Raw genomic sequence first — 237102 nt, 5'->3', positions numbered from 1 at the left:
TACGGTATTGTCGGTTATATTATCGGTTATCGGTAATTATCGAAAATACCGTACGATTCCGTACCTCAATAGATAATTGTCAAAAATACCATAACCTCGGTGAATGTATTGGTGTTTCCAAGTTTCCAACCTAGGATAGGGTCTCCAGGGCCTAAAATTGTGTGCAGTACTTATTTTCGGCTTTTATAAATTTTTATTTGATTTATATGAGGCATGTGCACAGTGGCGTGCCCAGGAATTTTAAATGGGAGGGACAACATTTTTTTTTTAATAAACAAAAAAAAGCAGTTAAGTGGAAATGGCTCTGCTGTACAGTAGGCTACAAGTGGGTGACTGTAAATTTAAATTCAATGATATACATCATGTGTGCAAAAAAACGTTTCTGAACAGAGACGGTTTGGCAGCCTAGGATATTGTATATTATATTTATATTGTTATTATTATAAATATAATATTATATAATTTTTTAACTATAGGTACTAAATCATTTTATAATAGTTTTTACAATGGTTTTTATTTATTTATTTATTTATTTTTTTATCCTGGATACAAATTATCATATATCATTGAATTCAAGTTTAATACAATCCATTATACATTGACTCACTTGTAACCTAGTACTACAACAGAGTGACATCCACTTACCCGCATTTTAAATTTTGTCAAGATTAAAATTTTAAATATTTATAAAAAAAATTGTGCATGTGTATTTTTAATATTTTTCAACTGCTATTGTAAAAATATATTAGGAGCCGTGTGTTATATTTACACGCTTTTTATATAAAAAAAAAATACAATATAAGAAAATGTTAAAATTTGAACTTCAAACGCTCATAAGAATTTAATTTGACTTTCCGGTAAACATTTTTTTTTGATAAAGGTAGACAAACTTATGAGGAATCTTGTATTAAATTATCAAATCTTAGATAGTTAGATTTAAAAATAAGATTTTTTATGAATTTCTAACTCAAAATAATTTGCACATCTTCATGATTTTTTCGTAATTGGTTAAAATTTGAACTAAATGCTTATAAAAAAAAATTGTGACTGTATTTTTAATATTTTTCAACTGACATTGCAAGAATATATTAAGAGCATCGTATTAAATTACAAGTTTGTTGACTCAACGAATAAAATTAATAATTAATACAAATTAATGACTCTAAAACAGCTGTAATAACTAATAAGTGGTTTTCTGTAGGTCAGCAAAAAAAGACAATGGGGAGATATAATCCCTAACCTCCCCCCAGTGCCCGCCTCTGCGTGTGCACTACTAGGTCTATTATGTTCATTATTTTAAAATATTTTTGTTTGGAATTAGGTGTGCAGTAACAAAATATCTTAATTTTAGGCCCTGCTATTAAATATTATATTATGTCATTACGATTATATAAAAGTAATGAATTATAAATGTAGGTATACGGTATTTTTGGTAACAACGGTAATTATCGATTCATGGTACACCGGTATTCTAAAATACCGAAAATACTGGATATCGGTATTTTTTAAAAACCTGTAATTACCGGTATACCGAAAATACCACCAGTCCTACACTGTAGTACGTCCGTACGCCACAATAATTTATTACAATTTACATTTAATCATTATTATTGTAGACACTAATTTAAGTATCCCCAGAATATTTACTCACGAGCCGCTACTGTGAAATCATGTATGTATTAAAATAAAATGTGTTACTTACCTTAAAACTGTGTTTTCTCAATACCGAAAAACCGTTTATTTTGCAAATTTTTTGACTTTTTGATATGTAAATTCGTAGGGTAAAAAAAGATCATAGAACAATAACCAGTAAAATTAATATTTCAGAGTTCGCAAAATCGCAACTAACTACTAAGTTTTGTAAGATTCCCCAAAATCAGGTTATAAATTCCTCATTTTTTCCCTATAAAAAAAATTCAAAAATATTGATTTACACTAATTCTAGCTCATTTATAATAGAACTACTATAATGATAATTATGTAACGAAAAATATTTTTTGACTGTAGTATTAGTATGATAAATTAGTAGAACCTAGAAATAATTATAAAGTTACCAATGGCGTTGGAAGTTTGGCACTACTGCTATTGAAGATTGGGTCACTGTATCGGTAATTTATATTAACACGGTGGGTATGCAACATAGAGCACGATTAAAGATATACTAGGTATATACTAGGTATATACTATAGATATATACTAGGTATATCTTTAATGGTGACTGTATGGTATGCAAGCTGACTACAGATATAGATAATAAACTGTATAGATTGCTATACTCTATCTTCAGAATAAGATTGAACCACTCGGCCGACTAAAATACGTTTTTTCGGCGCATCACCAGTCACCACCACAATCCGGACATCGGTGCGAGAGCGCCCGATGACCGATGACGGCCGGCGAAGATTGTCGGCCAATCACAGAACGCATAGCCATCGCATTGGGTGATCAGGCACTGTTCGGCGGGTCATTATGCATCATGCATGCGCGAAAGCGGTTTAATCTTATTCTGATTTCTGATTCCAGAATAATAATTTTTGTTATCCTATCGGTAATGGGGAGATTTGAAGCCGGTATCCCCCGTTTTTAAATATGGCAGCCAAACGCTAATACCACAGAGAACAATGTCATATTTTATAATTATTATTTATATTATGTGTCTTGTTACAATTAAAAATAGTTGAATGTTTGACACTGTGGATATTTAAATTTATTAAACATATAATTAACAGTCAGATAATGCAATACAATTACAATTTATCAATAGGTAATAAATAATAATACAATTCAAATTATAATTACAAATCACAATACATTAAGACATTTAAAGGTCCGCACGGCGCACTGCTGCGGTAGACGGTACGCTAACGGTACGTAAGTGATAACGACAACGATACAATTATTGAGTTTTATATGAGGCAAACCACATCGGTACGATATTATCTGATCGGTGAACGGTAGGCGCGCCGATAATCTTTGTGTGGTAAAGTTTAAAACTAAACGAATGTCATTAAATATAGATGCGCACATATAGCAGCGATTAAACGCCGGTACGGAAGAAAATATAGTAGGTACCGTATATTCCGATATTTTTTTTAACGTTGCGTGCGCGATTTTTACTGTCTACCGGGCCGATAAATATTTATAGCAATAATGTTTATCTATGTTGTAATTATTATGACATAAATAATATGAAGTTGTTTAGCTGTATAACTATATTAGCATTATGCGGCATACTAATATAGTAGTATGTTATTATATACGTAGGGGAAAGACGACGAATTCAGTATTTCTCACAGTTTATCACAGATAGCGGCACGTCTCAGCGTGCATATACCTCCATGTGATTTGAATATTATGTTACTCTATGGGATAAATAGTTATAATATTATATTGACGTTGAAGCGAACAACGATGAAAATTTCATTTACAGCGTATTTGAGTGTAATTTTTTAGCGTCAAAACGCAGAATATCAGCAGACTCCGGTAAGTTTTACAACTTTTAAATTCTGAACGGAGCGAGGAATGTAATGGTTTTACAATGATGTTTATTTATTTTTTATTCTGTAAACACTTTTTCTCCCTCTAAACTTGCTCAAAAGTACCAAGTATAGTATCTTTTCTGAAAGGTAATGTTCTTGAGTTGGTACTTTAGAGATGTTATTTTTTGATTTTCAAAACGCTACTCGAAATAAAAGCGGTTAAAGGAGAAAAAACGTACGATTTCACGATTTTATAATATTAAATAATTACGGACGACGTTTTCTACCAGAAATATTGCTTCAAATGAAAAATGACAAGAGATATTTTTTGTTGTATTTTAGATTTTGTTCCTTACTGCTGAAAGTTCGGACAATTTTGGCCATTTTTTTTTTTTCATTTTTATGATATTTCCTAATTATAAATTATAATTATAATTATATAAATTACCTATTTATGTAAATCGTTCTTAAGCTGTTATTAAAACGCTTTGTTTATCAGCATAGAAACGAATAAAATTAAAAAAGATTCCCTCGTCCGCTCAGAATCGTTTTTTATCGAATGCAAGCATTGCATTCAAATCGAATACAGTAAAATTACACTATCCTGTCCGAGGCCCGAAGGGATAATGGACAAACATCCACCACCGAAATGCGCTGACCTACTTTTTTTACTAACGCAGTAACGCTGATGGCGTAAAAAAAAGTTTGTAATTTTGTAATTTTTCGTTTTAATTCTTCTAATTTTAACTGTTTTACTTTTGCTCTTTTTTATATTCAGCGCCACCTAATTTTACTCTCTTTTAAGACATTATTTTCAAATAAAATAAAGTACACTGACAGCATTACAACCAACTTACTGTCTACTAAATACATGTCTTACTAACGATCACTACAATATTAATATTATAGTGATAATTCTGTTATATACTTATATAGTTATATGTAAACAATTTTTAAAAATAAATTAATAATTAAACACGACTGGAACACGCCCCTGAACTCAATACTTACTAATTCATCGGAGACATATTTCTTTTACAATAGTTTTTTATGATAATCGTTCTGTTAATAAAAACAGCATGAGGGGAAAAATTACGCTTTAATTCGTCATCTTACACCCACACGTTGTTTTGAATATTTTTTTATATTATTTTAAACGATTTATTACCTTTAATATTGTTTTTATAATTATTATTTATTTATTTATTAGTAGGAGAGATACCGATGTGCAGTTAGTAAATTGTTTTGTAAATTATTCTTGATAAATGAAAATGACACCATAATAGCCTTTTTTATTTTTTAACGACTAAAAACTATATTAGTATTTATTTATTTATGTATTCAGTAAATAAAAGTGTACTTAGTGATTTTCATTTTCTGAAAAATATAACCTAATATGCAATAAATTCATTAAAACCGATAAAAATGTATCAAGAAATAGTTTTCTTATAAAAATACAATAATCATCTCCTTAGTGTTTAAAATATTATTATTTTTACCCTACGGACTAATTTAAAACTATTTTTATTGTTTCCTGAAAACCCACGCGTATTGTAACAATATAATATGGTAGACTTTGAATTCAACGTATTTTTTGACGCCACAGCCGCGGTTCCAATTTTAAACACTGCGGATAGTGACAACGCGACTTGCGATTTTCAAGAGAAGGTTACCATTGATATAATATAAATCAATTACAATTCAATAATAGTATCGTGGTATATTACAATAGATATACAAAACATGGTTTCTACAGAATTTAACGTTTTACCACGCACAAAACAATTATATAATATTATAATGGTATATGGATAATATAACAAATCAATTACAATGCAATGGCACGCGGCGGCACTGTACTTACGCAAAGTACGCGTGCGGAAAACGGCGTGCATTGACCGGACGAAAAACGTCAGACGGGTGAACACGTATACCATGGTTCATGACGATCTCAAATGAAACGGAGTCGCATGAATATTGACGACGGGCGGCGCGTTTCAACCGGGCTGGAACAGCGGTGTGTACGCCAAATACTGCTGGAGGTTGACGGGCGGCCGATCGCGGCGGTAACCTGTATGCAGGCCGGGCTCAAGGGGTAGGCGACATAGGCCCATGCCTAGGGCGGCGCTTAAGTAGTACTTTGGTAAGGGGGTGGCATTTTTAAGATACTGATAATATTGTATTGTTCGGCGCGGCAAAATTTGATTTTGCCTTGTTCACTATTTTTGCTTGAGCCGGTCCTGCCTGTATGGTAACACAGCCGCGACCACGGTTCAGGTAACTTGGCGCATGTCATTCCACGTCCACGAAGCTCTGGCAGAAGCATATCCTGCGAGCAGCGTTTACCAGACACTTCCAGACAAATCGCCTCGACCTCTTCCACGCGGATTTTCGACGATCGGACCGCGGTGCCGGTGTCTGTGGGAGTTCCGGCGAGACGGTCTTCGATTCGCAATACAGAGGTAACTGAACTCTGAGCCCCGGGGACGACCGGAACGGTTCTCGCCGCAACGGCGGCTGCCCTGCAGACATGGATGTCCTCCAACTGTCAACGGCAAGGTCCAGCGCGTTGATCGTGCAGTGGACATGACTCGGAGGTCGCAGCGAGTCGGGCGTGACGGTGTCTTGCATCTCCATGCGACTTTTTGGTTTCGTGGTTGATGCTGCAATCATTGATAAGGCCAGCTTGCAGCAGTACACGAGTGAGTCCATATTCATCTCCAGAGAAGACTGGAACCTTTCTCCGAGTCCGTGTAGTAATGGTAACCCGAAAAGCCCTGTGATCCTTCGATCGACGGCTAAATTGAGCACGTCGATCGCAGATTGAAGTTCGCTAATATATTTGTCTGACTGACGGTTAGAAACTTCCATCACGTTTACATCCATTTCCAATTCTTGACAAACAAATGTCGGCGTAGACTAAATGACGAAACTGGTTTTTGCAGAAATGTCTGAGAGACTATTGTCAAGACGTCAAGTGGACCAACGCTAAACAGTTAATAACGGGTTTCAACAATGATTATTGGTTACCCACAAACAACAAACAATATTAATGTTGTTTTAATTGTTATGTATACAAATATATTGTGATTTGGACATTAGTCGGTATTAATAAATTAATAAAAATTAAATAAACCTACGAATAATGTACTGTCCTTAAAATTCTGACGATTTTAGCGTGATCGGAATCATATCACACATTGTGACATGATTAAGATAAATGTCTAGAGAAGTCTAGATTTAAAATCTACAAATTTCTTTTACACATTTTAGGTATAATTTTTTTTCTCGCAGTTAGGACAGTTAGGTATAACGATTATAAGTTCTAGATTTAGGATCATATTTACGAGATTGTTTTACAGAATAAATTGTTGATTTTAAATACGCGCCTATCAAATCATGTTGTCTTGGAGTGGTCATATGTTAGGTATATAAAAATTAAAAATGTATTGTCGAATCATCATACATCATTATGACTTCTAAATTTAAAAACATCGGAAAAATCAATAAAAAAAAAAATTTTAATTTAAAAAAAAGGCGGGCAAGTGGGTGTTGTTCTGCTGCACAGTATATTACAAATGGGTCACTGTAATGGATAGTGTTAAATTTGAATTCAATGATATAATATCATTTGTATATTTTACAATTTTATTATTCATATGTATATAAGAAATACGATTCTGAGCGAAGACGGTCAGTCATGATATTAGTATATTACTAAGTATATTTGATGATTTATTAATTTATTATAAATGTGAATAAAGTAATTTATATATAACATAAACATTCAGTGACATTTTCATGTATCTACAGTTATTCGTTATTGAATTACAACAAAATAAGAAAATCGCTACATGAGAAATCAAGTGGATATGCAATGTTGTAAAAATATGAACTTCGAAGCATTATTTCGACTTTTTACCTATCGTGTATAAACACAAAAATAAAAAAAAACATCATTGTAAACTAATACATTTATCACTCCGCTCACAATCTAAAATATCAACTTCATTCAATTTTAGTAGGTACTTACTTTACTTTATTTATCAAATATATTTGGCGTTTTAATCTTCTGTTTAATTATTTTATAATTTATACATTATTGATTATCATATTATATAGTATATTGTTTTATTCGACATTTATCTACTACAAAACCTAAAATTAATTAATATTTATTTGTTATTTACCTACTATAGGTACCTAACATAGTAACATTATCAATATTTAACAGCTTAACCGCCATGAGCCCCTTTATGGGCTCTCACTAGTTTACTCTCGACACGGTACGCCACGGGGATTTTTCATAGGTTTACTTGGAAACAGTTTTGACGATTTAAACAAAAATTGATAAAAAAAAAAAAACTAATAATGATATCTGCAAGCTTGTTATGTGTAAGTGGCAACACTGTACATTTTAAATCCGACTAGAAAATACTGATTATTGTGACTCTAAACGAGCTATCGCTGAAAATCGATTTCAGTGAGACCCCGAATGTGGTCTCAATATTCAATCCTAGTAAAGTAGTAATATTTTTGAGAACCCAAATAGATTCTCTTAATCGATTTTAAGTAACTTGAAAAAAAAACCCATGGCGGTCAACTTGTTAAATAAGGTATTAAAATTATAGTATCATAACATTAAAAATAAGTTTTTATATCAAATATTAGGAACCTATACTCCCATTCTGCAAATGTATGCAAGTTAATAAAATAATAACTTTAGTTAGTTAAGTTATGTCAAGTCAACTTTTAGAGAGTAAGCTATAAGTTAATATTTAATTAACATTATATTTTACTCTTAAGTTTAAAGTTAACACGGGAAAAAATATTAGCTTAACTCAGTTAAGCTTATGACACGTGACACGTCTTATAATAATTAATAGTTTGGCATAGCCCGGCATATGTAATATCATACATTGATGGATTTTAAATTACCTAGCCACAACGCCGTGTTTTTGAAATATATCATATTATTCTTATAGAATAATAAATTAATTGTCAAAAACCACTTAAGCTTATTATTAAACAAGTTAAATTAAATTAACAGATTTCGAAAATGTATAATATTGCTTTTATAAAGAATAAATTATAAAGTAGAGACTTTGAACAGATTATTGTAACTTGTTATAATATTTACGACTTTAATATTAGATTATTTTTGGACACAGAAGAAAAAATGATCAACGAATATTTTTCGATTGTTAAATCATGTAATATATAATTATATAATTTAACAGAGCGCAGAAAACGTTCAATGAGTGAGAAAATTAAGAAATTTAGGCTATATAGCCATTGTAGCAGCAGCCAACATGTTGTTGATAGTTGATAATTTTGGAACTCAGTTTTCTTTTCTACGTCCTGATTAATCTTTTCAAGGTCATGGTCAGGCTTTTTTAGTTATTAAATCAGAAGAAAAATAAGATTCGATGCAAAGCGATATGATTATAATTTTATAATTTATAGAACTTGACGACCGTCATCATCTGCCATAATACGTATCTAATGATGTATAATAAATTCGATAGAAGAAATTCAGGAGAAATGTATTAAGGTATAATATAGTTAATACTTCCAGTTTCCGAATAGCTAGGGTATATTTAATATTAAAACGCAAATAGCTAAAAACTCGTATCAAAAATTGTATTTAGGTACCCTGAGGCCTGAATTTAAGTATTCTGTATAGTATCAGTATCCTTCAAGTATCAGTGATCATTCAAATATTCAATATACTCATATAGACAATTCACTGCTAATAATATCAAGTTGTATGGAATGAAGATTATTATAAATTTTCACCATGTTATTAATTGCTTGCAGGTTTTGCATTTACTATTTCCCTATATTGTGATGTATACTATGTAGTGCGACTTGTAAAAGGCTTTAGGCTGGGATATGGATTCTCGCGTATATAATAATATCACAAGAAAAGTATTCAAATTTTCAATATTTTATAAGTAAAGAGATACCTATATCATATTGTATTATTATTGCATTGTCGCATATAGTCACGTTTTCAAAAACAAAAACCTCCAAAACGTGTAAGGGTCATACACAATACGATACTCAGCTATGATGATATGAAATTGAGATTATTTATTTATTTCGTTATACCTATAGCACCTATGCGAAAACCGGCTTTCACATACCTTACTATATAGTTAGTCATGTTAGAATAGTTACTACCATCATATTATGTTGCTATTGTACGAGACAATCTCATTTATAATAATATATACAATATACTATTGCTGTGTATACTAAAAATTTCGTCGTACAAATATAGTTACAATTTACAAAATAAGTGTGTCTTCAAACGAATGTTTTTTTTACCGTGTGCAGCCTGCATTGATGTACATACTTATACAAAGAACAAGGCTGGACATTGGACATGTCGAACCAACAGCAAAATATGTCATCTACAATTTGTGTCATTCAATAGTTGATAGTGTATACAAAATACAAATATAAGAAATTTTTAATTAATAGCTGAACAACTGTTATGTGCATTTTAGAACCTGAGCGAAGCGATGAATGTATTGATTTTACAATGATGTGTGTTTTTTTTTTTTTTTTGTGTGTCTGTCATCACCTTTTAGGACAGTAAAAGTGCTTGGATTTTCTTCAACAGTAACTTTTCTGACAGAAAAGTGAATCTTGTTGGTACTTTGGGGGGGTCAAAAGTATTTCCCAGTAGTTTTCAAAAGCGACGTGAAAAACAAAAGAAAAATTAAGGAAAAACGGGAATTTTTACGCAAAATCTGTTTTTGAGAAAATCGATTTTGGTTTTTGGTGTAACTCTAAAACAAATGACCGTAGGGACATGAAATTTTGACTGAATGTTTATATTAGCATTTTCTTTACACCATAACATTTTGAAAATATTTTGACTCTTTTTGAGCTGCTTACGGACATTGTCAGTTTTCAATTTGTTTAGTTTTTTTTTCTATAAATATCAATAAAATTTTATCTGTTGAGTAAAAAAGCTTGAAAAATTAATAGAAGGCTCCTAGGTTATTGTTTCAAAGTCAGATGAAAAAAATTAAAAATCCTTAGTCACAGTTTTTATTTATAAGCATTTAAAGTTCAAATTTTTACAAAATACGGAAAAATCACGAAAATTAGCAAATTATTTTGAGTTGAGAATTCATAAAAATTTTTCTTTTTAAATCTAAGATTTGAAAATGTAATATAAGATTACTCATAAGTTTGTCTACCTTTATCAAAAAAAAAATGTCTACAAGAAAATTAAATTATATTTTTATGAGCGTCTGAAATTTATATTTTTACAACATTTGATATTCACTCGATTTCTCATGTAACAATTTTCTTATTTTATTATAATTAAAAAACAAATGACTGTAGATACTTGAAAATTTCACTGAATGTGTATATTAGCATTTTCTATACACAATAAAATTTTGAAAATAATTTGACTCTTTTTGAGCTGTTTACGGACATTGTCAGTTTTAAATTTTTTTAGTTTTTAATCGCGTGGCATATTTGAAAATTTACCTATAAGACTACATTTATTTTGTTCTTGTTATTTACATAATTTCATATTTAATTTTATCCACAATAAATATATTTTTAAATATTTAAATACATTTTTTTTTTCAAAAATATGGTTTAAATTTGGGTAAGTATTTAATATTTCATCGTGACGTCGAGTTTTTCGTAAAATATGATAATTTAATTTGTAATTTCAACTGAACGGTTCATTGCTTAATAATTTGTTCAAGTTCGATTAGAATGTAATGAGGATGTATCATGCACTCTTTATCTAGCTCAGGGTAATTTTATTTAATATAAAAATACCAAGTGATTTAAAAACATAGAAAATAATTGTTTGATAGTAAAGACACACGGTTTGCTAAATACATATCTATCGCTACTTATATTCTACCATACTAAAAATGTTGTTACATTTTAAATATTTGTTTGTAAATAATAATTATTACTGTCGATCATATTTTTATCGATTACTACAAACTACCTATATGCGATATTTAAATTACGTTAAAAATGTCATACTTCAAAATTCATAAATGTTCAATAACGGAAATTTGCTGTGATAAAGTTTGATGGGATTTTACTTGACAGCTGATGAAAAAAAAAGATATAACTTTAACACTTAAAATAAACCACTATCTATGGAGTCTATCTTTCCTCCATACAATGTATACAAGTACATGATGCATTCATTTACCTTTTAGTAAGTATGCATAAAACAATATTATTTACTTGGTTATAAGTATTTATACACAAATAAACTAAATAAACTATTATATCTATCGCGTTTTCGAAGAAATAATTTCAAAATAGTTTTCACATCGACAAGTATTTATTAATATTGGGCAGTACTTAAATAATACTTTATAAATTTGTATACATAACATATTTTACATTTTATAATATTACAATAAAATATAGGTTCAATAATTAATATTTTACAAGAATAGTTATTTAGAAAATATATAGAGGTACATAGGTAGATAATGTTTAAAAATGATATTCAGTTTTTACACGCTTGTTCTGCAGTGAACTGGGCCCACGTAATATGTTGGCGGCGGCGGCGGTCGCGGAAACCCGAAGCGAGGGGCTGGCACCCTCACCATTCTCGGGGGGCGTGCAGGCTGCAACGTCGTGTACACGGCCGGGCCGAAGTTTTGCATCGGCAGCGTCGGCGGTGGAAATCTTAAGCGAGCTTCGGCCACGCGTCCCATAGCGAAATTCTGTGGCTGCCACGTCGTGTAGACAGCCGGGCCGAAGTTTTGTACCGGCATAGGCGGTCGCGGAAAGTCGGAGCGAGCGACGGCTACGTTTTCAGTAGCGAAATTCTGTGGCTGCCACGTGGATTTTTGGGAGCGTCGGCCGCGGCGTCGGCGGGGCCGCGATACCGGAAGATCTACTTGCGTGAATGCGTGCCTCTTCATCCTTCCTTCGGTCTCGTCGTTCGCCTTAAACAGAAGAATAATCACATAAATTATTATTTATTACAATGTTATTATTACGAAGTCGGTGTTGCAATTCGCTTGACCAACCGGCGTGTCCTTCGATCTGCAACAGCCACAAACCAGATCAAACCCGGGGTCACCGTTTTCCAGTTCAATCCAGTTTTGGTAAAATTTGCGCACAATATCCGTAATTTTGCGTAAGTTCAACAATACGGTGATCAGCAACAACCGGACGGTGAACTCGTTTACACAGTACATTGTTAGATATAAGTTATAATTGTAGACAAAATATTAGAACGACTAACAGTTGGGCTGCAGAATAACAAATGATGACGTTTTTCAAAAAACCGTTTTAAGGCCTGACTTTATAATATGATATACGTTGTCATGTTTTCTGATTGAAGCCAGAAAACAAAAACGATTTTAAACATAATACTATTATTTAATATCGAAAAATTAAAAATAGGTGGAAATTTAACTGAATTTTAAATCTTCGTACACGCGTACAATATTATTAGATATACAGACAGTCACAAACAGAATCAATGCTAAGGAATAATTTTATAACATCATGCAAATATGAGACGTTGACATAATGGTGTAAGAAAAATCTGGTACCATTAATGAACGCGGTCGAACGCCGAACAGTTTAGCGGAGGCCGGAGACATATGACCACCTTGCGGTAAACCAGCCGTAATATCAACAGTACCAGAACACACACCGTAGTCCGTAGAACTTAAAAAATTGTTTCCTTCCGATACACATAGCTCTAGCCATGAAAGTAACGGTATTATGTATAGCATACATATACATAGTTAAAATATAAAGTTATGATATATATATATATATATAGTTACAATATACGAGTTATATAATACTGGGTATTAGTGTATTACGAATTTATTCAAAAACGAATAACTGTAGAGTGTAGACACATGAAATTTATAATATATGTTTGTTTTATCAATTTCTATATAGATACTTGATAACATTTACAAAATATTTTGACTAGTTTCTTGTTGTTTACGGACATTTTACATTTTTTAGTTTTTTTTTCTATAAATAATATAAAAATATATCACTAATTATGACTTAGGTATAATGTAATTTTAAGTGCAATGGAATTTTTTGACAAACTTAATGATTCAACAACTATTGCGTTAGGTATATTATGTTAGAAATGTAAACTGTCGGTATACTTATAACGGTTTATAACATATAATAATTAGTTTCAATGTTTAATTATTAATTACATTATACATTTAATATTTAACTATTTAAGTAATAACTAATAAGTGTTATGCTGCATGACCACATGGCTTACAATTTACATTTCAGCATTTTACTTTATAAGTCTTAACTTTAATATCAGTTTATCACAGCTTATTGATTTTTCTTTATTATTATCATTAATTAATTAATATTATAATCAATGCTACGATATATGCATAATATAATATGCAAATATTATATTGTTTATAATATACAATATGCAAACCTATTATCTTATAAGACTGTGATCTTAGATAATTATAAATAATGATAAAGGTATAGCCAAATATCGGTAATAATCATAGATATATCTAATATATAAAATTCTCGTGTCACAGTTTTCGTTGCCATATTCCTCCGAAACGGCTTGACAGATTTTGATGAAATTTTTTGTGCATATTCAGTAGGTATGAGAATCGGCTAACATCTATTTTTCATACCCCTAAGTGATAAGGGTTGTCCAGAAAAAAATAAAAGAAGTGCTCAAACAGGGATTTTGATAATTTACGGTAGAAATAATTGTTTATAAATGGTTGCTAAGGTATTGGTTATATATATAAAAAAAAAATAATAGATACAACATACAAAAATACATACAATCCTCAATTTTCACCCTTCTACGATCAACCCTTATTATTTACAAAGGGTTAAATTTGTTTTTTTTTTAATATCGGATTTTAGTACGGTTAGGTTAGGATAGGATTTTGTATAAGCTGATTATATTAATCCATCGTAGGTGGAATTACGTAAAAACGATAAACTTGGTATAACTTTGATACTTTAAAGTTAAATCATACACTTACGTACAGCATGGCGAGGTCCGCGATCTACCGCAGGTAGATTGCCTACCTGATAATATACTGTTGCGAATCAGAATTTTTATTCCGGGCAACAGAAAAATTAAGATAAATTTTGAACACCATACATCGAATATTAAATAACAAATTGAACAAAGTTTGAGTCATATAGAGTTAATACATTTAACGGGCAACGAAGTGCACGGGGTCAGCTAGTAATAATATAATTATTATTGTTCTCTGTATTAAAATGTATTAAAATCGTTTGGTAGCCAGCTTGGTTAGGTTAGGTATAGTCCTCACTATGATTGTATTTGATTAATACAATTTTTTTTTTATTAATGTCAATAAAAAACTATTTATTCGGTCAAAAAACTTAAAAATGTAATACAAAATTAACATAGGCATCATTTTTATTTTTTATAAGCATTTAAAGTTCAAATTTCGTCAAAACCACAGTTAATTTGTAGTTCAAAACTTATAAAATATTAAATGCTAAGGCTAGACAATTTTATACAAAGTTTTTCATACCGTTTGGAAATTGACCTGTTCTGAAAACCTTTTTCGAATGGAGCCGTTTGGGATGCGCCGATTTGTAGCAGTACCGATTTTAACACCTTCTTCAACCACCAATACTTTGAGGAGCTGTATCTCGCAAACCAATCAACAAAAAATAAAAATGTTAACGCGTAAATTTATAAAAAATATGGTTTTATTAATTCATGATATTTTTATTATATGTTACTATTTTAAAACCAAAAGTTGATAGTGGTTACACCAATAAATATAAGGCTGAAAAAAATTTAAATAGTATTCAGTTTTAGAAAAGCATAAATCTAACAGTTAAAAAAAAAATAGTTCAAAAAAAGTTAATGCTTTTCGAAATAATTTGTGTACCCACTTAAACGGATCATCTTGTATAAATATGTAAAAGAACAGCCTTTTTTTATGTTCCCATTTTGTGATGATGCTATTAAACTTTTTTCCAATTTTTTTTCACTGAGTTGTTCCTGAGTGTCACCACGTCACCCGATTTTCAAAATGTTGATTTAAAAGTGTTGAAATCGGTAAAAATAAATTTTTACATGTAATTTGTATATCTATATTCATATAATAATAACAATAGCAGTCTGCCGATAACGTGAAATACGGTACAGCACGGCGGCCCCAGGGTATTCAGCTACCTGTTACGTGACCTTTTTTGTGTGTGTGTGAATTTTATTAACAATCTTACAACTATATCTATCCATCTATCTATCTATATATATATATATATTTTTTTTTTTTATTATTCATTTAAGTAATTTACAATCTTTACAACATTAAGTACAATGAGCAAATAGGATATTTAATTAATATAAAGTAGCAGAATTTAACATTTTTGGGCAGGCACTCAGCAGCACCACCCGACTGAGTACATTTTAGATGTCGTGGTTTTTTTTTTATTTTAGTTGGTCTCTAGGCCACTGTCTATTGAGTCTTCTAATTACATTGCCAGGAAGTGAAGTGGAAGAAAGTTTCTTTATTTATGGATTACTGTGAGAGTTTAAGTTGGAGAGAAATATCTATATATTTATATATATTAATTATAAATTTCCCTTGGACGCTGCATCACGCGTGAATGGATGCACCGATTTGGCTAATTATTTTCTTGTTCATAATATTGTCAGGAGAAGGTTCTTAATTCTTAAGTAAGATCATTTTAAGAAAATCCACTGGAAAAGTAGGAAATCAGGATGTGCCATATGTCCAGTAAGTTCAAAAACTAAATAATAATATATTTTTGTTTATTGTAAGGTTGTTATTGGTCATGATTCAATAATGAATATAATGTTAGACCTGTAGATATACAGCTTAGTAAAAATGGTATTCCCAAGACTAATTTTTCGACATACACACATCATAATATTAACGTACTAATAAAACATTACATACTTATGAGTAGGGCTGTGAATTTAATGCACTAAAAAACCTTATAAAATGTCAAAAATATGCACTTAAAATGCAAAATATGCACTTAAAATGCAAAAAAAAAAGGAGTATAAAATGCCAAAAATTATAGTATAAAATTTATATTAATATTGGGTACAGGATATTAAACATTATTACAAAAAAGTGTTTATTTAAAAAAAAAAAATAATAATAAAAATGTTGATTGAATTTGAATTTACATTTGCATTAAGTTAATGCTATTCACCTGAAACATATAAAAAAATTCGAATTTAACACCATCCATTACAGTGACCCACTTGTAACCTACTGTACAGCAGAGCGACATCCACTTATCCACCTTTTTTAAAATTATTTTGTATTAACTATATACTATTCGACTATATTAACGTTCGCACGTTCTACAAATACATATTGTTATTTAGAACCCTCGTATAGTATAGTTTATAAAACTGTCCATGTCGTTCCCGCCGCGGTGTAATGCGTTATTTTATGATTTATTCAACAGTTTTCGTCTCCTTTAGTGTTTGATGGCTTAAATATTTCTTGGTACGTATTATAATATCCGTGTAGAGTTTATACTACGTTTATACTCTTTATAATTAACTAACGAATTTTTTATTTAAATTATATATTTTAACGATTTTTTAGTCGTTAAATCTGTAACAATTGATTAGGTATACACTCGACAAAACGAAAAAAAAAGAAACAATATTTTTTTGTTTTCACAAAATTTATTTATTAATAACAAAAACAAAAAATAATACTAAAATGTATAAACAATATTTTTCAAAATAGAAATAGTATTTTGATTGAAAAAAATTAGCACATTGGCTATCAATAATATATTAAATGTTCATAATATCAAAAGGACCGAGAATAAGAAAAAAAAAATCGAAATTTACAATATATGAACAATTAGACAATTTGAAATAATTTAAAGAAATAAAAAGAAAAAAAAATACGTCGGGCAGGACACAATCAACAAGGGGGAGAGGATGCAAGATGGCGAATTTTGGTGCGGATATATGCAATGTTATTGGCCACTGGTCACCTCTGCACGTTCTCACGACTTGTCCCGCGGGTTGCCGAGTATGTCGCAGGCGCGTTTGCTCGGACGCTTGACGACCTTGCTCAGCCGGCGAGGCCAAACCGATCCGACCGCGGAGCGACCACGGATGTCGGCGACGAACAGCAGCGATGTTATAGTATAGTATAGTGCGCGATGTTGTGCGCGTTGACGGTCGACGGCGCGACGACTCTGCCGACGGACGGCGAAGACCAAGACACAGAGCGAGTGAATCGAGATTTTGTGCTGCGGAACCGGCAGAGACGAGCGAAGCGGCCAATGTGGTATTACCGTGGGTCGAAAAGGCGAGAGTCAGCGGACCGCAGCGCGATCCTCAACTCTCGGTAATTTTCGCCCTGACGTTGTCCCTTCGGCCGCTTCTTCGTTCCGCCGCCGCGGTGGTGAAGTCGCGTGCCGCCAGACCCTGAAACCGTTAAGTTTCCTTGGATCCGGCGACGCTGACGTCCCCGTGTTCCTAGCACGCAAATCTCCATACCACTCACCCCGTGCCAAGGTCTCCGCCGCTGCCGACGTACCGAGTCGCCATCGCCGTCGTCATCGTCGGTGTACCGTCGGGGCGGAATTGTTGCCCGCGCTGGTACCTTTACTACTAGCCGCTGTGTCGTCGCCGTCGTCCGTCGCCGCCGCCGCTCCACGTGACAGTAACTGCAGCCGGGCGCTCGCCGAGCCGCCAGAGGGTCTCGCGCGTCAAAGACGACCGAGCGCGCTACACCCGCGAACAACCCGTCGCGCCGCGGGTGACCGGAGAACGTGCGTGGGTGACTTACCGCCGCGCACCGTCCGTGCTCTTTCTCACATCCTCCCCTCCTCTGTGTCGCCGTCATCCTGCCCGTCGTCTACGGCCAAGGGGTGAGTTGCGGACGGGTTCTCATCGGCAGCAGCACAGAGCCCGGAAGAAGCGTCTCATGCTTTTCCACCTCGTACGAGGTGGATCGATTTTTCCGGGTGCTGCTGCCGGGTCCAGCCAACCGACCAGCTCACCAAGACTATTTTTTACAACTATACCCCTGGCCGGCTCAATTTTCTCATCCAACACGTCTTCTGTACGCAAAACGTCGTCGAGCGGTCCGCCCTCAGGAGTCGGAGTGGGATCGACAGGCCACGACTCCGAGGACGGCGCGTCCCCACACGACGACGTACAGCTGCTCGCCAACAGAACGGAATGGTTCTCTTCTGCTTCCGAAATTTTCGAATTGTCGTCTTCCTGGACAGTGGTGTTGTTGTCGAGCGGTGCTGCCTCTGGGATCGGAGCAAGCTCCGACTCTGCTGCAGATGACAGCGCATCGCCGCTCGGCAATCCATCACTGTGCAAGGAGACGGACTCCTCGGCGTCTTCGTCGAACTCCTGTCCATCTGCGCCTCCAAGAATCGGATTTTGTCCTTCAGGCTCCGACTCCGGGGTCTGATCGTCGCCACTCGCAGTAGTAGCGCCCGAATCAATGGCAGACAGAAGAAGGGTAACTAAACCCACGAGATATTCGTCTGTTTCGTCAGCGTAAGTGCCATCCATAATGTTGACAACAATGTCTTCTAAGATTTCGAGCAAGATGTTATAATAGTTAGTTGCCATCTTTTGTTTGAGCGAAGATAATATGTATACGTGTACGTTGGGATTTAATCGAGAATTGCTAATGAGCTAAATACAAATCGTCCAACACAGAGACCGATCTCCGAGAAAATCTCCCAGACGACGACGACGACATGTATTACTACTAGCCGGCTAGTAATATGTTTATCGTTCTCGTCGGCCCGCAGCATTAGAATTTCGAGCGCGTTAATTTTTCTAAAGACCATTATTGATATAATAATATTATACCTCAAGTTGGGGCAAAAAATGTAGAATATTTGTATAATTTATTTAATATGTCACTTGTATGAAAATATCACAATATTGTTACTATTTTTGACGAACTATGTGTAGGTTTTAATGTATTTATTTTATATTGTGGATACCAGTGTGCAGTGGAATTTACACTTGGTAAATAGATGTATGGGTAATGGGCATAAAACACCTTTATAATAAAATACACAACCGAACATAACTTACACATTTCTCCCTGTATACTCAAAATCCATAATATAGCTTAATAAAACAAGAAATTTATTTTATGGATACCCTTCTTTACAATGTTTGTGTTATAATTTTATCAATAGGGCTGTGAATTTAATGCACTAAAAACCTTAAAAAATGCATTAAAAATGTCAAAAATATGCAATAAAATATGCACTTAAAATGCAAAAAAAAAGGAATATAAAATGCCAAAAATTATAGTATAATATTGTACCATCTGTACTAAAAATATCACCGCCAAATTCATTGACTTACTTTCGTAATGTTGATGAGAAAAGCGGTTTTGATTTCGGCATTTTACTGTTAACACACTTCACTGTACACTCGCGAACGCCGAATAGGTACCACAATAACTTATCTAAGTTATCTAGTTGTCTAGCAATTGCCTTATTATATCGAATCGTTATCTTTACCTAACCCGTATATAGCGTGTGACTTGTGTAAAATATTATTTAATAAAATATAAATTTGACATAATATATACAGCCCGTGTAAAATAAAAAAAAAATGTTTTCAAACAAGTCAATTGACGGAATTTGATTAAAAATACTAGAAAATGAACTAAAAAAGCAAAATATGACCTAAAAATGCGAAAAAATGACCTAAGAAATTAAAAACGTCAAAAAATGCAAAAATATGCAAAATAAAAGTTTCATAGATGGATTTGTTATTACATAATTCAAATTATGTACTCACAAAGCTATGTTTTACAATCACCAAATAAAAATGCACTTTCCTATGAATTCACAGCCCTACTTATGAGTTATAATATTGCCAATGTATTACCTATAAGTACATATAATAACCTATGTAATACATATGTATTTAATGTAATAACCTATGTAATACATATGTATTTCACCTGCAGGGGTAACTTTTGGCCGGGCAACGCCGGGTGGGACAGCTAGTTAAACAATAAGATATGTAGAATTAGATAGATAGGTGTCTAGAATTTGAATCGATCCATTTCGACACTTACATCCATTGGCGCAACTAGTGAGGGGGGACTAAGAATTAGCCCCCTACAAATATTCCTTATTAATTTAGATATAAGCCTCTTATGGGTTATTTTAAATAAATAGTTTTGTTAGCCCCCCCCCCAAGAATTTTAACCCTAGTTGCGCCTATGCTTACATCACATACAAAAAATGTGCTATATCTCACAATTGAAAGATAAAATAAGTTATAAACATGCTGTGAATTATTATGAAGGTTGGATACCTTTAATTATTTCTGTGGTTTGATTTTAACACTTTTAAATTTATAAAAAGTTATGCCCTATATTTTACTGCATATATATCAATTTAAACGAATCTTCAAGAGATTTAAATTGATTTTTTTACTTTGTTTATAGCGCAAATAATTTAAAAAAGCAACTCTTTTTAATTATTTCTTTGTAAGATTAAATAGATAAATAAATGCATATTATATTAGATGCTATTTATTTTGTTAATATTTATTAAATATAAGCAGGTATGGAAAACAATTTAGTTTTTACTTTTCCACACCATATTTGAGTGTTTTTTCAGTGTATAAAATGCTTGAAATGTCGTGCTTTTTTGGGACTTTAATATTATGTCCTCTGCCCTTATCATAATACTAAATAGTTTTACGTAAATGTCGCGCGGGAAAATCGTCGAGGGGCGGACCACCGGTGCACTGTCGTCGTCCGCGGACGGATGCGATTGGCCCCGACCGGCAACGCGGCAGCGCTTCCACGACGTTACCGCCGCCGCTTTTTTACGTTACCCTTACTTTTTTGTCCGTCGACGTGATCAGTCGCAACGTGTTCGTCGCGAAGTTTGGTCGCCCGTTTAGATTGTGTGCGTGTGTGCCTGTGTGCGCGTGTGCAGGTGAGACAACGGTGATATATTATTAGTCGGCCGTTCTCGTTATCATTCATTCGCAACGTGTTCGTCGCGACATTTGGTCGCCTGTGTAGGTTGTGTGTGTGTGCAGCTTGCTGGCGAGACAACGGTGTTATATTTTAATTAATATAGTTCCCGCCCGTATTAGTCGTTCGTATGTTATAGTTTTCGCGACAGTTAAAAAAAAAAAAAATAAAAGAGTTTAATTTCGTAAAACGCATGACGAATTTTCACCGTTCACTGCCGCCTCACCGCCTCGTAATATCCGACAAAAATGTCATAGACATCGCGGAGAAGATTGATTGACGGTTGATCCAGCACACTCGTACATCATATTATACTGTATAATAATATAATATATATATCAACAACAATACCGCATCGCATTGACGGAGTGCCCATATACTTAATAACCTAGGTAAGCACTTTCTATAATATTAAATAATTATAATATAATTTAGGTATATACACATATTATGGTATTTCCGTTTTAATTTTTAAAAACTGTCAACGGTTTTATCATATTATACATTTTTACATAATACCGTTTTGTGTGCAATGTAATATGTATTATGTATTACCTATATAGTATACATCTCGTTAAACTAATTTTGTGTCAATTTCTGAGTTTTTGATATAAAATGCTTTTCGAAAATTCTAGTTTGAAATAAATCTAATTGAAATATATCTTTTACCATAACATCCTGGTTATTATTTATTTTTTAAATGACAATCTATATTTATTGTTTCACAATTAGAAGTAAACTACTTACCTAAAGTTATGGTGAACTGAGTTTTAGAACACTACTTTAGCGGGGTATACTTTGCCATTTTACTCTTTAACTAAGTACCCATAGGTATAGATGATTATTCATAAATAAAACTATTTGTTCAATATTCGATATTTATAGTTTATACATCAAAATATAAGAAAAGTATTCCGTTTCTGATTATGAAATTAAAAATATAGGTAGGTAACTAGATTTACATTAGATAAATTAAAAATATTAATATTTCCAACTATAACAACTAACAAGAATAATATATTGAAAACGTAGTCTCAAAAGTCGAAGGTATACTCAATAAGTACATAAACTATATACAATTTTTAAAAAATCGACTTATTAAATTAGTGTATCCAGATAAACTAGAACAGACTGTAATCGATGTATTATAATATCTATGATTATCATGTTATGGTCTATTATATTGTTCGTAGGTAGATATATATTGATCGAAATAAATTTAATTACTACAGAGCGAAAGACAACTAGTTTTACAATAATAAAATAAGCACCTATCCGGATAGAATATAATTATTATATAGGATATACTTACATTAACATTATTTTTTTGAAATTGTAAAAAGAAGCTAATTATTTGCCAAACACCTATGTCTTATATGCAATAAAAATAATCACCTTAATTTTAAAGGTATAATAGTATAATATTTTGTTATTAAATTAATTGTAATTATTAGTTTTAAAAATTGTATGTTTAATGAAACTTAGCAGTTATAAAAAAAATGGTTTTCACTATTATAATTTATATTGGGTATAGTAAGTGGTAGCCGGTAGGTTAGTATGTAATAATAAATAATTTAACATTGTTCACTTCAAAATAAATAAATTGAACAATTATATAATACGCTAGGTGATTTTAAAACCGTCTACTATGAATGATTAATCATTTTTAGATTTGTCCATAGAGAAACTAACCTTATGATTAATTGTATATCCTATGGCATTATATTAAGTATCCATGTATATCGTTCGAAATTGATTCGACCTCGTATTCCGTTTTATAATCATTCAATACTTAAAATTGTTATGGATCTTATTTTAATATCGGATAGGTATAGTGGCGCCGAACAAGATCTCTAAGTGGGAGTTTGTAGGTACCTATAGTGATCAAGGGGGGTCGGAACTGTTGTGGATATTAAACAGTTTAGTAAATTTACAGTTATTAAAATAAATTTTAGTATGTATATAGTATATTGTACATTGTAGTAGTCCCCGACTTGTCATAGGTTATTGTGGCGTGATAGGTGAATAGGTAGGTTTACCTACTTTATATTTTAGATTTTTCAATACCAAATACCAATTATACTTACTTATATATATATATATATATTTAAATTATATATGATTGTTTCTAATTTATATTTATTTAATAATATTTTTGCTTACATAAACTATTTGAAAAAAACTTTATAATATAATATAGGTACGTAAGTTAATATTCTACACATGTTTGAATATTTATTTTATTTAAATTACATAGTGCTCATGTGTTAATTTATAAAAATAATAACTTATCTTGAAAAACAAACAAAACTAATATATAAGTATTTAAGTATTAATCACGCAAGTCTCAATTATACTATAATTTTATGTAAAGGGGATTTGAAACTGTGCGATAATAGCAGTTTAACTAATAATATAAACTGTACCTACATTTTAAATATATTATATGTACTAATTAATAATAATTATTATAATTAGACATATATTTGATAAATATGTGAACACTATATTAAAGTACAATAAGTACATTTTCCAAGTTTAAAGACCTATGTTTTTTAATTTAGGACAATTATTTTTAAGAATAATATATTGAATTGTTGTCTAAAATATACAGCGAATTATAAAAATAATAATTTTTTTCTTTTATATTTCAGTTAAACTATACTTTCCATTGACATAAATATGACGAATATTGGACGTATCCGGACTGTAGTATTGGGAAGTTCTCGCGTTGGGAAATCTGGTAAGATATTTCAATATAACTAAATAAATTCGTAAATAATGTGGCCTATTAAAATAATGAAAATGAAAGTCATTTTTAAGTATATCAAAAGTTGATAGAAGTACAGTTATTGGTTTTAGTTACAGGTCACTACCAAAAATATTTAAATTCTTGTTACAATATGTATAATGTAAATTATATTATTATGTATTTTAATTTGTAAAGTCAATTTTTAAATTTCAAATTTTCATAGTTCAATTTTCAATCGTAACTCTATTCCAACCTAACCTCATTGTTTAAACTTTTGATGGATCTCCCGCTATAGCTATGTATTTAAAAAAACTATTTTATCAAATAAGTAGGTATACTTACATAAAAAGTATAGTAAAATATGATTTCGTATTGTCGTTTACTATACATACACGCTTTAGTATAGGTAGCTGTATTTTAAAAGGTCTCGTACAGTCACGTAGGCAGTGAGTAGAAACATAAGTGCAATAAAGTTAATCGTTAATGCAACTGTACACTATTTACAATAATAATAATTATTAAAATATCTAAGTGTGAAATGTATTTCATTATAAATAATAGTTACTGCATCACCTGAAAACGCGTTAGTGCGTACTATACTTATAAACAATTATCTTTACGCTATATGTATAGACAAAGTCTAGAGTTCTAGACGATTGGTTAGAATTCTTAGTGCGCGCATGTGTTTATACGTGCCGCCGTGCCGGAACCTAATATGGAAACAATGACGATACGTAATATTTCAACATATTTTGTGCTAATAAGACGGTAACGACCAACGGTAGTTTGTAATTTTGGTAGAGAAGACCATAGTATAATTAAAATCAGAATTATGTATTGTATTGACCTTAATACTGTAGGTTATTAGTTATTAGTTATTAGTTATTACTATTATAGAAGTTGGTATGAGATAGGTTTTTGATTTTCATCGGCAATAATAAATAATTGAGTCAATCGAGTAATGTTGTGAAAATTGAAAATGTGCCGCAATCGAATGAACCGCGTGACTATGGACAATTTGTATTAGCATATTGTGTAGTGTTTTATTCCCTGGCGTGTGTGTGTGTTTGCAATCAAATAGTACCTACGTCGTACTGAAGCGTAGATATGTATACAGTGGATACTGGATAATGCGAAATGCAATTATTCTATTTCTATCGTCATGCGCTGCACTTACAGGACAATAACGACGGTATATTATTTTAAAATTTGCTCCATTTGGGCATCCTTGTCAAACAAGGTGTATTGATAGGTCTATCTATATTTATACCTATCTTTTCGCAGCAAGTTACGACAACTTAATTATTATAAGATATCGCGCATGGTATGTCGGTACCTAGTCGGTATATTACTCATACTTTTGTGTATGCAGTAATTAATTATTGTATGACATTCTCAAAGTTTGCATAATTTATCTTATTCATCACATTTGATCCGATTTAAACTTTTGTTGGTAAATGCTGTACAATAAGATATTATATTATTATATCATCGTTAATACTAAATTGTAAAATATATAACACGTACACTGCAGGTAATAAATACGGTCTTTCATCGGATACTATACCTAACATATAGACCATGATTAAATCTGCAAAAAGTATAACAAAGTGGTTCTTTTAAAAACCTGAGAGTTGTAAAATTGAACTATTAGGTTTAGGATTTACCTATATGTATAACGTTTTAACAATTATATAGATGTCCGAATGTCCGACACATACTTATGTGGTATGTGATGCTGTGCCAATTTCATTTTTGACAACGGGCAGATTGCAAACCATAAAAAAAAGAGAGCGAGGTCATTGTTTTTACGTCGTGTTCGTATTTTTGAGCTACAGCATATGCAAAAAATAATATTGAAGATGACAATTTATAAAATGATTTTTAACGTTAATAATACGTTACATACGTTTCATATATATTAACTCCTATTAACTATTAATATTTTTGTTTTGTGGAATTCATTAAGAGTATTATAAAATATAACTAAAAAGTTGCTCAAGGATTTAGAGAGGAAAATTAAAAACGTGTAGGTACTTCAAGTACTTGTAAAAGCATTGTCGATATAACATTAGATAATTTTAAATTATTACATATTCATGTAATGATCACAGATTACTGAGAATTAAGCAGCAATTTGTGACAACCGCTTTACTTAATTAGTTAAACTGGTTTTAATTCATAAAATATAAATATTAAATTGTAACAAAAAAATTATATGAATTATGCAAAATTGTTATTTCTTACAATCAAATTAAATATTATTAGTTTAATATAGGTATTAGGTATTTTTACATTATTCACCTTGTAATTTGTATACTATAATGGCTATTGGAGCCAATAACTATAATAGGGACTTCAGTAAGTTGTTCTCGAAAATTATCATAATATTTTTACTAGACATTTTCATACATACAAATTGACGAACGCATAAATCACAACTGTATTTTTTATATACACTGTTGAAGTCTTGACCTCTCTGCGGTGTAGTAATAAAATATATAGTTTGCACAATTAAAACCATGTACATAGGCGCATAGCTGGTATATTATGTTCTCATATTATAATTTATATATATATTGACGTCCGACAGTATATAATATTATAGTGTACCTATAGACAATGCACATATTTTACTTAATCTATGACCATATTACCATAACAATGTTTTAATATTATAAACGGGGAAATTATGGATTATGAAAAACGATTACAAGATAAGATTTTATTTTCAATTGGGAGATCTCCGGATTTGAATGGTACGAACATTAAGTAGGTAGTTAATAAATATAATAATATTTAATTCACTCTCGTCGCTGACAATAATTATAATTTAGTAGTGCCTTCGAAAACCCACGCGGTATCATTAAAAACTTGCGATATGGGCAATTATTACGGTGTCTACAAAGTGCACGTGTCATACCTCATAGTCTATCGTTAAAAAGGTAGGTAATATTAAATATAAATATTAAATCTACTGTCCCAGCATAATATTATACTGCAACGCACGATGAATGCGACGTCAATCAAATCGGCATCGGATGACCGGCGCGTGCGAACACAACTGCACATAAGTACCTCACACACACACACACACACACACACACACACACTCACACTATGCATTATTAATACTTATTTAATAATCACCATCATTGTCTGACCACCTACATATAATAATAATAATAATAATATTGTTATTATTTATTACACACGTCCGACAGCTGGTTGGCTGGCAGTGAATACTGTAAGTCGCGGGAGGCCGGCACGCGTTTCAAACCGTCCGTTGGATGACCGTAGGGATCTATCCTTTCAAAGTGTGCTCGTTCCGCCGTTGTCGTCGCTCTACATACCCGCTGCGCCTATTATTATGTTCGAATTCGATCGCGTCGAGTATTTATTAAAACTTTATTGTCTCGTCTTCAAGAGGAAAAAAAAACGCGTTTTTCCACGGGTGGGTTATATATTTATAATACGTGTTTGTGTATCGCGGGAAACATGTATCATGTATAATATGCACAGGTATGGTTAGATTAGGTAGGTTACGTCGAGTGACCCGTAGAGGTTCTCGAAAATATATGGGTCAAATCATTATACGACGCGCGTATATACCTATAATTACTAGGCGCCTGCTACAAAACGCCGCCTCGGAGCAGGCTGGTCGCCGTCGTGCCACAGAGTTCCGCGATACCGCGCGTTAGATAACCTAATAATTACTGCGTTGATAGGAGGTTGTGGGAACCCGCCCCGCTCCGCCCGTCGCGTCGTCATCGTCGATACCTTACAATATAATATACATGATGTATATCGATATAAGTATAATAATATATATATATATATATATATATAATAAACGTGTTGTATATTATAAAGCGCCAGCCGCAGTAAATTGCTAATTCTGACATTGGCAGTGTGACGGCGGCGCGGCGTGGATGTCGAGACGTCCGTCACGCCGTTTGCGAAATTTGTTTTGCATGGAGGAAAACGTAGATACAAAATTGTTTTATCTTTATAAACCGGAATCGCGTGAACGTTTTTCACGTCTGAAAGTATCGTGCGATTACCTACTATATAGTAATATACCATCCGGGTTCGCGGGGAAAACTCCTCTTTTTATAATATATTGAAATGTTATCAGCATTGTTATATGAATTTATGATAAAAACTATGTCAATATAAATTTGCGTAATTTATCAGTACTAATGAACTATTATTATTTCTAAGCAGCTGTCAAATACGGTTTGATTAGGTATAGTAACGACGTAATGGGTTTAATATCGTAGTTGTAGAATTCAAAGATACAAGCTGGGAATGGAGCTGGTCTATGAAGGAGGAAAGCCTTATAAAATGATTAACGTTTTTCTTCTCTTAATTTTTATCACTGATATAATAAAATTAATATGCGCAAGTGCAGTGTGACACACTGACTACGTTATTCATCAGTTATTACGTAGCGTTACATATACATATAGGTTCATCGTTCATAGATAGTCCTGTATTCACATATTAAATAGTGATATTATATTATAGAGTTGAATAATAAAATGATAAAATATGTTTTTATATTTTGATCACTTCATATACAATATTATTATTATATACGTTTGCGCGTGTTCGGAATAATTTATTATAAAACCATATTATATTATATTTTATGCATGTAATACTATTACATTACCCTTTGTACGTATATAGGTAGGTACTATTCGATTACTATGTCATTCAAACTACGGGCGTGTGTGACCCAAACCGATTGTATTTTGATATTAAGAAAAATGTGCATGTGAATGTGACGCCCATGCGTGAAACCGTGAAAGGAAATACGAATCTATATATGTATAGGTACGATTCTATGACGATATCGCGGTTAGAATAATTTTCCCATCAGCGTATATAACGAAGATATGTTTACAGATTAATTCAATAGCTGGATATTTAAAATAAATACATTTCATAATGAATTCGATCGGTGTCGTTATTTTTTTTTTTGTATCGGTTTTATTATTTTTTTTTTATTAAAAATACTAATTTACTATTTGTGTATCCCTGTATATATATAAAAGAAAGTTATTGTTAAAAATTACAAACAATATTCGACTAGTTTATTCAAAAATGATTATTTTTTTCCAAAATTTATAAATATTACTATACTGAATAATCATACGCACGAAGGTATTCGAATTTAAATTAACTGAATACTGCGTTTTCAAGACTATTATTATTAAATTGTCGGGAATCCTACACATCTCAACATGTTATAGTAATGACCCTATTAAAAATTATCTACCGGTCGAATAATTACGGTGATTTTGGTGTTTTATATTGATGTATTATAATATGATATACGAATATATAATTACCTCTCATGTAGATTGTAGGTAGGTATGCGTCACAAGTTACAAGTATGATACCTATTTAATTTTTATTTAGCGCGTATAGCAATAACGTGCTTTTAAAGGTGAACTAATTAACGCTCAGAATATAATATCATGTAGGTATGTATACTGGCGGTATGCGATATATAGGTATTTTTGTATTTTCAAATTGAGTGTTTCGTCCACACAGTTTGGCACCTAAGCCAGTATTATATATATAAATATACACAATTCCCGGTGCATAAACTCGTGGGGTAAAGTAAACAATATATATGAAACATATCGTTTGCGTAGGTGTATATACTATCATTGCTCAACAAACCGAAAAAAGGACATTTTATCTCGTCGCGGGTGCACGAACTTATACCTATACGCGTGGGCAGTCGCAATAGAGTCTTGCACTCTTGCACACTGATTTTTTTCGGCGTCTGGCGTTTGAATTGAGGACACAATATATATGTGTAATGTGCGTACCTATATATATAACACAAACAGCACACTATGTGCCTCAGATTAAAATGTATTATATAATATTAAGGTAAATGTGTACACGTTATATTTCGGGTATAACCAATATACTTACGATTCGCGAAAATTTGATTAGCCGATGCTTGAGTTCGGGGGAGGGAGGGCTGACCCGACTAGAGGGGGTAAGAAACCCCATCCGAAAAATCCTTATTTTATATGGCTCCGTGTCGATAAATATATTCGTGTATTTAGTCCCACGCTCGATAATACGCGTGTACCTCAATTGCGGCGAGTGTTATATTATTAATTGTTTTGAACGGCCGTACGAAATAATATATTACTTGGATCGAATGAAGCGTTATTATATTACTATATACGGATATAATATTTTATTTATATCAGAACTTTCCTCTTTAATTACTCCCCTCATTACGCTCCTTTCAGCTGTTCTAAATAAACAGCTTGTTCCATAGTCCGATACTCTGATTACCTTTCTTATCACATAATTAAATTGAATTAAAATATTTTTAATTGCCAGTTTTGTAAATTTTACATTTTGGTCTGTATCAAATAATTGTAATGTTTAATTTTGTACCTGTTCAACTGTAATTGTCGAGCTATCATAGTTTCTACTAATAGCTAATAAAAAAAAATTAAAAAAAAAAAAAAATTATATTATGAGTGTACGGTTACCATAGGTAGATGATATACCTATATATTATAACATATTGTGCGTGTGCACAAATCTAAAATGTGCGAAATGACGCGTCGCACGCTCACAACGGCTTCCGGCGGCAATATGCGGTATCAAATGTGTAATGTAAAGAATAATAATAATATGTAATAATAATAATAAAATGAAAGAGAAGCGTCGGCAACGGAGTGGGGGACCGGCGGTAGCTGCTGCGGCTTCACGGCGATCGCCTACAGGGGCTAAACGTCACCCGGAGCGCGCGCGATTTGCATACAGCACGAATAAATAAAAAAAAAAATAATAATAATAATATTCCGGTCTTTAGCCGCTCTTCGTGCATCGTATAACGATAAATGATCATAATAATAAAAATAATAGTAATGATAATAATGATAATAATAATAATAATCGATTGTTGCAAAACCGCATGCACTCGAGTGAGAGAAGATGATAATCGCCCGAGAGTTCTGTTTTTTACACATATTATCTGCCGCCGTCGCAGCCTACCTACTCGGCGGAAGATAAAAATCGACCGATTTCCTATTTCGAACGTCCTCGGGGCTCCTCGTCTTCGGTCAGTCCCGTTTTTCGCTGCTGACGAACGGCAAAGACCGGTTTGCTGATTTTTTATTTTTTATTTCCTTCCCGCGTACGAATGCGTACAATAATAGTAGACACGCGTTATATTATTATGTATAACGTGTGGATTTCTCACGCATACAATTGACGCCTTGACCGTGTACATTTCGACGTTGTTATTGTATTAAATAATTACGATTTAAGGTAAAACTCACCAAACGCATAAATCACTTAAATAATGTTTATGCAAACTAGTATTTATATTATATATATATATATATTTTTTTTTCTCAACTGCTAAAGATAATAATTTATTTTATTATTATCGACGTACGATTGTCGCCCGCAATATGTTGCGGGAGATATATAAATTGATGTAATTAAGTTATTATTTTTTTTTTCAAAACGTTTATTTGAAAGCTTCCGCTTGTATTATAATTTCTTGCTTTTTTAACTAACCTATATATTCCTTTATAGATCGCCAGAGACGGAGCCGATTTAAAATTATTCATATATGTTTATTTTATAATATGTGAACGTCTATAATATAGTGTCGATGCAGTGTTATTAACATTTACAAGTGCCTAAATGCATTAGATCTAGTCTAACGATTGCAGTAGATATCACATTTTTATCAATTCGTTTACATTTTATTAAACGCTATTGTGATTTTTCTTATTCATTTTACTAAACTATAAAAATAATTCGTTAGAAATTAGGATAACTCAAATGTAGGTTAATATTTTATAATAACATCTTTGTATACATTGGAATGCTGTGAAACATATGCTAATTTCGTGGAATTTAATAGCACAAAATTGACTTCATAAAATTTTAATATCGGGTGTATAATATACATTACATACATGTATAAACTACTGATTCAACATTGTATAATTACAAAATTAAACAACAATAATATCTTTGACAAATGTAAGCTCTGTATATTCTATAAAATATTCTTCCAGAATCTAAAATTGAATAGATCAATTTCAGTGCTCCTTTCACGTAATACTTTAAACGGATTATCTAGAAATAACTGATATGTTTAATAATGTATAAAACATTTATGCATGCACATGATATATTTCATATAATTAATATTTTTTATTTATACAATACTTATAATACTTTTACTTTATAGTGTTGATTAATGATGATAATAATTACTCACTCCCTGGTGGCCTAGTTACTGATAAATAATAAATATTTACATTTTTCTGGAGTTTATATACATGCGGTTATATAATATTTGTCACTTGAGCAAATAACGTATTGCAGAAAATGAAATGTAAATTGCGTTATATTTATTTTATAGTATAGAATCTATACAGTTCGAGACGTTCAAGTGTATATAGCTAGAATAATTTTAGAAGTTACAGTAGTTACAATTATATTCCAACTAATAAGATTTAAGTTATAACTAGGAGGTACCTAAATTTATAATATAAATGTATATACATCGTATACAAATTATACAATATAACCATTGTTTGTTATAGGAAGATCTCTAATTATTTTGGATATAAATTTTCATGATTTTATTATTGGTGTACCTGTATATTATATTGGCCATCTGATGGCCTATTGATCATTAGGCAAGTACACTAAGTACATACTATATAAGATATTTACACATTATAAGCATATTGATCATTATGATATATGTTTAGTTATAGTGTAGTTACAGGCAATACCCTTTTAATACATTTATACGACATAAAATTGATGATTAAATATTCATGTTGTATAACTAAACTTAATTTATTATATGTAACTAAAACACTAAAGGTATTTATCCACATTGGTCTATATGGTATATTATATTGTATATAATATATACACAAAGAATAGTATAGGTATAGTATTGCAATTTTCAGAAAATTATGCATATTGCACATTATACATATAGTTATTAGTTGTATTATTTGATTGAAAAATTACATTTTTTTAGAATAATATGAGGTATTTAGTACTAACTTTATATAGATATTATTAAACATAATACAACTTAAAATTATTCAAAAATATTTTAATCATCAGCTTTTATGTATAAAGCATCGTTAAATAACTAAAGCTCGTTCTATCTAATGATGTTCTCTTTGGTGTTGGGACATGTGTCACTTAAGAGTTCAGCATTAGTATTTTGTGTTTATTCAGTTTGTATTGCGTATGTTGCATTGCTGCCGTGCTTGAAGCTGATGTAGTGTTTTTTACTATTACATATTAGGTACCTATATTATATTAACAATAATTATTATACTATTTTTATGTTTTATGTTAAATTTAAAATTTTTTTTTTTCTTATTATATTACGATTTACGAAAATATATTGACATATTTTACCACAAAAACGTTGTTGTGCCCCTTAACTTGTCTATAAGCATGCCATAACTTAAGTTAAAATAATAACGGTAAATAGTTGACGCAAATAAATTTAATAAACTGAATATATAATATATTTATATATATAATATATATACTACATTATTATATACTACTATAATTATTTTAATACATCTAAATATGAAATTATTTACATACATGAAATTAATATTATATTAATATTATATTATAATTGTATAAGTTATAACTGATATAAACTAAAAGATACATATTTAGAATTTTAAAAAGTAGTTACTACTTATATAATATATCTCCCCAATTAAATAGGTACCTACTTTTGTAATTTGTAAATTTAATTTATGGTCACGTATATTCCTTAGTTATATATATGTTGATGTATAAAGTATAAATATATAAAAAACTAATATGTTTCATTACATAGGTTCAATAAACTGATAATAAACAGTCGTTTAATGTTCAATACTTTTCCCCTTATTTGTATAATGTTTTGAACATCTTTTTTAAATATGTAATTCATGTAATATATTGTGTAGCTACAAATTATAACACATAATATACTAAAGGTATAAAAGATCAAATAATGAATATTTTGTTTAGTATATTTGTAAAGGTCAGCTATACTACAGCTATATATCCAAGTATGCGAAATTTTTGCTTATACATGAGAAAGTATTTTTTGACAGCCCGTTTTTAATACCACTCTATTAATAACGGAGAAGTTGATGAGAATATGGCGAAATCGAAAGTGTTGTTTGAGGATCACAAAAGATATAGATACCTAATAAACGAACATGTTTCTTTTTTCACAGATACTTTATTAATCTAAGTCGTATACAGTATATACATGATACATAAGCACATATATGTTTAAACGTTTGTATGATATCACAATCTGTTAATAAACTTTAAATATATGTATGCATGATTAATATGTCTTTAGGTGTTTTAAACAGCTAAATTAGTTTTATTTAATCAAACAATTTATATCTTAAAATGGAAACATAATTATTTTTGATAAGAATATTTTGTTCCTATACATTTGTAATAACGAAGGATGGGTATCTAAAACCTACACAAAAAAGTAAAAACTATGATAGGTAGGTTTGCTTAGTCGTTTTCAGTTTAAAAAAAAATAGAACCACATGATATACAGATACCTGCAATGGCCAGTTGTCGGACATAACTCGCCTCGATATGGGATGGTGGTGTGAACTGTGAAGTACCTAATATTCAATATTATTTAGAATGCGATGATAAATAAAACATTTTTAAATTCTAAGTGTCGAGGTTAGGATTAAGCCACGCTGGTCGTTAACTGATAATCCATTAAAATTTCTCAACAGTTATCGGTACGATGGACGACGGTAGGTACCCGGCCATTGTTTTTCTCTTAGAGGACCTATACTGGGAAAATCAAAAAAAGATAATTTCATCAATAAAACAATATTATATTCTTCATTAGAATATAACATTTGATAATACAACTGAATATAGTGGGCAGTCGTAAGTGAAAAACTGCTATTGAGCAAAATCCCTGTATTATTGTGTCTGCTGCAGAACAGTGAACACGATCTGAAAACGTAAACAATAAATATTTTATTATCTTTTAATAAAACAATGGGGATACTGCGAAATTTTAAAGGACGAGGAGTAAACAATCACGCAACCGTAGAATAGACTAAGTACAAAATATAATATGAGAAAAAAATGATTCATTGTGTTACTTTAAAAGTAAATAAAAAAAAATATGTATACAAATTATGCTAACCTGACCTCTTGCATTAATAGACATCGTATATACAACATTCATTATTGTTTCCACTGTTATAATATTTACACACTATTTAGTATTTATACACGAAAATTAGATCTAGATCGAAATATTTGTTGTGCAGCAAACCATATTATAGTCCATAATTGTATTATTGCTTATATTATGATAAGTTTAATTCATATTATAAATGTATAATATACCTACTATAGGTATTATGTATAAGTAGTATTTATATTCTGAAATAATTGTTTATATCAGATATAATAATATGTATCTTACTTCTTAATTTTATTCAGAAAACAGTTCAACATAATATTATATACTATCAGCTATTTAGAAATTCTATCACGTATTCTTCACTAATGTTATTTTTTCTTTAACATATGAATTTAGATATTCAGCCGCTGGAGATGAAATCGCTCTTTATATAAGGTATATTTCACAGTAAATACCTATGTAAACAAATTAATAACCTGTCCAAATTCTCATTAAAAAAATATTTTATTGTTTTAAATTAATTTTATAGCAACTACTTATATTACACTTTTTTTCAACTTCATAAAAGTTGAAATAAGTATATCTATATAGACGCGTTCGAATAATTTTAACACGTAAACGTATTATTTTAAATGTGCTGAACGATATGTTTGTGGTATCATATACTTAGAAATTATCAATAACATATTATCTTTTTTTTCTAGGTATTTTATATATTATATATTATTATTATTTAAATTTGTCAATTAAGTAAATATTGCAGTCCTGTAGATTTTACTCTAACAATACATGGCGTATAATAAATACAACATCGCGAATTCGATAGAAAGTAATGATTAATATTTATCGTATAATATTACACGCGTCATATTTATTTTGTCAAATTTATAATAATGTAAATTAATAACATAACAATTTAATAGTTGTACCTACACTTATAACATTTAAGTCTAGTTCGGTATTTTAAATTCTTATTAGCATATTGTAGTAAGTTAGTGTAGCTACGATTTTTTTTTTAATATAGTGATTAGTTGTATTATGATAACATATTACTTATACATTTATGATTTATTATCTATTTGGATATCTTATTCTTATAGCAATTTATGATGTTGTGAATACTATTTTAAAGTGTGAGAGTGAAGCGAGGGATATGATTTTGAGAAACTTTGTAAAACATAGCTTATAACATAGATTTATATAAGCCTATTATAGAATAAGCCCTTACATAGTCGGTACAAACCCAGAACAAGGATTTTATAAACCTTACATAATCTATTAAATCAAACATATTTATAGTTGATGGATCACTTTGTAAGCTGTACTATCATTAAGTACTTATATAATATTGCATTATTGTAATATTATTTATGACTTATTTTGCATGGTTTATGAAAGTTATATTTAGATTAAGTTACTCATCTTATGGTTGGTGACAATTATTACTTATATTAGCATCGTCTCTCTATTTTTATTTTTTAATGAATAAATGACACTGGAGTTTCGATTCTCGACATAAATACCATTGAAGTAAATGTCCATATCTTTATAATATACCCATTGGTTATTATCAAGCTTAAAACGACATTTTATGAAAAATAAAGAAATTTTATCTCCGACGTCTGGACAATAACGGTTTATACTATATATTCAACATCGGAACATCCATACATATATATTACATGTAGCCATTGGATTATTGGAATATATTTATATATATTATGTTGTAACGTATCTACTGATTTTTCATTTGTATATAAGACGTGTCTGTATGGTCCTAACAATTACAAGAAATTTCAAAACAACATACGCATCATTATGTACGAGAAGTATAAAAAAGAAAATTATTTTACTTTTACCATTATAATATTATGATAGCTGATATTCGATTATCCGTCAAATACACTTCTGATAAACAACTATTATGGCCTGACAGTATAATAATAATAATAATAATAATAATAATAATAATATAATATAATATAATATGTATTATGTAGAAAGTGATATCTTTTTTTCTTGAAGTATTCGTAATATAGTCTTTTTTCGACCCAGACCTTTCAGATCCTTGACCCGTTTTTTTCTCAGCCAAGTATATATATGTGGGTGATATTGTGTTTGAAGGGAGACTAGGAAAAAATATGTATGTATAATATATATATATATATACGATATACGTATAGCCTCCCTCGGGCGAAAGGTGATATTCGATGTAATAATAAAGGATGACCGAGTTTATGAAAACTTTTGAAGATTACCAAAATCTAGGATATATAATATAATATAGTACAAGGTCAGTATCTGAAATGACCTGGTTTTTGTTTAGCGTATGACTTAACGTTAAGCATTTTGTAGGTAGTGTACCACTACCAAAAATAATTAAGCTATAATTATAAATGCATATGGCTGCTGGTCGCCAGCTTTTTATAGTATTTAACCACCGTATTATTCATTTCGGTTTTTTGTTTTTATGTTTAATGTGTAACAACTATTTTAATTGTTTTTATACTGTCTTATGTTACTTTACAACAATATAAGTGTTTATACCTTACTGCACTAATGCAATACAACTAAAATAATGAATTACTCATGGTAGGTATATTACATTACAATTAATTAAAATAAAATTTACGTTTTTACAAACTTTTTAATATTGTCATCAAATTCCGAATTTCTTTTATAGGTTTCAAATTGTTTTCGTATGTTATTCTCTAACCATATAAATATGCATTACTCATTCCAATATTCCATTAATTACAATCGGCAAGATTTCTCATTGTTATTTAATATTCTATTAAGTACTCATATGATCACAACTTATGAATCATACATTTAAGCTAAAAAGTATTAAATCAAATTATAAACATATATTTATTTGTTTACCAAACAATAATATTTAATAGAGCGAAATAAATTAAGAGGAATTAATACACACAAAACCTTTAAAAAACAGTTATCAATCCGATTCTTTTGGTACTATTTACCTACCTACCTCAATTTAATATTTATATTCTTGTTTCGACTATTCTATGTATGGAAACTTGTTGCAACTTTTCAAATCTTTCCCTGTTAAATAAATGCAAATAAGCGGTTGACCTTTTTAATTGATAATAACATCTTTATAGTTCATTTGTTTTTTAAGGTATATGGTCGTCTGTCGAGTATAAGTTTAAAAACCAGAATGTACATAATATTATTTACCCAACAATTTGATTAATTAATCAAATTTTCGTTAACGTCGATCAAAATATTATTTTACTGATGTTTGTTTAAATAACTTATACATGCAGTTGTTATTATTACTTATTATTTTTTTCAGTGGTATTTATATAAACCTATGTGGCTACGATCACAATTACTAATTAGTATATTAAATATTTGATACATAATGTTACACGATGAAAATAATTCATTAGTGTGCATTATTGTTGACATGTTATAACGTATGTCGTTAGTCGTTACATATATTATATACAAGAGTAGTATTATAAATGTAGTTTTGTGATATTCAATGCTGTAAGACGTATAGTATGAAATTAAGTTGAATTTATAAAATAAAATATGCATTTATACTTACAAAAAACTCATACTCACATATTAAATTAATCAATTTAAAGAAAAAATAAGAACGATCCCCAACTGGTTTTATTTTTGTCATTTAATCGAACGAAAAAAAAAATTAACGGACATTATTTAATACCTACCAACTAACGACTACCTACTGTAATTTATAAAATATAATAAATAGCTAGTTTATTTTGCTTTAATAATTAATAATATTTAAATCAAGAACTAAAGTATTTTCTCGAAATCTTAAGAGGTGGTTGGGTGGTCACTATACTCTCTCAGTCTATCCTTACAAATATTTGAGATCGCCCACCATGAATAATTTTACAATGGGAAAATACATTTTCAACCATTACAAATTTAATAATAATATATATCTACATTATCGTACACTCTAGTTGTTTTCAATAATCCACAGTGTACCATACTAACATAATAATATACAGTGCACATATTATTATGTAAGATAAGTTTCACATTTGGCTTGAACATATATAAAATGTAGCTTGTAATGAAAACTACATATTAATTTGAAACAAATATGTTGTTTCGCCAATTTCGGTATTCATTTCTGCGCATTCATATATAGAACAAGTATAATAAGTTAAACCTATTGCGTGATATTCTGTTCGAATTTATAATAATATGTTTAATAATTTGTTAGTACAATAATTTATATTTTCTAACGATTAATGCATAGTGAATTATTATTGAATATGTATTATAATTAGCTAGTAGTAGCATAATGAAAAATAATAATAATTTGTTTAATGAAAAAAAAAACCGTATTTTTTTCTCTCTCACGATATTTGATCGTAGTACAAAAGTATCGAAACATGAAAACTGATTCAATTACAATACGTGTACGCAGACCAACTATAAAAAAGTGTTGAATGAAAATTTCTTTTCGTATTATAATTATGTATACACCTCGTACATGTATGCCGTACCCATACTACACACATACATCAAACATTAATAGGTAATCATTTTATTGGATTGTCGTTTTAATAAAATATAGAAGGTTGTGGTGACTGGTGAGTGATGCGGCCGGCAAACCGCAAGCATATAGTGTTCAATGTCAGATCCCGCCTTAGATATGTCAACGTAACAATATATAATATATTGACATATTGTATACAGGTACTTACAATATTATATTAATATCATATCTGCAGTATAGATGACGTCGGAATTTTTTTATCACACATTAATGTTTTATTATTACGGCGCACACGCTAGTGCGTATTTATTGTCTGTACAGCTTAGTTTTTCCCGTTCTACACATCATTGGGAAAAATCAAAGTATTCGAAAATATCGCCTTTGTACTATATAATTAATAAACTTAAAAATTCCATAAATCGGAATTTGAATATATCCATAATTTAAATACAAAAATATGAGTCGAGCATGCTAAAAAAATCCTCCTGCATAATATACGCGTCTGCCATTGTAACGCGTTTTCGGTGTTCAGATAGCTCGAATACCTATATTATACGGTAAAGGCAAACGATGACGGGTGTTCGCTGTTCTTTGGAGCCATTTAAGTTACTCTAAAATACGACTTGCCACCGAACCGAAATTGATTCCTCGGAGTCCTAGGTAGGTACCGTTTGCCCGACATCGCGGTGACGGGCGTGCGTCGACGAGCGGCCGCGGCGGTCGTAAATGATTATTAAAATCTTGTTTTGACTACGGCATGTTTTAAAAATATATTTGCCATTAATTTTATAATATCAACTCTACTCGTATATTACAAATTATAATATTATAGATAACATGTTAGTATTTATATTTATTAATTCATGTATTAATTTAATCTAAATCAATTTATTGCAATTTAGATAAATAAATATAATAAAATTTTTTAATTTAAATAACAGTGGTGTATCTTAAGATTTAATTATGTACCATTAGTAATTAATATGAAGCCATAAATGAAAATTATGGCTTGTTGTGTACTTATAGGTAGGTATATATTATTATGTATTTAATATTTATGTTTCGGACACACAATAACTGGTCTACAGAGTAAAACAAACTACTCAGTTGTAACTAAATACATCATCGGAGGTTTACAAACATATAAATAAGGAAATGAGTATTGGTAATCGTTATTCAAAAACAAATTCACACAATTTATTTGATAATAAATAATAACAGTGAACAATCTCGTCACTATACTTAGGTATAAATTATAATTGTTCAAAAACTTGAATCTTGAATAATTTTCTCAATTATTAATATTTACTGTAGGTGGGTATAGGTACTATTATTATTATAGTTGTCTATAGACTATAATACTTATACCATGACTAAATAAACAGGCCTGTCAGCTAAAATTTCATTTTCGTTATTGTCGCTCATGTTCCCCAGACATAGAAAGAATAATATCAAACGGATAATGTAGATTATTATTATAGCGTACAATATTTTAGCGTTTATTCCAAGTCTGAGGAACATTTTATCACAATTTAATGCGCAGTTTTATCGAGCTGAAATGCCTGTTTATTTAGTCATGACATCATATACATTACAATACATTATTATCACTAAACAATGTAATATGTGACGAGTTACAGTAATAAAATTGAAAATTTCTTAAGTATTAATTGTTTTGATTTATTATGATATAATTTAAAAATGTGGAACTCGACAAGTTAATTAATTAATATGTATTTTGTTACAGCTGTTACGGTTCGATACCTGACAAAGAGATACATCGGAGAATACAGTTCAAACACAGGTAAAATTTAATTACCTAGCACATAATGCTATATTTTTAAGAGGGAAAAGACAATATTGATTTAGAAATTAGTTATGAATATAATTGGGTACTGGCCACTGGATAAGGCATCTAATATAGCGCAGTGATGACACTATTATTGTTCTAACACTATGTTGAAGAATATGTACCTACCTATTATGTGTATATTCTACTATTTATTGTATTATTGTTTCTCCAGTGTATAATGCTATTCTTAACATTCTCGTTGTCGTCTCTGATTATTATGTTGAATATATAATATTATAATGAAACAGTCGACTTCAATACGTTTTAAGACAATAAACGATATATTAGATAGCAAGTGACGGAAAAACCATTATGTTCAACGCCATAGTTGATTTTATGATCATTAGGCGAAAACGTCTTTGATTAAAAAAAAGTCTTCACCATTGTAAGATTCATTTTAACAACTAGATCTATAGATATGCGTTAACGAGTTATTACCTTTTTTTATACCTTATACGTCCACCATCCATGTATTTCTTTGAAAATTCAAAAATAAGTACTTCTGTGCAGTGACTGTAGTACCCATCTTATAGTGGTCAGTGTATAATTTTATTCAAAATGTTCAAACCTAAAATAATTATTTTTACTTTTCGATGCTAACGCACATATATATACTAATTATTTGGATTTCGACAGTTTTATCTCTGAGTTTTACTGTTATGCTTGTACTCACACGAAACAAGATTTAATATATAACTGGTCTGTAGTGCGGTGTTATCGTACACAATAGTCGTGTATATATATATATGGGGTCGTAAAAAGTCGGTGTTGTAAAATAGTTTGAATCCTCACACTTCTGATTATGTGCGCCTACGCAGTAAGAAGGTATTTTTCCTTCGTCTTCTGCAGCAATGCGCCGGGCACACTGATATTTGAATATTATTATTATTATTATGTTTATGACACCTCTCGATCTCGATATTCCTTTTACATAATTACTAAATTACCCTACATACTCATTCTACCGAACACCCTACGGATAAGTTATTACAATCATTATTACGCATATACAGAGCGTTTCAAACGTCTACTTCGATATCACTTTTCAAAAACAATGAGCGGTCGCGCGTACTCGTATACCGTACACTCACTGTTGTGCACCTATATAGCATATAATATACGTATAGGATTTCTCAGCGCAAGCAAAGCCAGCGGCTATCACGCCCGCGTGCTCGCGATTCCTCATAACATACAAACATATTATTCATGTATAGGGTACACGACGTACACAATATATATAAAAATATTGTTCACAGCACAATATTATTACACTTTTGAATGGGTGGCCACGCGAACACATTTAATGTATATACACTATAATATACACGGTAGATCTAGTTCATTATTGTGATAGAGATTGGTTTTTTTCTATCTCTGTTCTATTTTAGAACTTTTTTTCCATATATTATTATTATATAGCTGCAGCCTGCGCCCTGTAGGTAGTTATTTATGTACCTATGTATAAAATATATATATATGATTTTGTTATGCCCGAGTCGCGGGCACACCATATTTAAAAACAATGATCAATACTATACTATAGAAGTGAAATGAATTGGTGAGCTTATTCCTCTTTCTTTAGATCGTCTTCTGTCAATATTTTACATTAACTATCAAGTATTAATAGCGACTACCCAATAATAGTAATAATAATAATATAAAAAACACTTAACTCAAATCTCAATATCCAAGGACTGAACCATACCTGCACCGAGTATTAGGCGAAAATCTTTAACACTATATTATAATTAACCGATAACTTTTTACGATCAACAATATTTAGAATACATATTTAATGTAATTAGTAAATATAAAGCGTTAGAATTAATAATGGAGTTTGATTAATTTCACTACTTATAGGTATTACTAATTTTTTTCATAGTAAAATTGTTTTTATTTTCATATAAACAAATATACTGAAGCATTACCAAACCCAATTAGCGTATATTTAATGGAGTATATCAATTTTTATCAAATCTTAGGTGTACTATATATCAATATTTGTAACCTTCAATCATCGCATCGGTTTAAATGATTAAATCATATAGTGTTCTTGCCCAACGCTGACCCAGGGGACCACCTTGCCGCGGCCGCGGGGAAACTCATGAGCCATACACCATAGGACATGTTGGACAAAATCAGTATCCGCGTCGGGTTTCGATCGTTATCCTTTCGATAGAGAGAACCTATTTCTATACGCGTATTGTTCACTATATCCGCTGTGCATGGTCAGGTACCTATGTAAACATTTATAAATACATAATAATATACTACAAATAAGCAGACCCGTCGAATGTAGGTCGATTATAACTTGTACTAAAAGGAAAATATATCTCCGAGTTCAATGCCGAACTCGTTAGTCGCCACCGCCGCCGTGTGACGATGATGGCTCGGCGGCTGACCGTATGACGTATATTGTACGTATTATTCTTAATATTATGTAACACAAAACGCTATATTGTATCAATAGATAAATAGATAATATCATAATATAATATTATTATGTGCGAGGACGACCGTCGAAATTGAAGAGAAAACACAATACTTGCAACAGTGCAGCGTATTAAACGTGAATACATATGTATTATATAAATGTGTATTATTGTAATATAAACCTACTAGTGCGCGCGCATCGGACTTTGATGAAGAACTCCGATCGAGTGGTTAGACGCATATACTGCAGCGCGCCGGGAACGTATGCAATACTCGCAATAGGACGTGGTCGACAATACGCGTTTTGTACTCAAGTCAGGTCCATACATTCGTATACCCTTCGCTGTTCAAACCGTCTATATTACGTATAATATATATAGAATGACAGCGTAGAGGACGATGTAAATATAGATATATATGTATAATATATTATATAAAACTAAAACGCATAATAAATGTATAATATTGTATTATGTATACCTATAGGTTAGCTGGAAATTATATTTAAACGCGCCGCGAGCGGATAAATAGATTTATTGTTATTATTGAATTATCCTATCGGCAACTTATGGACATTGGCTTATAAAATTACATGCATATAACACCATTAAAATTATAAGTGATATTTACAATAGGTGCATACAATTTAACCAAACCACCTTGCAATCGGTACCTATATAGAACAAATTTTTTTTTAATCTTTAAGCGTCAAGCCCTTCCCCCTTGAATATTAATTTGCTTATTAGGTTATATAACCTTCCACGATTTCGGGAGGCTTTTTCTTAATAATACATCTCAACATCCGTTACGAGTTAAATTGTTTTTACTAGTATTTTAGAGCCTCCCCTCTCGAATATTTGCATCACTGTATCTGTATAGGATGTGGATTAATGGCAGATTATATTATTATTATATACAATTCACGCACGCCGCTGTAGTAGTACTTAAATCATAAAAACACGCGTTACTGCACCGAGACGGCGGTGGCGGTATATTTTACTACTTGCACTACACACCTGCCACCTGCTGCTACAGCGGCACGTTTATGTATAATATGTTTGGACATTTATTGTTTATAATAGTAATAATATTAGTAATAATAATAATAATAATAATAATAATAATAATAAAGTCTGCAGTTAGAGTCGTTTTCCTAGTAACTATATATGGAATATATATTATATTATGTCCCTACCTGTTTATTAAGATCGAAAACAAAATTTAGTGTTCTTTTATCTAAATATCCAATATGGCTTATTATATGTATATCATAATAATAATATACGAACACAAGCAGTTCATCAGCGTTTAAATTATTAGAAAAAACAACATATTTTAATAGTTGAGTAGGTACATAGTTGCTATATTATATTCCCTTCTTGCGTGGTCCATTATAATAATATGCCACCGTTAACTATACCAACCCACGTCTCCGATACACTTATCTATAATGCTATTAAAGCAGTAGTATATTATTGTTGTGTACGTCAAATTATTTAATATATCGTTCGACCGTTGTAAATATCGCGTGTCTTCTGTTCTCCGCAGTGTAGTTGTTACAATATATTATTACCGGTGGCGATCTCGTGCCACAGCCGCCGCGGGTAATTCGGTATAAACGAGCAATCAAAAAAAAGGTCCAACCTCGCCCCATTATATCTATACTGTATAAGAATCTCGTGTTATATAAATATGACGATACTCCTATGGTTAATGAAGATATTTAGAACACCCGCTAAGTAAATATGAATAATATGTACGCGGGTTTGTAACATTATTATTATTAGGTATTATTATCATTATTTTTAATTAATCAACGGTTGATTAATTTAAAAAAAATAATAATAATAATGAACAATGATTAATGCTCGGAGTAATCGAAATTATCCGTTATTATATTACAGGCTTACAGTTACGCAGGTAGACATCAGTGACGTCTGCCCAGGGGGCTCGTACCCGTAAGAACTTAACATTTTGACCCCCCAAAATACCAAGTAGATCCAATTTCCGACCAGAAACCACCTTGAGAAAGTTGAAAATTGAAACAGTTTTACTGCTCTAAAAGGTGAAGACAGCGAACAAATGTAAGACATTTTACAACATTGTAAAACCAATTCATTAATCAATTCGCTCAGAAAGAAATATAATCTACTAAATAAGTTGTAATTTATATTACATAAAATATATGGTATACCATTTTATCATACACTTTTTGTTATCATGAATTATAAGTAATCTGTTAGTTATGAAGTAATAACTATACTTATCGTCTGTGCTGACCAATTGAAAAAAAATAATTTTTGGGTATTTGGCTTAACAAATTCTTGGGTACGCCTTACTGGAAGACATCACCGAATTATTTATCAATAGGTATTCAATTTCATTTAACATGATATTCAAGAAAGCCTAACGTGAATGCCTCATATAAATTATATACTAGAATATACCTAAGTAATATTTCAAGCAGCGTATTTATACGTTGTAAAGGGTGTAAGTGGTTTTTTTTAAGTTGTAAATTGATATTTTATTCTTGTTCGTCGTTGTATTGATTTCAAAATTATTTTTCTAGTTTACGACTTTAAGCTTCGGCAGTTCAGCCGAATTCAAAATAAATATCTTATTAAATATAAACCTAAGTTCTTGTAGAGTACATTAATTGAAAATAAAATTTAATTTGGTATACATTTTGTTTTTCACTACCAATAAACTAAACATTTATTTTGTTATATTTAATTATTATTAATTTATAATATAATATATTATTATATAATAATTGTATAAATTGTATACATGCATACAATGTATTATACAACTAAATTAGAAGATAGAATATTAGAATTTATTCAGTTTTTCGGGGATTTTATACAGCAATATTGTTAATTCATGCACGATTATTTGAGAAGTAGATACCTATACCTATACCTATTTAGTTTTCTACGTCTTAAATAAATTATTGTATTGTTATATTATTAATCTGATATAGTTAATAATGGTTGTAATCATTACAAGGGGTAACTATGTATTAATGTTTTTTTTTTACATTTTTATCTATCTAAATAATATACTGTTCTGGTGTGATATTCTAGTCGTGTTCGATTTAAAAAGCGTAGGTATACCTAACGTATTTCTATTGTTCAACGTTATTGACAGAAACAAATTTTATATTCATTTTCAACATTCATTTAAATTCATATATAATATATATATTATTATATTTTATTATTCAATAATAATGCAAATTTATCATGATTCAACGGTTATTTTATTTTCATAGTGTACAATGTGTTGCATATTTAATGTTATTGTTTATATTTTACTTATTTCTTATTACTTATTAGTTATATTATAGGTAGGTACACTTACTACTATTTGTCGGTATTATGTAAGTACGTGACATTAACGGTATTCATAAAGTTCTGATGAACTGTTTTATGGTATTGAGATTTGTTCGAAAAAAAAGAGTTATGCGATTTAAGGCTTTCACTTTGTTTTATGGACTTTTACATAAGTCGGTTTCTTAGAGTAATTAACCGCCGTATACCATATAACACATCAATAAGCTCATAAAACACATGTCGGCTGCTTATCTCGATTTTATAATGAATAAAACAACGAAGTATAATTATTGCGCTCTCACGGCCTTTCTAGAATATTTCCGAAAATTTATTTAAGATCACAACATAATAATGTGTTAATAATATATTGTTGTTATGACACATTTAGCATTCGATGTTGGTGAACTATGCTCGTGTCCCCGAACACTAGAGGTCCATAAATCTCATTTGTCCCGCGCATTGCTTTATGATGGCGCTAACCGTAATACGATTTTTTACACACCATTAAAGCCATTCCAAATGATCCAAATACCTCTAGACTGTTCGAAATAAATAGATTCTAATAATAACACATAACATTATGTTTATTAAGACACTATAGATGGACCGCCGCGATGTGTCCCATTAGGCGCCTAGCTGTTCCGGGTTTATATGTTTCTATGATTTCGGCGTCTAATTATTTCCTATGTATACCTACACCCTGAACTCTGTTGCAGCTATGACTTTTATGATTTGTGATACGCCCTGTTAAAGTTAATTAAAATGAAAGTTGTATAACAAGCCGGCGACGATGTTTTCGGAATGAAGAATATATATTGGATGTACTTAAATAAGTTTTTTTTTAAATTACCGCCGTCATAACGTTTTTTTTTATTTTGTCAATTCTGTAGAGAATGATTTGTCTTTTAAACGTTGTTAATTACTCGGTCTAAAGAACAAATTGCAAGTGGTCGCTTTTGGAAACTAAAATGGGGACCAGTTAGTCGAAGTGACAAACTTTTAGAGGCGGCAATTAATTAAAACTGAAACAAGGTTTATATAATATGTTTGTGCGTCTTACGAGTATACATATTATACATTTGAATAATTTTAGGAGTAAAAATAAGCTTTATTAAATTAATAATAGTAGCAAATTTTAGAAAATGTTTTAAACATTTATGTTTATGATGAAGAATTATGCAGTTTTTATTGTATTAATTTTAGTTCATAAATTATTGTATTTATGTAATATTTGTTATTATATAATTTTGTTATTTGTAAAGAAGTTGGAACATTTATACAGTTTAATATGTAAGTAAAAATAATTAAATCAAATTGTAACAAAATTGCGAACTTTGTTCATAAATTTATCACATGACTAAGAAAAGTATACATTTTTTCAATATACCTAGTTTAATAATAGAGACATTTCTAATATAATATAATATAATATTTAAATAATATGTTATTATATGTTTGTACGGGTATAAAGTTTACCTTATAAAAAATAATTAAAACTAATAATATTTTATTTGACAGAATGAATGTTGACCGTCGTTGTTTCATCGTTGTGATCAATTCATATGATATAATTATATTATATACTTGTTCAGTCATTCACATTTTATACGTTTTTTATGTGAAAATATAAAAATAAATTTCTCGAAATGAAAATGATTAATGTTCGCCAGAAATACGTGATTTATAGTGATTTTATAACGTATTAATTAAAGCTACTAGAGTTTTTTTTTTTAATGTTCAATCGGCTCAATTCTTGTGTTCGTAAAAATAGATAATGAAATAGCACGTGAAAAAAACATCTAATTAGGTAATCCTTTAATAATAAATGTTTTACTATAAAAAGTCGTACATGGTAGTATAATGGTACATCTACTATTGTCTAAATTTGAATTAACTGTTTTTTTCTATATATATTATACATTGTTCGTAATACACTGGTGCGTGATGTATATTATTATTTCAGATCCGTATATATATTGTTGTCGATGTATTTGATGTATTATAATTTCTCGCATAGACGGTATAAATTTCACGGCGACTTAACGTTTAAAACGAGAATTCAATAAATCATAATAACAGCACTCGCTGTGTAATATAGCCTCTATCGTGATTTCTTAGAACTTGAACAACTGCGCGTACAACTAGTGTTTAAAACGATATATTACATTGTTTTACGACGTTCCGGCAAGATCGATGATTTACGCGTTTCGCATTTACACGTATAGGTATTATAGCGGTAGTTAGGTACCTATACGCAAAGGTGGGTAAAGTAATGAAAAAAAATCACTTGAGTTTGCTGAGTTAAGTCAACGTTAAGAACGTTCAGCTATAAGTTAATATTTTATGTTTATGTATTATTAAATTCATAATATGTATATATTTTTATATTTGGTTAATACTAAGCATCCAGGTCCCTCGTACATATATATATGGAAACTTTTAATTTTTTTAAATATACTAATAACTTAACATTTCATTCAAAGTGCATCCTATACTATTCCTTGTTAATGCACGCAATTCGTTTTAAAAACAGCAGTATTATGCCTAGTTATTAATAAACTATATTTTAACGTAATGTATTATTTTTCTAATTAACTGGAAAAAGGTAATTATTTATTCTAATCGATACTTTGAGCTATATTTGGTTAGTTCGAAAATAAACCAACTATCTACATTTTATATTATAAAGTTTAAAAAAATGAACTTTTGACTATCCTTTTGATTATAGTTAATGCCCATTTTTAAGTATACGTATATATATATAGTGCAGCCCTATTATATCTTCAGTATAATTCTACCCAATAAATGTGCATAATATAAACGATTTTCGAACGAGCTTTCCACTCCGCGATAAGTTTAACAGCGTTAAAACTCGCGTCCGTCCGTCCTTCAAATGATGTATAGTATTTTGGTTTAAGTATTAATAAGTATACAATTATTGTTTTAATATAATATGAAACGTTGATTCCCGCGCCTATACATATAGCACGGCGGTCCATATAATACTGTAATATAATCGAGCGAGTTGCAAATGTATTTAGTATAATACTATAATATAAAATTATATATTAGGTATTAAAACAACATATCATGTATATGTATAACGCGTGTATAGGTCGTATATTGGCATATCGCGATGTGCCGTACCTGAGCAGCGGATACGTCTGCAACGGAAATATAATACTCGTGTAGGCATAATATTATAATAACATACAATATATACGTACCGAGGTATAATATAATTCACGCGGTAACGATTATCCGATTAATTGAACTATGCGACCGCGTTTGGATGGCCCCGACCTATAGCACCCCGTCATCACCTCGAGGGAAAACGAGACGCGGAGAAGATAGGTACCGCGCGGAGTTCGCTTACTCGCGCGCTCGCGAGATCGTCCCGCGCACTTCAACAGGTGTACCCTACGCTACAACAGGTGTATGCCCATCACTGCAACAGGTACAATATTATGATATATAATAATATTATGTATCTAGTCGGTTCATCTCCAATTATGATACACGCCGCGCAATAGCTTTATACGATTTAATACAATAATACATGCGCAATAAAAACCCATGGATATCGTGGGGATGATGCGGATGACTTAGGCGCAAAAGCCACCACGATCAATAGATTTTAGATTATCTACATCATCATTATTTCGATTATTATGCATCGTTATTCGTCACGGACGGTATTATATGTTTTCCATCGCGTGCAGCGGACGGTTCGTTTTTCTCCCATACATATAATAATATATAATATAATACTATATCTACGCGACCCGAATGCCGGCTGCGCGTCCATTTTGGATTGTGATTACGGAATCGCTATGCAACCTATAGCCATATAAAATATAAATATATAATTTATTAATGTATAATATTATGCTCAGTGCTGGAATCTATTTATCTATAACACATTTAGCTCCAGGGCTAGATAGTATGCACTGTCTTATCGAAAAAAATTTAATTTTAAACAGTTTTAAATCACTCACTATATTATATAATAATGTACGTTTAGATGCAGCTAGATAATAACTGAAGATCCATAAAAACATAAGCATAATAATTAATAATATAATAGTTTGAAAGTTTTTCGTTTTTACTAATATTAAAGTTTTTTTTTTTTTAACTCGTTTTTTAAGTTATTTTGAAAACGTTTTTACAATCATCGAAACGAAATTCTTGTATTTACTATTTTCTAAGCACAATATTATGTCGAGGCGCCCTCGTATTATATATTATATTATACAAACGGCTTACGTGAACCGTATATACTATATGTATTCCGCCGCTATATAATCGCGTCGTCGTGCGTTACTCAATCCCCGCGCATTGACCGCATAACTTGAGGTAGGATTTCCCGTGGGCACGCCAGGAATCTCTGCGACACTATATTACTATTATTATTGTGCGTTCTATGTACGTATATATTATATTGTAAGACGCGCGCCGCGTATAAACTTGGACGCGTTCCCGAAATGTGTGAAATCGCCGTCGCCGCCCGCCGCCTCCCCGTTTTCGCGGCGCAGACAAATTTATCGCGCTTTCCGCCTGCCGCCGCCGCGGTCAACGGCCACACGTATTCTCTCTCGGCGGTGTTATACATATAATATTTGTATAAATATATACAACGGGAAAAGCAGACAATTTAGTGACCGATCACTGCAGCGTATATATAATATTATATAATAAAATATAGCAACCGTTCAAAATTGTATAGTACACACGGATTGGGCTGGCGAGCTACCGATAAATTATCCGTGAGCCGCTCGTTAGTGCCTGTCCCTAATTTATTTTTCTATATGATAATTGGAAATTAGTAGAAACATTAGTAGAAAATATAATTGAAACGAATTATTAAACCGTACAGTAGCTATAGTCAAACGTTAGAAATCCTAAAACTCGGTGAGCCGATACCTTATACGTAACCAGCAGCGCTGATTATCTATAGTCCAGGGGGGTCCAACTTATTATATAGTTGGTGGGCCAATTTATACTTTCATAAAAAACACTGCAGTTGGGACCCATGATGGGGGCCGCTAAAAGAAAAAAAAATTTCCCACCACGAGAATTTTGATTTGTTGTGGCTGATATATACTAACACGATATCTACATACATACATAGTGAGCTGAATTGAATCATGGTTTTGGACCCATTGCACGTATGTTTTATAGTAATTTTTAGTTTTTTCTAAAAACAGTTATTTTTTAATATAAGTTCTAGGAGGGGGGAGGGGGGTAAAAATAAGGGAACCTCCCCGATCTGCACAATATGCCAATATGGTATAATGATATAATGATAATGCGCGTACGTCACAGCATATGAAGTCGAGAATCGACAATATAGTTAATAATAGTGATCTGTACAATTTACAGTTTCCTACGACCATGGAACAACAATTATTCGAGAATGTACACCGCTGTTAGACTGTTTTTGGTTGAATCATCATTTAACTGTAATGATACTGCGATCATATGAAGTTTGAAATGGGATGAACGGAAAATTATAAGCTCCGAAAAAAATCCGACTAGTCTGAGTGGCTATTACCTATTACTTCTCAGTTCACATAGTTGTATATTGTTCGTTTTTTGTTAAGTTTGTAGCTATATATAGTTATTATAGCTGGTATACTCAATTATTAATGTCGACTTCACACGTGCTTAATACCTCATTCGTGCAAACTCAAACTAAATTTTTCTCGAACTTTTGAACTTTGTTGAACTTTTAAAATTTCAATAATAACAAATTTAAAAATATAATATTAGTAAAACAAACGCATAAACTATAGCTTAAAATAGTTGCAAGTTCAAGAACCCATATCTATATTATTTGCTTCCACCGCACTCTCGGTTCACCATGCGTTTAGCAAAGCTACATAATAATACATATCAAATAATCACGTAAGCGTTTAATGTATTTTAGAATATTATACAAACATTGTAAAAGCACAACGAACCCACATATTTATACGTTTCAATAATTCTGGCTGCAGTATGTAGTGATGTTTTTCACGTTTTAGACGCCATCACCTTTTACGTATTTAATGAACCCCGGAACTTTTTTTTCGAGATTTGTCTATTAAGTACGTATTGATGGCACATAAATAGATTCGGAACAACAAAATATCAAATAACATAATAATATTACACCAATTATAATTATTATAGTCGTAGTGAACGCATTGTTGCGCGAAATTTGAAACGTGTAGAAATTTATATTTTTTACTTTTATTATTTATCGAAATATTGCGTTCGACATTTCTATTTTCCCGTTCGAATTAAAGTAACTTTGTTGAATATAAAATACAATAATAATATAATGTACTACCTATGTTATTGTTGACAATTGTGCATGGGCGATGCACATATATATTGCATATTATTATAAGCAATATTGCAATGGAAAAAATATGTGTAAACCCACGCTATTCGATTGAAATTGAAAACGTTTCGCGGTGTGACACGAACCCGACAAAAAGGTCAGAAAGTAACTGCTTTTAGAGTTTATAGACACACGCCGATGGTGTTATTGTTATGATTTAATATTATGTACATAATAATTATCGTAATTATTACAATTTCACGGAGGGGACATCGGACGCAGTGATGACGTTACAACGAATCATGTCAGCGGCGAAAGGCCCATCGCTCATAAATCAGCCCGACACCGGCCCATATTACGACCTCGACACTAGCCCATAACAAACTCGACATGGGCTTTTACACGACCGGATACCGGCCACTCGCCAGAACCCTCCCCCCAGGTAAATGACGCCACTGATCAGACATTCAGACGTACTTCCGATTAAACGACGTCGTATTTTTTTGTAACACGCGTTAGGGTGAAATACCGTCTGATATACGATTTCACGAAGTCCTTCGTCGTGGCCGCGACGTGTTATATATAATAAACTATACTTAATTCGTTTTCTTCTAAACGAGAAATTAAAAAAGTAAATTAAACTTTATTTTCGAACGCGTGTGTATAGTCTAGCGGAAAACTATAGCCGCGGTAACCCGTAGGAGTGTGCCCGGCGCAGACGACAAATTACAGAATCCGTACAATTACCATTTACCAAATAGAGTTTATCGACACCGTTTTTGTATTTACTGCGACCAAATATAATGCGTGTTTATTTTATTATTATTGTTTATTAATATTGTTACCGTTAAAACGACGCGACGCCGCCACCGAAATCTGCACGCTCGGTTGTTTGTGTTTGATTTGGTCGTCCGATTCTGTGAACCGCGCTGGTGACGTTCATTTGGTTTAATACTTAAAACGCCGGTGCAACAATAATATACATTTTAACCTTCGAAACGATGCACTATATACCACCTACAACGGGCTACGACCACTGCCAACACTAATACAGTAATACGATTATACGGCAATATCAATATTAATACCAATATTAATAATGTTGCAGTGTTATATTACTATTTAATACCCTTTAAGTAGTTTTCCGACGAAATATAATTATAAATTATAACTATATAAAAATAGTAGGACTATTATCGTCAAAAACCGCGAGTAAACACACACCTTGCATATCTAGAGTTTTAAACAAGTACAAATAACTGCATATAGGTATATCTCCAACCATTCGTATATTGTATTTTATTTAATAACAATAATTATGATAATGAAAACATCGTTGTCCGATGGGTACATGTCATACGCATAATATTGTCTTTTATGGTTTTTATCGAAGGAGCACGTATAAACTAGAACCGATGGCGAGGTTGCACTCTATAATAATATTATAATAAATACCAGGTGATTAATTTAACGTATAACACTTATTATTTCAATAACTATCAACGTTCTTGAAAATATTTTTTACAAAATTTTAAGTCGTTCAAAAATAAAATGTTTCTAAAAAAATTATATTTTTTACTTTTTTTTAGTGACAACGTGTATTTTTAAGTTATTATTCCAAAGCAGATTAATTTTTAGAGCAGTTTAATATAAAAATCGAATTTTTTACAAGTAGGTAGATTATAAAGTTGTAAGTATTAAAAGTTTACCCGAAAAATGTTGGTCCACTCATCTAATAAGCTTTAAATACTTATATATAATTAATACATATTATAATAAACTATATTTGTCAGAAGTTTGATTTTATTGATCGAAATACTTCGTAAATATTCAGCTTTCGAATAATGAATTAAACATTTATGTTGTCATTCAAAAAAATAAAATAATTTAAAAATTAATAACGATAAAAAATAGTTTAAAAAAAAAGTTGTCACGACTATTATAGTATTACGTAGATAAAATTAATATTTTCAAAACCGTTTGTGTTTTTTGAAATAATAATGAGTGCGTCTTACGTCAAATGGATCACCCCGTATATAGTATATACCTATATTACTTACGCGGCGTGTACCTATATCCTCAGATTTCCACCCGTGACACGTAACGTGTTCATTTGCGGGCCGGAGCCGATCTGATAAGCATATTATACTATTATGTATATAATATAATAATAATATTGTATATAAATCTCATCGTGACCACCTCCACGGGGGATACCCGTCACCGCCGTCGCCGCTTGTGCATCCTAGCTGCAGTATTAAATACGTGGTCTCGGATAACCCTATTAAAAAAAAAAATAATAATAATAATGATGATGAAATAAACGGCGTCCTGGTGCTGCAGGTACATACACTGCCGCGGAGAGGAGAAAAAATAATCGTAGGAACGTCTTACCTACACGTACCTATATTATATCTACATACTATTATATGTTATATATTATGTATTTCTTCCCTCGCGTTTTATTATTATAAATATAAATAAGTATACGATAATATTATATAGATACCGTCGCGGTGACTCGACTCGTGACGCGAAAAATTCGTGTCCTTCGGTCCGTTACCGCACCATACGGTTACTGCCCCGCCGCTGGTGGTCACACACGCGCTACCGAGATACGTCACGCGTGTACGACAATAAATCTCAATCAAATGCGCTTTTCGTTTTCCCCGTTTTTCGTTTTTAAACGATGGTATAATAGAGGTATACACGGTATAATATTTTATTATTTTTAATATAACTTACACATTGGTTTACCAACCTATAATACGGTTTGACGGGTTTTCTCCGGGACCTTTGACCCGCCACCGCCGATTTACGGTTTTTGCGGTAGTCGCGGCGCGAGGCCACGTGGGTGACGTGACCTATACACGCGCGCAAGTTCAATAAACATCACAATATCGGTATATTGGCCTTTGGGTGCGTGTAGGCTGCACCACTACAACTGCCTCGTCCGTTTATTATTTTATTTCGAACGTACATAATATTATTATAATACGCCGCCGCCGCGGTGTATGGTGGTGCGTATTATTTATGATATAATATTATTATGTATAAATAGGCGTACAGAATTCCGTCGGCGGGCCTGTACAGTCAAAGTCCGCCCACTCGGTTAATTGAAAACGAGAGAAAGAGAAAACGTCTCGTCGCCGACGATGTTTTCATAAACGATTTGTATAATATGCGCGACATAATTAATAAAAATGTGGCGGGCGCTTCCTATCGTAGTTATACGTTACGCGTATAATATGTAAATATTATACACACAGCGGCCGGAATCAAATTTTTCTTCTTCTTTGCTCGTTCGTTTCGTTCAGCCGCGCGATTCCGCTATGTAGTCGGCGCGCATCGTTCACCCGCGCGATTCCGCTATTTAGACGGCGCGCATATTATGGAACACCACCGTCGCGCCGCCGCCATCGACCTCGGTGTACTAAAGACCCGCCGTCTCGTCGTCGGTAAACGGACACCTTAATCTGTTTTCTATGACGGACACTTTGTACGGTGAACATAAATTGGTGATAATTGATCGTGGACTATATTATGTGCGGTGATAATATATTATACTGATAGTAATATTTATCGCAATCACTTTGTAGGCTATGAAAATAAACCGGAAGTGGGAATAATATAGAATATTTATTTTTTCGAAGTGACCGTACAAATTGTCGTACAACCCTCGTCGTCGCGTACGCGATAATAATAATATACGTTTGTCATTACACGGCCGTACTATATAATATTACCTTTGATATTCCGTACCGCTATGTATAGTACCTATATACGCGTAACGTCGATATTACATTATTTTTTTATACTTACGAAACGTTTTAGGTGACATCTTCGTCAAGTTGGCAGACACAACGTAGTCGCTTCTCTGAAAATATTTTCTTTTTTTCTAATTTCTTCATGTCCCGTTTTGACGATATGTATATATGTAGAGTTATTAATTTTTAAATTAAAACCTTTTTAGTATATTACTATCATTCGACGTCATTGCAGTGATTTAACTCATCGAAATAGGTAATTGTATGATAAAACCACGAGAGAAAATAATGGGTAAGCTATTATTCTATGCCTTTGGGTTGGGTAAAAAATATGGACATGTTCATGATATTATATATAAATATTTGCTTTCACTAAAAATTAAAATCGGACTAATCTACTATAACTTTTTTCAAATTAACTCTTACTACAAAATTATAAAAAGTCATAATATGTCTAAACATAATATCTTACCTACCTTTAAGTAACGCATATGTTAATTATGTTTCTAAAGTATCTGTCTACTATAAACATAGTACAATGTTTAATTAACTAAATCGTATTTTTTTTATATTAGTATTTTAAATAAATTGTAATATTGATGAACTTCGCTTACTAGATACGAGCTTATACCTCAGTTGGTATTCGTATCGGTTACTACTTGAATTGTAAATTATTTGGCTAAATAAAAAAAAATGTATTCGTTAGTTAAGCTAATTTTATTTCTTTGCAGTCAACGACCATATAAAGTATCTTCGCAGTTAGTATATTACATTTTAGTTTTCCCACGGTGCATCAACCTGCAGACGTACGAATGCATGTGTTTCTCAGAATTATATACCTATACATAATTTTGTGAAAATTACAAATTTTAACTTACTCTATAAAGGTATAATAATCAATTTGAATAATCGTTTAAGGATACCATACAATTTCAAGGTCTTATTTTAACCAAGGTTAACCAGTGAGGAAAATGACATTTTTACAATGACTTTTCGCTCCTGATAATATACAATTTGTTATTCCAAACAAACTAACAATATATTTATACAACAAAGTTTTTTAAAGGTACGTACTACGTAGTAAAAATAATGAAATTTAGTGTTCACATGTTTTAAAAAAATGATTAAATTGTTGAAAGTAAAATATTAATTTAATTTCCAAATATCATAATAACACATGCACACATAATTTCACTATTTTTTAATATCACGTTGGCCCTGGACCCTTTAAAGGTTAAGTCTACAATCTAATAATAAAAAATGTTGGTAAAAATTAATTTTGAACATCCAAGCACCAAGCTATTCCCACTAATCGTTCTAATAAAACTGGCTTAAAAGTAGTATATCTTAAACATGGTAAAATTTAATTAAATTTGTCGCTAAGTAGGTATATATAATTATTTATAATATAATATGTAACTTGAATACTATACATAGGTAGTACATATTGCTCATGTAATGATTACGAACACTACATAATATTGTAATAAAGACTTCTTGAATAGTTTACATAAAAGTCAAGTCGTTTGAATATATCTTCTATATACATAGGTACGTAAAAGCTATTTTTTTATAAACAATACGTGATCAATTCTGAAACGTAAGTCCCTGTCACGGAAGAATAATAATGCACATAAATGTTTGGACTAGGTATTGATTTATATAATTTGAACTCTGAAGTGTTATTGGTAGATTTATAAATGCCTAAGTCTTGTCTGTCTGTATCCTATATAAATAAATATAGGTATACAGGTATGTGTGCGCCTATACGTATGTATCTACCTATATCCAAGTATAGGTATGTACGAACTATTGTATAGTATATACGCGCTGAAGTAGTACCTTTTCTGATCTAAAAATAGATAACATTTATCACGCCGTTTGCATAATGCACTTTTAATTAATCCTTTTTTGTTTTGTTTTGTTACGTATAGACCTGTTGTACAGACACGACGTGACGTTCGATAGCGTTCTCACAGAAGTGGAAATACTCGACACATGCAAATATTCGGTAAGTACAACTGCGGCAAGCATATACATTATTACATATTATTATAGTCATAAGAGTCCGTATACCTCCCGCGCACAGCACAATAGTCGTGTGCGCGTTCGAGAGATAAAAAGAAAGAGAAAAATAATAATATATAATATACGTAGATATACGTGATCTGGACAACAATGCGCGCGACTATTATTCCATTCCGCGTGCAGCTCGCGAGCAACGCCGGCGAATCATCGTCTCCCGAGTCATCTTATTCTTGCGCAACACAACAACAACGCGTCCGTCTATACCGTGGTAGTATTGCCCATAATAGCTACCACTGTTACAATGTTTACAACTATATACAACTACAACACTATTATACTACCATAGGTGTACACCACCACCACCACCACCACCACCACTATACCTGCGCAGTGACACTACATATATATATATTATATTACCCATGTACCATAAATACATCTCGTCCGTAGTTGTAATACTATACAATAACCGATTATAACGTAACGTCACGTTTCGGCTTGAAAACAATTTCAAAAACGGTGTTCGTATTATGTATAATTATGTATCGGGTTCGAAAGAGTTATTGTTATTGTCGTGTCGGTCGTGTATGGGCACAAAACGCGAGCGGTGGAATAGCTGGTACATCGTACGTATTATAATATTATAATATTATAGTATAATGGCTCGATCTCGAAGATGCGCCCAAGACCACGCGTAAAATGTAATAATAATAATAATAATAATAATAATACGTGTTTAGACGAAATCGTATTTATTTTTCTCTCTGTACACATAAAATACTAATTTATCCGCCGCGCCCATAATGATACGGTTATATAGACAGGTGATGCGGTGGTTAACCATATCATATACGTGTATAATACCTATCTAATACCTATCTTTGACCACAGTTAATATAATAATATATACGTATGCGTGTGTGTGTGTTTTATTGAAAGCAGTGCCTACTTAAAAACATATTATACGCATTTATGGCGCGGCGCGCGTCTTCCCCCGTATGCCAGCTACACCTATAGGTATACTTACCTATATATTATATTTTCTAACTGCAGCAGATGACTATTTTTACATTATATACCTAATAGGTAACGGCTAACAATACGCGCGGTGTAATTATTATATTTTATCATCACGCGCGCGTATATATACGGTTTATTGTGTTCGGTTCGACAGCGGCCTATCGCGATTGATTTTCACGTGTAATAATATTATAAATCGGTTTTACGATAATGTATGTTGTGCGAGTCCTGGGAACATCAAATGTGCGTCCGTTCGTATAGACCCATCGCAATACGAGTATAATAATATAGCAGTCCACTATTATAGCTATGATAATGTTATCGTAATTTATAATTTTCAGTTACAGCACTTCCGATCGCTATGTATAATATTATTATTATTATTAATTATTATTACATATTTACATGACGTATTATATAGTGTAACGTACACGCAGTGCAGTGTACCTCCTGTGTTCGCCATACAGTGCTAATAAATATTATTTTTAACGATCTAACTGTGCACAAACGATTTTATGAGCGACAGCCGATTATTCCGACGGACGGACGGACGGACGTCGTCTGCTGACTGTGGAGCATAATATTATTATATTCGCAAGTATTATATATATATTGATCGGAAACCCGTAGGCGGTATAGGTACCTATAGGTAGATCGCGAGAGTGCAGAAACGAGAAAATGTAGAAACGCCAAGGGAAGACGATGATGTATTTTTTGCAACGGATTTCGTAGCTTCGGGCAGAAGTGACACTGTTATGATATAGTATTATAATATATTATAGTGGGTACGATGAAAAGAAAACCGATCGATATATTATATTTATCATATTATATCATATAGGTACGTTTTGAACGGAGGTGTCTTTCTAATGGTTTTTACAGTTTTACTAGGACGTATGAATAACGAGAGGATAATTAATAGCAGCGATTAAGGTAATGGGGTGTAAGAAATATGTAATGTATTATTATTTTTGTTTTTAACCTCACACGGCGTTGAGTGACGAGAAATTTTTTTTCGCAAATTAATTACCTTCCTACGATTTGCTATAGTTCAGGAAGCCCTGATGTAGTCAAATATTTATTTTAATTGACTGTCGACTCGTTTAAACTAGTTTTTCGATCGTTATTAAACACATTTTCGTTGAGAGTTGAAATCATTAATTTTCGAAAAACTAATAATTACAACCATAAATTATTTAACTTATGCAAATGAAAATATGAATATGAATAAAGACTTTTTATTAAAATCGAAACTTTCAGCAGCAGGTTTCTGTACTACGTGTATTACAAATGAACGAGAACGTTATGTAATATTATTAATCAGTTTTGACAATAATTATATTACACAACTAAAACGCGTATCCTTTTTATTGGTATGATAACTTCTATTTCTATACGCGTTTAGCATATTATTGTATTAAACAAAAGTATAAAGGGAAGCGTCCATATAATATGATTTCTCCAAATGTTGAAACAGACTTGAAAATATTTTCTTTTCTATATTTTATAGAATACATTTTTCATCTAGAAATAAACTACGCGTGTCATGATCAAAGATTTATTACAAAATATCTCGATTTGTCTGTTTATTCAGCGTTACTTTCTCGAAACTTTTACTGCACATATACAATATAAATGGAACGGAAAATCCAATTTTTAAAAAATATTATTTATTCTACCAATAACATAATTTTATTATGACTTATTACTTTTTAAACTTTCATACTGTGTTTACAGTTAGAATTACATTCAATCGCGTGTAGTATAAATAGTAATGCAATTTGGTATACAATTATGACGAGAAAACTATTGTTTCGTGTGTTGATCAATACTTTATTTTGGTCGATTGTCAATACCATTTAAACCGTAACAGCATCAAAATGTACAATATATTGTGCATTACGCCAATACCAATCAATTCTTGTGTTTTGTTCACATAGTTTTGGTTTATAGGAGGCTGGGGGGCCACTATTTACGATTATGACTAGCACTGATGTCTTATCACAAATATATCTCAATAATTTATTTGGTCAATTAACAGAGCTTAAACATTTTTTGAACATCATAAAAGGGTATATTATAGTTCTTCGTCGGGGGAAAAAACTTTTTAACTACCTACCTACTTACTTTATTTACTATTAAAGAATATAAAACATATCTAATATAATGAATTGTTATGAATAGTTTACCATCTATGATGCGTTATTGTTAGTCACCACCGTCATACATATTAAGTTAATATGATAAGTACAGTTGAACAGGTTATAATATTATGAACTTACATATTATTGTGTCGAATGTCGACCATATTACTCGTTTTATCCACCTCGGGGTTATAATAATAATAATAATAATATAATGCCCAGTGTCGTGCGTTTAGAGAGTGAAGTGAAACTGTAAGCAGTTTATAATATATATATTGGTAAATGAATTGTCGTCGAACGTTAAATCGTTAAAACATTGTTACTCAATTATCCGGGTAAATGTATTATTCAAACGTACGACCAGAAAATTCGCTCATCCGTAAATAACCATTAGGGAATACATAATAATAATAAGATATAAGTATCGATTCCCAAGCACATATATTCAACATGTACACAATATAATGTGTATAGGTATATTGTGTAATAACTATCGCCACAGACTCGGTTCATGTTTACCCTTAAATCTTAATTGACAACAATATACGTACCTACTATAAAATATAAGACCAGCGGTCAAAAGATACAGAGGTGTAGTAAAAAAGTATAATGGAAATAATAATAATAATAATAATAATAAATCGATATGTTTATTATAATCGTAAGTGTGTATAATATTATTATAATACGCGCAATGAACAGGAGACGGACAGACGGACAAGTTCTGACGACAATTACTATAATAAAAAACGGTTAAGGTGTGACAATAATAACACGTGGTATAATAATGCTATAAGACCTATACAATTAACGTTATCAATACACGATACGTGTTATATAGTGTGGCCATCTCAATGGACGTGCAGATGGATACGGTTCATTCATATTATAGACTCCCACATCAATAAAATATAATATGATATTAATACTTACGCTTCAACTTTGATATTACTATATTATTATTTTTGTTATGCGTAGTTGTACGGCGTTTAATATCCTAGCGCCGCCGCAGACTGGCGCAATCGTGAAATTTCAAATTACATCACGGTTCACATATTATAATGCCATAATAATATTATATTATATTATTGTCGTCGTCGTTATTGTATTATATTGTATACTGTGTCGTCGATTTATCGATCGAATCGTCACGCTGCGAGTTCGATATTATTCTTATTACTAAAATAATTATTATACTCGCAACTACTATAGTACCACGCGTTATGTATTATTATTATTACACTCGTAAGTAGTCGTAGTAGTGCAGACTCGCGGTCAACTGCCTCTTCGTCCCGGAAAACGGTACATCCCATACCGAAATCGTACATGGTACATATACGACACTACAGGACACGACTAGCTTATACATCGGGAATATCATCAGGTAGAATGTATCGTGTGTCCCAACTCCCAAGTATAATAATAATAATAATAATAATAATAATAATATGATATTATAAACATTTTATTATGTTTACAGCGTTCTTGGGCAAAGGGTCGTTATCGTTACCGGCTACTTATTAAATTGTTTACTGTGACGGTGTTGGCACTTGGCGCTAATAATGTTGTAATTCGATCATAATTTTTAGTATTTCAACACGCCGTGTCGATTATAATGTACCTGCCGACCTACCTACTCCATAATAATATTATAATAAAATGCATTTCTCTCCGTCGTGGATTAATAATAATTTATTATCTTAGAGTTTGATCATATAGTTTCAATTAGTTTCTATGTACCGGGTGATTCACCAAACAAGCTCACCTTCATTTTCCCATTTAATAAAATTTATTTTTAAATACTTTAGGTATATTTAGAGTACCTGAGTACCAATTACAATAATAGTACTATATTGAATTTACATATATTTTATAGTTTTGTAAAACCACTTTTAAGGGCCATTATCCTTAGAACATACATTTTAATAACTCATAATATAATATAATCTACTCGTTCGAATTTTGATATAGATACATCTACATATTTAATAAAAAAATAAATACCACCTAACAAATTACAGTAAAGGGTTGGCTCTTATTTAAAAAAAAGAAATTTGTATCCCTACAGGACATTCCTCAGATGGTGAAAAATATATAATGTATTTGAAAATATGGGCAGAAAATCAAAATTTAAACAAATTTATTATTAAAATAGAGAAAATGGGTGTGACTGTGTGAGCATGCTTGATAAGTCACCCTGTATAATATATATTGGTAGTTTGTACCTACTTATAAATTATATTTTTATATTATGTAGTTAACATATAATATGATTTAGCTGGGAGTTATGATTTACTAATTGGGTAAAATGTTATTGGGAAATGTAATTTATAATGATTAAATAAATATTTGATTATATATAATCAATGTTTCCGATTAGTACCTACGAGACAAATGCATTTAGTCATAATAATTATTAACCAGTTGACCGTTGACGTATAATTTAATATGTAAGCTTGTTAAATGACCATGGGAGGAAACCTATATCCGACGTTCGACTATCCCCTCCCCCGTTGCGATCAAACTGCATTTTTTTAATTGTGGTATTGAAACCATATATGTATATACAATGTACACATAATTTAAACATTGGATACGTTTTCTTGTAACACAAAACACACACACACTCATATTATATTATAGTTGTGATCAGTGACTGAGAAGCTATATTATACGTGCACCGAGCACAATATTTTGAAAACGTATCATCATCTTTAGGTGTGGTTTAATTTTAATATTATTTTTCGAGGGTAAATGTACGTAATATAGTGTAATATGCCCATGTAATGTGTCTATATTATAATACCTACGTCAAGTCAAAGCACTTCGAAATCTTCAATAATAACAATGCCCGTATATGTATAATACAATTTGTTATGATCATAATAATATTGTAGTATATTAATATTATTATGTATCATGATTTGTTTTTTACTGTGCTTATATCTTTGCGGGGGGAAGGGGGTTATTGCTGCTCGTAATATATTAATATACCTACATACATAATATTATATATTATATTACATCAGTATCGGGAAAAAGAGACTATATAGGAACGTATTATTATTATTATACGCAGGTATATAAGGTGTGCGTATAACAAGGTGCGCGCGGCATCACGTTGTATCCAATTAGTTCTGCTGGCGCTGGATAATAATAATGAATGTCTCGAGATATATTCTAGTATATATGTATCTGCGCCTTGTGTGTGTACTTGGCGTCCAGCGAATCACTGAAACGCATATATATAAATATATATGTGTGTGTGTGAGTGAGTGTATACAAGTGTACAATAATAATATTATCTATATACTATATATGCCTCCGGTCGATGCGGGGCCGAGTGTTAACAATATATATACCTACCTACATATAATATAAAATATATAAGCGATTTTTTTCTCGATCCTTTGATATCCTCGGATGCTGCAGATATAGGTATATACGAGAAGTCACGTTGCTCGCCGGAACGGAATAGCACATAAAATATAAAGAAAACCCATTATTATTATTATTATTTTTAATGAACAGGGGGTTTTTTTGTTTTATTCATTTATATTTTATTCTTTATAATTTATACTTTTATGTAAGTGTATTCTGTTTGAGTACCTACGAAACAATATATCGCTCATTTGTATATTATTATAATACATGACGTATGGTATTTAAGTACACCACGGCACCGCTATATTTTACGCTATTATAATCACTATTATTGTCTATATAGTATAAAGTTATCTGCTGCAATAAATGCAAAATTTCATACAGTCTAACCGACAAATTTGATCGTAATTTACTCTACCTACTCGTGTTTTTAACGACACATAACCGTGATTTATGTTCCGTTTGCCATGTTGTGTACAAGGTGATCGTTAAAATTTATTGTACACACACGATTTGTTTTATTTCGTTTTTGGGAAGTGATAAATTTCTACTTAACATTTTAATTTTCGATTTTATATAATATTATAAAATTGTTGTGTGGATATAGCGCATGATGTATATTCTATATTATATTGATTAATTGAGATATCCGTTTTGTTTATTTAAATTGGTCGATGAAACCGAATTATGTGCGTGTAACTTAAAAATTATAGTTTTATAACAAATTAAGTGTATCTACCTATATGCGTGTAAATATATAGCAGCTATTTTAATAACTTTAAAACCGGTATTAATCTTTATAAATTTCGTAGTCGGTTTGCATAATACAGTCATCGTAGTGTAAGTTGACACAATATTATAATATTATGCCTTCACATAGGTACACCTAACCAGATAACTGCAGGACGTGCATATAATATTATTGTAGCGCGGGTGATTATAATATTGCGTTTTTTTAACGGAGAAAACGCAATTAAAATTACACGCGCACACACGCACACACATATATATAATATGCGTTGGAAAAACGCGTAGGCGGTCAGCCGTAGGTATATATTATATAGGCATATAGAGCTCCTAAAAAAACGGACTTCAAACGCAATAATGGTATATATATTATTTCTTTCTCCGGATCGTATAGCGTTATATTATATATTTATATTGTAACCGTATACCATAGCAGCGTATATTATGACGTGTACCTACCTACCTACATGTGACGGTTATGATAATATTTATCGAGAAAGGCGAATAATAATCATCGAATGCGCGTTACGACAAAGCGAAACTGCGGCGACGACGTCGTCCTGCAGAGTCGTGTGACGTGTGCGTTGTCGTGAAAAAAACAACGCGAAATCGTAAAAATGGGTATATTATAATATACCAGGCAGGTAGGTACGCGTTACGTTCCGTCGGGAAACTCGTCGCAGACGAACGGGCGAAAGGGGTTTAGTGCGAAGGGAGGAGGGTGCGGGGTCCGAGCGCATAGTCCGCACGATTTATTTGACGCGACACGACAAGTCGCCGCCGCCGCCGCACGAACGCCGGACGCCGCCCGCGAAAGGGTTGCTGCAACGTTGCGTGTAAGAGATTAGTAAATTATATACCCATGGCCAGTCACAGTAAAATATAGTATATCGTTGTTTATGTTCTATTCCCCTCCCAGCGCCGCACCCTAAATCCGGACCCGCCGGCGGCATCCCATAGATCGTCCCCGTGCAACTATGTTTACGTATATATGACGCGTGTAAGATATGGGTGGTGGGTCGTTATCTTTCGACCCGAAGATACGTAATAATTCACGGATCCCGCCCACGGATCGCGGACAAAAACAATTTGAAAAGTCTCGGCGTGGCAGCTATCCGCCGCGGACGGACAAGCGGTCAAAACGGTTTCGAAAACGTGCGGCGGCGGACCTATCACGGTTGAACCGGGCTGGAGTCACCCACAGAAAAATTCTGGAAATTTCCACGTCAACCGCCGCCCGCATATTATTATCGCGATGTGTTGTCGAATGACACACTATAGTCTCTCACTATATATATTATATTATATACCGTTCGACGACTCAGCACACGGGTCCACGGAGGTTTTTCTCGGTATGAAAGATGTATTCGTGTGTTCTTAATTTAAGTACCAACTCCACCGAGATATTGAAGGTACGTTATCAATTTATTGTTATGGATGGCTTGCCGCGATGACTTGGTGTTAAAAATAAATACAATCATATTTACTACATTATATTATTATAATACGGAAACTTGTATAGAATGAGAAAAAACCACCCGTCGTATTATTTTGTATATATAATTATAGTTGTAGGTGGTACCCACCACGAGTTGATCCATTATTTGAAGGTCGTTACTGCGGGCCGGTGGTCACACCGATTTTTTGTCACTAAATTAAAGAAAACTTTTGTGACTTCGAAAAAAAATGTTATCGGAGACCGAATTGAAAATTTTTATGTATAAATTATCAACTATATATAATATTGAACAAATAGTTAATTACAAACAACCGCTTAAACTTTAAGATGAATGGAGGATAATGGAAAAGGTATACCTTGCAAAAGTTATATGGACTAACTCTACTCGTCTAAACTTTATAAGCTTATACTTTGTCCAATAAATTCAAAATTAATTATACTTCAAAATTATTAGAAAATTACTCCGCTTTAGATTTTAAAATCAAAAATATAAGTACCTATAGTCATTGATGCATCCAAAATATTGTTAAGTTGATCAAAAGTAGGAAAATAGTATACAATTTTGAATATTTCGGTAAAAGTTTAAAGTGTTGCGAACACTGCAGATGAAAATCACAAAAGCTGACAAAGAAAAACCGTTTATAGTCAGTTAAATTGGCCACCTATATGTCTACAATTTCAAGAACAATAAAAATAAACGCGACATAATAGACTACAATAAAATTGTAAAATGTTCGATGCCATCGACCCGACACCACCATCCCGGCGACCTTTGACCCCGTTTGATTAAATTGAAACGCCGACCGACCGCGGGGCCTGTTTTACACGGAATTATATATTGTTTGAATAAATAAATTTTGCGGATTACATAATAATATAACATAATACTATTAATATTATAAATTGTGTTCGCGGGAGGCGTGACAAAAACGTCAACCCACGCGCGTAGCCGATTCGCAGCGTTTTCCGAACAACGATTTTCAATTAAAATGCCACGTTTGATGTGTACTATATTTTATAATGGGAAACCGCAAACGTGGTATACGAAACCATTGGCGCTGCAACGGCGGCATTACACACAACGAGGTCAAAGGACTCGAGTTACCGCGCGGTCCAGACGAGCATTTGAAGCTATGCACATATATTTGTATATATATATATATTGACTGCTGCAGTCGTCGGGACCCGAGACTTGTGTCGCCCTTTCATTGTTTCGGATTAACATTTTTCGTACCAATATATACGGTTGGTCCCTATGAAAATGAGGAGGTATAGGCTATATGTTAGGTACCCAATTAGCGATAATTTGTAACATAAAATTCTCAATTCGCCTATACCTTTGTAACAACTAACAAATGTGTATAATAAATGTATGGATTCGGCGTGTGTGAGTGTCTGTGTAAGGGGGAGTGGATACTTCACTAGAGTCCCTTTATAATTATTATTAAATCAAACAATAAGTTGTCTGTAGAATAAATAAATAAATAAAAAGGTTAGGGTAAATAGCCTATATAATATGATCGTTGGGTCCGGCATATTTGAAAGTGACTTTTTATTAGTGAACACTATTACGTCCCACTCATTAAAAATAACGAAGTAAAAATAATTGATCAATAATCGCATTAAAAATCTTTTTATTATTATTAAATATAATTACTAATATATTAGCTTAATGTAATAAATACATAATGAAAGTTTATAATGAAGTTGTTAAACCGATACAACACTTTCCTGATAAACGTATGCGATAACCTCTATTGGATAACAATACGACATTAAATCATTAAATCAGGAATTAACGTGTGTCTTAAATCTGCAGAGGCACAAGTGACTTGTGAAAAAATGTAGGTCCGTGAACAAAATTTGTAATCCGGGAAGCAATTTAATAGTTAGCACGCACGGTCGTCCAGAAACACATCTATATACCCGAGTACCGCGGAGTACCTCAAATTATCAAATTCGGCACTATGAAAAAAAATGTAAAGGATTTTGTGTTGGTTTAGATTTTGGGTCAGGTCCCAGCTGCTAATATAATATCGCAAATTATTACTCAATATTATGTATATCATTGCTAGGGCTCGGATTTTGTAGCAAAATAAATCCTTAAAAAAGCATTTTAAGTAGCCAAAAAAAGCCAAAAAAAGCATTTATTAATTTAATTCTAAAAAAGCAAATTTCAATTACACATAAAATTAAATATTAAAAAAGGAATTCACAACCATATATTTAGTCAAATTACTTTCATTGAAACTCATTCTATTGGGTGCTAATATATTTTTATACATAGAAAAAGACATTTCCACGTCAACCGATGTAATCGGTACATATTTCATATAAACTAAATCATTTGAATCATACTGTTCCACATTTACGTTTAGTGCAGTGCCATTATGAATATTGAATACTATTGACTTTTTGAAGTTCTGCCCATCCATTATTTTTTGAAAAAACACGTGTCGATTGATATTTACCGGCCAACTAAAGTATTAGCACGTGCTATAAAAATACGTAGGTATAATTCAGATAATTTTCCCTTTCCTTGAGTCGTAAATACAACTATAGATAATTGTAGATAAAACTATTTCGGCACAATAACGACAGTTTTTTTATCAGTCATATATTTATTACTGGTTTTTTCACTGGTTTTATAATTTCTGGTAATACTAATATAGTCCAAGACGTTAATATACATAGAAATAAGCTAAGTTTTCAAGAAAAATATATAAAAATCAAGAAAAAATAACCAAATAGGGGAAAAGCAATAAAAAGCAGATTTTATGGAAAAAAGCAAAAAAAAGCAAAAAAAAGTTTACTTCATTAAAATCAGAACGATTCAAAACGTATTTATATAAAAGAATTATCTTTCTATCACACTTCCCTCAAAAGAAGCATTTGCTACAAAATCCGAGCCCTAATCATTGCTATTTATTATTATTATTAAATCGAGATCTCCAACGACGACTTTAGCTGATTCACTCTCTCGTCGATGACTTTTCAGTGCTTATACCTATAAGCGGAAGTGTATTTATAATAATTAATAATATATATACTACGCTATACTATTATCGTTACTTTCAATGTTCACTTTTTTTTTATTATTCACTCGATAAATACACATCATAACAACGATCGTAAATTATATCATAATAATTTTATATATTGTATTATATTGCATATACATGGGTAATTATTTCAATCGAAAATATTCTGTATCCTGACAATGCGGATATATTATGTTGTTTATTTTTTGGTTTACGACAGTGAGAGTTTCCAGTGTAACCGCAATAATGACCAGTCAATTTAACGAGAAACAATATTAGTAGTGTTTAAGATTAAGACATACATCATTATTTAAAATTAATACCCTGGTAACGTTTATAATATATTATACGCTATATACCTTCGCGTGTTCAAAGTTTCTAAAACAAAAAATAGAATAAAATCGTGCACAATTTTCTATTTTGAAATGTCGGAGTTTGATGATTTTTACTTATTGACTATCATAGGTTGATAGGTGTACTATATTACTCAATAGACAACATAATTATTTATTCTTATTTATTAATGAGCAAGATAACAACTCAATTTGTAACGTAATTTATTTTGTTGTGTTTCATATACCTACCTAATACCTATATTTATACGGTATATTAATAAACATTCATTGTCTTAATCTTTCATTTTAAAATAATTTAAAGGACTTTTAACTTTAAACATTTTTGGCATTGCATAATATTGTATTAAATTATTGCGAACCATATATAATTAATATAAATCATGTATCAGTGTATCACTATCATGTATCAATGTGTCGGGTGAGATGCATATATTTTATATTATCGAGGGGTCTCTATGATTTCTGAAATGACCAATCGGAATGTTACTTCCAATATTTATCTAACGTGATCCTATTGGCTCACATAAGTCACTTACAGTTTTAATTTGTTTTTTTCTAAATTATTATTTTAAAAACACTATCGCCGTTATTGCTATCAGTCCTTCTGCGTTGGTCGTATCGATATAATAACCGGAACAAGTCGCCTATAGTCATTCGTTTTTTTGCAAATATCGATGTATGTATATTATAATCGAAGCATCTCGAGTAATACCTACTGCAGCCGTCTTTTCGCAATAAAGGAAAGCCCCAGTATATTGTGGTTACAAGGTATGACTTTTATTTTAATAATACGTAATGATTAGGTAGCTAAAAACTTTAAAAAAAAATTTAGAATGCTGTGCCGTTGTATCTAAATTCTCTCTAAATGTGAAGGAAATCATTCAATTCAAACCTGTAATATACAATATAATTTATTGTAATACTGCTGGAAGTAAAGAAGTATACCTAATAATTTAACTTATGAAACGATATAAAAATACTCTTTGACAGATTCTTCAATTAAAAAAAAAGTCAAACTGTACAAAATATACTCCCAGTGTGTAACTCAAAATTATTAAATAAATCTATAATTGGTATTTAAAAATGAAAATTTCAAAACTGATTCCTACATTTTTGTATGAATAAACGTAATCTAACTGCAGTAATTGGTACAACCTATTTACGGTGTATTATACAACAATAATACTCGTTTATAATGTACCAAACCACGCGTGGTTACCTGGAAATGGGCGTCAATGTTTCTATATGCACCTTAAACACTGACTTAGTGAAAATCGGGTCGTATAAGATAATCAGCGTAATCAGTATAATGTATATAATGATCGTATTCAAATTTATCAATATTACATGCATAAATATATTATAGTCTAATACTCTTGGTAATAATATCTTTCACTAGGTATAATATAATATAATATAATAGTAATAAATTACCATATAATTAATAATATTATGATATGCTGTGACATTGTTTAGTATTTTCCGAGTAAATTTATTAACGCTATATGTACGTATATGACTGTATGAGTTGTATATTTAAATATCAATGCCGGGACGTCGATGTCATTTATTGAATTTATTGCATTTGACTGAGCAGCATTCACGTGATGTTGCTTATCACAATTATATCCATATACTTTTATGGCTATATTATGAATATTATTATTGAACGTTTTCCGGAACGTTTGCATTTTTTAATTGTACGTTCAAGCGAACACCTGACTGATGAAAATATATTTCAACTATTCATCTTATCGTAAAAAAAACACGTCGGCCCACTATATTAACGACAGGACGCCAAAACCGGAAACGCGTGCGGTGTATAAAGTCAACAACTCGAAGAACCTATTCGTTAAAACATGTCGAGTGGCATAATATAATTATCATTCAAATAATATGTGCTGCAAGACCTCCATCATATTATGTGCGTGTCCACTTCTGCAGACTTTTTTGTTAGACGAAAGCTATTTAACTATATTATGCAGTCCACACCGTTCGAATCGCGAGTGCGTCGAAATCAGTCCGGGCAAATGATATTATAATATTATTATTTACATATTATATATAATTAACTTGACTCAACAAATCGCAAAAGAGTCCACACGCTTTAGCGAGTCTACGAAAACCTATCCGAAATCATTGGACAGATCATATACTATATTTAATAAGTCGTCCTATATGGATATAATATATAGTTTATGCGTTATATAATACAGATTTAAACACGCGTTTATCATTATTTATAATATAATGATATGATAGATATTTACAGCCTATATGAAAAAATATAATTATCAATGTAGATAATGAAATGTCTATCATTTGAATTTAATTCGTCTGTTTATAATAGTCAAATTGTATCTGCTTTATTTCGTCAGTGTCCGATGTCTCTTTACTCTATATATGGCGACTGTGAGACTTGATCTGTCATATTCTAGTGAAAATACCTATCTCCTATATAGCACTAGTGTCTATTTTCAGTGAGTTTTATGAGTATAGGTACTGCATCAGTATTATTCAAAAGTGTCCCCTGCAGGCGTCACTATAATAACCAACAATACTGCTATAGAATTATATTTTACTTATTCACGACTGTCCGTCAATGTGTCAATATGTACAGAATTTTAAATAAACTTAACGTGAAATATTATGCACCTAACTGTTCGATAAATTTTTGGAATATATATCGTACAGCTATGCATCAAACGAAATTTAACGGTTACCTATATACTCGCTGTGTGCGAAATATCTAGAAACTCTCGAATTGGTAGTGGGTCTAAGTGTTGTCGAAACGCTTTTGGGCAACATAATAAATAATAATATAATGTACCAAACAACATATTATTATAACACTATGCCGCATTCTTATAACAATTAATTATTGTAAACATCGCACCTTCTCGTGAGCGTATCTTTAAAAGTCAAATTCGCCGCGGTCGGTTTGCAGTGCATAATATATTTAATCATAAGACTGCAGCTGCTGCAGTGGATGTGTTTATATTTCGGGAATAGTATCGGTTTCTATACAGCCGTAAAAGGATTTGAAGCCTACCTACCTACCTACCTTATCTCCTCGCGTGCTTTCACTTTTTCGTCTGATCGCCAACTCCACGAAAGTTAGACGCACTCAGCAGCAGCCGGTGCACAGGGAAAATTCAAAGAAACGATATCGAAACCAATGCGATACGACGCACGACGTGCCTATATTATAATAACATGTCAAAACATAATGAGTTACGAGTAATACGAGGCGGACACAATATCGAGTCGTGCCAACGCGAAAAAAATCCAAAAAGCGATCGGAAGGAAATGACAATGAGGGAGGCGTACCCGCGATCGATATATAATATTATATGAGCGTGTATACATGCCAGTTATATATTAGGATGTTATATATTCAAATTATAATTTATATATATATATATATAGAAATTAAGATTATCGGCGTGAGCGATTTGGAGAGAAAGAGAGAATAGAGGAAGTCCGCGATGTTATCGCCGTCAATATTAGACGATTATTATTATTATTATGTTCTTTTCGTGAGTCCATAACACAATGGACCGCATAATTTTAATTCAGCACCGTAATTCCGTATATAAGGATTACAACACCGTGTGGTCTGCAATATAATAGTAATGCGTTTGTGAATATGGCATGTGGAGATAATATGCGTAAATATCTTTGCACGACCTAATCGACCTATCAAAATATATATCTGTTTAGAATTTAGCTAAAACAGTTAAATACATGCTGTAGATATAGGATTATTTCTTAAATCGCTATATGATATTACTTTTTTGATTAATGTAGAGATATTTTTGGTGATAAATGTTTGCTTGAATCGATTGTTATTAATTCATAAATATAAGTACATTATACATCTATACCAATTATACGTGCATTATTATATAATTTGAAACTTTAATACTGTATTTCATTTCCATCTATCACATATAATAGTTAATCAAAAGTTTTCCGAAGCCGTTCAAAAATGTTCAATATACCTATCCAAGAAATGGATTTAAATATGAATTTTTTAAGAACATTTTACCAAAGTAAAAGACAGCTCTATTCGAATGCATAACTAATCAATGTACCTATTCTTTTTTTGAACGTCAACTATATTCAAATAAAATAAAGAGAATAATGCGCATGTTATATCATCATGTCATAACTCTTAATATAGAAACCGACCGAAGACTTTACGAACAATGAATAATTGTGTTTTCAAACTTAAGAAATTGTTCATATTAAAAACAAACGTTTAACGTTCGTAAGTTGTGTAACGTTTGATTTACGATCGGGAAGTATAGTTCTTATGAGCATCGCACACCGCACACGTCAATAAAATGTATTGGTTTGCATTCCTTATTATAGGTCCGCGCAGGTACACGTTTTATAATAAGTCTGAAACATCACAGTTGTGTATAAATAATAATTGTTGTTTACACCAGAAATACATAATATTTAGGTGCTTACACATATTTTACAGTAATAATAATATTATAATATATTCTGTCGAATCGTACCTACACGGCTATATGTCATATATAGAGATGAGGTCTATGCGGTTTTGTGTCTATAGCGTATTCGTGTGACTTACCGCTATATAAATAATGTAATATATATTATACACAATCGCATACGAACTACGAATAATAAAATTAAACGAGATATGCAGTTTAGCTCTTATAGCTACTGTCAAGACAAGTTTGATTGATATACGGTGTCAAAGAGAACAACGAGTCAATGTCACGGACGCCCTCGAGTGCAGGCGACCCGCGCGGCTTATAATATTATAATATATAGTCATCATCATCATATTATATTATCGTCGTCGTTATTATTATAATTTATAATCATTATTTGTTGTTATTATTGTTGTAATCGATCCGGTACTATAATGTATATCAAATTATTTTATATGGGTGCGATTTCGCGGTGTATACCTATGTTTTTATATTAACAAACAACTCCGCGCGGTGTTCCCGAGGCGCACAATTTTCGAGACAAAAGGTCTTATCCGCTAGATTTTCAATGTCAAGTGCACACATTCGAAACAGAAACACACCGTGGACTACGCTGCGATAGATTACATATAATTAATAATGATAGTAAATAATAGTCTAATGTACTGTATTAACTCTAACGCACGCACGTGCGCTGTGACTCACAACCGTAACACGTCAAGAATTCCACGCAGAATATCTCCGCACAGAACTGCACAAGTGCAGCGTAGGTCTGTGTGTCACCTGTGCGTACGCAATATACAACAATATTATTACAATCTAATATCATTTTTTCTACGATTTCCCATTCGCAGATCATATTATTATGGTCGTAGGCCGGCAAAAACGTAAACAATCGTCGGTATACAAACGCGAAATAATAATATGTTGTCGTATATTATTATAATATAGCTGCGATCTATATCGACTTATATTGGACAATAACAATCGGCAAGAAAAATGAAAATCGCATTATCGTGCCCATAAAATATTAATATATTATTATAATATCTGTAACGCGTACATAATATTATTATATATATATATATTATACACTCGCCTCGCGCGATCTCCATATTCGCGTTCCGCACGACAAATTTCTTCTGCAGAGTGGGCACGCGCACTTTAAATAATATTTCCCTTTTCGTTTTTCTCTCATATATATATATACCGTTCCCAGACGATTTGTCTCGAACCGCGTGGATCTCGACTAATGAATAATATTGATTTTTTTTTTTAAACACACGCCGCTGCACCTTACTTTGTGTAATGTGTATAATAATAATAATAATAATATATAGGTACCTACGCAGCTATAGTGACGTCGTATATTATATCTGGCTACCTCCACATATTATTACGAAGGCGACTTGGTACCTATAAAATAATGTTTAATAATAAGTAAACGTCGACGTTTTGGTGTGGTTTTTATTAAATCTGCAGATGATCTCGCGACCGGGATAGACCGGAACCTATTAAATACGTTGTACCGTAGTTCTGTTATAATGTGATAATCTTTTTGGACATTTGGAAAATTCTCGTGTGTTAATCGAAAGATATATTCTTTATTTCCGTTAGTATATGCTGGTAGGTAGGTATATAGGCACTGATTTATAATAACGACGTTGAAGCCAAATAACCTCAGTAGCTGTTAAAATCCAAGCCACCACGACGAATACAAAAATAGAAATACACGATTACATATTATGCATTTAACTTTCATGCGAACGCAGAACTGCCGACTATTGGACAAGTCATCAACGACCGACCACGCGTAATCGTAAAATATATGATATTTTTTTTTTACATATAAGCCGTTTTATGGGCTGAATTTTTTTTCGAGGGCCGTAAGCAATGCTTTTTTTAGGTATAGATCCGGTCGTCGTTGTACGATCACGTGTTATTGGACTCCGTCGAAACGGAGTTTGGTCGGTTTCATTGAAAACTGAATAGGTACTGATGATGTGTATATAGAGGTACATTAGCATCGCAGACCTTTATATGGTGGTCGTCTTAAAACGTATTTTTTTTTTATCGTTAACATTAAAAAATAATAATAATAGTTATGAAATCTCTCAGTCGCTGGAGTTCAGTCCACGACGATGATGCGTCCAACAATAAAAGATAATTGAAAATGGTCTGTACATCACTTTACTGCACACGGCGCTTGAATTTTATTATTATAATACATTAATACCTATGTCAGTATATCTATGTTACTCTATATTAGAAAGCAGTTCTTGAATATTTTGTATAGACAGTATGAATACGTTTTACGCGTATGTATATACCTACTTATAATACATAGTTATAATACAAAATAAATTTTATTGGTGAAAAAAAAATGTTTTAAAAACGTAACAGAAACGAAAAGAACGATTTTACTAATAAATGTATTTATTCACAATAATTGTTGTTGTGAAACATGCGTAAGACAAGTTTGATTCAATCACAACATATGTAAACACTAAACAGGCTATAGCTGTCTAGCTATAAAAAATAATACCTCACGTATTGCCGGTATTATAGGTATTACGCGATTAAAATAACAGACGGCGACGGATTATACGATGACGATTTATACCCGATTTTGCGAAGCACGGATTATTTTTTGTACGGACAGACAATCGACGAACATAAATTTGAAAATGATTTTACATCGAAGCAATGAAATGGGCTGCTCGTGGTATCGTATAAAATGTTAAAACGCTATTGTTACACGCAGCTATCACGACAAAATATAATACAATATTCGGACAGGTTTGTCGTATATAGCGCTGCATCTCCCAGGAACGTATAATATTATAATATATAGGAACGTATTATTAAATAATGCGTACGCTAATCGTGTGAAAAGCCAAGTTTATTTATCATAATACTGTAGGTACCCACCAAACGTAAACACGTTTATACAAATTGTTACAAAACGAAACCGTTATCGTAATAATATCAGACCTGACATCAAGGTCTAATATACAAACTAATACAGCTTAAAATACCAACTCTACTACTATAAAATTGATCGGATCATTCCTTCTACACAGAACATTCGAAGTAGGAATCAACGACACATCTTCATCAACAAGACTCTTTTCTGCCTACATAAATGACACGCCGCAGCACAAAGACTCCAGAAGAGCTTTATTTGCGGACGACACAATGTTCTACGCTTTTGGACCCACCACCAACTGCGCCGCTAAAAGACTACAACAACAAATCGATCTAGTATTTCAGTATGGTTCAAAGAATGGATGATAACGATAAATCCATCAAAAACAACAGCGGTTCTATATGCAAATAAAATACCATTTCACACCAAAAATATACAAATGGAGGGCAACACTGTAAAATGGTCATCAAAAGCCAAATACCTAGAAGTAACAATCGACTCAAAACTTCACTTCACTTCCAATATCGCAAACATAGTAAGTAAAACTAAAGCTACCAAACACTTATTTCCAGTCATCAACAAAAAAAGTCCGATTCCCTTTAAAATGAAATTACATAATATCTACAAAACATACTTAAGTCCGATGCTGACGTACGCAGGACCAGCATGAGCCTCCAACATCTCGCAAAACACGTGGAAAAAACTGGAGAACACACGATCCATCATCTTACGAACCATTACAGACAGCTAATAGTTTGTAATAATCAAACAATCGGGAATTCTGCGGAAATCTCTACCATCAGACAACACATTAACACCAAAACATCCAAATTAAAAACCACCATCTAAATTCTAAATTCTCACACATCTCAAATACAGCCAAAAGAATCACACCTAAACAATTATTCATAAATAGACCAATCTCATTTTAAACAAAAATCCTAATTCATGAACTAACTCAGGTTCCATATTGTACCCTCCAAAATATAAAGAAAAAAAAGTAATAGGTAATATTAATAATTTAATCAAATGTGTGCTGTATATACTATATACTATACATATACTAGTGTATTATACAGTTATAATATTATTATTATATAGGTGTAGGCTCCTACCCACCTTAATATTAACTAATAGGTAATAATAACAATGTTATGACGTCCTAATGCGTGAACGAAACGAAACATTTTTATCGTGCATACCTCTTCCAATGATTATTATTAGTTTTCCATAATATTATGTACGACTTTGGCTACAAATATATTATGTGTTTCACTAAGATTTTTTTCGTGTACACTGCCGGTCGCGAGGTAATAATAATATAATTTAAACACATACCCACGTACCTACATATTATACTCGTGGTATTACAGTATATAATCATATTATGTTGTTATTATAATAGTTCACACTGCGCCGACACGATGAGTATATACGTCTGTATTTATAGGTACATATATACATATTTTAATGAATCGATTCATCCGATGTATCTGCGCTCTCGTGTGTTACTGACCTCGGCATGCGTACAGTACACAATAATATAATATAATGTGTTGCCCCCGACGTGCAGTGTTTAGCCCTCGGCGGCCCAATAGTGGTCGTTTTCGAATTTATTACCGTATTAACCTCAAACGGTGTGCGTATGCGTTAGTGAGTCGACCCGTAACATTTTCGTCGTTATATACTGCACTCGCGGTCCGTTCGTCGTTAATTTATAATATATAGGTAATATCCTTTCACACGCACTCGTTTTCGTGCAGTATAATATCATGTATTATAATAATTAATAAGTATGACGTGTACGGGTACGCGTGCGTGCTGTGAGAAAAGACGAGATATTGTGTCCGATCGGGTAACGATTTTCAACGGACGATCTGCCGCGCGCGCGAAGAGTATAATATTATATTGTACGACTTTCGGTTGGGTGTTTTTTTTTTTCACCTCCACGGTCAATATACCGACGACCCGTAACCCGGTAACCAATACTGTGCAATGGTATTCGTCGACCTTTTATACCCGTTTACCTATACGTCCTATATCGTACACTATAATATCATATTATTATTTGTATTGTGTACAGGCGGCGTGCGCGTCACATTCTTTATCCGTTTTTTACATTTCGGGGAATGAAAAATAATAACGCACTAATGACCGCTAAGAATATATTATTATTGTTGAACATATTGTACTTGCCACGCATACCTGTGTACGGTATCGTATTATATATATCTTCACTAATCATGCGGCCCCTTGTTGTATACGACCACAGCCTCCGTCGACACCTATCAACGACGATACCAGTACCAGAGTATCTATATATAGTGCGAGCCGGTAATATTATTGTATTAACACGGTAATAATGTAAAATAATGTACGTGTGGGTAACAGGGGCGCACATAACTATATAACCATATTATACCTATTATAACATTATATATTTATATATATAATCATACAGGACGTGTGGTTGACAATAACTATAATATTATATACCTACGTATATTTAACGCGTTATTCGGTTTCTGCCTTTACTTTTGGACCCACGTCTGTAATATTTAGATCACACTCGATCGCGTTCCCAGTATCATACCAGTAACCTGGTACACGATATGTCGATGTATAATAAGCTTATAATACACGCTTAATGATGCGAGTCATATGATATTATGTATACAGTATACACTGAATTTAGGAAGTTTCCTTATACCTTATACAATTATATAACTTCAAAATGTATTCTAATAAAAAATAAAAAAATCTTATTATACTATATAATAATAAACTAATGATATAATGTATTTTTTTAAACCCAAATCACTTAGGTACATGTTTTAAATAATGTGTTTTAATTAAATGTAATAATATGATGAGGTTTTTTTTTTTAATAGGTATATGGTTGGCGGTTGAAATTAGTGTCATCGTAAAAGTGCCATTTCTCATTTCTATACATTTAATTAAATGTCAAATGATATTTATACGTACATATTATACAATTCATATAATATCATATTTATCATATTTATCATATATACTTACGATAGGACATTGAACTCTCGTCATATTCCAGCTTAAACCCATGACTTTAATCCAATACATTTCAAAAATGTTTCTAATATCTGTACGCATTAATGTATCATGATTTATGTTATAGACTATAGTTATTATTGCCTATATAGCTATTAAACATAATGATTCACGTAGGTACCTAAATAAATATACACACTACTCCTATTCCTTTAGAACCTATCATGCTCACGAATTCTTATAGTAAACATCAAGTAATAAATAATTACGCATTATACCTATAATACAATATTAAATATTTAAATTTGATACTGAAACTCCTAAAGTTCGATGCACATGTTACCGGACAATAATTTGTAAGAGACATTCAAAAATGAATCCAACATAAAAATTTGAAATAAATAATCGTGAGAGGAGAAACTGAGAAAGTCTGTGTACTATGTATGCATGAAAAAAATTTCCACTTTTCTGACTTTAGGGAGGAAAATGTCCGATGACCGTCGTAATAGGTTGATATACATTATACACATTGCACAGTATAACCTGTTGACTTTGCGAGGCGTACAAATAATACGTAATAACACATTTATTGATTCGCGACGCGTGATGTATATAAATATATATTTTATATTACTTATCCTTTTCATAATTTATATTTTTCGTTAGACCGTCCTCGAGACAACACTGAATACATATATGTATATAGGTACTAAATATACCTATACACGAGCGCGACGTATTTATTTTTTTTATCATACAGCAGGTGTACCGTGAATTATAAGTATAGTGAAAAGAAAATACGAAAGAAAGACAGCGGATAACAATGCTCTCGATAAAATGGCCTTCGGTCCAAAAACCGATCCGACTCGATTCCACGCGCTCGTCCTTATACAGTTATTTATTAATTTCGCGGGATGCTGCATGCGGGACCTCCGGGCACCACTACCATAGGTAATGCCATATATAACGATATACGCGTAATAATAATATATACCTACCTACCTTGTTCCTCTGCAGTGCACGGTGCAAACACACACACTCTGCACACGGTTGTACACCGTAAATTCGTTGAACTCCAAACTGTCTATTGATTAGGTTCAACACCCCCGCCCCATTGTTGTTTGCTCATTAAAAATATGATATTATTTTGACGATAATGACGCGATACACGCGCCTATAATTATAATACTTGCAAGCAGTATCATAATATTGTAATAATGTCGACGTGTGCTCGGGAAAAACGTACACCGTGTTCGAAAAGTATATGGGCTTTTATTAATTTGAACGCGTGAGTTCAAATTCAAATTGGAGTATAGTCATATAAACCCTACTGCAGTCACACACCAACCGCGTTCGAATAACGCCACTACGCACGGAAAACGTAAATCATAATATGTACGAAACAGCTGAGTGTAAGTCGCGATTTCCCAAGCCGGAAACGCAATCGTTTAGGAATTTCGATTGACCGCGTGTTTACAATACGCGACGTCATATACGGTGTACCGCAACCCTAAGGGTTGTTTCAAAACAGTAGGTACGACTTGACCAATTCGCCGATAAAAAATATAATCGTTTGTTGTAGGCTTATATTGGCAATCTTTCTTTATAGCGGTACATATTATAACGTAATACTTGCGTACGTTTTACATTATATGTTATGTTTTGCACGACACACGTATCACGGTGAAGCTGGACCAGATACACGTGCGACGCATTGCGCGTGCCACGGTGATTATGGGTAACAACTTTCAGTAAACAATATGTTATAATGCAATATGCAATTATTATTTAATAATTATTATATTTCAAATCAATAAACGTAACGATATTCTCTACACGATTCGTACACTTTAATTCATGTCTACCTATATTATACCTATTTGTAACATTGTAAGGTTGACCTGTTCACGGTTTATGTATTATAAATTAAAATGTATAAGAATATTGTCGTATAAACGCGCTTTCCAGTAAAATGGTGCAGCAACGATTAAAATAATACAAAATATTTCTAGGTGCCATATAATAATATTTGTCAATCAATAAAACCATAAATGTAAAAGTTTTATAATAAAGGTACATCGCTTGTAATTTTGAGTATAATTTATATAATATGACTGATATATACGAATATAAAATTGTGTATAGTCTTATTTTTAAACGCATAATATATTATGTTTATTATATTAAAATATTATAATATTTTGTTTTTTGTTAATATATTATAATAATAAGTAATAACATTTTATATTATAGGTATGTTTATACGTCACGTTGAAAGGCTAATATAGTTATAACTCACTCGCGAGCGTCGAGATGATAATATATTATTATTATTATTCGTGTGGATTTATTTTCTATCATTTATCAGCATATAAGTAGATACTGTGTATTCCTACAGCGGTATGACACACGTGCACACATAAATAATATAAATATATTATATGGACGAACGATATAGATTGAACTTCAACAAGTTATACATTTGAATATGATAGATTGCCCGTCCGTATCGTGTGCGCGAGCACCGGCCAGCGGGTATTATAATATATTATATTATTACAACAATAATATTTATTTATTTATTAATATATAACAATATAAAGACACAACAATATAATATTATATTATATACCTATTATGGATGTTATGACTGATGATAGACTCGTGTATGACGGCGGCGCGTGTGTGTTTTTGAAAGCCGCGCTCGTCACATTCACGATGTAGATCCCCACCACCTCCACGTATAGGCCGCAGTGCTGGAGAAAGTTTGCGGTTTACGAACAGAAAATCATTTTTTTTTTTTTTATTGATAATTATAACAGAAATATAATAAACGGCGCATCGGTATCCCTTTGTAATAGACCTCTACACGTCTTATACACATACGTCGAAGGAACTCGTGTTGAAGGTTAGGTTAAATGTGAGCATATGATATTATATACTATGCGTTTTAATGTTAGCCATAAATAGGTGATAACTAAGATAAGTGATATATAATGCGGTGGATTCGGAAACCGTGCAGATGAGCCGGTTGTAAAAAAACGTGTCGTAATTTTCGAGTCGTGCGACTCACGTGTGCTGCGCAGTTTAAGTATAGTTTGTTAGGTACATAAAATTATAATATACCTACCTACACTTCACCGCGATCATGTCGCACAGCGCAATGATAATATAGCGATGGTATAATATTATGATGACAATTTAATGAGAAAATGTAACAAACGTACTACGCAAAGTGTTAAAAAGTGTTGATTACTATATTTTATTACGCTGATCCGGTGCATTTCGAAGACGCAAATTGTCATTTTCAATTTGACATGCAGTATTTATCGCGTTACGCAAATAATTATGACATTATTTTTATTGAACACGATTTATTATATACTACGTAGTCAGTATTACAGGTCACGTTATAATTGATATAAGTTGGTAGTATGTCTTTGGATTTGTTACAGTTTCAAAAAAAGTTTATAATATACGTGTATGGTAAATATTAATACCACGCAATAGAAGAAATATTTTCCGTGTAACATTGATGGGCCGCTGTCAAAACGTCAGAAATATATCTCACTCTATAAGTACCTTAAGAAAATGTATATAATATGACGTAGGTAAATCGTAAACCATTAAGTTTTTTAAGTAAATAATATTGACATCGCGGAGCGAAGTCTTATAGTGTATACATCTACGCATAATAATTAATATCGAGAAATAATATAGTTGAAGCAGATATTTTTCTTTTCGTCGTACATAATATTATATATAGATTGCGATCAGAATATTGATACATATTCGATGACACGGGATCGCCAGTTATACTGTAAATTGCTGTAATTAAAATTAAAATTTGAACAAACTAAAATTATACACCATATACTTAAGTAGAATTATACGCATATAGGATACGCATACCCTATTATTATATTATTATTGTGGACATCAACACTATTGACTGTACAGACCTCGTTAAAGATGATATACTTGAGATTTATAAGATCAAAAGAAATGTCACAAAATCACAATATGATTACCAAACGGAAAATGTAATTGCATTTTCGTGTACGTGGCGAAAGCTTATCCACGAGCTGCACCAATCAGGACAATGAAACTGTTGATTCCATTCGCATTTAAGAAAATCTACTCACAGGGATAAATATATACTGTGAGTAGATTTTCTTAATTTATCACGATTATAACTAAATTATGAAACAGATCGGTTACAGTGGCGTATTCAAGGGGAGGGGGGTCGGGTCTGGTTTCTCCATTTATCGACAGAATTTTCAAATTATTACTGTCCAAACCACTGGTTGTATACTTTTTACACGTTAAAAAATTTGGACCCTCCTTTGAAAAATGCCCGGGTACGCCCCTGATCGGTTATCAAGGATAATATTATTTCTCTATATCCATGCAAGAGAGCCCCAAATCCACACTGAAATTCAAACTAACATAAAAACAATTTAACAATAATCAACATCAATTTGGTGAGGGGAATATGGAATTCACGGTTGTTATACTTAATGTATCTCAAAAGGAGCCTTGTCCCAGATCAATTTAAGTAGCCCTGTGCACCTCTGTGCAGCTGATATAATATGATAATTGTATTATTTAATGTCCAATAGTGGACATTGTTCATAATACAATATAGCTTAATATTAAAACATAATAAACAGAATTATTCAATATTATTATATACGCGTAGTGGATTAGGTATAATATATGTTTATATGTTTTGTACTATGTGTACATAATTTACTCTCCATCAAATAAAAATCACTTACTCATATAGGCAACTATAAAATATGATATTCATTATTTCTTTTAAGCCTCTGTCAAAGAACAAGTTCTCAAAGTCTGCATTTTACTGTAGGTTTGTATAATAAGTTATTACTAATAACTTTGTACTGGTCCACTGGAATGGCATTGCGTCCGCAAAAACCCGAAAAATTGTCAAGTATCCTAGTTTGTATATCTGTGATTCAATGTACCAAGCCGGTGGAAATGCATTATTGCAGACTATACCTATACATTGAGTCTTGCAGTACCAGCTTATAATGCCTTGTATGACGAATGAAAATCAAAATAGTTGGACAATTTAAGAATTGCTCTTAACAAACTGCGGTTGTTGCGTCAACACCCACCACACCTGCAGCTAAGAATATTACGTGCAAATGTGTATGGGTAGTCGGCCGTTACGTAACAACTCTGAATTTATAACGACAAAACAAAATTTAAATATATCTACATTTCTCCGCAAATCAATAAAGGAAACAAAATTTAAACGATGGCGTACCCGTAGTCATTTACTTGCTGCACGGTTCGTCCAAACCAATTTATATATGAAAAAAATTTATGAGTTATAATGCGGCGACCGGTAGTTCCTGCTGCAGCAGCAGTGTCATCATTGAGCAGCTATCGGCTTGAGAGAAAGCGCGTAATGTGTCGTATATTCGATATTTTAATATTTTACAAGTATTGGTTTTTTTTTCCTGTCGTCATTTCTAAAATTCAAAATCGAAAACTCGAATTTCTCGTGCCCCTTCACGGGCGATATAGTATTACTGCGTGCGGCACAGTGGCGGCAGTATACATAATCGTATTACTGTTTTGATATTATATTATGACGATCATCGTCTGTCTCTATCCCGTCTGCGATATTTTTATTATTAAATACTATATAATATATTATACATAATTCGTACCTGTCGGCAAAATCGGACGGGACGACCGCCGCGCGTAAAAACGATCGGATTTAATAATAATAATAATAATAATACCTACCCAATATAATGATATTAATATATTATAGATTATTATAATGGACGTATCGTATGACGGGCTGCATTATCAAATCGCGGAATGACCGGACAGACAAGCGGCGATAAGTGTATAATATATATAATATTTACATAGCACGCGTTTGCAGATGTTATACGCGTTTTCTTGCGGTGGTCGAGAGTATAACAAAATCAAAAGTGAAAAAAATATTATGATAATTGCACAGTCGGTGTATAATAAATATAATATGCAATATTTATATATTTTAATCCTGATTTGTGATCGCATTCAACGCGCATATTTTGTGGTTTTCTCATTCGTTGTTTAATGATGATTTTCGTTTTTTACCGTTTCAAGTGATAATTACATAACCATGACTACTGCACCTAATCATAATTTAGGAGAAAAAAAACCAAATTTTCTCCATCTCTTGTATTGTTTATTATACTATTTTTAAACTTTCATATCCTTTAAAAGATTAAGTGTAGAGTGGCGGCGAGGAGTGACTATCTGGGCTCACAAAATATTATATGTGACCTATATAATATAATAATATATGCCTCAGAAAACATAAATCTGTAGAACATATTACATCGAAAACTGTTAGCGGGACTCACATGGAAAAGGTCATTTTTACGTTCATAATATTATGGTTTCAGAAATTTCGCAAAAAATAACGGGAGAAAAAACAGAAAAAAGCCGACATTATGGAATTTAGGAATAATAATATTATAACATGTAATATAGCATCCGCGCTAACATTCCATGTTTAATATGGAATCTCTCTCCGTCTGGCGCTCTGCCGAGACGCTTTCGTCGCCGTTCTTGAATTTCGTATGCGCCGCTCCAGAGAATCCGGAATTATAAAAACACCGGTATTTAATGTAATAATACTATAGTAGTATAGTGGTAAAACGGATAAAAAAACAAAAACGGAAAATCGTCGAGATTTAACAAATAAATAAAGCGTTGTAATAATATAATTAGAGGAATCTGGAATATACTCTCCGGGAGTTGTGGCAATATTAGTTGTAACACGCCTAATATCTAATATGGTGAGGATATATTTCGATCGAGAAATCGTGAGCGAGACTCGTCCGCTCGTCAAATGCATCACATACGATATGGCCGATATATATATGGGTTTCTTCTATGGGTAATATGCTAATATATATTATAATAAAAAATATAATATATATTGTATATATGCATAATGGAATCGAGACGATGTGTGTGTATACGCGTTTAGTCAAGGTCGATGTAGGAATATCAACGTATTATTATAATAATATATTATGTATTTTATAGTAAAATATATAAAAACATCGCTTTATAATCGCGTCGTTGTCGCTGCAGCCACCTCCGCATCATACGTATATAGTCGTTTTACCAGTATCTTGTGTATATGATAATAGTATTACATTGTATTGATCACAGTACGTCTAAACTGAAAATCGATTTTTATTTTTTGTTCGTTTCGATTTGTTCCGGTTCTCCGTGCACATAATATAATAATATAATATTATTATGTACACCTATATATATACACACTAGGTATATAGTTCCGCCGAACATACTGCTATTGTCGCGCCGAGCGCATACAACAATAATAATAATAATAATAATAATATGATATTATAATGAAAATAATAATATGATAAAATAATATTTATTATTATTCCGCTGATTAAAATAAACAAACAAAACGAGAAGGATAAAAAATGTACACGCACGCGATGTCTCGTTTCATTAGCGATCCGCGACGGCAGCGAGCCCCCACGGCATAATTCATATATTATTCGTATTTTAATTTTAATTTTAATTTTTTTTTTATGTCCGCGCTCGGCATTTTTCTCGTTGTTTATTTCGTATTGTGACGATGATAATATTATTATTATAATCATATTATTCGTTTTGTCTGCCGTCGCGTTATTGTGGATCTGCGACGTGTATGATATTTATATACGATGTACCTATACCTATTTTTAATTATTTATTATCCCGCGCGTTATATTGTAATATACCTAAACAATAATATTATATTGACATAATATGGAGACGCATAGCACGCCTATATAATATAATATGTATGTTTTGTTTAGAATATTATAACATGATAATATTATATAGACTTGGGTGTAATAATAACGTCGCGTATACGTCATATACGATCGCGTATATGATTTTGACAGATTTTGTTTTACGGGTTTGATGTGTACCCAGTTGTGGGTATTATAATTTATGTTATGATACTATAATACATATTAAATATTACTTAAGAGGTGACGATCGTATAATTTTTCGACTGCGGAAGGGTGTGAAAAACTTTTCTATGCACTCGTAATTTATTATTATTATAATTTATATTTAACCTACACTGCTGTTCATTGTATTCCATCGTAGCCCGTGTTATATATAAATATATATGAATATCGGTTGTTGTGATGTAGGTATATGGCCGTACGGTACCAAGGTCGTTGAGTTGCGTAAGATAGTTATAGGTATACATATATATTATAAAAAACCACATTCGTCAATAATCATATCCCACAAATGAATTAGACAAGGGAAAATAATGATTAGTGTACCACCGTGAAAACGGAATATCCGTAAGCCGCGAAAGTAGGTTTGACACGTTTGTACATAATAATAATCTAATATTGTACAACATAATATATTATACCTATATATCTACGTATTAACACAATAGACATATCATCATAGGTTCATACTCGTGTTTCTGATATAGGCCCGTGGAATTAGGTTTCCATTGCACAAGACCAATCTGGTCCTATATCAGGTATATAATATTTTATGGACCTGTGATGTTTTTTAATAAAAGTGTAACCTTTATTTACTTTTTACTCTGTACTCTTACTGTACTGCAGGTGTAGCAATGAAATTTAAAAATATATTTTAATCGATTTTACAAAATATTGTCTACTATACAATAATACAATATATTGTATTTAATAACTATCAATAACAAAAATAATAAATACAATATATTGTATTTAATAGCTATCAATAACAAAAATAATAAATACAATACATAATATTATTTTTCAGTACAACAAATTGTTGTATTTTTCATTTTTTTTACAAATACCTAAAATAATTAAAAGCATAAAACTGTTTAAAATTTTTTTCAACCGACTCTCCTCTTTCAATTCATTCGTCTAATTTTTAAATCTAATTTCAAATAGATCCCTAATTTGTTTATTTGTTAATTGAGTTATTATTTACTTTATTTTTGTTATCTTTTGCGTTAATATTCACAAAATCTCACATTTTGACTATAGTTAGTGGCTATTTGTGCATGTTTTGTAATTTTTATCGCGTATCACGATATTTAAGGATATATTATTTCCATACATATTCATCCGTTTTTAGTGCTATTCAAATATATAACCATAACCACCAAATTCCGAAGTGCAGCAGTGATTACTGCAAATAAATAACATTATAGTTTTGTTTTTAGAAATTTAATACAAATTGCGTCCCTCAATAATCGGCTACCACAATCAACTATAAAAAAAAATCAGTGTTGTTACACATATTTTGCTGCTCTCAACCTGCCCCCGTGCGCACGCCTATGTGACATATAATATAAACAGAGTATTTTATATACTTCTCGGTTCAATGAACATTTTTAAGGCGACGACGTTTCAGTATTTATTTTAGAGAGTTGCACAGGTGGAATTTATATCCGAAACATACCTAACTTATATATTAATTCATAATAATAGCAATAATAATTATTAATACACTTTAATATTATAGTCTATACTACGCGCCATAATTTATAAGTAAATGTCACAATTCCACCAGGAAAATTGGTTGAAATGTGCTCGGCCTTGGTTTAAATTTTTGGTGTACAAGTACAACTCATAAAAATACGAATTTACAATAAAAAAAATGATTACACTGTCCGCATATATTATTATTATTACAATAACAATTATTCAATTCGACGATAGATCGTGAAGCACTATAAATGCATACAAGGTGTCTCTAAAAAAATTAATATTCTTAAGTGGTTTATATACGGCTAATATCATATTGAAGAATAAATACAAAAATAAAAAATAAACATGGAATAAAAATATGAAAATGATTGAATACGAAATATATAATAGACAATAAACGCAATATAGTTAGTGCAATTGTGGAAATACTTTGAGTTATCTTACTTGAAAAAGATATATAATTTCTCAATTTATAATTTTCGTCAGTTAAAAAATTCTACTATCACTGATTTACCAATCTAATAGTAGTCCACACTTTGAATAATACAAAAAAACGTATTTGGCGTGTCGATAAGAAAATTCGTATTTATCAAACGTAGCATAAATGTACAAATCCTACTGTAAATATTACACAACGCTATACTGTCGACATATATATATATATATATCTGTTACATATTATTATGTTTGTCAATATTATTTCGTGTCTGTAACAATAACAGTCGTATCAATCATTATAGAATACATTAGTATATTATAATATTATAATAAAATTAACGTTTTTTATTTCTTTTTATTATTTTGTGCAGACCACTTGTTTGTACGATCACATACGATGGGCCGACGCATTCGTAATCGTCTACAGCGTGGTGGACCTGTCGAGTTTTAACGAGGCTCAATACCTTCTGGACGAGTTGAGCAAACACAAATTGCCGTCGTACTTCGCCACGCTGTTGCTGGGCAACAAGAGGGACTTGGACCATTCCAGGTAAAGCGTGCGAATCTCGTACAACAACGCATTATTAATAAGCTTATAAGTAATATAATATAATATAATATATATATAGTTGCATAACATTCGTAGTTAATTGTTACGGATGATTGCGTGCGTGTATATAATGGAGACGGAGTTGAGGGGTGGGTAGATAGAGAGAGGCATAGAGAGAGAGAGAGAGAGAGAGAAAGAGTGTGTGTGTGTGTGTGTGTGTGTGTGAGATAGATAGAGAGAGAGAGAGAGAGAGAGAGTAGGTGGGAGGGAGAGACAAATAAAGAAAGATATTGATAGAGAGAGAGATCGAGCCGCGAAAAGGAAAGAAATCGTATTGTGGAGTGTGTTCGGAACGGTATAAACTATAAGTGCGCCTAAAAACACGAAAGTGCAATAATATGTACACAGTATACACTATACTTAGGAAACGTTCGCAGTTATCATAATGTATATGTCCCGTAAATAGCGTCTCGGTAGTGCGCGCGCGATCGTCGTTATAATATTGCAAGAATAGCCGTAAGACGATACGTGAGCTCTATTGGTGACATTAAACATATATATATATTATATATATATCATATTGTGTATTATTTACCAACGTGTAAACAATAAAATATAATAATTACGCGTAGGTGGCGAAATGAAAATCGCCGGCACCGTCTCGTCTGCTCTGTCTTTCTCCGTTCTCGCGTGTTACGTTGCAGCGGCGGCGGCCAACAGCGTCCTCGCGTGTCTCATTGTTCTGGTTTCTTATTTATACTTACATGAAACGTTATATATATATATATATATATATACTTTTTATCTCTCTATATAGTCTCTTCCCGTGTCGTATGACAATAATTATAATTACGTCGAAAACTACTGTACAACTGCCGCCGCCGCCGCTGCCGCCACCGTCGTCCTCTCGCGCCCGCCGTTCCCACGACTTCCTGTTCGTGCATTATAGATATATATTATGATATACACGTAAAAATATATACACACATCACTGTGAGACTTGCCGCGTTTCCGGTTTGAGTGCGAGCGTATTTAGTCCGTCGTTTACCCGCCGCACGTGTTTTCCACGTTTTTTTACGACTTTTGGTGCAACCACACCAGCCGATCCTTAGTTTTTCTTAAATTTCTGCTACAATTATCGCTCACTCACCCTAATATCGAATCTTCCAAAAATGACGGACTATTAATTATTAGCCCCGCTGTCACTTGTAGTGTCGAGCGAAATGCGCGTTTGATCACCAGATTCGTATGTCATATTGGCCACCGCGATATTCAAGTATATTATATAGGTATATATAGTACAGCTCGTTCTCGTAATATTAATGGTCACGCTTGAAACATGAGAGGATAATGGCATAGCGAACGGTTATCCTAGAGCAGTGCTTCTCATACTTTTTTGTCATGGGGCCCCCAGCCCCCTAAATGTAATGTAAAACTGTCAAGGCCCCCTTAATCAAAATCATAAATTATTTTTTCTTAATTATATACTAAAATTACATGTATTAGCTATTTCAAACAGATAAATTATTTATAATGATTAATGATATTTCAGTTATTTATTAACTAATTAACCTACCGCACTTCGTTTTAAGCCGAACATTTTTTTTTAAAAAAAAAAACACTTTAGAAAATAGTTAAAATAAAATAAATATTTCACGACTCCTTAATAATATAGCTACAGCCCCCAGTTTGAGAAGCACTTTCCTAGAGTATTCCTGATGTTGATACAAATTACATTACATTGATCTAAAATATAGGTAATATATTTCAACTTCTTCGTTGATTTTTTTAAATTTTAATTCACAAAATATATCACATTTTTAGTGTTTGAAAAATCTTTAGATATATCAATATATACCTATGTTTCCAAATTTTACGTCTGGTTAGTTGATAATAATTTGTCCGGTTCATTAACCTTAGGTATAATTATTGGCCTAAAATTATTATAGACACCGAGGTGAGCTCCATGATAATTTGTCCGCTTTGCAACCCCATCCCACCACAACTGACCTGCACGTGTTAATGACACACATCGCGTTTCTGTACACGTGTGTTGCTCTGCGTTATAATAAAAATGGCTCTAAAAAAATACGTAAAAAGTACAATAATATATAATATTACCGCCGAGTTATTACAATGACCTATTAATAGCGATATATGTGCCTCGCTTACAATAATTACGCGTATTCGGCGAGTCGTCTGCTAATATTTTTCGTGCGTATGACAGGTACCGTCGAAGACGTGAACCTACATCGTTGTTGTATAATATAATATTACTCTAATTTCGTATGATAATGATCAACGAGCGGTTTTCTTCTTATTATATTCTGCAATTTTCCGCATCCGCCACGTGATTTTGACGGCGGTTACCAATAATTATGACTAAACCATCCGTAAAAAATTATATAATACAATATGAATACTAATAGCGTGTCTGTACACGTTACCATATACCTTCGGTCGTTTAAATGTCACTGTAAGGGTTTTCTTTTGCAGGTCTCGTTCTAAGAATGATTTAATCTTGTTCTAGAAAAAAAAGAACGCTTATCGCGTAATGTGTAACGGTTTTTTAATGAATTTGCACTGCAGCGGGAAGATGAGAAAATAAAAATGTGACACTCGCGTAATATTGTTGACCGATATAATGTTATAATGTGAACATAATATTATATGAGAGTTGGCACTTCCGGGAATATAAAACAAATTAAAATGTATATTTTTATAAGTATTTTTTTATTTTTGCAAACTGCAAGTGGGTATACTTTATACATTTTGATTTTAAATGATGTTTTAAAATATTATTTATCATATAATAATACAAAGCGACGGCTCCACGCTGAAATAAATATTGGTTAGCAAATAAATTGAATGTGAATACAGTTCCAATATTGTGTAGTTAAACTATTCATTATTGCTGAGCTAAGTAGTTCAAGTAGAACCATGGTTGGGCTTTTCGGTAAAGCACGATTCCGTATGTTTTTTCCTTTTTGTTTTAACGTTTCTGTTCAATTTTTAACCATTGATAGTCTGTCAAACTTACCCTAAAAACTACACGAGCAATGTTGCCATTTATTAATACTATATATTCTATATCTTATTTGTCAATTGTCCTAAATAAAAACTAAACATTTTATACAAAAAATTAAAAAATCTCATGTTTGGGCAATATCATTACGTAGGTGTACAAGTTTCGTCAACATAAAAGTATGTATTTAATTGTGAATATCGTACATTGTATACAATCACAATATATAAAACTCTATAACTGAGTCAATTACGTAACTTTTGGAAATCTTGACAGAAATCTTAGGTAAAAAAACGTACGGAATCGTGTGCCTTAAAAAGTGCACTATATTCCGTTCACTGCGCAGATAAGGAGCGTATAAGGAGGAATCGTGTTGGTCTCTTGACTCTTACACTTTTTCTGATTTAATTTTGATGACATCATTTTGATTATTAATATGGTATTGTACATCATTGAAAGATTAAACTACTTATTTAAAATTAAAATTAAACTTATTCTGTTTTTTTCACTTATACCATGGATTTTATAATATATTATAAAAACAATGCTTATACGTTATAACTTATAATTAGGTTTATTTTAATTAATTTGACCGAAAATTGTAATATCTATATATTCTTTTGAATATCATTAATATAATGACTAATGATCAATAAAATGTAGGTAATACTGATTAGGTGCCGTGATCTTTTCGATATTCCCTGCTATTGCCGGGAATACATACCAAGTAACGTACCCGGAAATTGCCCAACCTTATATATTATATGACTACTATATAATATTTTGTCTCTATATTATATTTATTTATTTAAATTTGACGAACGGTTGCGCGTAGGAATGAGAGTTTTTTTGAACAAACATTGCACGGAAACGGTTCGTCTGCCGCGTGTGTAAATTAAATTAGGTAGGCCCTCGCTGTATATTATATTATTTTTATACTGTTCTTAAATTTCTAATACACATTCGGAAGTGCCTATATTATATATATATATACATATAGGTACTCTCAAGACAAACATCACGGATTTTGTTAGTCCTTTTTGTTTTGTTTGTATTCAAGTTTCCAATAATGAATTCATTATTTTCAACTAAGTTACGTGCCTACCTATTTAAATACGTTAAATATATATATATATTACGTAAGGTGTTTGGATACACGTTACGACTAAAATAACGCATCGGATAATAAGCCAAGTAGACGATCTCAAAGTTGTCGGACTGATTTTCTTTCGGTAGTGATAATTTAATATTGTTATTCGAAAACCGTTACACGCGTATTACGACGTACGTGTTCACTAATTGGTGTAAGGATTAAACTGTATTATAGTTAGAATAGTTCACGTTCGTATATAACAATACTTATAACCGGCAAAAAAATAATATCAAAATAAATAATTGTTTTAGTTGCTTATGCTCTCTTTAATATGTACGTGACCGCACTGTAATTTCCTCAAAAAACAATTAACTGTCCTTTGAAAAAAAAAAACAATTTCCTTTTGTATCACTTTTAAAATTAAAATTCTGTAACAAAATAAAATGTTAAAAAAGTCTTATGAAAAAAATGATAGTGTAAAATGAGAGAAAAATCACTATACCTATATATATTTACGATACTTGGTATATTTTGTTGAGCGTATAATTATTTGTCAAACGGGATGATTCGAGACTCGTAAATGGATCTCTCTCAGTTATCCGTCGTCATAATAATTACCACCCACCGGAGGATATGGTTATAAAAGACCAACACATATACCATGGAGGAATGTAATGCTTCCTCGGAGCGTTTCACAAAAATGCGCATCATAATAAAAACAATTACATTGCTCACGTTTATGACATATATATATAAACAGTACAGCGTAGAGTATTCCGTCGGAGGGTTTCGAAATAGAATCGACTTTGTGCAGCACCCCTCGAATCCTCTCGACGAGATGCTGTACCGATCGCCCTACATTGTCCTTGGAAAAACAAATCTAAAAATAATTACGAAACTTGTTTAATATAAAACTTTTTTTATTAATACGGAAATAACAACCATATTGACGTTGTAGCCGGGTCAACAGCCCGAGAAAAGGCTTTTCGAACTCTTACAATAATATTAATATTCAATATAATATTATATAATATATAGGGATTAAATGTATTAATACAAAATAATATAAAGTGCCGCCATCCCCCCACCCCGGGGCACGGCAGAAACCTACGGGTGCCCCATTAGAAATTCTGCCAAACACAACACACACGTGTACCAACCTACCCAATATAAAAACCTACCAAACCTACCCAATATAAAAAAAAAAAAAAAAAAAAAAAAACCTACAGTGCCCTCCCCACACCCAATGGCCTATGTTGCCGCGGGTTACCCATTAAAAAAAAAAAAAAAAAAAAAAAAAACAAAATAATATAATCTTTACGCACGCGACATAAAGCTGACATCTTTAAAATTCATAACGCTTATAATTTATATATTATACAGTATTCGTGTACAGATAATATTTATAGATTGACTTGTGTAATACTATAATAAAATTTAAAACAAAATAAAATTATATTCGATGGATAGAAATGTATATTAGCTGCGAAATTCGTGCAGAAAACGAACTTTCAAATATATATTTACATTGGCTTACATTCGTTCAATTCTGCATATTTTTTATATTTTAATCCTCATATTATATGTAGGTGCTTAATATCGAACTAATATTTTATTTCAAACAATATTAAGCTTTTTGCGTCGGTCAGTTGGTAGGTGAAAAAACTACGGTTGTTGCTTCTGGGTGTGTGCATGTATGTATACAACAAATTAGAGAGCAATTTTCACTATATATCTCAAGTATAATTACACCAAATATAATAAAAATAATCAATGGTACCATACGGGGTTGGTAATTTATTCGCGCTAATAAAAATCGTCAATCGAAACACCGCTTTCACTTTCTAACGTAACCATCCTATATAATTGGCAGTAATACGTTAAGAGACAAACGCCCAAAATATTTACTATATGTTATAATATAGGTACCAATAATAATTGTCCATACTCGTCACTTATGGATGAACATTAAAAAAAAAAATACAATTTTATATATTAGAAGTTAGAATACAGTCATAATTGTATATAGAAGTTTTTGATAAAACTACGATTTAACCATAAGACCGTTTAAACTTATTCATAAGTATAACCGTATGCATAGGTACTTTACCTGATAATTTGCATATCATTATTAGTTACCTATTAATAATTGAATTTAGTCTTTAAAGAATATTATATTATACCAACATCGCTTTGCTTACATAATTCAATTATAATACTTGTACTTCCATGTATTTTAACCAGCCGTGCGTTTATATAACATACAGGGAAATGGAGTCACGAGTCACGACAGTTGTGTACCTGAATAGCCTATCCGGAACGCCGCGTGATCTTGATTTTACTATCGTATAACTTAAAATTGAATAATATAAAATAGACTATACCATTAGAAAAAGGAAGAGATTCTTCAACAATTCCTTACACGTTTTTCAAATTTAAATATTTTATTCTTAGGGTAAAATATAAATTCATAAATAAACAATTAAAATCTTTTAATTTTAAATATTTGAAAACTAATACTTTTTCGTTCTTGTTCGAATACCGCAAACCCATCAAACAAAATATTTTCTCATTTGAATTATAAAAAAAATGTTGTCTCTTGCTTATTATAATACCTATTCTAAATACATCTGCAGTAAAACTACTTTTAACCACCATAAAAACAAGCCCGGTCTTTTTTTTAACTTGTAGTTTAGTTAAAAATTATTAATGCACTCAATGTTTTCTAATTACCACCTTGGTCACACGTAATAATTTATATACAGCTATATCATAACTTGGTGGTATCATGTGCTCAGGTATGGCTATATGTTTCTAACAGTTATTAACACTAAACAACACATGACAGGTTATGTAAGACGCGTAGTTAATATATTAATATGTCTATGGTTCAAACACACATAAAAATATTAAATTAAATGTTTTATATTAACCTCTGATATAGAATTTATTATTAAGACGTTATCAAATTTTTTTGTAAATTAATGAACTGGCAAAAATAAAGTTTGAAAAAAAGTGACAATATATTATATATAAGCGTTATTGCCCAACTTAACACCTTATACAATATATCAGTGGCGTAGACATGATTTCTAAAAAGGGGGGAGGGATCAAAAAAAAAGAAACGATATAGCTAAATGGGAGGAGGAAAATGGAAATCCCCCACCCCCTGTCAACAATTTTTACTTAGGTAGTAAAATATTTAACAATAAGGAACAATGAATATAATTTGAATTGATTCAAAATTCACATTAAACACAATATGGAAGATTATCCACTCCAAAGCCAATGGGAGGGATCTGACCCCCACGCCCCCCTTGTATACGCCACTGATGTATATTATATTATAGGTATACACGTCGAACACCGTGTACGATTTACTTGGTATATAATATAAAAATTTAAAATAGTCTATATATCATAAGTGGGTATATACCTAACTTAACCTATACCTACGTAATATATATATTATACAAACTATATTATATATATACAATAAATATTATTATAATATACGCATAACTAAAAATCGCACTCGATTGTTGCAGGCTAGTGGCCGTGGACGCGGGACAAGAGCTGTCGCTGCGGTTCGGCTGTCAGTTCTACGAGGTGAGCGCGGCCGAGAACTTCGCGGGCGTGTCGTTGGCATTCCACTCGCTGTTGCGCGAGACTCGGGCGGTGCAGCTGCTCCGCGGATTGCCGATCAGGCGCAAGCTGGGCGTGAACAGCGTATCCAAGGTGCTGGGCACGATATTCGGCAAGAACAGCAGCAAGCGGGACCGGAAGAAGCGGCCGTCGCTGAGCATATGACCCGCGTGGGCGTCCGCCGACACGGCCACCGCTGCGGGCGCTCCGAACACGACGCTCACGCTGTGAACACGTACGCAAAGAAGAGAGAAAAAATCGAAAATTTGAAAAAATCAAAAAAAAAAAATCGTCACGAGACCCGCCAACCACGACCCCCTCCTCCCCAACCCTTCCTCCACATTCATATCCTTACCGATCGGTTTGTTACTACGACCAAAGCCGTCATCGTCGTCGTCACCGTTATCCATCACATAAGACGTGTATTATAATAATATCGCCGCAGTTTGATACATCTGCTGCGGCGACTGACGTGTAAAATATTATATTAATATCCCGATTTAAATGGCGGCGGTGGCAGGCGTATAACATCCGTTTCCGTTCCGGATGATAAGCGAGGAGGATCTGAATATAATATTATACCGAAGGCGTGCGTCACGTTACGCTGCCTATCGTCGAATTCGCCAACCCGAGAGATTGCGAGAACAAAATAAATTCGAATTTTGTAGGATAGGTCAAACGGGTCGGTCGTTGCTGGACAAAAACGGATGGTATATCAATATTAAACGACGGCATATTATAATATATTTATGTGGCTAATATAATTCGGTATCGGCTGTCGATGACTCGGTTTTGAGAAAAACAAACCGTTTTTTATCGACACGAGCCGATGACGACAGTGTACAAAAAAAACGGAAATGAACGATTCGCGTTTTCTGTGCGTAAGAAAAAATAATTTACCGCCCCTCTGGACTTCCAACGACTAAATAATCATACACACCTGTCCATCGTGTATCTCGGTTGAGTAACTTGAGTGGACGTTACAAGTCTGGCAAAGAGTCCGTTGAGGTCTCTCGGCGGTGGCCAAGTTTTCGGAGACGATGACAATAAGAAGCATATAATATATCAATGACTTGCTATTGTATACGCCAAGTCCACGACGACTTGGGCAATGTGAGACGATATTGTTGTATGGATATCATGTTGGCCGGCCGGTCATGCTTTCGCAGTGGTCCACGACGCGGATGGCGAAAAGCTACGAAGGGTCGACTCATTATTTTCAAGTATTTTTTAGGTTACTCGAAAGTCGAAATCCATCTCCCGCCTCCTTCCTATCGCTCACTCCCTCTCTCTCTCTCTGATCTCATGAATCGAAGCATTTTCAACGATTATTTTTCATTAACTCAATGTATTATTATTATTATATTATTAGGTTAGTGTTACTAAGTACTTGTATTAATATTGTAGCTTTTATATAATATGTTTAATTTAAAAAAAATATTCCGTAAGTACGATAATTATTTATTATATACATTTTTAACAATTAATTAATCGGCATGGCGTCGTCGTAAATCGATGTAACTCACACTCGTCACGTGATTATTTGATGTTTATAATGAATAGTCTGCGAGGACATCTTCAGGTTAGGTAGTGCACGGTACATATTCTATCATTGAAAGAGCATAATATTATAAATTATAATGAATGTCAATTTTTTTTTTTGTTATTAATTTATATATTATTATATAATCGTACAAGTGGTGTACAAAGATTAATACTTATTAGTATCTAATAGTATCATATATTTGTATATATATTATATTAGATTTTAGGTTTGTTGTTAATTATGTGTTAAGATCGATAGGCGATAGCTAATTCATATACAGGTGTGTTGTCAAATACGCAAGCCATTACCGAGATCCGAATTACGTTGGTGAGATGTAAATAAATAAATATCACGACACTATCGATTTGAATGGAAATTGAAATGTGTGCGTGAGTAATATATTATTATGTATTATAAAAAATCCGATTTTATTATTGTCACACTCCTTGTTATAGTTGTTTTTATACCACATTGGTTGACGTTTAATGCCATTGGAAAATAGTAATAATACACAGTCATGTATTACCAATATTTTCACATACTTACCTAACTACACTGGATAATATATAAATTTTTTTGTACACTGTTATGTGTTATAATAATATAATTTTAATTTATGTTGTACTCGCATCGATTTTAATTGTATCCATTAAAAATTTCTGCAACTATCGAATTAACGGTATTTTGATAATATGTTACTAGTAACGTTTTTATTTATTATATCATACTGTAGACGCTATAAATGCCATGTTATTGTGTAAATAAATGCATTTTTATACTTACAAAATATAATACATGTATGTGTCATGAAATGTCAGTGTGTATTATTTCTATCATCAACACTCGGTGAGAAATTGACATATTTTAATAAAAATAAAACATTATGTTGAAATAAAAAAAATATTATTTAATGTTTATATGTTTGTGTCTTTGTGATGCTTTATAAGTTATAAATAATTATGTTTTGGCAATTAAGAGATCTCCACACAGGTAGGTTATAATTCGATCAGTCTATCAAAATATTCTTTCTTCTTAATAGGGTCAGGAATTATCTGAAACATACAAATTGCACAAATTAATTTATTAATAATGATTGAATTTACATTTGCTAGTAAAAGTGTTAAACAACAAAAAGCAAATAAAATTGCTGATAGCAATTTTTTATTGTTTTAATTATTGAAATATTATGCAAGTACAGTGTGTTCTTCATACACAATATTTAGGGTAGGTGGTTTTTTTTTTTTTAACAATATTTTTGAATACCTATGATGATTGATGAGGAATATTTAGTTTAAACAAAATGTATCATCAAATCTTACATTTTACTAAGATTAAAAAATAATTATTTAACAAAAATAGCTACAAGATTTAAATCAAAAACACTAGTTTATAAAATGAATAAAATATTCACACAATTTGCATGTTCAAAAGAACTTATTTCATTTTTTTTAAAACAAATTAAGTGCCCTAAAAGTATATCCTGAAAGATAATATTATAGTTTGAAACAAAATTAATCAAGATTCTTTTATGTGTTTCTTATTTTAAAATAAATGTTATCAAAAATATAAGTTGAAATAGATTTTAACTATTCTATAATCATAATAAATCATTGATTTTACCGTTTGTTCACCAGGTTTCCAATTAGCAGGACATACTTCTCCGTGCATATCTGTATATTGAAATGCTTGTACTAGTCTTAGAGTTTCATCTACACTTCGACCGACTGGCAAGTCATTCATTGTGATTTGTCGGAGTATACCTCTATTGTCTATAATAAAAAGTCCCCTAGAACAAATGCAATTAATAAATAGTTTTGTTGCCAACAGTGCTTTATACCTAGATAATACCTTAGGGAATGACCAACATCGCTCAAATAAACACCATAATCTTTGGATATTTTATGAGTCATGTCAGACAACAGGGGGATTGACAAGTTACCCAAACCACCATCCTTTCGTGGTGTGTTTACCCAAGCCAAATGTGTAAAATGTGAGTCTACTGATGCCGCAACAACATTGGCATCGATCCTCCGAAACTCCTCAATACGGTCATTGAAAGCTAATATTTCTGTTGGGCAAACAAATGTGCTGAAAAACAATGTAAATCATTACTACTCGGAGAAGGTGCAGAGTCCAAGGTAAATACTTACAAGTCCAATGGGTAAAAGAAGAACACTAAATACTTCCCACGAAAATCTTTTAGCTTCAGCTCTTGCAATGAACCATTAATGACAGCTGTGCTCTTCCAATCAGGAGCTGGTTTTGATACTAAAAACAAAGAGAGCCTTTAAAAACAGTCATATACTCATATTAGTCTGCAAGACCTAAGGTCAGGCATGTATGGATGTAAACAACTACATAGAATAACAGTTATTACTTATTACTCACTCAATGCTTTGGTGTACTGCAATTTGTGATTGGTAGATTCGATGGTGCTGGATGGATAGACCGATCCGTCGGCAAACTTCTTGCATTTGAACTCTTCCGCATTGCTTGTGTCAATAGTGTTCATAGCCAAATATGCCAAAATTAACTTAGTGATCATCGTGTCTCCTCGGCTAAATATGCGAATCTGTCGTCTGTATTTGGTATTAATGAAATTTAAAAAAGACAAAAGCCGTTCGGGAACATAATGACGATGCTAAAAAATATACGGAGTTTCCCGATTTGCTCGATGTGTAATAACTAATAATAATAATTAATAATTAAAGTTATTGTCTAGAGTTCGGTGATACTATAGTGCAACAGCTATATTCTGTCGTTGTGTCAGTCTTGTTTTCGTTTGGTCTTTTTCGAAACAATTTCGTTGTTGTACTTTGTACTGTTATCAGCCGCACTCTGTGATAACGAAAGTAGAACAAAAAAAAACACCGGAAAACCACATACAACCACAGTCCACAAGAATAATTTACCCGGTAAATACCATAATGATAATTCGGCGCGAAGCATGGACATATAAATATTTTACAGAGATTTTAAATAATAATTAATATTTTAATATAAGGTTATTTAAAATCTCTGATAATTTATTAAATAATTTATATGTCTATGGCGCGAAGGTACAGTGTTAACACAAACGGGATCAAATTTTAGATAATATTATGCCACGGACTCTATCTTAGTCCGTGTATTATACTATGGATGGAGCATTGGTATACGATGTAGAGAAAATATTTCTTCTCTACATCGTGATTGGAGCGTATAATATCAATATGCCACAGCATACTAAATCTATTTAAAAAAAGATGGGCTCCTGGGAAAGCGGGTGTTGCTCTGCTGTACACTAGGTTATAAGTGGCCTAGCGGGTCACTGTAATGGATGGTGTTAAATTTGAATACAATGGTATATTACTAAGTATATATTTTGAAAATATTATTGTGAATAAAGTAATTTATTTACTTATTTACGTGGAACCTTGATTTAAATAAATCAATCCATAGCAATACAAGTTGAATATTTTATAAATTTTTAACTACAAAATTATTTTTACATTTTAAATTTGATACATTTTTTCAAAATTCAAACTTTTAATGCTTATAAAATAAAATATATGCTTATGTATTTTTAATATTTCTTAGCTGCTATTGTAACAATATATCAGGGCCTTGTAGTACATTTTCACGCTTTTTTACCCAACAAAAAATTTCTACATTTTGTTAATTTTTGTCTTATTTTTTCATGTGCTATTGAAATTTATTGAGAATTTTAAACTTTAATCTCCCGAATGCACCAACCAGTGGCGTGATGAAGGACTTAATTTGAGGCATGTGCCTCAGTTTAAAGGGTGGTAAGTGTCCTGGAGATTAGGGTCATTAAAAAAATTACTGATTAGGTATGTACATTCATTAACTATTTGATTAATAATTATTTATTTTATTTGATGTATGGATTAAAAATATATTAGAAATATAGAAATATTTTTATTTTATAATCTATTCAATATTGTATCTATCTATATTAAGTAAAACTTGTAACATCTACTTCTAATAATAATAATTATTATTTGCATATCGTTAAAATATTTTTAGGAAACGTAATATTTTATTTCGGGAATATATTATAATATATAATATAAAGGTATTAAGCAAAAAATATTATTGTTAATGTTTGAAAATTATAATATAAATATTAAAAAATAAGGTATAATTAAATACTTGAGTAAATAAATAATTGATTTTGTTTGTATGATTTTTTTATATTTTTAAGTGAACATATATGGGGGTGTGTGGGCATCGCCCCCCACGGATTACTTTTCATGTAATGTCAGGTGGGGCTACAGCCCCCCCAATATTTCAGCCCTAGTTGCGCCACTGACCTATGGAAATAGGGGGGGTCTTAGCCCCCCACTTATATCAATGTTAAAAATGTTACCTCCCCCCCTGAAATTGTAATGGATTTCCGCCTATGTAACCTACCTATAATAGCTATAATATACATACTTTTATGGCTATACACCATTTGAGTACGCCGCACTGACTGAGCGTATATTTAATATCAATATCATCGTAATAGTGTTGTGTCGTCGTATTCTATAGTAATGATACGAACGATTGAACGAACCAACCGACTGAACATTAAACAAAAATCACGTTATGGGGTTGAAGTTGCCTAAGCAACACCGATAAACATATTTACCGATTGGGACGATCGTTTGAATTCCAGAAGGCGCAGACGTGTTCCTATAATATATTAGACTTTTATTACGATAATGTCACTGACACTAGTCGAGTGCGCATAATAAAATTATACAATAATATTTTGTATGTAGGTGTGCGTGTATACGTGTGTGTTTTTTCCTCAGATATTTGTAAAGATTGATATTTTATTATTCCGACGCCTTTTCGCTGAAGAGTCATCCGGTCTCGGCATTACAACTACACCGCTGTAGTGTAAAATTTATTATAATGCATCTGCCACAGTATTCGTTTCGTTCGGAAGTTCGATAACATTACAATTGCGTATATTAATTGGTTACCTACCTACAGTCTATACCCATACGCATATACGAAACCCATCCGTTGGAGGTCTATATTATAATAGACGCGAACGTCTGACGATTGATTTGACTTAAAAGAAAATCTGCACAACGGTTATATGTGTGATTTTCGATTCCAGATATTGTATATAATATCTATAGGTATATGCAGGTAAATATATATTATTATTATTGTAAAATACGTACTGCCACACAGATAATCAGACACAGCGAAGCGGATAGCATAGCACTAATGTACTATAGTAATAATATACTAAGTAATAACATTTTACGAGTATATAATTTTTAGAATAAATATTTCAACTATTTTATTTTTTATGTAAAATTGTAAACATTACACAATTACACAAAGTTCAAAAAATCATTAATTACTCGTTTGAATTTCGAACTTTAACCTTTAGAAACATCAAAATTAAAATTAAATTCTTATGGATTAACTATTTACAATTAAAATGAGTGCTTCTTATTTTAAAAAATTAAGTTTATATCATCACAGCAGGCCATGCCTTTAATTGTATAGAAATCCAAGTAGGTATTTGAAAATATGATCTTATTATAATAGTGAATTTGAATAGGCTAGCTTACGTAAAAATTCCAAAAATCAGAATTTCAATAAATTCCTTTTTAAGAATAAATGAAGGATTAGCATTGTGGGTGAATCACTTTTTATGTACCTATAAAGTATAGACAATTTTTAACTTCAATAATATTTAAAATCGCAAATATTTTAAGACTTTTCTAATAATTGTTTACGTAGGTACCTACCTAAATGCTGAAATTGAAACTGATTTTGATTTGCATGGAATATATTTTAAAAGATATTTTTTCATTGTGGTTATATTGCTATGTTTTTGCATTCACTTATTAGTTATTATTGTTACCGCTATTATTGTTTGTTATTATATTTTATTTTATTTTATTTTTATATCATGCATGGACAACAACTGATGTCTACTTTTTGTTTTTTAACTATCATGGATCAAATTTTTGATTTTTTAGGTGGTGAGCCGTTGAAGTTACAGACGTTTTATGGAATACTCGCGATATTTTTTCTATAAGCTGTGTAGAAGTGGAGAAATAATAATTGTTATTTTAGTTTTTTATTTTTGGTTTCACGAATTGAAAAAAAAATCATTATTATTCTCGGTTTAGGTGGGTATACAATATGCATTATCTAATTTGTAAAGGTACGCACAATTACGTAGGCAACGACGTTAATATACGCACATAATATTATGCTCGCACGCACGCTCACGACCTATTTTGTACTACTTGTATAAACACAACAATTAAAGTATATGTTTGCAGGTTTATGCATATTCGTGAATAGTGATGAAATCGTATCATCGACTTTTATATTTTAGTCACCCTTTTAATACCCATACTGACAACTGTTAATAATAGAGTTGATATTATTTTTAAATTACTTAACCTGCACCTGAAGTGAGGCCTGAAAGTTGACTTTAGTCTATAATAAAACCATTCGAAGTATACATACGTTTATCAAATGAAAAATTCGCAACAAAATTGTTGTAGTATATGTACCTATACAACCTACTATGTATTATGTGTCAATGACCAATGTAGTATGGTATTATTTGGAAAATATTATCTTTATAACAAATAAATATGTACATAAGAGTTGGTATATTATATTATTATAAAAATAACATTTTTTTTAATAAATTATCTTATTGTAGCATTATATTTTTGAAGAAAACAAAATGCAAAAAAAATTGAATATTTTATACAGCCATAAATAGGTATATCAATAACCAATTCATCAAACATTCATACACAATCTATTTTATATAAAAATAAAACTTTACACTCGCTAAATGTAAATTTCAATACCTCATATTATTAACAAGTAGATAGGTACATGCTTTACTTTTTCATCAAAGATAATACGTTTAAATAGTTTTACACTTTATTTGCTTGGGGAGCAAATATTTTATATTATAAAAAATAAATATTAAATTGTATTGGATTTTTAAATAAAACTGATGAGACCAGTCTTTGAATACTTAACTACATGTTAGATCCCAATAATATTAATGACTAATGAGTAACGAGTAATGACCCAGGGGGGTTTTTATTTTTAAAAGTTTCCCTGAAATGTTCATCGAAACTTATTGATTAGATAGATTACTACATATTATGAAATTAATATGAGAGAATAATAATAATTAATTGACATACTATACTTGACATATTAATTTTAAATCTTTAGCTATAAAAGTTGAACATTTTATACATTTTTAACTACAAAATAATTATTGAATTTGATACATTTTGTCAAAATTTGAACTATTAATTCTTATAAAAAAATTGTGCCTATGTATTTTTAATATTTTTCAAAATTCTATTGTAACAATATATCAGGAGCCTTGCATTAAATTTTCACGCTTTTTTACCCAACAAATAAAATAACATGTACCTATGTATATACTCAGGAAAAGAACAGAAAAACAGTACTTAGTTAAATACATTTTTTGGACACCCCCCCCCCCTCCCCTTGAATAAATCCTGAGTGCGCCACTGGTAATGACTAATGAGCAATGAGTAATGAATAGTTCTAATTGTTCAAATTAATTATTAAGATTTACGAAAGTATATCAGCAATTCAATATAAAATGCGAATAATAACTATAACGTTTAAATGTTTTATATTCTTCAAACGTAATATATCACTGTCATTTATTTATAAATAAATTACAAAAACGACAAAATGTGTACCTCGCAACATTTTTCGACTTACAAAATTAAGATAATTCAATAATTTCCACTGCACTTAAACTTATTAAAGTTATATAAATATATAATTGTGGTTAATCATAATAATCGTTGTAGATTACTAGCGATCTAAGACTTATTGATATTGATAATATTTTTTAGCTAACTAAATTTTGTTATTGAAGGAAATGAGTTCGGAGAAAAAAATAAAAACCATCGAAAATGAGAGCGATGAAAACTTACCGTTCGATATTTACGATTTGGATTACCCGACAAGAGTTATTTCTTCCGAAAACAACAGTAGTTCTTTTATGGACTCGAAATCGTCAGTACGTGTGGCGTCGAATACCGGTGGAACAACTGCATTAAACGATTATGATGTGGACGACGAAGAAGATTTCATAAGTAAGTATTGTTGTTTATTATAAAATATTAATTATTAATACGTTAAAAATAAAACTACGTTTTCAAATGTATTGCAAAAACATTTTTTTTTTTTAAATTAAAAGGTGCATTTGTTTGAACAGTTTTGTTTTGTTTTTAATTTATGGCCTATTCCCTCATTTTAGTTTTTAATATGTATACGGTGTGACTCTTTAGAAGTGTATTTCGCGTCTGGCACAGTACTGAAGCCGTCCGACAAACCGTACGATCTGCGGTCAAAAATATACGAAGCAAACCGAGAATTGGCAAACGCCAGCGAGAGCAAATTTGTGAACGTTCCGGGAAAAGTCAAGTTCGACAACACTGTCGTGGTATTGGACAGTTTCGAAGACATTGGTATGGCGTTTTCCGTGTTTGCGTAGACAATAGAATGTTTAATGAGCACATGCTTGTATTATGTACGGTAAATGTCCACAGAAGTAAAACCCTCCTTCAAATGAGCACTGATTATTTGTATAGGGAGAGGACGAGCGTTGTTAATAATTTTTTTTAACTTATACGAAAGTCATTTATAATTTTTATAACGTTTATTATGTTTTTAATTTTTATATAGGTACCTACACACTGTAAAAAATGTTATGTGTAAATTTACACTAAATGTGTGGCAACACACATTAATAACACCATGTGTGTAAATTTACATTCTTTCAAAGTTGAAATTTAACAACTAATATTGGTTGAAATTAACCAACCTATTTCACTTTTAAGTACATAATATTGGAGTTGAAATTTATACGATAACAAAAGGTAAATACAAAAGAAAAAACGCAAATAAAAGAGAAATCCCGGCGGCCGTACTGCCGCCTTACCTACCTACCTACCTACCTATCGAGTTGAGAATTGAAGTCAAATCTATGACCCTTAAACCGTTTTGACGTCCCGGCGATTTCCGAAAGAGCTCTCGACGTCCGTTGCGGGCGTCCGAGCGGGCGATCCGACCGCGTCTGATAGTGGACGACGTGCTGAGCCGCCCTCGGACGTCGAATATGCGAAATTCTCGATAAAAAATCAAACACATAATCAAGCCTATATATTATGTATTATGTAGCATATACAGTAAAACCTCTAAATATCGGATACTAGGGTGCTGTCATTTTGTCCACTATTTGGAGATGTCCGCTATTTGATGAGGTTTCACTGTATTTCAGAAGTTAAAATTTACACAGAAGTGTATGTAAACATTATTTACTTATGTATAGTTATGATAAATTTACTAATGTTTTTTACGTATAAATAATTTACATTGATTACCTGTGTATATTTAATGGCACTTCTAGTTGAAATGTACACAAAAATGTATACAAACATCATTTACATGCGTAGTTGTAACAAATTTACTAACATTTTACATACAGAATGAATTTATTTTGATAACCCTTGTATATTTACATAACGCTTTCAGTCGAAATTTACACAGAAATGAACGTGAATATTATGTACTTCATACTTGTGATAAATTTACCTACTTTTGTATGCAAAATTAATTAACTTACATATCAAGGGTAAATTTACATGGTGACGTTAGTTGAAATTTAACAACATTTTTTATAGTGCACATTATTTTAAATGCCTACTGAAACCTAAATAAAATAAATTACCTATTTATAATGCTCCTGGTTTTTTATATTTTGACAGTGCAGTATAGTACCTATTATTAGTATTTCAGTTTATATTGTTTAAGATTAAAATTATAATTTATTTCATGCCTAACACATGTTTAGTAGTTTTCTGTTAGGTTTTATATATTAAACCATACTGCTGTTCTAGTGCTATGTACCAATACCATATTATTATACATAATTTATAAACAATAAATATATATATATATATAGGTACCTACACATATTGATTTTTATTAAGGGTTAAATATTATAGTAGGTATTAATTTAAATTAAATTATGGTGATATTATTATTTGTTAACTACAGTAGGTAATATAGTTTTCTTTTCTTATCCCTTTGAAAAATCAGCAAGAAAATTTTTTTAATATATTATTTACTGTGGGACTATCTGAGGGCTTATACATGGATGATGTTTATTCTCAGGGTTATTATAAGTCGTATTAATACTATTTATAGGTACAGTGTCGATCGGCACGGAAACACTTCAAGGGGCCGAGGTTATTCTTTCCGATCGTCCGATTGATGACACCGAGGATAAAGACATTTTGGCAAAAATTGATTTGTTAAGAGACGATGATGCAGACGACCAAAACGATGTGATATGCAGTTCGACTACCGATAGGACGCAGGACACAGACACAGACGACAAAGCTTATTCAAGCACTTCGTTCAGCAGGAGTTTTTCGTCTGATTCCGACGACCCATTGTTCATAAATGTTATAGAGTCCGGGGATGAGTTCAAGACGATCATGGACAGGAACAACAAGACGCGCCAAGGATCGGCGATTGACGAACAGGTGACGTACTTCCCGGAACTGTTCACTCACACGCAATACAAGATGTACGAAAACTGTGCTGAAAAACCGTTGGAAGAAGGTGATGTAAACATATACGTTCCCAAGAAACTGGATGCGGAGGAGCTGAGAAACAAGCTGAAGGAAATCACTGGAGAGCGTAAACGTGCGGTGCAGGTAGCGGGGGCGTCGAACGACAAGAAAGTCGACTGTAAGCCCATGAAAAAAGTCGGTTGTTTCGCATCGTTGCGGAACGTGCAAAAAAAAATTAAGCAAAATATAAAAACATCCGAGAAAAAGGTTCAACCGTCGTCTGCCCAGATTCAGCAGCAGATGATCAACTGCAGCAACGGTAACAACAATAACAATAATAACAACAACAACAATATTAATAATAATAATATAAATAAAAACAACAAGGCTCGCGTGACATATTACTTTGAAATGGACCCAAAGGGTAAGCTCAAACCGCTGAACCGTAAGAATAATCGGCAGGCAGTCGACGAAACGAGTTCTTCGAACAACTGTAACGACAAGTCTGCGAATAGGTTCTTCCACATAAACCTGAGGGCAGCGAAAAACGGCGAGAACGCCAAGCCCCGAATAACCAAGACGCCAAACGCAGATTTGTTTCTGGAATTTCAGACGGACAAGTCCGGAAACAACAAGGGGGCGAAGTTAGTGATCAAAAAGAAGCAGTCCACGGTTGGGGAAGAGCTGCAACTCAGCCCGACAAGCTTGAGCGGTGGAGGTACCATCAAGAAGTCCTCCGCCGCCGGCAGCGGCGAACGTCCTCGTTTGCCGGGCTACAACGGCCTCCGATCCGAGTACGGGCTGTCGGCTGAACAACTGTTGGAGAGGCGTAACACTAGAATGGAACGAGAGAGGCGGAGGAAAGAGTTGAGGCAAAAGAAACACGAAGAAGAGCAGAAGAAGAGAGCGGAAAACGAAAAAAATTTCTATAAATGGCTGCAACAGAAAAAACAACTGAAGAAACACGCGAAGACCATCAGACGCAGCTATCCCATGAACAGACTGACCGTGTCTTCAACAAGAGTTTCCATGTAAGTTTTTTATAAGCTCGTGAACCCATAACATATTATTTATTTAGCTGTTTTTTAATTAATATAATATTTTAATTGTTGTTCTTTTCTACTATTAGAAATTCTATACACGACAATGATCAACGCAAAGGATCATTTGCTCTGGAAGAGTTGTTAAAGATCAAAGATGAGAATAGCGGATGGTTTAAGTTTTAAAAAAAAAATTGTTATTTCATTTATTATACATAAAGATCGTTAATATTTAATCGGTTACTACTTATTAGTTATTATGATATATTGTAGGTAGATATGAGATATTTTCAATAGTATTCCATAGCTGTGGTTCTCAACATCTTTATATATATCTTCAGTACTACCTACAAATGTTCACTAACACCTTAAAGTAAAATACAGTTATGTCTTTATGAGTAAATGAAAAGATTTTATCACGAACTAAATAATTATAAAACCGTGAATCGTGATAAATTATCAACTGCAGCGTTTATAGCATAATAACCAAAGTAAAATATTCAATTAGTATTTTTATAAATGTCCAAGTGATTGCTGTATTCAAATTTATTAAATTTAATATTTAATAAGAATCAATACTAATTTTTAAAATTATTTTATCCACGTATAGCTTTTATGGTTAGGGTATTAGGTAATTTTCATATATAGATGTGATGATGTTGAGAACAGCGCTATATTCTATATAATTTATACATTATATATGCTCTATGTTAATATATAGATTGAGTGTTGACATTATTGAATTACTTATACAATAATAATTATACTAACATATCACTGCCTATGACTGGTAATAATGTATTCTTCCAACCTGTCAATTTAATATTTGAATACTAATATTCTACATTTTTTATCGCCACTTTTGATCTAATTCACATTTATACCTCATCGAAAACGATTGAATAATATAATAATGATAAATGCCATTACAAAATTCCAAATCTCAAATTTTATACCTTTTTTAAATATTTAAAAATATATAAAAATAAGTTTTTGTTATTAAATATTAATAAGTTATGATTTATGATGTTAAATTCACGTTTGTTATTTTCATTTTAAATACGAAACTGTATAATATATTAGTGAATAATAATGAATAACGATACTATACAATCAGTAGATTATTCGATTTAATCTATAATCTAGTCATAATTTTGGAAAACAAGATTATGTGCTTATACTTTATACATTTATAATGCTATATTATTCTAACAGTATCCACTATAGGTAATCGTTCAATTAAAGTTTTTTATTTCTAGTTGTATTATAATATATAGTAATAACTTATTAGTTATTAGTTACCTATCATAAAAAATAAATCATAGAAAGCATCGGAATTTAAGAGTTATAATATTTTAACATATTATACAATATTTAGAATTATGTTTTATTGTTTATTTGTGTGTATGAAAATAAACGTTATTTATAGCTGTCACGTGTCATTAAAATTGATTAGTTTTCTTAGCTATCGAAAATTGTTAAACATAAATGTTTATAAATGATTATTTACCTTTGTCAAGTGAATAATAATCACGTTTATTGCATATTATGGCGAAGGAGAGGAGAGTAAAAAGTTATAAAAATATTATATGTTTAGATTCGTATCAATTTGAAAAATATTTGACCTAAATTGTTTGGTATATTTTTCTTCGGAAACGTAATTCATGGAAATATTATTTATTAGTTGAGTCAAAAACTGTCATGTAAACTCGCTTCTTATAAAGCTTATAATTAAAATATTAATTTTGAAATGTGCTGATACATAAACTGTTGTTTTTAGAACAATATAATTTATTATACCAAGTGCAAATACAAATATTTAACAAATTAACTATTATTAGTGTTTTCTGTTCACACAAATCAGGAATTTATAATGTTGTTTTATTTAAATGATACATCGGAACCAACTCAAAATACTTTAATCATAATACTAATTATATATACAGGAAAAAATGAATCTAATCTCTCCAAAAAGAGTATGTTGGTACGTAGTCAATATGAAAAAATGTATCTTTTCATCTAATATTTTTTAATAACAATAATAATATTATTATTATTCAATATTCATATCCATTGGCCGGCACAGTGTACAGGCAATTTCGGCACAACTGTGTTTACGTGGCTTTCGAACAGTATCACACCCAATTTTTTATAAACGAATTTGCAAGAGACAACACACAACAATTTATATTATCATTAATATTACTTGGTGACGAAGACAACGTGACAAGTACCACTCAAACCCGTGTGGAGACAACCCGTTACTTCTGTTCGATAGTAAACGACGGCCAATTTACGGATTCCGGTGATTGTTTTAGTAACACTGCGGTTAAGTTTGCGTGATAGGTTTACTATAGATTCAGTATAGGTAGTTAATACTGTTAATAGATAATAGGATATAACACTATGGTATAAATATAAATTTTTTTCGTTTACAATATTTTTAATGCTTACTTATTTATTCTTGTCTCTTAACTACATTTGCATTACACTTTCTATATAATGTAGTACAAACCATGTAGGACCGCTAACCAATTTATATACAGCGTTTCAGCGTTTGGCACATAATATAATAATTAATTATAAAAGATTCAATAAGAATTTTATCGCTGTGTAAGGTGGGGCAACTTAAAACATATTTATAAATGTGCAAATTTCATCTTTTATTGAAAATTCGTAAATTACTTCATTGGTTTGATCGATAAAATTGAAAGTATAAGTGATCAAAAAATATAGTATTAAACATAAAACAGTTATAACTTTTAAACAACAAGTTTCAGCACAATTCGTTTGACATAGTATTGTAATCAACATTAAAATTACTGAAATCATTAATTAGTGGTAAATATATATTTTTTTAATTATCTTATATATTATACTTAATGATTTTATATGACTTAATTAGATTCCAATATTCCATTAATATTCAGAGCAGATATTCAGTGTGGCCATTATTCCAGCATTACTTTAACTAAAACTATTTGCATATTTATTCTTAAACGTCGCACCCAATTTATTAAAAAAAAATATGATTGTGAAAAAATACTTGAACGGCTGAAATGTTGCCTACACTGTAAATTGAAGGCGCCAAAATGCAATTTCATGACCGCCTTTGTCCGCGCACGGTAGACAGAAATTCTGAATAATTCGTTTTTGGATGATTCCATTTCAATGCCTCATCCATCAAATTTATAAATTATCCGTTGATTCTGTTCCATTTCCGTGCTTTGTAATCTGGCCACGAACAAATATGGATTGGATTCATTGCAACTCGTGTTTTGTTCAACCCAGCAAAGATAATGAGAAAAAAAAACAGTTTCACTTGACCAGCTGCGGCCATATATTTTGCGAGAACTGCACTTGTTTTGCGGACGGTGAGTACTGAGTAATGGCGGATCGGACCAAACGGAATATCGTTTGTAATTATTTATCACTATTTTATTTCATGAGAAAAACAACGACAGACATTAGTTAAAACGGTTTGTATAATATACCGTCTAGTACATAGTCCTACGGTGATTTCTGTTTTACTGTGTTGTTAAATTTAATAACGTGAATACTCGACGGGTGACACTACCCCCCCCCCCTCACCCTTATAGCCTATAGACTTTAAGGCTTAAAAGTTATAAGTTAAAACCTATATCACAATAGTCCGATATAGTCGTGAGATTAAAGAATATATAGGTAAAGGGTGATTAAAATAGTAATAATAATATGTTTTATAGAAATGCTTATTCAATAATTGAGCCGGTAGTATAGACAGTTTAGTGTACCTGCAATATTATCAGAACTAACTTACAAAAAATTAATATTTAAATTTTTGCCATAATACCTAATTTTTTTAAATATTTTTTTTTGTTCTTCAGATTTAATTTCATAAATTTAAACATAAGAAAATATTATAATAAAACAATTAAATTAATAATTTTTACCTACCCTCATAGAAATTAGTTGATGACCCCTGTGGTAGGGGAGCCCTGCAGTTTTTGTTTATTATACAATTTAATTTTCAGGGACACCGGATTGCTGCAGACATTGTAGGAATAAATGTTCATCTACTGTGATAGGAGAAAAAGTAATTTAAAATAAATATATTAAATAAATGATAACAAGATCAATTTTTTGACAGTATTTTATATGCATCTTTACAAAAACTATAAAGTTTGATGTTTATTTTTAGTTATAACTCAATATAAAATTTAATAAGTAAATAAAATTATTTTAGTCGTTTAAAACGAACCCACAAGTCTTAGAATATTTCCAAGAACCGGAAGAAGTCTACGAAAAATTGCTCAAAGTGATGAAATTCCAAAAAGCTCATCGTATTAAATTAGTTGGGCATCATCAGTACATTGTAATATAGATATTTTTTTTAATATTCATACCTAGTTATTAGTTAAATTTATTATAAAAAAAATTTCCTTACTATATTATGTGTAGATATCGAAATACAATAGAGCAAAATTATACATTAAAAAACTGGAGGGCGAACTAAAGATTGCTAAAAAGTAAGTATACCTTAGAAACTAATATACCCTCCCCCTGGTCTTCCAAGTTCTTCATTTGTCATCGATTTTTGGTTTTCATTGAATAAAATGCTGCTTCAAAAATATAGGCAGTAAGTCTGAACAAAAATAATTTTTATTACACTATTTATCAGGTATTTAAGATAATCCCCGATTAGAAAATCATTTATTAATAATCATGACATTTCGCGGCAGACTGGTTAGGAAACATGCTGTCTGCTATACATGATTAACACAATCTTTACTATTTTACGCCTATTATAACAATGTAATAATAGTTAATACTAATTTATCTTAAAGTGCATTGCGGAATACACCACAAACTTCATCAAGCGTTGCAGAAACCCGATCCATTTCGACGCCAATTTTTCCAACAAATTCAACTCCATTTAATATGATTAACGCAGAAGCAAAAACTAACAAAACTCCCGCAATTATGAAACCGAAAATGCCAGACATGAGACATAGGTAACTATTGAGAAAAAATAATGTTTTATTTTTGTTACAATATATATATGTACATATTTTATTAAGTGTATAATTTAAAAAAAAAAAAGGAAACAGTCATTTCGAAACGAGTTATCAATTTTATCTACGGGAAGTAATTTATCTGGATTATCTACGCCAGGGTCTTCGGTTTACCAAAGGTGATATAGCTTTTATTTGTTTATAATTGTTTTATATAATTATTGCTTATTCATAGTAGTGATAGTAATAAAAATATAAATAATAAATAATGAACCTGATAAGTAATTAGTAAATTATAATTTTCAAGTTTAAACTTGAAACGAATGGTACATATACTATACATGTTAACTATAAATGTTATCGAAATCTAGATGTACCTAAGATCAACATAATATAAAATTGAGTTGTACAATTATTTACTCAATGAGTTTATTGTTTATTTATCTATTAATTTTATTATATTGATATATGTGTGTATAATGTATATTAATACCTAACTTGTTATTAAGTTATTATTACTCTTTTCTACAGTGTTATAACAGGAATTTAAAAGGGGGGGGGGGAGTTTAGTATAATGATTACATATTTACATATTATAAAAAATACTTAAAATATGTTAAATACATTTATATACTTTCCATTTTGTAAGTGGGTGAACCTAGGTGGTTAGCCCCTCTCCCCGAGCCATAACTTTTTTACACGAATTATTGGTATTTTTAACAAACAATTTTATCAAAAACAAAACAAAAAGCGGGTAAATGGATGTCGCTCTGCTGTACAGTATGGGTCACTGTAATCATTACAGTGTATTGAATGGTATGAATTCAATGATATAATATCATTCTATACGAAAAACGATTCTGAGCGGAGACTGTTTGTCAGTCTAGGATATTTTATATTATTTTTATATTGTTATTACCTACAAATTATTAAGGCCCCTGCAAATGTGTCATTATTAAGGAGTTGTGTTTAGGCAATTATTTCATTCCTGCGATTACTGATCGTCTTTGTGTGTGTAGTAAATGATTATTAATGTGTGTATACTCCAGTCTTGTAAAAGATACTTTTAAAATTGTATTTAAATACAGATACAAATACATCCATTCAGAAAGTATTTAAAATACATTTCAAATACTTTTAAGAAAAAGTATTTAAGAACAAAATATAAATACTTGACATGTATTTAAATACTTTTCAAATACTTTTTTTTATTTTACTTTTCCACAAATTAGTTTGCTAAATTAATTTTGTAATTACTAATTTAAAATTGTCATGATACATTCACCTAGGTATTAATAGAACTTTTTGTACCACTTTCAATTGTATACTGAAAAATGAAAAAAAATAAAACTTGTTATATTATAGAAATTCTTTAATAATAGGTACCTAATTAAACAGTTCTTAATGAAATATAAATGATGTGGATATACAGAGCTATGGGACAGGAGTTCTCAACAATTATGAAAGAAAAATATTTTAATAATTTATAAATAAAATAGTATAATAGTTTTCAAAAAAAAAAAGTGACGACCGACGAATAATTTATTTGAATTTTCAAAAGTATTTCATTTTCAAATACAAATACATCCAAGACAATATTTAAAATACTTTCCAAATACTTAAACCAAAAAGTATTTAAAAAGTATCCTAAATACTATAAAAGTATTTAAATACATTTACTCAAATACTTTACAAGACTGGTATACTCCCCCACCATCACTCGTGACCAACATCAATTTACACTTCATTGTTGTTTCTTATCTGGTTTATGGTCGCACGCACGCACACACATGCACATGTCATTTAAAGTCATTAGAAAACCAATTTATGGAAGTGAAATAGCCGTCACACTGACAAAAATTAAGGTACTTCTACTGATTCGATTTAAAAAATGTAAAGATGTTAGTGTTGGTAAACAAGTTAACTTTACATCGGTCGGAGCACTTTTTCATTTTTAGCAAATTCTTGACGAGATTAAATATTTTACATTTTATAAATTTATAAATTTTTATTATTACGACCGATGCAAAGTAGAGACTAGGTTGGCCAATTAAAACATCTTTACATTTTTAAATCAAACCACTAGAAGTACTTTAATTTTTGTAAGTCACTAAGGTCATTTTGATGAAAAATTAATAGGGTTTACAGGAGCCGTAATATGGTAGCCGGTAAATTAAATTAATATTATAAAATCACTAAAAAATAACTAAAATCGTTATTCTTGGTTATTTAATATGTAATTAATTTGTTTTTCTCAGCGCTTTTGTAAACGACTTGGAATTTAAAATTTTTACTTCCCAAAGCATCAACTAGGTACACTTTCCCATTAAACAAGATGCTGAAGTTAAAAATCAAAGCATTTTCACTAACCCCAAAAGATGACAACAGACACAAAAGATGAAATAATACACATGATTGTAAAACCAATACATCCATGGCTCCGCTCAGAATCTAAACTATTTAAGAAAATTAAATCGAAATAACATAATAATAGTAACACCTCAGTTAGATTGGAAACTGCCAATTATTTCAACCAAAATGTTCCAATCATACATATGGACCTGATAACGCGATAAGACTTCTGAAAACTGATTTAAACTCGTTAATATGTGTACTTGATAGTAACTCTTGAGATCTCAACTGTTGATATCGATCAGGCCACTTTGTTAAAATTGTATTCCTAAATTCCTATTAATTTTGATTGAATATTTAAAATTTACGAAATTTAAAATGTTGATTATTAGAAAATGAAATGAAATATCTTAAAATGTGGCCTGATCGATCTCAAGTAGACAGTGGTGTACGCAGGGGTAGGGTTTTAGGGTTCTAACCCCCCCTGAAATGTCTTCCTTTAATAAAAAATCTTATCCATCACAATTTCAATACAGAGTCAATTAAATTGTTGGTCATTGTTAATAGATATAAAATAAATTGTTAAATATGATAAAGACGTAGATAGTCATAGTTTCAGTTTTTTGGCTAATTTAGAACATCGCCAAACGTCTGCCATAACCGTCATATGGTGTATCATCGTGTGTCATCGTCCATCGATTATTACCAAGTTTATTACGACCCGAAGAGGCTCTATAGATGACCATGTGTCCGGGTTGAACACTCGAGAGTTTTAAATGTAGACTAAATTTGAGACTAACTATAATTTGTTATAACTAATTATTTAAAAACTGTTTAGAAAAAAATTTACTCAGGTGTAACCCTAACCAAACTAAAATCCTGCGTACGCTACTGCAAGTAGACATATTAAAGAATGTTTTAATGTTTTTTGGCTAATTTAGAACATCGCCAAACGTCTGCCATAACCGTCATATGGTGTATCATCGTGTGTCATCGTCCATCGATTATTACCAAGTTTATTACGACCCGAAGAGGCTCTATAGATGACCATGTGTCCGGGTTGAACACTCGAGAGTTTTAAATGTAGACTAAATTTGAGACTAACTATAATTTGTTATAACTAATTATTTAAAAACTGTTTAGAAAAAAATTTACTCAGGTGTAACCCTAACCAAACTAAAATCCTGCGTACGCTACTGCAAGTAGACATATTAAAGAATGTTTTAATCAAATCAGTTTTCAGAAGTCTTATTGCGGTATCAGGACCATCTGTAGGATTGACAAAAAGTACATGCAAATGAGCGTATATTGTTTACCATTCACGTGCGCAACATCGAGGTGGAGACTTGTTCATATGCGCGTTATTAAATCATAATCATAATATCATATGGGTCATCGTTGGCCAACCTCATCAATCATCATCCTGTATTATTAAACTTCTATATTATATTTTAGTCCTTTGCAAGAAATTCACAATGAAAAGTACATGCCTACAATAGATAACATACAATTAAATTCATTTGGACATAAGTAAATATAATTATTTACATATTATTTTCAAGAAATAGTACATAATATACTTAATAATACAACTCCGTTATAATTTGTTTTCAGCTATCTAAGAAAAAACCAAAAAAACCTATAAAAGAAAACAAATTTAGATTTAGTTGGGGCTGATTATAATTAATACATTTCACAAGCATGTATATCGTCATCTTATTTATAATAAGTGGAAGAAAAAGTTTATTTTTTTATTAAATTTAGTTGACTTATACATTTATATAGTAGGTATATTGTTATAAGACATGTTGTCCTGTAACTAATAGATGTAATTATTCACTTTTATGTTCCTCTCATTTGTCATAAATATCTTAAAGTATATTATATTATGTTTTACTTATTTTTTTTAAATAAATATTTTTGTTTTCATTTAAATGAGAGAATAGTCGGGAATCATTTATTGAGTTTATTATATATTTTTTGGCAACACTGTCATCTTCGGCTTTATGTGATTAAAAACTTAGCAGCTAGCGTTCCTTTTGGCAATCATTTCAATTATTCAATTTTTTTTGGCATTGTGTGTATGTTCCTCGTTTCCACTGCCATTTGCCGCTGTTCGTCTATTGTATAAAGTTTATATTTTATTATTTTCACCTTCTTCTATTTAAGCAATTATAAGTTAATACTAACTAAAACCGACAATGTGTGACGATTCGAATTTGATTTTGTGCTATAACCGTGGATGTGCTGTGAAATTTGATCAAGCCAATAATCCTGAAGGTAGGTTGTACCTATTTTATTTTAACACGAAAATTATTCTACCTATGCTTAAAGAAAAAAACCTAGCAATCGGTAAGAAGCATTACATTTTGAAATAATTGGTTGGCACGACCGAGAAATCCATTCAAACTAATTGGTTACTACAATAGTACAACCTATTGGATAAATAGATTAAGCAACTACTATATTACCTACTTACATAATAAGTCATGGTCCCTTCAATACTGTTATAAATAATTTTTACTGTAAGTCTGTACTTTATAGTGGAAAAGTTGCTACGCTTACATTGAAAGTTTAGTACGAAGTACTTATAGATGATTCCCCTGTTAATTCAATCTAAATATTTAACTGTTTGATAATTAATTACCTAACAGTCTTTTTTTTTTTAATTATTAGATTCTTGCGTATATCATCCAGGTGACCCTTTTTTTCATGATGCCTACAAGGGATGGTCGTGCTGTAAAAAGAAATGTACCGATTTTACTGAATTTCTTAATATAAAGGTAATTCTTATATTTATTATACTTTATTATATTAATATTACTTATGTGTTTAAATATTTATATGTTTAAGGGCTGCACAAAGGGTTACCACAATGGTAAAAAGCCAAAAGAGCCCGAAAAGTATGTTCCAGATAAAGAAAGCAAAGTTGATGTCATTGAATATCATGCCCCAAAATCAGTTTCGTTACCGAGACCGTCATCTAATTTGCCATTGATAAATATTAAACCGACCATATCCTCTATTCACTTACAACAAATGACCGCTTCTGCTATAAGTAATACTAATGGAAACGAGACAAATAGTTCAACTGATATTCCAATTGGTACTATGTGTAAAAACAATGGATGCAAACAGGTCTTATCAATTTATGTTTTATTTGAAAAAAATTATAAACATTGTCTTTATTAACAAAGTTTAAATATTATAGGCCTATGAAGGTGCTGGAAAAGGAAATCTTACTTGTGACCATCATCCCGGTGTACCTATATTCCATGAGGGTATGAAATATTGGTCCTGTTGTAATAAAAAAACGTCCGATTTCAATGCATTTTTAGAACAAGTTGGGTGTTCTCAAGGAAAACATTGTTGGATTAAAGAAACGGTAATTTCATGTAATTATTGCTTTTGTTAGTAAAGTAAAAAATTTTCAATGATTTTTTTATGTGTTACAGAAAATTCAAGGACATACTAACTGCCGTTTAGACTGGCATCAGACTGGACCCTGGGTTGTAATATCAATCTTTGCAAAGAAATATGACCCAAACACTTCTTTTGTGAAATTATCTCCTGTTAAACTATCTGTGGAACTAAACTTCCCTTTTGACAATTCTGTGTTTTCTAAAAATATGGAACTTTATGGGGTATTTATTTGCCATTTTTAGTTTCAAAATTAAATATTTAATTAATGCTAATTTAATTTTTAGATTATCGACGTTAATACAAGTTGTGTGTCCATGTTGCCCACCAAAGTAGAAATAAAACTTAAAAAGGCAGAAGCTGTATCATGGGGTTTATTGGAATATCGAAAGCATACACTTTCAAATGGTACAAAACAAACTTTAAATTCAGGAACAAATGACAAACATGAAAATTCAAATGGCTTTGTTGAAAGTGTTGACCTCGGGGATCTTTAATTTATAAGATCTATTGAATTATGTTTTAATTTTTGGTTAAAACATTAATCATTTTGACAAATATTTGTAACTGATATAAAAGTTATGTTTCTGTATTTTTTTTCCATCATGTGTTTATTTAGTGTTAAAATACTCTCACGGTTAACAATGTTTTCTCTTTTTAAATCAAATATTTACTAACAGCAAGATGTTTTTTGCCTTATTGTTTGAGGTTTATTATTATTTTTTTTTCATAACATATTTCCCATTAGAAATTGTAATTTATGTTTCCACAAAAACAATATAATGATACAACTATGAAAAATTCTACACATTGCTTAATTAATTAATATTTTTTTAAATACATGTTTCTGACGTATAGATTAGATAAGTTAGATTCATGTACAAAATTCAAAATTGTTTTGTACTATAATATTGTATAAATCACGTAATTAGGTAACTAGTGTACAAAATGGCGGTAGACCGCAAAATGGGAGATATATGATAATTATTATAATATATTAATATTATATTTGTGTATAATGTATTTATGTATACGTGTTATATCGAGATTTTTTAAGTGTTGAAATGAATTTGTAATTTTGGTATTTTGATACATGTTATTTTCAATCCATAGATTGAGTACATACCGAAGAAAAAATTTAATAGACCAACGGCTTTAATTATTTGGTGCAATGGGTTCATCAAGTATATCAACCATGAAAATTACAAACGCAACTGTTCTGTCGATCTTAAATTTTTTGAGTGCAATTGCTGGTCTCTTTTCAGAATGTCTTTCGTCGTTTTGTGTACAATGATATATCAATATACATAGGTGCAATTTGGAGGGTGTCTTGGGGAAGATTAGTACCTCCAGTTTTGAAATGAGCACCCACATAATATTTCTGCCATTTGTGGACTAACTGAAAAATAAGAGTTCAGCATGTCTTGAATTTTGCACCACAGCCGATATTGATTTCAAAACACATTATATTACAGTAACCTAGTCGATGACGAGATACCTATACTTGACATTCAAGTATTCGCATTCAAATGGATATTTCTTATATTTTTGAATATAAGTATTCAACATTTTGTTGAAAAGATCTTATAGCAACAATATATACTAATCTATGGCAACAATGTACCATGTAGGAGACAATCAATATTAGGTATGTTATTGGTATTTGTATATATTGACCGTTGAAAGCGAACCATTTTTAAGGGGTTGGATTTAGGCAATATTCTTTATCTATTGAGTGTTGTGCGACTGATCATTATTTATTAATCATTAGTGTGCAAGAGTTCCCCGAACGCTTTATGTAATTAAAGATATTAGATAAGCTACGAATAAGATTCTTGGAAATCCGTAACATAGGTACGCAGTCCGCAGTTGCATGACATATTTTGCGATTAAAAAGTTTCAATATATTGTAAGTCCCAATAAGCGGAAGAAAAAATCACCCAGTACCAAAAGCCAGATTTTAATATTGAAAATAAATTTAAATTCCTTATTCTTTTTTCTTGGTTATGTAGGAAATGGATTTTCGATCAGTTGTATTGTTAAATTAGCATCGTACCAAATACATTTTTTTTCTTTTAAAAATTCAACTTAACTTTAGTGTAAGTAAAAAAAAAAAATTGAAAATCTGTTTCTACATAATTAAGGAAAGCCAATATGAAAACTATAATAAATATGGGATTCGAATATTTTTTTAAAATTAAATTTGGACTGGAAGTGTATTTTTTTTCTTCTGCTTTTTGGTCTAAATGTCCGAAAAAACGACCCGCTTTCAACAGCCTTATGATATAGCCGATATAGGTAATTTATTATATGAATTTAAACTTAACATAACCTAAGACAAGGTTTAGTTAGATTCTATCTTAGTCTGTGGACTGTGGTTGACACTATATCTGGCAGTGGCGGATCCTAGGCTTAATTTTTTTTTTTTGGGGGGGGGGGGCAAAAGTACAAAAAGTTCTAAAATTGGCTAAACAAAAGAAAACTACGGCGATTTAAGGTTAACCTCGCTTAACTCACCCTGGATCCGCCACTGAGATGGTATTCATTTTATTCCTATATATCTGTGTTCACAGTAAGTCTGATCCCGATATTATTCGATATTTCGATGCACCATCACCCACTAAGTATAAGGTCTATCGGACCCCAAAACCATACACACATTGAACCATAGACGTATAGTATAATATTATATTAGACGTCTATGCATGGAACGATGGTTTCATACCGATATATTGTAATAACGTACACTCGAATTTGTTTCTCATGAATGTTGACTGTTTATTAAATATACACACAATTTGCTGATCATACAAGCTACAGTCTATAAAACGTAAACAGGGTTATGTTTCAAAATAACACATACATTTTTCAAAAAACGCTAAAAACATGAACATCCTTATACAACGCGGGTCAAAGTAGCGAGTAGCGACCCAAGCGTACGCAGCGCAACATGTGGCCGTTTAATCGTGCGACCAATATCGGGACGTTATCACGAGCGGAGTTTGGTCCCCTTGTTCTATTATCCTTGTCATCGTGATCATACGGAATATCAGACTCTTCTACAAGCCCGAGATCTCATATTCCCATATTGTTACTCCATGTACCAGTATCCCGATGATTCCCGGTGTGCGTTGATAACAGTGTGCGTGCGCACCTCGACCGATGCCGATCGACGGCTGACGGCCGCACAAAGATTACCTTAGATCATAATATACCATAATATAGTATGTATACACAAAGTACTGTGTTGTTGATAAGGGCATCATTGACCATTCGAGAGGACGACGTTGGAAAATACATTTCTTATGGAAAACCTCCTAAACCGCCTCTGACCGGGCCACCGTTCCGCCGTCGTGATTTTCTCACTGTTCACACACCCACGCACGGCTGTGAGTTTGACGTCCCTTGTGCATCAGGACTACCGCAGGCCACACAGTCCGTCGTTTGGGATTTGTTTGTCCGTCCGTCCACAGCCTCATATTATGCTGCTCGTCTGTGAAAGAAATGCTCGTTCATGTCTGGCCGTCGTGTGAAGTAGGTTTTGCTCGTCTTGCAAATCCCTAAAACCATGTTCGGCCCCAGCAACTATACGTTACCGCTGAACGAAGCGCAGGGTAACGATGTGCAGCTACAAACAGACGTCGAGTAAGCATGCCGATAATACATTGTGTGTGATGCCTCACTTCAGCAATATTCCTGTAGAGACCGTATTGGGTATTCATGCTTTGCAGTTAACTAGTAACGGACTATAGTGATAACATTAAAATTCCTAGGGGTCCAGCTCGACGCCGGACCTCTGAATATAATATTATGTACAATATTATGTTTCAAATAGATTTATAAGTTTCCTATTTGTAGATATTTTCTCTGCTTAGTTACAAACCAAGCTTCTATTTATGTACCATTTTTGTTTTAAATAAAACAACTTTATTATGGTCCTTATAATCTGATAGATTTGAAATATAATGTATGTCAAACCAAAAGCAAATAGTACCCATAAACATTATTTTAAGAAAATATATATTACTTATTAGTAACCTAACATTAATTTTACTTTTAGAATGAAAGTCATGAGCGATTATACGGAAGTGATAAGCGCTTCTGATGCAGATAAAATTATTGAATGTAAGTGTAATGTATTTATTATTATATGTAATTACTTAGTGGTATAAGAAGCCTCAAAATTGCTCAAATAAATTGCTATTTTTGGAAAATTATGTATAGTAGCCAATTTTGAATATAAAATCAGAAAATAACAGGAAGTTCAGTTTAAACAGAAATTTTATTCAATAATTGTATGCAAAAATATATTTTTGGTTGTATTAATTTTTTAAAAATAGTGATCGCTTGCTACAATTGCCTAAGGCCAAGTTCATATTTTACTGTTTAGAGTTAAATATATTTAAATTTTAGGAACTTGTTACAAACATTATGTTTCCTACTTAATAAATATATGGAACATGAAATGACACAGTTTAGTTTGAACCTAACTTAAGCCTGAGCCTCAAAGCTAATTCACCAATTGGTAATAACTAGCAAAACTGACAAGTACATTCATTAAATTAAATTTTCATTTAAAAAAAAAATTTGTATTTCAAAAACTTTCTTTAACTTCTTTAAGTTAAGAACTTTCTTCTCTACCTCAAATGTTGATTACTGACAGAAACCAAATGACAAACGTAGCACGCTACTCAATATTTTCCACTTTGAAGATAATTTATCAAAAATTATTATTAATTATTATTATATTAAAAAGTAACCATTAATTGTATATAATATACCTAGTGGCAATTAAGTTATTTTTACATTTTATTCCTTTCTATGATAATAAACAAAGCGTTACGTAAAATCGGTTAGAAAATAATAATATCTGTACCATGCCCAAAAACATATTTGTTTAAAAAAAATTTTTTTTCCAAATAATATTTTAAATAGCTTTAAATTGGTACTTATTGATTTTTGAATGTTGTTGATATAGATGAAATTATAACTGTTGGAGAGTTAGAAGACAAATCATTTACACATTTAGAAAATTGTGTATCAAATGATGCATATAATGATAATCAAGATTCCAATTCAAGATGCAAAATGTCCATAGTAGAGTTATCACCAACAAGTAATACAATAAAAAACCTAAATTTTTTTTAAAATAATGAATTTTGTATGTTGTTTAGGTTATAATGATCAAATATTATCTGATACATACATATCTGGTACATTTAATGATAATCAAGATTCCATTTCAAGATGTAAAATGTCCATAGAAGAGTTATCACCTTCAAGTAATACAAATCATGTGTTCAAAGTAGAAAGCGAAAATTCTTGTTTAGATCATTTAGTTGAATGTGTGATTAATGATACATATGATGATACATATGAAGAAAATAAACAATGCATACAAGCAGCAGTGAGTTTGGACGATGCTTTCAGACAATGTTTAAGGGAAATTAATAGTGACTTGTCTAATGACGATTATAATTTTGATAATAATTTAAAACAATTAAATAAAAATGATTCATCAACAGAAACAAATCACAAAAGAAAAATATTACATTCAGATGAATTAATTACTACTGATAATGATAATAATAGAAATTGTAGCTGTGGAATTCCCAAAGATCAATCCTATTTTGAAAATACTAAAAAAAAAAGAATAGTTGATGACATGATTCACATTGCATTGCAAACTCCAAAATCTTGTCAAAAAGTTAATCATAATATTTATTTTAATGAATCTGAAATAGAATACTTTAGAAAGACTTATGAGAGATTTTTACAAAAAAGTATTTGTCTTACTTTACCACCACAGATTGATAAATGTATTGAATGTCGTGTTTACGATATGAAAGATAATTTGACCAAACGTGATTATGATAGTATTACGTGTAGGTTTTATGAATTCCGCCAATTAAGATTTCAAAAGTCTGGAATGTTGGCTGTTGCTGGATATCCAGATCCTCATAAAAATGTTGAAAGTATCGATTTGAGTTTGTGGTTACCTAATACCCACTTATCTGATTCTAGTGATTTTGATATTCAAGCATCAACAAAAATTTTGGGAGATGCAGGGGGTCAATTTTGCATGTTTGTTAAGGATGAAATAGACGCATTAAAATATAATTTGCCACATAACGGAAAACCACGGCAAATACTATGGAAAAAAAGTGTTAATGGAATTAGAGAAATGTGTGATGTTTGTAGAACGACAATATTCAACCACCACTGGTGTTGCCGTAAATGTGGGTTTGTAGTTTGTATCGATTGCTTTAAAGCCAAACTTGATGGTAATCAACTGATTGAAAAACAAACCATTGTACAAAGAAATTTTAACAAAAAAATTTGGTTACTTTGTTCAAACGAGAAAGAACATCAGATTGAAAAACTTTTCATAACCCAAATATTGGCTGGGAATACTTTAAAATTTATTTCAGAGCTCTTGCATGATACATGTCATACTCATAACATACCTTTAGATTGTAGTTGCAATGAAACATTGGAAAAGATTTTCCCTCCTAATTCTGCTGATCCTATTTTTGACAATCTTCTTAAAATCTATGAACAATTTCCTGATACAAAGGATAAAGAAGAACACAGTTTAGAAGGAATGAAAGGTATAATGAAGAGACAATATCTAAAGTATTTGGATAAGTTTTGTGATGATAATTCAACTAAAGGAACTCAAGAAGTTGAATCTGACAGTAAAGGTAGTACTAGTATTGCAAGAAATAATGTTGAAGATGCAATTTATACAGTTGGACATATCATCAAAAAAAAAGAATATTTTCCACCCAAATTATCTTTATTGTCGGATGATAAAACCCATGCACCACCTCATATGTGGCTGTGTGAAGGACATCTATTACGTTTATTAGATCCAAAAAGTGACATTAACTATACAATTTTTCAGGTATTTAAAAATACTTTTTTTATAATATTTCCATATTTTATTAGTATTATTTTAAAATTTTTAAGAAATGTACTAATTTATTATTATGCATGATTCGGGAAAGCAAAATATACAGAAGAAAAAATATAAAGTTTCCATAGAAATAGAGAATTTATTTTTACAGTAGAGTATACTAAGAATATTAAAAATTAGAAAATGTCTAAATTTTAGAGATATAAAACTGTATAAGTTTATTCTGGAAAAAATGAAATATGTGGTTAGTAAATTGAAAATAGTAATAAATCGGCAAAATAGCAAATATTTAAGAAGTTTAAATATGATGTAAAGCTTAAAAATTCTTGTTTTGAACTAGAGTTTGTTATCATAAATCAATTTAATTTAAAAAAAGATAAGTCAAGTAATTTAAATGGGTATTTGAGTCAAGTGGTTGAAGAAATCATTACCTTTAATAGGACTGGCGGTATTTAAAATGTTGACACCGGTATCCAATATTTGCTGATTTTCAGAAATTACCAATATACAGATAACATATATCGATAATTATCAAAAATTCCATACCTATCTTGGTAAATACTGAAAACAACACTGTACCTTAGTAATCCGTATATTCAGTAAAAATGTTTAAACTTAGAAAAACTATTTATTTAAAAATTATGTTGGTAATTATTATGATTATATAAATTATAGATATAAATGATATTTTCAGCAACAACTAAATACTGAATTCTAAAATACTCTCCAGCCCTAGTTTATAGACCAATATAATTATATAGACACAGTGTTTGGAATTTGTGTTAAAATTGATATACATTTTTTAATTAATGGGTTGATAGTGTAGTATAAAAAATTATGTAAGATATGTTATACTATTTTGAATTATGAGAGCTTCTGAGATAATATTAGTAATAATAAATGGAAAAGTTAGAGTAGTGATGGATTTGTAAACTGTTAGAAAAGAAAAATATTTAGACATATACATGGTCAGATCTACTTCTTTACATGCAGCCACTCATGTGTAAACTGAATATACAATTAATTACATGTCATTTTTTTTTAGTTACAATTTAATGTGTATTGTATTTTTCAGGAACAATGGAGACGTGGACAACCCGTATTAGTGAGCGATGTTGGCAATAAATTAAACTCTTCGCTATGGCATCCAGAATCATTTTCTCGTGATTTTGGCAATCAAATTAATGACTTGATTGACTGTACCACTAGTGATGTAATTTCAGACCAACCAATGAGCAAGTTTTGGAATGGTTTTGAAAATGCTGAGGAGAGGTTGTTTGATAAACAGGGCAATGTAATGCTACTGAAACTAAAAGACTGGCCGGCTTCGGCAGATTTTGCAGAAACATTACCTGATAGATTTCGAGATTTGATGAATTGCTTACCACTGAAAGAGTACACTCACCGTAATGGTAAATACAACTTGGCTTCTCATCTTCCAGATTGCTACATTCGACCAGATTTGGGCCCAAAAATGTATACAGCTTATGGTAATGCAGGTACAACTCACAAAAAAGTTGGCACCACAAACCTGCATTTGGACATATCAGATGCTGTTAATGTTATGGTTTACGTTGCAATCACAAAGAACTGCAAAGACTATGATTACGATTGGCACGTAAGGGAAGCATTACAAGTCATTGAAGAAGCCGGCTGTGATGATTTGACATTGAGACGGATTTACGTGCATGGAGAAACTCCGGGCGCTCTGTGGCATATTTACCATGCATCAGATGCTGACTCGATTAGGGATTTGTTAATCAAAGTCTCAGTTGAACACGGTACACCTCTGGAACAATTCAGCGATCCAATACACGATCAGTCCCACTATCTAGATGAGTACCTTAGGGAGCGCTTGTATAGAGAATACGGAATCAAAGGATATGCAATCGTTCAGTATTATGGCGATGCAGTATTCATTCCAGCAGGTGCACCTCACCAGGTATAAAATACATATGTAAATTGGATATTAATATCTGATATTCATTTAAGGTTTAATTAAAAATAATGTTTTTATATTAAATTTATATTATATTTTGATTGTCTTTTTTTAGGTCAGAAATTTACACAATTGTATAAAAGTAGCTGAAGATTTTGTATCCCCAGAAAACGTCCATCATTCATTTCGTATGACACAAGAGTTCCGGCATCTAACGGACAGTCATACTAATCACGAGGATAAGTTACAGATCAAAAATATTGTGTTTCATGCAGTCAAAGACTCAATTTCAGTATTGACGCATACCGAACATGAACTATAAGTAACTTAAAATGTTTTTGTGTGTTAACAATTTTTAAAATGTTTTATAGAATATTTACAACTTTAAAATATTTTTTGTAACCTACCACTTAAAACATTTTTTTGTACATTTCAATTGGAAATTACCATATGTTGCCATCTCATTTTTAGTCAGTTTTTTTATTTTGAAGTTTTAATTATTCTAAATAACATAATAATATATCAATTGTTTTTAATTATTAAGGCTGTGTACATAAATATTACTAATTGTTATGACATAATAATGGTTTATGAAAAATAAATTTAACTTCTATTTTATTATTGTTCCTTAGAAAACAATTTCTGTATGTGATAAGAAAATATACTCACATTTTTCATTGACATTAATCGTCGCTTCAGACCATGTTTATTTAAATTAATGAAGCAATAATTGACTATCCATTTGTAAAAATATTTTTAAATGAACATTGTTATTCTATTATGTAAGTAATTATGGTAAATGTTTACAATTTTGAAAATGCTATTTTTTAAATGTATTGTATCATTTTTTTTAGAAAAATTTAAAATTAAAAAAAATTTAGAATTTTAGCTGATTTGTATCAAAAAAACACTTACCTATCCATTTAATACCCAAATCTTCCTCAAATTTTATCTTTTTTTAAAAATTAAAAAAAATAATCTAATTTCTTGTACATACGATTAAAAATATATCGTCTAAAATGGTTGGTGGTTTTGATTTTTGTTTAATATCTAGATAAAAAGCTCTTCGCATTCCATTAACAATAAGTACTAATTCTGTGAACTTGCTAAATATCAGTGTATTCGAAAAAACAATTCTTAGCATAGATGGTTTGTCAGTCTGGATATTTTATAACTATTATTATAAATTACAACAGAATAACTAAAATCGTTAATTTATTTTTTTTTGTTTCTATGGTAATAAACAAAGCATTAGAAATAAAAATCCCGTTTTTTTCGTAATTTGTTGGTAGTTTTTCCTGTAACATTAAATAACTATGGAGAAAATCAAAATATGACCTATCTAAAGTACCATCTTGATCCAATTTGTTAAAATATGGGATACTATATGTTGAAATCAAAGCACTTCTTCTGGTATAAATTTTGTATACAGGATAAAAAAAAAAAAATAAATATTCTCGGCTCCACTCAGAATCTAAAAAAAACATAGTTGTGACATAATTGAAGGCCCTGGTGCAATAACCAGCTATGTGCAAATTTTTTCAAAAATGATATTTTAGTATAGAAATATTCAGAAAAAAAATCTTGATCTATGCAAAAACTAAATACGTCCAATAAAAATTGTTGAAATAAAATAATAAAAACTGATTTTTAAATTTCCCGACGTATCTGTTAAAACATAAATCCATTTTTTATTCATTGGGCGCAAAAACCAAATACGTTTAGACATAACTGGTCATTGCTCTCAACATTTCTATTCAAATTTTAATATTGACATGAACATAACATTTAAACCGTAGATAATGGGTTTAATTGATGTATCTTATTCTTACAAAAAAAAATAATAAGTTTTTAATTTTTGGTTCATTTACCATTTTTTTAGATAGTTTTTTGTTTCCTGAACAATTTTTAAAAATGAATGTACCTAGATTTTGCACCGGGGCCTTCAATTCAGTGGCGGACTGGCAAGGGATGCGATCGCACATGCCCCCATGTACATTTGAAAAAATAATTTAAATAAACTGCTTACAACAAAATAATTATTTCTAATCGTCGCCTTGTAGCCGATCGCTGGCACGGACAACCATTGTCATGTATTGTCGACAAACAACTACCGTGTATTGTTATCATTTAATATTGTTCACTACGCCCGCCATGTCCATAGCTGTTGTTTGATTATTTTTATTTGGTGTAAAACAATAACGCACCAGCCTAACATACGTCTTGTCTTACAAATTTCATACATTTTATTGAATGGTGAACGCTGAACCTGAACTAGTGCAACTGGAATCCTAGTTTCCAAAAAAGATAAATTAATTTAGATTTAGTTAATATAAGAAGATGATTTTAATTCAAACAATTCAGGTAAATGTGTAGGATTTTCAAGTACTTTACTTATGTTTATAACATATACCTACTTAAGTCTTAAAACTTGTATTTTCATTTTCAGAGAATGATTGCAAATATTGTCTTCCATTTGTATTTTGCCTTCTACATAAATACAATTTTCATTCTTCAGCATACACTAATTCATATTTAACTTAGAAATTAATATTAACACTTGCTTGTTCTTAAGTCTCAAGTTAATCGTGAACGTAGTTTCTCAAAACTAAAAACTAATAAAACGTGTTTGCGAGCTTCATTAAGACAAGAACTTTTGGAAGCGTTACTACTTATTAGTATTGAAAAGGATAAAATTCCCAGCTCTGAAAGAATTATAAACGAATCAGGTAAAAGTACCAATTTACTTTTAACAAAGTTTTTGTAATAAATTTAAGATGAAAATGATTTTTTTTTTTTATTAAATTTTATCCATATTTTATTAATGACTATATTTTTTGTTGAAGAAGTACTAATGACTTAATTAAGAGAAAAAAAAGAAGATTTTGAATTTATTAAGTGGAATTTAAAGTATTTATTTGTATTTATTATCTTTTAGGTATTGTTTTTATTGACTAATTTAAAATTTATTTAAGTATTTAAAAAGCTATTTGTGCGTTAATAAATATAGGTAGGTATAGACAAATAACATAAAAAAATGAAGCATAATACATGTTATAAGGAGCTAAGGTTCTCATAAAATCGTTTCTACCAGAAGGCTATAGCCCGGGCCCCTCATATAGAGCGCATACAGGGCCCTTATGTCCCAAGTCCCAATCCACCACTGCTTCAATTGTTCTTTTTTTTTTTTCTTAAATTCTGAATGATTCTCATGATTGTAACACAAATCCACAAGATGCCACGTAATGTTATACATTTGTCAATTAATACAGTGTTAACTATCATTGAAAGATTTAGTTTGTAAACATACTTAATTTAATCTAAAATTAAGGTAAAACCGGTAAAAGAATAAAAAATTTTATTGATAGTTTAAGATAGTAAATCGTAAATGTAATGATATTTTTATTCTATTAATACATCCAATTAAATTTGATTACATTACATACAAATATTTTTCTTTTAACTATATTATATATTATAAGGAATGACTATGACATAATTAAAAAATAAATAACACAATTAACTTGGTAGTATGAAAATAAAAATTAAGAACACTGATCTCAAAATTACACTTGTAATCAATAACATTTATAAGAATTTGCAATTTCAAATCTGTTGATAAAATGCAATTTAATATCTTCGTTTTTTAACTTTAGGTTCCAATGATCCTAGAAAACAATTAAATTATAATACATTAATCATAATATGATTTTATGTCTTAAGAAAAACACTCACTCATATCTTTGAGATTATTAATATCTTCTACATTTTGACCAATGACTGTAGCAACTACTTTATTTATATCTAAAGCAGATTCCTGAATGTTTGGAGAGTTATTTGATTTTTTTAAGGCTGGCAAAATCTTATTTAAATCAATATTTCTTAACAAATCCGGTTTCTTTATTTTCAGTTCATTTATTATTAATCTAGCAGCAGCTTCTACAGCAGTAGTATGTACAATATTTTCATCTGTGTATAACGGGCACCTAATAATCAATCATAAATATATTTTTTTTACAATATAATTTATGATTCAAATATATAACAATAATATATTAAATAAATTATTGACTGTTAACAAAACCCACTTATTTTCCATCACTGCTTGGTGGTAAAAATGGCCATAATTAGAGTCGACTGGCTGCCTACAGATGTAGCACATTTGTTTACCACAGCTGCAAGTCATTTTGTTGCATCCATCTTCTTTAACAAACTTACGTTTGCAATGATAACAAATTCTACATTGAACAATCGATAAAATTTATAAAATTAATAGAATATGTATATTATGGGGTTACTATAATTATCTAAGTCTAAACTACAAATACAACTTGGTCACCTTATGAGTACTTCAGTCATTTTGTTTTCAATCATGGTTCTAACTTCTACTTCTGGAGCTTTTTCTATTTGATCACATCTGTATGGGAAATGACTTTCTTCCCGACATTGCCTAAAGAAATTACATTTTTTATTTACACATATTATGATTGACAGAAGTACTAATAATAAATAATCATAATACTTAGTATTTTGACAATGAAATATAGTAAAATCTTAAAATACACAAACAACAGGGGTCATAATTGGAATGTCACTAATAAAAAAATAATTAAGACATTCATAATTAATCAATCAATATTTGAAATCCTATTATTGTAATTATTTAGAAGAAGAAAATTCATAACATTTTCCTTCAAACCATTATAACTATTTGGTTGTACCTAATTCAAAATAATATTAATTGATGACTTTAGAAAAATGTAGATGGTTCAGATTTAAAATATTCATACTATATTATACATCTTTCATTGTTTACCAATTACAGGGTCTATATAGCATCATAGATAAATAATTATCCTGATTACTAGTTTCCAAATTTTCATAATCTCTAAAAATTCTTATCGAATTGTACTGTAAATATGTGCAAAATTATTACAATAAATTGAAAATTTAACATAAAATATATATAAAAAAAGGCAAAAATACTCTGTGTCTAGAAGCCGAGACGTTGCAGGGAAAACGCACCTAATAATTTTTCCCCACCATAGCAACATTACAACAATAGTACTAAAACCCTTCCAAAAAAAAAAATATCTTCTTTAATACCTAGTAATATATAATTTGGATCAGCGGTCGTCAATAGGTGGTCCTCAAAAAAATTTGAAAGTTACTTGCAATAATATTTTATGAACCTTCCAGCGAGCCCATATTGTATAATCACTATGTATCAAAGTATTGTATTATGTTGCTGTGTAGGTTTGGTAAACAACAAATTAGAATAAACACTTAATAATGCAATCATCATTATCGCATTATCGACCTTATATTCATAAACTATACAAAACTTATCAGTTGAACGGTAATAAATTAATAATGTAAAATGTTATTATAAGCTATAAGTGGTCCGTAGAATTTTAAGTATAGATTTAGTAGTCCCAGAGGCGTGCTCAGAATTTTGGATAAGGGGGGGGGGGGGATTTGGAAATTTTTTTAAAACAAAATATGTGTTGTTAAATTTAGCGTTATATAGTTTATCTAGATTACCGCCTGCGCGAAAGTTTTGAATTTTTTTTCTGACACCTATGTATTCATACAATCAGTTAAGAACGATGGTGCAAAAATGAATTGGCAGAAATCATAAGTTTTTATGGTACTGCCTTACAAAGTTCACAATTTTCAATTTTTTTATTTTAAAAACTTAAAAAAAATACATAAAATAAAAACTTTTAAAAATTATGGTGCAAAAATATATTTTGACACTCACCTATGGTGGTTTTACATAACAAGTCGAGGGATGTTTTGTCCGAGCAAGTGCAGCAAGCAGGTGACCACACTGGGTATATGAAAATTTCAAAAATTTTAATTAGGTATAACTTTAAAATAAGTCTGGCTGCCAAATTCAGACTTTCCCATAATTTTCAGCATGCTTTAATGTATATGTATGTTAAAACAAAAAAAAATTTTTAAAATGGGTTGTTCAGTAAAACAGAAAAGTTCCAAACTCGCGGTAAAATATTGAGTTGTACGAATGCGAGGTAAAATACCAAAAATTGTGAACTTTTTTAAGCTCTAACTTAAAATTAAAGGCTTTCGGAAATTAATTTTTTCAACATGATTCTTATTAACTTGTTGTAATATATAGGGTTCGAAAAAATTAAAATAAACGTGTAAATTGTATACCTATATACAACATAGCGACCGGTGGATTTCAAGCTACCTGCAACCTGACCTTTATTCTTTTGTGTGTGTTTTATCGGCGTGTAGATAGGAATAAGAGTAGAAATTAATAATTATTTATTATTGGTTACCATTAGTTATACGAGTAGATCAGGTACAACCTTTTTACGGGCGACAAAGTGCATGGGGTCGGCTAGTATATTATATTCGTAAAGTGACCATAGGGGAGGGGGGGGGGGTTGAACCCCTAAACCCCCCATTGAGCATTCCCATGAATGGTCTGCGAGGTCCAAAAGGTTGGCGACCGCTAATTTGGATTATTTTGTATGTAATTTGCCCCTAAATTATTATACAATAAAATCATGCTCTTACCTGCAAGTTTCTTTTTTGCATTCAGGATTCAAGCAGTTAATAATTTTGAGATCAGGAGACAAAATAACAGAGTAATCACAAAATGCACATGTTTCAAGTCCTTCAATGTCGGCTGCTTTAATTTCTTGTGCTTGCTTCAACCTCATTATACGTTGATATAGTTTGTCATCAACAATACTCTGATAATATAAAAATTAAAGTCAATCAACTATCAACTGAGCAATAAAAAATAAATAGTTACTTTTATCATTGTTAAATTAAATTCTTCACCACAATCAGCAAAGCATTTAATATCTACTTTACTTCCACCAACTGCAACTTCTGTCCCTCTAAAACAATATAAAAATAATTTAGTTCGATAATTCTAATAATATATAATATTTGGCTGTTTAATAAAAATGTAAATATTTACTTTTTTATACATGCTGAACAAAATATATGTCCAGCTGGACAGGAAAAAACTTCACTGGTTAATAGTTCATTATCGAAACAGCATCCACAAGTGTTTAACTTGCCAATAGACTTAGCCTATAAACATAATTTAAAAATCACAGCAAAGATATATTTAAAGATATTATATTAATATAATTTACTTGTTCAACTTGAATTCTATGTACAGTTTTTACAGACTCTATATGATTCAGAATTTCATCTTTATGATCAAGGTATGCTATCTATAATAATTATAAATTACATGATAATAGTACTAAAAACATCAATAAAATAATTTTATAATTACTTCTTTTAAAAATTCAATATTTTCTGTTGTCTTGTAATTGACTAGTTGACGACTACCGAATGATTTTCTTTTATTCTTTAAATAAACTGGTGTAGGATCAGCTAGTAAAGATTCAACAGTATTTGTTAAATTGTATTTTTGTTTAAGCAACTCAGTGCGAAGCTTTGCCATTGAAACAAGATTATACCTGATAATATAAAAAAATTGTGACCAAGATGAGTATTGAGTACAATCAAAATTGTTATAAGTAAAACTTACCTTTCACTTAAATAAGACAGTGATTCATTATAATGTGTGGACATTGAATTCAATTTTATATTTTTGAAGTAATTAACTGGATCAGGACACATCTTTAAAAACTCTTGAACTGTGAAACCGTTTCTTAAATTCTTAACAATAGCCAAATGATTAACGTGTTCATTGTACTCTTTTAATCTAGGATAGTTTCTTTTATTTGTAGTAATTTGATCAATGAATTCATATAGTTTATTGTCATTATTGGCATAAAATTCTCCGACTATATCCAAGTAAATTGGGTCGGCATCTGGTATAATATCTTTTAAATTTTTAGTCAATTGTACTGCGTCAGGAGATATGATTAATTTGTCTTCATATTGTATTTTAAAAAGAGTTGCATCGAGGTTATTCGTTGTAACATCAAGTTTGATAAGCAAATACAAACGGCTTATATCACTATGAATATCAAGTGCTTTAATAACATTTGACATATAATTTTTGTACAAAGTCTGCCAGCCATAATTTTCAAATTTTAGATAGGCAACACATTCTGCTAGTGTAAGTTCTTTGTCAAATATTGTTACAATTCCAGCCTAGAAAAACAATTAATATAAGTTATTGTGCATATTTTTTTTAAAAGAAACACCAAATTCGTGATAGTAGTTAATACAGAAAATAAATATAATAAATATTTTATTTTTATTTCATTTACACTATTCACAATTCAATGCTACAATCAAACTTTATATTCTGTAAAATATCTTTCTTATATGAATACCAAATTATCTATATTACAACTAGGGGTCTCCATTACACGTGTAAGCAGTTACACGGATACACCTTTTTTTATTTGAACAGGGTTTGGCATTAATTTACAACACATAATACTTTGATTTAAAATACTTCACCAAGCATAATATATTATGTTATCTGTTTTATTAACACAGATTTAAATAAAAACTACTTAACAGTATTTGTTTAGTTTTTACTATTAAAATACCAAAATAAAATCTGTATTATAAGTTAATTATATCAATAGTATCTAAAGTAGGCGTCTCCAACTGAATATAAAGACGGTAAAGCAATTTTAAAGCATGAAAAATCAATAAGAAATTGGTAGAAAAGTTTAATACCATTAAATACACTTTTGGAAGTAATTCATAACTAGGCAAGGTACAAGCGCCAAAGTTTACATCCAAGGTATCTGTTGCCAACTGAAAACTTAAATGGCAATAGGGATTAAAATTAAAATGCTGCAATAGTATATTGTAATGAAAATATCTGTTAGTACTATTATTACGAACGTTGGTGGGTTTGCGTAAAAATTAGATATTCGACAATGGATATTTTTTTAGTCTAAATTAATTTAAATGAAATTATGTAATTATAGTAATTACTTAAAATAAAAAATTAATAATATCATTCCTCAACTAATAGTTGGTTATCAATTATCATGAAACAACGCAATTAATGTAATTGGGATGTTACGTGTTTAGGTGTAGGTCTGATTAGTCCGATTTCTAAACTAAATTTTACCAGTTTCCACATTTTCAAAAAACGCAACATTCAACTTACCATTGCCGGACGGATCAAATTCAACAAATTTGGTATCAAATCTTAAATTTGTGTAGCGTGTCCGCACACCGCAATACTACAGTATTTGGCAGTTGACAGATGAGCAAGTCGTAGATAATCAAGACATCAACAGCCACGGCAGGAAAGATACATTTAATAGTGGTGTTTGGCCATAGGAACACGACTGCCGTCGACTATGATTGAATTCAAATCACTGACAACCGTCGTCGGCGATTGACATTGTTAGGTAACGTTTTGCTGTGTAACGTCAAAACAGAACTATAAAAGTATCATTTATATACATAGTGAAAACGTAATTATGAAAATAATAAAACGTTTATAAATCTAAAACATATCACAATATATAATATTATTAACACATCCAGTCACCACTAACCTGGCAAGATAAATGCAAATACGGAGGCAAATGGTGGTAAATGGGTAGGAGGTGAATTGTACGTGACGATAAAATAACAGCAATCACTAAACGTAATATCATACATCTATAACTATACTTGCATTAATTCATTATTATTGTTATATTATATTACTTGCGATGCGACTTGTAAGAACCAACATGGTATATTAATAATACTATCGTACACAAAATACAAAAATATTCAGTTTCATATTATAGACGTTTTAGTGCACATGTTTTTCCCTTATCAAACGTATGATATTTTAATATTGCACCGATCGCACAGACTGAATACGATAACCGATTACAGGAATAAACTGATTACCGAGAAAACCAGCGAGCTCTTGTGGACTGTAGTAGTGTGGTCTTGTCATAGAATAATACGGATACGGATTGGGTCTTGTCCTCTTCTACAGTTCTACATGACTATGCTTGTTTTGTATATTATACATGATATATATTATTTTTTTATAGTACATTATTAAGGACTTAGATTATTGTTATGGAAATAATGGAATGTATAGTGATGTACATGTAGTGGCGATGAAAGATACGAATATGAGGGATACGAAAGATTCAAAGATGTTACATAGTGATCGCCATGATAAAGTAAATATTATTTAAAGTTAATTGTATAATAATTTTTAATATTATATAAACGTAGATTTAATTTAATATGGTGGCTGCGTCAAATCTCAAATACAGCAATTTATTAAATTATAATTTACTTGCTAAAAGCTTATGACAATACCTTTGTAGTAAGTAGTAGGTACCTACACTTACTTAAACAAAAATATATTTCATTTTCATATATATTATTTCAATAGGAGTTTACATAAGTAATACAATTATTAAATAATTATGATGGATACAGTAACAATCACGAATCTCGATCATTAGATAGTATCTTAACGACGATTCTGAAATCAATGAAATGTGACGTTAAAACAATTTATTTAACACGCATTTTTTAATGCAGGCCTTATCGCATACCCGTATATAAATTTTTAACGGCGATCCGTAAAATATAACAAAAATAATAATACATACCTACTTGTTGTTTTCGGTTCGTTCAGAATCTGAAAAAGCCTACTTGTCCAGATGAACGCATTTATACCTAAATAGTAAATATTGTATAGGTAATTAAATTTCAACACAACAGAAATTAAATAATCCACTTATTTTCCAACACACATGTGAAACTATAAAATTAAATTTATTATAGGTTATAATAGGTCAGGTAGTCACTGCAGGAACACGTAGTTGTTAGCCACGGTCTTAGCTAATTCATGTAACTATAGGTATGGTACGACTGCTTCGCCCCACTCCCACACAAATTAGTGTAAATAGTAAATACTAATTAATACTAAATATCTGCCAAACAACGAATTTTAAGCAAGCTACACGACTGGAAACTGACCGAATCGAATCCCACAACCGTGGCGACACAATTAAAAAGTGAACTTCCGAAAACATTTCCGGATTTGCGCCACTGGGAGCAGGGATAATCATTTGGAGGTAACATAGACCAATAATCAATATAAAAGCGACACTGTATCAGCAGGCTGACCGGATTCTAGTTTACCTGTGATATGAAGTCAGAACCTCAGAAAACATTGAAAGGGACTTGCGCATCAACCTGAAGTTATATGTTTATTTTTTGTTTCGGTGCGTACTTGTTGCGTTCCAAAACGATTTAAAATAGTATTACCACGGAACTGTGGTATCACGGACTAAGATATAAAGGACTGGAAACGACATGGTCAGCGGGGGCCGGGGGACGGCCACCAAAAGGTTCCACACAGTGGGGACCAATGTTTTCAGCGCTACTACAACAGTACAGCACTGTCTATCTTAGTACGTGGACATTATGGTTTCCCAACGAGTTATGATAAGACGGAATAGGATTTCAATCACGGACAAGAACAAGACTGGAAATGAACAATGGTGCATTAGAAGATAAGGTCCGACCACTGTCACCCGCCCGCCTATTAAAGCGGTACCGTAGAACCATAGGTACCGCTTATTGAGGCAGTTTTAGTTCAAATTTAACTCACTAGCGCAGTAGCGATGCAGGTTATACTTATTTGAGGTTATGTAATATAATTATTAAAAACACAGACTGAAGTGGTTAAAAAGTAAAAACACGTTAACACGATATAAATACTTACATAATGCCGTAGCAAAAATAAATAATAATGCAATTGGTATGCATTATTTTGTCATCGTTCATAATGCGCCTGCGTTCTCTCTTCAACAGTTGTACACACCGCCACTCTGGCCCACGATTAAGGAAAAACCTTATACCGTATACCTTAATCCGTGCTCTGGTCCAAGAGGAAGCAAATCAAGGTTAATATGATAAGATTGCGGTGGCTCTCTGATACGCGTCCGGCCGGCGACGCGTGAGTCATGGGTTCAATCCCGTACCTTGCATATTTTTTAAATTTAATTCTTTATATATCTCCCAAGACCAGCCACAGGACTTGTAGTTACGAAGCACTAATTTAAACAGTCCTACGGTACAACAACTCAACTAACTAATGAATAATTTTTTTAATTGAAATGTTAGATTTTGGCTAACGTCCCCACAAACAAAAATTACATTCCCATAAGTACAGTGTGCCAAATAATTTGTGGTAGCAACTGCTGTAAAACGTCTCGCGGTGGGGAGAATCACCAACTGATAGTTAACACTCATATATATTATATAAATAACTATGGGTGGGTTCAATAATAGCTGGTAGAAGTTATATTATACTTATAGGTACAGGCTTATTCAAAATGATGCATCTGACTTCAAATACTTTTATATTTTTAGTTTTTAGGTTTAGTGTAATTTATGATATATACTAGCTGTCCTGCTCGACGTCGACTGCTAAAGATTTGTTTTTTTTCCATACATTTATGTGAACAAAAATGTATACACCAATAATTATGAACTAATTATAATAGTAATGTAACCAATGGTAACCAAAAAAATTAACAAAAACTAAATAAATATTCTATTTTCAAGAGCTAAAAAAAAACGATTGCCAAGTCAAGGATGTTAACTTTCTTGATTTTTAATTTTTAGAAATTTATTAACTGATATCATACCCAAGCGGTATAAGAATTTGAATCCAGAAAAATTTCGGTGTGAACCATAGATAATATAAGAATGGATAGGACATGCCTATATACCAGTTCCATATGGGGCCGTGTGCTTTTTCGGTGAAGAGGGAACGTAAAGAGAGAAAGACGATATGGGGCTTTTTAAGGTTATGTGCAAAACTATTTTATTAAATAATAATGATAACATGTTAGTCAGTTATATTTATATTCAGTTTGTATTTTGATTGTTGTGCCACTTGTGTCTGGAAAATTACTCTTAAACTCTAAACTTTGTTAAATATTTAAAATATTTATTATTATTTATCAATTATCATTTCAATATTTGCCCCATATAACCTTAAAAATAGTATCACTAAAGTTGCATGTGATAAGTTCTTATGTCCTATCCATTCTTATATTATCTATGGTGTGAACAGCCCCACAAAAAATCATTTTCATTTTCATTTAGTGAGATAGATCTCCGAAACCAGTGAGTGGATTTCGTTGTTTGGGGTATTGTTAGATTCACATTGGTTAGGAGAACTGCAGTGAAGATTTTCAGAACTTTATCTTTAATAGTTAATTCACTGTAGAGCATTAAAAAAAAGTTAAAACACATTTTATTGGACGTTTTTTGATGTTTTTCAGCTTTACAGATTTGTAGTGAATTAACGATTGGAGATAACTTCACTGCACTTCTCCTGGCCAATGTGAATCTAACAAGACTCATTTGCTGAGTTATATTTTTATTATTTTCCTATTTAATACAAATTCTTGAAGATCTCAAAATTCAGACTTTTTTTCATTTCAATTACCATACTTACTTGATTAAGAATCAAGAAAGTAAAATGTGTGTGAGTTACCCTTTAGCTACCTATAAGGGTTGATAAAATAAGCTATAAACACCCTACAAGTTTCAAGGAATATTGGTATAACTTGTTATTTAAAATAGTCCTGTAGTTTTTAAGTCTATTAACTTTGGATATACCCACGCTTGTTAAAAATATAGTGACCAAATATCAAAATATTTTAAGTTTAAATTATTATATCCGATTAAAACATAGGGGCAGGCCTTGCACAGCATTGGGGCCCACTGGGTTAACATTTTTTTTTGTTTTTCATTGCCCATTAATTTGATTCATAATAATTTTATTATTATTTTGTATTTAATTCATACAATGAAAATGTAAAAGCCTGGTCCGTTTTGACTTGGAATTGTTTATCTAAATATTAAGGGGAAATTACTCCTGAGCCTGGAGTTACATAAATAAATTTGTTGATTGTTTCAATGATGAAATTATTTATCGGTTATTTTAAATTCAAGACATCTACCAATAATATCCTATCCAGCTATCTAAGGACTAAAGAATACTCATGGTATAAAGTCAGTTCGTCTTTTTGTAAGTATCTATTAATTTTACAATGCTCAAAAAAGGGGGACCCATACATATACATTTGCATCTTAGTCTTTGCTTCTCTAGTTACGACACTGTCCGATCAACTATATTATATTAAGTAACCAATATCAACAGTTTACATTAATTAAAAAAAAATACAAATTTCTACTAATTTGCTAGTATAATTAGCCATCTTTCCCGGCGTTTCCCGCGAGACTAGCTGAGGTGATAATTATTGAGGTTTTGTGATTATGCTAGCAGTATATTAACCCCTGAGGTGCGTTCTTAAGTGTATAATTGCTAACTCTAAAATTTCAAAGTTATATTAAGTGTGTCGTATTTACTTCATAGCTTGTCCGGTGGTTTTTGGTGTGTTAATAACTTTAAAGTAGAAAGCCATGTATTCGATTGTCTAGCTATTAGTCACCTTAAATGATTTACGTACAACTAAACCACCTAGTATGCGAGAAGTGCATATATAACTAGGATTGAATTTAAAATAACAATAATTTAAAATAGTTCTAATATTAAAATTGGAAATTTAAAAAATAACGTAAAGAAATTTGGAAAAAAATGCAAAAAGAACATTTGTCGCCAATGTTGAACATTTTTTCTAAGATGTAATATACATTAAACCCTTCTCCGAGACTAGGCACGCGATAGAACTGCTGGCAGTATGGTATACATGTTAACGAACGCCCGAGTGTCCTGCGGTCGTAATTAAATTAGTCACTCTGAAAGTGTTGCGCCAACTGTGCACGTACGGGTGCCATGTCACGGTGATATAGAGTTAATGTTTGTAAAATTAGTAATGTCCAGGGAAAGAATACGCCGATTCTGCGTATCCCCACCCAATTCCCTGCCATCGAAACCGGTTCCACTGTGGCAGAAAGTCGCAGAAAATCATTAAAATGCGCAGAAGAACCAATTTTCGTCGGTCTGTGGCGTGTCTTTTGGTGATCAGAGTATGAAGTTAGAACTCAAATTCGTTCTATGCATATCCTCTGTAGTTGAATTGACTCCGCTAATAATTTGGCACCTCTATGGTTGACTTAATTCATTATTTATTTTTGTTTATATCCATTTAAAATGTGTTTATCCATAAACATAACAATGAATTCTTCTTTGTTTTATTGTCCTATATGTGCTCAGAAACTACTGGACCATTTTCAATAATAATTATATCAATAGATTCTTATGACTAGTTGGGGTTTTTTTAGCTTATTTTATCAACCCCCTAAGTTACGATATAGTATGGTAGCTCACACATTAATTTAGTTTTGGTACAGGAAAATGGAATATTGTTTCATTTATTTAAATGGTTACAGTCTTACAGATTATAATTAGTAATAAATAAATATAAATATAATAAATATAATATAATGATTATTGATGATACATTGAGGACAATTAAAAATTAAGTTCTTAATTTGACTGTTATAGGACCCGCACATAGCATCCGAGTTAGAACGAGGTCATCACCGTTTCCTATCTTCTGCAGGTTATTTCTTAGGTGTTGAACTGCAAAAATTTAAACCCACATGTACATAAACTATTTGAATTTACGTCTGAGCTAAGCATCATGATCTCACCTTCACATCCTATTAAACTATATCCACTACCGTGAGGGAATAACTCCAGACATATTAGATATTATATTATTATTCTAATCTCAAACTTCAAATCAAGCCATTTCCACTAAGTCTTAAATGAACTCAACTCAGACCATATCTTCGTCTTAACAATTTTAAGAACCTAACCTGAAACAAACCTTCAGTTCCAAAACAAATCTTCAAAGAAAACATCGATACAATTTTAAAACTAAACAAATACTATACCAACATAAACAATGTAAACTCTAGTATAATACACTTAACAGAAACTCTACTAAAAATACAAAATTTAACAATAATATCCTACCTATACCAATCCACAAACGTCTCATAATCAAGGAAAAACACAAGTCACGAAGAATATTATGGAAATCCCATAGATAACCTGCAATCAAAAATTTAATAACAAGAAAAGTAAAATCGGAACTAAAAAAATACAGAGAATATCTGTAAAAAGATATTATCTCATATGTGTCAAAAATGTTCGTTCCTGAATTCGGCCGCAATCGGGCAACTCCGAAAATATCTAGATCATTTTTGCTCAATAATTTTTAGGGTTCAGTACGGTAAAACTGGACTCAGGGTCCCGGACCCTATTACTAAGGCTCCGCTGTTCGTCCGTTCGTCCAGGCTGTATCTCATGAACCGTGAAAGTTAGACAGTTGAAATTTTCACAGACGATGTATTTCTGTTGCTGCTATAACAATAAATACTAAAAATCCGTCAGAATATATTATAGATAATGGTACGGAACACTTCGTGCGCGAGTCCGACTCGCACTTGGCCGCTATTTATTTATAGAACACAGTGGCACACCCGCGGGGGGATATGAAATGTAGCAGTCGCCAAACTATTATTTCGTTGAAAATTATTTTCAGATTTATAGGAACTAATGTATTATAGGTACTAGCAGGGGTTTCGGGTGATTGTGGCCTTGAACACGGTTTCTAGGGGGGGGGGCGTGGCATACGAGAAATAGGGAATGATAAACAAGCCGACCCCGCGTAGCGTATCCCGCCTAAGTTCCGGTAAACGATTACATAATATGGGTGACTTTGGGTCTAACATTATATTGGTGCGGTAAACGATTCAATGTTTTTCGGAGGTTTAGACTTCAGATCATAGGTAAACAAGACCCCAATCAGTTGATCGAGTTTCGCTTTTATATTGTTCTATGATACTAGTGACTACGTCGGATCGTCAGCCATCACCTTTGATCGATAACTACAGTAATAGTTATTATGACTGTCGAGACTCGGGACTGTCTGACGTCTGTGGCATGAAAGTTTCGCTTGGACAAATTCGATTTTTCCGTTGTGTTTATTACGTATGCGTGTTCGAATCCAATTATTAGTTTAAAATTTAAATTAAATTTGTTTTGTACTAAAGATATATTTTTTATTTAATAAAGTAAAGTAAAATTTGGTGTAATTTCATAATTTATGTATTTTTTTAAAATTTTTATTGTATTTTTACTATGTATTTGATGTGTAGCTCTGGTACCTAATATAAATATATATTTTTACCCGACTTTTATTCGTGGATTTTTATGTCATAATTTATGTAATATTTTTAATTATAATATAAAATAAATATTTTTACATGTAAATTTGGTGTGTAATATTAATATAAATATTTACCGGACTTTTATTCGTGGACTTGATTCCTTCGGACTTTTCTTCGTCGGACTTTTTTTACCGGACTTTTAAGTATTCTACCGTCAAAAACTCATTAAATTTTAAAATGAAACATGTTAACATATAAATATAAATATGAATATATAAATACTATAAGTGATATAACAAATTAACATATTATGTACTATTTTGTATTCGAGACGTTTACCTTATGTCTTAACATTTTTTATTTTGCGATATCTAGAGTCTTACGTTAAATGGATCTCCCCGTATGGATCCTAAACGCCTATAAGAAATGTTATCTCGTTGACTAAAGCACAACATAATAATATATGACAATATAACTCTGATTGACACATTTTACTTATGCTTTGCTACGAAGGGATTTGTAGCAAACAGTGCTGTAAAGAATACTTTTAAAAAGTATTTAAGTAATACTCTTTAAAAAAAAATGGTAAAATTGATAAAATAATTAATATGCTCACAAAACTACAACATCACTAAATATGCAAAAATATGTATAATACAATTTTAATATTTTTCGTCGTGTAGTAAAATTAATTCTAAGCTTACTTAGCAATAAATCTAATAGCCCGAAAAAAAAACAATCAAACGTAACGGCTTCCGAGCCCTCCTAATGATACCTAAACATTTAAAATATATTTCACATAGTATATGTTTTTAAAGATACAACTTGGAAAATATTTTAAATACATATGATATGAAATATTTTTAAAATATAATCATCCTAAAAACGGTGTGTGGGAATAAACAGATTGATGACTATTAATGAGACTAGGGTTCTTCCCAGATGCATGGAAATTATTAATCGTCGACCATACTCCTTATAATATTATACAGTATGGATATTAGACAATCAGGGAAAACCAAATAGCTCACTCAAAATCCATAGACTATTAGTCTACTTCAAATCTTCTCCAAACTCTAGAGAGAATTATAGTGTACAGAATAAAACCTTCCTAAAAATTATCCCACCTCATCAATTTGGATTAATTTGAAACCAAACATTTTCACACAACAACTCACCAATTACAAGCAATTTCCGAAATTATAGTGGATGGATTCGAAAAGAAAAAGGACTATGATACCAAAACTATGAAATCCCTAAAGTTTCCAATTATCCTCTAAAACACGTTCATAGACCTATTTTTAAATATACTTTTGAAGTACTAATTTCGGAAAAATTCAATATTAAAACAAAAAATAACGATTTTAATTATTTTATGGTAATTTGAAAAAAAACTGTATTGACTTGAAATTTTTGCTCATTACATAAATTATTATTTTTATAATTTTTACTAATTTTAATTAGTCAAAACCGTTCTTTGGTATGTGGTATTGACTTATAAGCTATAAATTATAATATATTAGCATATGGCTCCGACATAAATAGTTAAGTAACAATTTAACAATAGATAATTAGGACAAATAAAACTAGTGAACTAAAGAAGAGGCTAATATTAAAATTAAAATAAAAGATAACAGTAAAATAAAAATAAAAAAACGTATGATTCTTCTCTTTCTCTCTCCGATTAGGCTTGAACTGGGTCACAGGCGCACACCTAAATTTTCCATCCACTTGATGGCATCATCACTGGATGAGTGGATTTCCTCAAAAACTCCCGTGTTTTTCGTTATTGGGTATTCATTTACCTTGTGCCTGACAGTTTGCATTTGCCCATAGCCACATAAAGAGGATTCTGCCATTCCCAATTTGTGTAATAGGTAAATACTAATTACATTTTCCTTGTTCGGTTCTAATGCCGTTTAAAGTGGTCCACAACATGTAATGAAATGCATGTAATTACTTGCATTACACCCCAGATAGTCCCAGCTAATTTTGCGATAATGCTGTTTCGTTAAATTGTTATTCGTTATTTGTTGAATCAAGGTGTTGTTTGAAAGTTAGCGTCCTGTCGAGTTTGATGTCTAGGTAAGTAGTATCATTACCGTAATTCTTGTCAATGTTAACGAGTACTGTATCTGAATGTACCTGAAGCTTGCTCTTGATTTACACTACAATATCACAAAACGAATGAGCACGAACACGGTTGCCCAAAGTTTTAAGATCTCCTGGCCCTCCCAGCAAAAATGCCATTCTAAAGGCTCTCTTGACACATGCATCTGCAGCACAAGGTTTTAAAATAAAGACAACTCCTTCTCCAACTTCATTAAATAAATTATAATAATTAATAACAATATAATATATGATATAATTGTAGTATTATAATAATATATATTAGTATTATAAATATATTTATACATGTGATGTCTTAGGAAAAATTAATTTAACATATCGTATATTAATTATATAAAATAAATTACCATGTTTAATATGTATATTGCATATAAAGTCTAATTTGTTCCTAGCTTCGTCGGGTGTCCCTCAAGGGAGTCATCTGTCGCCAATATTGTTTTCATTATTTATAAACAACCTCCATCGTGTGCTAAACCACTGTCAATTTCTATGTTTTGCTGATGACATCAAGTTATATCTGCGCGTAACCACTCCAGATGATTGCACACAACTTCAATTCGACCTAGATCGGTTCTCTAATTGGTTCAACACTAGGTTTATCACTTAAACTCGATAATTAATGCAAAATTATGACCTAGATCCCGTTCTCCCTTAATGTCCCCATACTTCATCAATAATTCAGCTGTTACTCCTGCTATGGACTGTGTCATGTATTTTGGCTTCAAGCTAAGCTGCAATCTTGACCCAACTGCTCACATCGAGTACGGGTGTTGTAATGCTTTGAAAACTTTTGGTCTTGTCATGCGATTAATAAAGGACTTTCGGCTTGAATTGTCATTAAAAACCATTTTCTGTGCGCTTGTGCGCCCCATTTTAGAATATGAGACTGTAGTAAGGGACCATCATACTGCAGATAATGCAAGACAAATTGAGCGTGTTCAGCATCGGTTCCTAGCATCATACTTAAGATACCTTGTGCATTTCATAACTATACGTCGATTGCTATTCACCTATAGGTATGGCCTCCTTGGCCGAACGTCGCCGTGTCACAGGTATTAAATTCCTTGCAGGTCTTTTAAACAATAATATAGATTCTCCAGTCCTTCTCTCTCAAATCTCCTTTAAAGTTCCATCCCGCTTAAAGCCCATCTTCTATGTCCCGCACGCCACCACCAACTATATGGCTAATGAGCCTTTAAGACACCTAATGTCGTTTGCCAATGCAGACCCTGCCTTTGACGATTTGCTAAATTATTAATGTATATATTTACAACATAAGTTATTGTCATCAGGTAAATTTATTCTGTATTAATGTACAGTTGTATAGATTTAATTTTTTTCTCTCTTTTTTGTAACGAATTATGTTATCACAATACACAAATATGTATTGTTAATGTCAAAAAGGGCTAAGCCCGTATAACTAATAAAATAAAATAAAATATATATTATATTATTAAAAATAATCATCAAATAATATGATGATGTCCGTGGTATTTCTAAGTCCCCAATTTGCGGGCCAAATAAAAAAAAGAATTTTTTACAAGATATTAACTAAAATTTTTAATTTTTGTTCACTATATCATCTATAATACCTTTTTTTCTATTACTAGTTACTTTATAGCAAACAATAATAAAAATATTAAGTCTGCTAGAATTAATCTACGAATACGTGGAAGTCCTTGACCCTTGTTATAATAATTTATTATTAACTACTTTTTTAAACTAACTATATTGTAATTATACAAATATTAATTTGTGAATTAAAATCCAGTCTATTGATTACTTGAAAGTACGTTTATACGTACAATAATTAACACGTGCTTGTTTTGGCCTAATAAAAATAAGTCACATGTTGTAAACATCACCCTTGAATGTATTCGGCAATTGGTGTATAATTTGTTGTTATATCATTGAATATTGATGTAATAGACTGCTGTTTGTACGGTTGGCCTACTTTTATATTACCGTGTAACTAGCATGGTCCAGTCTTCAGGCATCACGTCGAAGTTTCACTAGTGAGTCGCTCTTGCTCAACGCGTTAACAAGTAATATAAAAATAATTACGACCGGTCGTATAACAAAATTAATTTTGTGTATATGAGAATTAATATAGTGACTTACGAATAATAGTAAAATTAAAGTAAGGCGTAGTGTTTTAGTGTTTCAAATAATCATTTTGTGAACACATAGATTTTAAACGGCCTGCGAATAAAAATAAAAATATGACCGAAAGTAATCTTCTGTGCGCTTGCATGCTACGGTTGTCTATTCTAGTCGGTCTTCTATCAGTGGTGGTCACTATAATCTATTATACGCCTATTCCCGATTTTGGTAATTATACGCATTATGTACTTTCCTATATATTTTAAATACTCATATCGTCAATGGTGCTGTGCGTTATGTACAATGTACATATTATAATGTATAATCATTAACCGTACTATAATAATATGTGTGTGAGTACCTATCTAAAGTGTAAAATCAAAAAGCTTAACTTTATATGGGTGTTATATAGGGAGTTTTGTATTATTGAGATTTCTACGTGCTTAAAATATAGATAGGACGTACGAGGTAGATATCTCGATTCTAGGTATAAATGTAAATAGTATATATAATATACAATATGCAACTGCAAATATTAAAATAAACAACACACATAATGGCTAACAATTTAAATTGTCTTGGAGTTTTGATATGGTATAATATTATGAGTGTATAAGTTCAAAGCAGAAAAGACAAAATATTTTTTTTGATGCTAGAATAATTGTGAGCGTCTGACAAAAGTTGAGGTTACCTGCATTACGTTAGGCTACATTTCATATATGATTTATATTATTATGTATATGATTTTCCTTGAATACATATTTTCAAACTAAATATTTGGTAATTTCGTCAAGGTAAAATATACTGGGACTTAAACGCCTGGTCATTCACGTTAGACGTCCGTCATTATTATTTCAATATTTAGGTAGGTACATAGATGGTCGCCGCGTCGATGTATGTTATTTACTAATTTACGACGAATGACTATGACAATTTTTTCAATAACTATTACAAGCTATTCATTTTTATTATTTTTATATAGAGAACAGGGTTTTGAGTTTAAGTATTATATACTTATATAGATAGATGCGCGAGTGTTGAGATTTGAGAAAGCCACTGTGACAAAAAACATTAGATATTATTATTACGAACTATATTAATTTAAACCTTTTAAAGTCTGGTGAAAATACCAACAGTGTGTCGTATTAATATACACGAGTGAAAGCTATACGATTGCAATTAGAATCGCTCATCAAAAATACAATACATATGTTACATCTATAATGAATTATTGTCGTTATATTGTATGGTAAATAATATAACAATATTAAAATGTTAGTATACAGTTTTGTAAACGTGGTATGGGTCCAATATAAATAAAAACAGAGACCACATGTATACAGAGAATCTACATTAGGTATTTATTTGAATATATGAATATTCGCTACATTAATGAAAGATATGAGCGTAGCTTCAGACGGAAGTACTGCGCAATCTGAGTGTGAAAGAGAGAGATGGACTTATTTTAGAGCCGATCATAGATTGTTGAGGATTCTCAGCATCGTTAATTCTCTTAGTAATGATTGCGGCATTCGTATGTTCTTGTATATCACGCAAGTATTAATTTACTAAAAAATAAAACAATTATTTGCACCATCCTATTAAAATTGCATGCATTCCAGAAGTTATAAAAATACCTCACGTTATATAAAAAATTATTTTCTGGTCCAATTAAATTTTATTTTACTCTAATTAATTTAAAAAAAATTGCATATGAATGGGCATGAGCTAGGGTACCTACTAAAAATAAATAGTGTCTTAAAAATTGTTTAAACCTTTTTTTTATACCAAAATTAAATTATTACTCGATGTCCTATATGTGATCCTAAATATTTGAGTTCCTTTTGCCATGACTCAAAATTAACATATATATTAAATATTTATATTCTTAAAACAAGTTAATTTTATGGCAATATACATATAGAAATCACTTATAAATTTGAACATATACCTATTGCTTTCCTAAGTTCACAGTTAGTTGTGACCAGTAACATAATAAGATATTATACATTAACTAACATAAATCAACTTTGTTTTATGGTAAAAAAAACTCAAAATCAGGAGAATTATATTTTATATTTGGTTATAGAGGTTATAAGGTTCAAAGAGCTACTTTTGACAGCCAATGGATGTATAAAAAAGTGTATAATATCTTGATGATTAATGGATATTTTAATTAAATGTAATATGTAGATAAGATAACTTAAGATAACTTATTTTTTCACAGAACTAAATAATGTTACGTACTTACGTTGAGTCGATAAATCATATATTTTAATTTGGATTATTGGCGGCGAGTTGTAATACATAATTATATACATGTATTTCTGACTTCACAATATCATCAATTAGACGTTTACTCTTACACTTAACTCCTACTCCACTAATTGTACACATAAACAAGATTAAGAAAAATAGATGTACATATTATAACCATTTTATATTTGTTTGTACATACCTATACTATTAAATTATAAGATTATTATATGTACCTACTACGCACTTTACGCGTGCCTATTTAACCACATAGTATAATAATAATTAATAATTGTTAAAAGGTACTTATTTTAAATATTATTGCATAACTAAAAATATTAAATCATGTTGTTTACAATTATATTTTTTCCCTAATACAATTCAGGTAGTATTAGGATTTTTTATTTCAAATTAGCGATCAATAGAGTAAAAATATTATTGGTATACCTAGCAGAAATATGATATTTTTTCTGTTGAATCACGAACAAACAAGCGTCATCGGAAACGATTATTCACCATATATTTTAAAGATTGATATTTGGGGTGTGAGCATATAGATTATAGGTCCTTATTTTGGCACCCCCTGATGGCTACGGAGCTCCTTTATGTCAGAGGGTAGCAGATGTCTAGTTATTCTACATATATATAACAACATGCTGAGATATTCAAGGTTAAAATAACAATATGTATTTTTTTTAAAAACAACATGTGTGACCGTGATGTGAACTGAAGTTTATGAATATTATAAATTATAAAATAAAAATAGATTATTTATTATCACAAATAAATTACTTGGACATATTTTAATAATTACCGTGTATTTTATAACTTATATTATGGTAATAATGAGCAAAAAATCAAAAAAAATATTATAATATATTAAATTTGTTTTCGAGTAGGTATAGGTATAGTATGCATTTTAAATGGACGAGTATTATATATAAGTATATTATAACAACTGATTTTCTCGTGTAATTATAGGCGATAATATAATACTCATTTGTGCATCAAATTGCGTTTGTATTATATCCAGAATAACCGTACAATGCAATACGTACAATAGGTGCAATAGTTTTTTATTTGCGGTATTGTGATTTGAAAATAGTAAAATAATTAGTGGGAGAAAGTTAAGACTTAACAATGCATCAAGTGTGTAATACTAATAATGTTAGATAGGTACTTCTTGAAAGGGAGATTGTGGGCTACATCAATAGTCACTTTTCGAGGATAGCACATTATTCACGTGTAGGAGCTAGAGTGCAGTATAAAGTATGACTTCAGTAAGGCAGTTAAAAGGTCTTAAAAGTAGAATTTCAGTGGTGTTAGGCGTAGTTACGATTACAGGGTTAGTTCTATGGAATACAGAGTTACCAAGTGAGTACTTATCACCACTCGTTACTGTTTCGTTAAGAATTAAATGAAAACAATTAATGAATTACGCGATATATAATATGATATAATATTGGACATAGGTATTCGTCTTAAGAATTTAGCGTAGTTTGAAAGTGATAACGACAGATAAATAAAAATCATAACGTTTATATTTATAATAATTTTTTTAGAAGCATCAAAACAAAATTGTGATAGAGAATGTCATGAACTGGATTGGCCGTTAATTTGCAGATACAAAATTGTGTTGGAGACTCAAAAAATTCAAAAGTAAAAATTTGTTTAATATAGTTAATATCAGTTTAAAATAGTTCATCGCTTTACTAGGTGTTTTTGAAAATTTAAATACCTACTATGTGTTGTTTGATTGTGTTGTTAGCTTATTAGTTATTAGAATGAATTGACCTATTATCAAACTTAAATGTAGAAATATTATTATCTGTGTTGTGTTATTATCTGTTTGTACATTGGTTTTTGTCCATGTTTTTTACGATATTAAAATTGTTATTATATTATAATTTAATTTTTTAGTTTTTACTTATTATGAGTAAATAATATGTAAAATATTACGATATGATAATTATCATAACTCGCTCAAAAACTAAAATAGCTATAGCAAAATAATACCAACGTAGAAACATAGATAATGTGCTATAGACTATATTAAATTTGATCTTAATAATAGGCTAATTATTTTACAACATTTTATTTTTTTAACAAGACAGGCCAAGACCCAAAAGAAAATAACAATACGATAAACAAGTTGATAACGATAACAATAATAATGCGAATATGAGAGTTAAATAGGTACTTACCTAATAAGAAATATAATAAATTATAACTAAAGAAGATATTATATAATTAAATGATTGCTAATTGCCAAGAAGAGACAAAATTAGGTTCTTCATATTTTATTATACTCATCAGGTGAGATAAAGTAGCATTGGCTAAGTAGTTGAAGCAGGAAACTAGAATAGAAAATGGAAAAGAAGATATTGTGCATCATGGCCAGATGGATCCTGTGGAGAGACTCTGTAATTAATTTTAGATAACGATATGGGTGAATCCATTCAACCATAGGTTGAATATTTGTATGACGGATACAACACATGTCGGCAAGGCGGTGTTGTGCATCATCGAACATAGAAAAGCCAAAACATTTTTATTTAATTTATAATTAAATTAATTATTATATATTATATAGTACCTCCTTTATGACGTATGCAGTAAGCGTAATATATTATTATATGTCTCAAAATTAGTGTCACTTATAATTTGGTTATAAAGTAAGTTATGATAAATTAACTGATACAATAATCATATTTTAGCAATTGTCAAAAATGTTCTTCCAACAATCAAACGGGATGCCAACATGATATGTATTGTGATAGATTTTCAGAGAAAATTATTACTGCTAATAGACAAGTTCCTGGTCCATCAATAAGAGTATGTTTGATGATTTTATTACATATCTAATTTATAAAATAGTTGTATTAGGTATACATAATATTTATAACTTGATAAGACACAATATATTATGTCGGCAAGTATATAAAACACGATAATATATATTATATTTACTATATAATATACACAATATTTTTATCACACGTAATACGTATATAAACATAATGATAGTATGACATAATACAACGGATATAAATTATAATTATTAAATTAGTAATATAATCATTTTTCCCTGGTATATTAATATGTATTGCCGTATTGTAGATGATTTAATCAGTTTTTTAAGGAGACATGCACCTGTTAAATTTTAAAACGTGGTATTTATAAATTGTTCCTGATACAAATATAAACCATTATTTTAGTCAATTCATAATTGTAAAATAATATTATTTAATTACCCACAGGTTTGTGAAAACGATATAATGGTAATAGACGTTGTTAACCGAATACCCGGTCATAGCGTTTCGGTACACTGGAGAGGCCAGTGGCAAAAAGAGACTCCGGTAATGGATGGAGCACCTATGGTAACACAATGTCCAATACTACCACACACTACATTTCAATATAAATTTAGAGCTGCTCAAGCAGGAACTCACTGGTGGCAGATATTATCGGGTAAAATACTAAAATCTATAAGTAGGTACCTAGTTAAATTTATTTATTTAATTTGTGCTCTGTATGTATAGTTTTCATACCTAGCCATAAATTATCATTTATAACCGTTATAATACTATTCATACGAATATTTTTATAAACAGGCGACGAGTTGTCCGATAGAGTATATGGAGCATTCATAGTGAAGCAGTCGAAACGCAGAGAGCCTCATGCCTCCATATATGACTATGATGAAATTCCACACGTTTTACTAGTAGAATACACGACCATCTCTCAAAATGGTATCAATAATGAAATGCGTATTAATGGAATCGAATCTAACACGGTAAACGAAACTATTCAAAATATCTATAGATAAATTAATTATGTAATAAGAATAAACAATATAAACCATATTGTAATATATTATTTAGTGTAAGAGTAGAATCTATAGAAATTTATGGTATAACACTATATAACTGAAAGACAGATTTATGGTTTAATTAAAAATTCATATTATCATTGGCGACGTTAGTTAATTGTTACTGTACGTAAAAAAACTACCACTCACTTATACCGGTTATCACCCAATGTTCGAAGGTTAAAAAACCTATATTTTCATACCAAACGCTATAATAATATTAATATCAAACATCTCTAGTGAACGGCAAATTTATATTACAAGAGCATATTATATGCATACATGCTGCACTCACTACCACTTTTATCTTATGTATTAGGCATGTGCATAAGTTGGCGACCACAGATTAAAATAAAACTCGATTTATTGAGAAACCTTGAAAATTTAAACACAACTATTACCTAAATTGCAAAAGGATATATGGATTTGTATTTTGTTGATTTCAGTCGATCACGGTACAAAACAATAGCAAGTATAGATTCAGAACAATAAATACAGGAGGAGTTTCGCAATGTCCAATTAAGATAAAAGTGCATAAACATCATTTAACAGTTATAGCAATAGACGGTCATGCGATTGAACCCAAACCAGTTGACGTTATTCAAGTTGAACCAGGTTTAGTGTTAAATAAACATGTTCACAAAATCGTAAAATGTGTTCGGCTAAAATTCATATCATGTCTGTGTATTTAAAGGTGAAACGTTAGACTTCATTTTAACAACAATCAAAAACCAAGGAATTTATGACATGACGGTCACCTCAGAGGGTCACTGTAAGGATTCCAATCATACACACACATTGTACATACATTACAACTCGACACTATATAACACTATCTCAGACACAGACAATCTTGTAAAACCAGTGAGTATATGTTGAATTCATATAAAAAAATTATGGTAAATACAAATTTAAAAATTAAGACAATTATCATACGTCCTGTATTAATTATAAATTTAAAATATACAATACATTGTACAATAATTAATCTATCTTTTAATGTACTTTATACTAATGCCGCAGCCGCAGTAGGTGAGTTGATTCCCGAGACCTACTTTATGTATTAGTTGATTCCTGGGTCATTATTAAGTATGTACGAGTTGATTCCCGGGTCATTATATGTCACGGTATACTGGTAATCTCATTACCAAATTACTACATTTTTTAATATTTTTTACCTACTAAATTTTTTTCTGGATTTTTTTAAAATCATTTTTTAACAAAAAATTAAATGATTTTCAAAATATGAAAAAAATAAAAAAAACAACATTTTTGAGAAACTTGTCAGCCAACCTCCTCGTGGTGTTTCTTAAAGGCTGAATATTTGACTAAATATTGAAAATAATATATAATGACCAAGGAATCAACTCGTACGCAGCCAAATAATGCGTTGCAAAAAAAAATTTCTATTAATATAATGTAGGTACGTTGTACGTATGTATTTATGTTTTTAATTTTAAACTAAAAACTCATTAGAAATTCGTATAATAATATAAACATTAAATCATTTTGTAAACTTTAAAATTCAAATATTCTGCAAATATATCTATATATTCTATATATCAATAATATTTATTTATTATATGATTAATAATATTACATTTTTCTTTTAAAAATCAATAGGCGTTGGTTATAAATGCATAATTATTAATTTTATAATCAACGGTCATGGTTTTTTTTATTTTCTATATAGTTTTGAAAATTGTAAGTTAATGAATAGCCGTTGTAATTCAAACTTCGAGTTTATTATACTCCCGATAAACAAATAAGCTAAATCGTTAAAAATGCTCACCATAGACAGGAATCTCTCTTAACTCTATTATAATGTTGGAGTTCTTCCAAATTACATTTACAGACTAATAGTCCTTTCAATTTTGCTTGCTAGTGTGAATAATATTATTCTCGGCTGATTGTGCACTTTCATATCAGTCGATGGTAATTATTAATTTCTATAGATGGTAAAAACAATAGAATTTCACTGTACTATTTATAATTTAATAAACATTAAATAACCAATACATGTTACAAGACCTAAATCAAACACTATACTTTTTGATCTATTATAATTATAAACTAAATATTAAATATTTATATTCAATTCAATGATTTTTTTTTTGTAACTATCGTTATAAACTTATAAATTATAATAGTTCTCCGGGTCCATATAATATATAGTAAACAAAACCATAATATGTAAAACAAAATCTTAACTTTCCCATCACAGGCGGGAATATCGAGATTGTTTTTAGAATCACTAACACTGATGGAGGGATGAGGCGGTGACTTCACCCCTTAAGTTGTAAGATGTTCTGTTTTTGATAATAGATAAATTAATTTTATAAATTTTGTTTATTGTTTCTACACTGATTATACATTCCGTTGATATAAACATAAAACATATTATGATATGTTGATATAAACATATATAAGCATATAGATATTAAGTTTTTATTTAGCAAAGCGGTATTCAAGCGTAAAATTTTTCGCCCCCTTATTGAATTTACTTAAAGATGCCCCTAAAACAATGTTTTGTTTAATTTAATTTTGTTAACGCGTGGACTCATGGTTGTGCAGTTAATTAACCTAACCTACTCGCAGTACTCACCAGTGTTTAATGTTTTGACCAAAAATGTATTTTACCTATGTCATCTTAAAGTATAATAATTTATTACAATGTTATAATATTTTGAATTTTTTTGAATTCTAAAAAGACCGTATATGGGGAACGACACTTGTCCATTACAAGTCTTGATAGCTTACCCTACGAGTTGTCAGCAGTCGAATTGAAAAATACAATTTATTTGGGATTTTCTTCGATTAAATATCAACTCAGCGGTAAGCGAAACAATGAAAACACATTAATATCAAACGGTATAACAATCAATAACTTACGAACGTTTACAGAAGGAAGCTGGTCATTACCGAATTTCAACAACATGACGATGGTCTTACCTTCCGCCCCGTTGCTATTGCAACAGCCCGAAGACGTGATAGTGTGTAATGCAGAAAATGTGCCACTCAAATGTCGGTCTAGTATTACGTCTTGCGAGTGTACACATATCATCGACTTGCCGTTAGGTTCTGCTACGGAATTAGTTATTTTCGATACAGGTATACACAGTACACCCACACACATATTATAATATTAAGATCAAATTAGACTGGAAATAAAATTATATAAATATTGTTATAAATCTCAATTCACGTTCTGAATAAAAAAAAATCACATATATTCTGTGACCGCAACGCGATGCCGTCCTGTATGTCATATATTCAATATTTTCATAAAAACCTAGGTGAGCTATTGAGGGAGTTTTGTAATGGAATCACAAATTAATATGGTTAACACAGGACTATAATATTAATAGAATTCTGTTAATTAGGTAGGTACCGTGTTTGTTATGTTATAACTTTATAAGGCCCAGGGCTCATATAACTTAAGCTCTAAATAAGGTTATTATAATGAGTTCAATAATATGCTCTTAAAAATATTCATATAAGAGCTTAAATATAAACTAAAAATACCAAAATATGTAAAAAAAATATTGAGTAAAAAAAAGTTGAATAATATGTATTACATCAGAATTGTATATTGTATCGTAGTATTCAAATGTATTGACATCTACGGTACTGAAATAGACACAAAAAACCATATAGTATTTAAACTTCAAAATATTCAACAACATGCACCTACATCAATTTCATAAGTACCTATATTAATTTGTAAGTATATAAAAAAAAGGTTTGAACATTTTATAAGTTAAAAAAAATTTAATAATATTACATCAGAATTGTTTATTGGGTCGTGGTACTCAAATATTTTGAAGGCTACGGTACTGATAAATAGACTCAAAAAAGCAAAATTAATTTAAGCTTCGCAATATGCAAAAATATGCAACATAAAATTTCGTATTTATAGCTTCTTGGTTAGTTTAACTTATCAAATTTATAGCACTCAAGGGCATTTATGGGATGTCTAAAAAAATATGCAAATACTAGAAGTTATGAGCCCTGGGCCACTTATAACTATAAAACTTAAATATTATAATAATTTATAAAATTTGATTTCTTAAATGTACGAGTATAATACATAAATTCATTTTCTGTCAACGTGTATGGAAACTGTTTTTCTTGTGCAATTAGTATTGATATTTTTGCATAAATTACGTTTATAATATACCGACGACATATAATCGTACAATATAACATTATAACGTTTGTAGAGTAGATGCGACAATATTGTTTATTTAGTATTTTTGAAAATATTTAAAAAATCAGTGGGAAAAGGTTGATTTTTGATAAAAATAAAAGAATACTAAGTGTTTACATTTTTCATGAATCATTATAATTTATAAAAATATATATTATTATACACATCTAATTTTGGTAATATAATTATATTTTATACTTTTAAATTGTGAAATACATTATGTACCTACTTTATTCGCAGTACACAACGTCATATTATTGTCGCCTGATTATCTCAGAGTTAAACTGCTAAACTATGTTAATCGTTTGCTAAAGTGAAAATATTTTTCTTAGAGCACACTCTGTTCAAAACGGACAGATCTCATTCATTTTACTTGCACGGACACAGTTTCTACGTGGTCGGTCAGAAGAGCAAAGCGTTCGTCAAGTCGGCAGATCATGCAAAGAAGTTAGACAGTGATTCGCACTTAGTACACAGGAAACTCGACAGGTCGGTGCTGAAGAACACTGTTGTCGTTCCAGCAGCAGGTGTATCTGTCGTGCGATTTATCGCTGACAATCCCGGTAATGATCTACCATTAACCTAACCCAAACCTTAATAGTAAGATTCCAACCTTATAAAATAAGGAAACCATGTCCTAAGTAAAAACATTCATATTTATTAACGCAAGAAGAGTCTTTATAAACAGATCTTTTGTAAATTAATATACACAAAAGGGCAAAAACCCCGTATTAATATAAATGCTTTTGTTTAACAATAATGTCGTACCATTGAGTTTCCCAAGACGACAATTTTATAAAAAGTGCACTTTACATTTATTAAAAAAATCATTAAAAACATATTATTTTTTCCGTAGATTAAAAAACACAATGAGCTGTTTTCATTTTCAACTATTATCAAGAGAAATATAAAAATTTTATATATATTTAACATTTAATATCGAAAATATAAACAGTTATAAAACGAAAAGAAGTTTTAAAATGTATTACCTATGAAAATATGAAAATATTTAAAATTAAATAAATTATAATTTACTGAATAAAATTTAAGCGTAAGGTTTAGTATTTGTGCAAATTTACTATTTACTAGTGACTCATGATAAATAAATATATTTAATTTTTCAGACTTTCAATGAATTACATTTTTAATTTTATCATTTATAATAAAAAAATTTCGTAGGTATAAGTAAAAGAGTATTTATAAAGTCTCTGTTGCACTTTTATGGTTTATTGATTAAAATTTTAATCCAAATCGTACCTTTGATGAAGTAATTTTCTCAATAATTTCTCCAACTCATCGGTTCTCAAACTGTGTTCCGAGGACCCATAGGGCTGAAAACCACTGCTCTAACTCTTAGTTTACCAATCTTAGGTAAAACTAAAATAGCCATATAAATGCCTCTAAAAAATAAATGGCATCTAAAAAAGTTTCATTCAGATTTTTTTTATATAATAAAATTTATAGGTTTCAAATTAAATATCACAAGACACCACAATGCCGTTATCCCACACGTGCAAAGAATGAGAGCTCTATATTCCATTTTGGTTTTTATTAAAATATATTTTTAAACAATGTCTCCAAATAAATATATACATAATCGTACATATATTTTACTTTCATATAAGTATATAACATACATATATACATTATACTTATAAGTTTTTACGTGAACTTCGAGAGAATTCAGTAAATATGCAAAACTTTAGTCGTTCAACTTTTAAACATTGAACACATTTAGATTAAAAAGATACATTAACATTTTTTTAAATTGGTTTTATCATTTTTTCAAAGTTTTATGTGTTTATCTTTACTTTTATAAACTTAAAATATTTAAAACTCGTATAAAAAAAAATAATAAAATAGAAAATGTCATCATATCTTTAAAAGTTTTAACTGTTATGTTTTATTGTTAGATAAAACAATTGTAAAATAATTAATGGTAATAATTTATTTAATAATTATATTTTTCCATATTCACAAAGGGAAACGTCCAAATTATAATTTATATTTTTTGATAAGCTCTTTTTAAATATTTAATTTAAAGTTTAAAATAATGATAAAAAAACTAATTGTAACATAATGATTCATATAATAGATTAAAACCGTGTTTTTATTAATTTATCTTGTGAAAGAAATATTTGAGGAATTATTATTTTTAAATCTGTTTTGTCCACGCCAGTTCACTACCTATGCAAACATTTGAATTATTATGTAAGGCTTTAATATTTTAAATTAAATAATAATGGCACTCTAAGTTCTCATTATCACCATCGGTAATATAGTGAGTGTGTGTGTGTGTGTTTGGTTATTATATTTCCAATTAAAACTTTAAACAAAGTTTATAGAGCGTCAGGGCACCGGATCAGTCATTAATTACATATAAACTTATTTTCTGGGATTTTAAACTATTTACGATTTATAAATATTTTTTTACAGTAATTTCGGTAATACAACTGTTTTTACAATAAAATGCCTAAAATTAGAAAAATATAAAATAATCAATCCATTTTAATTGTGTCTGAAATGTAATCAATCGGATAACCCTAAACTAAGTTTTTAGTCTAAAATGTAATATATAAATACCAATCAATCAGTTTTTAAAAGTTATATACCTATGGGTAAAATATAAAACTCTAACATAATAATAAATGGAACATTTTTCTGAATTCAGTTTATGTAATATTGGAAAAAATCGTCACATTAATAGTGTATAAAATATAAAATATATTATTTAAACTACAAATTAATAAAAATAATTATCCTCAATTAATATAAACTAGAATAGAATTTTTAATAAAATAATTGTTTATATCATTTGAATAGTATATGCTACCAACAATAATTAATTGTGTGTTTCAGGATATTGGATGTTTAGAAGTGAAAAAACTTCCGAATGGTCCAGTGGCTTGTCATTAATTTTTAGAGTGCTAAATCCCAGTGGAAGTTTTCCTCAGGTACCCGAAGATTTTCCTAAATGTGGAAATTTTATAGGTCCAGAATTCTTTTTGGCCTGATTTTGTTGTATTATTTCAATTGTCGTTACCGTATTAATTTTGATCTCCAATATAATATTTAAGTTGTATGATAAAATAGGGACTGTTGTAGTAGTTAAAAATATGAATGTTATTTATACACGTAATTCTTTTATTTATTATAAATCAGTTTGTAACCATTACCAATATTATATATAAAAATATTTTAATGTATAATGTATAATGTATTACTTACCAGTTATCTACCACTTATAATTTATTTTATATAATAATGAATTTGCTTACCTACGTGTAGACATAATTTGATATCCGAACCCTATAAAAGTAATTTTTTTATTTACTCTTAAGCTTCGACTTACATACAGCAGTTATCACTTATCAACTTTAAATTTTAATTACTATAAATATTCTATTTTATTTTAATAGTTATTCTTAATGTCTATATATGTTAATATTTTATATAGGTAATATGGTTAGTCTTAGAAAAAATTTTTATTTTGTTTGTTGTGTTCAATTATTTGTGATCCCGGGATTTCATGTAGTTGGTTTGGTATATTTTCATTTTTTTCTCTGTACTTAAATTTACGACATCCAGTTAATATACCTTCCTTATATGTTTTATTATTAATTGTATATTTATATCCTGAAGGTTGAGACATGTAGGACTGTAGGATATTATTATTTGGCCATCAAGTAGGTATAGTCAAAAGTAAGAAATACGAGAGATTAAAATATTACAAAGTGCCTCCTCATGTGAGTTTATTTTATAGTACTTACATTTTAAAGCAAGTTTATCGTTTTTAAATTGTAAAATTTTTGTTGATGTTAAAATGCTTCAAAATTATTATATTAAAAAATCCTAGTTGGGCCGCTAGATAATATTCTTACTTGTAAATTTGATAGTACCTATGTTAAATCACTCTAATATATTAAAAACAACTAAAGTTAAATTAATTTCGTTAGGAAGACTGAAACAACAAAAAATATGCGGTACGACGTCCTCTAGCTTATTCTCAATTGACGACTGTTGTGGGTCTTCTTTACAAGTCTTACCACAGTATATTTAATCATTATTGATTATCACAGCAATTTCAATCATTGTGTAGATTGTAAATATTCATTAAACACTTTTTCTCAAAAAAATATAAAATTGTATAAATACAAACGAAAAATACGATAAACAAATAAAGACTAAATAGATACGTTTTAATATACATAGGTACTGGCAATATATACTTACAATTTTTGAGTTATAAGAGATAAATTATTTGAATTTTATATTATTTGAATACTTATATTAAAAACATAATTTTATTCTATAAATATATTATGATGTTTTAAAAAATGTTAATATTAATAATACAATTATTTTAAACACAATGTAATTAATGTAATTGAAAAATATTACCACAACAAAGGTCAAAGACCTTTTAAAAACTTAACTATGCATTAATACGGTATTACGATTACTAATTAGTGATTACTTTATGTTAATTATACTTAATATAATTATATTAATTATAATTTTTATTATTTCTGAAGTATACTTTTTACATATTACAAGATCTCAAGGTAGTATAATATACCTTATAATAATAAATGTATTTTTCTGGTTTCTCAGTTTTTGATTTACATTTACTGTTAATATAAAATTTTTAGCTATATATAGAGACCACTGGACCAGATGTTTCAGTATAAATAATTTCAGTTAAAACATAAACCATAAGGACAAATCATCAACTAATTTTCGAGCTTATTTAGTAATTAGGTACATATAAGTTATAATTTATGTTAGTTAAAACTTATAACTTATAATTAACTTACAAACAATTTGTAATTAAGGTTTACAGCAAAATTAAGTTGATGATGTACATTTTAGAAAATAAAATGTTTGTGTATAATAAACACAACCACAATTAATTATTATAAGTTACCGCAAAATAAAATACGATATAACTTAAAAGATAAAAGTAATATTGACTGGATTACAAAAACTTATATCGCTATAGGTTATTAATCAACTTGATGTTTGCTTGTGATATTAAATATTTGCCTTAATATTATATACAACAAAATGATTCATTACGAAGTGCTTAAATTTTTTTTCAAATTGAACTCGTTAATTTTTTATCGTCGATGAAATATCTATAAGTACGTCGTTAGTGTATAAAATAATTAACCGAAAACGTTTATCTTTATATTCATGATTCACTCTTTGAATTGTTGAAGGTTTGAAAGGCTATAGAGTATTTAAAAAAAGCTTAACATTTTTAAGGGTTTTAAATGTTCAATTTTAACGTAACGTTCGCCGCACTTTTAAATGTCACAATGGACGGTCGAGTGCTATTATAATTGTTCGGTATTATAATACGCGTCAATAAAAACAATATAGCTTATTTAATATGTTATTAATTAGTTTTGAGTAGGCATAGTATTATGTAGTGTGGTTCTTTCCAAAAAGTGAAAATATAGTATTAAAGCATTTTTTTGTTTTGTTAATTAAATATCAAATATTTTTAATCTGATTTAACCTTTTTAGTTAAAACAATTTTGTTATAAAAAATATAATGAACCCATATTGAGACGAAAAAAAATTCGAAAATATATGTGCACGGTGGTTTTAAAGGTATAAGAAACTCACTTGATTACTTGTCTTGATCAGTGATCATATTATACCTAACAGGTAACAAAAATATTAAAGAATTTACTGGCTTGGGTTTTTCTTTAAAGTTTTTTAAAAGACGTTCAGGTTTTGATAGTTTTAGGATAACATTCTAAGGATTCCTAGGAACGGAGACCGCAAGTAGTGTTAGGGCACCATAACATCCACCAATGTAATATTTCAGATATACCGTAACCAAAATTCAGTGTTGGAAAAGTGCGTTTTAAAAAGGAACTCGTTCCCGTTTTTTTACATTTTCTTTACGATCTGAGCGGTTATTGTTAATGGTGTTTTTTGCGGACAACTTTTAAACCAGAAATAATCAGCTAATTTTTGTATTCATTACCATTTCTAATAGGTAATTAATTTTTTTCTATAATATATTCTAGAAAATATTATTATTAAAAATAACATGCGTTTCATACTATCATTTTTTTTTTCATAATTTGAGAAACGGACATTTTTGTTCAAGTTCCTTAAAAATAAGAGCTTATTTCCGTTCTTCGTTCCAATATTTTAAAAAGAACGCGTTCCTTCCCAACACTGCCAAAATTAAAACAAGTATATACCTAACCTAACCTATACATAATACATTAATACATAACAATATCCCAACAATTTTTTATTTATTTTATCAATTTATATGAATATAAAATTTAAAACCTCATTGTCTAACACTGCAAACATTTAAAATAAATAAATGATTTCTACGTACCTACCTAATTAATTTTGTATTATAAGATTTAAATTTTAAATAATTGAATACACACTAATATTATAAATTATAATAAATTAACTAACATCTTTTAAGAATTTAAATGATTCATATCTAATTTTCAATTCAATATGTGTCAAGTCTGAAATGATTATTACTGAGTGACCTCGAATAAACAACATTTTACTTAAATATCAGATTAACTATTATTACATAATTATTTTTGTTAGAAAATTATGTCAAATTTTAGGCCAGAATATAATATTATACATCCCGGCCTACGACAATCTGATACAGAGATACGTCTGAGCGCTTTATTAGTAGAATTCTATAGTTAGTACGTCAAGTGCGGAGAAAGACATGTTTTAGTACTTAAATACAGTATCTATCTATGAAATCGTGGGGTTAAAATACGAGCTAAAAATAACTTTTGGTACCCAAACTCGTCATGTGCCGCCGCCAGTGACGGACCTAAACTTGTTTTAACTTATTTTTTTATAGAGTTGAGCCGACCAAGATCATTACCATTATTATATGTCGATAAAGATAGACGAGTTGTTGACAATAAAAGAGCTAAATTGGGAGCAAGAGAGGCAGAAATGTACGATAGGAGCAACCAAACCGGAATTGTTCATTCGGCCTGAATGATATACCTATCCGAGATGTTGAACTCTGGCCAAGTGTACTTTATTATACCTTGTGGATAGAATTATAACGATTGTAACGACAGCCTAGGTCAAGGACACCGTTTCTTACAATATTTAATTGCTGTCTCGTGTACTTAATGTCATACCATGGCGGCAGGCGTCTAGATATGTCTGTAGATAGGTACTGGGATACCGCGCGCACTGTTACGATATAATATCTGAAGCGATCGCCGCAGTTCACTCGTGAAAATCCACGGACAACAGACAGGAGACTTCAATTATTATTGCCGGTAAACGACCAGGATGTCAGTGTATATATGCCTATAGTTATTATCTGCGACGCAGGTCCTGTATAAATCATGTGGGTAAGGTTTGGCGAAGTCACGACGGTGGACGCGTGGTACGGATGATAATATTATCTCGGTCAATAACGATTCGAGTCAAGCCGAAATAAAAAATATTCGAAAATTTCGTATCATAGCGTTCATCGTATTATGCTGAACTGAGGAGAGAAGACACGTCTCACTAGAATATGAATAATATTATATAATAAAAGGTGTATCAGAAAGACAAGACTTAATGTTGCAAACACGTTCAGTATAGAGTCCATTATCTACTCAAAAAATGAATAGTAAAAAAATTAAATTAAATGAAATATTTCATTGTTTTTTTTAGAGCATAATCGTCCTAACCCTAGTTATACAATTTATTTTTGATTAAGGGTAGATACTATACAGTTAAAGATAGTATGTATCAGAAAATCATATTTTTAATTCCAATAATTGCACTGACATCTCTATTTATCAGTTATAACGTACTTTAGAGTTCGTAACTTTTTATAGTTTGCAGTCCAAGTTTACTGCGGCAGGTTAGGTTAGGTAGTAACTTACATTAGATGTTTTTATTTCATTGTAATTATGATATATTCCTATTTTTAATATTATTTTCAGTTTCACAATGTAACGCTTATATTAATAATTGTTTTTTTTTTTTTACAGAACAACCACCTATAATACTGATCAATATTACATTTAAAAAAAAAGGTTTGACAATATTTGTGGTAAATATTTTTAAATATTTTCCTGTTGGTACACTTTGAAAATTACAATTATTATTTTATTCCTAAACCGTCTGAATCCTAATATTTTAAACATCATTCGCGTGAATAGACGACGCAAGCTAAATTTATCTATATAATACAATCGTATCCCCACATGTATTTAAATTTTCCCTTCAACAAAAAAAAGGTTAACTATTAACGAAGCAATATGTCATGAGTAATTAAATAAAGTCTTTATTAATTTAATAACAAGGAAGAGAGATATTATTATTATTATTATTAATCAACATTAGAGCGATTCTTTTCACGGAAAACGCAAAGGCCATAACTTTGTTTGGCCTTTTTTATTTAAACCCTATTTAAGATGGATACCTTCATGCAAACATAAAATTCTAAATGCAATTCATTTTCTGACATTTTTTTAAAGTTAATAATTTTATAAATTATACGTATTTAATTGTATTTTTTTTTTAAACGATCATATATTGTATGCGATATATTTTAGCGGTATATGTTATGTGGTAAGTATAGAAAGACAAACGCGAAACATTTTGTATATTTTATATGTATTACATCTGCTAATAATGTGTAGTGGATAAAATCAGTTAAACTACATAACTGCCGCAGAGTTCCACGACCATTTCCGCAAAACCTTAGTTATATGGATAATATTTAATGGTATAGACTCCATAGAGATACTATAGAGATAATATTATGATAAAGTTTGAACAAACAAATTGAATTTTGTTGATTGGAAAAGTAGCTTTATGATTTGTTGACTTAGTATAGAATTGAAAAAAAATTAAAAAATCCATATTTATAATTTTAATGTTTCAAAACATTTTCAAAAAGAAAAATGAATTAAATAAATATAAATATAAATTATTGTTGATTTTTTACCCACATTATATTTTATTACATATTATTATGATATCTAAATATTATTTTAGTATAATAATATTAATGTTTAATGATAATTTTTTATTTACGAAAAATATATATACTTACCTACTTATACAACACCCTATATTATGTACAGGTGTCCTGAAAAAATATATAATATGAACAACGTATCTCTATATTTTTCGTACCATCATTAAATTATATAAAAATACCAACGCAATACCTTTATAATTTCAAAAACATTATTTATCAAATAAAAAAAAATGTATGCAAATTGCTATTCATTGTTCTCAAAAGTTATTAAAAAGTTATTAGTTATTACAGCTACGTTTGATAATATGATATAATATAAGAACATCACGCGTAAGGGAGGGCGGTTTAAATGAGTTAGATTATTTTGTTCCTTTGGGTTCTAATTTTCTTGAATGTTGTCTGCCCCGTTTAAATCAAATAATACAACTATAACAACGAGGCTTTTAAATTAAATAATGACAATTTTTTAATCGAGTGCCGTCCTACGAAATTAATTCTCTGGTAAAGTGATTTCGTCGTGGTCTTAATTAATGTGCAGAGCAAAACTATTTCATAAACTTATTTAATCTGCTTGATCGATTAGTTTAAAAATAAAAAGATGGTCAATTATTCTAACTGCAACCTGTAACTTACCTAGTAAAGATTGACGGCTGAAAATGTTTGCCTCCTTGTTGAAAAGCTGAAATGACGTTTCATTTATGTACATCTAGTAGCTAGTTAAACTCACGTTCGCAATATATTATTATACACAATCACAAAACAGTAACTTTTGATAAATTTCGTATCGATTCCGATTTCCTACTGCAAAATATAATTATTAGAATTAACTTTTTATTATTTGTTTTTTTTTCTTTTAGAAATATTAAGCAGCTATATACACACCCCATGGCAGTTTCGTTGCCCAATCTCTCTCACTTTCTTCGCTCATATATGTTTACTATATACTGCAGTTGTCAGTACCCATTGCATTTGGTATGTAATGTCTATTGCACGGTAGGTATGTTGTAAATATAATGCATCATTGCATCGTACACTTTTCACAGCCGATTTAAATAATTATCAGTACCTATGTCCCACTCGTATCTCCTCCTCAAGTTGACCGAATTCGAATAATTAGAGCTCATTCGATATGGTAAAAGTTTCCGAGTGTTCTAAATAGGTAATAAATAATAACATAGAACAATATTGCCTTAGAACTGTCACATTGACTTAAACAGGACATCGATGCATAATAATAATAATAATAATATATCAGCTGAATGTGTGTACCTACAGTGTGGTTTTAAAGAACGCGCGTGGGTAATAATTCTGGCCTTTTAAAAATAAAAAAAAAGTAACGTTATACAAACATCAATAGTATAATTTGCTCGTAACCGTTTATTTATTATCAAGCTCAATGAATAATAATCTCGTATGGATTCTATTATTTGGTGTTTCGTGGCGTATTATAAATATACAAATATTATATTTACTATTCATGTACACACGAGCGAGTGTATTTAATTACATTCGTGGTATTATATATGCTAATATAATATTCAGATATTATGACCGTTTTATTTATCTGATTTATGTGTGTTGGTTTGCCTTGGGTGGGTCAATTTATTGAGATGACATTCAAGATTGACCTAAATTGATTACATATATATCTGTGTCGTGTATGGTGATTTATTTTCCTATTCAGCTGGATAGTTTTAAACTCCATGCATCTCGTGCCTATCTTATATCTATCTTTCTTCTGCGCTTTTTAAGTTGTCTGAATAGTCGACGAGTTAGAAATGCGTACTTGTTGAAATGCATTGGGGTCAACTGACTGACATTTGACGAGTGTCATATTTAGACCATACAAATAACTGAACATTCAGTTATTTTATCTTTAAGAATATCATCTGATCACAAATGCTTGGAAATCATGTAAATGGATATTAATTGGATTTCTTTTCAAAAACATTTTTTTTTTTTTTAGTTATATATGTTGGATAATTAATGATCAATATCTCACTACTATAATATTATATGAATGACAATAAAATTAATAGATTCAACGATGTAACATGGTATTGTAGTTCATAAACATTTTGTGTATGTGATAGTTTTTACTATGAATGTAGACAGTAATTTAAATGTCATATAAATTATTATTAAAATGTATTGTTATTGTAGTTGCTTGACAATGCCTAATCAAATAAAAATATTACTTATAGTAGTTAAAAATGTATTCAATTTTGTGGTTTTACTAAAATAAAAAAAAAACAAAACAAGTATATATTAATTAAATTATATTTATATCACCTTTGGTATTTCATAAAATATCTGTATTTTCGCGACTCGCGTGTAACAAAATAAAAACGATATTTACTTTACATGACTTTCTTTAAAAATAAGATGTAAATTAATTACGTACTACATCACAATTCTTAAACAAATAGATAATAATATTTAATAGTTAATACACTGTTTGTCATAATTATTTATCACATACTTAAATTAATCGTCAAATTCTTCGAAATGAGAAAACACATGATTGTTTCCTGTTGTTTCTTCAAGCAGTTTTTTTAATAATTCGTTTGGTTTATGCTGAAAATTAATTAAACAATATAATTATCTGATATTATAAACAAAACAAAAACATTAAAAACATAAGAAACTGTAAAAACCTTTTTTAACGTTATGTCTGAGAAATTGAAATTATGAAAAAACGACTGGATTTTAATCTGATGAAAGGATTTTAGACGGTACTGCTGGTTTGTTTCCAACAGCTTTAATACCATATCAGTGGCACCTTTACTAACATTTTCCAACGTGATATTGATTTCGTCGTGTGACTTTGGCGGATACTGAAAACAAAACATTAATTAATGAACATCCGTTATTTTGGTCGTAATGAAATAATGAATTGCATGACTATCCACAATATTACTATAATACGGCCTTGTTTAATGGAATTAAAAAAAAAAAAAAACATTAAACCAGACAAAATTACATCACGCTTATTTAAGTACTTTTAGACCACTTTTATGTATAGGGTTTTAGTGTAATTATTATGTGCAGTCTAAAATATGTTCATTAAAACGGGAAAAACCATAAAAACGTAGTAGGTATATAATATATAGTCTGTTCGAGGAAATGTCGAATTCCGTTAGTTAAATGAAAATATTTTTTTTTTTTTTTACATAATAGTAAATTTAGTATCTAATAAAAAATTAATTATTAATACTTATTAGTATTTACATACTATAAGAATTAGCGTGTTTCGAGAAACAATTATAAAAAATTGTAAAAAATCAATAAAATTCAATCAACTTTATAATTTAATATTTAGCAATATATTATATGTATATATCTGACGGATGTCTTTTCTATATATAGTTATCAATTTATTATTTAAATGAAATATTTCAAATATTAAGACAAAATGTAATGAAGAACTTTGACGACTATCTTGCAGTAAATCATTAAATAACTTTTTCAAATTAGAATATTAATCAAAGCAGCGGATATGTAAATAATTTAGAATACTAAGTATATATTTTTCTCTCGAAATTAATGTGTTATCTAAAGTTTACATCACCATCCTATCTTATATAAATAAAATTCTTATTATCATACAAATGTCGAAAACTTTATTTTACATTTTTACATAATATATACAGTTGAGCCATAAGTTTTGAACAAAGTTTATTTTTCAACTTATTAAAAAAAAAAACCTAATAACAGCGTTAAAAAAAAAATATTGATTTTTATTTTCTTCCGCTTCAAATATAATAATACAATATAATATATTAATTTATCAACCACGAGTTAAAAAAGTCATTAATATAGTGTTTGCGACTTGCGGTTACCTTGTATAGGTACTTGTTTAATATAATAGGAAAACTGACGTTTTATGCTGTGTACGCAGATATCGACATAAAATATTTACCAAGATGTTTTTACACATCATGATAAATTTAAAAATAAAGTATGTAGAGCTTTAGGTTGTAAATATATTTCATATAGTATATAATGTATAAATGTAAATTCTTAAGTAATAATAATGTATCAATATCAGGCAAACGCGTTTACCTATGTTATGTATAATAAATTATTCATGGAAATTATTTTAATACAAAAATTAGCTTTGGATAAAAATAAAAATGTCGTTTGACACATAAAGGTTTTATTGAATATTATTATTATTATTAGGGAATTTAATATGTTATCACAGGATACATAAAAAATGTTTACTTCGACAAATATTAGGTATAAGCATATTATTATACGCATCTGAGATACATCATAATTCGAGAGTAGAATATAAGTACATCCAAGTAGAATCTCCGTGCAACACTTTGAGATGATAAATGATAATATATATATTATATTATGTAAACGAGTGCCATAAAACAGATTTTAAAAATAATTGATTTCGAAACGAAGTAGGTACCTACCAAAAATATATAGTCGTACATTCCGCGTTTTTATGGCGTCTGGTTAGACAAAAACAAAACAATTGCGCCATCGATGCTATAGGGAAATAAATGATGATCCTAAATGAGAGACTATATAATATATACGAAATTGAATGATTGTTTTTTTTTTTTTACTTTGAGTAAATGATAGGTTATCAGTCATAATTGCGTTGTTTTTGTAGTCCACGTGAAAAAGAAGCGTGCCTATATCCTCCTATCATAGTTTCAAGGTTGAAGTCGAATTTCGAGCAAGCCGTACCCAGCCAGACTGTACGCACGCACTCACACACGCGATGGTGATGATGATGATGGTACAAACGGCGATTGCGATCTCCCGTCTAACCTTCGAAAATTATATAATAATAAGACAACAATTTTACATATATATTGGAGAAGAACAAAACGAATTAGGAAAAATGGTTTTATGGTGCGTAATCACATTGATTAAAAATCACGTAAATTGCATACCTACATTATTTTTTAACTAAACGTATTCGGCTGTACATAAATGCATGCCATTAAATCCACTTAGTCTTCGTTGACCGTATACATAATGATGTATAATATATTATTTTTACAACGAAATCTCGAGGCACATTGCATACACCGCGACTGTGTGTTGCAGTGGAATATATACATATTGTATGCCATACATAGATCTGGGATAAAGTATAATATACAGGTAGGTACCTAACCAACTAGGTATTGCATATTATACTAGTGTACCTATACCTATAATTATTAATATTATAACTATTATCGTAACGCGATGAAGTAATAGTTTGTATTCATGTCACAACTAAAATTTGTCAAAATTGCATGTAAGCTAAACTCGGGTACCTATACAATATACATATATACCTAATATATATTCTACATATTTTTTGACTAACTTACATAAATGAACGCCATTTCGAGGTGCACTTAGAATAACTACGACATTTACTAAATATCATATTATTATGGTTAGTTCAATAAAAAATGTATCGCACAATCTAATCAATATTAATAATTGTTGCCGGGGCGCAATTATAATTAGTGCTGAAAATTATATGACGCGCTGCCGAAGATATTTCGAGGGACCTAACCTCGAGAACACCTATAAAGGCTAAGGTGTTAACCACACTCTAAATATTTGACGTTAATAGTAACCACCCAAAACAGGTCACTCTATACATATATCTACTAGATTTCGGTATGTATTGCGCAGCTAGGATACGCGCTTAAGCATAAACCTTATAGGAAATCCGACGCTGACTATTATAATAATTATACGCCTTGTCATAAAAATCTATACCTGATATAAATAATGAGAATTATACAATACGAGCGTAATACACTAATACACAATATTTAATTATTTTTAAAGTTAAAGTATAATAATATCATAATATATTTCATGTATTTGAATACGAATCATAATATAATATTTCATTATATTAATTGTATACTGAGTGATCTATTTAATGTTTAGATGAGTGGAGTAGTGGACTAATATTTTTCGGGACACCTTACTCCACTCCGGGAATAAAAACGTTAAATACCTACTTATAAAACATAAGCTCAGGTCCAAAATTCGATTTTTATGCATGGAAGTACTCCAAAAAATATTCTGCAATAGGATAAGGAATTAAAATTGCATGATGTCATTGAAAAAAGTAAAAATTAAAACTATAAAAATAGTAAAAACAAATTCTTTGTGTAGACAAAAGTTATGAGAAATATTTTCAAAAACTTATATTTTTAAATATGAGGTCCTACATTAAATGGATCAGCCAGTATATGTGCAGCTCCAACGATGGACAGATCGGATTTTTTAGTCACAAAAATGTTGGGGTTGGGTGCAAAACTGCAGTAATTTATTTGAAAACTCACAGGTAGGTACCACCAATGGTGGCGTAGGGGTAATAAAAAGCGGCGCTAATTACCACTATATATAATATATATATTACGACAATGGGGTCGAATGCGAAGCACAAATTACGCTCATACGTCTTTTCGTTTACCTGCGTTTACACGCACCGCAGAAATTGCAAACGAAATTAGTATACATAGACCATAGGCAGTGGTCGGGAGTAGTACTTTATTTGTATACACAATATGTAGCGAAATACTATACAGAGCGCTAGAAATTTACGGTTTGAGTATAGCGAAAAAATTTAATTTATCCGATATACCGACTACCTTTATATCGTATGAAATGTTAAATTAAAAGTTTTATCTGCTTTATTTATTAATCATACAACAGGGCAGCAACTTTTAAAACAAATTTTGAACAACTCACAATTGTTTTGTAATCCTCTCACTAGTCACATCCGTCAGATGTCAGTCCCGCAACTATGACAGTTATTTTCAATAAGACATGTTTTAGTTTTTACGAAAAATGCAATATGATGTCAAACATGAGATACACGGAACTAACCTGCCGTCTGAAAGTACAATAAAATAAAATGATATTCAATAAGTGAATTAGTCCAGAACATTTTCAAAAAAAATATATATCACACTACTTTATAAAAAAGTGGCGATACCAAGATTCTTTCTGGGGGGGGGAAGTAGAGTTGACGCACAGCAAAAATAAACAGTAGCGTCCCTACCACAGGACTCATAAGTTATAAGTACACTTATATACACAATGTGTAAACTATTTTCGCTGGGAATGCACGAACTAAGTACTTGGATACACAATACACATATGTATTATATTTATATTCCTACGCCAAACAAGCCCCAGACAAGTCGGCTGCTATATATTATGTTATTTACAATTGACTGCAGTACCCGCAGTAAAGGTACAATAATAATTAACGTATCGCACTGCAAAAGCGTCGCTTTTTTTATATTATTCAATACGTATATTTGTACGCGGGGCCGCATGTACCCCGTCCATAGAACGTATCCGTTTTTCAGGCCGACCGGTTTAAGAATTGGGCCAAATCACAATTGTATTGGATTTTAAATGCCCACGCAAACGTATACCTAGCGCTGACCGAATGACGCCACTGCGGCCGCAACGCCGTCTCCACTGACAGGGGTGACTATCTGGAAAACCGATTGTTCCGAGTAACCGCAAAACACGAGGACGTTTAATAATTTTTAAAAGAAGCGCGCAAAAAACGAAACAACAGCGCTGTATAACATTATATACCACGATGTATATACGTCATACACATTAAGTTTAATTTAATTAAAACTCATACACACACACACACATATATATATATATATATTATAAGCTTGAGTGTTTCTCATGTGCAGTACACACACACACACACACACGCGCACACACACCCACAGACGCATACACGCGAACATTGGGCGCCGGTATGTATGTATACTTTTTCTCGTATTTTCGCAGTCATTTTTCATTCGACGCCATAAATCATTTCGACGTACACTGCTTATATATATATATAATACATAGTATGAGCTCGCTCGGCGGTCGCGAGCAGCAACGATCTCGCGGAGGATGTGGGGTGAGGAGGGGGGAGGAGGGCCGGAGGAGAGCGGCGTTTTGTTATTCAAGATAAAATAAAAAAATAAACTTTTTTTCCGCCCCGAACAACTCATCCCGTTATTCGGCGGAGATTTATAAAAACAACGATATGCGCGTATATACGGTGCACTATACAGACTTGGGCGCGCCTATACGCGTAACACACATATATATACACCGAGAGGGCTGTTGACCCAGCTCGGTTTATATTTATTTTTTTCCGTTCCTTTCTTTCTTTCTTTCTTTCTTTTCACCCCGCTCTCGCCTCCCACCATTTCCCATCGTTCCTTCCTTCCGCTCCTTTTCGAGGACATAACGAGGTCAAGCCTGTCAAAGAACTCGGCTCGTGTGTGTGTGCGCGCGCGCGCGCGCCCGAGAGAGTGCCCATATAATATAATATTATACACACACAAATAAATAATAATCGCATTATAAAAAAAACATAACGGCATATTCTCTCCACACACACACACACACACACACGAGCGCGCCATTTAAAACCATTTTCGCGTGTTCTATAACCTACCTACATAATATTATAATATACATAATGCGCGCACAACAGTAATCCACCAGCGGCGGGTCTCGGGCTCCGGCGCACGACCGGCGGTGTGGCGGGTGGCCGCGAAACTACGCTGCACAATGGCTTTACGGGTACTTCTTATAATATCGTATTATGATATTATTATTATGATGATAATATTATAGCCGGAGTAAAATAAAATAAAGGCGCCTGCGTCTAGTTATTATTGTTGTAACGACGACTTCGACCGCGCAGACCCGGTTTCGTTTCTGTTGACACACATTTCGCGCGCGGGCCTGATGTACACCGTATAATAATAATAATAATAACGTGTGCAAGCAAAACAAAGCGACTGCGACGGTGAATATTTGCAAACACGAAAAACCGGAATTCGCAATTATAATTTTTAATTTTTTTCTGAACGTCGACCATAATAATATTACATACCATATATTAACTACTAAGCGAGGCACCCTACGTCTCGTGGCGGTGTACATATATACATATATGAATATAATATATTATTTACATTTAGTAGTCTATCTGTACACTTTGAATTTTACTCCTATCACATAATAAATACATAGGTACTGCAGTATGCTACAATATTATATATTAAACTATATACTCTTCCTCGTGCGAGTGTGTCTTCTTTTTTTTTTTCTTTATATATTATAGGTATATACGCGAGTAGAACTGAGCAACGTTTATATTGGTCGTATACAACGGCGTTTTATTGACATTACTTTCAGTACTTTTATGACCTACAGGTAGACGGTATGGTCTCCATGTACAGGTGGACTGGTGGTAATCGTATATAGTCACAATTAGACTCAGTGTTCTGATTTCTGAGAACAATAAAATTGTACGTTGGCGTATGTAACTTCATAAGTACCTCTAACTTACCTAAATTATTTTAAACACACACACATTATTAAACCCTTTTTCGAACCAAAATAGAAAAAAAAGACAAACATATAAAGCAAAAATGGTACATACGCAGTTCAGGTAGACATTTAACACTTAGATACAAGTTACGCAGCCGGCTGTAAATAGAACACATTTCAAAAGAACTTAGTGACGTTTGGATTTGTTGAGGTCCACCTAGCACCCTCTTCTCCCCCTCCCCCATTCAGAGATGCACTCGAGATCACATTGATGTAAGATAATTTTTCTTGGCATACTCGTAGTTTCTCTAAATTCTTATAATAGGATAGCTTAGCGCTATTATATAGGCTTATTCTCAAAATGTAACGTCGCCGACGATGCCCCTGCACACTAATACGTGCGTACACCAACACCCTCACGCATCCGGCCGTCTGTCTATTATTTGCTTTAATATTTACCAGTTGTTGCTGTCATCCGTCTCACATAATATAGGACCTGTATAATGTGTGTGTGTGTGTGTGTGTGTGTGTGTGTATGTGTTAACGCGCAGCACATGATATTATATACGTGTCGAATATTATCCCTCGGCGGCGGCGACGACAACAACAGCGGCGGCGGCGGCTGATACGAATCTGACACTAAAAGAAAAAAGGGAAATAGTATTTTATACTTGTGACAGCGGATAGTGTTTCGCCCACAACGTAATCTACTTACAAAAGCGAACTCACTGTATAGAACTCGAAATCTTGTTTACAGCGTTAATGCGTTACAATGTCATACACACGACATCCTGGGGGGGGGGGGGGGGAATACCTTATACCGATCGGATAATAGATATAATAATAATAATAACAAAATATATAGTGTATATACGTGTTAGAGACAAAAAAAAAAACACTAACGTTCAAGTGCAGCAGCTATATTATAATAGTATATATATGAACGCACAAAAGACTGCGAGCAATATCATACATATTATATTATATTTCATATATATATACGTTTTGTAACGTGTGACTGTGTGAGGCGTCATTATATTATATTATAGATACTATATAATATTATTATACAGAGTGTATTTCAAAGATTTAAAACATTTTTAACGCTATTTCAATGTGAAACTGTGAGATATACTCGAAACACCACGCATGTATGATGTATCTATATGCAGGCCCCGTGTGGGGGTGCGTTTGAACCGTTAAATCCTTCAGATACACCCTGTAACACGTATAACGTTATATTTTATAGTGTAACTATACAGTCGTGGTGGGTTTTATTTAATCTGCGCGGTGTAACGGCACGTAGTCGTCTTTTTTTCATACCGGCGACCAAATGCGTATATATACATTAAACCGAACGCACAGCAGTGGCGTCTCAAAGCATAAAATATTATAAATTATTAATATTTGCATTTCACATTGCTGTTTGGAGAGGAAAAAAACCCGCAATGTCTGTGTACACGCATTATTAATACGAAGTGCAATATATTATGATAATAAGAAGTACCCATTACCCATAATAATATAATGGCCATTAGAAAGGACCGTTATTATTATTATTTTTTTCTTTACAACAACATCACCGCATCATCGATACCTATAATAGTCGGGCAGCAGACCGCTGCTCGTTGTATACCTATATCGTCATTTCATCGATGGAAAAAAACTGCGAACGGAAAACTGTTTTAAACATTCGGGCAACTCGCCGCGTACCTATTATATTATAATAATATATAAATTACTCATTATACCGAAAACACGTATCACAGACGCATATTAAAATATAATATGCACGTGTGTATCGTATTACGTACATTATACAGTACATACACATTAACTTCGAACGGCGCTGCAGAGGCGTACATCAAGTCCTACACCTAATACCTACACACGTGGCGGCGCGAAACGTTCGCATAATATAAAATATGCCTCATAAATCGTTCAATATGTGTACCTATATAATATCATTACCGTACAAACGCGTATGTATCGTTAAATAATATTATATATACACTGCAGCAAGTGCAGACCGACCAGTCGTTGGGCCGATGAGATCCCTCCCGAGCGAGTGTAACCCATACCATACCTACCTATAAGTGTACTACACCAATTCGTATATTAAATACTCATATATATATATATAATAATATGTACGTCCGTATAATATATATTATTATAGGTACGTTTTAATAGGCATCGTACAACTACGCCCGACAATAAGAGTGTACCTATACCGGTTTTCGATGCACGCGCTGCATCGGTCATCGTTGGCGATTTTTCCTATATCAAAAGTTGACGATCTGCATTCCCGTCGGTGCTCTTCAGCTGCAGTTGATGACCCCGTGGTGCAGGCAAAACGCGAATACGGTGACAAGACTACGTGATAAACGGCGGAAATACGTATTACAATTATCATCCGCGAGAAACGTTAATATTCTGCGATTTATTATAGTATTATTATTATGTATCGACACTGTTCGAATGATGTCGGGAAGGTGGTAAGGGGTAGTGGGACGAGATAAAAAATGGGTGGCCACTAGTTGCGTCCCGCGTGGTCAAATATTGCGGCCCACATATTGTTTTAGGGTACATCATACTAATTGCAGGCCTAGGTTTTTTTTTTGTACATGTACTAAATAACAAAATATAAAATATACAAATAAATATGATTAGGTACATTATTGTATAATTATTACTCGATTTACTAACTCGATTTTTTTTCACAACTCGCGGATATAACGTAAAAAAACAGAGGGGCGCAATTAGAATTAGACATATTTCGTAGTCATCCACACAACTTTATAGTATATTATTCACAGCCTGTCAATTCAGCCTTCTCTGTGAAAACTTAAACGTTATTATTTCCATTTTCAGTTTTTTAGATTCACGCGTACTAGTATGCGGCCTGCACATCCTATATAGACTCCGAAAATAGTGATAAAAAAAAAACCGTGACACTTGACTTGCCCCTTCACTACTCGGGGGGGTGTAATGTTTTCCAGTTATATAAATACAACGCCGCGGGATACACGCGGAGTTCGGGTGTTTCCCACGGCTTCATAGGGTCTCGAAACACACATGGTGTCTGTCACGACCAACACGAAACACGTGTGCGGGGCGCTGACGGCTAAAAGTTTTAGACGACTAACACATGCGCGCAACAGTATACGTACCTATATATATATATATTGTTTTTTTTACTCACACCCGAGTAGAGGATTTCAAACCAATTCCATCGCGTTTTCATGCGAAAACTACATATAATACAAATCGTCATATATAGGTACCTGTCACGGACGGACGGACGTCATGCAGAGCGGAGCGTAAACAGGTATATATTCTGTATTCTGTACATATATGCGCAAAGCTCGAGTTCGGTACAAATCCCGTTCGACATATGTACCTACACGGCATATGTGTATATAGATTATAATATAATATAGATGGAATCCACCCGATTTTTAAAATCGAAAAAAACAATTCGTTCGACGCAAATCCTTCGCCCGCGGTATATGTGTACGCGTGACGGTACGTGTGCGATATCCGAGGTGACGTGCGCGTCGATGATGCGCGCATCTATAAGGCGTCTACACACACACACACACACACACACACACACGACACTATCCGCGGCGATAATTGATAAACGTGATCAAACTTTACACGTGGAACGCGTTATTCGATTTAAAGGCCGTCTACATCACTGCGCCGTACACAAACACTCGGACGAAATTGCTTGTATACTTCGTTGAAACCTTGTTGGCTTTTGGGACGTGTCCAAATACTGCTGAGACTCCGGCCCGGCCAAATTAGCTCGAGTTAGTTAAATCAATATCAACAGTAACGGTCCAGGAAAAAAAGTCCCTAAACGCGCGGAAAAAAAAAACTTTTTCTCGCTCCTATATAATATGCCGGCCACGTGAAAACTTGTTTTAAACAAAACAAAAAATTAATAAATAACTTCAATATCGATTTTGCCCGCCGGATTTGTATGATAAAAAAAATTGCCGCACGAATGTTAAAAAACTTTAATTAACGTCGGAAGTGATATTAAAATGTTTGCGGCGCGAGCGAACGTAATTTACGCAGACGTTATAATGATATTAACGGTTATTATATTATTTATTATTATTTTTTCACGTCGGAAAAATTAAAACCTGTTTTACGACGGCTATAATGAAACAATAACTTCGCCATAAAATCGGTCAAACTATATATTAGCAACGATACATCGCGTTTATTTTAACAGAAAAATATCTATTTTCCATCGATATTTGAATTCCATTTGACAAAAAAATGGGTCACTGATGTTCCAAACGGGCTACGCCCCTAAATTCGTGTTCGTTATCTAACGACTATAATATGTATATACGACACAGATATAATCGCTTAGCTCGCTAAGAGGTACCACTATACTAAATATACTAGTGAATGACATTGGATTTAAATTGGGCAAATAAAGTATACATCGGGAGTATCAAAATGCAAATGCTGAGAATTTTTTAAAAACTTTTGGTACGCACACCCGCATTATAAATTATTATTTTATGGCGACGCAGATTTGTTTTTTCTCAGATTCGGATGGACGTTTTAATTTAAACAACAATTTTTGTATAAAAGTTTTTTTTTCTAATTACAAAATTAATAAAGTTTGAGTAAGTTCAAATGTACGCTAATGTAATGTAATAATCTGTTTTTAACATTTCTTTGTTTTCGTATTTTACACTAATCTTACTCGTTCACATACCTGCGAGAAATGGTAATGTAAAATATAGGATATAAAATATTATTCGAGGAAATGGAAATGGTAAAAATTAACAAATTAGAAATTAATTGATTTAGATTTTGGTAGATTTATGAACATAAAAGTTTTTATTTACGTCTGATCTGTTTAAAAAATGTATTGATTTGACGATCTCGGGGATAACTGAAATATATTTATGCTCATTTGAACATAATGGTAAACTTTCGTAAAAAAAACAAATTATTCGTAAAATTCGACTTCTCTAATTTTGTTAAAAAAGTACGTTTTGATGCAGAAATTGTTTAAAAAGTCTATCCAGATCTATTGAAAACAATTTGGTGTTACTAAAAAGGAAGTTGTTCAAAAGGTATATTTCTATATTCCTTTTCATCTCCCAACAACCTCAATTATTACAATAATGGACAGAATATTCAATCCAAAGGCATATAATATTTAGATTAAATATTTACAATGGTATTTATTTTTGACGAGAATCCTCAACTAGGCGTGTAGGTACGTACTGTCATGTATTCCGTCGTATTGATACCTATAAATCAAAAACGTCTTCAATCCGGAAATGATATTTTGATGGGAAGATATATATATATGCATATTGGATTTGAAAACAATATAGATCATTGTCGCTGCTGTAAAAATGTAGTTACTGCCATATTATAATAATAATTATAATTACCATAAACTATAATGTAATATTATAATAGTATTATTGTTCGAACGTTTGAAAACACCGAAAAAAAAAATTATAGTAATGAACTACTAATAATAATGACTATATAATGACGGGTGTTCCGTACTATAATAATATAATATAATTAAGCGTTGATATAAAAGTATATAGAGATTAACAACATCGATTATTCGCCATATTATAAGGTACCTATCTATATTAATATATTATTATTGTTATCGTATACTTCTCATCATACTGTCTATTATATTGTGTTTGGAGTGCATTATTATAATATGCGCTAAAAAGCATTTCTCCGTTGAATACTTGTATTATGGTATTGTGTATAATAAATTATCATCGGATGATAATAATATGTAAATGATATCGTTAAGACGTTATCTTATTATAAGTGGAATTACAAAAAAAAAAAATAGTAACGATATTAAGCGTGGGTACACGTCTTCTGCACTGATACGCGGCAGTATTGGTATACCTACGTGTACGTATACCACTTGCACATCGGGTAGGAAAAACACGACGACGACGAAGTGTTGTTGCGCATTAAAAGCACTTTGGCAGATGGGCCCCGTCGGGCACGGAAAGGTATAATAATATCGAATAATATGATATTTAATACACATCCTATTACACCACGTGCGTAATAATATAATGCATTCTATTAAAATGATTGAAATTATCAAGAAAATTTCACGTCACCGCCTCCCGCGCCAAAACGTACATTTCATTTTATATGCGGTTATAAACCCGTTTATCGATCTAATGTACGCTCCGATTCCTCAGGCTACACTATCGTATACGATACATAATAATAATAATAATAATAATAATAATAATAATAATAATAATAATAATAATAATAATAATAATAATAATAATAATAATAATACCTGTGTAATAATAATAATAATCACGAAAATCGTAGACGCGCAAAAAAAATTTAGGAAGACTTTGCAGTGTTGTCTCGACTGCAATTTACATCGCAATAACATGATCTATTAACTATATTATTAATATACTACCTAGCTGAATTTATTTTCATTAATTTCCAATTCACCGATTTCCATAAAAATCAAGTTATCTCCGTTTTATCGCCAAACCCCAAGCAATTATGCATATAATTTCTTATGCAAACACAATTCATTTAATTTAATTAATATGGAATATTTTTGGGTGCATACGAAATGTATTAATTAAACGATTTACTAAGGTATAATATACCTGCCAATCATGGGCCACTAAATCATGCTCAAAGGGGGGGGGGGGCATTAGCTCACTATCGACCCATTAAACGTTTAGTGATTGTTCATGCAACCCGCAGACATTATACGTCAACACTCGACAGAGAGTATACCTAAATATCATAACAGTTCTAAGTAAAATGTTGATATATTTCATCTGTTAATAATTTACAAAAGTTTTTTTTGTTAAAAAGATTATAGGGTATTTTACCATTTTCCTGGTACACAATATTTTTCACTTTAATGGGTATGCCAAAATAACATAGAAGTTTTTAGGCGACCCTATACTCGAGAACAGGCGCAGTTGACCTCGAGGGAAACAGTGACTTGTTATTTTTTTTTTTGGTGATTGAGAATGTCGAGCCAAACGTGTAGGTATAAGACGTGTTTGAAATTGAAAGGTTGTCGGAATTAATGGAATACGAAGAATAAACACTGTCTCAGCCTTTCCTTTGCTGTATTAACCGACTCCGCCCGCGGAAAAAATTATCAAATACAAAAATATGGCGCTTTTCGGTTTGAGTGTACCTCAGTCACCGGCAAGTCGGTGTAGGACGTTGAAGATGTGCCTATATAGCTTTGTGGATAAATCCGACCTAGGTGGAATATCCAAGTGTAGTACATATTATAACTTGATGAACGAATCGAAGTATGTGCTTCCGCTCGGAAAAATATGAACATATAGATTTTTATTAATAAAATATCATACAATTGAATGGTTCTGAATAAAAGGATTTAAAATAGTCCAAAAATGTAAAAACTGGACGACGACGGGCGTGTACCTATATTCCTATTTCTTCGCGCACAATTTTCCGGGGACAGGAGTTAAACACAACATTTATGTGCCTTACTCTTTTTGGGGGTTTAATTCCGTGAAAAAAATTAACTCCACGAGTCTCAACAAATCTATTGATAAAACTATTATTTACATTAGTGCATCATCCTGCAATTGCCCATAAAAAAAAACATACAGTATAAGGCCGAATATAGAATTCTAGAATTGCTCTGTGACCAATGCTTCGGGTCCTGTATAAGGCGTCGACGATTCGGCGGAACGGTACACCATCTCGATTGCGTATTATATGTATATCGCTAAAAAAAAAGGGATTTTTTCATCAGACATATTATATTGCAGCAGCATTGCCGCCGGTCACGAGCACGATGACCCGGGACGTATAAGTATAATACTTACACGCTAACGTTATCGTAATAATATATATTAATTAATATCGAACGTGATCATCGTATATAGACATAACATGCATATATATCCATCGAAGATCGAACAGTTCATTCGATACCTACGTGTTATATTAAATAGGTATAATAAAGACTTTTACAGTGTACCGCCGCGGTGTGCATATGGCGTGGTGAACATACTGTCTGTATAAAGTATATTATATAGATATAAGTGATTTTTCGGAGCATTGAAAAAAAAAATTGGCGGTTGAGAGGATGGTGAAAATATTCAAGCTATTTCGTAATTCATAGGCTATATTATAGTAAAGTAATGTCAATACCATCATGATGTAAGTAACTACCTACTTAATATTGATATAAAAATATAAACTTTTTGCTGCACATTATTATCAAAATATCACTCACGCTAGCACCATTTCAATTTATGACAGGAGGTGTATCTCAGAATCTTTATATGTACGTATTCATACATGAGCGTGCATGCGGCTACATCCGAGTTCTGTCCCTAATTATTATAGCTACTTACTACAAGGTCTTATAGTTGGGTCTCAGATGATTTTAATTTTTAAGCATTACACTAGTTAGGTCCCGGATTTCTTTTGGCAATACATATACTATTTGGGTCACGGATTTTTGATGCTTGAAATGTTTATAGCGGAGCGGCAGTCGACATGTGCAACGGTGATAGTTGGACTAGTTAGATAATTTCGATAGAAGACAATTTGATGCGTGCAAAAATTCAACGCGTGGAATTTTAAAAAACGACTCGACTTGTATGTTTAGGTACTAATTGTATTCATCCCTATTGTCTGGGACCCAACTCAGATGCGCCGTCTGCGACCTTATAATATGTATTTGTATTTTGGTAAATATCTTCGATGGGCAAATCACGTATATATTTTCCCCAACCAAAGTGCTACAGTGTACCTAATATACTATGTATACAGGTATAGACGTAAAAATATTATATTATTATTACGATAAAAATGTTTTCCGTGTCACACCACGGTGGTTAGGTAACTCGTTTTAATATAATAGGGTTATTATTCTGTCGGAGAATCTCCTCGGATTAAAAAAAAAATAAAAATTGCCAAATTTTTGCTCGGTACAAAGGAGTGTTTGGTAAAAGTAAGTAACAGATCGGGAAGGAATGTACCACCTGCGCGTACAACGACTGCGCGCACGCCTATGGCTACGATAATGTGTACGCCGTACGAGCGTGTTATTATAATAATAATAATAATAATAATATTATACATCGGCGCGGCGATGACCACCATCACGCTGCACGCGAGACACGACGCGCGGCAGGCCGGACACGCGGCGGTCGGTCGGTCGGCCGGGACCGGTAACGAACGAATCTCGGTGCAGTAAGTAATGAAAAGAAAAAGGTAGAAAAAAAAGTCGCGCGGTCATCGACGGGGTCGATCGTGACATGCCGCGAGGATCATCGACCCATCGAAGACGGAGAGAGGTGAGCGAGCGAGCGAGATGTCGAGCGAGAGAGCGAACGGGCGGACCGGCGGCGCGCGGATGGAGCAGGTTTGATCGCGTTCGCACGACAAAACGGCGCGCAAGTTCAATGCTATTTTTACCATCGTTTATTATTTTTACACACATATAAATATAAATATCGGCCTTACAGTACGGCAGGCGAGTGTGTGTGTGTGTGTGTATGTGCGTAATAGTAAGCATAATAATATTATACCTACAGTGTTATTACGATGACGACAACGGCGCGCGTAGAACCGGTCGGAGGAGACGGCGGCGGCGTCGGAGTCGGCGACAACGTTTCCTCCCTCGTCCGACCACATGGCGGCGGCGCGGCGGTTTTGTGTGCATTCCGTTTTTCAAAGGAGGAAAAAAAATAAATGATAAAAAGCGTTGCGACGACGGACGCCGCCGCGCACATGTGCGTCGTACTATATAATGTCCTACGGCCACCGCCACCACCACCCCTCATCGCCGACCGACCCTCGTCAGTCCCGCCGCCGCCGCCGCCACTGGTGAAAAACGATTAATCTTGCCATGACGGCGGCCGCCTCCACCGTATATGCGCATCGATAATGCGACGACGACGACGACAACAGCGGGGGGAGACACGACACGACCGGCCGAGAATATCCAAATAACCCGTTCGCGTCGCCTAAGTTTGCGTTTGTGATAATAATAATAGTAATAATATTATAATCTATATTAATAAAAGGCAATGTTTGTACGCACACAAACATTGTGTGTGTAAGCCGTAAGCGATCCACTGCTGCCAAGTCTATCGCACGGATGGTTCTGAAATTTGGTACACAAGTAATCCTATACCCGACGGCATGAACCTCGAAGTCAATTTTCTAAAATTTGGCATTATAAAAAGGGGCTGGTCGCTCACGAAAAACGACAATAATTTCGTTTGAATAGGACACACCATATAGGGTTCGCAAATGATTTCAGAAAATAAAATAGTAATTATAATTGGGTATGATTTTTGTCCTGTATTTTATGTTTGGTTAAATACACTCAAATGCCTTTGAATATTATGTCTAGAATATCTAACGGAGTTTAAGACAGGATAAATCCACTGGCATTATTTAATACAATTTAATACGCCACCGCTAAAATCAAATGCCCAAAACGGATGATGATCCTAATGCAAATCCTTGATTTTCGATCGATTTTCATACAATTTTCGTCAACAGATTCAACAAGATTCATAGTGTCGTGAGCAACATTTAACTTTTCAACATACAAAATGTTGAGTACATAGTTGACTCACGAAAAACAATAATTTCTTTCATTTAAATATGTATTTCGTAAATGGTCAAAACAACCCAAATGAATGTTTTAAAAACTGCGCAGTTTACATTTACCTTAGAAAGGGGTAAATATCAATCCACTGGTATTATTTAATTTGTCACGGGCAGCTCCGTGCGGGATCAGCCGGTAAATAATAACCATAAAAATAATAATACGATGACGAAACTATATACAATAAAGAGGTACTCTCGTCGGCGGAGAAGACGCCGGTGACGCGGACGTCTGTCGCTATTGGTATATAATATGCGCCCCGTCAATCATACGCGTCGGCGGATAAATCGCGCACAGCTGGCTGTGGCTGGTGGCTCGCCGTCGTTGACACATGCCGCCGCGGTCGGCTTGTGCTCGGAAGATCTGTCGTTGACGACGGTTTGCGGTTAGCGTCTGTTACATAAGTCGTGAGCATGGTGTGGGTGTGTGTCTGTGACTGTGTGCGTGTCTGTGCAGTGTACACGACGATCGCTGTACCACAGTTCGAGATAACATTATAATAATATATAGTGTTCAGGGCGACCCTTTTCACAGACTTATCAGTTTTTGAGTTTAACCAAAAAAAAATAAAACAAACGATTTTTACCCAGTGGTTATATACTGAGATTATAGCACTACGGTTTTAAAAATATAACCACCCCATACCGTTACAACGGTTTAGACATTCACTGCAGAGATAATTATAGTTTGCGCGCAGTTATAAAAGAACCACCCTCAACGTTTTCCAATAGGGTTACACCAAGTGCAATAACTGCGCTATATACGCCGCAGTTAAATGGACCGTAATATTTTTTTTCTTTTCGAATTGAGATAAATAATGTAAAAAGATTTTGAAATGCCTCAGGCCGAGATTATAAAACGAATTACACGCAATAAGAAACGTTTGTAAGGAAATAATATAAAAATACTCCTATTTATACACTGCCACAAAAATAATATAAAATTTATGTACATAAATAATTCCACAATTTTAGTAAAATATGTATACATATAAAGTACATATAGGTACATTTAGATGATTAAAAACATACCAAGTTTTTGTGTATAATAACATGATGCGAAAAGTTTTTTGATTATTATTAATTATTTATACTTATATAAATTAACAACTCTCAAAACAAAAACGTCAATTATCCGAATTTATACCTTAGTTCAGAACAAAATCAATATTGAACATATTTTTTAATGTTTATGACAAATTTTCGTTTTTTGAAAATATTTATAAAATATGATATTAAAATATTGTTCTGTTTTATTTTTTATTCTTTCAATGAATTCGCTAAACATTTAAGCTTTAAAAATTCATGTTTAAGAAATAAATTTAACTGTAAGATGATTAAATGTTTAAATATTAAACATAAAACATACGTATTTATTAAAAAATAAAAATGCTTTTATGCGTAGGTAAAATAAATATTTTTTCAGTACAAACTCTAACCACTTGAATGGAAATAAAAATTGAAAAATAATGCAATACTACAGTCTTTTAAAATAAATATTTATCAAAAGACATCATGTGAGTTTATTTTTTTTCAACAACCAAGCTATTGATCGGTTTTATATAAGAAAGAACTATGCTTACTTCCAAATAAAATTGTCGCGAAAACAAAAGTTAAAACACTACACAAATATTAAGCTAAATTTTTGTAAGTTATACTGCACACCATATAAGTATTTAAAATCTTCGTTTCCGTCATTTTTAGTGAGTATATATAGCATTGCTGTGTAAGTGTTTAATTTTGTTAGTACGCCACACAACATTGTAATAATAATATGTTATAATACCTAATTAACAGAATAGTTTTATTTCATTAAGCTTAATTGTTTTAAGTGTATTGTTTAAAAACCAATGTTTATGATGGCTATTTAAATTCACCTATTATAAATGACGATTGGTAACTTATTAATTATTTTACTTATCTAGTTACATTATCCATATTATTATAATATTTATATATACAAAATGACATGTAACAAAAATAGCTCACAAATGTAATTACTAATTAACTAACCATGTAATAAATTCTGTTCTGTTATTTTTATTTTTAAATATATAATTAACTAGCTCTCCTGCCCTACGTTGTCCAGGCCAAAGGATTGTATTTTTAATAAATATATTTGTACAAAATGTATAATGTTTATGCCACTATCTAATTTATTATAATAAGGCTGATCCCGCACACTTCGTTGCCTGTAAAATATGTCAACTCTTAAAAAAATTGTGATTGTTCAACTCCTTTTGGGTGTAACTCGGTACAGTAAGTGCAACTCAACCGGGGTGGTAGGCAATCCGACTACGTCGGATCTCAGACAATGTGCGACACCATATCAAGTAGACATTGTGCGAAACTTCGATTGTATGCCTACTTGGTCTGCCCGATTAATCAATGGCAACCAGTATAAAAATAAAAATTTCCATCGTAAACCACAAGATCCCTGTTTAAGCTCCTCCCCGGGTCTACTTCTATACCGGGTCTAATTGTGAATCTAAATCATCCAGGGAACCACTCAAACCCACACGAAAAATGTCATCAAAATCGGTATAGCTGTTTAGGAATGCATAAAGGTCATACGGACAAACATTAATTTATATATATATATATATTATATAGATATAGTTGTTATTATTTTTGACCATCAAATTAATTTTAATATTAGTAGAGTAGAGATATATAATATATACATGTGTATATAAAGAATAATAACTAATAACCATATATCATAATATATAATATATAAATTCAAAAAAATTGAAAAGAATAAAAATTGGTTCAAATAGTTAGTTAATTAAATATGTCAGTTATTTGTGTTACATACTGTGTTATAAATGTGTTAATTTTTCCGATTAAAACATGCGAGTTGTTAAAGTAATGTTAGCTATTATCGAATTACTACTTCAGTTAATCTATAAATCAATCTAAATATTAGTTTTTAGTTAACAAGCAATCTTTACTTTCTGGAGCTTAAAAAGGCACCGTTATATCTAATGAAATTTAAATTATATTTGTTTAAATGAAAATACTTAATTTATACCTATGATTAAATTGTTTTTTATTTTTTATTTATAAAAACAGTTTTATTAATTTATTATAAAAAGCATAATACGTTGCAATTGTTGCTACTATAATGTTCTTATATATTTATATTTACATTTAAAATTTTTTATTTATTTAACAAAACACTATAGTATAGTAAGAATGTTAAACATAAGCGTATAATATTTGAAAATCTATTAAACATAAAAATATGATAAATAACCTAAGGTTAGGTACAATATAATGTAACATACTAATATAGTATAATATAATAAGAGTTTAAAATGTATTGTTCAAAATGTAAATAAAATGAACAAATTTTAAACCTTCGACAATGTTCTTGACTAATATTACTGTTCATTAAAACAACATTATAATTAAGATGATTTTCTGTCTTTGTCTAACACAAGTGGATTTAGATGTGTTTTCATTCCAAAGTACCGATTGATCTAGTGAAGCAATAAGAATTCGTTGAATTTGCCGTCAAGTCTACTTGAGATCGACTTTCCCAGATTTTAGATTTAAAAATTTCCTTTTTTAGTACGAATTTTTTTAGAATTTAGGGGTTTTGTTTTTAGAATTCTTATCGCTTCACAAGATCAAACGGTACGTTGGAATGAACACCCGTCTCAATTCGTATATCCCACGTGTGTTAGACGAAGACAGAAAATCACCGCTTCCAATTCCCTATTAAAGCGTACATGTTTTAAAATGTAATATTCATTTATAGAAATCTTCATTTACAAAATAGTACTATCCATATAATAAATGACTATAAATGGTAAAATTAGATTAAAGATTTTCTGTGTTTGTAAAACTATTAATATATAACCTATACACAAACAGATTAATTTATAATCCTAATGGATTTATTATGTACGTTGTATAATGAAATATAATACTATTAATGACACACGACAATGGCGTATCCATTGTGGAGATACGTCACATAAAATCAATTTTCATAAAACTTTTAAACCTATTTTGTCAAAACACAAAAAATGAATTATTTAATCAATCAACAATAAAGTATCTAATATCTAATTATGTTCTCAGTATTAGAAATCACAAATACATATATATTATAAAAAAAATCTAATAGAAAACGTCTGTAGCATGTACGAAAATTGGAAAGATAATGAAAATTACAAATGAATTGCTACGTCATAGAAAATAAAAATAAAAAATGAATGACTAGGATATTATATAAAAGTTGCTTTTATCTTTAGTCATTAAAAACAAAAATAAATATTTACGTCAATAACAATAGTTAATGTAATTAATACGTACACAATTACTTAAGTAAAATAAATACGTAAACACTCGGGAATTTGTCTAATGCTTTTATGGATGGAATGTTTATCCAGATTGTTGAGGATATTATTTAAATAATGTTTGCTAGAGTAAAGGTAATTTTGCGGAGAGTTATATCGATCGAAAAGTTTTGCCCGTTTACGAGAACCGTAAATGTGAACTTCGCAAGATGAAATTAGTGTGATTAAATGTGAAACTTACAAAATATTTGTATTCGATAATATAAGTCCGGTATCAAAAAGAGGCGGTTTAATTTTTATTTTTAATTTTATTTTGATACCGAACTTATTAAGGGTAACGAGAATTTCATAAGTAAAATTTGTTGTTAGTTCATAGTCTTCCATAATAAAACATAGCATTTTTAATGAACGGCTCAATAAATAATTAGTACATAGAATTTAAAAAATATATAATAAATATAAATTATTATTTAATTTGTTTTGTTAGAACAAAAATATATTATACCTACTAAAACAAATATTTTACTAATTTAAAAACAAATTTTAAATTAAAATAGAGAGAACTTCAAGAATAGGAATGACTATACTTTAATCTTAGACAATATGATTTTCTACGCGTTTGAAATCATGACAATAGAAAAAATTAAAAAATGACGCTGTAAAATATTTAGGTATCCAACAGATTTTTGAACAAGTGAATTCAAACAAACCCATGTGTAGAAAGCAAGTGTTATTGTGTTTATTAATATATAATATTAGCGGAGAAATATAAATTAATCACAGTGCAGAATATAAGTTTCACGCTCAAAAGTTAAAATGATTAAAAACGTAGCTGCACCGCAAAATATAATGTGTCGGCTTTCGAGAACAAAAATCTGTGATGTGAATAAAAGAAAATGTCCCAACTGGCTAATCAACGTACAGCAAAAACTATGATAGATAGAACTTAATATTTTTATGTGGTACCTTCGTACCATAATGTAGCGGTGGTACACTGATAAACTAAGAAAATGTTGTCAAAATTCTAATTTTAAAGGTGGGTTCACACCAGGCATTTTGTTTCGGCAGACGGAAATCGAATATTTATTTTGTATATAAAATATATGGTTGCCATTGGTTAAAAAAAAGAATAAAATAGTACAAAAAAATAAATTAAATAAATAAATAGGCAGGTAAAATTTTATACTAAGTAAATATTACAATAGTGATATTGCATATGATTTTGTTTCTACTTTTAACATAATATTAAAAATGTATTATACATCAAACAAAACCTACCTACTATATTATTTCAGATATTATGATGAATTACTAATATTTTAGTATTATTGCCATAAATATCATTACATTTTTGCTAGTTGAGTAAGTAGTATTGTCGTATTCGTAAATTTCGGTAAGTAAATATTTTTAAAAAGTATTGATTATATAATATGTAACACCGCTACATCAAATACTGTGTTTCAATAAACATAATATATAACCAATAACTTATGAAAATATTCACTTGTCGCAACATATGAATGCTAGTCACACTTGATTTAAAAATTAAAAATTAATTTTTACTCAAATATTACTAATGCACTATTACATCTTACGATAAGATAGTTTTATTTAATTGAGTGAAACACATAAAATCATAAACAGTGGTATTGTCAAATCTTAAAATCAAATTCTTATGAACACACGCAAAATTACAACTATAACTTTTATGATTTGCATCTTTTAAATTATGGACATATTTTTGATGTCAACACATTAAGACGACTATCAATCTGAACGATATTAGATTTACATTAGTTGAAACGTTATTCAGTTTTTTGTTTTTACATAAAAAATATGTCCAGAATTAAGCGGCGAATCATAAAAGTAATCAATGCTGCAATGTGTTCATAAAAGCTGGGTTTGTATAATAAATTTGAACTGAAGCGAAACGTAAAATGATAGAAAGATAGATTTATATTAATCCAAGCAAAGTCAGGTAGTACAGTGAAATTAGTTAGCAACAGCTAGTATACTATATAAAATATAATTATTGAAATTGGTAATTGAAATCGTATTTTACGATGGAAGCTCTCTCTCTGTCAGTATTTTAAGTTACAATGTTGGTGTAAACGGTCGACGCACCCGACGGATATGATAATAATAATATATAGACCTGAATTGTCACCGGTTATTACGCTCTATGTAATATTAAATATAAATGCAATCCAATGTATACCTAAAACCTGGCGTATATTTCACGTTCATTTGAAAATTCGCCAAATCGCCAAATCGCGGCGATGACCTACTTTCAATACATAATATAACCTAGGTATTTTTATAATATGTATTTCATTTGTAAGAGGATGTGGAATAAATTATACAAACGGCACGTCATAAATATATATTAATCCTCGCAGTGCGAAACACAATATTACCAGTATGTGTAAATCTAATATGATATTATGGTCGGTGGACGGTGGTCACCTAAATACAATATTATTATACACGTGTGTATTATAATAATATATTCGGCCGCAAAACTCTAGCCGGACGACTTAATGGGTTTCGCTCTTAAATTATGATATTTTACCTCCACACTGCGCCTTTCTAATAAACAAGCGGGAGCGCATTTTGAGTACCAGCGAATACGTCTGATTCATCGAGCGTGCTCACCCCCTTATATTTGCTCCTTAATGATGAATTTATTTTAATTCAAGTTATAGAAATTTGTAAGTATGTATATAGGTACTTAAGAATCTTACATTTTCAATGGGTACACCTATCTACTGAGATTTTTTACACCATTAATTATGCCATAATATTTTCAAATAAGAACCAACCTTTTCTGCTGTAAATTGTTAAGCAGATAATATTTAAGAAATCGTTGATGTATAATCTAATTCAAAATTCAGCATTGAAAAGTATTTTCTGAGTTATATATATACTAGTATGCCGCACGACGCTCCTCTTAATTGGTTAGGTTGCGCGAATTTGAAAATATTGTCTTTAAGTATAGTTAGTATAGTGTTATACTTATACCATCAAAAAGCAGTATTTGAATAAATTCATTATTAAAGGATTTAAAATTAGAATTTTTAGTGAATCACTCTGTATACGCTATAGCGGTTTTCGGGCGACTTTCGCGCGATGACAATTTCGGAGCAATCGTCTTTTCTCGACAATACGCCCGGCTAGATTTCCGTCGTATGTGTGTCTGAAGTGGAACTATAATGTACCATCGTGTATTATTTTATACATACAACCATGCAGAGTGAAACTTCGTCGAGACTTGCAAACCTAGCCCGACCGGCAAACTCTGATCGCAATGTATATAGGTACTGTTCTCAATAAATGCATATAAATGTACGAATGCGCGAGTTTGCAAAGGTTTGTTAAACGGTAATTGCAGATATATTCGTGATTCTGCAGATGCGTCTCGTATGTTTATCGTATGTTTATCGTATGTTTAGGTACGGCTTTTAGGTAACGACAAATGTGTTTTCGGCAATTTATTATCGTTGACGAGTGAGTCTTTCGCATAATCGCATCATTGTGGGTCGCTTCAGCTGCGCGCACCACAGTCCTGCGCCGTATTATAATTTTATAAACTTATATGTATTATACCGATCAAACGCGAAATAATTTATGTATGTATAATATGTAGGCAGTAGCTTGGAACTGTACACTATTGCCCAACGAAAACTTTTTTGTCGTTTTGATATATTCCGTATCACTATCTTGGTACCTATAAGACCTAAGTCCAATAACGATAAGAACCATACAGTGTGGTTGTTCACAGTATTATTACAGGCCAGCTAAAGCTGAGGTAACCATGTATAGTATATTATATGGTGTACATTGAGGTTTTAAAAACGACTGTTGCGCGCTGAATCTCCGACGAGTTTGAAACGGAATTCGCGTTCATTTTGATTCTTGGTCATTACCGCGGTACTATAGCGCCAATAAAAGTCAATAAATATCCAAAAAAGTCAACGAAGTGCCCTAAATAATATTTTTACATTTAATTTTGATGATTGGTCAAAATACACTTATATTAAGATTAAAATGTATTATTTTGAACGTAATATTTGTCATGATATGTTTTGCAGGTAAGACGGAAACCACACACGAGTGTACGATATCCTCTTAAAACATATACACTTGTAAAAATAAAAATATATTTTATAATAAGCAATTTAAAATTGTATGCGCAAATAGTTTAAGCTCTAATAACTAGATTTAGCGGAACCCCCTCCCCCCAATTCTATAAGTGAGTAATATAAAATAAACTGTTAACGTAAACAGATGGTAATTTAGGATTCGGGAACAATGACGTGCGGCGTAGCTATTATGGAATAATAAATAGATCAAGCACATAATAATATATCGACTTGATATTTTGTTTAATGTCGTAATTTGATGTATTGGAACTTTGAAATCATGATAGTAAGTATTGCAAGCATAAAAAATGCCGACAAATTTTTGTTTTTTTTTGGGTCTCTCAGTTTTGTAACCAATGTACACTGCGAAAACATCACTGAATGTGTTTATATTATTATTACCTACTATAATAATAATAATACACTGTCTCCGGCTTTAGATTTCGCGCATTGTACCTATACACACACACACACACACACACACACACACACACACACATGATACACAATAATAGTATAATATCATAGGCACGCACATAGATCAGTGCACAGTCATCCTTTTTCCGCGAGTCATTCGGCGGCGGCTGCGGCACACGCATATAGTATTATAATAGCCCGCTCCGCCTTTGAGTGCGTTGAACTGCCGGCGGCGGCGGGAGAGACTTTGAAAATTGAAACGGGAGGCTGCGAGAGACGATCGGAGGGCGACGTCGGGCGCGAGGGAAACGCACACGCACACGCACACGCACACGCAGTCACCGGGACAACGACGGCGCGCGCGGACCGCGAACAATGCACGTGCACCCCGCGGGCGACCGTCGAACGGGCTCTCTGCTCTCTTCGGCGCACGCGCGCTCCTACAAAGTGTATATAATATTTGATACGCGTAGGTACAATATTATCCGAAACAATTGCCACCGTCGAATTCATAATAATAATAATAATAATAATATATAAAACATATGATATATTATGCGATATTATAGCGATTAATCATCGCGCCTGTGTGTGCGTCCGACCTGCAGCAGCTATTGTCGACGACGACGCGATATGCGCAAAACGCGTGTGCGTTATAATATTATATTACGTATTATTTCGTGTACGCGCGACAGCGTATTATTATGTATATAAATGTATGATATGCTGCTACAGGGTGATACAGCAATAGTGCCCTATATCATTATACTATTCGTTAGGTATAATATTTAATAGTGGTTTATGCGCACGATCAAATTCTGATTTTTGCAATTTTTAAGTACATTTAAAGACCGCGTTTTCAAATAGGTAGATAATAGTTAGGTGGGTAGACAGGTACCTATTTATATTTTGATTTTTCGTACCATTTGAAGAGGTACTTGACACTAGTGTTACTATACTACTGCAAACTTATTTTTTTACAAATTATGAACCCTTTTCTACTGTTAACTAACCTATACTGCTAATCAGATGATTTTTACAAAAATATTGACGCATCTGATTCATCTGAATCGAAATCGAAGTTTTGATAAACTAATATTGATTATAATAATTTTCAAATCATGTGGACAATAATCCTTTGTACCTACCTACCTACTTAAAGTGTATTAATTAATTTAAATCAGAAAACATTCGTTTGAATTTCAATTTACATCAACATTTTCAAAACAATTCGTCTTTACAATATTATTTAATAAAAAAAGGGTGATTCTCATTTGAACATAAAAAGTTTTCAGTGTTGCAACAAGACACATCTTAAGTTACATAAAAAATGAAAGCATTTAAAAATAATTTTTGCTTCATGACAGGTAGGTACTTAAAAATACCAAAATCATAATTTGAATGAATATTCATTATTAAAGGAAAAAATTGGGTGAACATGCACAGTCACCCTATATATATACGTATATGACATGTCGACATGACATTTGTGATATATATTTGCACGCACTCGACGTATACGATATTTTATATCTGTGCCAATATTTGTACAACCCTATCATTATATCGACCGTCGCCAAATGTATTTTACCCCTATATTTATAGTATATTATATCCACCGCACTTGTATGCTGCAAGTGTCGGTTGATAGTATACTATATTTTATTCCCACTTCTATAACCGGCAACGCGAATTCAAGATTCAACAAGGGGAGAGGCAAAAAAATATTTTTCAAAAGTTTTTTTTTTTTGTTAATAAAAAAACTGTTCTAATCATTTTTAGTATAAAATGCACGGAGGGGGTGATGAATTTGATCGCTCCCCTCTACCTGTCTATAATTGCATATACTATATAGTATATACCCACGTACCTAGGCTCGTACCTATTAAAATTATATATTATTAAGTGCTCGGTGGGTGGGCTATATATATTATTGGCGAAACGAAAAACGGCTAAAAGGTTCAAAAACATCAACAAAACAGTGTGGCACACGATTTTCACACGGGTCAGGGTAGTAGACAGTCGTGGGTCGGTTTGGCGATGTACGTTGGTAATTACATACGAAAGGAAATTCGGCGCATAGTTTTGAAGGTAATTTGCACCACAGCTGTAGTACGTGATGAGAAATAATAGTGTTGACTTCTGACGCTTTAAATAATATTATTTTTGTATTATGAAAAAACCATACTATAAAAGTATTAAAACGACATATATATATAGGTAAATACTATATATTTCATTGCAAAATACAATCTTATGAACTTGTTGAGTTATACACATCTTTAATTTATAATATTGTAGATTAATACGCATGACAAATCTGCGGGTGTATAAACACACCAAATATATTTTCAATTGATTTATCTTTTACGAACATTTTAATTTTGATATATCCATCGCGTATTTTTCACAAACATAACTGCTGAACACCAATCACCTAGTAATTTCCATAGCTATTGTAAGTAGATATTCGAGTGCAATCGTCAAATTACATTTAAGATAAATCGTAATCGTAAACCACTGAATAACGTATAAATTCCTTAATTGATTATCCAACTCAATATGTCACAAGCAGATTCAAGTGTATAAGAATAATGAATATAGTAAGGGAATCTTCAACGATTTTAATTTTCAGTGAATCTTGTATTATTATATTATATATATTTGATAAAATTTTATTCTAATTTCTATAGTCATCAAATATAACTCAATAATAATAATCTTAATCTTAATCAATTATTTTTATTTTAAAACTTTTTACGACCTTAACTACGTTTTGTGAACATTTGAATATCCAAAATGTTAAGTTACAAATTACTTAGTGTCGTAAACACTTACACTCCAATATTTGGTAGTACCTGTACATATTTGATATAAGTGATTTTCACTACGTTTGCATTAGTTATAAATTTATAATACTTAATATTATAACTCTTAGTGAACGCCTAGAATATTTCTGTATCCATTTAAATAAATAATTTTCCGAATAAATATATTATGTCAGTTAACGTTATGATTATTCTATATAAGAAAAGTGTTTTATAAAACAATTTTATTTTCTCGGCTATAAATTTAAGGGGAACATAATAAAAACAAAAACTTGATTTAAAATTTTTAAGTGCGTAGTTTTGTTATAAATGCAATGGTAATACATAAGTACTTTTGTCGTTTTTAATCACGAAATTCAATTTAAAAAGTAAATAAAAATATAAAGTGAATTCAAATTTATAAAAGTCTATTAGGTATGTACGTAGAAATGTATACATTGGGAATGCCATACTGCAGCCGATGGCCAATTAATTTATTTTTATTACGTATTCATAGCATAATACAATACTAATACTAATACACGTAACTCGTATAAAGGCATTATTTAATCATTGTTGAATCAACTATTTACGGGAGCTGTGACCGTAACGTATTTACTTTTAAAGCTGTTAATTCCCTGTAACGTTGAAAAAAGAGACCACGGTTTAAAACAAGGATTTGAGGTGTACCACAATATGACAGCGATTTGTCAAATGCAATTCTATACTAATCAGTTTAATCTTATTATGACGTTGAACCAGTCTCATACACTGAAAATTGATTCGGAAGGGGGTTGTAAATCACAAATTAAAAGTTATGTTATAATATATTATATAATAAGTACAAAATATTTACCCCATCCTTATATACGCGCGTGCAACCTACCTCAAATACATAAAGTGCGCAATAATACAAAATGAAATACGTAACAATTAAAGAGACATACTATTTACACATATTTGAATAATAATTATGATATATTATGCGTCATTTTATGGGTAATGATAATTTTCGAAGTAATTATTTAATCACTTATAATAACTCGAATGATTAACATTCAGCAATAATAAACACATAACAAATATTTTATAATAAGGTGACCTCTAATAATATCGTTAATATACACTTAAAAACATATTATATTCAATAATAATAACTATAATAACAATATTTGTTGGTTCAGTAACTCCTACATACGCCAGTCTCTATTCGCTCACCTCGGCCGCGCAAGATAGTGTGATGTATTATTATTTTAAATCATCAACTATTATATTCATAATTCATAATCGATTATCGATTTCAAATTTAGAATGCAGGTTTACATCAAAATGGTCATCAATATTGTTAAATCTATACCTAGATACATAAAAAATGAATCTTTTTGAGCAGTTTTTTTTTATCTAAATAAGTGTTTTTAAAAAATATCCAAAATAAAATTCAAACACCCTAAGTAAAAAAATACCTCTTTCTCCTACATTAGAATTCCAAAGCGTAGTCAGGATATATATTGTATCTGCAGAAGTGACAATAAGAGGCTGTAAATATATACTTAATTTCGTGGTAAGTAAATAATATGAGTAAATCCTAGCATTCAAAGAATGATATTAAGCAGAAAATTAGATGGTGTTTTATCAATTATACGATTAATACAAAAAAAATAAAAATAATTACTTAATAAGTACATAATATCGTAATTGATTTATAGTCACTGGTCAGTGAATACACACGATGGTTTATTGCGTAAAAAATCGAAAGAATTCATCAACAAAATTTGACAACCATAAAAAATGTATAACGTAGGTAACGTAATGACTCGATAATAACATGAATATTACCATTATAAATATTCTTTGCGCGTAATTTATTTTTCAGCACTTGAGTTGTATTATATATAGACATATAGTTCTCCTATAGGTATACCTTCACGATTTATAGGGAAAATGGTTTTTACAGAAGGGAAAAAATGACTAAAAATCGATTACCTACGCGTTTCGATTGTTTTATATTGAAATGCGGTGAACACGTATACGCATTATACAGTAATAAATAATAATAATAATAATACGATGGTGGCAGCAACCAGACGGTTTCTGGCAAACGAAAGGCTGGGGCGGTGGTTTGAAAACAGATATTTTCGAAAATGGTATAATGACGGGTTTTATTAAATCCTAAAATTATAGCCGACGACGTGAACTCGGAGGCGGGACGAGCGAAACACGGCAATAATATACACTCCCCCAACTGCAGGATTGTCGAATACCGAAAATGAGAAAAACGTAATCCGATAATTGAACGCGAAACCGTAAAATGTATTATACGCTTTGGACCTTCGCACGCCAGATCCATTAATTTCACAATACATTATATTATTATACTCAGCATACAAGTCTTTTCTTACAAGAGTCAAAATTATATTACCATGTAATAATATGGGAATTCAATGTACTAATCTCCGTTCGTCCTCTCGCGGCGTTAGGTATGTATATTAATAAAGACGATCAATATTGCTCACTATAATCAGTAGACGTTAAAATAGTTAACTGTGCAAAATCGATAGTTGATACACGCATACAATCGGAATCTTCAAATAAAAAAAACAACCCCCAAAGTTGAGATTTGAACTCCCATTGAACTCGCAGATTTTTGTCCATATATTTTATATGCGATAAAACGGTATTAATGTATGTTTAGAGATGGGCACAGGCGTCGACGTAAATTATAAGAAAAGAGCACTCCTCTATCGTGATGCACTTGCTCAATAATAATCATATTGTTACATATTATTACATAGTAAATATTAATTAGTAATTTAATACATACATGGCTACATACACACGATAGATACATAAATACATACATATATTATATTATATACATGCATATTGCATACGTACATAATATACAACATTCGGAATGAAATACGTTTTGCGAGTCGAGCGCGCAACGGACAAAGGTCGGACAATCGTCGGTTCATTGTGCTGTCCTCTCGCACTGCAAAAGAAGTAACATTCAATCCGATTTATCGCAATGGTATATTATTATATAATATAAAAACAATTATGCGCGTTGTCCGCTGCCGTATTTTCTGCAAGTTCCGTTTATGGCCATGACGACCCCACTGCGCGCGTAAAACGTGTTATTATTATATTACCGCTGCGCCGCTGTAGCTACATGTATACAATATTATATTATTATATGTAGGTACCGCCGTCGTCCCTTATTGCGCACGGTATATAGATTTTTTTTAATCCTTTGCATGTAAAGAATTGAATAAGAAAAAACGCACGGCGTGCCTACACTAAAAGAGGAAAAAAATAATACGTACTGGGAATATTATCATTATAATAATAAAATAATATATATTATATTGTACAATACCCATATAATATTATATACGTTCGCGTAGGATATGCGTATAAGACACCGCGACGACGACGACCGTGAACGACGGAGCATAATAATATTGAAGGTTGTTCAACTTGATGATGGTAGCAATGGATTTCGAGCCGAGCGGGCCGACGCCGCGATAACGACACATAATTTGCGCACATAGGGCACAGCACATACACAATTGACACAACATCCACCACGGCGCGACGGCTGAGTCGCAATTTTTACTCATTATTATCATTACCATCATCATCGTCGTCGTCATTATTATTATTATTATTATTATTATTATTATTATATTTTTAATCATAAATTTTATTATATCAACGAAATCAATGTACCCACCGATGACGCACCAAGTCTTTTTGTGCGCACGCGTTTCTATACCCAGGCAATTTGTCAGAACAACGTTCTAAACAAATTTACAAACACCACAATATTGACGGTTGACAAGGTATTATTTTGTACGCTGTTAATACTATACATCACAGGTATAGCGCGTGTGTCTGTGTGTGTACTAATTTACACGGGAATAATGTGAAACGATTATTTCCATATAGTAATATTAGCTTTACCATTGTAACCAACTTCCTACCCGGTACAGTTTAAGACCTATTTGAAGGTTATTTCCAGCAATTCTGTACATCGCATAAAAATTTCTATACAAAAAAAATTAAATTATTAATCAAACCAAATTATAACTATGGAATTCTATCCAAAATTTAAAAAAATTATTATTCATTAAATGTACCTGTGCCTACAAGATGCGACATAAACATTGACATAAATATTAAAAATGAAAGTATAAAACTACTGGCTACTAGTAGGTACATAACTTTAAGATTTTGAGATCGACGATAAAATCATAATTGATTTATTTTAGTACAAGGATTTTATATTTAAGAAAATAGTTATGTCTTATTAGGGTCTGCCCTTATCCCAAAATGATAACTATAATATTATATAATTATATGGGTAACTTGTGCAACTTATAATATGAGTATCAGCAAACTGCGATCCAAAGATTCCATACACCGATTGTAGATTTAGGTATATTATTATATATATGTTTGAATTCGTTATAGAAATGTAGAATATATTATAAGAAATACACGCATGAGTAAGTATGTGTTACATATATATTATTCTTTAAAATTGTTGTTAATTAGGTATCTACATTTCATACCAATTATAATAACTGTATGTGAATCAACACGTCATAGCTACAATAGTTCCTACATAAGACATTAATGCTAAGATCTTTTTCAGATCTCAGAAATTATTATAAAAATGAAAAAAAAATCACGGAACTAATTCAAGATATTATCTTTAAGGCCGTTTTTCTTCATTCAGGTTTCCTGGGCCTTCGTATGTAGGTAATGCATATAGGTATATTTTGTTTAGATAATATTATATTTTAACGTTTACATAATTGATAAAGGTACTAGGTAGTACTGTTATATGCTCAAGTAATCGTCATACTCATACATATTATGATAGTATGTTAATTTTGACATGAAACATTATTCAAATAAGACAAAATAAAATTTTTATTTAAAATCTCTTAGATAAATTGTTATGACGTGGCGACTAGTAAAACGTGAAAAAAATATATTAACCCGGATCTAAGACTCATGAACAGCGCCCGACCTCTCAGTAGTTAATTTTAGATTGACTATATTAATAATTATTATTAACAATACACAACGACCGGAAAACTTCATACACTTTGTCCTTACTCATTTTCCAAAAGTTACTGACCATGTAAAATAATTGAATTTTAAATTTATACTTATTCATTATTTTGTTATCTATAAACAGTATATTATATATCTAGTCCATGGACTATGCATACACTACCGTACACCAGTCATAATATATGGTCGCATTTCAATATGGAGTAGCAATTTTCTAAAAGAAATAAATCAAACAAAAGACTACAACGAATCACAAATCTGAATCAAATTACAGTGAAGATTAATACGAGTATCTACTATTGTTGGCATATTTCAATACAACCGAAACAAATCATTTGGTTAGGATTGAAAAGCACAGGACAGGATTTAAATATAAGCAACCTAACACCTATAGTATGTTTAACCTATCGGATACTTTTTTCAATGTCCTCATTTCCTTGATATGAAATAGTCCAATATACTGTGTATATTAGTATATATTATATTATTATAGTGATGAATTATTATTGTAAATTTGAAATGATAAGCCACATTTAAAATACTACTCTGAATGAACTATGAAGATATATATCTGAAGTAGTATATATAATGTTTAAAAGACGTTTCTAAAGTTATATATTCGGTAAACCATTTTTGAGATATCTTATCGATTGTACATTTGTACTATACACTATAGTAGGTTTGTACAATGTGAACCGTATATAATTTTCACATCTCAGAACTTCAAAACACTCAGTAGGTAAATTTAAAAAACCATTTTAATTCAAAAACGATGGAAATTTTTTAAAAATGATTTGATTTCTGTAAATTAATTGAATAAAAAGGGTGATTATAAAAAACTAAAAAAAATTTTTTTTTGTTAAAAACAAGTGCGCAATTAATATCCTCATTATGTTTTGCAACTACCGGTTGGTAAGTTGGTTTACCTTATGTTTTGAGAAATTATAAAGAACATCATAAGAAAAATGTATTATCAAATGTACCTATACCTACCAATATTATATGGTCAAAACAATTTGCTACTTAATAGGTACTTTCTGACAAAAATATGGTCACTGATGTAGGGATGTCTGTAGTTAAAAGTACAGGGTTTTCGACGTTACTATAATAATTAAATGGCAAATTAAGAAACTATAGCCTAAGATTTAGATCTTAAGTAATAACACAATACTAGGTACAAATCTTATTTTAGTTAATCAAATATTCAAATATATTTTAACGATTAATATTACACATAGTACCTATATAACGTGTATTTTAGTGCGTATATGTTAGAAATACATTAATATTAATTTAGAAAATTAAATAATTTATTAGAAGGTAAAAAATACGATTAAATATGGTCATTATTCATTAGTATATAGTTATTAAAGTTATTAATACATAACGAGCCGATAAAAAGTTGTTTATTCCACATTTCATGGACTTGTTTATTATTTGCTCGTTATTATAAAAGAAAACATGGAATAATTATTATTAAAACTAATTTAAATACCACATACAAGTACATTGTTATTGTAATTTATTTGACGTGTACAATATATATAAAACATGAATCATGATTCATGAGTATAAAAATGTAACTTGATATTGGGAAATAACTAAATGTCTAACATGAAATGTGTATACAGAAAAAACTATCCACCAGCACACTTTGCAGGGTGTATATAACCTATATATTTTTTAAATTTATGTACCTACAGAAAAAAATACGTTTAAGAGTAAAAATTATTAACAAGTGTTTAAGCATGAGACAAGACATTTTTTATCACAACAAATGTAAATAACAATTATAGCTGCAGCTATAATTCAATGAAATAAACACAGATGTTGAGGTATAAAAATCAGATTAATAATCATTGATCACATATTCACATGTAACACATACCTTTTATAAGTGAATCAATTTGAAAACGTATTTAAAAAAATAAGATACAGAAATGATACAGATACACAGCATTCGCAGCAGCATAACATACAGTAAGGTATGTTAACATTATATACATATTTTGAAAACAATGATAAATCTTGGCATTAGGAAAATGATTCTGAAAGAAATCCATAAAAAGATTAAAATTTAATTTCTTTATACTTTTGTTAATGGCTGTAAGTTGCAACTATAGTTATTTATTGCACCTAAAAATTACAGAAACCATTAAAAAATTACCTCTTTGCAAATTATTTACTACCAGGCGCAACTTCCAATTTATAGGCACGTGCAGTTTTGGAATTTTAACTCAAAAAATGTTCGGAGAAAATGTAGATATATGCCATAATTAAAAACAAAATGGGTCAAAAAATAATACAAAATATATACATTACACATTTCCGACTTAACTAGGAAAACTTTGAGCAAAGGTCAAGTTTATCAGGTTTGGTCCAAGAACCGGTAATTAGATTTTTGTACAAATGCATCGATCATTTAAATCACGGGTGTTGTAAATTGCCGAAGGTTGCAGAAGATAATATCGTTTCATCATAATTTTATTGTGATGAGAAGAAAGAAAATATGTATTATGAATGTGTTTTTTTGTCCAACAAACTCGTAAATAATACTTTTCAAGGCTCGAGGTGTATTTTGGAGTATAATCTTAGTCATGAACCGGCTGCATACGTGTTGGCCTATTAAAACGGGTTGTTCTAAGAATATGATGTGCGCCAAGACAGTGCGATTTTATATAATCGATAAATAATTATCTGGAATTTTCGAGCGATCGTGACTTTGTGCTTCCTGGTGCAATTTTAACATTGTAACTCATGAACTTGATCAATGAAGTAGCCGCAAGGAGACCAATTGAAGCAATAAAAAAACCCCAACTATACAGTAAAATATATATTATTAGCGGTAACCATTAAAAATGCAAAAAAACAATAAACACTAAAAATAAAAAACATATTATAGATATTTCAGGGAAATGGTTTTCGCGAATTAATCTTATTAGTTATATTAGTTAGGTAGATACTAATGAACTATAGTTACTCCACAAACCAAAGTAACATTTTTATATTAAACTTAATGAATAATTTAAATCTCGGTAACTACTAGGTAGAATAAAATGTATTCAGGGTGATTTCACGGTTAACTCTGGCGAGTGGTATACATTGATTACATAACAACTTTAAATCTTGTAGGTTATCAAGAGAAAAAAAATACAAGAATAAATACCATCAAGATTTAATTATATTATAATATATACGAAGACGGTAAATATCGATTGAGTCATAATCATATATAAAAAATATAGTAGAACCGGACATAAAATAAACAAATTTAAAGGTAATTATTGAGACATTTTATTAAAATCGATTGAATATAATGTATAACATCATATTAATATATTATATAATATAAAATATTAACACTAAAATTATCATCATAAAAATTAAGCAATCAAAATTAAAATAAATTTAATTTTACGATAATCAGTTATATAAAGATTGCTCGACATTTAACCATGAAATAAATACAAGTTTATTGTACTAAATTCACATTTTAACATTTTAGAACAGATTTAATTTTCATTATAAGATTTTCAAGTTCATTTAGTTTTATTATAATTTATAAGTAATCTCACATTTAAATTAAACATATTATAATATAAAAAAATGTATTGAGTAATTTTAAAAACTAACATTATAATAAAAAGTGTTCTCTTAAGACCAATCAATGATAACTATTCTAAAATTTCAAAATATTTTATTAAATTATTAGATTTTAAATTTTTAAAAATTGTATAAGTAACGATTTTTTTATGTCAGGAAATTAAAATAAATTACGTATGATATCCCAAATATTCATCGTATTTTTATGCAAATAGTATATATTTAGGGGCCAGGTGTGATTCGGTGGTTGTGGTCTGTTACTAACGTGTTCTGAGGTCAAGAATCAGCCGACGTCGCTAGTTCCCGGATGGGTGATCACCCGGGTTTTAAGTGACCAATCTTCGTCGCACATACACGTGTTCCTCAACAAACCGTAACCACCTATACAGGCCATAGTTGCCGATGCTTAAGAGGACCAACCCATGCATTTGTTGACTCAGTCTTATATATATATGCACGACATAGCAATTTTTCATTCAGAAGTTTTAAGAGTGTTCTGTTAGTTTTGATATAAGAGTGAATTGATCTATTATCAAGCTTTTAGGTAAGAACATTATCTGTGCTTAAGAGCTGGCGATTTTTCGATATTTTCATTTTCAAGCAAGATATGGATTGTGAAATATCAAAAATTAAAAATGCTCATATCTTAGCACAGACAGTGTTATTATCTGAAAATTTGGTAATAGGTCAATTCACTATAGTATTAAAACTAACAGCACACTATTTAAACAAATAAACGAAAATTCGCTGTCGTATATACGTGTTTAAGACAGTCAACAAATGTATGGGTATAGTAGGTAATCCTCTTAGGATCAATAATAATAAAAAAAAATACATAACTATTATTTAGCAGTTGAAGAAAAAGTAGATAGAATGGAGAAAATTATTTTTTCCCCTTAAAAATATAAATTTATATATTTGTGAAAACCATTGTTAAAGGAATATTTTGGTCGCACTTATACAATATCTATTACGAGAAATACTTTTTTTATCTTAATTTTGTATCAAGCAATCTGTTACAATATATGAAAATTAAGCTTAATTGATAATAATATTTGTACACACAGGTAACACAGAGTGAAGAGACCGGGAGTCAATAGATAGTTATAGGCACTTACATTAACATTTTTTTTTTAAAATAATTGTACATAATAGCTAAATAATTTTATTATACTCATGTGATGATGTGACGACACCACTGACTTTTTAATTTCTTTTGGGGATTACTAAGTTTGGATATGGATGTAAGTTGAGAAATAAGTTGGATTGGGATGATCGGTTATTGAAGCATTTGTAATATAGTTTGGCTAATTCCGTGACTGAAGATATTTTTACATCAGGAGGGATTTATTTGAGACCTATAATAGAGCTTTTGAAATGGTGCGAAGGATTTTTGAGTGAATTCTTTGGATACGGTTCATATTGGACATTTTTGCTGCGCCCCATAGCTAGATGCTGTATATTCAGATGGGTCTCAGCAGTAGTTTGTAAATCAGACGTGGAATAAATAAATCGATTAAAATGCAAATTTTAATTATAATTATGATTATTTTTGAATTTTTAAAAGAAAATTAATATGATTATGTTAATAGCTGTACCCACTGATAAAAAAGAAGGCGCCAATAATTTGTATAGTATAATATAATATAATTTATATGAATCATTATTCTTAGAATGGAAGTGCGGAAGTATGAAGTGGTACTTTTGAATATGAATTGATAATGAAATACTCCTTGCAGCCGTAACCACTTTTACCACTAACCAGTAACCAGATACATTCAATTTTCTCCACTTGCATATAAATAACAAATTTATCGTTGTGGCTAAAAATAGATGGTCCGATTAAAAATATTATACTGTGATCCCGTTACATTTAATTTTGACCTTTCTGGCGAATTATAAATAATAATGGTCCGACTAAACCAGTTTTGCATGTTTTCCAATATAGGTACACGCCATCTCCTAGTAAATGTGCGTTCTTATGATGACGATGATGATGATAATAATAATAACATGTATTCTGATCTGTTTAAGGTGGTCGGAGCACCACTGAGAGTATGCAATGTACGCATTCTTTGTGGCAAAATTGAATGTGATTCGTAAAAAAACCTTAAGGCGAAATAAGTAAGCATTAACTTAATTTAAACAAACGCGATTGAGGTGTAATGTCATGTGAGGTACCTATATGTTTAAGGTATAAAAAAATATTTCTCCACTATACTGAAAATAGGAATATACCTACATTTTATTTGGATCAAATCGTTTCCGCACTCTCTTCACGAGCTATAATAATAATGAAAATATAATATTTAATCTGCATTACTACACTACATATGCATGTTTATGATACAATAGCACCGTTTGTTTTCGACTTCCCAAATTCTAAACAAGGTTTACGAAATACGTGCAATATGACCAATCATTCACAGATGTTTTCGGTTTGTCATGATGGTGTCCAAAAATAAAAACGAAAAAAATATCTGCGGAATGTTGTGTAGTGAACCTGCGGGCTGAATACGCAAAAGATAATGTGCGTTCACTTTTAATAAAGGGTTAACGAAATAATGGGTACCATTTAGCCGAGATATAAAACACAGATTGGATGCAGACCGTTGAAAAAAAAATTACACACACACAATAGGGAATACCGAAAACAAAAACCGTCTGATGGGTCCGGAAGATAACAAGATTTAATGGACGGCAATAAATTGGCTGGGTTTTTGTCTGGACTGCTATAGGTGGAAAACTTGTATTTCTCAACCTAGTGTCCCAAATTTATTCAGTGAATAATAATTATTACGCAACAGTATTTAAAGGTAGAACATTGATTTAAGAATCGTTTCGCTTGTTCTACTGAAATGCAGATTTTGAACACCGTAATTTGTCTTTTCATACAGGAACTACCAATTCTGCAGACTATAACGGTTAAATGCAAGTTTATAACCGTTAGTTTAAAAACACACCAACAAGTTATAAAATAATAAAAAAAATTATATGTAATCCTTTGGTACAGGCACACAAGAATATTATTAGACGATTCTATATTTTTTTTTAGTACAATATTTTTCATAGAATAGAAAGCTTGCAGATTTTATTAAAAATAAATACCGAATTTTAGTTCTATACAATAATTTATTTATATTATACCTTAAATAGCGCCTACTAAAAACAATAATTCAGATAATAGTTTATTAATTTATGATTAAATGCTAATTGCTAATTAGATAATTGTTTTATCAAATGTGGTTATAATAATTTAAAAATATTTTGTCATATTGCCTGAAATATGTTTTTGTTACATAGAATTATAAAACAATGTTTTAATGGTGCATTCCATTTTTAACACGATATTTATCATAATATTATAATACTAATCTATAAATATTTAATGTTCAGCTTCAGAGCTTATTAAAGTAAAGAACTATAATGCGTTTTTCTATTATAAGTTATAACCAATTTTAAACGTAAGTGTTATCAAATGAATAATAGGAAAATATAAAACCGGTTTGGAATAAATGAAAAACCCAAATGAACAGGCTCATACCATTATTTGTTTATTATATTAATTGGTTTTTTTATATAGTATACACTATTATAAAATATTAGACTTGTTAATTTAAGTAGGCTGAGTTTAAGACTAATATTAGTAAAATTAATTAATACAACTAAAGCACTGGAATTTTTTTAGATGAAATTATTAAAGCCTTCAGACGTTGGTATGCTCTTAATAAATATAAATATTTCTAATATCCATCGTTGATTTTATCTCATTAAAGAGAAAGATCTTTGTTTGCACATGTAATAATGCCTAACCTAACCTATCAAATATACCTATTATATGTGTAACTAATATCCGGTTATATTGCGTTCCGAAAAATATGTCGATTATAGTTGGAAATTATATTCATTTACATAGCGTACCGCGTACGTTAAGTTTTGGACCAACAACGAAGAAAAGGGACAAACCATAAATTATCTACACCGAAAGACCGAAAATCAATATTTGAAAAGTACTGAACTCGGGTTAGGGGAAAAGGCCAGTGTTACAGAAGAATTTGTGAAAATTAAAATCCCAAAATGGCTAAACTATAGGGTTTTTGTTGTCTGTGTGTATAATATGTTTTAATTTGTTTGAGCATACACGCTGCAGAATATTCGTGTATTTTAATGGTACCTTTTGTTTCTGACCTTTTTAATTTAATTGACCACTAACAACATGCAACTTAACTCTCCAGGGAAATTCAGATATTGCTACATAAAACTATCTGATACAATGTGCTGCGCCCATTTATAATAAACAAACGAATATATCAATTGAACATATTTTATAACATTTTTATCGACAAAAAACGCACATCTTCATATCAAAAACTAATAAATCGATAATAGTAAGAAATTTACAATTTATGTTGATATTTGTATCTAATTAAAACTTGATAACAAAATAAAAGTAGGTGTTGAAATAAGTAGGTAGGTACATATTATATAATACATGGATTCATGGATGTAAAGTTAATAATTATGTAAAATATTATACAAAAATATGAAACTATGTTTCGGCACAATCGACGTTTTTCTATAATGATCTTACATTTAGAAAAAAAAATGAATCCTCTTTATTCAAAAAAATAATATCGTAAAAATCAGGCGGTGTTATTAAAGAAAAAACTGAACGAGTTCATAAGTACTTACATAGTATATAGGTACAGAGGGCAGCATAGAACTTTTCAAGATGATTTCGTCTATATACACGCTCACGCGAAGTATACTTTTATTCGAGTACTCTATTATTATTGTAAAGTGTATTATATACATTTTATAACAACTTTATATCAATATTGTTCAATTGAAGTATCCGCGTCCGTTGAATGTGTCAGACACTAGCTGCTTGTTATCAACGTAAAACCGTGAAATGTAGGTAGTCTGTTGAAGATTTTATTTGAATCTGAAGGTTTTTTTCTTTTCAAATATTATAATGAATAATGACATATTACTATTACGGATCTTTGTTATATTATAATATTGATATTACAACTTCTCAAGTTCTTACTGAATACAAAATAATAAGGTAACGGTAAAAATAAACGTAAGCATATAAACGTGTAACTCGATACCAGTGTGAAATTATCTTATATAGTACACATATAGCATTACAATATTCATATACATATATATGTGACATTTGTCGACAAATAGGTATATATTTACAACGATTGTAATAACACCTCGAAATCTAATAAAATATTCAGATTTAATATATCCACTGTCCTGGTTAATAATTAACGAGTATCATATACAAATTATTAATTATTTATAATTTAGTTAAAAAACCACTTAAAATTGCATTCTTACACCAATTTTTGTACTTGCTTTATTATTTTTTAACATATTATAGTTTAATACCAAATACTTTATTTACTATAATACACTGTACCTATTTGAAGTCTACAGTAAAATGATGAATTATGAATTGAAGAATTTAATTGAATTTAATATTACACTCTGTAAACGAATTATTTTCATTAATTAATAGTTATTATACTCTGTGAGTTCTAACATCTAAGATAAAATATTTTATCGATTGAAAAATAACTATCGCGGAAAGTCGAAAGTCGTGTAATATTTCAAAATTGCATGGGGCATAAGCAGTAATATTTCATACGCCAATTGGAAAAAAACATTAATAGGTAGTTGGTCAACACAGCCCTGAACTTTTACTTGAAAGATTATTACAAAATACTAAGTATATGTTTCGGATATATTGGCGTCTATTGGTTTATAAAGTTGTTATCTTGGTTACAAAGGCGTAGCTAATTCATGTTCATAATATTACAACACAAATATACGAGTACTAAGCGATTATATAGGTAAACCAAACGCACACACAAACATGCATTTAGTAAATACATACATTGACAAGTTAAATTCGTGTTCAAACAATGATCTCGCGAAGTCGTGAGTAAAAATTAAAATAATATAATATATATTATTTACATGCGCACTGTTCATATATATTTTATTCTAGTGTTGAAAATATAATCCGAGGTACATATTATATATCATTTTTTCAGAATGAATAGATTAATTCTTCATTAAAATAGATAATTTATTATTGTAATTATACCAATAAATGATGACATTGATTATAAATACAAAATACTAGTGTTTATAATCAATGATGATGATTATGACATTTTTGTTTACACTTAAATCAATTAAGACAAAAACTCATTAAAAATGCATTACTTAGTGATAAGGGATAGCTGATATTATTTAACTAAATGATAATTGTATAGATTATATAGCTTCAAAATACTTTACTCAGCTCTGCAGAACCAGATTATTTTATGATCTTCAATTAATTATTACAAATCTATCATTACATCTGTTTTAATATTGCGTTTATCGCTATATCATACACTAATTTAAAATATCACAAAATGGGATAATGTTTATTCTATTACACTCTAGACGAAGTCACGTAACTAGAGCCCTTTGGCTAAGATGCAAACAAATATGTAGGAGCCCCTGTTTTTTGAGCATCATAAAATTAATAGATACATAAAAAAAGACGGACTGACTTCACACCATGGGTATTATTTACTCCTTAGATAGGATACTATTAATGTATGTGTTGAATTTTAAAGAACCAATAAATATTTTCCTCATTAAAACAATCAACAAATTTATTTATGTCACTCTAGGTTGAGTAATTTCCTCAATATTTATGTAAACAATTCCAAGTCAGAACGTATAGACTTTTACATTTTCATTATATGAAATTAAATACAAAATAATAATAAAACAAATAAAATTTTTTAATCCGTTGGGCCTCAGTGCTGTGCACCGCCTGCACCTATGAATTTTACTCACGACGCCATAAGCGAATAGGTAGAGGCTAACGTACATATACTTTTTTGAAATTAAAATAAATGCTATACAAATCGAACGCGATTGGTAAGAATAAAGTTTAATTCGAAAGATGTTTTTGCTTATACACTCTCGATTAAACATAATATTATTAATAATAATATTTATAATATTATTTTAAAATGAACGCAAAACTAATTCTAATTTCATCATCAGAAACTAAGCTACGCGCACGGATAGACATTATTATTATTATTATTACTGTTAAAGCCGCCACGAAACTATTGGTTTCCAATTTTTCCGTTCGGACAGGCGACCGAGTGGTGGCAGCAGTGTGCGAGCGAGGCTGCTGGGGGTGCGTGTGTTGCGCCGAGGTACTACTTATAAAGAGGTAGCCCGTTGTATGCGCACGTTACACAAGTATCACGCGCAAACCTGGACACAACTTTTTTTGCCGACAGAACATTACGATCAGTGAGTGGTGAAACACGGCGGTATAGAATAAATACAATTTCGTTCCGTATACAGTAGTATATTCCGGTGTCGTGTTTTTATTTTTAAACCAACGTCTTACACACAAACATAGCCAGGTAAAAAAAAAATTGTTTAATATTTAATATTTGTTTTTTACCGTCCAATTTATCGAATAGATGGAAAATAAAATACGTTTTTCGATTCGAACCGGGGACTTAACTCAAAATCTATACAATAACGACTAACTTTATTTTATATAATATTGTACCTACCTAATAAATAAATATACATGTAAAACGAACAAATCGTTTTATAAACATCGTTGATTCTTTCAATTCTTTATTTTTATGATTATTATTTTGGTTTTGCGTTAATTTTACGACTAAGTTAGCAATAACTAATAAAAATCAACTTTTATTTAGATATTAATATTCAACAGTATAATAACATTTTACTTATTAAAAATACATTACATTATACTTTGTTTTGATACATTACTGAAATACAGTAGATTTAATCTTCCATAAAATACTAACTGAATTTAATAATTTATATCCATAAATATAAATATAGTCAAAATAAAACAAATTATGAAGAAATGTTCAAAAAAAAAATAATAAACTAAAAACTCTTACCTATATTGAAACACAATTTATATTTTTCTCAAAAATAAATAAAAATGTAAGAGCTCTTAATAATAATATTAGTAAAAAGCGTAGCTTAATAACCGAGTGCACAATATATACGTAACAAATGAAAATAAATAAATATAATTCAATATTGAATATACTGAATTGTACTGAAATTCATTATTTAGAACATATTCTGGAATGTTTATAGATTTCAACTATACAATGATACATGTTTTAAATTTGTATTAATTACTTTAAAAGAAAATATTCAATAATTTATTTAAGTCATAAAATAAGAAATAAGTACATCTTATACTAAAAGTTAATTTAACTAGTTTTTATAAAGTTGTTTTATTTTAAGAAGCACTAAACGCTGTATTATATAATAGATATTTGGTACATTTTCATACATAGGTAATTATGAAAAAAACATTTTTTAAATAAAATAACTTATTAACTCTTATATAAGTAGTATAATTTATAATTATATATTATAATTGTATAACTATATTATAATACCATTTCAAATTTTAATATTTGAAATATTTTATCAACGAACCAAAAAAAAATCTATACTTAAAAACAAAATACAATTAAATTTAAATTAAGTAATACTTTAATACACCAATTGAAACAAAATGGCCTCAACCTAATTTTAAAACAATATTATTGTGTTCAAATATAACTATAGAATTGTTTCTTATAACCTAAATAATCCATTGATTTTTTTCAATGCCAATTTTTGAAATCTCGGAATCACAACAAATGCAGCTATAAAGATAATATAGGTACACATAATTGAAAAACTACTAATCAAAGAAGGTAGTTGAATTTTCATATTAGGTCGTCGAGATTTTTAAAACTAATATGCTCTATATTATATTATAAATTGAATAAAAATGTGTATTGATTTTTATGTATTTACATAGAATGAGAGGTTTCCTGATGTTAGCTAAATATAAACGACCCGCCTGTATTGTTTTAAATTATAATTTATCTTTTAAATAATAATACCTAGGTAGTTTATTAATTTATATCACAAAAACAAATTTTTGAATTTATTAAAATTAATTTAATATTTTTTTTTTTTTATAAAATTAACTAAAACATATTAAAAAAAAATCTGTATGTTTAACACTGTAATTGATTTATTACAGAATGAAAACTATAATCTTGGGACTATGCCTGTTCGGAGCTCTCTTCTGGAGTACCCAATCCATGCCTGTTGGTGAAGTAGCACCAGCAGTACCTGCAGTACCATCTGAAGCAGTACCTCAAAAGCAAGTAGAAGCTAAACCAGAAACTAATGCAGCTTCACCGGTGAGCGATGCTAAGCCTGAAAGCGATTCGAAACCTGCAGATGCGGAAGTCAAGCCTACTGTCAGCGAAGTTAAGGCTGAAAGCGAACCAAAACCTTCAGGTGAACCAAAACCCGAAAGCGATGCAAAGCCTGTTGTGGCCAGCGAGTCAAAACCAGAAAGCGACCCTAAACCCGCAGCTGTTGTAGAATCCAAACCAGAAAATGATGCGGTTGCACCGGAAACAAATAATGATGCTAAACCAGAAAACGCCGCAGCACCAGTAAGTGAAAATAAACCAGCAACTGACGCCAAGGCCGAAACTGAATTGATCGCTGAAGCTAAGCCAGAATCAAAACCTGCCAGTGACTTAAAGGCTGAACCAGAAGCCGCTAAGCCTAACAACGAGGTACCTGTAGCTCTGCCGCTCAACCCAACTGAAAAACAAGACGCCAAAGCAACCCAACAATCCATTGAGACCAATCAAGTTGAACAAGCAGCGCCTGTAGCTGCACAAGCAGATCCAGCTGCTGCTCCCGCTGCTGATCCCGCTCCTGCTCCCGCTGCCGCCCCAGTTGCTGCCGAAGAAGCCAAACTCTCCGAATCTGCTCCATCAACTGAAAACAAAGCTGCCGAAGAACCATCCAAGCCAGCTGAGCAACAATCAGCCAAACCAGTGGAAGATGCTGTACCGGCAGCCAGTGAAATATCTGAGACCAAGGTATCACCCGCCGTACCAGCAGTACCTGAAGTACCTGCAGCCCCATCAGCACCTGCAGTTGCCGATCCAGTAGCTGCACCTGAAGCTGAAAAGAACGCTGAACCAGCAAAAGCAGCAAATTCCGCAGAACCAGCTGTTCAATCAGAAGCTAAACCTGCCGAAGATATCCAAAAATCAGGTGCTGTGGTATCCGCAGAAAACCCAAAGCCAGTTGAAGAACAGAAACCTGCCGAAGTAGCAAAACCAGCCGAACAATCAAAATCTGAAGCACCAGCTGAAGCACCGAAACCGACAGAACAAAGTGCAGCGGAAGAACCAAAAAAGCCCGAATCTGCCAATGACGAAAAGAAGGAACAACACTCCGTAAACAAACGGGACGCGACCAAAGAAAAGAAGCCCACTGACTCAATTATGAAGAAACAAAAACAAAAAAAAGCCAACTAGGTAATCAAAAATGACAAGACTGAATAGCAATATAAACGAACCAACCACCAAAAGGACCAGAATAACGTCCAGAACAAATAAATAAAAATATTTGTCACACAAATTTAATATTAAAAAAATCATGTACGTCTATAGTGCCATTCCAAAAAAAAAAAATCATGAACCTGTGAAGTTCATTTCTAATTAGACTTAATTTAAAAAAAAATTTTATATATATATATAAATCATAACAATTTTTCACAATGGAAACAATTTGTAGTGAAATTAATTGCTATTTATTCAGTCATTCTTCTGTGTGATATCAATTTATAAATAATTTATTTATAGGCAACTTATTTATAATAATTTAAATGAACAAAAACATGAATACTATGTTAGTTTTAAGTTTCTATTTAGATATTAGGTTGTTAAATTATAGTATTTAACTATTTACACATTATGTACCTAATTTATTATACAATGACAGATTGTCATATATCAACAATAGAATATTATACGCGATTTCTTAAAATTGTGTTTTTTTTATTTTAGTGTTTTATAAATCCTTTAATGATCTTTGATTTTTACAAAATAAAAATCAACGGATAAGATACTAATTGATATATAATTACTCACTCAATTACCTCTATATTATCATAGAAAAACATTAAACCACGATCGTATAATCATATTATATATTAAGTGTATGTATATAAGCAGATATAAACATACCTAATAACAAAACATCCACAAGTGTGCGTACGCGTGTGATACAAATGAGTGTATTATAAAGTATATTATGTGAATACATATTATTATATAAATAACACCCACAAGCTTATAATTACTTAAAAAACGATTTAAGAAGGCGTTTTGAATAGGCAATTTAGGTGCACCCGGGTCATCAATTAAAACAATAGTCTATGTTCCAATGACCAAGAGCAAAAAATAATACAAAAAAATAATAAAAATGTGACCAACATTAATTTCACAGGTCACGGGATGTACATGGATAACACGAATAACCTACCTTGGTTAATAAATTGGTTTTTATTGTTTTAATCCATTGGGGGTAGATACAATGAAAACAATAATAATATGCTAAACCATTCAAACAATCCGAACGGTAATATGTTAAATTAAAAATAATTGTCCTTTGCTTGGATGTGTGTGAAAACAAAAACAAAACAAACGGAACTCGTGAACGTGCACTGAACATTTATCAACTTTGTGCCTTTATAATTTAGTTGATGCCTATGGATTTCAATAATACTAGTGTAACAAAAGAAATAGCCCATAATACGACTTATTCGATATTCAAAAATGTGGCTGTGGACATTATGACGTTAAAACATCGATCACCGCGCTGTCAACTTTTTGCCTTCGTAAAAAATATAAACAAATAATAAAATACTCACTAACACAATTATACAATATATACTAATACATAAACAGGTAGGTATAGTATACACTAACTATAATAAATGATACCGTTATAATATGAGCATATGCATTTTTCAAATACCATAGAAAAGGCATAATATTATGACCATATTACTAACAATAATAATTAGTATTTTTTATACTCAACCCCAGACAACTGTATTATAATATTATTCCCAGCGGTCGATATTATGAACGTACCTATTGAAACACATTTCAAGCATGAGCATAAAAATGTATATTATGTATATGCATACGGAGCACGCGAATGGCTGATGTAACGTAATTATGTTAAACTAACCAAGTGTGTTAAATCAGTGAGTAAGGCGTTTTAATGAACATTTTATTATAGCTGTAAAATAACATGGGATAACAGCCGTCTACGGCGGAGGTCAAACGGACCGGTTTTGAAATTGGACTTCAAGTTCAGAACTGGTTATTCACCTCTCTTGGCTGTCGCCGTCGCGTTTTTTTTAAAGGAATTTTGTGCGTGCACCGCCCGCGGGTTGCCGACTGCCGTGAGATCACAGCAGGATCAGCATTATGGTCATTTTTTTTCTTATCGCCTATTGCTGAAGCAATTCGTAAGACGTCCGATAATAAATTTCAATATTTGATTATAGTTCAAACAGATTTTATCAATCAGATAAAATAATGAATGAGATCGTAAGCTTTACTTGGCGTTGGCTCAACTGCTCGAGTAGCCAATGTACAACACAAATTACAATTAAAGAAGTGTTTATAGAATGCCTATTTAAATACCAATTAAAATTATACAAGTTTAAAAAACCAGTTCACCCATTCATATAAAAATAATATTAATACCCATCAATAACATAGGTAATAATATATAAAACGTTTTTATAAAAATAGTATTTATTAAAAATCATAAAAAAAAAACCATTAAATTGAATAAATTAAATACAATAATGTACCTATTATATTAAAATATTTTTAAATTTTCAAAATAATATTACCTGATCTGTAAGCATTTGAAATAAGAGAACTCCAGCAGACCACCAATCTACAGCGTGACTATAATATGGTTCAGACTCTAAAACTTCTGGAGCTATAAAATAAAAATACATATTATGCACATTATTTTAAAAATATTTAAAATAACTAACCCATATACTGAGTAGTTCCACAAATAGTAGATGTATAACAGCCTTGTGGAAGCCATTTAGAAAGACCAAAGTCAATCAACTGGAGATGCCCATTATCGTCTAATAATATATTTTCTGGTTTTATATCTCTGTATATAACTCCGGCATTATGTAGAAAATCTGTAATAAAATATATTTAGTATAAAATATACTTACTTAAGTGTAACAAAAATAATATAACCCAATTTAACATAATTTTTGTCATAGTAAGAAAATTGAAAATATTTGATATTTTATCAGTACCTACTAATCTTTTTTTTTCGTTCGTGCTTAAAAAAATTAAGTCTCAAGTTGATAATTAATAGCATTAATTGTACAATTATAACTTACAGGTTCATTAAAAAAATTAACTATTTTGTCTTTTACACCGAGCGTGCAAACTAGAATTTTTAATTTTATGATCTTATGCCAATTTTGATTATAAAGTTGAAAGTATACTTAAAGACCATGTTTTAAAATAAATAAATTATATATTCAATTTAAGAAGAATATGCTATTACATTTCTTGATTCAAACCAAAATCACATTTTCATCCCCTATGAAGTGTAATGCAAATTACTTTTTTTTTAAATTCATATGTCTCATTCAAAATTTAAATAAGTAATTTTGAGTTATTTAACTTTCTTTAGGTACTAAGGAATAAGGATGAAGTAGATAAGGGAGCTATGATGATTTGAAAATTATAGCAAGTAAGTAATATGACTATATGAACATTAAATCATTTTTAAGATTGTTTGAGTATAATTACACTACATAAAATATTTTATATTTTTGTAAAACTAATTTTAAGAACTAAACATTAAGGCCTCTGCAAACCCTATTAATTTTTCATCAAAACAACCTTAGCGACTGACAAAAATTAAAGTACTTCTAGTGGTTCAATTTAAAATATGTAAAGATATTTTAATTGGTCAACAAGTCTACTTTGCATCGGTCAGAGCATATTTTTTCTATTTTAGATATTTTTTTAATATATTCAATATTAAAAGTTTATAAATTTATAAAATGTAAAATTTTGAGCAAGAATTTGCTAAAATTGAAAAAGTGCTCCGACCGATGCAAAGTAAACTTGTTTACCAACAAAACATCTTTACATTTTTTAAATCGAAACCACTAGAAGTACCTTAATTTTTGTCAGTGTGACGGCTAATTCACGTCCATAAATTGGTTTTCTAATGACTTTAAATGACTTGTGCACGTGCGTGCGTGCGACCATAAACCAGATAAGAAATGACAATGAAGTGTAAATTGATGTGGGTCGCGGCTGATGGTAGGGGAGTATACACACACTAATGATCATTTACTACACACACAAAGACGATCAGTAATTGCAGGAACGAAATAATTGCCTAAACACAACTCCTTAAAAATGACACATTTGCAAGGGCCTTAAGACTTTAAGTACTATACTAAGTGCTTAGATTTTAATTACTCAGTAAATAGTCTTTCAAATTTTGATTTAGATACATCATTACATCAATATTTTCATAAAAATCATCGGTTTAACCATTTATTTGGTAATTCCCGTTTTAAAAAAAGAAGTTAGTATTGCCACAGTACACCATAAATGGTATAAAAATTGTTAAGTACACTTTAAAATTCCAAAAATCAGAATTTGAATAAATTTATTACTTACAGAAAAAATGGGAGTGAGCAAGTTTAATGAATAATAAACCTCATTAAACCTTGTATTTAACTCTAAAATATTAAAATGGTAACAATTATCTTTTGATTAAACACTTTTAATTATGTTATGGAGAGTATGTATGAGAAGAGTTATACATTCTTGAATTATCATTGTTTTGTTTATATATAAGAATAATTTAATAAAATAAATAAAAAACTAACTTTTTAGTATTAAGTACCAAATTTACTTTTTGGGAATAAAAATCAGTAGCTTTTGGGTGCTCTTAAATACTATTAATTATAATATTTTTTGTTGTAATTTAAAATAAAATATTTGAAATTTCCAATGCACATTACAATGTACTACATACTGTTCATCCACTATGGACCTAGATATAGAATTATATTACAATATTGTATAAAAAAAAGTATAACATTTTAGTGGTCTGATACATAATATATGTTAGAATAATATTGAATATCGAAGTACCTAATCAATGTTATTCTAAGCTATAAGTTTTTTATTCTTTGTTATTCTTAAAATTTCACACAATACATATATTGTATGAGTCTAGTTTATATTTATTCATAAAATATATTAATTAATTAATTATCAAACAAGAAGAAGCAGATAGTAATTCAAAAGTTTTATTTAACTTAGGAGCTTGGAGTCAATATGGAGCATTTTCCACTCTGGCTTTTTAAAATTAAGATGTTGGAATATTTTTTATATCTTATAAATTAGGTATAAATATTTAAGTTTCCCCTTGCTCCTCGCCTTACATTTAAATGGTTCTTTTTTTTTGTCTATTAAGTGTTACATATATTAACAATATCCCAAATAAAGAAACATACAAGTTCGCATTTTGTTACTTTAAAAATTATGAAAAATTTATCAGTAGGTCAGCATGTATAGTGGTATGGTAAAAGAAGTATTTTGGTATCTGAAGGTCTATAATATGTTTGTTTAAAAAAAAGTCAAAATATAATGCTATTACACTCTAAAAATCTACCAACATTGTCATTCTTCCTATATATTTTGTATGCACAAATATTCATGAAATATAATAATATGATAAATATTTATCATGATATATTTTAATAATGTGAATGTAAAATAATGTATAATGTAAAAATACCTATTATAATAACTAATTCAGCAAAATATACACGACATAATTCTTCAGGTAGTGGTCCATATTTTTGTAATAGTTTCAATAATTCACCGCCTCCAACATACTCACTAACTAAAAATTATAAAAATCAATATTAATGTTTAGTCATAATAAACACAAAAACAGTATAAAATTCAGCAAGTATCAAATTCCAAAAACTAAAACAATTTAAATTACCAATTGCAACATTATAACAAAAATAATTAACTCACCAACGAACAATTGATTTCTATTTTGCCAAAAAAATGGACAATTCACAATAAATGGATGATGACCACATAATGATTGAATTTGTACTTCATTCTTAACTTGTTGTACTCCATTTTCATATACAACCTATAAATTGTAAATACATTAAAATTATACCGAAGAAATTGATTTACCTTTATTTTTTTTTAAATAGTCCAAAGTACATTAATTGTATTAACTATTTCTTTGAGTTACATATTGATGACTAAATTATTGAATAGTAAATTGATAATTATTTTACTAATTAAAATTTTACACAAAATACAATTAAATTTTACACAAAATACAATTAAATTTTAATTTAGTTACCGATGATTTTTCCAATATTTTCATAGCATATAAATCACCGCTGGAATTCAATTTCTCAACTTTGTAGACTTTGCCAAATACACCATTACAAATTAGTTCTAAGCTCTGAAAATGTACATAATTTTAACTAAATCTAACTTTGAACACCCAAGAAATATAATACAAAACCAATTAATAGTTAGAATCTATATTTAAATTTATAGTTATAGTTTATATTATAATATTGGCTAATTCTAGAGTTATAAACAATGATACTAGTTAATTAAGTTGAAAGTCAGTAATTAAAATCGATTGAAGTTATTTAAAAGTTATTGAATTAGTTTAAAAAATATTATCTAAAATTTCAACAGAAGTTAAAATTCAAATGAAACATCTAATTTCTTTATTATATGTGTACCTTAAATGAATATTCATTTATTTGGGATCTAATTTTAAAATCTGGTAAGAAAACTTGTTCTATCTGAGGAATAGGCCATACTGTTTTACTAGCTTTCAATCGATCAATAGTAGAGTCTTTCCACCTGCAAAAAACAAAATATATAATATAAAATCCTCGATAAAATCATAATTCAAATTAAATATTTGTATTTTGTGATTTAGTAATTTACTCTAAAATAAAATATTAAGTTTTTTACCTTTTTTTTTATTTGTGAGTTTAATACAAAGATGCTTTTCAATTCAACAACCTAATTCAATAACATAGAATTCTAAAAAAAACTTTCAATTTTCATATTTTTTAATATTCATACATTTGTATGGAATAATATTAGAAAAATTGAAAGATTACAATACAAGGATACATGGTATAATTTTGTGGCAAAATAATAGGGAAATTGATACTAGCTGTTTTAATGCAATGCTGAGTTAAAATAATTTATGTTATAGGTAAGTCTAATGCCAAGTACACAACACAAAAAAATAGTAAATTAATATTCAACTTTAACATCACACTAATTTTACCAAACAATTAAAACATAAAAACTTGGCATAACATACATAAATATATTTTATTTTAAAATCAAAATATGTTTATATTAAAAATATACATTTACCTATACATATAATATTAGGTTTATAATTTATGTTAAATATTTGATAGTTCATGTTTGTTAATTTTTTAAAACAGTTTTTATAGTCATTTTTTAAGCATTTTTAGGACGAACATCAATATCCAGTTGTCTATCCTGATGCTTTTATTATACATAATAATATAATATACCAGATATATTTATACAAATATAATTGTTAAAACAAATTAAAATATTGTCTTACTATTAATTTGAAAAATACACTCATCACAATTTTACATAAAAAGCTAAACTTACTTCTTTTTTGATTCTCTTGACCAAGGTCTGCAATCCATTTTTATAATTCATGTAAAAAGTAAGACATTATATAAATAAAATTATAAGACTATACAAGTGAAAATATTAAAAACAAATCATCAATGTCGTAAATAATTATAATAAAAAACAAATAGTCAATAGTTTGTAGATATGAGTATATGACTATAATTGGAAATTAATTAAATTAACAACAAGTAATACAAGACTATTCAACAAGTGTAGGAATTAAATTGAAATAATATATAATAATACATTGTATTAGTATGTTACAAGAATAGATATGTAAAGGTTTAAGGATTAAGGAACCTAATATTATATCTTAACTATTTAACTATAAGAACTAGGAATATCGTTATATAATACACATTTTTTAATACTATGATTAATATTTAGTTAACAATTTACAACCTTAGATAGCTGGTAGATGATGTAGATACCAAATGGTAGATCACGCACGTTGCCTTGATAAGTGATAACGATAAGAACGTCAACATATTATCACAAAACCATTCATTATTCACGCTAAATATTAAATAAGGGAATAGCAACAGCCATTTGCCAATTGCGATTATAGATAAACGTTGTTTGTGGATTCTCTCAAGGTCTATTGCACGATATTCTATTAAATATTATTATTATACTTTTATGATTATCTTCAAACCTTGGGTTTCTTTCATAGTTGTCTCATTAGAAGATAATGAAAAATTATAGATAGATTATTAAAAATAGTATTTTCCTCAAAGATGGTGGTTTCTTTACTATATTACTAAATAGCCAATACCCAATACTCAATGCACATAGTCTCTAGAGGCTAGGTTATCTATATAATAACTATTATTTTATCTGAAGCCCCCCCTCTCCATTGCCGTATTATTATTACTTAAAAAAAATATATTGTAATAAAAAATAAAGAGGTAGAAAGGTATACCTATATTTTTTAATTACCTTTTCCTATCAGAGGAAGTATTATTGTTGGGGTCGTGAATTCCGTTACAAGCAACTACAAAATTACCTATGAAGAACACAATTATTGTTCTTCTAAGAAACCCAGTTTATTATATTTATGAATATAGAATACCTTATAAAACTCACCAATATATATATGATTGAATTTTAGAAACAAATTGCCAATACAGAGAGATTAGGTTTGTAAGTAATATAACCTTTTACCTTTTGCGAAGATGAATGTGTATTTGCTTCGCGCTGCACTGATGATGAAAGTTGACAGAGTTCCAGGGATAAAAGGGAGATAGAATCTGAGTATAATTATAAAGAAAGAAAGAGAACACACTTCTTTGAATTAAAACATAACTACGATGGTGACGATACGTGAAAATAATAACTGCAGCCTTCATGGGCGTCCTTTACACATTTACGCACTTAAAGTGTACGTATGTAAGACGCTAGAAGACTGTCTAACAATGAGCCAGTGGGATGGCGTTTTATGCTACTTTTTTTTTCGTCACAATCGTATTTTTATTTTTATTATACTAATTGTTATTGTGAAACAAAGTATGTTTACTGTGATTATAGATTATTTAGAATGTCAATAGTAATTTGATATGTACAATGATTATATCATGACATTTTGTACTTAAACTTTATACATTAGTAAATTATACATAAGTGAATAATAATTACAATAATATGTCATATTAATTGACTATAAAACAAATATTCATTATGTATGATATATGGATATCATTACAATATTTATCAAATTTCAACTGTCAACTATAGTAAGCAAGACGTAAATTTCATATACGTCTTACCAGAATGAATTCATTTTTGAAAAAACATTGTATTTGCATACCAATTTTAATAAAATTATCTGTAATTTTTCGGTAAAAGTATGAATTACTTGTATGAAAGACCTTGTATTAAATTTTCTAGTCTTAGCATATACTAATTTAATATTTTATAAGTTTTGAACTACAAATTTACTGCAGTGGTTTTGACGAAATTTTAACTTAAAATGCTTACAAAAAATAATCGTGATCGTTATGACGTATCGTTAATATTTTAGCTATGATAAAAACTTACGTATTACATTTTTAAGCTTTTTGACCGGATAAATATTTTTTTATTGACATATTTTATAGAAAAAAATTTTAATCAATCAAATACAAATATACAATCCAAGTGAGGACGGTATAACCAAGCTAGTTACCAAACAATTTTAATAAATTTTCCCCCAATTATTTTAAAAAGCACTGAGCAAATTGCAAATGCCGACCTCTTAAAAGTACCAACTAGATCCAATTTGCTCCCAAAAACATACATCGAGCATCACAGTTTATTATCAGAGCATTTTTTCTACCAGAAAAGTTGAGAAGTTACAATCATTTTAATATACCTCAAATAAACGTCTGAAATTATTAGACTTGACAAAATAAAAATATAATTGTAACAAATTTTTAAGCCCCCCCCCTCCATTGAAAAATCCTGCGTACGCCACTGCCCTATTACATTGATCATTTTACCAGCTAACTATTTAATATATATACTTTTCTAAAAATAATTAATAAATAATTACCGTCTACCGATGACAATAATATTATTATTATTAATGTTTTTCATTCATAAAATTATTAGATTCTGAGCGGAGCAATAAAGGTAAAGATTTTACAATAATGTGTGATATTTTGTGTTTGTATGTATCTACTATCTAGTGTCTATAAACACGATAAATAGTTGTAATTAAATAATGATTCAATTTTCAAATTCAGCATCTTTTTTTAGAGGAAAAGTGAATCTAGTTGGTAGGTTTTTTAAAGAATCAAAAATAGGAAATTTCTAGTAGTTTTCATAAGCGATGATGAAAAACGGAAATTTTACGCAAGATACCTAAAAGCTTTTGACAAAATTGTTTTTGGTTGTTTGGTGTTGGTAACTAAAAAAAAAAACGTATATACGTGACATTTTTTAAATAATAAATTACAAATGGTACAAGTGGTTTAGTTGATGCCCGCTACTTATATTTTTCGTATTTTTTATTTAATTATTATCATTGGACGATTTAGTCATTTTCTATACATTTTTATATAAATTTTGACCATTATTTTAATGCAAGAAAGCCGTATACAGTTATGCGGCTTTTACTCGTGAACATATAATATTATAATATAAATATATAATGCAATTAACTATCATGTATGCAAAATCGTTGTTGAAGTATAAATAGATGAAATATAATATAAAAGCTGCTTAGTGTAAAATTATTATAAAATACCTACCCTTGTATTGGAGTCAGTGGCAATCCAATTTATTTACCTATAGGTATAGACAATATACTCGTTTATTAGTTTCCATAATAATACTTATAATATAATATATTATTAATCAATATATATGAAAACATTGAAAACTATATAGATCATCTCTTGTCTTCATGTTAACACGTTCACGGTCAGTAACTGCTGTAGTAGTAATTTTAATTTTGATTAAATGGGTTAGGTCAACCAATCTACAACTGCTATAGTAGTAATTTAAAAACCAAACATTACTGCTCATGCAGTATTTTCAATAATATTAAATGAAACTAGACAGGTGACTGACCTGTTGCGTTGAATCATGTTTGGGCACAGATAAATATAAAATTGTATTTTTGTTGGTATTTTATTAATTTGAGTGATTTTTCTGAGGGTGAATAAATAATATAAAAAGTGTATTGTAGACAGTTAGGGCCGTTCTTACAATGTCCGGTTAAAGTTAATCGACACTTAACCGGCCGAATTCTGCCGGTAATAAAATCTGTTATCAGTCGGTTAGCGTTAACCGACACTTTACCGGACATTGTAAGAACGGCCCTTAGTCAAATAGTCTGTGGTTTGGTACGGTGGTACTACACAAGCGCAGTTTGGGGAGGGGGCTAGTTTGGGATAACCCGTGGGGGGGGGGGGGGGGCACCACTAACAATCACCATCACGATTATAACAAAAATAATTTTATATACATAAAAATCCTGTTTTTAAAATTGATCAGACATTTTTTTTCCTTATGGTTAACCCATATTCCCATGACTGATACCTATCTGTTACTATTTATATATTATATTAGTTTTTATTTTGTCATTTATATTGATGGTTATAATTTCTGATTGAGTTTATCTTATCGTTTCTAAGAATGTACAAGAAAATTGCTTATCCCCCCCCCCCACCATTTCCCATGTCAAGCACTAACAAAGCTGAAGGCACTAATATTAGTTATTACATATTACTATATCTATATAGGCCCACAAGGCGTATATCGCTCGCCAAATTTGATCGACGGTCAACGTAGGTCAAATTCATTATTTTAATCTAATTTTACAATTTCTAGTGGCTAAATTTTATACATTGATACTGATTGTGGATTTTTTTTTTAGTTTAAGTCAAAACTTAGAGAATATATTGGTATTGCGTTTAAAAAATGGGTATTTTGCAACCTTGCCGGACACCCTTTTATCCATCATCAATAAATTCAACTTCTCTGGTCGTAGTTAAATATTACTTACTACATTTCCATCACCAAACTTACTGAACAAAAGAAGCAACTGGTGAAATTTTTAAACTAAAAGAATTATACTAAAGTATTAGGCACAATGTACAATATAAATAATATGATAAAGGATAAACATACTGGAAATAAAAGGCTATTAATACACTCATTCGAACATTAAATAATTACGCTCATTTTGGTTGTGATAGGTACTTATATACCAAAATAAAAATTAAAACATCTACCAAGTAAGTACCTTGCATAGGACAACCAAATTTATTGGTCATTTTAATCGAGTTTATATGC

At 30.7% G+C, this 237102-nt stretch overlaps 11 protein-coding genes and 1 long non-coding RNA gene across 20 annotated transcripts; 8 read left to right on the top strand and 4 right to left on the bottom strand.

Annotated features, from left to right (window-relative positions):
* Positions 1-18414: 18414 nt before the first annotated feature.
* On the bottom strand, positions 18415-19116 carry LOC132952451 (uncharacterized). Its single transcript, XM_061024756.1, has 2 exons — positions 18687-19116; positions 18415-18584 (listed from the first exon to the last, which is right to left on the bottom strand). The coding sequence occupies exons 1-2, from the start codon at positions 19114-19116 to the stop codon at positions 18415-18417; spliced, it is 600 nt and encodes a 199-aa protein (XP_060880739.1).
* Positions 19117-21394: 2278 nt separating this feature from the next.
* On the top strand, positions 21395-102950 carry LOC132953099 (ras-related and estrogen-regulated growth inhibitor-like). The gene is made up of 6 exons (XM_061025667.1): positions 21395-21903; positions 24166-24254; positions 41775-41831; positions 59677-59753; positions 92683-92861; positions 100528-102950. The coding sequence occupies exons 2-6, from the start codon at positions 24194-24196 to the stop codon at positions 100787-100789; spliced, it is 636 nt and encodes a 211-aa protein (XP_060881650.1). The 5' UTR covers positions 21395-21903; positions 24166-24193; the 3' UTR covers positions 100790-102950.
* A 101-nt stretch (positions 102951-103051) lies between these two features.
* LOC132953098 (peroxiredoxin-2-like) lies at positions 103052-105082 on the bottom strand. The gene is made up of 5 exons (XM_061025666.1): positions 104559-105082; positions 104321-104438; positions 104019-104258; positions 103791-103956; positions 103052-103222 (listed from the first exon to the last, which is right to left on the bottom strand). Exons 1-5 carry the CDS (start codon positions 104713-104715, stop codon positions 103166-103168), a joined length of 738 nt encoding a protein of 245 aa, XP_060881649.1. The 5' UTR covers positions 104716-105082; the 3' UTR covers positions 103052-103165.
* A 2106-nt stretch (positions 105083-107188) lies between these two features.
* LOC132953100 (uncharacterized) lies at positions 107189-110191 on the top strand. Its single transcript, XR_009665550.1, has 3 exons — positions 107189-107318; positions 108167-108319; positions 110089-110191. It is a non-coding gene; the product is annotated as an uncharacterized LOC132953100 (long non-coding RNA).
* LOC132953097 (putative uncharacterized protein DDB_G0290989) lies at positions 110188-114938 on the top strand. The gene is made up of 4 exons (XM_061025665.1): positions 110188-110308; positions 110504-110683; positions 112425-113826; positions 113925-114938. Exons 1-4 carry the CDS (start codon positions 110215-110217, stop codon positions 114019-114021), a joined length of 1773 nt encoding a protein of 590 aa, XP_060881648.1. The 5' UTR covers positions 110188-110214; the 3' UTR covers positions 114022-114938.
* Positions 114939-117085: 2147 nt separating this feature from the next.
* On the top strand, positions 117086-122908 carry LOC132951664 (probable E3 SUMO-protein ligase RNF212). Its single transcript, XM_061023493.1, has 8 exons — positions 117086-117209; positions 117849-117910; positions 118061-118189; positions 118276-118343; positions 118662-118829; positions 118919-119008; positions 122637-122711; positions 122796-122908. Exons 1-8 carry the CDS (start codon positions 117086-117088, stop codon positions 122824-122826), a joined length of 747 nt encoding a protein of 248 aa, XP_060879476.1. The 3' UTR covers positions 122827-122908.
* Positions 122909-123240: 332 nt separating this feature from the next.
* LOC132951663 (cysteine and histidine-rich domain-containing protein morgana-like) lies at positions 123241-125607 on the top strand. The gene is made up of 6 exons (XM_061023491.1): positions 123241-123461; positions 123858-123964; positions 124035-124319; positions 124393-124566; positions 124637-124825; positions 124889-125607. The coding sequence occupies exons 1-6, from the start codon at positions 123383-123385 to the stop codon at positions 125096-125098; spliced, it is 1044 nt and encodes a 347-aa protein (XP_060879474.1). The 5' UTR covers positions 123241-123382; the 3' UTR covers positions 125099-125607.
* Positions 125608-127475: 1868 nt separating this feature from the next.
* Positions 127476-134344, top strand: LOC132951660 (lysine-specific demethylase 3A-like). The gene is made up of 6 exons (XM_061023485.1): positions 127476-128246; positions 128662-128726; positions 129580-129717; positions 129776-131508; positions 132596-133462; positions 133575-134344. Exons 1-6 carry the CDS (start codon positions 128170-128172, stop codon positions 133779-133781), a joined length of 3087 nt encoding a protein of 1028 aa, XP_060879468.1. The 5' UTR covers positions 127476-128169; the 3' UTR covers positions 133782-134344.
* Positions 134345-136795: 2451 nt separating this feature from the next.
* On the bottom strand, positions 136796-144211 carry LOC132951661 (uncharacterized). Of its 5 annotated transcripts, XM_061023489.1 has the most exons (13): positions 143111-143263; positions 142957-143042; positions 142560-142817; positions 141006-141577; positions 140748-140934; positions 140602-140682; positions 140421-140536; positions 140250-140337; positions 140009-140187; positions 137799-137909; positions 137548-137697; positions 137195-137445; positions 136796-137127 (listed from the first exon to the last, which is right to left on the bottom strand). In XM_061023489.1, exons 3-13 carry the CDS (start codon positions 142560-142562, stop codon positions 137090-137092), a joined length of 1776 nt encoding a protein of 591 aa, XP_060879472.1. In that variant the 5' UTR covers positions 142563-142817; positions 142957-143042; positions 143111-143263; the 3' UTR covers positions 136796-137089. The 5 variants fall into 5 exon arrangements, with proteins under 5 accessions (XP_060879472.1, XP_060879473.1, XP_060879470.1 ...); XM_061023490.1 differs by lacking the exons at positions 142957-143042; positions 143111-143263 and adding an exon at positions 144028-144211; XM_061023487.1 differs by having other exon boundaries at positions 142560-142838; positions 142957-143263.
* A 10501-nt stretch (positions 144212-154712) lies between these two features.
* Positions 154713-168770, top strand: LOC132952432 (uncharacterized). Of its 2 annotated transcripts, XM_061024730.1 has the most exons (11): positions 154713-155047; positions 158638-158734; positions 159793-159910; positions 160336-160546; positions 160690-160871; positions 161393-161561; positions 161641-161810; positions 163658-163781; positions 163851-164057; positions 165489-165719; positions 168016-168770. In XM_061024730.1, exons 1-11 carry the CDS (start codon positions 154939-154941, stop codon positions 168168-168170), a joined length of 1773 nt encoding a protein of 590 aa, XP_060880713.1. In that variant the 5' UTR covers positions 154713-154938; the 3' UTR covers positions 168171-168770. The 2 variants fall into 2 exon arrangements, with proteins under 2 accessions (XP_060880713.1, XP_060880714.1); XM_061024731.1 differs by lacking the exons at positions 154713-155047; positions 158638-158734; positions 159793-159910 and adding an exon at positions 160072-160248.
* Positions 168771-176431: 7661 nt separating this feature from the next.
* Positions 176432-233755, bottom strand: LOC132952710 (serine/threonine-protein kinase S6KL). Of its 4 annotated transcripts, none has more exons than XM_061025099.1 (10): positions 233488-233755; positions 232297-232323; positions 231369-231492; positions 230972-231076; positions 230626-230749; positions 230378-230485; positions 227574-227732; positions 227424-227515; positions 176827-177006; positions 176432-176746 (listed from the first exon to the last, which is right to left on the bottom strand). In XM_061025099.1, exons 1-10 carry the CDS (start codon positions 233670-233672, stop codon positions 176657-176659), a joined length of 1194 nt encoding a protein of 397 aa, XP_060881082.1. In that variant the 5' UTR covers positions 233673-233755; the 3' UTR covers positions 176432-176656. The 4 variants fall into 4 exon arrangements, 3 of the variants coding, with proteins under 3 accessions (XP_060881082.1, XP_060881083.1, XP_060881084.1); XM_061025100.1 differs by lacking the exon at positions 233488-233755 and adding an exon at positions 232726-233435; XR_009665491.1 differs by lacking the exon at positions 176432-176746 and adding an exon at positions 208790-208886 and having other exon boundaries at positions 176852-177006.
* LOC132952176 (transcriptional regulatory protein AlgP-like) lies at positions 221843-225535 on the top strand. Its single transcript, XM_061024368.1, has 2 exons — positions 221843-222045; positions 223719-225535. The coding sequence occupies exon 2, from the start codon at positions 223720-223722 to the stop codon at positions 225022-225024; it is 1305 nt and encodes a 434-aa protein (XP_060880351.1). The 5' UTR covers positions 221843-222045; position 223719; the 3' UTR covers positions 225025-225535.
* Positions 233756-237102: the final 3347 nt, after the last annotated feature.

Source organism: Metopolophium dirhodum, chromosome 9 (assembly GCF_019925205.1).
Source record: "Metopolophium dirhodum isolate CAU chromosome 9, ASM1992520v1, whole genome shotgun sequence".
Taxonomy (NCBI): Eukaryota; Metazoa; Arthropoda; class Insecta; order Hemiptera; family Aphididae; genus Metopolophium; species Metopolophium dirhodum.
The sequence above is the reverse complement of the archived record's forward strand: the minus strand, read 5'-3'. Positions and strand labels throughout refer to the sequence as shown.

Excerpts from the sequence above, each read along its gene's own strand:
- LOC132952451 (XM_061024756.1), bottom strand. The coding sequence starts at position 19,116 with ATGGCAACTAACTATTATAACATCTTGCTCGAAATCTTAGAAGACATT. Across the intron at positions 18,585-18,686 it reads CGTTCTGTTGGCGAGCAGCT|ACGTGTTGGATGAGAAAATT; the intron begins GTACGTCGTCGT and ends TGCGTACAGAAG.
- LOC132953099 (XM_061025667.1), top strand. The coding sequence starts at position 24,194 with ATGACGAATATTGGACGTATCCGGACTGTAGTATTGGGAAGTTCTCGC. Across the intron at positions 41,832-59,676 it reads AGAATACAGTTCAAACACAG|ACCTGTTGTACAGACACGAC; the intron begins GTAAAATTTAAT and ends TGTTACGTATAG. Across the intron at positions 59,754-92,682 it reads TCGACACATGCAAATATTCG|ACCACTTGTTTGTACGATCA; the intron begins GTAAGTACAACT and ends TATTTTGTGCAG.
- LOC132953098 (XM_061025666.1), bottom strand. The coding sequence starts at position 104,715 with ATGATCACTAAGTTAATTTTGGCATATTTGGCTATGAACACTATTGAC. Across the intron at positions 104,439-104,558 it reads GCAGTACACCAAAGCATTGA|TATCAAAACCAGCTCCTGAT; the intron begins GTGAGTAATAAG and ends CTTTGTTTTTAG. Across the intron at positions 103,957-104,018 it reads GATGTTGGTCATTCCCTAAG|GGGACTTTTTATTATAGACA; the intron begins GTATTATCTAGG and ends CATTTGTTCTAG.
- LOC132953097 (XM_061025665.1), top strand. The coding sequence starts at position 110,215 with ATGGACTCGAAATCGTCAGTACGTGTGGCGTCGAATACCGGTGGAACA. Across the intron at positions 110,684-112,424 it reads GGACAGTTTCGAAGACATTG|GTACAGTGTCGATCGGCACG; the intron begins GTATGGCGTTTT and ends TACTATTTATAG. Across the intron at positions 113,827-113,924 it reads TCTTCAACAAGAGTTTCCAT|AAATTCTATACACGACAATG; the intron begins GTAAGTTTTTTA and ends TTCTACTATTAG.
- LOC132951664 (XM_061023493.1), top strand. The coding sequence starts at position 117,086 with ATGGATTGGATTCATTGCAACTCGTGTTTTGTTCAACCCAGCAAAGAT. Across the intron at positions 118,830-118,918 it reads ATGCCAGACATGAGACATAG|GAAACAGTCATTTCGAAACG; the intron begins GTAACTATTGAG and ends AAAAAAAAAAAG. Across the intron at positions 119,009-122,636 it reads GGGTCTTCGGTTTACCAAAG|TCCTTTGCAAGAAATTCACA; the intron begins GTGATATAGCTT and ends ATTATATTTTAG.
- LOC132951663 (XM_061023491.1), top strand. The coding sequence starts at position 123,383 with ATGTGTGACGATTCGAATTTGATTTTGTGCTATAACCGTGGATGTGCT. Across the intron at positions 124,320-124,392 it reads AAAACAATGGATGCAAACAG|GCCTATGAAGGTGCTGGAAA; the intron begins GTCTTATCAATT and ends TAAATATTATAG. Across the intron at positions 124,567-124,636 it reads ATTGTTGGATTAAAGAAACG|AAAATTCAAGGACATACTAA; the intron begins GTAATTTCATGT and ends TATGTGTTACAG.
- LOC132951660 (XM_061023485.1), top strand. The coding sequence starts at position 128,170 with ATGTTCGGCCCCAGCAACTATACGTTACCGCTGAACGAAGCGCAGGGT. Across the intron at positions 131,509-132,595 it reads TTAACTATACAATTTTTCAG|GAACAATGGAGACGTGGACA; the intron begins GTATTTAAAAAT and ends TGTATTTTTCAG. Across the intron at positions 133,463-133,574 it reads CAGCAGGTGCACCTCACCAG|GTCAGAAATTTACACAATTG; the intron begins GTATAAAATACA and ends GTCTTTTTTTAG.
- LOC132951661 (XM_061023490.1), bottom strand. Across the intron at positions 140,683-140,747 it reads ATATTGAATTTTTAAAAGAA|ATAGCATACCTTGATCATAA; the intron begins GTAATTATAAAA and ends TAATTATTATAG. Across the intron at positions 137,446-137,547 it reads CAAGCAGTGATGGAAAATAA|GTGCCCGTTATACACAGATG; the intron begins GTGGGTTTTGTT and ends ATTGATTATTAG.
- LOC132952432 (XM_061024730.1), top strand. The coding sequence starts at position 154,939 with ATGACCGAAAGTAATCTTCTGTGCGCTTGCATGCTACGGTTGTCTATT. Across the intron at positions 155,048-158,637 it reads TACGCCTATTCCCGATTTTG|AAGCATCAAAACAAAATTGT; the intron begins GTAATTATACGC and ends TAATTTTTTTAG. Across the intron at positions 160,547-160,689 it reads CTGGTGGCAGATATTATCGG|GCGACGAGTTGTCCGATAGA; the intron begins GTAAAATACTAA and ends TTTTATAAACAG.
- LOC132952176 (XM_061024368.1), top strand. The coding sequence starts at position 223,720 with ATGAAAACTATAATCTTGGGACTATGCCTGTTCGGAGCTCTCTTCTGG.
- LOC132952710 (XM_061025099.1), bottom strand. The coding sequence starts at position 233,672 with ATGAAGGCTGCAGTTATTATTTTCACGTATCGTCACCATCGTAGTTAT. Across the intron at positions 230,486-230,625 it reads TAGAAATCAATTGTTCGTTG|TTAGTGAGTATGTTGGAGGC; the intron begins GTGAGTTAATTA and ends TATAATTTTTAG. Across the intron at positions 227,733-230,377 it reads TGAATTAGTTATTATAATAG|ATTTTCTACATAATGCCGGA; the intron begins GTATTTTTACAT and ends ATTTTATTACAG.